The sequence below is a fragment of the Coregonus lavaretus genome (genome assembly GCF_964263955.1).
Source record: "Coregonus lavaretus genome assembly, chromosome: 1".
Lineage (NCBI taxonomy): Eukaryota > Metazoa > Chordata > Actinopteri > Salmoniformes > Salmonidae > Coregonus > Coregonus lavaretus.
The window spans coordinates 31,131,352-31,419,709 of record NC_139988.1 but is presented as its reverse complement, the minus strand read 5'-3'; the positions used below and the strand labels follow the sequence as shown (position 1 = coordinate 31,419,709).

Genomic DNA, 288,358 nt, shown 5'->3' with positions numbered 1-288,358 from the left:
TCATTTTGATGACTCACATGACAAGGTCCTGCTTCAGCTGGTGAGTTTCAACTATTTTGGAATCTTTGTGATTGCCTCATCCATTCAATGCAGTGGATGTGATAGGAAGGTTGTTCATGAAATATTGGTACATAGACCTATTGGAATAGGGAAATCATTCAATGATTTTGATGGTGAAATGTTTTCTATTTACTCATCAAATTAAAAAGTTAGTTTTTTACGTTCGAAAATGGTTTACCAAACGCCACTGTTTGGTGCAGGAATGGGAAACAATTAGGCTTCTTGATTTTCCTTTATGAGAATGTAGGGATGGAAAAGTATTGAATGATGACAATTCAATATTTTCCTGTAATTCTTGTAATGTTTATTACTCATTAATCTACTTTAATCTCACTCTATTTTATTGAGGATTTTTTGTATTAGAGTATGGATGAATAACAATGCATTTTGGCAGTATTCAATCATACTTTTAACATAATTACCGTAGGTCTTTATTTTAGGTATTTTGGGTATAACCTACCCAAGAAATTCACATTAACACCATGGTTATTGACCAGCAGGCCAGGGTTTTATTCATTTGGGAGACAAGGATTTAGATGAATTATATGGTTTAGCACCATGTTATTATATGTTTTAGTACTGCGTTATTTAAGATAGATAATGACGCTTTAGTACCATATTATTAAATGCTATTAAAGATAACCTAATGAGAGATGTTAAGTGAGGGAGCTGTGGAATTCCTGCCCTTGCTGAAGGACACTTAATTCCCAGAGTTAATAAGCTGTCTCCTCTTCCAGGTCAGTGAATAATTTCCTGATGACTGGACCTAAGGTAAGCCAACATTCTTTTGATCTTCTGGCCAGATCCCTTTTTCCCTATCCTCCTTCCCTCCCAAAAAAGAGAGCAAAAACCACCCCTGTGAGGATCTCTTACAAAACCTCAGTCTGAAGACATTATTGAAGTATGTTACTCTCTTTCTCCCTCTATTTTTCTATCTATAGATAGCATCTCCTCTTCTCCACAATGAGAGTTTATGGTTCCATATACATATACATTTTCATCATTTATTTGTTGTAACAACAGCAAGAGTATAACTAAGCAGTGTTATGCTGGCCTTTTGGGTTCACTCCATATACGTATCTTAATGCACTTGACCCTATTGAGGCTAAGAAGCTTTGAATGTCCATGGGTTGAGATAGTATAGGCGGAGAGTTATTGGGTTCAGTGTGTATAGAGGCAGTGGCAGGAGAGGACCTGGACAGGGTTGGGGTCAATTTCATTTCTTTTTCAGTCAATTCAGGAAGTTAACTGAAATTCCAATTCCAATTTTACCCATGAGAGGCAATGGAGGCAGTAGAGGCACAAGAGGTTCCAGGATTGAGTGTGTATCGCACAGGAGGCTGCTGGTGAAGGGATGAGAGCTCATAATAATGGCTGGAATGGCGTGACTGGAATGGTATACCGTTCCATTCATTTTGTTCCAGCCATTACTATGAGCCCTCCTCCCCAATTAAGGTGCCACCAGCCACCTGTGGTATAGAGACAATGGAGGTAGTAGAGGTCCCTCGGTTGATAGAGCTAGACTAGAGGCAGGAAAGGCAGTAAAGATCACGCTGTGTTGAGTGGGAATAAACTAGAGGCAGTAGAGGCAGGAAAGGCAGTGCTGGCATGTGCTGTGCTGTGGTGGGTGGTCATCATTAGCCCACCAGACCCCAGTGAGAAGCAGAGAGGTGGTGGCTCAGTCTCTCAACAGGCCACTTGAGACATATCATTCACACAGTCTCAACAAGGACTAGAGAGCCGGGCGAACAAGCCAAGTGGACATGGTGAACTTGTAAAGAATAGGGCTTGGGATTCTAAACTCACTCAGGGGTTGTGAATCATGTTCAAAAAGTTGAATTAATATTGTATTAAGACTTTTTCCCTGGTCCATTTCTGTTGCTAACCGAAGCTAATGTCTATTAGTATTGTTGCAACAAAAAATCCATTAATACACTAGGAATTTTGGGGTTATGGAACTAAATGTCCCTAGAATTTGTTGCTTTTCATGATTGATCCCATTCAGTTTTTAGTGTATTGTACCATTACATATGACATGATGATATACTCCTCTGTGTTCCTCCAGGCTTACCTGATTTACTCCAGCAGCGTAGCGGCCGGGGCGCAGAGCGGCATCGAGGAGTGCAAGTACCAGTTTGCCTGGGACCGATGGAATTGCCCTGAGAGAGCCCTGCAACTGTCTACACACAGAAGCCTCCGCAGCGGTAAGAGCCAATGATCCAGGCTCCATTGGAATTCTGAATTCCATTTTGGAATTCCAATTAGAAAATTTGGAGAATTTGGGAATTCTAATTCAGAATTTGGGAATTTCTGTTGTGCTGCCCAAATTACACCCTATATTGCTGCCTAAATGACAATATTCTCCATATAGTGCACTACTTTTGGCCAGAGCTAAATATGATACCTAATTCTCCATATAGTGTACTATTGTTGACCAGACCAAATGTAGGGCACTATATGGTCAAATGTAGTGCACTATATGCTGTCTAGGGCATCATTTGATCTGCCCTTTAATAACAGACCGGCTTTAAGTCACAGATAGGCCCATCCAGATCAAGGAGGAAGGACTCTTTCTAGAAAGTGAGATGGTGTTTGTTTGTTTGTTTAGTCAGGAGATTCATCAGTCAAAAGGATCGTTACAGCAACCCCACGGCCGCCACGGTTCCCTCACCCAAAACAACAGCAACCCCACGGTCACACTGGCCAAAACAAACACTACTAATCCAATTCACAACATCCTACTGAGCCTCCCATCGACGGGACCCTGTTCAGGGGCCTTGTGAAAACATGGCACCCCAATGGCAATTAGAGGCAATGTGTTAATTACCAGGAGAGATAGGAGATAAAGGATACTGTGGAGTGAGAGGCGTTGAAATAGAAACCCCACTCTAAAGAAAGGGTTAGGGTCACAGGCTAGAGGAGAGGAATGACGTATTCAGAAGAAGGCATTCCTGAGAACAGAAGGCATTCCTGAGTGCATTTTAAAATGTCTCTCTCACACACAGCGAACAGAGAGACAGCGGTTGTCCTTGCCATCAGTTCAGTAATCATTGCTACTATAATATAATAATATATCATATATTTTTTCCACAGCGAACAGGGAGACAGCATTTGTCCATGCCATCAGTTCAGCAGGAGTCATGTACACTCTGACGAGGAACTGCAGTCTGGGGGACTTTGACAACTGCGGCTGTGATGACACCAGGAATGGACAACGGGGTAAGAGAAGATAAATAAATCCACACACAGATCATTACAAGACACGCATAGATGAAACAGCTGATGCACATACTGTGTTGTAGTCATGTGATGTGATTCGGTTGTAGGCAAAACAACATTTTAAGTATTTTTCAAGTACCTTAGAAATAATTCCCTTCCACGTTTTTCCGTCACAAATGGTGAGCCACCCTCTCATACAGGCAAACTCCTGCTTGTGACCCCAGGGGGTGCTGGCTGTGGGGGAGGGGGGGGTGGGGGGGGGCTGCAGTGAACTGATGATTGTGGTTGTGTTTACAGGGGGTACAGGCTGGCAGTGGGGGGGCTGCAGTGACAACGTGGGGTTCGGTGAGGCCATCTCCAAGCAGTTTGTTGATGCGCTGGAGACGGGTCAGGACGCTCGGGCCGCCATGAACCTCCACAACAACGAGGCTGGACGCAAGGTACAGTATTTACTTTACTTTGTACTTTTACTCTTACCATTATTTACTATATCATCTATGTTCCCTGACTGGGACACATACAGTAAGGCATCCATAAAAACAGTACCCATAAGTCCCCTAAAACATTTGTGAATAAGGACACACAAGGAAATACTGTACTCCTCAGCTTTCCAGCTTGATAGCTGCTGTGTGGCAACCATTCGGGTGCAAATCGGCAGGCGAGTGCTAGGCAACACATTGGTGCTGCAAGGGGTGAGCTATCCCTCAGCACCATACAATTGAAAAAACTTAGATGATATAGTGAAATATTATCATAATTCCAGATAGATATAGAGCTTGGTTTTCGGGGTGTTCTGAACTCCAGATCATGTTGAGATTAAATCAGTGAGATTGCCATAGGGGGGAGCTCTTGTAGTTCAAGCTGGAGGGCCAGATGGCCTGTTTGATATTTGCGTTTCCCACTCGGCCCCCCAACCGACCGACTGCTCAATGTAAAGTACCTTTTGAATCATGTTTTTATTTCTCAACCCTCCCAGTGAGAATTACAGCTTACAGCAAGCGTACCACCCAAGCGTCCCCTTTCACGTCCCCATAAGTGAGGTGCCACTCGTCCTGCAATAACCACAGTGTGTTCGCTGTACCAGAAGGGCCTATTTACCAGTTACTGAATGTCCTTTATTATGACAAGACTTGAGTTGCAAGATCTCAGGATCACTGGTGCTACTTCTTAATTAGAGTATCCCATGGTTCCACACACTGCAGACGGGGGCCAGTATTATGCCTGCCTGCTCTCTTTAAATACGTTTTTAGTTTTATTCTTGCAATAAGCATCCAACATTTATTCTGTTGGTCTTTGTGTGGCCCCTGAGGAGCCATAGTCAGGGACCACAGGCGAGAGAATGGAGTGGTCTTTGTTTACCCCGCCTAGGAGCCCTCCTGTTGGGCCCTCGCTGCCCCTCCGAACCCCATGGCACCTGGAGCATCATTGTAACAAAAAAAATACCAGAGAAAAAAAGAAAAACTCACCCCTTTTTAATTTTGCCACTCAATAGACTCCCCATAGACTCTTCATTGGTTCTTCTCATGGCAGAAAACATGTTGACAATGGCCTTGCTAAATAAATACTCCTCTCACTCCAGGAGGGACACAGTCAGTGTCTCGATGTGAAACTTTGATTTGGCCCTCACCTCGCGAGAAAGCGCTTCCCCTCCCCATAAAGAAACGTTCCTTTTCAACCGACATCTGTTGACATATGTGTCAGGGTGAAGTCAGGAAATATTGAGGGGGACCACAAAAGCTGACAAAAACTTGAGCATGAACCTTGAACCTATCCTTTCTCCCCTCAGTGAATTCATCCTCTTTTTGTCAAGTGGGAAGGCTTGAGCGTACAATGGGTTAATTTGACAACACATCAATCAAGAGCCAATGGTCTTCACATTACACAACTGATTCTTTTAAACAAAACCATGCTCAGCCACACACACATACACAACTGATTTCCTGAGACCAAATCAATGAACTTCTCATCTGCATGTTGCTGCTTTAAAGCGCAACTGAAGGCAATAAACAACTTCTCTGATAGAAAACTATATTAGTCAGAAGCAAAGTTTTGTAAGTGAGTTCGTCATGATTTACTTGAGGGTTGGGTTTTGATTTCACAATGCTTACTTGCCCACTAACAAGGGATACACAGCTACAGTGATTGTGCTCTGTCCAATCCTACCGCAGAACACAGAGACAGTGAGACAGACATGCCTATCAGCGCAGTGGATCTGACTTTGTTCACGTAAGACAACAGGTCGCACATTTTTTTAACTTGAGAAATATAGCACCAAATACCTTAGCTAGATGTACAATTTTGCGAGTTATCTTAGATTCATTCTGACTATTTTGAGAAAGTAATACTGGCTTTTGTTCCTATGGTGTCTCATGGGCGACAAACCCATCAGTAACTGGCACATCGAACCACACCCCCAAGACTGAAATATTGTTTCTTACAGTAATGAGCAACAGAGAAACATGCTGAATCAGTGCGTTCAGTTGCGCTTTAAAAATAACTCTCCTTAATGATGTATTTTTCTACACTCCTGTTTCAGCTGGTATTTGCCTGGTGCTTACATAATAATTATATGGCATCAATAGGTTATTTCTGGAGTTTACAGAGTATTTACTTTATGCAATGTTCAGGTTATTATAATTACAATTTTCCAGGTGAATCAGACTGTAGAATAAAGCTTAACCAAAGTCTCCCTCCCTCCACTCCTCCCCTCTCCTCTCCCTCCCAGGCAGTGAAAGGAACCATGCAGAAGACTTGTAAGTGCCATGGCGTCTCTGGGTCCTGTACCACACAGACCTGCTGGTTACAGCTACCAGAGTTCCGGGAGGTGGGAAACTACTTGAAGGAGAAGTACCACCGAGCCCTGAAGGTATATATTGTTTATTGTTTATATTAAACAATATTGTTTATAGGCACTTTAAAGGCACTTCACATAAAGTTTATTCATTTATTCATTCAAGGTGGACCTGCTCCGGGGAGCCGGGAACAGTGCAGCCAGTCGAGGGGCCATCGCAGAGACTTTCAGCTCCTTCTCTCGTAAAGAACTGGTCCACCTAGAGGACTCCCCAGATTACTGCTTGGAGAACCGTACCCTGGGTCTGCCCGGCACGGAGGGCAGAGAATGCCTGAAGAAGGGCAAGAACCTAAACAAGTGGGAGAAGCGGAGCTGCAAGAGGCTGTGTGGGGAGTGCGGTTTAGCCGTGGAGGAGAGGAAGGCGGAGTTGGTGTCGAGTTGCAATTGTAAGTTCCACTGGTGCTGTGCAGTGAAGTGCGAGCAGTGCCGCAAGACGGTGACCAAGTACTTCTGTGTGAAGAAGGGAGGGCAGAGGGGGAAGAACGAGAGCGCTGGGAGCCGTAAGAAGAACCTGAGGCTGAGGAAGAAGCACTGAGCTGCATCCATCTTCCTCACCATCATCATCACTGCCACACGCCGTGTCTTCTCACAAGCTGATTTTCACAGACCTTCTGTGTGTCCCGAAACTGCCCCTCTCAAACGTTTCTACAACAAGCTTTCTGCTTGTATTCTAAAGACTTAATTGGAAAATAATTTATTGAATAAGTCCAGTATTGTTGTTATCCCAATCAAATGTTTAATAGTGGGGGAGAAAATGTGTGTACAAAAAACATGTTGATAAACTACATGATAGAGAAAGAAGAGAGGGAAACTATTAGTTGTTTAGAACTGATGGTATAAAGGGTATACATATATTTAAAAGTATTTTTTAAAAACTTTTTCCCCCAATTATATATATTATTATAAGTCATTGGGCATTTAAAGCATGTTACATACGGCTGCACTCAATAATCTCCTTCATACCTGATATCTTGAACAACTCTTCCTTAATGGTCAGTCAACACTAAACCTCAACAACATCTTATTTATTGTCATAAGTACCACCAATGAGCTACGCCATTTCTGATTGGTCAGTTTATCAAACATTCCTTCCTGTCTTGATGACCAAGCTCTCTCTACCCGTGACAGTGCCTGAGATCGAAGCATCCCAGTAGTTTGTTCAAGCATGTATCACAACAGATATTCAGATTTATAGGTTTGAAAAACAAGAAGGGACTTCGGGGTGCATTCCTCTCGTCCACTCCCCTGCCTTCCCCTGCCCCGCCCAGCCTTGCCCTGAGGATGTATTTAATTGTAAATAAAATGAAGCACTTTGTTCGGTATATTGTTTATTTATTGCACAGGTTTTCCCCTAGTTTTTGCTTTATTCATAGTTGCTTTCATGGTTGTTGTTATTTTCTATAAAACATTTGTAATTAAAGAAATATAATCTACAACTCCCCTATTATATGAATTTATTGAGCATGCCAATCACCGTTTCACATTTCACATCCATTCATTTCAGAAGTGTTGAATTAATTTCAGAAGTGTTGAAATCAAATGCATGATTCTTTCCTATATTCCCGCCGTGTGACATATAAATCACACATTTTCAGCAGTGGTACAACACAACCTGAGGCTCTTTGTATTGTTCACTTGGGGATCCGATAACCCTCAGGCCAAAGTAACAACAAGAGAATACTTTTCATTATACTCTTCCTTCCTTCACGCCTTTCTCCATTTCGCCTTGACAAATACCTCCCCTTTCTTTCTGCCGCTCGTCCGTCTAATCCTCAAAGAGCCTCTCCTAACGCCCTGGAACTCAGAACTTTCTTTACAGTTTAATACTAGTTTAATTAACTTTGTCCAGACAGAGTGCATGGTGGGGGGGAAACACGAAGAAGCAAAACAAGTCGCCCTTAAAAATCTTTAAAAATCAACCACCCCGCCTCTAATTTTGTATGCTAATCTCCTTTTTCACGCTGCCCCTCCTTAGCAGTGAGTGGTGAGTTGGGACAAAAACTGTTGGGAAAACTTGGTGGTGTTGCCTTCCTTCGCCGGGGGCTCGCCAGTGGCTTCCTGCTGGCTGTTTCATTCCTGGGCCCCCTCGGCCTCCTCGGCTCACCTATTTGGATCCTTTCTCTTCTCTAGGGCCTTCCTTTGCTCGATTTAACAATGAGCGTCGAGCTAATCAGCCCTCTCGGAAATGCGCCACTGCCGAGCCGCTTAATCCCCTCTCCTCCTCCACCGACTCAATGGACCTCCGCCTTCAAAAGGGCTTTGGGAAAAGGCTTTGCACGGATTCACACTGTTCCCTCAATACAAGTTAGTTCAAGTATTGTACCCACAACAAGTGGGTATGATAAACAAATGCTTGCCAGGGTGGATACCCACCCACCACCCCACCTGTGGTAGCCTAAAGAGGGTGCCAGGGCCGGGTGCAGACTGTAGCGCATGGCAGGCTGACCCAGGGGCCTCCAGGGGCCCGACGGGGCCCTCCAGATGAGATGGGACCTGAAAGAGGAGATTAAAAGCCCCTATTGAGAGTAGGGGCAGTTTATTTCTGTACCCTAGTCTTTCTACCCCCCCCCCCCCCCCCCCACCCCTGTGGGAGGAATGAAAACCCCACACAGCAGCTGACCCAACCGAACACGTTTAGCAGTTAACACCCCAACCGTCAGACACACCTGTGACACCATCTACACCACAGGAGTCAAACTCATTCCATGGAGGGCCGAATGTCTGTGGGTTTTCACTCCTCCCTTGTACTTGATTGATCAATTAAGGTCACTGATTAGTTAGGAACTCACCTCATGTGGTTGTCAAGGTCTTAATTGGACACAAATTGAAAGTAAATTGAAAAAACTGCAGACACTCGGCCCTCCATGGAATGAGTTTGACACCCTTGATCTACACCGTTCAGTCAGAAGCGATTGCGCTCGGGGGGATGAGATGAAAGAGGAGTGATTTAAAACAGTGGACTAATCCTGTTCTTCAAACAGGCCGGATCTGTTCGAAGATAATTCCATGCTTGATAAATCTGAACCTGGGGAGCCTTTCGTTTAGATCCTCTTGGTCTTCAGGTTCACACACACACACACAGACACACACACACACACACACGTACACACACACACACACACACACACACACACACACACACACACACACACACACATGACTCTGGTGTACTTCTGGACTAGGACCACCTCAGAGACGTAAAGCCTAAAGCTGTACAGTAGCACTACACTGGCTGACCCTCTCAACCTTGCCTCACACTGTACCTAATCATGTGCAGTGTTTGAACATGAGTCTGCTTCTATGGATGTCTATGGAAGAAATACTGTTCATACAGTATGAAGAAATGAAGGAACTATACGTGAAGTAATACAGTATACATGGAAATGCTTGGGGAAACGTTCTAGTGTGTGGTTAACTTAAGTTGGGATATCATACGGCCAAGCTCGCTCTCTCTCTCTCTCACACGCACGCACGCACACACACACACACACACACACACACACACACACACAGATACACACACAGACACACGCACTCACTCACACACTCACTCACTCACACACACACACACAGACACACACAGCTATGTCTTACTATACTTGTGAGGACCTTTTGGGGACCAACAATTGATTCCCATCCAAAAACTCGAACCCTAACCCTTCTGGTACTCACAAGTATAGTAAAATGTGTACACATACACACACACATACCAACATCTATGTTTCAAATGCCTCCTGTAGCTCAGCTGGTAGAGCATGGCGCTTGCAAATCCAGGGTTGTGTGTTCGTTTCCCACGGGGGGCCATTATGGAAAATGTATGCACTCAATAACTGTAAGTCGCTCTGGATAAGAGCGTCTGCTAAATGACAAAAAAAATAATATAAATATATAAAAATGCAGAACGCAGCGTGAAACACTGTTCACACACACAACAGACTCCGGAGAGTGACGCGACCTCCTCTCCATCCAAGGGGTCAGGGGTTGGGGTTGGGGGAGGGGGGGGCTGGTCCTGCCAGGTCCAGTTTGCTCTGGGCTATGAGTCCGAGGTGGCGGAGAGGTAGAGGTGACACTGCCAAGGAAGAGGGAGAGATTAAAGATCCACTCTCTCTCACTGCCCGGAGGGTCAATATATTCTGTAGTTCTGGTGCCACTGGAAGTGGAGGGACACTGGCAGTGCCAGATAGAGAGCAGAGCCAGAGATGTCATGGGATCGGCAAACTGTCTTCCATGATTGTCTCAAATATAGCATTTTTAATTAGGATTCATTCTAAAATGTATCTGTCTTGGAACTTCTGCTGGAAATCTGCAAAAATTCTACAGTTTTGATTACTAAAACTATACCTCAAAAGATGAGTTAACAATCATTCAGTTTTACACAAAACAATCCTTTAAAATCGATCTGTAATCTCTTACAGCCGTTGTATCAGTCTCAATCGGACAAAGAATAACAGACAGACAACAGGACAAGAATTACTCTAATTCGCTCAAGTGATGATACAAGGCATGGAAAATAGGAAAATTACATTTAATGCCTCCTGGAATCCCTAACTAATAGGATTGTAGGCTTAGTGGATCTGGACACACAACACCTAGAGGGGCCAGGGTCACTATGGATGTGTGTGTGAGAGAGAGAGAGCAAAGCCAAACAGAGGAGAAGAAAGGCCAGAAGACATGAGAGAGACCATCGAGGGATTCCATGAGAAGAATGGTTTAATAACTATTATTGCTACTAAATCAACTAATTTGCCCATCATTTATCTACTGTCTGTCGGGCCGGGGAGTAGAGCTGAGCAGAGTGGTGTGGTGTGGGGTATCAGCAGGATAGAGATGTGAGCCCCTGTCTTAGCACAGCAGGGTGGCCAGTCAATCCCTTTACTGTGGAGATCTGTGGGGAGAATAGGAAGAGAAGAGGCATCAGAGGGATCAGCTCAGCTCCCTGCTCGGAGCAGGAAACATTGAGCATGTGGGTCCCGCAACATCGCGGGAACCCTGCCTAACACCTCCGGAGAGGTATGGCGGACGTCCAGAGTGCTGCAGGGAATTCCTCACCCAGTGTTCCCTGGTATTCAGCCTACAACCTTCCTCCTTCCCGACGGAGCAGGGCCAGGTGGCCTACATCATCACTCTGTTGACGGGTCGGGCCCTTTCCTGGGCTACCGTGGAGTGGGAGAGCCAAACTCCGGCGTGTTCCGACTCACCGGGAGCTACGCAAGGTGTTCGACACCTCTCGGGTGGTGTCGGGGCACGAGGCCGGAAGGCGGCTCACGGCCTGTCGGCAGGGTGACCGTTCGGTGGCGGACTACTCAGTGGAGTTCCGGACACGGGCTCGAGAGGCAGGATGGGAGGAGGCCACCCTGGTCGTCCTTTACGAGGGGATGAAGGATGAACTCTCCTTCAGGGAACTGCCTGAGCGACTGGACGGCCTCGTCAAACTCTTGGTTTGGGTATACAATCATCGTTGTGAGAGGGCGCATGAGAGAGGGATGAAGCAAGGCGCGCCTATCAACCCGGAGGCTTTCCGCTGATTCAGGGAAGAGACGCCTCAGGAGGAGGCTATGGAGCTGGGAGCGGAGCACTTGTCCAGGATGGAGAGGCAGAGGCGTCTGCGCCAGGGACGTTGCCTGTACTGCGGCCAGGCAGGTCACCACTGCGACTCATGCCCGGAGAAGACTGGAAACGGGAGGGCTCGCTAGTATCGGGAGGGGTGCTAGCGAGCCAGAACCGAAACCCAAACTCCAGAGACTCCCAGACTTTTCTCGCCGTTATGGTTCAGTGCGTCTGGCGCATGCACTGGTGGATTTTGGTGCCATGGGAAACCTGATGGATGCAGGGCTGGCCCAAGGGTGGAGCGTTCCGTTACTCTCCCTCTCCGAGCTGGTTCCGGTCATGGGCCTGGATGGCCGGCCGTTGGGGTCGGGCTTCATCACCCGGCGCACTGTCCCCGTGCGTGTCCGAGTGGCGGGGGGGGCTATGGGAGGATATCCAGTTTTTCATTGTGGACTCTCCGGAGTGTCCCCTCGTCCTCGGGCACCCCTGGCTGGTTGCCCACAAACCCCGGATAGACTGGTCCACGGTGCGACTCATCCTGGAGGGAGGCTCCGCCTCGTCCTGTTCCGGTCTCCACCGACCACTCATCAGCCCAAACCACCGTCCCAGACCACCTACCAGTCCTCACCTCTTCCCCAGGTCCCGCCTACTGCCCTAGGGGCAGTTGCAACCAGGAGGACGGCTGCTACAGACTCCGTCACCGGCCCAGACCTGGCAGGCGTTCCCCGGGAGTATTGGGAACTGGGGGAGGTGTTTAGTAAGAGGCATGCCAAGGGCCTACCTCCTCACAGGCCTTACGACTGCGCTATCGATCTCCTGCTGGGCGCCATGCCCACACGAGGGCGATTGTTTTCCTTGTCCCGGCCGGAGGGAGTATATCGACGAGGCACTCGTCGAGGGTCACATCTGTCCCTCTACCTCACCCGCGGTAGGGGGACGAGTAGAAGAAGGCTTTTAACACACCCTGTGGGCATTACGAGTACCAAGTCATGCCGTTTGGTCTAGCCAATGCGCCTGCGGTGTTTCAGGCGTTGGTCAATGACGTGCTCCGTGACCACCTCGACTACAGCGTCTTCCTGTATTTGGATGATTTTCGAAGGACATGAGTGAACACCAGCAGTACATTCGGCAGGTCCTCCAACACCTTCTCTGTCACCAGCTCTACGTCAAGGCGGAGAATTGTGTGTTCCACACAGAGACAGTCTCCTTCCTGGGGTTCATCGTCACCCAGGGGGACCTACGGATGGACCCAGCCAAGGTCAACGCGGTACTGGATTGGCCCCAGTCCTCATCCCTCAAGCAACTACAACGGTTTTGAGGGTTCGCAAATTTTTATAGGCGATTTATTATCAATTTTAGCTCCCTAGCTGCTCCCCTGACAGCCCTAACCCAGACGAGCGTACGCTCCTTCGCCTGGACCCCGGAAGCGGGGAACGCATTTGATGCGCCTAAGCAACGCTTTACATCGGCCTGGTCCTCGGGCATCCTGATCCGTCCCTGCTGTTCATTGTGGAGGTGGATGCTTCAGACGTTGCGATGGGAGCAATCCTGTCTCAGCGGTTCCTCACGGACGGTAAGACTCACCCCTGCGCGTTTTTCTCCCGTCAGTTGTCCCCGGCGAAGCGGAATGACGACGTGGGGAACCGTGAGCTGCTAGCGGTCAAGCTCGTCCTGGGGGAGTGGAGTCATTGGCTAGAGGGGGCTGCCCATCCATTCGTCGTATGGACTAACCACAAGAACTTAGCCTACATTCAGGGGGCCAAGAGGCTCAACTCGCGCCAGGTGGGCGTTGTTCTTCACCAGGTTCCAGTTCACCATCTCATACCGTACTGGTGGAGAGGGATGACCACATTGTCCCCAATGCCCTGATTGCTGCCCCAGTTTTGTGGGGAATTGATAGGCTGGTCAGAGCAGCGCTACGGTAGGAGCCCGATCCGGGCGGAGGTCCATCTGGGAGGATGTACGTACCCAAGGCTGCGCGCTCACGACTGCTTCAGTGGGCGCACGCGTCTGACCTCACCAGCCATCCAGGGGGCGCCAGGACATTGGAGTTCCTGCATAGGAGGTTCTGGTGGCCATCTGCTGAGGGGGATACGTGCGCCTTTGTGGCTGCTTGCTTGCCCAGTGTGCGTGCGCACAAAGAGCTCACGTCAGCCCGCGGCAGGGCTACTCCGACCCCTGCCTATCCCCAAGCGCCCCTGGTCCCACATCTCGCTGGATTTAATTTCCGCCCTACCCCCCTCTGATGGATACACAGTCATCCTGGTCGCTGTGGACCGGTTCTCAAAGGCTGCCCACTTCATTCCCCTTACCAAACTCCCGTCGTTCCGGGAGAGGGCTAAGTTGGTGGTGCAGCACATTTTCCGGGTCCACGGCCTTCCCCAAGATGTGGTGTCGGACCGGGGCCCTCAGTTCGCCTCCAGGTTCTGGAAGGCGTTCGCCACCTGCCTCGGCGCCTCCGTCAGCTTGTCTTCCGGCTTCCATCCCCAGTCCCGGGCAGACGGAGCGCGTCAACCAGGATCTGGAGAGGGTGCTGAGGTGCTACGCCTCCAGCAACCCAGCTACGTGGAGTCAGGGACTGGCATGGGCGGAGTACGCCCACAACACCCTTCTCTGCTCGTCCACCGGCCTGTCCCCCTTCCAGTGCCAATACGGGTACCAACCCCCCCTATTCCCGGTCTTTATCCCGGGAAAGAGGGTGTGACTCTCTACGCGAGCTCTTCCCTTCCGCGTGATGTCCAGGAAGCTGTCCTCCCCTGCTCATCGGGCCATTCAGAGTGGTCCGGCGAGCCAACCCAGTGGCCTACCGCCTGCAGCTTCCCCCCACCATGCGGGTGCATCCCACATTCCATGTGTCCCTCCTCAAGCCCGTCGCCACCTGTCCCCTGGCTCCCCCTCCTGGTCCTGTTCCCCCGCTGCGCCTCGTCGGAGGGCAGCCTGCTTTTACTGTGGACCGGATCCTGGACTGCCGGCAGGTGGAGAGGGGTCTCCAATTTCTGGTGGACTGGGACGGTTATGGGCCGGAGGAGCGGTCCTGGGTGTCATCCTCCGACAACCTTAGGCACCTCCTCACTCACAGTCGGGACTAATCATCATCCTATTGGTGTCACCTGTGTCTATCGGTTCACCTGTGTATTTATGCCCTCACTTCCCTGTGTTCCCTTGCTCAGTTTCCTCTGCTAGTTTCTCTATGTCCAGCAGTACTAGTCAGTGTCTGATCGGAGCTCTATGTACAGGTACTTGAAAAGTGTTCTCCCTGTTTCGTTATTTGTTTCAGTCTTAGGTAGTATTTCGTATTTTGGCTGTCAGCTGGTTTTTGGAGACTTATTTGCGCCGCCTTTCTTTTATCGTGATAAGTCCGTTTTTTTTTTATTTTGGCTTTGGGACCACCAGTAAAGATTCTTGTTTCCCCATCTCTGCCTACTGCCTACTGTATATCCTGCACCGCACCTGGGTCACACCTCACCCCAACCCTTACAGGAACACACCAGGAGGCCGTCATCAGTCCTGGGGGTTGAATGATGCTGATAGACAGACAATGAAGGAGAGGAGAAGGAGAGGAGAGGAGAGGAGAGGAGAGGAGAGGAGAGGAGAGGAGAGGAGAGGAGAGGAGAGGAGAGGAGAGGAGAGGAGAGGAGATTATATAACCGCAAGTTTTACAGTATTAAATATAAAATGTTATTTATGGCAAAATAATGATTAAACTCTCCAATTCCTAACTATAACAGAGTGGGCCTTTAAAGTGGTTGGTGCAAAAGGTACAGAAACTGGCTAAAGTTACACAGACAACGTAAAGAAACGTAGCCTTGATCAGCTGGTCAGACAACTGCACAAAGTCAATGGTGTGCAAAATAAGCAGAATGCTATCTTTAAAGTGTGAGTTTACCCAGGGGTCAATGAAGTAAAGGGGTACTGTAACCAATGTTTAAATATTGACAGAGCATTTCAAAAGTATTTGTCTACCCCTTTTGCCTAACACACACATGCGGGTCAAGCGTGCACGTGCACGCACACATGCACAGACAGACGCACACCGACACACACACATACACACACAGACGACACACAGGTTTGGGTACTAATATATTACATGTAACAAGGATTACGTAATAAAATTACAAAAATGAAGTAGGCCTAACTGTAATCAGCCAAGATTACTATTGAAAAATGTCTAATCAGATTAAAATTACATTCCTACAGTTGCATTCAACATCTGATTACATATTGGATTACTTAATCTTATATCAAGATGTGTGCTACAAGTGTTTGCCTTAAACACACTGAAATAGCATATTTTTTTACTTGAGCCACACAGCTTGGAAGTCATGTTTCAGTGGGAATTCTGTTAGAATCTTTTTGTAATCTACTGCCAAATATGCTCTCCTTGTTTGCTTTCCACAGAAACTTTTACTGAGACCTGAATCATCCCACATTTAATTTCAAATAATCCAATGGATTATGTTATTTATAACTTTTATTGTACTGTAATCTGTCATCAGTAACTGATTACATTTTTCAAGTAATCCATCCAACCTTGCACACACACATACACATACACAGAGAGATGGGCAAAGATACATAATTTATTTTATTTCTACATAATTTAATCTCTCATCTTCTATGGGTGTCTCTCATTTCAAGATTTCAAGTGAATGTAATTCACAATTTTTTGTGTCAACTGTGACTATCTGTCCTGAGCAATATATAGATATACACTGCTCAAAAAAATAAAGGGAACACTTAAACAACACAATGTAACTCCAAGTCAATCACACTTCTGTGAAATCAAACTGTCCACTTAGGAAGCAACACTGATTAACAATAAATTTCACATGCTGTTGTGCAAATGGAATAGACAACAGGTGGAAATTATAGGCAATTAGCAAGACACCCCCAATAAAGAAGTGGTTCTGCAGGTGGTGACCACAGACCACTTCTCAGTTCCTATGCTTCCTGGCTGATGTTTTGGTCACTTTTGAATGCTGCCGGTGCTTTCACTCTAGTGGTAGCATGAGACGGAGTCTACAACCCACACAAGTGGCTCAGGTAGTGCAGCTCATTCAGGATGGCACATCAAAGCGAGCTGTGGTGAGAAGGTTTGCTGTGTCTGTCAGCATAGTGTCCAGAGCATGGAGGCGCTACCAGGAGACAGGCCAGTACATCAGGAGACGTGGAGGAGGCCGTAGGAGGGCAACAACCCAGCAGCAGGACCGCTACCTCCGCCTTTGTGCAAGGAGGAGCAGGAGGAGCACTGCCAGAGCCCTGCAAAATGACCTCCAGCAGGCCACAAATGTGCATGTGTCTGCTCAAACGGTCAGAAACAGACTCCATGAGGGTGGTATGAGGGCCCGACATCCACAGGTGGGGGTTGTGCTTACAGCCCAACACCGTGCAGGACGTTTGGCATTTGCCAGAGAACACCAAGATTGGCAAATTCGCCACTGGCGCCCTGTGCTCTTCACAGATGAAAGCAGGTTCACACTGAGCACATGTGACAGACGTGACAGAGTCTGGAGACGCTGTGGAGAACGTTCTGCTGCCTGCAACATCCTCCAGCATGACCGGTTTGGCGGTGGGTCAGTCATGGTGTGGGGTGGCATTTCTTTGGGGGGCCGCACAGCCCTCCATGTGCTCGCCAGAGGTAGCCTGACTGCCATTAGGTACCGAGATGAGATCCTCAGACCCCTTGTGAGACCATATGCTGGTGCGGTTGGCCCTGGGTTCCTCCTAATGCAAGACAATGCTAGACCTCATGTGGCTGGAGTGTGTCAGCAGTTCCTGCAAGAGGAAGGCATTGATGCTATGGACTGGCCCGCCCGTTCCCCAGACCTGAATCCAATTGAGCACATCTGGGACATCATGTCTCGCTCCATCCACCAACGCCACGTTGCACCACAGACTGTCCAGGAGTTGGCGGATGCTTTAGTCCAGGTCTGGGAGGAGATCCCTCAGGAGACCATCCGCCACCTCATCAGGAGCATGCCCAGGCGTTGTAGGGAGGTCATACAGGCACGTGGAGGCCACACACACTACTGAGCCTCATTTTGACTTGTTTTAAGGACATTACATCAAAGTTAGATCAGCCTGTAGTGTGGTTTTCCACTTTAATTTTGAGGGTGACTCCAAATCCAGACATCCATGGGTTGATACATTTGATTTCCATTGATAATTTTTGTGTGATTTTGTTGTCAGCACATTCAACTATGTAAAGAAAAAAGTATTTAATAAGATTATTTCATTCATTCAGATCTAGGATGTGTTGTTTAAGTGTTCCCTTTATTTTTTTGAGCAGTGTATGTATTCTGAGTTTTCATTCTAATCAAATAGTACTCTGACGCCATCTGATGGATGTGTGCAAAGTTGCTCAATAGCAGTTTGTCATTCAGTACACTAGATGTCACTGTCCTCACATTCCGGATACTACACCTAGCTTGGTATTTCCCTTGCGAATATATTTCGTCGTTTGGTTTTATGCCTGTCGACATTCAGCGTCACGGCAGCAACACTAGCTGTATCCTATCGACATTAAGACTTCCGGTTTTTGGAATTGTTTCAAAATAAAAGTTCCTTGTAAACCACTGTGTTTATACGAAATCCAATATTTTTTTGCAGCTTTGCATAGTGAATAATGTTAAAATTATGTAAAACAAAAAATATGTATAACTACATGGGGAAAATCTAAACTTAAGAGAATTACTACTTTATATAAGATACATAATATTATAAGGTGGAGCACATTGAGAAATGGTTGGAGCTAAAGTAAATAAATGTCAAGATCATAATAATAGCCTACTGGTAAATGTTTTTATTTTGATTGTATCATTCTTCTTTATTTACTGGTACTATTATTAAAGGATGACATTTTGAAATGCAATGTTTAAGGGAAGTCTTACTGTATTTTTGTTGTATTGCACAAAATTGCACAGTACAGGAAAAACGATTGATTGTGTGTCCATTAAACCAGGATCCAGTCTACTCATTAGAGTCCCTAAAATACAAATAAGTTAAATAAGTTCGAACAAAAAGCTAGGTCATAGGAAGTGTTGCAGGACTTTTACTGTGGTCAAACAGCTTAAAATGGGGTGCCTGGACACTATATGGTACAAATATGGCACTGTACAAGAAAAACAAGTATTTGTGCAGATGTAAAAGTGGGGTGTGGAGTACTCAGTAGGGTCTGTAGAATCTATATATGGTGTCATTTCATTGGACTCTGAATAATACGGAGTGTTGCTGGACTTTTACTGTGGTCAAACAGCCTATAATGGGGTGCCTGGACACTATATGGTACACATATAGAACTGTACAGGAAAGACGATCAATCGTGTGTCCATAAAACCAGGGTCCAGTCTACTCACTAGGCCTTAGAATACAAAACAGGTGAGTTTGAACAAAAAGCTAAGTCATAGGAAGCTTTATGTTGACATTTGAACAATGAGACACATATCAGCACTGTGGATAGCTACCCTTTTAGAATGTTATGTTGTCACTGTCAGCCTAGCTCCAAATATGTGGCAAATATGTGGCCCAAAAGCATATTAATGTGATTTCATATTTTTGTCATTGTAAGACCACACACTGGTAAAGAGAAAATGTTACTACCTGTCTCAAATAAACTGGGGTGGAAAATACTCAGCTGAGGTTCCACTAACCCCAATATGTTTCGTTTTTCAGGGGGGCTGTGTCAAACAGCCTGCTGGTTATTACTCTGTATTTCTTGTAATGCCTACATTTAATTCCGCATGTTATATTGTGGTCCTCTGTAGCTCAAATGGTAGAGCATGGTGCTTGTAACGCTAGGGTAGTGGGTTTGAACCCCGGGACCACCCATACGTAAAAATGTATGCACACATGACTGTAAGTTGCTTTGGATAAAAGCGTCTGCTAAATGGCATATTATTATATTAATTCCAATAAATTAATTGGATGCTTTTGTGTGGAATATCAGTTGGAAAAACAAAACAAGTTAACACTTTTTTGTTGTTGTTGCTTACCCTAGTGTGAAATAAAACTCCATTCCATACATTACTTTCATGCACTTTTGCCTTGTGCAAATGGAGGTGCCAAATACCAATTATTAGCAGGTGATTAGTTAAGAAGCCAACTGCTTTAAAGACAAAACAATGATGGACTGTTATTCCTGTATGACTGTGACACATTTATACATTCTATTGCTGGTGACAAGAAGGTGAAATTAAACAAAATGGTACAAATAGAGAATGTAAATCAGGCTCAGGTTCAAAACCTATTGTACACACTTTTGAGGATAAAGAACCTGCTTCTGATTTTCATCCTGATGCAGCCAAGAGTTTGTATAAGGAACTGTCAGTTGTGCAGCTCAATCAAATCTCAGACACCAAAGATATTGGGAATGAATACTACCACTGAGACAGAAAGTTGTGGTAGAAGTTTATCAGTTGAGGAAATCGTAAGCTATATGACAACTGACTCCGATGACTCAGATGAGCAGCATGTAACTGGAGAGGTTGATGTCAAAATAAGCGAGGAAATGGGTTTTGTCAGATGAGGTACATTTTGGAGGGTTCAGGCATACCACTCCAAATAATGGTGTGTTTCCATTGACTCGTGATTAATGGGAGAAGGTCAATTTTGAGAGAAGTGGTAGGTATTTCAATAAGCTCTCATGGGTAGGCCTATTTGCAGGAAAGATGAAAGAGTCCAATCCTTACTGTGTAGTACATTTTCTAAATCATCAATTTTCAGCCGCTCAGAAAAGGATATAAATAAAAACATTTATTAAAATAAATGGATACTGTGGCCATCGTTCATGCGAGCTAAAATGAGTTATTGTTCTGGACACTGCAAATGCACTAGATTTCCAGGTCTCATATATCATACATTCAGATGAAGACGGTATAAAGACCATTTTGAGCTCCAGAGAGGGAGCAACTTACATTGTCATAACATAATACAGCCCCTTATAAGGTGGACAGGGAATTAATAGCCAATGTCGACCTCCGATGTTTGGCAGCTCAGAACATAAGTGACATTTGAGTAGATACATCAGTGTTGAGAAACATAAAATCTGAACAACGCACAAAGAATCGTACAATGTAAAAACAAATGTATTGAGTGAATAAAGCTGCATACAAACATATTCTCTTTCTTGCTTTCTTGAGTAAGGCAGCTCCAAAATGCAGGCGTTTCAGCCTAGCTCAGTGCATTCTGTGGTGGAGGGGCAGCCAGCGGAAAATACAGAGCGTAGGTGTTGGTAATCTTCTTTAGTTGCGCCATGATTGGCTCAGTGTTCTGTCACTCATGGGGACACTACGTCACCGTAGAATCTACAGGGAGAGCTAGGCAGTTCAAGCACCCTTGGGTGCTGCCATAGATTTACATTAGAAGTGCCCATCCAAGAAGGCTCAAGGTCATTGGCCACAGATAAAATGACGTCAAATCATGTTATATCTACCATAGCTTTGATAGGACTGATCATGTCAACATCATACTTTCAAAATCTTAGCTAGCAAGCTAGACAAACAGAAATCTCAGACGTCAGTGAGTTCAAGACAACTGGGAACTCTGAAAAAAACTAGCTTAGAGTGGGAAAAAACGTTTTGAACGGTCATCCAACTCGGAATTCGAAGTTGGGAACTCAGGCCTCTTTCTAGAGCTCTGACCTGAATTTTTTTATTTTTTTATTTATTTATTTCACCTTTATTTAACCAGGTAAACCAGTTGAGAACAAGTTCTCATTTACAACTGCGACCTGGCCAAGATAAAGCAAAGCAGTGCGATAAAAACCACAACACAGAGTTACATATGGGGTAAAACAAAACAAAGTCAAAAATACAACAGAAATAAATATATATACAGTGTGTGCAAATGTAGCAAGTTATGGAGGTAAGGCAATAAATAGGCTATAGTGCAAAATAATTACAATTAGTATTAACACTGGAATGATAGATGTGCAAGAGATGATGTGCAAATAGAGATACTGGGGTACAAATGAGCAAAATAAATAACAATATAGGGATGAGGTAGTTGGGCGGGCTAATTTCAGATGGGCTGTGTACAGGTGCAGTGATCGGTAAGGTGCTCTGACAACTGATGCTTAAAGTTAGTGAGGGAGATAAGTGTCTCCAGCTTCAGAGATTTTTGCAATTTGTTCCAGTCATTGGCAGCAGAGAACTGGAAGGAATGGCGACCAAAGGAGGTGTTGGCTTTGGGGATGACCAGTGAGATATACCTGCTGGAGCGCATACTACGGGTGGGTGTTGCTATGGTGACCAATGAGCTAAGATAAGGCGGGGATTTGCCTAGCAGTGATTTATAGATGGCCTGGAGCCAGTGGGTTTGGCGACGAATATGTAGTGAGGACCAGCCAACAAGAGCGTACAGGTCACAGTGGTGGGTAGTATATGGGGCTTTGGAGACAAAACGGATGGCACTGTGATAGACTACATCCAATTTGCTGAGTAGAGTGTTGGAGGCTATTTTGTAAATGACATCGCCGAAGTCAAGGATCGGTAGGATAGTCAGTTTTACGAGGGCATGTTTGGCAGCATGAGTGAAGGAGGCTTTGTTGCGAAATAGGAAACCGATTCTAGATTTAACTTTGGATTGGAGATTCTTAATATGAGTCTGGAAGGAGAGTTTACAGTCTAACCAGACACCTAGATATTTGTAGTTGTCCACATACTCTAGGTCAGACCCGTCGAGAGTAGTGATTCTAGTCGGGTGGGCGGGTGCAAGCAGCGTTCGGTTGAAGAGCATGCATTTAGTTTTACTAGTGTTTAAGAGCAGTTGGAGGCTACTGAAGGAGTGTTGTATGGCATTGAAGCTCGTTTGGAGGTTTGTTAACACAGTGTCCAATGAAGGGCCAGATGTATACAAAATGGTGTCGTCTGCGTAGAGGTGGATCTGAGAGTCACCAGCAGCAAGAGCGACGTCATTGATATACACAGAGAAAAGAGTCGGCCCAAGAATTGAACCCTGTGGCACCCCCATAGAGACTGCCATAGGTCCAGACAACAGGCCCTCCGATTTGACACATTGAACTCTATCTGAGAAGTAGTTGGTGAACCAGGCGAGGCAGTCATTTGAGAAACTAAGGCTATTTAGTCTGCCAATAAGAATGCGGTGGTTGACAGAGTCGAAAGCCTTGGCCAGGTCAATGAAAACGGCTGCACAGTACTGTCTATTATCGATCGCGGTTATAATATCATTTAGGACCTTGAGCGTGGCTGAAGTGCACCCATGACCAGCTCGGAAACCGGATTGCATAGCTGAGAAGGTACGGTGGGATTCGAAATGGTCGGTGATCTGTTTGTTAACTTGGCTTTCAAAAACTTTTGAAAGGCAGGGCAGGATGGATATGGGTCTGTAACAGTTTGGATCTAGAGTGTCACCCCCTTTGAAGAGGGGGATGACCGCGGCAGCTTTCCAATCTCTGGGGATCTCAGACGTTACGAAAGAGAGGTTGAACAGGCTAGTAATAGGGGTTGCGACAATTTCGGCGGCTAGTTTTAGAAAGAAAGGGTCCAGATTGTCTAGCCCAGATGATTTGTAGGGGTCCAGATTTTGCAGCTCTTTCAGAACATCAGCTGTCTGGATTTGTGTGAAGGAGAAGCGGGGGGGGCATGGGCAAGTTGCAGCGGAGGGTGCAGAGCTGGTGGCCGGGGTAGTGGTAGCCAGGTGGAAAGCATGGCCAGCCATAGCAAAATGCTTGTTGAAATTCTCGATTATTGTAGATTTATCTGTGGTGATAGTGTTTCCTAGCCTCAGTGCAGTGGGCAGCTGGGAGGAAGTGCTCTTATTTTCCATGGACTTTACAGTGTTGCAAAACTTTTTGGAGTTAGTGCTACAGGATGCAAATTTCTGTTTGAAAAAGTTAGCCTTTGCTTTCCTAACTGCTTGTGTATATTGGTTCCTAACTTCCCTGAAAAGTTGCATATCGCGGGGGCTATTTGATGCTAATGCAGTACGCCACAGGATGTTTTTGTGCTGGTCAAGGGCAGTCAAGTCTGAGGAGAACCAGGGGCTATATCTGTTCTTAGTTCTGTATTTTTTTTGAATGGGGCATGTTTATTTAAGATTGAGAGGAAATTACTTTTAAAGAACAACCAGGCATCCTCTACTGACGGAATGAGATCTATATCCATCCAGGATACCTGAAGATCACTGACGTAATAATTCTACCTTGTTTTTTTCCGAGTTCCCAGTTGTCTTGAAAGCACCATAAATCCAGAGAATGCCAGACTTTGATGACAATGTTTGATGACAAAATTTGCCCACAAATGTGCCACTTTCCTGTTCAAGTGAGCACAGCATAACAACGGTGAGTCCAAAAATGTTTTGTTTGCTGCTGCATAAAGGATGTAATATGCCAGGGAAATATGTATACTGTAGCTAAGAAAGTAATACTAAGTGTATGTTGTGTAGTAAGCTGTTAGTATCCCATGTGCCTCACCCTAATAATTTGGTCCCTTTCCCCCTCAGAACTTAGCCTACTGTTCTGACTTGGTGGTGCACATGTAGCCTATAGCCTGTTTTAGAGAAATGTCATCATCAAATATTTTAAGAGCTTTCATTGTCTGCTTATATTCCCCCTTTATTTATCCTATGGTTCTGACTTGGTTTACAGGGAGAATACTGTAGGAACGGCCAATGTTCTGAATTCTGTCGCTGTACATTTCAAGTGCTGAACAAATAGTTATATTGACTACGTCCATCTTAGCTCGTTCAGTAATAGGCCATGTAATTCCAGTTGATATTGCGAGGGTTGTTTTGTTTGCGCAATGCGCTGTGCGTCAGTATATTGTATATAAAAGTGGATCCTCAAGATTGTATTTTCCTTCCTTTTTAGACCACATAGGGATAATAAAATACTTCAAATGGTAGGCTAACTGAGTCTCTCTCTCTCTCTCTCTCTCTCTCTCTCTCTCTCTCTCTCTCTCTCTCTCTCTCTCTCTCTCTCTCTCTCTCTCTCTCTCTCTCTCTCTCTTTCTCTGTGGTGACTTAAGGAAGAGTAATGTTAAGGCCTCAACATCTTGCTGAATTCATCTGAACTAACATCTATCTGAATTTCTGTCAGTGTCCATTTTGAAAGTGCTGAACGAATAGGCCTACCTCGTCGCAGCTCGTTTGCTTGCACTTGCTTATACTTAGAGCTAAGTGTTAATGATATAAGAATTGTCATTATGAATTTAATGAACATAAATGTAAGGTATGGTTCAAAACTCTAAACTCCTTTTGGCGTTTGTTATTATTGAAGGAGAATGCGGTTCTTATCGACTTACACAAATCCACAAGGAGTCAGCAGTAACCACATCTGTTTAAGCAAGTCATCAATATCAGCTATGGTTTTTAAAAAGGCAGTAAATGAGGCTGAATTAACTGTTTCGCTGCCAGACAAGGCTCCACTGATAGCCAGGTGTAGTGGTGGTAAGGATTCACTCCATGGTGCTGAAAGGAAAGGGGGGAGTTTTGGGGGGAGTTTGCCCCACCAAGATTTACATGCTAAAATCGCATTTGATCATGAATAAATACAGGCTATTGACACTTTTCTACTATTACGTGGGGGACTTTTATTTTGAAATTTCCGAAATTCCGTAACCCGGAAGTACTTTTTTAGTGTTGCTGATGATACGCTGATTTGATGAAGCTTGTAGTTTGCATTTCTTGCATCGGAAACGAAACAGACTATTTCTGCATGGCAATGTTGTGAGTAAACACGTAGTATACTGCATAGTTCCCAAAGAAGAGGTTTCCATATCTAGAGTCAAGAGAACATATTTTGACAGCGGGCGAGGGGCAATCTGGGTTCGGTACACGGGCATGGCAGCGGCAACTGTCGAGAATGATCCGACGGCGAGCGAAGGCGGTGCTGCAGCATTCTCCGAGGTCCACAACCCTATCTGGAGCGAATCTCAACTTCGAAAGTATCCTTTCCAGACTAGACCGATACCCAGACTCTCTCACACGGATCCTAGAGCGGAGATGCTGATAAACAACGAGGTAAAGTGAGAAGTCATGACAATTCATATGCACTGTCAGGTTCCTGTTCGAGTCTGACAGTGAACGTTAGCTAATAGCTAACCTAGCTAGCTATTTGGCTAAGCTAACCAGCTGATCAGTGAGACAAAACAGTTAACGTTAGCTAGTCAAATACTCAACAAGTCGTTTATCTTGCATACCCCTCCAACTTGTATCCTGTATGTTGTGGTAAGGTACCCAATGTCCTCCCAACTGAATCAGCTGGGCAAGCTAGCCCAGCTAACCAGCTAGCTAAGAATATTGTAGTGATCTTCGCTATATGAGCCATGTTACAATTCCCACCAAGTGGGTTAACCCTATTGGCACAATGTGTCTGCCTTCTACTAACCCAGGTTTGTGCTGCATGGATTAAATCTCATGCAAGAGAGACCCACCTGGTCTAGGTAATAGTGGACAAGTCCAGTGTTCTTCAAACCTGGCCCTGGGGTCCTACACAGGGTGTTCAATGTGCAGTTCCTGTTCCAATTTATTAAGGCAGGGCTTGATGGTCAGTTGATTAGGTGAAACATGTGTTTTTGATGCTGAACTGGAACACAAGCTTGGCTGTAGGCTACACCCTGTGGGTCCCCAGAACCAAGACCAGAGAACACTGGACTTGACATGGAAGTCTGCATAGGAATGGCACTCAGAAGTGCAGATAATCAGTTTGGTGGTAATATTTGGCCTACCATAGGCTAGCTTATTTTCATAGGTAGCATATGAAGCAGACTTTTTCTCCTGTCCTATACAGCTTTTCAACCAGGTAATCTGGACTATTATCCGTTCAATAATAAAACAGATCATGCCTCCACCTGAATGCGTCTCACCAAAAGTCAGTCTGCATTTCCTAGAGCTGATATGTCGTGGGTTCCCATGAAATTATATTGGCTAGTTGATTTATAACTTGGCCTACATTACAGAGAGATGCAACAGTTACACCCTGGGCAATTCCACGGGCCCATATGCATTGGGTGCATTATCCATTAGGGCGTCCACCCATGGTGATCAGAATGACAGAAATCACATTAAGATTATGGTAATGCTCTTAACAGAACATGCAACGCAACATACACTGCTCAAAAAAATAAAGGGAACACTAAAATAACACATCCTAGATCTGAATGAATGAAATAATCTTATTAAACACTTTTTTCTTTACATAGTTGAATGTGCAAAATCACACAAAAATTATCAATGAAAATCAAATTTATCAACCCATGGAGGTCTGGATTTGGAGTCACCCTCAAAATTAAAGTGGAAAACCACACTACAGGCTGATTCAACTTTGATGTAATGTCCTTAAAACAAGTCAAAATTAGGCTCAGTAGTGTGTGTGGCCTCCACGTGCCTGTATGACCTCCCTACAACGCCTGGGCATGCTCCTGATGAGGTGGCGGATGGTCTCCTGAGGGATCTCCTCCCAGACCTGGACTAAAGCATCCGCCAACTCCTGGACAGTCTGTGGTGCAACGTGGCATTGGTGGATGGAGCGAGACATGATGTCCCAGATGTGCTCAATTGGATTCAGGTCTGGGGAACGGGCGGGCCAGTCCATAGCATCAATGCCTTCCTCTTGCAGGAACTGCTGACACACTCCAGCCACATGAGGTCTAGCATTGTCTTGCATTAGGAGGAACCCAGGGCCAACCGCACCAGCATATGGTCTCACAAGGGGTCTGAGGATCTCATCTCGGTACCTAATGGCAGTCAGGCTACCTCTGGCGAGAACATGGAGGGCTGTGCGGCCCCCCAAAGAAATGCCACCCCACACCATGACTGATCCACCGCCAAACCGGTCATGCTGGAGGATGTTGCAGGCAGCAGAACATTCTCCACGGCGTCTCCAGACTCTGTCACGTCTGTCACGTGCTCAGTGTGAACCTGCTTTCATCTGTGAAGAGCACAGGGCGCCAGTGGAATTTGCCAATCTTGGTGTTCTCTGGCAAATGCCAAACGTCCTGCACGGTGTTGGGCTGTAAGCACAACCCCCACCTGTGGACGTCGGGCCCTCATACCACCCTCATGGAGTCTGTTTCTGACCGTTTGAGCAGACACATGCACATTTGTGGCCTGCTGGAGGTCATTTTGCAGGGCTCTGGCAGTGCTCCTCCTGCTCCTCCTTGCACAAAGGCGGAGGTAGCAGTCCTGCTGCTGGGTTGTTGCCCTCCTACGGCCTCCTCCACGTCTCCTGATGTACTGGCCTGTCTCCTGGTAGCGCATCCATGCTCTGGACACTACGCTGACAGACACAGCAAACCTTCTCGCCACAGCTCGCATTGATGTGCCATCCTGGATGAGCTGCACTACCTGAGCCACTTGTGTGGTGGGTTGTAGACTCCGTCTCATGCTACCACTAGAGTGAAAGCACCGCCAGCATTCAAAAGTGACCAAAACATCAGCCAGGAAGCATAGGAACTGAGAAGTGGTCTGTGGTCACCACCTGCAAAACCAGTCCTTTATTGGGGGTGTCTTGCTAATTGCCTATAATTTCCACCTGTTGTCTATTCCATTTGCACAACAGCATGTGAAATGTATTGTCAATCAGTGTTGCTTCCTAAGTGGACAGTTTGATTTCACAGAAGTGTGATTGACTTGGAGTTACATTGTGTTGTTTAAGTGTTCCCTTTATTTTTTTGAGCAGTGTATAATGAAGCAGCCAATAAAATGTCATTTTCAAACATTTGGAAAAATGCAATTTGCGGGAAAATACCATTCTAAACAGCACACCTGATAGCGGTTCCATATGTGACAGAGATGATAATCTGTTTAAAACTCAGAAAGAGGGGGAATCTAAAGATGCAACAACCGGATGCGTTGCTAATATGACTAGGATTGTTCCTTTGGCTTCTGGACAATGAAATAAAGTTTATAAAGAAACCAAAATAATAGGAGAGAAATGGCATAGCAGGAAAGAAATAGGGATGGGATTGGAAATACATTTGCCAAAATTATATAATTACTCCTGCTATACAGAAGTAAATAAAATCATTCAAAATACTTTGCCAGAAAGCATCACAGCCACAGAGGAATTGAGAATCTTTAGCTTCTTTTTTTTATTTTTATGTGGATCGGACGACGACACGCATATGTAATGGAGAATTAAAGATGTAATTCTCACAAAAAAACAAGATTTCACACAAAAAATCCAACAGTACCTCTGGCTGCCACTAGTCAACTACAAATGTCCTCTGTTTCATCAACATTTTTGAAGTCATTCCATCAAAAGGATTTTGAGGTAAGTTGATCAAATTTTTTGTCATTTAGAAAAAGTTGTAGATTTTTTTTTTTTTAAATATACATTTAGGGAAGCCTTAATATAAATCATCCACTTGTTTAGAGAGACATTTTTAGTTTTTTAATAAAGTAGTAATATGTTAGTATATTGGTGGCAAAATGCCCCCCCTCCAATGTGGCTGCCCCCGGGGGAATCTCACCCCTTTATAGTTGATCATTTATTTCTAGCTGTAATGTAGGAACTGGCTAGCCCAGTTAGCTAACTAGCAACCTCACTAGCAGAAAGTCTGAGGAGAAATAAATCCTAGCCAGCTAGTTGGCATAAGCTAATGTCTGCTAGCATAGCTAGCTAATCCTCAGTTAGCAGGGTTAGGACTAGGGTTAGGGGTCAGTTAGAATAGGGGCCAGGGTTAGGATCAGAATAGGGGTTGGGGTCAGAATGGGGGTCAGGGTTAGGTTAGGGTCAGAATAGGAGATAGGTTTAGATTAGGGGTCAGTTCTCCACCATTCCTACTTCTCATTTTTTTATTTTCAGAAAAGAGTTTACAAGAAAATATCTGATCACGGTGGCTATGGTCAAGAGGCGCTTCGTTGTGCCCTGAATGCTATTGAAAATGGGCAGGGCATTAAGGCAGCTGCCCGTGCTTTTAATGTGCTACCCAAAACCCTGAGGTGACACCGAGACAAGCAGGTAAAAACCCCAGGATACAGGAGGCGAGGCCTAGGAAAAGAAAGGCTGAGTCGGCTACAGTCCTGACAGCCTCACCCCAAAAGAGGTTCTTGGAAGACCAGGCAAAAAAACCAAGAGAGAAGGAAGAAAGCAAATGGAGAAAGAAATCTGTGACACTGAAGAAAGCTGTGGTGCCACTGAAAAAGGTTGTTCCAGGTTCCAAAACCACCACAAACACCCTAAAAGGGGATACAGAATGCTTGTTCTGTAACAAGCTCTTCTCTGTTACCGGTGGGGGGAGGGGGACTGGATACTGTGCGAGCAGTGTCAGAGGAGGCCCACGAGCTATGCTCAAATTTAATTGGGGTGGGATTAATTTGCAACCTCTGTGTCAATTTAAAAAACCTGGGAGAATGCCATTGTGTTTAAGTTATTGTTATGAAATGGAAACGTTGTTTGCAGAGTTCACAACCTGCTACACTTGTGAGAAACAAGTTTGGGTTTATTTCATAACCATCATTTACGAGATTTGTACATTTTTTAATTGTCTTTTGTTTGGAGTGCTCCATGTGAGCAATGAGCATATCTGGTTTCTCTGTGTTGATAATATTGAGGGAGCGTCCACGCATAAAGTGGCCTGCTGCGTGGAAATGGAGGAAAGTGTTTCTTTTATTTTTTTACATCCATTGTGAATTATAATATATTAAAACTATAGTCCCTTACAGTAAGCAATTAGAAAAATATTTCCAACAATCTCCTGCTCGATAATCACCAATCCTCGGTGTGAAAGAGCAATGGAAATTATAGGCTATGAGTTCCATGTGTTCATTTCTTTAGCTGCCAATGGATCACAGTGTATCAATGTGTCCATATGGCAAAGGCTGGTGATCTCGCATTAGTTTACTTGGAACTTTTCGATTTTTAGCATTTTAATTCAGATTTGTATGTATAACCACGTGACAATGATTTTAAGAAACAAAAACGTTATTAATGAAATGAAACTGTTCCAGTTGAGAAATAAAAATAGTAGCTCTTTTTAATCGTGCACCAAAACAGTTTTTAACACGCGAATGCGTTGATAATTGTTGTGCAATGAATGGGCTTATAAAAACACATGTTTTACTCCACCAGCAACCAGCTGAGAAGCTGCAGGAGAAATCCAGCTCAAAATAGGCTTTGTATGCTGTGAGCGTGTGATAGTTGTGCTGGATAAATAAGACAGGCCTACATGATGACTAATGAAAATACACACAGGCCAATTTTATTCCACTAAATTATGCAAATGAACCTATAGACCGATAAGCATGACGGTCAAATTTATTTCCATCAATGAATAAAAAGCATTGTTTTGCAATGGGATTTTCATTCTCGCCGGTCATTTTGGCTGGCAACTGTTTTATTTGTTGGCTTTTCATAATTTTTTGGGGCCGACAATTGCCGGCTAACGGAAACCCTTGATATGAATATCATTCTCTTCATGGTAATGTATCCTAAATAGGTACACAAAGGAAAATATATACAATATCCTCCTTTGCATATTTGGCTATTATTCTACACACTGGCTATTATTTTAATGAGCTCCGCTGCCAAACAAGATCAAATTTGGTTGGTCCGGACCAAATCTGAACCAATCATAGACCTCTGTTTCACAAGTTTGGACATCAAAGTACAGCACAGTAGAACTCCGTAGAGTGCAGGAAGTACAGTAGAGGACAGTACTGAGATTTATTCCTGATTATTATTTGACCATGCTTGTCACTTATGAACATTTTTGAACATCTTGGCATGGTTCTGTTATAATCTCCACCCGGCACAGCCAGAAGAGGACTGGCCACCCCTCATAGCCTGGTTCCTCTCTAGGTTTCTTCCTAGGTTTTGCCTTTCTAGGGAGTTTTTCCTAGCCACCGTGCTTCTACACCTGCATTACTAGCTGTTTGGGGTTTTAGGCTGGGTTTCTGTACAGCACTTCGAGATATTAGCTGATGTAAGAAGGGCTATATAAAATAAAATTGATTGATTGATTGATTGAGTACAGCACAGAACAATAGAGGAGAGTACAGTAGAGTTCAGTGCAGTCAAGTAGAGTTTAGTTCAGTACATTATAGTGTACTCAACTTGTGTGCTCTACTGCAGGGCTTGACATGAACTTTTCTTCGGACAAGTAGGACAGATTTTTGACTTGTCCGAAAGAGGTGAAAGAACATTTGAATCCGGAGGACACTGATGCAATTCTGATCGGAGTAGCCTAATTGTTTGATATTGTGATTTTTTTTGGAGTGTTTTACTTTTACTTAAATCTCTAATCTGCTTGTCCGACAAAAAAATAAATAATAATTGCCCCGGGCAGGCGGACAAGCGTTAATGTCGATCCCTGAACTGTGTACTGTACTGAACTCTACTCCACTCTATTCTACTGTGAAGCACTGCCACAACACGTAATATTTTACCACAAACACTGCAGCAGAAGCAAACTCCTTCCTCTGCTACTTTTTCCTCCACGTGATAAGTCGAGTTTCCCCGAGAAGCTGTGAAGGCAGCTGTAGCCTATTGCATGATTGTGTTTGTCAGTTAATCAAAAATGTGAAACAATGTTGTGTATGTTAACTATTGCCTGATAATGTTTGAGTCTGTTATTAAATGTGTATACTGCTTTTCAGTAAATCATGTATGGCTACAAATTGTGTATATACATTTCTTCATATGGTTATATATTTTCGTTTTTTAAGGATTGTATTTTCGTTTTTATGTAGTTTGCACTGTCCATTAACACCAACCATTCACTGAAAAACCTTTCTTTATCAACAAAAAAGCTTAGCAAAATACAAAAAATTATGGGGCAAAAATAAGTAGGCCTAAAATATTTATTTAAAATAACCCAAAATAAAATAATAAAAAATGAGAGTAGGCTACATGACAATGCAGCGCCATAAAAACAAAATGAAGTTCAGAATGTGCTTAATGTTCTTGTCTCATACGGATTTTGGAGTCATTGAAAGGGTTGAAACTTTTCGATAATGTGTCATGAAGAAGTGTCCAAGTAGGCTAGGTGCTAATTTTTCTCAGATTTACGCCAATTTATGCTTGATCTGAAAATTTGGTCGGAAGCGCCGTATGGATAGTGTGACGCAATTGCGGAGCCTCCGGAGGCATGCAGAGGTCAAATTGAGCTCCATACCGCATCTCTGTGTGCCTCTCAAATGTTGTAACAATGCGGAGGGCTCCATATAGCTCCGCATTGACATGATTGGTTGACGGTAGGTGAGTCCTGTACAAACACAAACTCACTACCTTGACAACTTCCTTCACAACAGCTCTGCTCTGCGTAGCGCAAGAAGTATGAATGCCCAGACTTCTGCAGAGGCCGTATCACTGTAAATGCTGCACGGCCAATGCTGAAGTCGGATTGAACATGCAGCGCCTTTTAAGACTCCAGCTGTTCAGTCGTGGTGTACTCCTGAACCAGTGACTTCAGATCCTTCTGTTGCTTGCGGTAGCGGGGTCTTTGCCATGCCGGAGAAACGCCAGCAAGTTGCTACTCCATTCTCATTTTACTTCTTTGCTGCTGTCATTGCAATGCCTTGATGAACTTCCAAATGGTGGGGTGGGTAGCGCCAAGATTGGCAAAACATTTTCCATGCCAGCCCTCCACTCCGTTGTTGGTTTTCGCCAAGTCTTGCAGGACAGCATTGTAGCTGTTCCATAATTCTGAAAATAAAAAAGAGCGAGAAGCAGATTAGCAACCATGTTATTGGCCTTGGGCATGCTATCGTCAATAATACAAATAATAAAGCCATTATTATGTTAAACAAGACATATGGGAAACATTCGCTTTCTTCCAATGCGTCCGACCTTCTCCCCAACCCATGTTGCCTGAAAGTATGTCAGGAGCTCCTCCAGTTGATGTTCCGGGCGCTGAAAGAACAGCGTATCCAGCATAATTTGAAGATAACCCCGTCAACCTCGGCATTCGAAAGCATCATATTCGGTGCACTTCCAGAAGGACTTATTTGCGGTTTGTCGCTCCCGTCTGTAGGTGTAGCCTTCATGCCCCTGGTTATGAAACTCTGGTGACGTCCCGGTTGCTTGTTCTGACCTCTAAAAATAATAAAAGCTGAGGGTAGCAGTGCAAGGTCTTTTTAAGCAGAATATTTGGATTATTAGCATATGAACGACTTGCAATTCGATTGCTGGACTATTGAAGCCATCCATCCAACCCATTTATTTAGATCTGGCAGTTCAAAGAGGACAGTTTCAAAGGTAATGGATTGGACATAGTTATTGTTCATTAGCAGCGTACATTTGCATTCATTCAGTTAAATCTCTTGAAATAGCCTATACTGTTTTTGTGCACTGTTTAGCCTACTGTACTGTTTGTCTGCCTGTCTTGGTGAGAATCTTAAGTTAATAAAATACTAAAATAGTCTCCTTCAGTTTATGTGCACATAGCAGGGATGGGAAACTACAGTGCTCAGGGGCCGGAGTGGTGTCAAACTTTCCCCCCATCCCTAATCAACACAGCTGATGAAACTAATTGCGTTCTAAACTGAAGATCATGATTAGTTGATTATTGGTGTCAGATGTGTTAGCTTGGGCTGGGGCAAAAGTCAGGCCCCAGAGGACTGGAGTTGGCCATCCGTGGCCTATAGAGTCAACTCAATATGGTAATCTGTTCTTTTGAAATGGCGTCCATTTTCGGTATCATATTGAGACTAAATGAAAGGACATACGCCAAATGGAATTGGTGATGTTTTCCTATATTAAATGGGCTTATTAGGCTGTTTAAAATGTAGGGGGAAAGGCAGACATTTTATATAAACATGGATTTCTGTGGCTTGAATTTCATAATCATTTTCGTTTTCAGACTGTTTTCCTTTGGTAGGCCTACCCATGTGTCTCACCTCACTCTGAAAGCCTGATCACTGATGTCAGTATCAAAGCTGATAATTGTGACTTGATTAAATTGGAATGATGTGAATAATGATAATGATGATGGTGAGAGCCCAGTAAAGCCTAACCCTTTAATCATAGGCTATTGTTACTTTGTGTCTCTAAAATCTCAATGTTTCAATTTCTATAGTCATGTGACAGGTTTTTTAAAATTGAAATATCCAAATGTCGGCCTTTTACCAGATAATTATTTGGCATGGAATGTTCTATTTTCATAACTGATCAGAATTCGGTATGCTATAGCCTATAGATAATATTCTGCCCATATGAACACATTTATTTTAGGCCATATAAAGAACAGTTATGCATGATTTAATGAAAAGCAGCAAACAGACACATTGTTTCACATTCTTTAATAAAATACTCATAAACAGAAACAGTTAATAGGCTATATAGCTGGCTTCACAGTTTCCCCACAAGATAGCCCCGCCTACAAGGAAACTCGACATATCTCGACGATGTTGAGTGCATGAGGAGGTCTGTGCGCTGTGTAGTACCTTCCACAAAAAAGTTTTGCTCTACAAAAACACATGTAAGCGTTCTACTGTACAGTACTGTACTGAACTATACTTTTTTTTACTGTACTGTACACTACTGTGCTCTGCTGTACTGTACTATACTATACTGTGCTTTCCAAACATAGACATCTATGTTTCACAAGTTCATCAAAGTACATCACAGAGTACGGCACAGCACAGAACAGTAGAGTTCAGTACAGTATATTATAGTGTACTGAACTCTAGTGTGCACTACTGTGTACTGTACTGAACTCTACTCTATGCTACTCTACAGTACATCACTGTACTGAACTATACTCTCCTTTCTTTACTGTACTGTACTGAACTATACTCTACTTTTCTTTACTGTGCTTTACTATACTTTTCTTTACTGTAATATACTGTACTGAACTATACACTACTGAACCATACTCTATTTTTATTTTCTTTACTGTGCTGTACACTACTGAACCATACTCTATTTTTATTTTCTTTACTGTGCTGTACTCTACTGAACCATACTCTATTTTTATTTTCTTTACTGTGCTGTACTGTACTGAACTATACTCCTACTTTTCTTTACTGTAATGTACTGTACTGAACTATACTCCTACTTTTCTTTACTGTAATGTACTGTACTGAACTATACTCTACTTTTCTTTACTGTGCTGTACTCCACTGTAAGGTACTGTACTGTCCAAACCTGTGAAACATAGGCGTCTATGATTGGTTCAGATTTGGTTAGTTCCAGACCAACTACATAAGTGTTGATATTAGTTGGCAAGGGTCTTTACTTCAACATGGTTGTGTTTTGATGTATTTCTGATACCTTCTAAGACTTTTTCTGGTAGATCTGTTCTAATTTTTTACTCTTTTTTTTTTACCACTCCAGATACAAACGAACAACAACATACTTGGCCTTAAATTATAGCAATTTGTTTTTCTCGGTCGCTCATGCTATTTAAATAATAAATCATTAATTTTTCAATTGTGTTAATGATGGTTGATTGATTGATTTCCATGTTTTTAGTATATGTTTTTTTCAAGATGAGTGAGAAGAGAATCTTCCAGCTCATTGGTTATCTCACTACACTACCATATGCCATGTCTTGAAATATGCAGACAAACGGATTAAAAGTAAGTTTACATTGTAATACTTCTGACAGCCAACTTTCTAGCTCCGCACACAACTTCCGGACATTATAGCATTCCCAGAAAGCATGGATTATGGAGTCATTATTAGTTTTACACTTAAGACATTACTTTGCCGTTGTGCTGTAGAATTTGTTAATTTTGTCTCTTGTATAATTAATTATATATATTAGTTTATACTGGATGAGGCGTACATTTACGTTAACTGTGATTTTGTTAGTTATGCTCCAACTGGTAGATGTTTTCTAAGACCACCTTTTCTAAGATCCCCTTTTGACAAGAAATCAAAGCCTTTGCTTGTTCTTAATTTCCAGGATGGAAAATGGTTGAAAAATGTAGACTCTTGGCTTACATTTGACACCCAATTTGACATGCTCCTATGAACTTCACATGTTGGTGCTCATGGGTCCTTTTACATGGAAATGACCCTCTGTTATAACACTGGAATGCACGTACCATTATAGTAAATCAGTATAGCAGGTGTGGTACTATGGATGCATATGGGACATCTTGGCTATTACTGTGTAACTTTGTAACTGTTCACATAACAGTGGACTGTAGTGAGCATCAGTTATGTCCCATATGCAGGGCTAGGTGCACAACAGTATTGTGCATGGGACATCTAGGCCTAACTGTGTTGTGTACTGTGAGATCCATCTGCAAAGTACATTTTTCTGTATGCAAATCACTTTTTATTCCTTGGTCTTTATTCAGCTATTTTGATTAGAATCATGCTGTCATGAGCAGTGTGAGGCCAGTTGCCTGTGTGATCCAAATATAGCTTTTTGAGAGGAAAGTAGGAAAGTACGAAAAGGATGGTGGTCCAACTTACGACCTGTGGTGAACTCCCAGTGAAGGTGGAGGGGTTGAGTCTTGACCAGAAACAGAGCAATGATGGCTAGGAGGTGAATTAGTTGTTTTGGTTTGGGTCTGACAGCTTGTAAGGCACAATGTCCAAACTTAAAACGCCTTGATGTCATGTCACAACCATATTGAAAAAACCGACTGTGTTCCGCAGCTGTAGGATTCAGATTAAGGCTACCGCAACAGCACCGAATTGAGTAGACCAACAATTTGCAGTTTAAATGAAATGATGGTAATATAGCGTCTGTTGCACAGACGTTAAGTCAAATAACATAGTCTGTTGAAATGGAACTTCAGTATCCTCCTATTCATAATGAATGAATTCAGTGTATCTTGCCTCTTGCTTCCGCCCTGCTTGCGGTCTTACTGTATGGGCTGCGCTAGTGAAAGTGACATTTCATAAAGCATACAGCGCAGCGGCAGAGCGCGCTTGTTCGCTCCCGGTCGGTTCTACGACAGCCTATGTTCCTACAGTCACAGCCTATGTTCCTACAGTCACATAGTGTTTGCCACTTGTGTCCAATGGGACCATCAATCACGCTGCCTGCCAACGAACCACAATGTTGTTGATACACATGGTTATACAGGCGCTTCCTATTTGTCAGAAACAGGTGTGCCTTTCTTTGCTACATGCATAAGGATCAAATTTGTATAACATATTAATACTAATAGCTTGTATATATTGAGGAATTCCCCATGCATTTCACTTTGGTCTGAATATAGCCTAACTATCAAATAGGAAAACTGATTAGATATATAATGATATTTAATGCATAGACAGTGCTTTCGGAAAGTATTCAGACCCCTTCACCTTTTCCACATTTTGTTAAGTTACAGCCTTATTCTAAAATGGATTAAATAAAAATGTTTCCTCATCAATCTACACACAATACTCCATAATGACAAAGCAAAGACAGGGTTTTAGAAATTTTTGCAAATGTATAAAAAAAAAGAAAGAAAAAAGAAATACCTTATTTAAATAAGTATTCAGACCCTTTGCTATGAGACTCGAAATTGAGCTCAGGTGCATCCTGTTTCCATTAATCATCCTTGAGATGTTTCTACAACTTGATTGGAGTCCACCTGTGGTAAATTCAATTGATTGGACATGATTTGGAAAGGCACACACCTGTCTATATAAGGTCCCACAGTTGACAGTGCATGTCAGAGCAAAAACTAAGCCATGAGGTCGAAGGAATTGTCCGTAGAGCTCCGAGACAGGATTGTGTCAAGGCACAGATCTGGGGAAGGGTACCAAAATGTTTCTGCAGCATTGAAGGTCCCCAAGAACACAGTGGCCTCCATCATTCTTAAATGGAAGAAGTTTGGAACCACCAAGACTCTTCCTAGAGCTGAGCATCTGGGGAGAAGGGCCTTGGTCAGGGAGGTGATCAAGAACCCGATGGCCACTCTGACAGAGCTCCAGATTTCCTCTGTGGAGATGGGAGAACCTTCCAGAAGGACAAACATCTCTGCAGCACTCCACCAATCAGGCCTTTATGGTAGAGTGGCCAGACGGAAGCCACTCCTCAGTAAAAGGCACATGAAATCCCACTTGGAGTTTGCCAAAAGGCACCTAAAGGACTCTCAGACCATGATAAATGTTTTTATCTGGTCTGATGAAACCAAGATTGAACTCTTTGGTCTGAATGCCAAGCGTCACGTCTGGAGGAAACCAGGCACCACTCATCACCTGGCAATACCATTCATCCCTACGGTGAAGCATGGTGGTGGCAGCAGCATGCTGTGGGGATGTTTTCAGCTGCAGGGACTGGGAGACTAGTCAGCATCGAGGGAAAGATGAACGGAGCAAAGTACAGAGAGATTCTTGATGAAAACCTGCTCCACAGCGCTCAGAACCTCAAACTAGGGCGAAGGTTCACCTTCCAACAGGACAACGACCCTAAGCACACAGCCAAGACAATGCAGGAGTGGCTTCAAGACAAGTCTCTGAATGTTCTTGAGTGGCCCAGCCAGAGCCTGGACTTAAACCCGATCGAACATCTCTGGAGAAACCTGAAAATAGCTGTGCAGGAACACTCCCCATCCAACCTGAAAGAGCTTGAGAGGATCTGCAGAGAAGAATGGGAGAAACTCCCCAAATAAAGGTGTGCCAAGCTTGTAGTGTCATACCCAAGAAGACTCGAGACTGTAATCGCTGCCAAAGGTGCTTCAACAAAGTACTGAGTAAAGGGTCTGAATACTTACAGTACCAGTCAAAGGTTTGGACATACCTACTCATTCAAGGGTTTTTCTTTATTTTTTACTATTTTCTACATTGTAGAATAATGGTGAAGACATCAAAACTATGAAATAACACATGGAATCGTGTAGTAACCAGAAAAGTGTTAAACAAATCAAAATATATTTTAGATTCTTTAAAGTAGCCATCCTTTGCCTTGATGACAGCTTTGCACACTCTTGGCATTCTCTCAACCAGCTTCACCTGGAATGCTTTTCCAACAGTCTTGAAGGAGTTCCCACATATGCTGAGCACTTGTTGGCTGCCTTTTGAATAACATTTTTGCTTGCTTCAGTCCTAGATTATAAGGAATGAGAAGATCAGAGTACATGCAGTCTTTGCGTGTATGCTGTTTTCGTTAATGTGATGAAAAGCTTAATTCCATCCATTTCTGTTATTCAAGTCTTATCTAACATATCCTACTTTTTTTGTTTCCAGGAACCAGTGGTTTTAACAGACACCAATCTAGTGTATCCGGCTCTCAAGTGGGACATCCCGTACCTGCAGGACAACATTGGGAGCGGGGACTTCTCTGTGTACATCGCGGAAAACCACAAATTCCTCTACTATGATGAGAAGAAAATGGCCAACTTTGAGAACTTTACACCCAAGTCTCGACGGATAGACATGAAATTCTCTGATTTTGTGGAGAAAATGCATAAAACACAGGAAGAGGGAGGAGATGTGAGGTAATGTGTTTGTCTAAATGGGTATATGAAACCATATTTTAAGGGAGGATGATCTGCTGTTTGATCTGCTGTCTTGCTGCATTTGAGCTAGGTCCTTAGGGACAGTTGATTAGAAAGATTAGACATTTTCTCAATGCTGAATAAAAAATTATTAAATGCTATCCAGTCTAGGTGTTTACATTGCAGGTGTGCTGGCAAGTGCTCAGCAGTGGAAAGTAAGGTGTTGAGTGAGTTCAATTAAATCTAATGCAGGAACTGAAATACATCGCTGTGGAGAATGACTTAGCGTTTACGCCGGCACCTTGGGAACACTTTGTACCACTCTCACCTGACTGAGTTACTTGGCCTGGGACACATGCACGCACTCATCACTCACTGCACTGAGCCCTCTTCCTTAGAACTAATGCTTGCTGCTTGTGTCCACGTACTGTAGGTTTATTCAGTCAAATTAAGTTTTCTGTCAAGTTTCTACTGTTGTGGTGGTTTTGTGCAAAGATTCCTTGCAACATTTGTTGCATGGCAATACTGTTTTCTGATTCTGATTCAAATCCTTCTTTGTGGTTTGGAAAGGAATGCTTTCTCCTGAGCCGAGTGGAACATTTATATTGGCAAGACAAGCTTTCATTTCCTGACGCACATAAACAAGTACACTTGACTCCTGATAAGTGGAAGTGCTTTGCAGTTCAACTGTCCCTATTCTATTACATTCTGCTTAATTGCTCTGGATATCTGTGTGCACCAATGGGTTTACAGCAGCACATATATTTTTATTTTTTAAATTGTTTCAACAATTTTCCATCCTTAAATTAGGAATAAGCAAAGGCTTTGATTTCTGGTCCAACGGATGGAAAAGGGGTCTTAGGAAACGTCCACCAGAAAGTCTTAAAGGTATTAGAAATACATAAAAACACAATATTGTTGAAGTGGAGACACTTGCCTACTAATATCAACATCTATATTTCATTTTGCTAAAATGATTTGCCTTCTGTAAGTTTAAGAAATATTGCCTAGTGTCTAGTCATTCTCTTACAAAAAAAACACATCTTTAAGATATTTTCTAATTTCTCTCCATCATGAGGGAGGATAATGAAAGTTCACAGAAGTAACAAGTAAAGGTAGACCTACCAATTAGTTAGTGTTTTTACTGATAACAATTTTGTTTATGATTTATTAAGTGATTCAAACTTGTCATTCTGTCACAATCTGTAACTGAATGACTGCAATTTAATTGGCTAAAATGGGAAATGATAGTCACAAACCACAGTTGGGTCGCCTGCTACTGTCCTCCCTTCCACTTGTATGCTGTTACAGTGCCTGCAGAAAGTATTCACACCCCTTGATTCAATTGAGATTGTGTCACTGGACTACACGCACAAGCTCATAATGTCAAAGTGGAATTATTATTATTATTATTAATATTATTATTTTTTGTTGTTGAAAGTAGTCCTTGTGCATAGTTGTATGTTTTGTTTAACTTTGCAATCAGGGTCGTTCCGCCTCAAAAAGCACAAGAAAGAGGATTTCAACACCCACTATCTCAGATTGTTCTGAAATCGTTTCTGTAGTTTAGCATTCCTGAAACATTATTATAATTTGATCTTTGAGAAATTAAGCTAATTGATTGCACCCGAATTGGCTATTTTCATTTATAGGATTCAATAAATATAGTACCCCACATCCAATTTGGACCAAACTTCTTCTTACCAATGAGTAAGACATGAGGAATATCCAAAAAAATTCAAAAGCCACCCACGGACCCCGCATACCCCATGCCAGTCCCACCCCAACAACCAGTAGACAGTATCAGTTCTCTATGTTTGACAAGTAATATGAAGCTGTGGCTTGGAGTATTGCGTCTCCATACTATGTAATGTATTCCCTGTGAATCTGGTGATGTTTCTTTTCCCCCTGTTCAGAGAAATTAGTCGCTTTCATTATTTACCATAAAGTAGTGTGAAAGTACCAAGTTTTGACATTTACATTTTACATTTTACATTTACATTTGACCACTAGATGCCTTTGTTTCTGCTTTACCGCCACACTCATTTATCAATTTAGCTGGTCTCTTGTATTTATTAAATACACTATACAGTGAGGGGGAAAAAGTATTTGATCCCCTGCTGATTTTGTACGTTTGCCCACTGACAAAGAAATGATCAGTCTATAATTTTAATGGTAGGTTTATTTGAACAGTGAGAGACAGAATAACAACAACAAAATCCAGAAATATGCATGTCAAAAATGTTATAAATTGATTAGCATTTTAATGAGGGAAATATGTATTTGACCCCCTCTCAATCAGAAAGATTTCTGGCTCCCAGGTGTCTTTTATACAGGTAACGAGCTGAGATTAGGAGCACACTCTTAAAGGGAGTGCTCCTAATTTCAGTTTGTTACCTGTATAAAAGACACCTGTCCACAGAAGCAATCAATCAATCAGATTCCAAACTCTCCACCATGGCCAAGACCAAAGAGCTCTCCAAGGTTGTCAGGAACAAGATTGTAGACCTACACAAGGCTGGAATGGGCTACAAGACCATTGCCAAGCAGCTTGGTGAGAAGGTGACAACAGTTGGTGCGATTATTCACAAATGGAAGAAACACAAAAGAACTGTCAATCTCCCTTGGCCTGGGGCTCCATGCAAGATCTCACCTCGTGGAGTTGCAATGATCATGAGAACGGTGAGGAATCAGCCCAGAACTACACGGTAGGATCTTGTCAATGATCTCAAGGCAGCTGGGACCATAGTCACCAAGAAAACAATTGCTAACACAGTACGCCGTGAAGAACTGAAATCCTGCAGCGCCCGCAAGGTCCCCCTGCTCAAGAAAGCACATATACATGCCCGTCTGAAGTTTGCCAATGAACATCTGAATGATTCAGAGGAGAACTGGGTGAAAGTGTTGTGGTCAGATGAGACCAAAATCGAGCTCTTTGGCATCAACTCAACTCGCAGTGTTTGGAGGAGGAGGAATGCTGCCTATGACCCCAAGAACACCATCCCCACCGTCAAACATGGAGGTGGAAACATTATGCTTTGGGGGTGTTTTTCTGCTAAGGGGACAGGACAACTTCACCGCATCAAAGGGACGATGGACGGGGTCATGTACCGTCAAATCTTGGGTGAGAACCTCCTTCCCTCAGCCAGGGCATTGAAAATGGGTCGTGGATGGGTATTCCAGCATGACAACAACCCAAAACACACGGCCAAGGCAACAAAGGAATGGCTCAAGAAGAAGCACATTAAGGTCCTGGAGTGGCCTAGCCAGTCTCCAGGCCTTAATCCCATAGAAAATCTATGGAGGGAGCTGAAGGTTTGAGTTGCCAAACGTCAGCCTCGAAACCTTAATGACTTGGAGAAGATCTGCAAAGAGGAGTGGGACAAAATCCCTCCTGAGATGTGTGCAAACCTGGTGGCCAACTACAAATAACGTCTGACCTCTGTGATTGCCAACAAGGGTTTTGCCACCAAGTACTAAGTCATGTTTTGCAGAGGGGTCAAATACTTATTTCCCTCATTAAAAGGCAAATCAATTTATAACATTTTTGACATGCGTTTTTCTGGATTTTGTTGTTGTTATTCTGTCTCTCACTGTTCAAATAAACCTACCATTAAAATTATAGACTGATCATTTCTTTGTCAGTAGGCAAACATACAAAATCAGCAGGGGATCAAATACTTTTTTTCCCTCACTGTATATACAAAAGTATGTGGACACCCCTTCAAATCTGTGGATTCGGCTATTTCAGCCACCGCCGTTGCTGACGGGTGTATAAAATCGAGCACACAGCCATGCAATCTCCATAGACAAACATTGGCAGTAGAATGGCCTTACTGAAGAGCTCAGTGACTTTCAACGTGGCCCCGTCATTGAATGCCACCTTTCCAACAAGTCAGTTCGTCAAATTTATTCCGTTCTAGAGCTGCCCTGGTTAACTGTAAGTGCTGTTATTGTGAAGTGGAAACGTCTAGGAGCAAAAACGTCTCAGCCGCGACGTGATAGGCCACACAAGCTCACAGAATGGGACCCCCGAGTGCTGAAGCTCGTAGCGCGTAAAAATCATCTGTCCTCAGTTGCAACACCATCTACCGAGTTCCAATCTGCCTCTGAAAGCAATGTCAGCAGAATAACTGTTCGTCAGGAGCTTCTTGAAATGGGTTTCCATGGCCAAGCAGCCGCACGCAAGCCTAAGATCACCATGCGCAATGCCAAGCGTCGGCTGCAGTGGTGTAAAGCTCGCCGCTATTGGACTCTGGAGCAGTGGAAACGCGTTCTCTGGAGTGATGAATCACGCTTCACCATCTGGCAGTCCAATGGATGAATCTGGGTTTGGCCGATGCCAGGAGAACTCTACCTGCCCCAATGCATAGTGCCAACTGTAAAGTTTGGTGGAGGAGGAATAATGGTCTGGGGCTGTTGTTCATGGTTCGGGTCGAAATAAAGCGATTTAGTGCTTTTGGAGGTTGGTTCGATTATAAAAAAAAAGAAAAATGTTTTCGATATTTTTTTGGGACATTAATAGCATTATGTGGGTTCAATGCTGTAACAACACAGTATAAAGCAATTAATAAAAAGTCCCATGATGGTAATGACTGCTTATTACTGCTTATCACTTATTATCCATAATTTGGTCACATTACTTTGCTTTAATAAAATATTTCAGTTGTTGTGTATATTACATTTGTTTTATTTGATGACTTATTTCATTCCAAGTCATCATCTCATCTCTATAGAGCTTCTGCCTATGCTGCCTGACAAAATCACTGTTTTAGTAGTTCAAAGTAAATAAAGCATTATTTTATGACTGCTGAACACCAACTATCAATCACTTAGATCATGTATTTTCAGGTGGTGAATACCTCACGAAGCAAATGCTTTCTATCCCTCTCGATCGCGCATTCTGTATTCTCTGTCTCTGTGTCTGCTCCACACAGACTGGACAAGTAGACGGGCGCACAATAGATTATGGTCATTGTAGTTCATTACCACATTTCCTACACTAAACTATGTAGAATATTGGCCTGTTGGAATCTACAACTCCCTACTACATCTCAGCGTTTGGGCTTGATCTGATTTATCTCTAGATAAACTGTGCCTCAAGCGCACAGAAAAACCCCCAGAATGAAATGGAATTCAAATAATTGAACCGACGTCGGTCAATTAGTTGTTTTAAAAACCGAAAAATAACAGAAATGTCAGTTAGTCGCTCGGCACTACTACAGAAAAACAATCTGATATCAATGGTTTTTGTATGGCATACATTTTTAAGGTGAATAATCTCAGCATCATTCTGTTACCATGGAATTGCCCCACTACAGTTCCAACCCTTTTGCATTAATCAGTAGACTCTACAGTTACAGCATTACCCCTACTTTGGACTGCATGAAGGACAGTCTTATCAGTCTTATCCTGTCTTTGTGTCTCTATCCACATTCTGCTCCACAACTAGCTCCAGGGGCACAGCACTGCAGCTCTCTCTCTGGCTGTGCTCCTTCGAAAATATGTGCAAAGCAGAAGATGTGTCCCATGTAGCTCAGTTGGTAGAGCATGGCGCTTGCAATGCCAGGGTTGTGGGTTCGATTCCCACGGGGACCAGTATGAAAATGTATGCACTCACTGTCTGCTAAATGACTAAAATGTGAAAATGTAAGATCCATTTCCGTCACCACAGATGGACTTATTCTATTGTGTTCTATTCATCCTCCCAGGGTGTACCTGCAGCAGACCCTGAACGACACCGTTGGCAGGAAGATTGTGGTGGACTTCCTGGGTTTCAACTGGAACTGGATCAACAAGCAGCAGAGCAAGAGGAACTGGGGCCAGCTCACCTCCAACCTGCTGCTCATAGGCATGGAGGGTAAGGAAGGGACGCAGGTTGACGTTTATTGGGATAAATCTTGCCCTGGAGGCAGAGCTGAGTGATTTCCGCTAAATGGGCCAGCCACAAAGTCAAAATTGACTATAGCGTAAAGAAATCATGAAAACTAAAATGAGCTTTTTCGTCTTCATTTAAGGTTAGGGTTGGTTATAAGGTTAACATTGTGGTTAGGGTTATGTTTCAAATCAGATTTTATAACTTTGTGGCTGTGCCAGCTAGTGACCGCCCTGTAGAGCTGCCTCCAGTACATGAGTCATCCCAATAAATGCCAACCTGTGGAAGGGACTGAGGAAGGGCTTCTAGGGTACGGGACTAAGGGGGTTTTAGGGACCCTAGTTGGCTGCGGCCTATAGATATAAGAGGTAGCTGGATCACCAAGCAGCAGAGTAAGAGGAACTGGGGCCACCTCACCTCCAGCCTACTGCTCATAGGCATGGAGGGTAAGAGATCTATAGCAGGGATATAGCAATGCATACAGGCATTGCGGGTAACAACCTATACGTAAAGAGGGTGAGGGACTAAGGGGTTTATAGGAATGGAGGGTAAGGAAGGGACCCTGGGGCTTCTAGGCATGGGGACCATGCCCACAAAAAGCCCATTCCCCCTCAGGAGACTGAAAAGACTTGGCATGGGTCCTCAGATCCTCAAAGAGTTCTACAGCTGCACCATCGAGAGCATCCTGACTGGTTGCATCACCGCCTGGTATGGCAACTGCTCGGCCTCCGACCGCAAGGCACTACAGAGGGTAGTGCGTACGGCCCAGTACATCACTGGGGCCAAGCTTCCTGCCATCCAGGACCTCTATACCAGGCGGTGTCAGAGGAAGGCCCTATAAATTATCAAAGACTCCAGCCACCCTAGTCATAGACTGTTCTCTCTGCTACCGCACGGTAAGCGGTACCGGAGCGCCAAGTCTAGGTCCAAAAGGCTTCTTAACAGCTTCGTCCCCCAAGCCATAAGACTCCTGAACAGCTAATCATGGCTACCCGGACTATTTACATTGCCCCCACCCCAACCCCCTCTTTTACGCTGCTGCTACTCTGTTTATTATTTATGCATAGTCACTTTAACTCTACCCACATGTACATATTACCTCAATTACCTCGACTAACTGGTGCCCCCGCACATTGACTCTGTACCGGTACCCCCTGTATATAACTTCCTTACTGTTATTTTATTTTACTGCTGCTCTTTAATGATTTGCTTTTTTAAATTTTTTAATTAAAAACTGCATTGTTGGTTAAGGGCTTGTAAGTAAGCATTTCACTGTAATGTCTACACATGTTGTATTTGGCGCATGTGGCAAATAAAATTTGATTTGGTTAGCAGGTGATTTCCCTAGTCATGTCAGACAAGGAATTTATATACAGTATATCTACCATGTGGGTGCCACATATTGCTGATGGAAAGAGTGAACTACTGTCTCAATATGCAGTAAAAGGCCTTGTGGAAAGGACATTGTGAAAGAAATCCACTCACCTTAAATTAGCTTAAGAGCGTTGCACTTCCATAGACGGACAGGTAATCTGGTGATCTGCTCAATGTTTGTAGGCAATGTGACGCCAGCCCATTACGACGAGCAGCAGAACTTCTTTGCACAAATTAAAGGTTACAAAAGGTGTATCCTGTTCCCTCCGGACCAGTTTGAGTGTCTCTACCCCTTCCCTGTTCACCACCCCTGTGACAGACAGAGCCAGGTAACCCCTACTTTTTAATTAAATGTATATGACAATTTAAAAACACAATCAACCTCACATGTGGACACAATGCATTAAAAAAATTATCATTATCGATGATATCACAAAAAAGTAGAGAACTTATTTCCTTTGTGGTCCCAATTGAAACCTGTAAGGCGGTTTGTGGAATATGTCAAACACAACACTGTGGTTTTTTTTGTTATATGCGTGGATTTTCTGTTTCTCAACTGTTTCTGTTTGTTTTTTATTAATCCTACTAAGAGCAAGTTTGCTTTTGCCATTTGTAGGTTGACTTTGAGAACCCTGACTATGAGAGGTTTCCCAACTTCAAGAATGTAGTGGGCTATGAGACTGTGGTGGGCCCCGGAGATGTTCTTTTCATCCCCATGTACTGGTAAGAGCTGTTTAAAACCCCCTAGAGTCGATGTCCGCGCCCCCCACGGAAATCTAATTGGCATAATAAAAAATTCCCCATCAAAATCCATCTGTTTGAGCTAGAGATGTTTTTTTGCATGGGCTGCGTCTCAATCCACTGCATCCGCCAATGTCGGCCTTCCGCATCTGCGGTGGAAGGTGGCCGAGCAACAGCTGTGTTTGTCAGACCAAGAGACATCCTGAAAATCAGTCTTCTCACGAAAACGTCATTAGCGTCCAAATGGTTTGGCCTAAAAACTAATATTACCGCTCTATGGAAAGATGACTTTCATGAACCCGATGGTGTTTTGCTCTATGACCCCCACAAGAATCACAGAACTCATCTGAAGTTGGTACCGCCAATCTGCCAACTTCTGTCTGTAGCTTCCGAACTGTTTGGGCTACACACTAATGTGACCCCTCTATGGACGCCCACAAGCCTCACAAGACTCTTCTGAAGGTAGCCCGGTACCAGTAAAAAAGTTATGGAAGTATACAAAACATTAAGGACACCTGCTCTTTCCATTACATAGACTGACCAGGTGAATCCAGGTGAAAGCTATGATCCCCTTATTGATGTCACTTTTTAAATCCACTTCAGTCAGTGTAGATGAAGGGGAGTAGACAGGTTAAAGAAGGATTTTTAAGCCTTGAGACAATTGAGACATGGATTGTGTATGTGTGCCATTCAGAGGGTGAATGGGCAAGACAAAATATTTTAAGTGCCTTTGAACGGGTTATAGTAGTAGGTGCCAGGTGCATCGGTTTGTCAAGAACTGCAATGCTGCTGGATTTTTCATGCTCAACAGTTTCCCGTGTGTATCAAGATTGTTCCACAACCTACAGGACATCCATCCAACTTGACACAATTTTGGGAAGCATTAGAGTCAACATGGGCCAGCATCCCTGTGGAACGCTTTAGCACCATTCCCTGACGAATTGTTCTGAGGGCAAAAGGGGTGGGTGCAACTAGGGCTGTGGCGGTCACGGAATTTCGTCAGCCGGTGATTATCAAGCAAATAGTGCCCATGGCCATTGTGCCCTTCTCCCTGAGTGCTGTGCGCTCCATCACGTGATCGGGTCTTTCTCACAGGCTACAAGTCAAGACAGACACATCGGGGACGCAACTGTGCGCATCCTTATCCAGTTCCGAGGTGCATATTGAAGATATTGGAAGAACTGTCCACATTTACTTTTAGTCAGCCAACAAGATGAGTAGGCCTAACAACCAGCAAAAGCAATAGCCTATGTCAATCTACTATCCCCCATAGTACAAAGGTCGACCTATTCTATTCTCTGCGAGAAATAAATATTCCAAACATAGTCTGGGCCTGTTGTGGGATGCGATAGATCCCAAATTAATACAACCACTAGCATCAAAAAAACTTTTTTACGCAATGTGGCTGATGCAACAGATCAGAACGTTTAGCTTAAAATGTTGATAAACTATTAGGCTATTTCTTCACATTATAAGCGCAGCAATGCGCACATGGTAGTAGGCTATAAGCGCAACTGTTCCATTAGCGGAAAACACCATTATCAAAAGTGACTGCAAATGCAATTATGCATGTAATGCTTTTATTATAAAGGTGCATTTTTATGGTGAAAATTATGTTCCCCAAACTTGAAACACGCGCTGCTTATGTATGCCAGTTAGGCTCTACACCCCTTGTAAAGCGGATTAATGTGCTTAATTTTAAGAAGTTTGGCACTTTAGTTGTGATACAAACCTTATTAAAACATATTGGCCTATGAGGTGTGCGACTATGATTCGAAAAAGTCGCAAAAAAAGGGCATTGTTTCTTATGCTGGGCATCATTCACAAGTGATAATACCCTGCTCAAAAAAATAAAGGGAACACTAAAATAACACATCCTAGATCTGAATGAATGAAATAATCTTATTAAATACTTTTTTTCTTTACATAGTTGAATGTGCTGACAACAAAATCACACAAAAATTATCAATGGAAATCAAATGTATCAACCCATGGAGGTCTGGATTTGGAGTAACCCTCAAAATTTAAGTGGAAAACCACACTACAGGCTGATCCAACTTTGATGTAATGTCCTTAAAACAAGTCAAAATGAGGCTCAGTAGTGTGTGTGGCCTCCACGTGCCTGTATAACCTCCCTACAACGCCTGGGCATGCTCCTGATGAGGTGGCGGATGTTCTCCTGAGGGATCTCCTCCCAGACCTGGACTAAAGCATCCGCCGACTCCTGGACAGTCTGTGGTGCAACGTGGCATTGGTGGATGGAGCGAGACATGATGTCCCAGATGTGGGGCCAGTATAAAAAAAAAAAAATGTAATCACTAACTGTAAGTTGCTCTGGATAAGAGCGTCTGCTAAATGACTGTAAATGTAAATGTAAATGTAATGTGCTCAATTGGATTCAGGTCTGGGGAACGGGCGGGCCAGTCCATAGCATCAATGCCTTCCTCTTGCAGGAACTGCTGACACACTCCAGCCACATGAGGTCTAGCATTGTCTTGCATTAGGAGGAACCCAGGGCCAACCGCACCAGCATATGGTCTCACAAGGGGTCTGAGGATCTCATCTCGGTACCTAATGGCAGTCAGGCTACCTCTGGCGAGCACATGGAGGGCTGTGCGGCCCCCCAAAGAAATGCCACCCCACACCATGACTGACCCACCGCCAAACCGGTCATGCTGGAGGATGTTGCAGGCAGCAGAACGTTCTCCACGGCGTCTCCAGACTCTGTCACGTCTGTCACGTGCTCAGTGTGAACCTGCTTTCATCTGTGAAGAGCACAGGGCGCCAGTGGCAAATTTGCCAATCTTGGTGTTCTCTGGCAAATGCCAAACGTCCTGCACGGTGTTGGGCTATAAGCACAACCCCCACCTGTGGACGTCGGGCCCTCATACCACCCTCATGGAGTCTGTTTCTGACCGTTTGAGCAGACACGTGCACATTTGTGGCCTGCTGGAGGTCATTTTGCAGGGCTCTGGCAGTGCTCCTCCTGCTCCTCCTTGCACAAAGGCGGAGGTAGCAGTCCTGCTGCTGGGTTGTTGCCCTCCTACGGCCTCCTCCACGTCTCCTGATGTACTGGCCTGTCTCCTGGTAGCGCCTCCATGCTCTGGACACTACGCTGACAGACACAGCAAACCTTCTTGCCACAGCTCGCATTGGTGTGCCATCCTGGATGAGCTGCACTACCTGAGCCACTTGTGTGGTGGGTTGTAGACTCCGTCTCATGCTACCACTAGAGTGAAAGCACCGCCAGCATTCAAAAGTGACCAAAACATCAGCCAGGAAGCATAGGAACTGAGAAGTGGTCTGTGGTCACCACCTGCAAAACCAGTCTTTTATTGGGGGTGTCTTGCTAATTGCCTATAATTTCCACCTGTTGTCTATTCCATTTGCACAACAGCATGTGAAATTTATTGTCAATCAGTGTTGCTTCCTAAGTGGACAGTTTGATTTCACAGAAGTGTGATTGACTTGGAGTTACATTGTGTTGTTTAAGTGTTCCCTTTATTTTTTTGAGCAGTGTATATAATTCACAAGTGATAGGCTAATATTGTTACCCATCAGACTATTCTTGACTTAAACTTAAATAATATATGTGTGAAATTTGTTTTGATTTAGAATGGACCATTATCATGCACCTGTATCGAAACAGGGGTAGCGGAGAAAATACATATCTATGCACTTAAATAGCGAATGGAGGATGCTTTTCCCGTGGTTATTTTTTTTGTGTCAGCCAGGTAGGCTATACTCCTGTTGTAAATATAAGCAATGTGCTTAATATTAGGAATGTTGAGAAATAAATATAGTAGGCCTAGCCTATAGAAAGCTGATCATCCTCTTTTCAGTGGAGGCCATCACTCTGTTTTCTCGCACAATTGCATAGCCTATTGAAATGTTGCGCAACATGTGCTCATGGGCTCTCATGAAGTGTGTGATTTTAGATTTTTAAATACATTTGCATTGATGTCAGCATGATTAGAGGGACAATAGAGTGCTGAGTACCAGGCAGTTAGCATGTTTGGTAGGCTACTAATGACCATCAGCAGCATCAGAGCTTGGAGAAGGTAGTTTTAGTTCCCCCATAAATGTATTAAATATGATTTAAAAAACTGAACAAAAAACATTGCTGATCTTTCTTATCTTTCAAATATAGGACAGGCACTTTAAAACAAACGTCCTTTTAATGTATTTTTTGACTATGTTTTTCCATGTATGAATATGTTATTCAATGTGTTTCTATGGGCTAGTAGCCGTTTTGGCAAATTCAATGTTTCATCAAATAATTGTTTTATATTTATTTTGATACCTGAAGGGGTCCTAAAATTCTAAATCAAATAGCTAAATGATCCTTGGTATGACCATCTTAAAACAATTCCATATGTTAGCCTAGTAGAACCCCCCCCCCCCCATCTCACAATGTGAGGGTATGTACAGTGTGTCTGTAACTAAGCCATGTATTAGTAAGAGTTGTTCTGTAGCGTGTCTGATGCTGTTTTCTCACTAAGAATGCTGTCGTTGAAATACCAATACTGTGGCATTGTGGAACCAGACTTGTTAGTTTGACCTGTTGGTGACATTGTAAATGATCTGCTAATCCTGCTCTGTTTTCGTTTCATGGCTGATTCAGGTGGCACCACATTGAGTCCCTGCTGAGTGGTGGAGTGACCATCACTCTCAACTTCTGGTACAAGGTACACTACATGACCAAAAGTATGTGGACACCTCCTCGCCGAACATCTCATTCCAAAATCATGGGCATTAATATGGAGTTGGTCCCCCCTTTGCTGCTATAACAGCCTCCACTCTTCTGGGAAGGCTTTCCACTAAATGTTGAAACATTGCTGCGGGGACTTGCTTCCATTCAGCCACAATTAGGCCTGGCTCGCAGTCGGCGTTCCAATTAATCCCAAAGGTGTTCGATGGGGTTGAGGTCAGGGCTCTGTGCAGGCCAGACAAGTTCTTACATACAGATCTCGACAAACCATTTCTGTATGGACCTCGCTTTGTGCACAGGGGCATTGTCATGCTGAAACAGGAAAGGGCCATCCCCAAACTGTTGCCACAAAGTTGGAAGCACAGAATCGTCTAGAATGTCATTGTATGCTGTAGCGTTAAGATTTCCATTCACTGGAACTAAGGGGCTAAGACCGAATCATGAAAAACAGCCCCATACCATTATTACTCCTCCACCAAACTTGACAGTTGGCACTATGCATTGGGGCAGGTAGCGTTCTCCTGGCATCCGCCAAACCCAGATTAGTCCGTTGGACTGCCAAATGATGAAGCGTGATTTATCACTCCAGAGAACGCGTTTCCACTGCTCCAGAGTCCAATGGTGGAAAGCTTTACACCACTCCAGCCGATGCTTGGCATTGCACATGGTGATCTTAGGCTTGTGTGCGGCTGCTTGGCCATGGAAACCCCATTTCATGAAGCTCCCGACGAACAGTTATTGTGCTGATGTTGCTTCCAGAGGCAGTTTGGAACTTGTGGTAGAAATGTTTAACTCAAAAATGTCTCTCAAAAAACCGGGCCTTGTGAATTCAGAATATACTTTATTAAAGCGTAACAAAGCCGAGCTGGTCCATGGAACAACTGCTTGCCCTGACCCGGAGCTCTCCTTTTATACAGACACAAATGCATAGTCATGCTTGTACAACCTACACAGTTACTCCATTATATGTACATGATTAACATCCTTCGGTGTCACATGTTGTTTACTCACGAGGGCTACGTGCGCTTCTCTAAATGGGGCCTCTGTCACTTATCTCATTATATTGGTGGCGTGACTCAAAAAAGTATATACATACGTACGTTAAAGAACAATCACACTCTGTATTGACTATATTCACTATCCAGGCATGCATCTGGAGTACAAAGTATCAATCATGTTCATTCTGTTTTACCCTTATCATTTCATAACACATTATAAAACATATCAATTAATACTTAAACATGGTTTACACATGTCATGTCCATAACATACATTTAAGCCTTTCCCAACAGCCATCCTCCAAGGACCCTGAGCCACTATGGTTTTTCCTTGTGACTATGTGCATGTGGCTATGTGTGTCAGGTCATAAGCACAAACAAGTGATAACACTAGTTCCATTGTTACTCCAATCTCCACACAGCCACAACGAGAAGTTTTATCTCCGTCACATGTCATTGACATACCCAGACCAGCTGCGGGGAGTTAGAGGGAACCATTCTTTATCAGAAGCACAGCATTTGCACTAAAGAAATGTCTCTGCTCTGTTTTAACCCTTTAATTGGTTCTTATCCATAAACATTTAAGGCATATAGGCGTTTCATTCTACAACATATGTACTAGAAAATCATTCATAAACTTGGTAGTGAGTGTTGCAACTGAGGACAGACGATGTTTACGCGCTTCAGCACTCGGCAGTCCCATTCTGTGAGCTTGTGTGGCCTATCACTTCCCGGCTGAGCCGTTTTTGATCCTAGACGTTTCCACTTCACAATAACAGCACTTACAGTTGACCGGGGCAGCTCTAGCAGGGCAGACATTTGATGAACTGACTTGTTGGAAAGGTGGTATCCTATGACGGTGCTACGTTGAAAGTCACTGAGCTCTTCAGTAAGGCCATTCTACTGCCAATGTTTGTCTATGGAGATTGCATGGCGGTGCACCTGTCAGCAACGGGTGTGGCTGTCCACATACTTTTGTATATATAGTGTATGTACTCATTGAAATATGTCACCATGTCTCGTATCACTGACAGTATCACCTTTGCTACATTCATGTCAACTAATGTTGTAGCGCCCTGAAGAAGGCAGCATTAGAGTCAAAATATTGGTGAAATTAGTAACTTTTCATTGAAGGATATATTTCTCACTCAGCAGGATGTGCTGTCTTCACTAGTAATTTTAAATAAACTTGGATCACCATGATACATCCTTACTCATAGAAATAGAATTTGAGCACATGTTATATCTCTGTCCTTACTATATGATCTGTCATTCCCCCAGGGTGCGCCAACGCCCAAGAGGATAGAAAACCCATTGAGCGCCCATCAGAAGGTGGCCATCATGAGAAACATAGAGAAGATGCTGGGGGAGGCACTGGGAGACCCACACGAGGTACTGGAACTGGACAGACAGGTGGAATATTATGATAGTATTTATGGAAGATCTAGCCTGGTATCTGTATGTGCTGCTTAAGCCAACACCTCTGACTATTGTTGTAATATCTGGCATGACAGCCATAGCTAGAAGTGGTGGCTAAACCTATGCACAAACATATCTGGACCAGGCTACCGAAGATCCCATCGACACAATGATTCCCGAACTAGAACATGACTACATCAGAGTCATTCTGAGTCACACCATTTCTAGAACATCAAATGAGATTTCACAGCTCTGAGGTCCCAATGAGATTCCATTGAGATAAAGATTCTCGCTGGTTCCAGAACTAGAACATGACATCAAATGAATGACATTCCATCTGGCTGCTCTGTATTTAGTTGGTCCTGTAGGAATAGTGCAGAAAGCATGCCATGCCTGGAATCCTTGCGGCTCCAGAACGCTGACCCTGACAGCAACTCAATTACTGGGAATATTTATGGTCTACCTGATTCGGCACAGAGTGAATGGAGGAAGGGGGGGATGTGGTACAGGACAAACACAGGAGGACAGGACACTCAATGAAACAACGCTATAGCTACAGTATGTTACCTAATAGTAGGCCCTTATATGTTTCCAACAACTGCCTTTGTTTTAATGCAACTATGTTTTAATGCGTCTATGTGTTTTCTGTTCTGTAGGTTGGTCCTTTACTGAATATGATGATCCAGGGCCGATATGACCAGGGATTCAGCTAGAGGTACTGCCTCAGAACTGTTGCCAAACTGCTGCTTGTGTGTGTGCGTGCGTGTGCGTTCAGTACACACGCCTGATTGTGTGTATGTAGGCGAGGATGTGTGTGCAGACACGTGTGTGCGCATTTGGACTGTCAAGCTAGCAATGCATGGCAACACTGGGTCACCTTGAGAGACTTGGCCAATCAGCCACTTTGGCTCTGCTTTGATTGTCTGGGAACCATAGTCATCGCAACTTCAGCCACCAGTGGGAAGATAATAGTGGACAGACAGACCAGTCATGGACACCCACATGCAGTATACTGTCAGAGAGTGATACTCAGTTGATGAACTGTGTAAACTACACAATGTAGTGTTGTGGTATTTGTGTGGGAGTCGAGCGATAGGCAGCCGCTGTAGAAAAAAACCCTCAAGGTGAAAGTTGCCCCTAATTAACCACTGAAGCAGGGTAAGATATTATACATTTTATTATCGCACCCAATAGGATTTGGGTTGGGATAATCTGATCCTAGATCTGTAGTTGGGGGCAATTTCTACCTTGAGCACTTGAACCACTAATTAGTGTGTGTTGGGCGATTTGTTACATTTGAGTCATAACCAACCAGAAACTCCCATCTTCTATTCAACCCTGCCCCCTGCCATTACAGTTTGTAACCATAGCAACACAAATGTAGCTTGATTATTAAATAAAAATAACCTCAGATATAATATACACTCACGGACAGTTTATTAGGTACACCCATCTAGTACCGGGTCAGACCCCCTTTGCTTCCAGAACAATCTGAATTATTTGGGGCATTCTACAAGGTGTCGGAAACGTTCCACAGGGATGTTGGTCCATGCTGACGAACTTCTAAATGAATTTGCTGCACATGCACCCTGAAAGGGATGACAGTCATATTTGTGTTATTCTGTTGATTTAATCGTTGACTGTCAGTCAGTAAGCTGATTTTGTCTGTATGGTATTATGGTTTTTGGTAGCTATCAGCAAAAACTAATTGTAGAGTGTTTTAAAAACTAACACAGAAGGAGTGCTTGATTGTGGGATTGCCTGCACTTGATTTATTTTATTGAAATGATTGCATTTTTGTACATTCAGGCATAACTGATTTTCTGTCTTTTTTTCTTTTCTTTTTTTTTTTTACAATATATGTTACATTTAAGACACGATTGAGGATGGGCTAAAAAGTATTTTAACTTATTTCAATTGCAACTGAAAAGTAAAATAAGAATATAACAAACGTGTGTGCATGCAACCATACTCAGTATGTGACAGTATAGTTGAATGATGGTTGTTATTGTGCCATTGTCAAGTGTTTCTAGTGAACACTTCACTTCAACAGGTGCAGTTTAGAGCACAGGACTGATTTTAAAGAACATATTGCATGCATCCCAAATCACACCCTTTTCCCTGTGGGTCATGGTCAAAATAAGTGCACTTTAAAGGGAATAGTGTGCCATTTGGGACTTAGTCCTAGTGCTGTGTGTCAAACCAAGTGTGTCCTTCAGGGTTGGGGCTATTTCCATTTCAAATCTGTCAATTCAGGAAGTAAACTATTCTAATTCCAATTTTCATAAATATTTGTCTATGAGGAAAATGTAGAGTTGGAATTTGAACCATGGTGTCATAGAACCATTAAGGTGGTTTCAAGTTAATGGGAGTAAATAAGACTGGCAATCAAAAGACTGGCAATTAACATAAACACCTTTAGCATCTCCAGGCCTCTCCTTTGGCACATCTACATTTAAAAAAGTATAATAAATCATTTTAATATACACAATATAGCCATTGTTTATTTTAGTCAGGTCTAAAGAAACATTATGGTATGAAGAAAATGTTTTTCCGAAGAACAGAATATGAGTTGGCCTAATGTATGTGATCTGGCTATGCGCCATGCCATAGGCTGTAGGATTGTTCATTTAGCAGACAAAATATGCTTATAAGTGCCGTGCCATTTTATAGTAAGAAGAATATAATTGATCTTAGCTGAATAAAATAGAAAGGATATATTTCTGATTTCGGAGCGAATGCGCATAGCTATGTTCAGCGTAAAAGGGATCATTTGAAACAGCTCCTACAGTTGAAGTTGGAAGTTTACATACACCTTAGCCAAATACATTTAAACTCAGTTTTTCACAATTCCTGACATTTAATCCTAGAAAAACTTCCCTGTCTTAGGTCAGTTAGGATCAACACTTTATTTTAAGAATGTGAAATGTCAGAATAATAGTAGAGAGAATGATTTATATCAGCTTTTATTTCTTTCATCACATTCCCAGTGGGTCAGAAGTTTACATACACTCAATTAGTATTTGGTAGCATTGCCTTTAAATTGTTTAACTTGGGTCAAACGTTTCGGGTAGCCTTCCACAAGCTTTCCACAATAAGTTGGGTGAATTTTGGCCCATTCCTCCTGACAGAGCTGGTGTAACTGAGTCAGGTTTGTAGGCCTCCTTGCTCGCACACTCGTTTTTAGTTCTGTCCACACATTTTCTATAGGATTGATGTCAGGGCTTTGTGATGGCCACTCCAATACCTTGACTTTGTTGTCCTGAAGCCATTTTGCCACAACTTTGGAAGTATGCTTGGGGTCATTGTCCATTTGGAAGACCCATTTGCGACCAAGCTTTAACTTCCTGACTGATGTCTTGAGATGTTGCTTCAATATATCCACATAATTTTCCTTCCTCATGATGCCATCTATTTTGTGAAGTGCACCAGTCTCTTCTGCAGCAAAGCACCCCCACAGCATGATGCTGCCACCCCTGTGCTTCATGGTTGGGATGGTGTTATTCAGTTTGCTAGCACCCCGTTTTTCCTCCAAACATAACGATGGTCATTATGGCCAAACAGTTCTATTTTTGTTTCATCAGACCAGAGGGCATTTCTCCAAAAAGTATGATCTTTGTCCCCATGTGCAGCTGCAAACCGTAGTCTGGCTTTTTTATGGCGGTTTTGGAGCAGTGGCTTCTTCCTTGCTGAGCGGCCTTTCAGGTTATGTCGATATAGGACTTGTTTTACTGTGAATATAGATACTTTTGTACCTTTCCTCCAACATCTTCACAAGGTCCTTTGCTGTTGTTCTGGGATTGATTTGCACTTTTCGCACCAAAGTACATTCATCTGTAGGAGACAGAACACATCTCCTTCCTGAGCGGTATGACGGCTGCGTGGTCCCATGGTGTTTATACTTGCGTACTATTGTTTGTACAGATGAACGTGGTACCTTCAGGCATTTGGAAATTGCTCCCAAGGATGAACCAGACTTGTGGAGGTCTACAATTTTTTTCTGAGGTCTTGGCTGATTTCTTTTGTTTTTCCCATGATGTCAAGCAAAGAGGCACTGAGTTTGAAGGTAGGCCTTGAAATACACAGGTACACCTCCAATTGACTCAAATGATGTCAGTTAGCCTATCAGAAGCTTCTAAAGCCATGACATCATTTTCTGGAATTTTCCAAGCTGTTTAAAGGCACAGTCAACTTAGTGTATGTAAACTTCTGACCCACTGGAATTGTGATACAGTGAATTGTAAGTGAAATAATCTGTCTGTAAACAATTGTTGGAAAAATTATTTCTGTCATGCACAAAGTAGATGTCCTAACTGACTTACCAAAACTATAGTTTGTTAACAAGAAATGTGTGGAGTGGTTGAAAAACGAGTTTTAATGATTCCAACCTAAGTGTATTTAAACTTCCGACTTCAACTGTATATGCTAGATTTAGAGTTATTTGGTAACTTTAGTTGTGAATGATACAAATCTTAGTATGTCTTACAAATCAAAACATATATGGACTGCATGATGCTACTAGAGGCTATTGATGATTTGAGAAAGTCGCAAAAAAAGCTTGCACTCTGTTCCTTGCCTCAGGCTGCACAGCTGTTCTCTCATCAAGTGATCATATTTTCACCCATCAGATTATTCTCAATTTAATCTAGTTTTTACTAATATGTTAAATTAGTTTCTATTTAGAATGGCCCATTATCAAATGGGCAGGGGGAAAAAAAGACATGTCATCTGTATGTACTCGAATAGCGGATGGAGGCCGCGCGCGTTCTCGCCTGACCGTTTTTCAATGATGCCTGGAAGGCTACTTCGGTTTTATAGTGGAGCTGTGCTTAATGTAGCAGCTGAGAAATAAATATAGGAACACTTATTTCACGCCATGCATCAATCGCTGTTTGGGGAGAATTCTCTTGCTGCGCGACAGGTGATATTCTGCCCAAACTCTTTATGCCATGGGCTCGCCAACCCAGTTCCTGCAGCTACCCAGTGCTTAATTTTGGAAACCTAGTGTAATCTGTTCGGGAACATCGATAGTAACATGTTTTCGCAACTAAACATATTTAACTAAACTGTTGACAGCCCCTCTGCACGCTCTAGAAAGGAATAAAGGAGAGAGTTGAGGAGATGGAAATGCATTGTGGTGAGATATTCTGTATAGCTAAAGGTAATGTGCCTCCCAATTAATTATGAAAATACAGTGAGGGAAAAAAGTATTTGATCCCCTGCTGATTTTGTACGTTTGCCCACTGAAAAAGAAATTATCAGTCTATAATTTTAATGGTAGGTTTATTTGAACAGTGAGAGACAGAATAACAACAAAGAAATCCAGAAAAACGCATGTCAAAAATGTTATAAATTGATTTGCATTTTAATGAGGGAAATAAGTATTTGACCCCCTCTCAATCAGAAAGATTTCTGGCTCCCAGGTGTCTTTTATACAGGTAACAAACTGAGATTAGGAGCACACTCTTAAAGGGAGTGCTCCTAATCTCAGTTTGTTACCTGTATAAAAGACACCTGTCCACAGAAGCAATCAATCAATCAGATTCCACATTTTTATTCAGGGGGGTTTTCGGGCTTGGGCTCATAAGCCTATGCGTATGCATAAGCTCTAATATGCATATGGATGTTTTGAATTAATAATCAACATAGAAAGCGCTGTCCATTTCGTTGTTAGGCTTTGAAACAACATCCACAGCGATCATGTTTTACGCTGTTTCAACCTGCTGTTGAACTTCTTTCTTCAAATTGATCATCACAGTGAGGTCAGTTTTAAAAGCAGGATACTGTTTCGATAACTGTTTGATGTGATTTTCGATTGCATTTGCTAGAGTGGTTCGAGGGACAATCGAGCCCTGAGTACCAGGTAATTAGGATCTGATGGTCATTAGCAAGTTGAGTACTACCAAAGCATGTCCAGAGTACATAAGAGGAGATTAACGTGACTCAACGGTTACGTGGAATGTTACTGCGGTCATGAATCCTGGTGTGGCGGTAATACGTCACTGCAACAGCCCTATATTATGGAGGCCCTTCTGTGACATTGGTAATGTGATGATTTTAAGCTGCATCATATTACTTTGTTATTAACAGTAATATACTAATAGCCTGGTTAAACCAGACTGACTATGGCGAACGCAGCATTCAGTCTGATTTAACTAGGCTAATATACTACTGCTGCATGTTAAAATCCTACACCTTCAGTGACTGACTACAAATGTTCTAGGGGCGTTTCTGTGTTCTAGCCATGTGTATTAAAAGTATTGTTATCTCCCCAACAGTCCATATTGTACTTCTCTGGCAATCTAAAAACAAATATGGAATGCATCAAGCAGAACATTCATATCTTTTTGTTTATATTTAGGCTAATATACTAAGAATGTTCATGTCAAGGGAGTGTATGCTTGATTGTTTATAGTATCAATTTTGTTCATGAAAAATACTAGTTCAATAAAATGGACTAAGTTATTTTACAGTTAAGTCTGAGAGGTTAAATTGCTCTCTGTGTGTATTTGTTTCTCCTATATGTACTTTGTGTGCCTAGCTCAGTTATGGCATGGCTCAAGAAAGGATCTTTTATTTTTTGTCATTTCTTTAAAAAATAAATTACTAAACATCGTTTTCTGGGTTCCTGCACTTGTATGATTTGAGTTTGTCTGCTGTATTGTGTACTGATTTCTTAATGACTGCTTAACGAGGAGTTCTATTGTTGTCCAAGTAGCTTTGAATTTTTTTTCAAATTTATTGATCAAGCCGTTGTATCAGTCATCACAGCGGTTTGGTGTCAAATTCATGTCTTTCATTGCAGAGATTCATATTGAGGAAATGGACCAAAGGATACAGCTAAAGCACTGGGAAAATGTTATATAGTAATACAATAGTAATATCACAGTATTGTAAACCAGCAGTAATGTAAAGTAGTGAAAGGATGAACAAAACACAGGCTTTAATGTAGAGATTAGGTTTGAGGGATGACAGGTGAAATCGACTCTGTCTGATGATTATTTGAGTCTGACTATTTCCTTCAATCACTTCAAACTTGGTTGATGTCTTCTGTATCCATAGGAAAGCACAATATCACCATCTGCTGGTCTGTATCTGGCCTACAGTCAGTGTGTTTGTCTTTTTATGTCAGACTGGATTCGAACCTGGGTCTTTGCGTGCCACAAGACTGTGTTAGGCATTAGCTTGGGGAACTAATGCAAGTCTTCAATAAATTCACATGTTGATAATGTGCCATTTCCAGCTCCAGGTAGATTAAGATTAGGTTTTTTGGATTGTGGACTGCTCCAAGTCACATCAGATACCCAGGAGTTGCACGGCTCCAATTCCACATCTGCCCTGTCAGCCCAGCTTGTAAATCCTTAATTAGACTGCCTGAAGGGAGATAAAGACATAAACATATTACAAGTATACAGTACACATACAAATACTCTCCGTTCGAAAATAGAGAATATAAGAGATTACTATTCACACTTCAGTGGGGTTCTCAGATGCCAAATTGAATGTTTCCATCCCCCGAATTCCTACGATAGCGAGGTTGTTTAACTATAAGTAAGGCTTAAAGGAGGTAGGCTTGGATTTGGTTGTCCAGGAACTCCAGAGAGGGTTAGACATGGATATCCTATAATTCACTATTAATTATAGCTAGGATCTCTATGATGTTAGAGTTATCATAATACCTTGTGTGTGTAGTAGAACAGGTGCAGAGGAGAACCACTAACGTCACTCTCTGGTCTCGCTCAGATGAAGACAGCACGCTGCCCTCTCGTCCTTGCTGTGCACCACCTCAGAGCAGGCGTGAGCCCCGATCCATACCGCCCGGCTCCGGCCTGTCAGTCGTTTCAGCTCGCTCGCCAAAGATATTCCTTTCCTCCGATCCTCGCGAACTGGTCTGACACAGTCCTCACGCTGAGCTGTCTGAGGTAATTAAATCCATCAGTTATGGCTAGTTACTCCAGAGAAATAACCCCAATATCGGTCATTACAAAATAGTGGGATTTGTTAGATTGAGACATTTGCAAAATGTTATTTTGGTTGGGCTGGTCTTGCCATTGTAAACACAGCAAACATTTTTACCGAAACATATTTACAGTTACTGACAAAATCAATAGATGTGGCCCATGCAGGAAATCTAATAACACCTGAAGTATCACACACACACACACACACACACACAATCACTTATATCCTCATCATATACAGTGGGGGAAAAAAGTATTTAGTCAGCCACCAATTGTGCAAGTTCTCCCACTTAAAAAGACGAGAGAGGCCTGTAATTTTCATCATAGGTACACATCAACTATGACAGACAAATTGAGGGGAAAAAATCCAGAAAATCACATTGTAGGATTTTTAATGAATTTATTTGCAAATTATGGTGGAAAATAAGTATTTGGTCACCTACAAACAAGCAAGAGTTCTGGCTCTCACAGACCTGTAACTTCTTCTTTAAGAGGCTCCTCTGTCCTCCACTCGTTACCTGTATTAATGGCACCTGTTGGAACTTGTTATCAGTATAAAAGACACCTGTCCACAACCTCAAACAGTCACACTCCAAACTCCACTATGGCCAAGACCAAAGAACTGTCAAAGGACACCAGAAACAAAATTGTAGACCTGCACCAGGCTGGGAAGACTGAATCTGCAATAGGTAAGCAGCTTGGTTTGAAGAAAACAACTGTGGGAGCAATTATTAGGAAATGGAAGACATACAAGACCACTGATAATCTCCCTCGATCTGGGGCTCCACGCAAGATCTCACCCCGTGGGGTCAAAATGATCACAAGAACGGTGAGCAAAAATCCCAGAACCACACGGGGGGACCTAGTGAGTGACCTGCAGAGAGCTGGGACCAAAGTAACAAAGCTTACCATCAGTAACACACTACGCCGCCAGGGACTCAAATCCTGCAGTGCCAGACGTGTCCCCCTGCTTAAGCCAGTACATGTCCAGGCCCGTCTGAAGTTTGCTAGAGTGCATTTGGATGATCCAGAAGAGGATTGGGAGAATGTCATATGGTCAGATGAAACCAAAATATAACTTTTTGGTAAAAACTCAACTCGTCGTGTTTGGAGGACAAAGAATGCTGAGTTGCATCCAAAGAACACCATACCTACTGTGAAGCATGGGGGTGGAAACATCATGCTTTGGGGCTGTTTTTCTGTAAAGGGACCAGGACGACTAATCTGTGTAAAGGAAAGAATGAATGGGGCCATGTATCGTGAGATTTTGAGTGAAAACCTCCTTTCATCAGCAAGGGCATTGAAGATTAAACGTGGCTGGGTCTTTCAGCATGACAATGATCCCAAACACACCGCCAGGGCAACGAAGGAGTGGCTTCGTAAGAAGCATTTCAAGGTCCTGGAGTGGCCTAGCCAGTCTCCAGATCTCAACCCCATAGAAAATCTTTGGAGGGAGTTGAAAGTCCGTGTTTCCCAGCGACAGCCCCAAAACATCACTGCTCTAGAAGAGATCTGCATGGAAGAATGGGCCAAAATACCAGCAACAGTGTGTGAAAACCTTGTGAAGACTTACAGAAAACGTTTGACCTGTGTCATTGCCAACAAAGGGTATATAACAAAGTATTGAGAAACTTTTGTTATTGACCAAATACTTATTTTCCACCATAATTTGCAAATAAATTCATAAAAAATCCTACAATGTGATTTTCTGGATTTTTTTTCTCATTTTGTCTGTCATAGTTGACGTGTACCTATGATGAAAATTACAGGCCTCTCTCATCTTTTTAAGTGGGAGAACTTGCACAATTGGTGGCTGACTAAATACTTTTTTTCCCCACTGTATCCTCACCTCCTTTCCCTGAGCCTGCTCCCTGAGTCTGAGAATGAACTTCCCCTGACCCCTCCACCTCCCCTGGGCCTGGAATATACACTCCTGGTCCAGGAGTGTCCTCTGGGTGGGTTTGGCAGGGAGCCTGCGCCCCAGGGGTTCCTTGACCACCTCCTCTATCAGAATGTAGTCGCTGACGTTGCCCGCTGACAGCAGGAGGCTGGACTGTCTGGCTTTCCTCAGTGTCTGCAAGTGAAATGGACATCGGGTACACAGTTAAAGGCATGATCTGTAATTTCAACAGCCTGCCCCTGCAACTTTGTTAAGCTAAGGGATGGGGTTAGGGAAATGTAACCACTCCCAAATTCATAGACTGAGCTTCATAGACTGATGCAAGGACTGACAGTCCACTTGATTCTATAATCACACTGAATATCTAAACCATATCAAGAGCGTGCCTGACTCCCATACCTGTTGGATGAGGTCATTGGCTGTGATGTGTCTGGGAGCTCTGAGGGTCATCTGTGATTGGTCAGGAGACACTCCATGTACTTCCACCAGGAATGAATCATCCTCCAGTCCACAGCTTACCTCCATCTTCTCTATAACTGTCTTCCCTTCGTTCACAGGCTAAAACAAAGGTGAAGAGTAAACTTATGGTTAAAGGTAGTGTTTTTTACAGACATCAGTAACAGTATAACTCATAACGGCAAAGAATGGCATAATTGGTGAATTCCACACAGACATTGAAAGGAACAGGGTCAGCTGCAGTTCAATGCCCCCAGAGCAGTTTTGGGGGTTGAACAGGTTGAGTAGATAAAATACAAAAATTCCCAATATTATTAGAATTCCAGACTCTGAAGCAACAAAATGGGAAAACGAGAACGGAACAGGGATTTTGAGTAGGTAAGAATACAACCAGACCTTTTCTCTCGTTTTGAGGCACACTCTGCCCAGGTAGCCTTCGTCAGGGTTCCAGCTCTGAATGACCCTGAGTATCTCCTCCTCAGGCCTGATGGTCCTCTGTAGGAGAGGCTTTCGAGCATCCCCCCTCTCACCCCTAGTCTCCCCCCTCTCCCGGGGCAATGCCACCCTCTCTTCCATCAGGAAGCAAGAAGAGAGGGAGAACCGAGTGGAGGAGGAGAGGGATGGATGGATCTAGGTGGGAGAGAGATAAAGCATTATATTGTTACAGTTGCACTGCTGAAATGAATCTCCAAGATCCAGATCATCTGTACCCCTCCCCCCCTCAAAAATGCATTCCCATAAGAGTTTCAGATAAAATGGAGTTTCCCAAATGTGTAGAATGTGGAGGTTCAGTAGGTACAGTATGTGGTGAAGTGGGAAGATGCAATGCTCACTCACATTGTGTAGGAGCTGTCTGGCAGTGGTCCTCTCACTCACACCCACCACTATGAAAGGCTCAGGCCCAGGGACTCCGTGTACGGTGACCCTGTACTGCACAGCAGCCCTACGCTCCTCTGTACTGAAGAGCTGGGACACACACACACACACACACACACAGCATGGGTTTAGGGGTACTGCAGGGCTGAATCAAAATCCTGCAGACTGACCGAGTTGCTGTCCAGGACAGTAGTAGGAGAGAACCTGCACTACACATTCACTTACTAGACACACTCCCTACACACTATATACTGTACACTACACACTATACACTCACCCGTGATGCAGGCTGTGAACCTGCTGCTCCACTGTCTTCAGTTCTACGGCTGTAGATGAACAGACTAGAGACTGGCAGGGCATCGTTGTGCTGATTCCTCAGCTGCACATGTCTGTATCCTGCCACACACGGTTTTGAAATAATTGCCACTGTTAGTACTGGGAATATAATGCTCTTATTTGACATCATTACTGGCTTTCTTCTATTTGTTTTTAGAACCCTGCTCTCTCTTTTAAAATGAACTTAATATGGGAATAGAATTTCTACAGTTCTGTTTGAATTCAATTAGCTAATCAAATTTTAACAGTTATCTTTATCTTCGTTTTTTTCTGTAAAGTATAGGAATGATTTCAACACAGACCGTTTTATTGGACAGCGGGAAAAATATGTAAAGAATCCGTTAGCTGAGCCAAACTGCCAATCATTGGCCTGATGTGACAGAGAGATTTAATGTCTGGTCTCAGAGTAGTGTGGGAACCAACGTGACAGGACTGGAGTACCAAATGTTCCTCAATGCGAAAGCACAACAGTCTCCAAGTGTGTGTGTCAAATGCTTTTTGTGCATCTCTCAAGAATGAATGAAGCAAGCCGATGATTCACAATGAAACTTTTATTTACAAATAGCCTGATTTAACAAAAAAGTTGGCATCAAAATGAGAAAATAACAAAAAAAGAAGGGTCTTTATTAAAAACACAATTAGACGCTGTGTCAAGAACATTTAGGCCACAATTTGGTAATGAGGTGTCGCAAGGTGTCGATGAACTCCCAGATCGTGAGTTGTCTGGTCTTCTCAAAAAAGAACCCAAGTGACCGATACCAGGCCTTCACTACGCTGTTGGTCTTCCAGATGTCTTGTAGGACAGCATCGTAGTAGTTCCACATTTCTAAAATAAAAATATATCAACATGTTAGAAATGTAATTATTTGCCCCATTGTCATCAATGCTATGGCCTAATAATTAATAAAAAAAACAAAATAAAAATAAACCATAATCGTAGCCTAATAGGCCTAAGCTACTGTTTTTAACGGCATACCCATGTTATACTCCGGTGCTTTGTCTCCAGTGCCAATCCATGTCTTCTCAAAGTTCTCCAGGAAGATGGACAGCTCCGGGTCCTGAAAGAATGCAGTTTCCTTCATTTCCTTGAAACACTTCACCACGTCAGCCGGTGGGACAAATGCGGGCGTGTACAGCATCTGGACGTGATGGGTCGCAGGCTCTTCAGCATGAGTATATGTGTTGCAACAAGATGTTTGCTAAAAAATATAAACATAATATTAGATGGCATGTTCACCTCAAGGTGTTTTTCCCTATTTTGTAAATGGACACTTTATTAGACTAAAGTAATAATTGAAATTTAGTTCTAGTTTTATTTCATGTGTAGGCCTATGGCAGCTAAAATCTGAATATAGACCTACAACAATAAAACATTTAAATCAATAAACTGAAAACAGGCCAACAATATAATAAAAAATAAAAAAACATTTATAATTAGGCTAAATCAATTATATTGTTGGTACATACCTCAGACTTATCTGTCATAACAATATAGGCTGCTGCATAAACCATTGACTCCATCCCGCGGGTGGGGTGCATCTTTCTGTGCATCCTGTAAATGGTGTTTACCTGCTGGCACAAAGATGGAATCTTCTTGAATGATCCATCTGCAAACAAATGCTTGCATGCCCGCAGGAATTCTAAGTGGGGTTTCATGGTGAAGATCCCAAATCTGTCCTGGTCCACTGTCGTGCTGGAGGAAATGGTGTTCACGGCCTTATTCACGCGTGGTGCTATGGTAGATCTCAGGTATTATTGGCCAGGTTGGAGAGGATTGCAGGTAGGTCGAAATCGGAGACGGTTGCGGGTTCAGACGCTGTCGGGTCTCCCCATCTGTGACCCCCGCCTCAGGGATGACAGGGTCGGGGAGAGTTGCAGGTTCAGCCACGTCTTTACCTGCTGCCGTACCATGGCTCTCAGGGATGGTTTCAGCCACGTCTTTACCTGCTGCCGTACCATGGCTCTCAGGGATGGTTTCAGCCACGTCTTTACCTGCTGCCGTACCATGGCTCTCAGGGATGGTTTCAGCCACGTCTTTACCTGCTGCCGTACCATGGCTCTCAGGGATGGTTTCAGCCAAGTCTTTACCTGCTGCCGTACCATGGCTCTCAGGGATGGTTTCAGCAACGTCTTTACCTGCTGCCGTACCATGGCTCTCAGGGATGGTTTCAGCCACGTCTTTACCTGCTGCCGTACCATGGCTCTCCGGGATGGTTTCAGCCACGTCTTTACCTGCTGCCGTACCATAGATCTCAGGGATGGTTTCAGCCACGTCTTTACCTGCTGCCGTACCATGGCTCTCAGGGATGGTTTCAGCAACGTCTTTACCTGCTGCCGTACCATGGCTCTCAGGGATGGTTTCAGCCACGTCTTTACCTGCTGCCGTACCATGGCTCTCCGGGATGGTTTCAGCCACGTCTTTACCTGCTGCCGTACCATGGCTCTCAGGGATGGTTTCAGCCACGTCTTTACCTGCTGCCGTACCATGGCTCTCAGGGATGGTTTCAGCCACGTCTTTACCTGCTGCCGTACCATGGCTCTCAGGGATGGTTTCAGCCACGTCTTTACCTGCTGCCGTACCATGGCTCTCAGGGATGGTTTCAGCCACGTCTTTACCTGCTGCCGTACCATGGCTCTCAGGGATGGTTTCAGCCACGTCTTTACCTGCTGCCGTACCATGGCTCTCAGGGATGGTTTCAGCCAAGTCTTTACCTGCTGCCGTACCATGGCTCTCAGGGATGGTTTCAGCCGATACCGGCGGCGTCCTCTTCTTCTTTTGCAGGTGCTTCTGTAGGCCTACACACTTTTTTACGTTGTGTACAGGTTTGTTTCTGACAGTCTCTGACAACCGATGACTCCAAAACGCAGTGTGCTTTCCTCGGTCTCCAGATTCCTCTTCTTCAGGTTATTCAACTCCCATTTACTCTCTGTGTTCAACACCTGTTGACCTGTCACCGTTCCATCCGGGTCGTGGTTGTGTTCTCCTGACACGTTGGATATATTGGTCCCCCAGTCAGTGAGGACCATGCGACCTCGGCACTTGTGAGAATCATATTTAATGCACATGCAGTATGAATTGTTTTTTGCAGGCTTTTGTTCCATTTTGTAGATGTAGCTATTATGTTAGATCCTGCTTCCCGGCATTGAAAGGGTCAGTGCTTCAAGTGACTTGAAATTGAAAGCTCTTCTCGTTTTGGGTGCCTGATTTTCTTTTTTTTCCTATCGATTGGTTGAATGACAGTTGAGTTAAGTAGTAGTAGCTTGTTCTTGGTAGGATAGCTTTTGAGGAAAGGTGTGGCCTATTTATTTTTAAAAAATGAAAATGTTTTTATATATTTTTAACCAACTAGGCTATTTGCAAGTCTATTGCAAAATGTATTGTTGGAATATCAAGGTCCCTCTAAAACTATGTGTTGATAGCTCTGACAGTTTTTGCAGTTCCTGTGTCCTTGCACAAACATAAAGGATCATTTCAATCAGAATAGTTTGTGCATGAATTAGGCTCATTATAGCAGCATATAGGCCGACATTTGCATTCAACAGTAAGGCCATAAGCCTCCCCCCAGTGAACTTACCATAAATTTAATTAATTAACGGGCACGTGACGACAAATAGGTCCGGCTCATTTACATGCATCACACCTAATTGTTTGCATGTGCGTGGCCATTCAGTTGGGATGTGCCCATTCAGTTTGAATTGGGTGCTTATTCAGAAGCACTTGAGAAGTGTTAATGTTTGGAAAGAATGTACACCTATAGCCATAACCACAGCAGTTAGACCTACAGGTGTTAATGTTTGGAATGTCTGGAGTCCTTTTAATCATGATTGCATTGTTTTCAACACTAATGTGGTAATGAGTCTTTTTTCATCTGAAATGACTGTAGCTGTACCAGGCTTGGGTCTTCTAGTCTTTTAACAAAAACACAATCTTTGTGTATGTGTGCCTGTGCTTAAAATGAGAATAGTCCATGGAAGATAAGTCAGAGATGAAATTCTGCAGCATGTGTGTGTCTCTGTGTGTTTTTTCAGAGTGTGCGCATGCACATGTCTGTGTGTTTGCCTACTGTACCTGTCCTGAATGCTCTGAGTGGTATGATCCTATGAGCGGTGGTCTGGGAGCTGTTGTGTTCCACCACAGTAAAGCGTAGGAAGGCCAGGTCAGCCATGAGTAGGGGGAAGTGGAAGCTCTGGTTCCATATGGGGTTCAGGGGGTTACGGTGGATGGGTTTGGTGCGGAAGTGGCACCCGTCTGCCTGCATGCCCATGATGTCTACCTCGATGTAAGGACTGCCTGCTGTGGTCCCTGGGCATACATTCTGACCAGAGATGATCTGGAAGAAATGGAAAGAGATAGAGAGAAGGAGGGAGGGAGGGAGGGAGAGAGAAAAGAGAGACAGAGACCGAGAGAAAGACGTCAATAAAAAAAACTTTACATTAGATGAACTGACCAAAAAAGGAAACCAGTTGACACTGCTGCTTTTGCGGATCACTAGCTACTTGTTGTATACTACTGTTATTATGTGATTGTACACTGAGTGGACAAAACATTATGAACACCTGCTCTTTTCTTGACATGGACTAGGTGAAAGCTATGATCCCTTATTGAAGTCACCTGTTAAATCCACTTCAATCCGTTTAGATGAAGGGGAGGAGATAGGTTAAAGAAGGATTTTTAAGCCTTGAGACAATTGAGACATGGATTGTGTATGTGTGCCATTCAGAGAGTGAATGGGCAAAATAAAAGATTTACAGTGCATTCGGAAAGTATTCAGACCCCTTGACTTTTTCCATATTTTCTTACGTTACAGCCTTATTCTAAAATGGATGAAATAGTTTTTTCCCCCCTCATCAATCTACACACAATACCCCATAATGACAAGCAAAAACAGGTTTTTAGAAATATTTGCAATTGTATAAAAAAATAAAAATTGAAATATTACATTTACATAAGTATTCAGACCCTTTACTCAGTACTTTGTTGAAGCACCTTTGGCAGCGATTTCAGCCTTGAGTCTTCTTGGGTATGACGCTACAAGCTTGGCACACCTGTCTTTGGGGAGTTTCTCCCATTCTTCTCTGCAGATCTGCTATTTTCTGGTCTCTCCAGAGATGTTCGATCGGGTGGCTGGGCCACTCAAGGACATTCAGAGATTTGTCCTGAAGCCACTCCTGCGTTGTCTTGCCTGTGTGCTTAGGGAGCAGGTTTTCATCAAGGATCATAATCTCATAGCAAAGGGTCTGAATACTTATGTAAATAAGGTATCTGTTTTTTATCTTTAATACATTTGCAAAAATTTCTAAAAACCTGTTTTCGCTTTGTCATTATGGGGTATTGTATGTAGATTGATGAGGAAAATGTTTTCTTTAATCCATTTTAGAATAAGGCTGTAACGTAACAAAATGTGGAAAAAGTCAAGGGGTCTGAATACTTTCCGAATGCACTGTAAATTGTAAATGCCTTTGAACAGGGTATGGTAGTAGGTGCCAGGCACAGCGGTTTGAGTGTGTCAAGAACTGCAACACTGCTGGGTTTTTCACACTCAACAGTTTCCCATGTGTATTAAAAATGGTCCACCACCCAAAGGACATCCAGCCAACTTGACACAACTGTGGGAAGTAGTGGAGTCAACATGGGCCAGCATCCCTGTGGAACGCTTTCGACACCTTGTAGAGTCCACGTCCCGACAAATTGAGCCGTTTCTGAGGGCAAAAGGGGGTGCAACTCAATATTAGGAAGGTGTTTCAAATTTTTTGTACACTCACTGTATGTATATATATATATATATATATATATATATATATACACAGTTGAAGTCGGAAGTTTACATACACCTTAGCCAAATATATTTAAACTCAGTTTTTCACAATTCCTGACATTTAATCCTAGTAAGAATTCCCAGTCTTAGGTCAGTTAGGATCACCACTTTATTTTAAGAATGTGAAATGTCAGAATAATAGTAGAGAGAATGATTTATTTCAGCTTTATTTATTTCATCACATTCCCAGTGGGTCAGAAGTTTACATACACTCAATTAGTATATGGTAGCATTGCCTTTAAATTGTTTAACTTGGGTCAAACGTTTCAGGTAGCCTTCCACAAGCTTCCCACAATAAGTTGGGTGAATTTTGGCCCATTCCTCCTGACAGAGCTGGTGTAACTGAGTTAGGTTTGTAGGCCTCCTTGCTCGCACACGCTTTTCAGTTCTGCCCACAAATTTTCTATTGGATTGAGGTCAGGGCTTTGTGATGGCCACTCCAATACCTTGACTTTGTTGTCCTTAAGCCATTTTGCCACAACTTTGGAAGTATGCTTGGGGTCATTGTCCATTTGGAAGACCCATTTGCGATCAAGCTTTAACTTCCTGACTGATGTCTTGAGATGTTGCTTCAATATATCCACATCATTTTCCTTCCTCATGATGCCATCTATTTTGTGAAGTGCACCAGACCCTCCTGCAGCAAAGCACCCCCACAGCATGATGCTGCCACCCCTGTGCTTCACGGTTGGGATGGTGTTCTCCGGCTTGCAAGCCTTCCCCTTTTTCCATCAAACATAACAATGGTCATTATGGCCAAACAGTTCTATTTTTGTTTCATCAGACCAGTAGACATTTCTCCAAAAAGTACAATCTCTCCAAAAAGTACAATATAGATACTTTTGTACCTGTTTCCTCCTGTCACGAACGTTGACTGATGACTCGTGGAACCAAGGCGCAGCGTGATAAGCGTACATTTTATTTAGTACACAACACACGAACAAAACAACAAAACGAACGATACGTGAAGTCCTGAGGTTACAACAACACAAACCTTTACGGAACAAGATCCCACAAACTAACTGGTGCCAACAGGCTGCCTAAGTATGGTCCCCAATCAGAAACAACGAGCTACAGCTGCCTCTGGTTGGGAACCACCCTGGCCAACATAGATCTAAATGATCTAGAACAAAAAACATAGAAAACTAAACATAGAAAAATCCACACCCTGGCTCAACATTTAAGAGTCCCCAGAGCCAGGGCGTGACACCTCCAGCATCTTCACAAGGTCCTTTGCTGTTGTTCTGGGATTGATTTGCACTTTTCGCATCAAAGTACGTTCATCTCTAAGAGACAGACCGCGTCTCCTTCCTGAGCGGTATGATGGCTGCGTGGTCCCATGGTGTTTATATTTGCGTACTATTGTTGTTTGTACAGATGAATGTGGTACCTTCAGGTATTTGGAAATTGCTCCCAAGGATGAACCAGACTTGTGAAGATCTACAAAAAAAATTCTGAGGTCTTGGCTGATTTCTTTTGATTTTCCCATGATGTCAAGCAGAGGCACTGAGTTTGAAGGTAGGCCTTGAAATACATCCACAGGTACACATCCAATTGAATCAAATTATGTCAATTAGCCTGTCAGAAGCTTCTAAAGCCATGACATCATTTTCTGGAATTTTCCAAGCTGTTTAAAGGCACAGTCAACTTAGTGTATGTAAACTTCTGACCCACTAGAATTGTGATACAGTGAATTATAAGTGAAATAATCTGTCTGTAAACAATTGTTGGAAAAATTATTTGTCATGCACAAAGTAGATGTCCAAACCGACTTGCCAAAACTATAGTTTGTTAACAATACATTTGTGGAGTGGTTGAAAAACAAGTTTTAATGACTCTAACCTAAGTGTATGTAAACTTCCGACTTCAACTGTGTATATATATATATATACACATCCAATCCATTACTATTTCTGCTATGTACTCACAGTGAGAGAGAACAGGGCGGGGCTCATGCCTTCTGGGTCTCTGTCCAGGGGGCAGAAGTGTCTGTAGAGTGGGCAGCTGGGGTCCCACAGGACAGGGGGCTTCAGTAGGAACCCACAACCCCCGTTAGGCTCAAACATGGCCGCGTTCAGCTGCAGGGGCAGGTCTGTCAGAGAGGGAGGGAGAGAAAGAGAGAGAAATATGGTCACTTTCAGAGATTCAAAAAAATATGTTTGTGCTCCAACAACTAGAATTTCAGACAGACAATGTCATTTTCATGTTGTTGACTTGTGCTCCATTCAATTGACTTCCCTGATTCAACTTCTGAAATATTGAATTCGCCGAACCCCTTGTCCCTTCGTACTTTCGACTGAATGCAGACAGCGCCAACTCATTCTCCCAATAGGCCAAACATGGGTTGCTTGAATGAAGCTAGCCAAATGAATTTCCCACTTTTGGCATAATAAAGCAAACTTGACTTAGTTGACGACTCCTAGCATCTAGCTCACCATCGGTCTGGTAGTTGAGAGCGACCAGCTGTATTCCATGCAGCCAGAAGAGTAAGGGACTGGGGTTTGTGGAGTCGATACGTGTGGCTGCCGGGTAGGTCCGCAGGAGCTGGGCGCTGGTGTGTTGGATCAGCTTCTGGGAGTAGCGGCGACACAGGCGCTTGGCAGCGTTCTCATTGACTGAGGAGACGTGATAGCATTTTGGGGTGCGGATAAGTGAGCTGAGGGAGGCATTACAGGTGTAAGGAGGGGAGCTGGGTGATTCTTCCCAGTTGGGACGAGGGCCCTCCGATGCTGCTCCTTCAGATTTAGGGGAAAGGGTTATGAGAGACGTGTGTTAGAGGTATGTGTTTATGTGTGTGTGTGTGTGTGTGTGTGTGTGTGTGTGTGTTTAACTATTCTTGTGGGGACCAGAAGTCCCTACAAGAATAGTAAACAAACAAAAATGTTGACCAACTGGGGACATTTTGTTAATCCCCACAAGGTCAAATGCTATTTCTAGGGGGTTTAGGGTTAAGGTTAGAATTAGTGTTAGGGTTAGAATTATGTTAAGGGTTAGGAGTTAGGGTTAGGAGCTAGGGTTAGGTTTAGGGTTAGAGTTAAGGTTAGGTTTTTGGGTTAAGGTTAGGGTTAGGGTAAGGGTAAGGGTAAGAGTACGGGTTAGGTTTAGGGTTAGGGAAAATAGGATTTTGAGTTAGAACTCTGTGAGTATTGGGCCCACTCTGGGTCACAGATAGACAGTCATGGGGCAGAGAAGAGTAGCCTACCTCGCCCTGGGGTGCGCATCATTGTCGATGAGTCCACTGGAAAACCTTTCCCTGGGGGATTCCCAAAAATGGACCTCCTGCCCTTTCCTCTAGAAGAAAGAACTTCCTTTCTCTCTTTTCTCTCCCTGGGAGTCTCAGATGGAGTAGGGGTGGATAGACCTGGGACACACACACACAAAAGTCATCCAAATGTGAAAATAGTGAATACAAGTGAGACAAATGCTTCAGAGATATTATATTGGCCTATACCTACAACTATATCGAAAGACTGGAAAACGAAGCTATTTATAAGGAATTGTATAGTTTGTTTACAGAAGAGGATGTAATGTAAGGAACTACCTGGGAATTTGACAGCTTGGCAGTAGATCACCAGATCCGATAGCTCCTGGGCTATCTGGCGTCCTTCCTTCTTGCTTCGAGGCAGCTTGAATTCCTCCTCCAGCTCCTTGCCAAATACCTGTGTGTGTGTGTGTGTGTGTGTGTGTGTGTGTGTTTGTGTGTGTGTGTTTGTGTGTGTGTGTAAAAAAATACAAAAGAGACAAAACTCTTTCAGACAAATACCAGCAATATCCATACATGTTGAATATTTATTTTAAAATGTTTAACCCCATGTCTCATGCTGTGATTAATCAAACATTACAGGACAAACTGGTTAATTAGCTTTTTTATTACTACGTTTACTGGATCCCACCACTGCCACCAAATGGATATGGAGGACAAACTCACCTTTCCTTTATTGTGAGTAGCACTCTCGCATTTCTTCATCTTCTTGGGGACTTCGTCACAGTGTTCATTCTGTAACTTCTCCCCTGACGAAGACTTTCCCTCCGGTCTATCCTCCAGGATATTATCTGTATCAACGTAGACATTCCCAGCCAAATACATCATTATTGCAGTCTAAACAAAAACACACACTCATTCAGTATAATCTAATTTGATGTTTTCAGTGACAAATAACTATAACATTCAAACATTTGGCCAAAAAACGATTGGCTTTCAAGCAATCTCGTTGTTTTTGACCCACTTGGTAATCAAATTGAGTATCAGTGTATACTCATTTAGTAGAAAATAAGCTTTTGAATATCACAACCCCCTTGTGCAATGGACACAGTCACACAGCCAGTGTACTAGAGCACTGCACAAACAGAGCACAGATCTATTCAGCAACAGGACAACAAGCATGCTGTGGGTTTAGAAAATCTTAAGTGATTCATTTGAATACTTGTATTACCTTCTGGGATATAAGAAGCAGGAGATAAAGTCAGGACGTCAGCTACAGAGGAAGAGTGAGTAGGGGGTCAGAGGATGAGTAGAAGAATTGGGATGATCAACAGTATTGCTGTTTGAGGGTATTATGAGAGTGTTACGACGAAATGGCTTGACTATAAACTGGCATTCACTGGGATGGTATTGGTGGTGTGATCATACCATCAGATAGTGATTCGTACTCATAGTCGTATTCATCCTCATACTCTTCTTCCTCTTCTTCCTCATTGTTGATGGTTGGGAAGGGAGGAGGCATCACACTACTGGCCTGAGCATGCATCTGGGCCAACTGGTGAGCCTGTATCAGGAAGAGTTATTTAGGACAATCTTAGTTCATTCTAATTACGTATCAGTGTACCATCAATTTAGGTACATACAGTATAGCACATTACAGTGCATTTGGAAAGTATTCAGACCTCTTGATTTTTTTACGTTACAGCCTTATTCTTAAATTCTATATATGTTTTTTTTCCCATCATCAATCTACACACGATACCCCATAATAACAAAGCAAAAACTGGTTTTTAGGAAATGTATAGAAAATAAAAATCTGAAATATCCTGACCTTTGTCAGCGATTACAGCCTCGAGTCTTCTTGGGTATGACGCTACAAGCTTGGCACACCTGTATTTGGGGAGTTTCTCCCATTCCTCTCTGCAGATCCTCTCAAGCTCTGTCAGGTTGGATGGGGAGCGTTGCTGCACAGATATTTTCAGGTCTCTCCAGATATGTTCGATCAGGTTCAAGTCAAGGACATTCAGAGACTTGTCCCGAAGCCACTCCTGCGTTGTCTTGGCTGTGTGCTTAGGGTCGTTGTTATGTTGGAAGGTGAACCTTCGCCCCAATTTGAGGTCCTGAGCGCTCTGGAGCAGGCTTTCGTCAAGGATCTCTCGGTATTTGCTCCGTTCATCTTTGCCTCGATCCTGACTAGTCTCCCAGTCCCTACCGCTGAAAAACATTCCCACACCATGACGTGACACTTGGCATTCAGGCCAAAGAGTTCAATCTTGGTTTCATCAGACCAGGGAATCTTGTTTCTCATGGTCTGAGAGTCTTTAGATGCCTTTTGGCAAACTCCAACCGGGCTGTCATGTGCCTTTTTACTGAGGAGTGGCTTCCGTCTGGCCACTCTACCATAAAGGCCTGATTGGTGGAGTGCTGCAGAGATGGTTGTCCTTCTGGAAGGTTCTCCCATCTCCACAGAGGAACTCTAGAACTCTGTCCGAGTGACCATCAGGTTCTTGGTCACCTCCCTAACTAAGGCCCTTCTCCCCCGATTGCTCAGTTTGGCCGGGCGGCCAGCCCTAGGAAGAGTCTTGGTGGTTCCAAACTTCTTCCATTTAAGAATGATGGCGGCCATTGTGTTTTTGGAGACCTTCGATGCTGAATAAATTTTTTGGTACCCTTCCCCAGAGCTGTGCCTCAACACAATCCTGTCTCTGAGCTCTACGGACAATTAATTTGACCTCATGGCTTGGTTTTTGCTCTGACATGCATTGTCAACTGTGAGACCTTATATTGACAGGTGTGTACCTTTACAAATCATGTCCAATCAATTGAATTTACCACAGGTGGACTTTACCACAGGTGGACAGAAACATCTCAAGGATGATCAATGGAAACAGGATTCACCTGAGCTCAATTTCGAGTCTCAAAGCAAAGGGTCTGAATACTTATGTAAATAAGGTATTTAAGTTATTTATTTGTAATACATTTGCACAAATGTATAAAAACCTGTTATCGCTTTGTCATTATGGGGTATTGTGTGTAGATTGCTGAGGAAAATAAAATATTTAATCCATTTAAGAATAAGGCTGTAATGTAACAAAATGTGGAAAAAGTCAAGGGGTCTGAATACTTTCCGAAGATAAAGGACTGGATCAATAACTGTTAAGAAAACATTTGGTTAGTGAGTTCATTGTCAGTGTCCTTGCTTTCTGTTTGAGGATGTCCACCGGCGTCTGGTGAGCTTTCAGCTTCTTGTTCTTGAGGAGGATTTTCCCCCTCAGTTGCCATGGTGACGGCAACAGCGGGTCATCTGAGAAATCACTCTCGAACAGGAACTTTGTCACCAGCTTATCCCCAAACACAGTCTGTTGAAGGACAACACACAAACACACCATCAGAGTTCTAATGTGTTTTTCTAAGGGAAGACAGATCAATTATGATTGACTTATTAAAGGCAATGTATATGTTCCGGTTCACTAACTCTATGCCTAACCTTACCCTAACCTCACCCCCTCTAACCCTAACCTTAATTTGTTTGATCTGCCGGCTGAATATATACTTTCTTGAGTAAAGCACCAACAAGCATGTAAGAGCCCATTTCACATCTCAACATTTCAACAATGAACTGGACAGAATAGTAAGTAAGCCTACTCACCTTGAAGATGTTGGCCATCTTGCGTTGCTGCGGCAGGGAGCAGTGATTCTCTATGGACAGCATCACAGGCAGGTCAGAGGTCACGAAGGCAGATCGGTTCACTGCTTCCACCACATCCTGCAGGAATGGGAGGAGGAATTGGATTACATGTGTGGCAGGTAGCCTAGCGGTTAGAGAGACGAGCCAGCAACTGGATGGTTGCCAGTTTGAATCCCGGTTCTGACAGGAAAAATCTGGCGGGAAGTGAGCTGACAACCGAAGGGTTGCCGGTATCAAATCCTAGATGCTGTTGTGCCCTTGAGCAAGGCACTTAACCCCCCACAACAACGGTGCCCAGTGTGGCACCCTGCACCTCTCCAAAACTGGTCTATGTACACTACCAGTCAAAAGTTTCTTTATTTTTACTATTTTCTACATTGTAGAATAATAGTGAAGACATCAAAACTATGAAATAACACATATGGAATCATTTAGTAACCAAATAAGTGTTAAACAAATCAAAATATATTATATATTTGAGATTCTTCAAATAGCCACCCTTTGCCTTGATGACAGCTTTGCACACTCTTGGCAACCCAACCCAACTGAACTCAACCCAGATCAACTCAACTCAATTTACCCAACCCAACCCAGCCCAATTCAACTCAGCTCAATTCCACTCAACTCAACACACCTTGAAGGGTATGCGGGTGGTGAGTGTGTGTCCATGATAGATGATTGGCATGCCATCGTCTCCATCCCAACAGTCCAGTTCAACACTCCTGCATCCCTGCAGGAGCACCTGAGACAACAAGAAACCAAACAAACAATAATGTAGTGACCTTAGCACCATCCCTAGAGACCTCTATGGCTTGGCTCAAGAAGGTTTGGATCTCTTGATGTAATTGGTGTTGTACTGACAGACACAAGGACTCAGGTTCAAGTCCTGGTAGTGCTTCCCCCCAGATTCGCTACAATAAAGGCTTTTCACTGACAGTGTATCAGCACAACAGCTGTATTGCTGTACACTCAATTGGTTTGAGTAAATAATATTACATGGAATATGATCCCCATCATGGTAATACCAGTGTTCTGATTCTCACCTGGCTGTACAGCTCCACAGATGACTCTCCCTTGAGTTGGTGGGAGGTCAGGTAGGTGTTGTGTGATGTAGCGATGTAGTAGTAAGACAGAGGGTACTGGAGCTCTAACACATTCAGCTGAGACTCCTCCAGTTTGGAAGCAGAGTTGTCCTTGTCCATCAGATACCTTATAGCAGGGTAAAGCAAACCTAGGTCATTTCTGAATTGAGGTCCTTTTTGGCGAAGTTGGTAAGAGCATGGTGCTAGTAACGTCAGGGTCATGGGTTCAATTCCCGCAGGGATCACAAACGCTTACTAAAAATACTGACCGTGCAAATCCCTCAAAAGACATCCAGCCAATCTGACGCAAACTGGCAGACGGTTCAAATTTCTGGAATACACAACACATGTCTCTTACACTAATTCAGTGGAAGATTGTCTGACAAAGCACAAAGTAGAAAGTAAACACACACACACACAAACACACACACACACACACACACACACACACACACACAGACACTAACAATGACAGACAGACACAGACACACACACCTGGATGATTCTTAGGACTTCATCATGCGAGTGGTTCTCTCCCTGACAGTTGACCAGGAAGTCATTGAGGTGCATGATGGTCATGCCCAGAGCTCCCAGCGAGACACTCTCCACGCCAGTACTGTTGGTCACAATGCTGGCTGCAGCTATGGCATCTGAAATATGCTTCTGATTGTCTGACATGTGTCGCTTGATCCGGATGGAAAGGCCAAGGTCTAGGCTGTTACGTGTCAGAAGGTCTAGTATGGGGGAAAATACAAATAAAGATTTATAAACTTCACTTCACAAAACAAGTATGAGTTGCTGAGTTTATGTTAGGGCACTTAAGGGCTTTTCACACTGCACATTTTCTGAGCTTCCTGTAAGTTTGTAGTTTGAAGACTGTTATTTCTAGCCTGATTCCAGATCTGTTTGTGCTTTTCTCACCAACGCCAGTGGACCGTACCAAGCCAAGCATTGCTATACAACACATACAGATCTGGGACCAGGCTACATTACTCCTATAGAATCTAAATGGAATTGACCCCAAATTGGCAGGTAACTCACCCAGGTCTGGCTGCAGTTCTGTGACTGTGTCGTCGATGCTGAGGTGAGTGTAGAGAGGAGCAGGCTCAGAGGCAGAGTGACCACAGGGCACAGCATGGGCATCAAACACATCCTTCAGGTCCTTACGACTCCGGATACTACACACCAACATGGGAACAAAATATTTAGGCCCCAATTCACTCAATTGTAGATCAATCAATTGTAGTCATCTTTCTAGGTCATGCTAGTGTGCAAATCAAACACACTACTGCAAGCCCTATCTGGAAATCCACAATCTGCCATTGATTAAATACTGGCTACATTTTACACTGGGAAATACACTGGGAAAATCTTAAGGAATGTACCTTCAACAACAGTTAATCTATTACACAACATACAGCATAGATAGATACATGTGGAGTTAGAGCAGATTACCTGAAGGACTTAAAGAGTTCAATAAACTCAGTAAAACTCATGGTGTCATCTGATACCATGAGGTTCTGGAAGCTCTTTGATTGGCTCTTACCGCGGCTAGGTAGTGTCTGATTGGGCCTATTACTGAAGCGAGAAGCCAATAAAAATACACATTAAAAGATATGTGTACTGAATTCCAGCACAAACATCATCACACACAAATGAATGAAACATGAAGTATATACACACACACACACACACACACACACACTGAAGAATATACCATGCTTTGTAGCATCTTACCCCGGTTGAGCCTTCTGATTGGAGGCTGAGGATGAGATGGAGGAGGAAGATGTGCTAATGACCATGGATCTACTGCTGGAGGGGGAGAGAGGCCCAGGGAAACCATAGGAGCTGTTGTCATCTTGGTCTTGGTCCATGTTGTCTGTTGGGTCCGGTGCACTCCGCACTAAGATATCCCAACCACTCTTCACCTTCTGTGACACCATCTCATCATCTGTGGCATCCCCACTGTCCCCCTGTCACCACGTGCACACACACACACACGCCCAATTTAGTTATTTTATTGAAACTGACTCGACATGCTCTTCCAACCCAGCGCCAGGAATTTGTGCAGGAGTTGAATAAATCTCTACTGCAAATATGTTTCCTCACCCTAGTCACAGCCTTCTTTTTCTTTTTATTGGAGTTACCAGTCTTCTGATTGGAGGTCACAGTGAGATGGCTGTTCTTTTGAGCGCCAGACTTCTCCATGCTACCAGCACCCACACTCCATCTCCTGCCTCCAAACAGCTCGATGGCCTGGGCTAGTGTCGGACCCTCATACCTGCCATCCTCCTGGAAGACAGAGGAACAGTGTTGAAGTGCTCGAGTCCAGGACTCAGACTCACTCAAGTCATGATTTTCATGACTGGTGACACCATTCAGACTCTACCTGTAGTGACTCGGACTCGGACTGGAACACTATGGACTTGGGACTTGACTCTGACCCGAGGTTTAGTAACTTGACTCCTTCACTACATCACAGTCCCTCACCTGATAGAGGTTGATGTACTTCCTCCGGAGCCACTGCAGCCTTTGGTCAGGGAACCTCCTCATCCTCCTGTGAGCAGCTAACAGGGCCTGCAGCCCAGCATACACCATCCTAGCTGTGTTTCTTGGTGCCACAAAGTGTAATAACCTGTTGTCTGTCGTATGGAGTCCATAGAGCAGAGTCACCCCACACTCCTCCAGGCTCAGCCCACATGAGAGCTTGTTCTGCAGGCATACCGCCTGAATGTCAGCCCCTGGATGGCCCATGAAGACAGCTTTAGCCACGGAGAGATCCAGGAATCCATCCGCCAGGCCTTTCAGTATGGACTGCCCACAGTACTGAGGCCTGCAGTGGGGGAGGGTCTGACCACCAGCCCCTGACCCGGTGGGGCTCCGAAGCTTGGAGCAGTCAGAGCCAGGGCTAGAACCAGGGAGGCCCCCACCGCCACTGTGGAGCTTGGCCCAGGTGAGGACACAATTGTCAGGTTGGAGTCTGAGCAGGCAGCGGGCGGTGAGGTGGGAGTCCTGGTCGTAGTGGATCACGGTAGCGCCCTGCTGGAGGAAGTGGTGAACGTGGGGGTGGAGGGAAAGGATGTACCAGGGGATGAGCTCCGTACCGTGGGCAAAGGCCTTCTGAGTCCTCTCACCAGTACCCTGGAGGTCTGGGTCTTTGCCCTGTGATAGGTCAGATGGGTCACCCACGGAGTCGGAGAGATCGCCCACGGTGAACCTGACCAATTGCAGAGAAGAGGGTTTTCAGGAGAGGAAAATTACCCCATAAAACTTTAAAATGAATGCAGATTATATACAATGAGACACCAACACAAATATTTCTAAAGATGCAAAACACAAAACAAATTATAATTTATTGACAATTATATTTAACACAATTAAATATTGAAATGGAGAGCCAACTTCACCTAGCTTGTATCAGATAGCAGATCAAGATATCGTATGGTGTTGTGGTACCAGTGTTTCCAGATTTTATTGACACAATCAAAGCCAAAATCCTGCACAAGCCACTAAAAAGTAGCTTAAAGTTAGGTGCATCCATTGTGAACACTTACTGGTTGCGGAAGCCGTCCATTAAGGAATTTTTACGTGAACCAGGGATGCTCCCGTCACCAGCCCCTCCAGACTCCTCCCCATCCTCAGACTCCATACTGCGGTTGCAGCTACGGATGGTCTGTAGGATGTTATTGACGGTTGCTTCCTTCTCTGGTTGGTTGAGCCCATCTGGCCCCGCCCGTTGCAGGAAGTTGTCCTGTCCATTGTAGTCAGAGAGAAACTATGGAAAGAAGACTTGGTGGTGTTTAAGATGGGAACAGATACTAAAGTATATTTATGATGAGTCGGGTTGTGTGGAGATTCACTTTTGGCCTGAAGGGATGGACTTTGATAAGAAAAAGGTATAATGCACTTTATATTTGGACAGAACTCACTAAGGATTTAAATGGTCCACACACACGCAAACAGTTGTGAAGAAGGCGTGACAGCGCCTCTTCCCCCTCAGGAGGTTGAAAAGATTTGGCATGGGCCCTCAAATCCTCAGAAAGTTCTACAGCTGCACCATCAAGAGTATCTTGACTGGCTGCATCACTGCTTGGTATGGAAACTGCACAGCCCTTGATTACATGGCGCTACAGAGGGTGGTGTGGACAGCTTTATAGCTTACTTTCAATTTCTCATGTGTTTTTGTTCTACATTACTTTATATTATAGTATATGTTTGTACTGTCTTGCTAACTCCTTTGGCCATTGTCACACCCCCCAAACAGATCTGGGACCAGGCAAAACATTTATAATTCCTCACCTCCACAGAGTCCTGTGAGCTGAGGCGTGGTCTGAGGCTGATCAGGCTAGCTGCTCCATCCAGGGCCTCCCCTAGCTCTCTCAGAAAGACCCCACAGAAGGGCACTACCCTGCAGCCCGGGATGTGGAGGGCACGTGAGACCACCTTCCTGTACTCTGCAGACGTCTCGTGGTGCGCCATGGCATCCTTCAGGGCACGCATGGTCTCGATGTTTGACTGGTCCATGAACTGCCACATCTTAAGCACCTTGCGAGACCTGAAGGGTAGGATGGGGAGATGCTGAGTGTGAATAGGGAGATGCTGAGTGTTCCCTTGAATAATTGGTTCTATCCTTGCTTCTACCTGAGTCCAGCCAGGAACTCCATGACGGTGTTATAGTTTCCCATGTTCCAACAGCACCTGGCCACATGGACCAGACATGAGAACACCTCTCTCTTCTCCTCCATAGAACCGGCCGTCATAATCATCCACGTCACCCAGGAACTCACCTGGAAAATACAGTAACTGTAAGTGTTACTAACTGGGTGCGAATCCTGGGTTACCTTTGTGTAACAGGACTGAGTTAGCCTATTGAGCTAAAGGCATTAGCTCTGGAAGCCAACACAAGTCTTCAGGGGCCTCATTTAAAACCGTTGCATAAATTTCACACTCAATTTCTGTATGCGCCATTTATGAAACGTCTGTGCACACACTGTACATACATAAGCCTACTTCAATGTAAAATATCAGCTGTTAATTTCAACTGTATACCAGTATTATAAACAGCGCTGCCTATGATATTGCAAAACTTGAAATACATATAGCCTATCTATTTACTAGGCTACTAGGTCCAAGTATCGTTGATCATTGTCACGGATGGGGCTATTGCAGCAGACGACCACACCAGGTTCCACTCCTATCAGCTAAAAACAAGAAGAAGCAGCTCCAGTGGGCACGCGATCATCAACACTGGACAATTAAGGAGTGGAAAAACATTGACTGGTCCGACAAAATCCCGGTTCCTGTTGCATGATGCTGATGGCAGGGTCAGGATTTGACGTAAGCAGCATGAGTCCATGGACCCATCCTGCCTGGTGTCAACGGTACAGGCTGGTGGTGGTGGTGTACCGCCATCCAATCTGCAGAAACTGCATTATGCCATCGCGTCAGCATGGACCAACATCCCTGTGGAACATTTCCGACTTGTGGAATCCATGCTCACAAGAATTCAGGCTGTTCTGGAGGCAAAGTGTGTTCTGCAATGATTATGAAAATAAAATAAGTAGGAAAAAGATTCCTATGTCTAATTATTTTAGATTCTAAAAATAAAACACATTGATTTTCGCTCTTCTCACTAATGGTTGCATTCTTGTTAATATGTTTTCCTGTTTTTCGTTTTTTATGAATAAGCTTTTCATCATATCCATATCATGCACATAATACTTACTCACCAGCTTGCAATACAATATTTCAACCACTAGCAGATGTGCGTAAGCATGGTCTAAAGTTTGCGGGGATGTGAGCACATTTTCACTTCAAGTAAAATTTGTACAAATGCCAACTTTTGCGTGAAAACTGGCGCATTCAAATTTTTGGGGAAATGTTGTACGTATGCACGGTTTATAAATGAGGCCCCTGGTCTCAAGCACAGTTACTCTAGAGGTGGACCAACAATGCCCCATGTTGAGACACATAGCAGCTTAGTTCCCAGCTAGCACATTTGGTTCCCTGGAATTTGTTGGAATGTACGTTTTTGGTTTCCCATTGGTTCTGGGAATGAAGACATAAGTTTCCTGAAACGTTCTTAGAATGGAAGTGAACATTTTGCCTGTTCTGGGAATGTACATTTGTAGGTTGAAGGGAGGTTCTGAGAACATTTTACTATGGTTCCCTGAAAGTCTTCCTGGGAGGTTTTATTAACATTCTGAGAACGGTTTATGATAGGTTTTTTGACGGTAATTAAATAATGTTCTGAGAACATGTTTCAATAAGACTTTTAATAACACTACTAGCTTAGTTTGGGTTAACTGTTTTGAACTCCAAGCACAGATAGGACACATGGAAATTCATTTGCTTAGGCATGAATCATGCAAAGATATTTCTTTTTTATTGTGGCATGGCATCAGTGAGATTCGAATGTATGATCTTCTGTTCTCTATCCATGGAATTAGTCCACTGCGCAACCAGGATGGCGCTAGCATGTTTTTTAAAACTCATACAAAGCTGTCCATTTTAGTCTATTCAAACAGACCCGATTTCAATGGAAACAAGCACTCATTAAGATCAGGTGTGGCAAATTAGTGGGCGCGGCCAACACACCTGAACACACATAGTAAGATAGAGGATAGAGAGAACGGAATGTATATGTTTCTAAATAATATTCTTAGAAAGTTCTTTGAACATTACTAATGTTTTCTTGTGGTTTTTATGGATAGTTTTCTTAATGTTCTGAGAACATGACGTTAAATAGATACATGAGGAAACCTGCAGAAAATGTTATGCTGAAGTACTGAAATTCCCACAGAAGAATGTTGTTTCTTAATGTTCTCAGAACAATTTGAGCACATTACTTTAAATAGAACCATGAGGAAACGTGGAGGAAACGTTATGCTGAAGTACTGAAATTCCCACCTAAGAAACATATGGTTCTCAGAATGTTATATGCTAGCTGGGTATCCTGCGCCATTCCCAGAAGCTGTGTAAAGGTTTCATGCTAAATAACCATAGGACAACCAATCTCACCAAACGTTAAGTCGCGTTAAGGCCGCGTTAAGATATTGACTCAGAGGCAGACCAAGCCCTGCTCAGGTAATACCTCCCATCCTTTCTAAGCGTTATCGTCGTATTGTTGTCTATACTGCCATTTGTAATCTTGCACCAATTCGTTTGAACTCCACTCGTAGATCTGCTACTGTTAGCTCAAAAGAGAAGCCCACTATGGTCTGTTCACCCAGTACTTTTAGTTCAAATGTGAATTCCATAAACTTGAATACCCCCTTGGTTTTCAAATCACATAGAGGGTTGGGCTGTTGCACGCTAGTATACAAAGCCTAGTTTGTTGTCTTCTTTTATTAAATCAGAAGTTATTATCCTGGGTGACCTAAATTATGATTGGGAAATGCAGGCTTCAGACAATCTAAAATATATGTGTAATGATCTAAACCTAACCCAGCTGGTGACCTACACGGCCCAACCATAAAGATCCTTGAAAGTCAACTCTGATTGATCTTATTTTAACGAATACACCAGAGAAATATGTTTCTACTGGTGTCTTCACCCAAGACATTAGTGACCATTGCCCAGTTGTTAGAAAAAATGTAAGTATTGTGTCATCACAAAGACAAATTTGAAAAACTTCAGTGAACAGGCTTTTTTACATTATCTTTATTTTAATGACATTGATTGTATTTCAGCTATCCCTGAATCTGATTTAGCTTTGAGACTTTTTGCAGATGTTTTCAATACTATTGTGGATAATCATACTCCCTTCAAAAAATGAAGGGTTAAAGGTAGATCGATTGCCTGGTTCACTCTGGAATTATCAGAAGTCATTCAAAAAATAGATGATGCTTGGGTCAAGGCCAGGAACACAGTCTTAGGCATGGACTGCCAAGCTTTTAAGCAACTGAGGAATCATTGTGTAAGACAAATCAGAAAGGCTAAATCTGATTATTATGTAACCGCTCTTTCGGATTGTAATGAGAACCTGGCAAAATTCTAGAAAACTGTCAAATCCCTGAAGGGTTCTATTTCCTCCTCTCTGTTACAACAAATTCATTCAGACACTGGCCTCATTATGAGAAAAAATGCCATTATTGATGCATTTAATCACCATTTTCTTTTGGCGGGCTATCTCCTTGAAAGAACTTCTAAGCCTATTCACAATGATAATGGGCTGGACTGGAATGCTGATAGGGGAAACTTGCTGAATGATCAGAGAAATGATAATCAAAGCTTTTCTTTTAGGTTATTTACAGAAAAAGAAATCCTGGATGCTTTGCTAGCAATAGACAACAAGAAATCCACAGGGGCCGACCAATTGGATCCTGGTCTGCTTAAGTGTGCAGCGCCCATCATTGTTGGCTCAATAACCCACATTTTTTATTTATCGTTGCTATCAGGAAATATTCCAAAAGCATGGAAATCAGCTCTTGTGCTGCCACTCCATAAGGGCGGGGATAGTAGTGATCTTGATAAATATCACACCATTTCAAGGCTTCCTTGTCTAGCCAAGATTCTTGAATCCTTGGTAAATGTACAACTTTGCTCTTTTTTTTCTTCTGAGAAATGTATTTTGAATGTAAACCAATCAACGTTTAGGCCTGGGTATAGCACTATTACAGCAACCACTTTAGTTGTTAATGATCTTGTCAATGCTTTAAACACTAAAATGAAATGTGCTGCTTTGTTTGTGGACCTGTCAAAAGCTTTTGATACTGTTGATCATGCTATTTTATTGAATATGTTGTCCTCGATAGGCCTGAGCTCTGACGCCTGTTCATGGTTTCATTATGATCTCAGGCCATCGTGATTGATGGGGTTAAGTCTGAATTTCTTGAAGTACCACAGGGGTCGTACCACAGGGTCGATTTTGGGACCTGTTCTCTTCACTACTTATATCAAATCCATTGGTCAATCTGTAAAAAAATTGTAAACTCCATCTATATACGGATGATACAATTATGTATATTATTGCCCCGACTGTTGATCAAAACTACAGTCAGATTTTATAGCTATGCAGGAATCCCTTGGTGATTTAAAACTTGTGCTTAATAAAGGCAAAACTAAATACATTTAGTTTTTGCACTCTCGTAAGAATGTTTCAGATGAACTACAGTGGGGGAAAAAAGTATTTAGTCAGCCACCAATTGTGCAAGTTCTCCCACTTAAAAAGATGAGAGAGGCCTGTAATTTTCATCATAGGTACACATCAACTATGACAGACAAATTGACATTTTTTTTCTCCAGAAAATCACATTGTAGGATTTTTTATGAATTTATTTGCAAATTATGGTGGAAAATAAATATTTGGTCACCTACAAACAAGCAAGATTTCTGGCTCTCACAGACCTGTAACTTCTTCTTTAAGAGGCTCCTCTGTCCTCCACTCGTTACCTGTATTAACGGCACCTGTTTGAACTTGTTATCAGTATAAAAGACACCTGTCCACAACCTCAAACAGTCACACTCCAAACTCCACTATGGCCAAGACCAAAGAGCTGTCAAAGGACACCAGAAACAAAATTGTAGACCTGCACCAGGCTGGGAAGACTGAATCTGCAATAGGTAAGCAGCTTGGTTTGAAGAAATCAACTGTGGGAGCAATTATTAGGAAATGGAAGACATACAAGACCACTGATAATCTCCCTCGATCTGGGGCTCCACGCAAGATCTCACCCCGTGGGGTCAAAATGATCACAAGAACGGTGAGCAAAAATCCCAGAACCACACGGGGGGACCTAGTGAATGACCTGCAGAGAGCTGGGACCAAAGTAACAAAGCCTACCATCAGTAACACACTACGCCGCTAGGGACTCAAATCCTGCAGTGCCAGACGTGTCCCCCTGCTTAAGCTAGTACATGTCCAGGCCCGTCTGAAGTTTGCTGGAGTGCATTTGGATGATCCAGAAGAGGATTGGGAGAATGTCATATGGTCAGATGAAACCAAAATATAACTTTTTGGTAAAAACTCAACTCGTCGTGTTTGGAGGACAAAGAATGCTGAGTTGCATCTAAAGAACACCATACCTACTGTGAAGCATGGGGGTGGAAACATCATGCTTTGGGGCTGTTTTTCTGCAAAGGGACCAGGACGACTGATCCGTGTAAAGGAAAGAATGAATGGGGCCATGTATCGTGAGATTTTGAGTGAAAACCTCCTTCCATCAGCAAGGGCATTGAAGATGAAACGTGGCTGGGTTTTTCAGCATGACAATGATCCCAAACACACCGCCCGGGCAACGAAGGAGTGGCTTCGTAAGAAGCATTTCAAGGTCCTGGAGTGGCCTAGCCAGTCTCCAGATCTCAACCCCATAGAAAATCTTTGGAGGGAGTTGAAAGTCCGTGTTGCCCAGCGACAGCCCCAAAACATCACTGCTCTAGAGGAGATCTACATGGAGGAATGGGCCAAAATACCAGCAACAGTGTGTGAAAACCTTGTGAAGCCTTTTTTCTTTTTTTTTTTTTCATAATTTTTTTTTCTTGTTATTTTTTATATTTTTATTCTTTGGGAATGGATCAGCTTAATATTGCAGATAGATTGTATCTTCTATCAATGTAATTGTCTGCATCACTTCCAATCCCCCATGTTTTTTTCTATTTTTTACATATATACTCCCCTATATTACTTTTCAACCCCACCATCCTTTCCCTACTTGGAGTAAATTAGTGAACAACAATGCCCACTAATTTGGAACCTTGTGAAGACTTACAGAAAACGTTTGACCTGTGTCATTGCCAACAAAGGGTATATAACAAAGTATTGAGAAACTTTTCTTATTGACCAAATACTTATTTTCCACCATAATTTGCAAATAAATTCATTAAAAATCCTACAATGTGATTTTCTGGATTATTTTTTCTCATTTTGTCTGTCATAGTTGACGTTTATCTATGATGAAAATTACAGGCCTCTCTTAAGTGGGAGAACTTGCACAATTGGTGGCTGACTAAATACTTTTTTCCCCACTGTACATGTTCACTCATTAGATGGTTCTCCAATCAAATGTGTTCCCACATATAAATACTGTACTTAGGCATTTGGATTGATATGGATTTGACATTTAAAAAACATATAGATGAGCTGGTTAAGAAGCTAAGATTGAAAGTTGGCTTTTTCTGAGTTGCCTAACCCGTTCACAGGATTGGTGAACTCTTGAGGTTCCTAGGGTCTCCACCGAGCTAGGTACATCTGATTTAAGTTTTAATGCACCGTTTTGCTGGATTATGTCTCTCTCACCTCATTGAATCTTGTGACCAGGTCCTCTACAGCATTGTGGGGCCGTCTGCAGCCAGCCATAAGATGGGGTTGTACAGGTTGGTGTGTCTGCCCCTGGGGATGTGGCTGATCAGGGCCCCCCAGGTCGAGGGTGAGGAAACAGAGGTAGTCCAGGGGTAAGATCCGGCTGTAGAGATGCAGCTCCTGCTCCATGAGGACGTAGGCCATCTCCTCCGGGAAACTGACCAGGGGACGGAGGTCAGACAGCTCCTTGTTGACCTCCGTCAGCGGAGCTGCCGGCACCACGCTGGACCCCGCCATCGGGGAGTGCAGCTGGCGCTCTGAGGGGGAGGGAGGAAATAGGGAATAAGGAGAGGGAGGGAGAAGGGAGAAGGGTGAAGGAGGAAGGATGAGGGAGGGGAGGGTGAGTCAAGAGGGAGTTAAGACGGGAGGAAAATACTGTAGATTGTTTCTGAATTCCAACTTGTCCCCTAGCCCCTACTCATAGACACTTCATGTAGAACTGGATGGATCAGATAAGTTTAAGCAAAATGGTTATAGTTCTATCCTACTCTCTGATAAGACAGGTAGTATTTTAACCACATTTGATTAATATACATTTCATATGATTTATTATGTAAGCTGAGTTGATTCAATACGTAATCAACTTGAATTTCATAAGATTCATATTGGTTTTTGGGACCTTTCAGGACAGCCCAGCCCAAGGGACTTGTGGTGATACAGGGAGGAGAGTCGTTGTCTCCCCTGTTACCGATGGACAGAACCACTTCCAGGAGGGTTCCTGAAATGTAGGCAGAAACGTCAGTCCTCTGTAGGGTTGCTCGGTAGCTAGACACCCCTCCCCCTCCCGGCCATGGCAATGTGGCCCTCCTACGACACAGATCCCTCCTCTCGGCAGACGTTAGCAGCTTCCTGGAAGACAGGAGTAGCTCTCCTGATCTGGCCACCCTTACTTCAGCACTCAGAGCATGGCATGCCTGCGAAGACAGAGGAAGATACAGAGTCGTGTTCAGTAAGGCAAAATGTTTTGCTACGGAAAACAATTATCTTTGTTCTCATTGGACAAGTTCAGGTAGTAGTCCCTAAATGTTAAAACCTTTTCTCCCTACTGAACACAATCCAGGCATGTCATCACCTAATCACACCCATAAAAGGCATACAGTAGCCTTTCTCATAAAAGGTGCTATTATAACACTGTGTGTGTGTGCCTATTCCCCCTCAGGAGACTGAAAAGATTTGGAAGGGGTCCTCAGATCCTCAAACAGTTCTACAGCTGCACCATAAAGAGCATCCTGACTGGTTGCATCACCGCCTGGTTTGGCAACTGTTCGGCATCCGACCACAAGGCACTACAGAAGGTAGTGCGTACGGCCCAGCCAGTACATCACTGGGACAGAGTTTCCTGCCATCCAGGACCTCTATACCAGGCGGTGTCAGAGGAAGGCCCTAAAAATTGTTAAAGACGCCAGCCACCCTAGTCATAGACTGTTCTCTCTGCTACTGTACTGCAAACGGGACCGGAGTGCCAAGTCTAGGTCCAAAAGGCTCCTTAACAGCTTCTACCCCAAAACCATAAAACTGCTGAACAGTTAATAAAATGGCTACCCGGACTATTTGAATTGACCCCCCCTTTTTACACTGCTGCTACTCTATGCATAGTCACTTTACCCCTACCTACATGTACATACAGTGGCTTGCGAAATTATTCACCCCCCTTGGCATTTTTCCTATTTTGTTGCCTTACAACCTGAAATTAAAATGGATTTTTGGTGGGTTTGCATCATTTGATTTACACACATGCCTACCACTTTGAAGATGCAAAATATTTTTTATTGTGAAACAAACAAGAAATAAGACAAAAAAAAAACGAAAACTTGAACGTGCATAGATGGTGGAAAAAGTACCCAATTCTCATACTTCAGTAAAAGTAAAGATACCTTAATAGAAAATGACTTAAGTAAATGTGAAAGTCACCCAGTAAAATACTATTTGAGTAAAAGTCTAAAAGTATTTGTTTAAAAATATACTTAAGTATCAAAAGTAAAAGTAAAAGTATGAATAATTTCTAATTCCTTACATTAAGCAAACCAGACGGCACAATTTGTATATGTATTATTTATTTACGGATAGCCAGGGGCACACACCAGAGATGTTCTCTTGATAAGTGTGTGAATTGGACCATTTTCCTGTCCTGCTAATCATTAAAAATGTAATGAGTATTAAGTACATTATTTATTTTGGAATGTAGTGAAGTAAAAGTTGTCAAAAATATAAATAGTAAAGTAAAGTACAGATTAAGTAGTACTTTAAAGTATTTTTACTTAAGTACTTTACACCACTGGCTGTAGGTAAACCCTCTGCTCCTCTAAAAAATTGTGAATGAAGTCATCTTTATGCGACATCTTTTTGAGTGCGAACCCATCACAACTTTTTGCTTATCTAAACCCTCTGAACCTGGGAATTTGGTTTTTTGATGTTCTTTCTTGTTTGATAAGGATCTGAACTTTGGGATCTTTGAGATGTTCTGTCTGTAAACCACCACCACCCCTCCCCATGACTTCTACCCCCTGTGGCTGTTAGCCAGTATGGGGAAAGATGAGAGGAAGGTCAGGAGTTAGGATTGGTGCCCAGGAAAGTAACACCCATGGAAGGCCCCCACCACCACAGCCCCTCCCCAACTGTGTCTGTTATCCAGTATTGGGAGAGAGAGAGGAGAAAGGGAGCAACCCCCTACCACCACCATCACCACCCCTCCTCAGGACCACTAGCCCCCACCCTCCACCAACCCTCCGTAGGACCACCCCCCTGCCCAGGACATACAGCCCGCACCTCACCACCACCCCTCCCCAGCCCCTTTTGGCTGTTAGTCAGTATGGGGAGAGAGGAGAGAGAGAGGAGACAGGGGTGCGGATCCAGCTGGCAGAGCCTAACAGACATTGTGCTTTAGCTAAACCAAATATTTACTCCCTGGAGTCGAATATTCAGAAATTATATTCACATCATCCTCACAGCACTTTATCCTCCTTCGGTTCCTTTAAAGGGTATGGAACTCATAGTCATAAATTATATTATTCTCTTCAACACATGAATGAACACACTAATGAACAGACGCATGCATGCACCAGACACACACACACGCGTTTGTTCATTCTTCAGATGACGCAGATGCTAAGCTACAGGACTGTTTTGCTAGCACAGACTGGAACATGTTCCGGGATTCTTCAGATAGCATTGAGGAGTACACCACATCAGTTACTGGCTTCATCAATAAGTGCATCGATGATGTTGTCCCCACAGTGACCGTACGTACATACCCCAACCAGAAGCCATGGATTACAGGAAACATCCGCACTGAGCTAAAGGGTAGAGCTGCCGCTTTCAAGGAGCGGGACTCTAACCCGGACGCTTATAAGAAATCCCGCTATGCCCTCCGATGAACCATCAAACAGGCAAAGAGTCAATACAGGACTAAGATTGAATCGTACTACACTGGCTCTGATGCTCGTCGGATGTGGTAGGGCTTGAAAACTATTACAGACTACAAAGGGAAGCACAGCCGCGAGCTGCCCAGTGACACAAGACTTCCAGACGAGCTAAACCACTTCTATGCTCGCTTCGAGGCAAGCAACACTGAAGTATGCATGAGAGCACCAGCTGTTCCGGATGACTATGTGATCACGCTCTTCATAGCCGATGTGAGTAAGACTTTTAAGCAGGTCAACATTCACAAGGCCGCAGGGCCAGACGGATTACCAGGACGTGTACTCCGAGCATGTGCTGACCAACTGGCAAGTGTCTTCACTGACATTTTCAACATGTCCCTGACTGAGTCTGTAATACCAACTTGTTTCAAGCAGACCACCATAGTCCCCGTGCCCAAGGACTCTAAGATAACCTGCCTAAATGACTACCGACCCGTAGCACTGATGTCTGTAGCCATGAAGTGCTTTGAAAGGCTGGTCATGGCTCACATCAACAGCATTATCCCAGAAACCCTAGACCCACTCCAATTTGCATACCACCCCAACAGATCCACAGATGATGCAATCTCTATTGCACTCCACACTGCCCTTTCCCACCTGGACAAGAGGAACACCTACGTGAGAATGCTATTCATTGACTACAGCTCAGCATTCAACACCATAGTGCCCTCAAAGCTCATCACTAAGCTAAGGATCCTGAGACTAAACACCTCCCTCTGCAACTGGATCCTGGACTTCCTGACGGGCCACCCCCAGGTGGTAAGGGTAGGTAACAACACATCTGCCACACTGATCCTCAACACGGGGGCCCCTCAGGGGTGCGTGCTCAGTCCCCTCCTGTACTCCCTGTTCACCCATGATTGCATGGCCAGGCACGAATCCAACACCATCATTAAGTTTGCCGACGTCACAACAGTGGTAGGCCTGATCACCGACAACGATGAGACAGCCTATAGGGAGGAGGTCAGAGACCTGGCCGTGTGGTGCCAGGATAACAACCTCTCCCTCAACGTGACCAAGACAAAGGAGATGATTGTGGACTACAGGAAAAAAAAGAGGACTGAGCACGCCCCCATTCTCATCGACGGGGCTGTAGTGGAACAGGTTGAGAGCTTCAAGTTCCTTGGTGTCCACATCACCAACGAACTATCATGGTCCAAACACACCAAGACAGTCGTGAAGAGGGCACGACAAAGCCTATTCCCCCTCAGGAGACTGAAAAGATTTGGCATGGGTCCTCAGATCCTCAAAAAATTATACAGCTGCACCATCGAGAGCATCCTGACTGGTTGCATCACCACCTGGTATGGCAACTGCTTGGCCTCCGACCGCAAGGCACTACAGAGGGTAGTGCATACGGCCCAGTACATCACTGGGGCCAAGCTTCCTGCCATCCAGGACCTCTATACCAGGCGGTGTCAGAGGAAGGCCCTCAAAATTGTCAAAGACTCCAGCCACCCTAGTCATAGACTGTTCTCTCTGCTACCGCACGGCAAGCGGTACCGGAGTGCCAAGTCTAGGTCCAAAAGACTTCTCAACAGCTTCTACCCCCAAGCCATAAGACTCCTGAACAGCTAATCATGGCTACCCAGACTATTTGCACTGCCCCCCCCCCCACCCCATCCTTTTACGCTGTTGCTACTCTGTTAATTATTTATGCATAGTCACTTTAACTCTACCCACATGTACATATTACTTCAACTACCTCAACTAGCCGGTGCCCCCGCACATTGACTCTGCACCGGTACCCCCCTGTATATATAGCCTCCCTACTGTTATTTTATTTTACTTCTGCTCTTTTTTTCTCAACACTTTTTTTGTTGTTGTTTTTTAAAACTTTTTTGTTAAAAATAAATGCACTGTTGGTTAAGGGCTGTAAGTAAGCATTTCACTGTAATGTCTGCACCTGTTGTATTCGGCGCATGTGGCCAATACAATTTGATTTGATTTGATTTGATTCTTCCATACTCCATACTTCTATACCTATGTGCAGATATCATACACAGCAGGGTGTCTTCTTGCTTACAGACATAAAACAAATATGTGCCCTCCCTTGAGACATGGCTACATTGGTAAGAGTCAATAGCATCAGTCTTGACAGATTTGAACTGTGTTGTTGTTGATTTCTGTAACCCGGAGGTTGCCCCAGCCAATTATGTATGATGACAGTGTTTCCCCTAGGATTCTTTTCAGCAGTGGTGGCAAGGGTGGGGTGCATTACTACTAGCATTAGCGCAATTACATGCTAGCTGTTCCCATAGACTTCCAGTCTTTGCGCAAACGACTATTCATTTAGTCAATATAATAATATATATATTTAAAAAATTGCATCATATTTTATGCAGCGTTGGCAACAATTTAGCAGCGGTGAGCAATGAATATAGGGGAAACACTGTATGATGATGTCCTATTTCCAGTCTACCTTTGACACAGTTAGCACATTTTTGCTAGCCTCGTCCCAGACTCCCAGTTCTGTCTGCGCTGTCTTGCCAGTGACCAACGACCATAGGAGTTGGCAAGACAGCACAAACAGATTTGAGACCAGGCTGTGCATCATTTAGTTTAGCCTACCGACTGTATCATCTGAATGCTCAAGTGACTTACTCTTTCCTCCAGCACTCTCTATGGCATGCATCTCAGGTCTGGAGAGCGTCAGTACTGACTAAATATTTTGTTTTCCAGGACGTGTACATCCCCTTGCCTGGACTGGCCTGGCCCGGCCTCCATCCTTATCAAGGATCAATCAGCCATGTTTAGACAGTCTGATACCTGCACAGCTCCACCGGCTCCACAGCCACATGCTTCATCAAACTCTGGGTCATGTGCATTAGGCACCAAACGGAAGAAAACTGACAAAAACAGGGAGGGACTATACCTGAGGGGTATACTACAAAGTGGGTTCAAAAACTTAGCCAGCTAATTTGCCTAAATATTCTGAAATAACCTTTTATTTTTTAGAAAGATAAGCTTGAAATGGCCATGGTCTAATAGACTCGACAACCGAAATAACATATCTAAGTTTAGCTTTGAACCAGAAAATCAATTGTTATTTCTGGTTGTTTATCAGCCCCCAATAAGAACAGCTTATTTTTGTTTTCCGTATTTTAAAAAATCAAAACGTTTTGCCCTAATGAATATGACCCAGCATGCGCTGGGCTGGATCAGAGGCCTCCACAGACGTTGGGAGAATGGCCATCAATGGACCTCATTTGTCAAATGGTTGTATGGTAAAATCTGGTCATTCTCACTCAAAGCTCAGGATTTTGGTCGATTTGAACATGATCATAGGGTGCATCTCAATTGTCTATAGTCAATCAATCAATCAAATGTATTTATAAAGCCCTTTTTACATCAGCAGATGTCACGAAGTGCTATGCAGAAACCCAGCCTAAAACCCCAAACAGCAAGCAATGCAGATGTAGATGCACGGTGGCTAGGAAAAACTCCCTAGAAAGGCAGGAACCTAGGTAGAAACCTAGAGAGGAACCAGGCTCTGAGGGGTGGCCAGTCCTCTTCTGGCTGTGCCAGGTGGCGATTACAAGAGTACATGGCCATTTAAGGCCAGATTGTTCTTCAAGATGTTCAAATGTTCATAGATGACCAGCAGGGTCAAATAATAATCACAGTGGTTGTAGAGGGTGCAACAGGTCAGTACCTCAGGAGTAAATGTCAGTTGGCTTTTCATAGCCGAGCATTCAGAGGACGAGACAGCAGGTGTGGTAGAGAGAGAGAGAAAGTCGAAAACAGCAGGTCCTGGACAAGGTAGCACGTCTGGTGAACAGGTCAGGGTTCCCTAGCCGCAGGAAGGCTTCCTCTCCTCATCCACTCTCCCTTCATTATGTGCTGATCATGGGGAAGGTGAGAGCGATATGGTAGAAGAAGCCTTAGTATTTGCATATACCAGTGCAGTTCTTTCATATCAGAGCAGGTGAAGGTAGGAGATGAGGAGAGAAAGCCTTGGTTATTGAGCTGCACACACAGTGTTGTTATATGTGGTTTTGTAAATTTGTAAAGTTTCAATATTTAAAAAAAGAAGGTGAGTTGTAGTCCTACTTTCCATTCAGCTTGTTGCTAGTACTTGTACAATGATTTCTAGGCCTAAACCAATAAAAAAAACATTCTCTCTCAAATAGTAATAACTGTTTATTACCATCTGTCTTTAAATTACTGATAAACTCTACGAACCCTTTAGAAATGTTACATTCATTTTAAGTGTTACTCAAATACCTTTCATATATTAAATTTAAACTCATGTAGTCAGTTTATACATTTATATCTGTTTAAATTAAACAGAACACATACTGTATGTTTAGTCTAGTGGGATGAGAGAGAACACCCTACTACATTTTATAAATTGTGCAAGGTTGCTGCAGAAGTTGGCCATGGACCGGACACTTACTCCATAGGAATACAATCTATACATTGGCTAGAAATTAGGATTGAAGTAACTATTCTGCCATATTACACCAAACCAGGGGTACACATCCCTCTGCAATAGAATCTTGTTAAGGTTTTTGGTATCTTCGAGGCTGGCGTGAGGAAAACTCTCAAAAGAGTGAATACTCACAAAGCCGCCGGCCCCGATGACATCCCTGGCCGTGTCCTCAGGGTGTGTGCTGACCAGCTGGCGGGCGTCTTTTCGGACAACTTCAACCTGTCCCAGGCTGTAGTCCCCTCCTGCTTCAAGGAGACCACCATCGTCCCCGTGCCCAAGAAAACCAAGATGATATGCCCAAATGACTATCGCCCTGTCGCACTCACCCCGGTCATCATGAAGTGCTTCAAGAGGCTGGTCATGGCCCACATCAAGGCCAGCATGCCAGGCACACTGGACCCACTCCAATTTGCCTACCACTCCATAGAAGATGCCATTTCCTTCATTATTCACACAGCCGTAACGCATCTGGACAAGAGGAACACCTATGTGAGAATGCTGTTCATTGAATACAGTTAAGCATTCAACACTATTGTTCCCTCCAACCTCGACAACAAGTTCAGAGCCCTGGGTCTGGACACCACTCTATGCAACTGGATCCTGTACTTCCTGACAGGCAGACCACAGGCTGTCAGGACTAGCAACAACACCTCCTCCACACTGACTCTTAACACAGGGGGCCCCCAGGGGTGTCCCTCAGCTGAGTGGCATTGCGCGACGCTAACTCCTTCATCAAGTTTGCTGACGACACCACGGTTGTAGGCCTGATAAGAAAACAATGATGAGTCAGCCTATAGGGAGGAGGTATGTGAACTGGCATTGTGGTGCCAAGACAACAACCTCTCCCTCAACGTCAGCTGTTCACTCCCTTGCCGTTGGGCAGACGGTATCGGAGCATTTGGTCTGATACCAACAGGCTCAGAGACAGTTTCTATCTACAAGCAATCAGACTGCTGAACACTTGAACTGGACCGACCACCTGCATTGACTCTCTGCACCTTAGCACACATGCACTAACTCACGCACTCATCCACACAGATATATACTCATCAACACACTCATCCACACATATACACACACACACCCCACACACACACACCCCTTCCCCATAACATATATAAATATTGGACTATAAATTGTGTCTTTCTGTATAATACTCATGCTAAAATGTTTATTATATTCTACTGAGCCATTTACTTTACGTTCGTATTCTTATCTTTTATTATTTCTTATTGTTGCATTGTCGAGAAGAAATCTGCAAGTAAGCATTTCGTTGGACAGTGTATACCATGTGTATCCTGTACATACAACTAAAAAAACGTGAAACTTCAGCCATCCATAGAGCCTTCAATAGACTATAATACTGCAGCTCTTGTAACAAGGATGCATGTACTGTATGTTTTCTAATGAAACCACCTGAAATGATAGTTGACAAGAACATGTATGGAACCCTTGCAACACTGTCATGACCAACTGTAATAAGCAACGCTATGCCTATGTCTGGTAGGGTTTTACAAAACAGTTGATCAGTATCAAGGTTCTCGGATTACACTCCAGCCGTCTGAAGACCGACAAATAGGACCCACATTTACCATCAGAAAGACAATCAAACTCTAATTCGAGCGATCCCCACTGATATGGATAGCAAAGATGATAGTATGCATGGTTTGGTAGAAATGTTACTAAAGTACTAGTGCTACTGCTTTCTTTGAATAAACCATCTGAAAAAATGAGAAAATATATTCTGACTTACATTAGAAGATCATGCCTAATGTGATACAGCCTCCAAAATTGGTGAAAGTCAGTAAATCCGCAATAGTCATGTCATGTCCGTATGTTCCAGTTTGTAGTGGGAGAGGAAGAGAGGAGAGATATCTGTTTGAGACAGAAGAGAGAGAGCATGTCTGAAACGAGAGAGAGAGAGAGAGAGAGAGAGAGAGAGAGAGAGAGAGAGAGAGAGAGAGAGAGAGAGAGAGAGAGAGAGAGAGAGAGAGAGAGAGAGAGAGAGAGAGAGAGAGAGAGAGAGAGAGAGAGAGAGAGAGAGAGAGAGAGAGAGAGAGAGAGAGAGAGAGAGAGAGAAAGAGTGACAAAAAGAGAGAAGTAGAGTGAGAGAGAGCTAGAGCAAGTGAAGGAGAGAAAGCAGCCATCGCCCTGTGGGATTTGGAGAGTGTTTTGGGACAGCTCCCCTTATATGGTTAGGGAGACTGGGCATTAGTAAGAGGAGGTATTAGGAAAATAACATTACATTTATATGTAAAACACACATCACTGTCTCTCATCTCCTACTGTAAACCACTACAGTGACTGCATACCCAGTATTAGCCACTGTGATGTAATTCACCAATGACTCTACTGTGGGCTCATTCAATAGCTCTCTCTCTCTCTCTCTCATTAGGGTGATGGAAAATGGAAAGTGTTGCAGATAGATAGAAATATGAAACATAGACTAATTACAGTTCTCAGTTCTGTATTAAAAACAGCCAGGTCTTTTCAATACAATGTTGTTGTGTCAGCTTCCTGCTTCTCCTGTTTGTCTCCTGGCCTCTAGAGGTCAGCTGTGTTCCCCTCTGCCTTTGTTCTTCCTCATGTGTCCTCATTAGTTTGATCCAGGTCACCTGTGCCTTGTTTTCCCTTTAGTATTTTAGCTGTGTGTTTTCCCCTTGTTTCTCACTTGGTTATTGCGTCCTGACTATGTGTCTCCTGCTTTGTCCCACCGTGTCAGTCCTAGTAAGTTGTTCGAAGTTATCTTTAGTTTGTTTTTCTCCCCTCGTGGAGTTGTTTTGTTTTGCCTCCTGTTTTGGAACATTAAATCTACTTGCCTGGAGTATTGCCTTGGGTGTTTCATTTGGGTCCTACAACATCTCCTCTGTGGCTAAGGGGTAGTACCCCCAGCTCTACACATCTGAGACCGGAGTTCTAGCCCGGCTTGTGACAGAATAACCAAGTCAATCATGGACCCAGAAACACTCAGTTCCCAGGACCTGTTGGCGGTGATCACTCGACATGAGGCTTCTTTCCAGCGCCATGAAGCCGTTCTCAGCCGACAAGAGGAGCTGATGGCTAGTCATTCTCAACTCTTGGCCGAAATGATGAGTGCCCTTCGCCAGCTCTTTGAACGCCTCCCTGGTCCTCTCCCTTCCCCCAGGTCACCCCCCAGTGACGACAGGCCTTCTCGGTTGGCGGAGCCCCGACTACCACCTCCCAAGCCCTTTTCTGGGGATCCTAGCTCTTGCCAGGGTTTCCTCACCCAATGCTCCCTCACCTTCGAGCTCCAACCCTCAAGTTTTCCCACAGACCGTTCCAAGATTGCCTACATCATTACCCTTCTTTCAGAAAAGGCGCTCGCCTGGGCTTCTGCGGTGTGGCAGTCCCAGGAGGCCTGTTGTGACTCCCACGCTGCCTTTGTAGAAGAGTTCAAGCGGGTGTTCGATCATCCTGTCAGTGGGCGGGAGGCTTCCAAGCGCCTACTGTCTCTCCGTCAGGGCCCCCGAAGCACGGCAGATTTTGCCATTGATTTCCGGACCATAGCAGCAAGGAGCGGATGGAATGATGAAGCGCTGAGGGTCTGCTTTCAGGGAGGGTTATCTGAGCCCCTTCAAGATGAGTTAGCCACCCGAGAACCAGCTGGAGATCTCGAGTCCCTCATAGCCTTGGCCATCCGCCTGGACAATCGTCTAAGAGAGCGGAGAACGGCTCGCCGTCAGGTGTCTCAGTCCCAAGTTCCTCTGAGCAGCTCTGTTTCTCCTGTTTGGACTCCGTCATTCAGAGCTGCCCCGGCTCCTGAACTGCCCCAGGATTCCCCGGAGAGCATGCAGTTAGGCCGTTCCAGGCTTTCTCCCAACGAAAGGGAACGTCGCATGAGGGAGCGTCGGTGCCTCTACTGCGGGGTTGCCGGCCATTTCCGCTCCACTTGCCCCGAGCTCTCGGGAAACGCCTGTCCCCGCCCAGCTACAGGAGGGTTGTGATGGGGAAAATTAGAGCTCCTCCTACTAACGCGGTCCTAGCTATTCCAGCCACTCTGTCCTGGGAGGGCCACCAGCATCGGGTCCAGGCTATGATCGATTCCGGTGCCGCAGGTGATTTTATGGATGTAACCTTGGCTAAGGAACTTAAGATCCCTACCCAACTACTTCCTCAACCCCAGGCAGTTACAGCCTTAGATGGCAGACCTCTGGAACCAGGAAAGGTTACTGAGGCGACTCAGTCCCTGCGACTTACCATCTCTCAACACCAGCAGGAGGAGACCTTCTATCTCATTGACTCTCCCGAGTATCCTATTATCCTGGGTCACCCTTGGCTATGCAGACATAATCCCCAGATCGACTGGCCTACTGGCACCATTCTAAGCTGGGGTCCCACTTGCCAACTCACCTGCATGCTTCAGAGTCCCTCAGCCCCTAGTACCCAGTTTCAAGAGTCTGTTGACGTCTCCCGAGTCCCCAGTGTTTACCATCGGTTCAAGGCAGTGTTCAGCAAGGCCCGGGCTACTGCCTTACCGCCTCATCGCACGTATGACTGTGCCATTGATCTACTCCCTGGGTGCTGCCCTCCTAGAGGTCGGATCTTTTCCTTGTCCTCCCCCGAGCACGCAGCTATGGACACCTACATTAAGGAGTCCTTGGCAGCCGGCCTCATCTATGCCTCTACTTCCCCGGCTGGGGCGGGCTTCTTTTTTGTTGAAAAGAAAGACGGGGGTCTTAGGCCTTGTATTGATTACCGGGGACTCAACAAGATCACGGTTCGGAATCGATACCCCCTTCCTCTCATGGCCACTGCTTTTGAGCTGCTTCAAGGGGCTTCCATTTTTACTAAGCTGGATCTCCGCAATGCTTACCATCTCGTGCGGATCCGGCCAGGAGACGAATGGAAGACGGCGTTCAACACGCCCACGGGGCACTATGAATATCGGGTGATGCCGTTCGGGCTCACCAATGCCCCCGCAGTATTCCAAGCCCTGATTAATGATGTTCTCCGGGATATGCTTAATCTGTTCGTCTTCGTGTACCTGGACGATATCCTCATCTTCTCGAGGTCACTGAAGGAGCATGAGGGGCATGTTAGCCGGGTTCTCCAGAGGCTCCTTGACAATCACCTCTACGTTAAGCCTGAGAAGTGTGAATTTCATGTTTCTCAGACTCAGTTTCTCGGGTTTATTGTCACTCCCGGGCACCTAGAGATGGATCCCAAGAAGGTCAAGGCGGTCCACGATTGGCCCACACCTGCCACGGTCAAGGAGGTTCAACGGTTCATTGGCTTTTCTAACTTCTATCGGAAGTTCATCAAGAATTTCAGCTCGGTGGTAGCCCCCTTGACGACGCTTACCAAGGGAGGAGGGACCAAGATTCACTGGGGTCCGGAAGCAGCAGGGGCCTTCGAGGATCTCAAGCGCCGCTTCACTTCTGCTCCGATTCTGGTGACCCCTGACCCAGAAAGACCTTTCGTGGTGGAGGTGGACGCCTCAGAAGTGGGGGTAGGAGCCGTCCTGTCACAGAGGGGTGCGGATGGGAGATTACACCCTTGTGCCTTCATGTCTCGCCGCCTGTCTGAGGCCGAGCGCAACTACCACGTGGGGGATCTAGAGTTGCTTGCGGTAAAACTGGCCTTGGAGGAGTGGCGCCATTGGCTTGAGGGGGCTCAGCACCCTTTCCAGGTTCTCACAGACCACAAGAACCTGGAATATCTCCAACAGGCTAAGCGGATGAACCCTCGGCAAGCACGATGGTCTCTTTTCTTTAATCGATTCCAGTTCCTCCTGACTTACCGACCTGGCACCAAGAACGTCAAGCCGGATGCTCTGTCTCGAGTCTATTCTCCCGAGGTACAAGAGAAGCCCTTGGCATCGATTATTCCGAGGTCTAGGATCGTCGCACCTCTTCAGTGGGAACTAGAAAGAGGGGTACGAGAAGCTCTTGTCCAGGAGCCCGATCCAGGCGGTGGTCCTGCCGGTCGCCTGTACGTTCCTCTCTCTGTTCGGGCCCGCGTCTTGCAGTGGGGTCATGAGTCGCCCTTGACATGCCATCCAGGCAGTGCTCGCACACTGGAGTTCCTCCGACGGCGGTTTTGGTGGCCGTCCATCAAGAAGGACGTGCAGGTCTATGTTGAGGCCTGCCCTGTGTGCAACCAGGGAAAGTCGACACGCCAGCGACCCCAAGGACTGCTCCATCCCTTACCTGTTCCTCGAAGGCCATGGTCACACCTTTCTTTGGACTTTGTTACGGGACTTCCTCTATCCCAGGGCAACACCGTCATCCTAGTGGTGGTAGACCGGTTCTCTAAGGCTGCCCGGTTTATTCCCCTGCCCAAGCTGCCCTCGGCTAAGGAGACTGCTGAGCTCCTCATGAACCATGTCTTCCGGATATTTGGTATTCCCCTGGACGTGGTCTCTGACCGAGGTCCCCAATTCTCGTCCCGGTTTTGGGGGGCCTTCTGCAGGCTTGTTGGGGCCACAGCCAGCCTATCGTCGGGGTTCCATCCAGAGTCTAATGGCCAAACGGAACGGATTAATCAGGATCTGGAGACCACCCTGCGGTGTATGGCGGCCAGTAATCCCACGTCTTGGGCCACCTATATCATTTGGGCTGAATATGCCCACAACACCCTCCAGTCCTCAGCCACCGGATTGTCCCCATTCGAATGCCAGTTCGGTTACAACCCTCCATTATTTCCAGAGGAGGAGGCGCAGGTTGGTGTTCCCTCGGCCCAGCGCTTTGTCCAACGCTGTAGGCGGACCTGGAAGAAGGCCAGGCGTGCCCTCCTTCGGACCTCCCAGAGATACCAAAGTCAGGCTAATCGCCACCGCCGGACGGCCCCTAGTTTCCGAGCTGGTCAGAGAGTTTGGTTGGCCACTAAGAACCTGCCCCTCCGGGTCGAATCCAAGAAGCTTTCCCAGAGATACATCGGCCCTTTCCGCATTGCTAGAAAGGTTAACCCTGTGTCTTATCGTTTGGTTCTCCCTCGCTCCCTTCGTATTAACCCCACTTTCCATGTTTCACTTATTAAACCTGTCTTGTCTTCTCCCTTTTCCCCCCCACGCAGACCCCCGCCACCTCCCAGGATTATTGACGGCCAGCCAGCCTACACAGTCCGCCGGATACTGGACTCCCGGAGGGTCCAGAACTCTCTGCAGTATCTGGTGGACTGGGAGGGCTACGGGCCAGAGGAGCGCTCCTGGGTTCCAGCCAGGGACATCCTGGATCCAGGGTTGGTCCGAGATTTTCGCACCCTGAGGCCAGGGTGTTCTGGAAGGAACGTCAGGAGTCGTTCCTAGAGGAGGGGGTCCTGTCAGCTTCCTGCTTCTCCTGTTTGTCTCCTGGCCTCTAGAGGTCAGCTGTGTTCCCCTCTGCCTTTGTTCTTCCTCATGTGTCCTCATTAGTTTGATCCAGGTCACCTGTGCCTTGTTTTCCCTTTAGTATTTTAGCTGTGTGTTTTCCCCTTGTTTCTCACTTGGTTATTGCGTCCTGACTATGTGTCTCCTGCTTTGTCCCACCGTGTCAGTCCTAGTAAGTTGTTCGAAGTTATCTTTAGTTTGTTTTTCTCCCCTCGTGGAGTTGTTTTGTTTTGCCTCCTGTTTTGGAACATTAAATCTACTTGCCTGGAGTATTGCCTTGGGTGTTTCATTTGGGTCCTACAACATCTCCTCTGTGGCTAAGGGGTAGTACCCCCAGCTCTACACATCTGAGACCGGAGTTCTAGCCCGGCTTGTGACATGTTGTTTTTTTTACCTGCAATGGTCTGATGTCAGGAGTTGATACGAGATGCCTTGGGCTTCAACTAAAATATACAGGGAGAAAATGGTCACAGCTCATCAGCCCTGGGCAGAAAATAGTTGTATTGTTTTGTTTATTTGAAAATACCAACTTTTCAAATACTCAAGGTAGTCGAATATAATTTATATAGAGTTTAAACTAAAAGGCAACTATTTTCTTTGATATTCAAATACAGGTCTCAGAAAATGTTGAATACCTCTCAGAAAACCGAATAATATTTGAAGGTATTTGAGAGCGTGATTACATAGTCATCCGGAACAGCTGATGCTCTCATGCATGTTTCAGTGTTGCTTGCCTCGAAGCAAGCATAGAAGTGATTTAGCTCGTCTGGTAGGCTTGTGTCACTGGGCAGCTCGCGGCTGTGCTTCTTTTTGTAGTCTGTAATAGTTTTCAAGCCCTGCCACATAGACAAAGGGATTGAAGTTGTTTTTGCTAAGCATCCAACTTACTGTTTACAACATTTGCAAATGGCTTTGAATTACTCTGCAGTGTTTTCAGGTATCATAAAATTAATTGCAGCTTTCAACCTTTTCAGTTGCATGTTGAAAGAGTCACACAGTAGTTGAGCTTCACAACTTATTTATACTTATCTGTACAAAATATCATTGGTTAATTGGTTTGACTTTAAAATGTAAACCTGGGGCAATGGACATTCAAAAGTAGTTACTTCCTGAGATCTGTATTCAAATATATTTGTTTAAGTAGTTGCTTTCTCAGATCTGTATTCAAAAGTTATTATCATCTCTAAAGTAAGTGTCACACCCTGGCTCTGGGACTCATTATGTTGAGCCAGGGTGTGTTCATTCTATGTTTTCTGTTTCTATGTTGGGTGTTCTAGGTTGTTTATTTCTATGTTTGACTGAGTGACTCCCAATCAGAGGCAACGAGTGTCAGCTGTGTGCTGGTTGTCTCTGATTGGGAGCCATATTTAACTGTCTGTGTTTCACTTTGTGGTTGTGGGTTTTTGTTCCGTGTTCGGTCATTGTCACTGAGGACTTCACGAGTCGTTTATTGTTTTGTTATTTCGTGTGTATGCTTTAATTAAATAAAGCAAGTATGTTCGCAACTAACGCTGCGCTTTGGTCCACTCCTTCATACGACGTTCGTGACAGTAAGTATTTGTTCCCCAGAAAAAAATGCTACTTTCCACAAAGCACAGTTAAAACCAGGGGCGCAACTTTCACTGGGGGACATGTTTAAGTAGTTGCTTTCTCAGGTCTGTATTCAAAGAGTTATTATCACCTCCAAAGTAAGTATTTGTTCCCCAGAAAAAAATGCTACTTTCCACAAAGCATAGTTAAAACCAGGGGCGCAACTTTCACTGGGGGACATGAAACTGTATTTTTGTCCCCCCCAGTTTTATTTACATTTTAGTCATTTAGTAAGACGCTCTTATCCAGATCGACTTACAGTTATTGAGTGCATACATTTTCTTTTCATACTGGCCCCCCATGGGAAACGAACCCACAACCCTGGCGTTGCAAGCGCCATGCTCTACCAACTGAGCTACACGGGATTACATTTGATCATTAGAATGTGATACAAAACGAGGCAACGGTGTGCTTTAGAACCATGCGAACACCTCCAAGAGGTCGGGTAGGCTGTTTGGAGTGTTTATCCTACAGGATAAAACATTTTTATGTCCCCCCCACTTCTAAAACCAAAGTTGCGACCCTGGTTACAACTATAGTTATCCCAGGTCTGCAGCTCATAGACATATGCCTACATCTTTCATATCATATTGTAAATACATTTGATCCCAATGTATTTCAAAACCAAGACAGCAATGTTTTTTTTTCTACGAAAGGCTGCAGTTTGGGTGATGAGTGAAAATCTCTTTACTATATAAACAAAGCCTTATGTTAACGCATTGGTTGGCAGTTAGTGCACTCAAGACACACATAGGACATGCACACACACACACGCACGCACGTACGCATGCACACAAAGTTACCAATCACAATTGTTTATTCAATTGCCTAGCTGTTATTTTCAATGGCAATGTTTTCTTTCACAGAATTTTCCCTAATAATTCCCTGAATTGTCCTTAACCCTGACCCACAGTTAAAAGTTTTATGTAACAAGTGTTGTGTTTTCTATGAGTTCAGCCAACCCTAAAATTACCTATTTTAACCTTGATCACTTGCTTACTGACACAGATTCTGGCATTATTTTCTACAGAAACGACTTAACAAGGATCTTAAAGTCTTATTTTCTGCTGAGACCATGGTGGTTTAGTACAAATCAGTGGAAGCTGGTGGGAGGAGCTATAGGAGGGCAGGCTCATTATAATGGCTGGAATGGAATTAATGGAACCGTATAAAACACATCAAACATATGGAAACCACATGTTTGACTCCGTTCCATTTATTCCATTCCAGCCATTATAATGAGCCCGTCCTCCTATAGCTCCTCCTACCAGCCTCCTCCGGTACAAATACCTATTGTATAAAAATAGTTGGAGTTAATTCAATTTCCATGGCTGCCAGTTAAATCTCTACCCACATGTACATGTACATATTACCTCAACTACCTCAACTACCTGGTTCCCCCACACATTGACTCTGCACCGGTACTCCCTTGTATATAGCCTCCCTACTGTTATTATATTTTACTTCTGCTCTTTTTTTCTCAACACTTTTTTGTTGTTGTTGTTTTATTGTACTTTTTTATTAAAATAAATGCATTTTTGGTTAAGGGCTGTAAGTAAGCATTTCATGGTAATGTCTACACCTGTTGTATTCGGCGCATGTAGCAAATACAATTTGATTTGATTTAAATCAGCCATATAATTTATTTTCAAAGGAGTGCAATTAATTTACCAGAATTAGATTGAAACGTTATTGCCCAAATTCAACTAATAAAGTATTGATTGCAGACTATTATTTATTGATAAGTTGAATCAGTTGTGTTATTGCTTTGACTGGAGCAAACAGCAGTGTTTTCCAGATAAGATTGGACACTTCTCTGTTCCAAGGGTTCGAGTGAGCATACCAATATGTATCTTACCACTAGGTGGCAGTATAATCCCCTGTATTGTTACCTGCAGGGTAGAGTCTATTGCCGCTGCAGAATTAGTACTGAATGAGGTCTGCAGATTGTTTATATCTCAGATTGCCACTTTAAAGCACCATAACCCATCTGAGTTTATGCCACTCCTCATCACCCTCTTTATGAATGTACTCATAAACTATTTATTGTGTTATATTAACTTTACATACATACACAATTATTGAGGATAAAAACAAAATATTTCCATTATGGTTCTGGAAAAATAAATGTATTCGAAATCAATACAGACATCACCATCACCAGTTCTCTCTAATCATCCTAATCTCAGCGGTTCTTCTTTCCATACAGGCTATGAATGCTTTGACCTGCTCTGGGTCTACCAGCCAAACCATTAACACAGTATGGACCAATAAGTAGGCTAAGTATGTAGGTTATTCCTTTCATTTCCCCTGAAGCTTGTTGTTTTTGACTCGGCAGCACCTTAAAAACAAACTCTGGAGGGTGTGTGCTTTGTTTTCCATTGACTTTATTTGTTTCTCATGGTTGAGACTGTAACCATCTGCCAAGTGATTGTGATGTAATGGTGTAGCCTAACTTTTCCATTGGGTGTGTACCCACTGGAGCAGAGCAGCAATCCCAGACCCTCTTGCTGCATCTCAAATGACACCCTATTCCCTATATAGTGCACTACTTTTGACCATAAAGCTTTGTTGAAAAGTAATGCACTATATGGAATGAGGTGCTTTTGAGACGCACCCTCTATAATACAGGCCTCTAGTGTTCTACTTAACTTAACCACCCCTCCCCTCTGCTCTCCTACCCAGCTGCCCCAACCCCCATTTCCCCTGCAGCTCTGTGAGTTTTGGCTCACACTGCTCTCTGTATGTAGTAACTATTACATACTGTAGCAGGGGTTTTCACAGTCCAGTGTAGTCTAGGGCTTTTCCAAATTAGATTTTAAACTAAAAGTGACACCGTTTTGCTCAATGGAACCATGAATGCTGTGTGTTTGTTCTTACCTCAAAAAATATGTCTTTTTTTCCAAGGAGAGGTTTACACGCTTGCAGATGTAGACTCTGAGAGGTTGAACTGTGTCCACTGTATCCACTCAAGCGACTGTATTTACTAGGCCCAAAGAAATGGTCCCTTCTGCAGACAGCGTCCCACACCTCCTCATTGATCCTCCACGAGGGTAATGTCCTGATGATAGCCCTAGTTCCTGTACACACAGACTTCTTCACCCTCTGGTTATCCCTCAAGAACCTACGGACCAGGACCGTCGAACGCTCCCGCTTATTATATACAAAGTCATCCTCAGTCTCGCAGTCAAATCCTAACCCATTGTCTGAGGCCATCTTTAAAGACGTGGGGCTTTTAGGAGGGCTGGTGGGAAGGAGCGCCATTGTAGAGCACCTTTGCGTTTTGGCTTTGCCCCCTGGGATGATGTGCCCATCTCTGAGTCCGTGGGCACAGCTGGTGTCGGCGACTGTTGATGATGTCATCTCCTCTACGAGACAGAAGGCGAAGCTGCCCGTAGTGACTCTTATGGGGGAAGATGGGACTGAGGATGCTGAGCCTGACACTTTGGCTCTTACAGCATCCTTTACTCTATTATCACTTAAGGAGGTACCAGAGTAGAGCAAGCCCTGAAACCAGTTCTTGCCCCCACCTGGTAGTGTCCTTGCATTACACAGAGGAGACAACTCCTGCGACTCCAACTCCATGACACTCCTGCGTACATCTGTACCATGATGTACTACAGTACCCACAATGCTCTGTGTAACATATCCTGTTTTATCCGCTGTGTACGTCTGAGGTGAGATCCCTGCTCTCTGGACTGGCGTGTTACTGTCAGGATCACTGCAGACTACTGTGATCGGTTTGCTTTGGCTGCAGCACAGTCCACAAGGCACAAGGCCCTTCCTGCGGCTTACGCCATAGCAGCAGCCTGAAGGTTTACTGGCAGGCCGCACAGTCACACACTCTCTCTGCCTCGATCCAGCATCCAGAGACTCCACTGCACGGCAGCCATTGCTGGAGTGTTTATCCGGTGGTGATGGCGGTGGCGGTGCATCTGTGTCACCAGAGTGTAATTTAACTTGAACTCTCTGCTGGTCCCTATGTGGGTTCCTGGGCCTCACAGTCCCATGATCTATCTTCTCGGCACGCGTCTCAGTCCCGTCTGTGTTGCTGGTAGAGAATTCCTCCAACATCATGCCGGCCCGCCTGCCTTTCTGTGTCTTCCTCCTTGTCGGTTTTCAGAGACGTCAGAGCGAGAGGTGGGTGCAGGTGGTCCACAACAGCTGTGAACACCAGCAGAATAGAAGTATTTTGTCAACGCTGCATGTTGTCCAGGAAATGCATCCCTCTGTGCACACTTAGAGATTGACTTTGCTGCTGTGCCAGCCAGGTAGACACATCCCTCGTCAATCTGCAGGGGACAGCAGCAGAACCCAAGTTAGCTGAAAAATAGAACACACAAAAACAGTTTAGTGCTGAAGACCATCCCAAGCCAACAAATTAGATTGTGTCCTAATGATATCTATTGCACTCGGAATACAAAAAAAAATCACAACAAGATAATTACAGTATTATTAGCTGTAGTGAGAGGGTTGAAGTTGCAGTGCCAAGTTGTCACTGGATACAATGCACCATGACCTGTGAAAGGGAAGTGACTATGATGTGATGATTGAAGGCAGATGAACCATACAATCAGTCTTCCCCTCAGTTTCCCTGCTTATGGCCAAACACTTTTCCTGCCTATGGCCAAACAATGTGAGAAAACATTAAGACCGGATTATGAGGTAACTGTAACAGAGCTCTGTCCAGTGACCTACATGCATTAAAGCTCCTAAAGTGGTGAATGAAAAATAGTTAAGAAAGTATTGTACCCCATTCTCTTCTGCTACAGTATAACAATGTAAAACCCTGCATTATCAATGGTCTACTCGCCGACATATCACATGAAAACCTTATTAGAATAATCGAAAGTCACAAGACTGAAACTTCTCAACCTTTTCAGCCTGTGGTCTTGTTGAACGGTTAGGTTTTCCTTACCTTTGTGGGAAAGGTTGGCGTTTCTCTCTCCAGATTCAGTTCCAGCGGACCAGATGTGTCCCAGTTCCCTCTCTATCCACAGTAGGCTATAAGAAAATAGGGGGATTGGGAGGAGAGGAAAAGAGTGATGAGGGAGAGAGGAAAAGAGAGGGATCTGGGAAGAGGGGGAAAGGGGGGAGCCACAGAAACAGGGATCTCACCGGGCAGGGCTCCTTTTACAGAACTTGGCAGGACAACAAGCTGAAGCTTTTTTCAGTTTTTCCCCTTTTTTACTCACAGCTCACTGGATTATTTTGCAATCACACTGGACAGGACCTAATACTAATACCTTCACAGCTTTTAAAGTGGCAGTCACTTAAATAGCCTTGCTTTTATACTCCTATTTATTCAATCTGAAATTTGTACCATCACCATCACGTCAATATGAGTTTACAATCAATCATATGAGTTGCCCATTCAGAAATTAAACAAATAGATGTTTCCATTTTTTATGTCACGTGCACAAGTACAGTGAAATGTCTGTCTTGCTAGCTCCAACAGTAATCAATAAAGCATTAAACAGTAGAACAAAACCATACAATAAATAATAATAAGAAAAATACGAGAAAGTAAGACGCTACAGTGGGGAGAACAAGTATTTGATACACTGCCGATTTTGCAGGTTTTCCTACTTACAAAGCATGTAGAGGTCTGTAATTAGGTACACTTCAACTGTGAGAGACGGAATCTAAAACAAAAATCCAGAAAATCACATTGTATGATTTTTAAGTAATTAATTTGCATTTTATTGCATGACATAAGTATTTGATCACCTACCAACCAGTAAGAATTCCGGCTCTCACAGACCTGTTAGTTTTTCTTTAAGAAGCCCTCCTGTTCTCCACTCATTACCTGTATTAACTGCACCTCTTTGAACTCGTTACCTGTATAAAAGACACCTGTCCACACACTCAATCAAACAGACTCCAACCTCTCCACAATGGCCAAGACCAGAGAGCTGTGTAAGGACATCAGGGATAAAATTGTAGACCTGCACAAGGCTGGGATGGGCTACAGGACAATAGGCAAGCAGCTTGGTGAGAAGGCAAAAACTGTTGGCGCAATTATTAGAAAATGGAAGAAGTTCAAGATGACGGTCAATCACCCTCGGTCTGGGGCTCCATGCAAGATCTCACCTCGTGGGGCATCAATGATCATGAGGAAGGTGAGGGATCAGCCCAGAACTACACGGCAGGACTTGGTCAATGACCTGAAGAGAGCTGGGACCACAGTCTCAAAGAAAACCATTAGTAACACATTACGCCGTCATGGATTAAAATCCTGCAGCGCACGCAAGGTCCCCCTGCTCAAGCCAGCGCATGTCCAGGCCCATCTGAAGTTTGCCAATGACCATCTGGATGATCCAGAGGAGGAATGGGAGAACGTCATGTGGTCTGATGAGACAAAAATATAGCTTTTTGGTCTAAACTCCACACGCCATGTTTGGAGGAAGAAGAAGGATGAGTACAACCCCAAGAACACCATCCCAACCGTGAAGCATGGAGGTGGAAACATCATTCTTTGGGGATGCTTTTCTGCAAAGGGGACAGGACGACTGCACTGTATTGAGGGGAGGATGGATGGGGCCATGTATCGCGAGATCTTGGCCAACAACCTCCTTCCCTCAGTAAGAGCATTGAAGATGGGTCGTGGCTGGGTCTTCCAGCATGACAACGACCCGAAACACACAACCAGGGCAACTAAGGAGTGGCTCCGTAAGAAGCATCTCAAGGTCCTGGAGTGGCCTAGCCAGTCTCCAGACCTGAACCCAATAGAAAATCTTTGGAGGGAGCTGAAAGTCTGTATTGCCCAGCGACTGCCCCGAAACCTGAAGGATCTGGAGAAGGTCTGTATGGAGGAGTGGGCCAAAATCCCTGCTGCAGTGTGTGCAAACCTGGTCAAGACCTACAGGAAACGTATGATCTCTGTAATTGCAATCTCTGTACCAAATATTAAGTTCTGCTTTTCTGATGTATCAAATACTTATGTCATGCAATAAAATGCAGTTGAAGTGTACCTATGATAAAAATTACAGACTACATGCTTTGTAAGTAGGAAAACCTGCAAAATCGGCAGTGTATCAAATACTTGTTCTCCTCACTGTATATAAAGAGTCAGTTCCATATTTACAATGTGCAGGGATACTGGTGTGATGGAGGTAGATTTGTATAGGGGTAAGGTGACTAGGCATCAGGATATATGATAAACATACTAGCAGCAGCGTAAATTATGATTGTTTGTGAGTGTGTGTGCATGTGTGCGTGTGTGTGTAGAGTCAGTATAAATGTGTGTGCATGTTATGTGTGTGTTGGAGTGTTCTTATCTGCTTATGCATTCTCATTTTGATGCCAAACCCACCACTGGTGTGTGTGTCTTCTAACAAATGTAAACACCTGGAGTTTGCTAAACGGCATTGGAACTTGGATTGGAACCCGATGAAAAATGACATGTAAATCGAGCTCTTTGGTCACGCACACCAGTGGTGTGTTTGGTGTCGAAATGAAAATGCATGAGCAGAAAAGAACCCCATAACTACTGTAAAATATGGTGGTGGATCTTTGATGTTATGGCGCTATTTTGCTTCCACTGGTCCTGGAGCTCTTGTTAAGATCAACAGCATCATTAACTTTACCCAGTGCCATGATATTTTAGTCAAAAACCTGGTTGCTTCTGCCAGGAGGCTAAAACTTGGCCGCAAATAGATCTTTAAAACACATCAAAATCCACAAAGAAATGGTTAATTGGCCACAAGATCAACATTTTACAATGGCCATCTCAGTCTCCGGACTTGAAACCTGTCACGAATACCGCCGAGGCTGCTCCTCCTCCTTGTTCGGCCAGGCTTCGGCGTTCGTCGTCCCCGGAGTACTAGCTGCCACCGTTTGATGTTTTCGATGTTTGTTTTGTCATGTCTAGTTTAGTGCACCTGTTTCGTATTCTGTCATGATTATGTCACCTATAAGTTTCCCTGTGTTATGTTTTGTAGTTGTGTGTTATTGTCCGCCTGTCGTTTGTTTCGAGGTTCGGTACTTTTGTTTGTGAGTGTTTTACGCATTTCGCGTATTAGTTCGCCTCCGGTGTTTTCGAGGCCTTTTATTTTTGTATTTGTTCAAGTATTCTCAGTAAAGTCGTTTTGACTTATCCTCTGTGTCCTGCGCCTGACTTCGCCACCGCATCCACATCAGTACCGTGACAAAACCCATTGAAATCCTGTGGTTTGAATTGAAGAGGGAAGTCCATAAGCACAGTCGAAAGATATCAAGGATCTACAAGAATTCTGTAAGGAGGAATGGTCTAATATCCATCCCAATGTGTTCTCAAACTCAAATCTCTTTCTCTGAGCAATGTTATTAGTATAAAATAAATATAATCTCCCAATTTTTTTGCCTACAATACAGCTCGGTATTTTCATTATTTATTTTATACAGTCATTTTTGCCCATCATTTCAGACCCCACTGTAGTTATCACATATCTGGCATAAAAACTGTAGCTAAGATTTCAGCCGCTTTTTAAAGCCATTAAATAAAAGTACCTACACTATATATACAAAAGTATGTGGACACCACTTCAAATTAGTGTATTATGCTATTTCAGCTACACCCGTTGCTGACAGGTGTATAAAATCGAGCACACAGCCATGTAATCTCCATAGACAAACATTGGCAGTAGAATGGCTTTACTGAAGAGCTCAGTGACATTCAACGTGCCACCGTCATAGGATACCACCTTTCCAACAAGTCAGTTCGTAAAATTTCTGCCCTGCTAGAGCTGCCCCGGTCAACTGTGCTTTTATTGTGAAGTGGAAACAACTAGGAGCAACAACGGCTCAGCCACAAAGTGGAAGGCCACACAATCTCACAGAACGGGACCACCGAGTGCTGAAGCGAGTCAGTCCTCGGTTGCAACACTCACTACCGAGTTCCAAACTGCCTCTGGAAGCAATGTCAGCACAATAACTGTTTGTCGGGGGCTTCATGAAATGGGTTTCCATGGCCGAGCAGCCGCACACAAGCCTAAGATCACCATGCACAATGCCAAGCGTCGGCTGGAGTGGTGTAAAGCTCGAAGCCATTGGACTCTGGAGCAGTGGAAACGCCATCTGGCAGTCCGACTGACAAATCTGGATTTGGCGGATGCCAGGAGAACGCTACCTGCCCCAATGCATAGTGCCAACTGTAAATGGTCTGGGGCTGTTTTTCATGGTTCGGGCTAGGCCCCTTAGTTCCAGTGAAGGGAAATCTTAACGCTACAGCATACAATTACATTCTAGACGATTCTGTGCTTCCAACTTTGTGGCAACAGTTTGGGGAAGGCCCTTTCCTGTTTCAGCATGACAATGCCCCCGTGCACAAAGCGAGGTCCATACAGAAATGGTTTGTCGAGATAAGTGTGGAAGAACTTGACTGGCCTGCACAGAGACCTGACCTCAACCCCATCATGAATTGGGATGAACTGGAACGCCGACTGCGAGCCAGGCCTAATCGCCCAACATCAGTGCCTGACCAATGCTCTTGTGGCTGAATGGAAGCAAGTCCCTGCAGCAATGTTCCAACATCTAGTGGAAAGCCTTCCCAGAAGAGTGGAGGCTGTTATAGCAGCAAAGGGGGGACCAACTCCATATTAATGTTTTGGAATGAGATGTTCGACGAGCAGGTGTCCACATACTTTTGGTCATGTAGTGTACTTAGTTTTGAAGCACGTGACTTATCTCTGTATGAAATTCATTGGTATAAATGTCTTATCAAACCAAAAAAAGCATGAAACCAGAGAGGTTTGAAACCTTTTCCGTCACTTTGATGAAACAACTGGATTACTGTTTTCTTGCAGCAAACTCTGTATAATGGCGTCTCCAGCTGGAATAGAATAGTCATTACATGTCAAATGGTAGATTCCTCCTGCTTACTGTAGAATTCGCAGAAGAAGGAAATGTCTTGATGTTCTATGGACCTTCAGTTATCCGATAGAGAATTTTTAGCTGCAGGCAGGGGGAGGCCGCGAGGAGGCTGTGAGGAAAGTAGGGAGTGCAATGACGTGAGGGCGATGACACGAGGGCGTTATAATGTTGCTAAGTACCGACCTTCGTCTCCTGAGTATAGATCTTCATCCCCTGAGTACAAACCAAGTGGACTTATTTTTAGATCTACTTGCTCTCTTGTGAACCTTGAGGATCTCGAAGTTGAGTCGGTTGGCAGTAGTGATTGCTCTGAAGTTGAGCCTGACCAGGATGAAGTACCTGTGGCGATAGCTGTGGCAGAGACTTCCATGCTTTGCCCTGATGAGCAAACCAGAGACGATTTTGGAGTGGTATGAGTGAGATATTTGCAAAAAGTGGAAGAAGAAACTTGGAAATGTTACATCTGTCAAAGTCTAAACATTTACATTTACATTTACGTCATTTAGCAGACGCTCTTATCCAGAGCGACTTACAAATAGGTGCATTCACCTTATAGCCAGTAGTACAACCACTTTACAATGTTTATTATTTTTTATTTTTTTATTTTTTTTTAGGGGGGGGGGGGGGGTTGGGATAAGGGGGTGTAGAAGGATTACTTTATCCTATCCCAGGTATTCCTTAAAGAGGTGGGGTTTCAAATGTCTCCGGAAGGTGGTGAGTGACTCCGCTGTCCTGGCGTCGTGAGGGAGCTTGTTCCACCATTGGGGTGCCAGAGCAGCGAACAGTTTTGACTGGGCTGAGCGGGAACTATGCTTCCGCAGAGGAAGGGGAGCCAGCAGGCCAGAGGTGGATGAACGCAATGCCCTCGTTTGGGTGTAGGGACTGATCAGAGCCTGAAGGTACGGAGGTGCCGTTCCCCTCACAGCTCCATAGGCAAGCACCATGGTCTTGTAACAGATGCGAGCTTCAACTGGAAGCCAGTGGAATTGTGCTGAAGAAGTGGAATTGTGCAGATTTTTTTCTGCATCCTCTGCCCAGAGGCAGCGGTTGCTCCGTCACACGTTTCGGGGCTCAACATGCGTCGTGCTTTACGCTCCACTCAAATGAATGATCAGTGTAGAGGTGGATAACATGATAAATAATATTCCTGGTGTTTGTGATGCCCGCCGTTTGGTGAGACGCAGACCCAGTGGAAATGGTGAGATGGAGGATACCCTGTTTATCTTGTTGAGCTTTGATATGGAGTTTTTACCTGATAAGGTCAGGCTAGGGTACAGTATATTAGCTATTCGGTGAGGGAGTTTGTTCTGAACTCGCCACAGTGCTTTAGGTGCCAAGGATTCGGACATGTGGCAGCAGTATGTAGAAGGGAGATCCCACGATGTGGAAAGTGTGCAGGAGAGCCTAGTCAGAGGGAGTGTGAAGTTGGGTTTGAGAAAGCACTGTGTGTAAACTGTGGGGGCACCCATGCAGCTGGGTATCCAAAGTGTCCTATACGAGAGAGACAAGTTGAGATTGCCAGAGTTCGAGTGGGGAAGAAGGTTTCATATGCTGAAGCAGTAAGGAGAGTAGAGGATAGCCCAAGGGTGAGGGATTCGACTGGGAGCCCCGCAGTGAGTAGGCCTGAAGAGAGAGATCCAGAGAGGGTGTTTTAGTAAGGTTGGATTCTTGCGTTTATAACCGTGGTGATCAACTGCACTGATGGAATGGAAATATATTTGCAGAGAAATATTTGGGTGTGAGAGATTTTAGTGCAGATCTACAGGGAGTTTTGAGAGAAGGGGTTGCATCCTCCCAGGCCGACAGCCTGGTGTAGGATTGTTTAGGGCCAAAGTAGTGGGATGGGGTGATGTTTTTTGTGGGGTATAGTATATAGGTGCAGGGTTAAATGATTGTGAAATAAAAACTTTGCCCATTCCCCCTTTTTCTGTGACCAAAATGTGCAATCTGCACTCCGACCTGCGAAAGGCAGCAATACGCAACACAGTGTCTAGTATGCCGGAGATTCACACAAAGAAGAAGCAGAAGAAGAAGAAGAAGGAGAAAATAAATGTATTGATGGGTACAGGGCGAGGGATCCTGAGAGGATCCCTGTGAGGAGGCCGAGGCCAATAGAGAGGGATAGGAATAACAAGTGCTTCTGTAAGGTTGGTTTCTTATCGTTCATAGCCATGGTTATCAACTGTACTGCAGAAATGGAACATGTGTCACAGAAAATAGAGGTTGTGGTGACAGCTGCAGAGAAGTACTTGGGTGTATGAGATTTTACTTTAGAAGAGTTACAAGGTGTGTTGAACAATAGTGTCCCGTCCTCCCAGGATGTCTGCCTGGTGTAGGATCAGATAGGCCAAGTAGCGGAATAGTGTATGTAGGGTTAGTTGGTAGGGCAATTTTCTTCCCTTTTCCCCATCCTTTTCCCTTCCCTTTTTGTGTCACAAAGTGAATTCACACTCCAGGCTGCTGAGGGTAGGACGGCACATAATAATGGCTGGAAAGGAGCGAATAGAATGGCATCAAAAACATGGAACCCATGTTTAGCCTCCTGAGTGGCGCAGTGGTCTAAGGCACTGCATTGCAGCGCTAGCTGTGCCACTAGAGATCCTGGTCCGAATCCAGGCTCTGTCGTAGCTGGCCGCGACCGGGAGACCCATGGGGCGGCGCACAATTGGCCCAGCGTTGTCCAGGGGAAGGAATGGCCAGCAGGGATGTAGCTCAGTTGGTAGAGCATGGCGTTTGCAACGCCAGGGTTGTGGGTTCGATTCCCACGGGGGGTCAGTATGAAAAATAAAAAAACAATGTATGCACTCACTGTAAGTTGCTCTGGATAAGAGTGTCTGCTAAATGACTGAAAATGTAGTAGTGGTGTATTTGATACCATTCCACAAACCTGTCCTCCCCAATTAAGGTGCCACCAACCTCCTGTGGCGGAAACCCAGGGCTAGATAAAATAAATAGCTAAATTAATAAGGAAGCCGTTCTACATCCCGAGGGGTTTTTGCTGATTGTATGGAGATTGTGACAGCGTCCTTTGAGAAGGTAAGAACAAGATGTATGTCAGGAGAAGTGCAGTATTATCATATGGAGACGTATACTTGGAACACGGAGGAGGAATGGAGGGAAAAAGAGAGGCAGAGGAGGTCTAAGCGAGAGAGGGAGGAAGAGGGTGAGCTTGAGTCTGTAAAAAATTGTGGAAAAAAGGGAGATGGTTTGTTAAAGAAGAATGGTAGAAAGTGTAAGCAGAGTGAGCTGAAGACAGGAAGAGAAATGGAAGTGAATGAGGGCTTAGTATTGGAGGTGGGAGGTGTGGTGAAGGTCTCAGAGCCCGAGGCTTGCACCGAGGGTCAGGATAAAGATGAGTCTTTGACAGTAGGAGTGAAGTTTTGGGAAAAAGTGGACCCTTGCCTTTTGGCTAATCCATTTGTGGTTTCAGGGTGGGTGAAAACAGAGTTGGGTGCTGTGGAATCGGTGAGGGTAACCAGAAGTGGTCTTGTGAAAGTTGTTTGTGTTTCTGCTGGTCAGAGGGATCAGGTGCTCCGTGTTAAATGAATGGGGGCAAGAGATGTGAATAGTTTTTTCTCTCAAGAAAAGGGCGCCATTGAAAAGAGTGATTACTGGGGTAGCGGTAAATGTGAAAGTTGACCAACTGAAGGGGAAGATTCCCGGTGTTTGTGATGCTTGTTGTTTGGTGCGACGTAGACAGGGTGGCGTGAGTGGTGAAACAAAAGTCGTTGTTTTGAGTTTAGATGTTGAGTCTTTGCCCGACAAAGTGATGTTAGGATATATAAGTTATCCTGTACGAGCTTTTGTGCCGAATACATTACGTTGTTACAGGTGTCAAGCTTATGGGCATGTGGCAGCAGTGTGTAGGAGGAAGGTTCCTAGGTGTGAGAAGTGTGCAGAAGGGCATGAGACAAAGGAATGTGTAGCATTGGGGAAAGTAGTGATATGTGTTAATTGTAGGGGTGCCCATGGGGCTGGGGATCAGAAATGTCCGCTGCGAGAGGCAGGTTGAGATTTCCAGGGTTATAGTAGTGCAGAAGTGGTCATATGCTGAGGCAGTGAAGAAAGTGGAGGAAGATGGGTAAAGGGGGAGGGATCCTGAGAGGAGTGGTGTGAGTAGTATATCTGTACCAGTACAGAGGGATAGGCCAACAAGTGATATATGTTTCAGTAAGATTGGATTTTTAGCATTTATAGCAATGGTTATCAGCTGTACTGCAGGGATGGAACGTAAGTCGCAGAAAATGAAAATGTATGCACTCATTAACTGTAAGTCGCTCTGGATAAGAGCGTCTGCTAAATGACTAAAATGTAAAATGTAAATGTAAAATTGAGGTTGTGGTGGCAGCTGCAGAGAGGTATTTGGGTGTGTGAGACTCTACGTCAGAATAGTTACAGGGTTTGTTAAGTGGTGGTATTTTGTATTATTTTTTTATTTTTTTTATTTCGTGTGAGCGTAGTGTTAGATGGTAGGGTATTTGTTCATTTATTTTTTCAAGCAAAGTACAAGGTAATTATACTCCAGTCTAGTAGGTGGCGGTAATGCAACATTTATTGGATGCCACTTGAGTGTGACCGAACTCACACTCCAGTACAGTAGGTGGCGATCCGCCGATACACATTTAAAGAAGAAGAAGAAGATGTCTTTGAGACTGACTCGGGGTCACGTTTTCAAGAGTTAGCTAGCTACATGAAGACAACTTCAATATTGCTGGATTTGGACAACAATTTCTCGTAACTAACAGGTAATCCAAATGAAATGGAGCGAGGACCAATTTTCCAGCCAATTCATGCAAAACGCGTTTGTAACGTTAGCTAGTGTAGTAGCTAACGTTAGTTGGTTAGCTAGTAGCTAGCTAGCTACCGAATAGCTAGTAGTAGCAGAGATTTAAACCAGAAATACTTTAATTTGTTAAACTATTTCTGTTTAAACTATGTGCTAGTAACAGTGGCAAGTACTAACATGTATCCATCCCCACTTTGATAAACATAGGTATTTAACGTTACATACTTTTATAGTTTCAATTATTTAATAGGCCTACATTGTTTTTTTTCTCATGTTATATGTCTTCCCTGATGATTTGGATTAGTCTGAAAATATAATATATATATTTTTTTATTTAACCTTTATTTAACTAGGCAAGTAATTTAAGAACAAATTATTATTTACAATGACGGCCTACCAAAAGGCAAAAAGCCTCCTGCGGGGACGGGGGCTGGGATTAAAAATATAGGACAAAATACACATCACGACAAGAGAGACAACACTACATAAAGAGAGACCTAAGACAACAACATAGCATGGCAACAACACATGACAACATAGCATGGCAGCAACACCACATGACAACAACATGGTAGCAACACAACATGGTAGCAGCACAAAACATGGTACAAACATTATCGGGCACAGACAACAGCACAAAGGGCAAGAAGGTAGAGACAACAATGCATCAAGCAGACACAACTGTCAGTGTCCATGATTGAGTCTTTGAATGAAGAGATGGAGATAACTGTCCAGTTTGAATAGACAACATGTCCATGAAATGTGGTGTTATCCAGAATTTTTGTTCATGCGCCGTTTGAGGGACAACTTCTGTGCATGCGCATCTAACGTTAGATGAAGTGTCTTTTGACATTTTAAATTTCTATTTGTAATCTAGCTAGCTAGCTACATTCCAGGGTATTTGAAGGAAGCCGAAATGCCATGAATATACCCATATCTCTCAATAGTAATGTTATAGTAAGTTCTCCAGGAGGGATTTTTTTTCTTCAATGCAATGATGAAATGACCACCATTGTTATGTTTTGCCACTGTAACACCAAAGATTGTGTATTATATTGAAAAAATAGTCGATTGGACAATGGAATTGGCAGAAGATGCATGTTTACGCTGCACTGCACTGGGGTGCGAACACAATTATGGTTACATTAAGACGGGTGGAGCCGGCGCGAGATATGGGTCGGAAAATGGTACCTCAATGCAGGGATGGGATATGCCACTCGAACTACTCCAAAATGTACCTTTATCCACACTGCTCCATTGAAGATTAAAGTACTGCTACTTTTTCCGGAGAACTGACCTTTTCGTCCTCATACTAGGTAGCAGTAGGCCCACAGCCATTCTGAAATGGCAGGTTCAGCCAATCAGCTCCTTTGTTGTTCAACGCGATGTGCCATTCCATAATGGCTACTGCTAGGGCAGTTTTCTGGGAAAACTAGCAGTATTTCAATCTTCTCAATGAAGCAATTTGGATAAAGGTAAAATTGAGTACAGTGGCATTTCCCATCCCTGCATTGAGGTACGTCTTCCGACCCATATCTCACACCACCTCCATGGTGTCTTAATGTAACAATGATTGCGTTCTGACCCCAGTGCAGGTCAGTGTAAACAAGCATAACGGTAGGGTCGGTGTCTTCTGGCAAACAATGGAAATAAAGGTCTTCAAATATGGCAGGCAGGCGGAAGGAGGCGAGATCAGGTGGGACCATTCTAACCATTGAGAGGGCAGATACGTGTGAACAACAGGCCATAAAGATAGATAGAGGACTCATCTTTGTACCTGTACCATTATAGCGTCCGTGACAGCATGGGCAGCGCCATTGAGGCTATCTCCATTTTAAAGTAGTACATTTTATTCTTCATTGGCTGATTGCTGCCAACGCATAGGAGTTCCCACCTGTTGACTACTTTAAAATGGTGGAAGCCCTCAATGTCCATTTTAAAGTCCGCTATAAAGTCGTTAAAAAAAAAAAGTTGCAGAAATGCCACGTGCGTCCACTTATATCAGTGCATTCGTAACTACCTAACCATTACCAAACTTATAAATTAGATCAAATAAGCCTCACGCAGCACATTAGCAACTACATTTTTTGTTGACCCTATTTGACACTCATTGATCTCCAAACAAAACAAAAACTCACTTTGTGGGCTTATTTTTTGTGGAAAGATTTTTGGCGGAGTAAAACCTCTCGCTTTGCCTCTTCCTCTCTGATAACACCAATGTTCCTCTCCTGTTAGATGGAGCCAATACACTAACGGGTTTTCTCTTTCTATCATGTAACCTATAAATCCAGGACTTGCTGAGAAGAACACACATCCTTCACCATGTTCCTCACCATGGCCCTGCTGAGGAAAGGCATCTCTGGCAAGCAGTGGATCGGGAAGTACCGCCGGCCGCGTGCCATCACCTGGCAGATGAAACGCAACATGCTGGTGCACCTGGAGCGCGAGGCGGAGAACGAGTACTGGATCTCCCGACCGTACATGACCACAGAGCAGGAGAGAGGACACGCCGCCGAGCGCAGAGCACAGAACTGGCTCAAAATTAAGGAGACCAAGTTTCAAACGTTTCCAGAACATAAGTATATTGCAGATCATCTAAGTCACCTCAACACGACCAAGACATGGTCAAGTTAATGAGGAGGAAGTATTGACTTTGTGTAGGGGGATGGAGAGGGGGCATGCATGTTTACTGCCATTTGACTCCTGTGTGTCTTAATGTATGTAATGTATATGAACTATGGAGTGTTGGAAATTATATCATAAAGCAAGCTCTTATTTGAAAACGACCAGTTCTTTGCTTTATAATACATGTCAAATGGTCTTGTGCATATAATATATAATATAATATAATATGCCATTTAGCAGACGCTTTTATCCAAAGCGACTTACAGTCATGCGTGCATACATTTTTTTTTGTGTATGGGTGGTCCCGGGGATCGAACCCACTACCTTGGCGTTACAAGCGCCGTGCTCTACCAGCTGAGCTACAGAGGACCATAGTCTCATAGTGAGTCTCATAGTCTCAAACCCCGCTGGGACCACCAGATGTTTCACAATTTTGTTGTAGGCCTGAACTTAGTGTAAAGGAGGTCATGTTGCTTGCTTAGCGAGTACCATGGACCTCTGCATCTCAAACACACATGTCCGCCTTCCTGAAGTGTCAACGCGAGTCGTGCCACCGCAAAGCTATACCGTATATCTCCGGCAGATGGCGCTAGAAGTTTGAAGTTTTGGGGTACCACCAGTCAGGCGCGCTCAAGCAAGCGCGGAGAATTCCCAGATGCGCGTCGCGACGAGCTGTAAACGCTTTATTCGACTTCGCACACGCTTGCTCAACAGGGGGTGCGCAGCCAGCGACTGCGAAAAGTCTTTGTAGCAGTAGCAGCTAGATGAACCCTTTACCTAAAGCTCACTCACTCAGTACAGATAAAAGGGACCATGAAGACAGCCGTCTGGAGTTATCCTTTTGCGGACAGTATCCAGCCCCACCGACCGCTCTCACACACGGACGACTGAATGACGAGGAAGGATGGCCGGAGGAAGGAGAGGACTTGTAGCCCCTCAAAACACTTTTTTAGAAAATATTGTCAGACGATCTAACGGTAAGGATCTTGCACACGTGAGATGCGCTATGCCTATGATAATTCTCTTGAGGATGGAGTAGCCAAAAAAAAAAAAAAACATGTTAGGGTGTTAAATCATCGATGAATCTTACCCTCTTTGGCATGTAAAAACGCATAAGAATGGCGAGGGTCGAGGAAACTGCGAGATCTTTCTCCGTTAACATCGTCGTGACTTCAGAATAATCATAAAACAATTTCCATCTCCTTCGAATCATTTGTGGTCAATTTTCAAACGTAAATGTTTAGTAAAAGTTTGTATGGTAGTCTGAACTTATTAATGGAATGAAATGGATAGGCTTCAACTAGGTTATTTGTCTGGCACATTTCTCTTGTTTACAGTCAGGCTTGGGCACATCCTATTCACAGAAAGTCGCATCCTATTTTATCTCGTGCACATGGAATCAGCTGTGACACACAATTTGGGAAATTATGCAGTTTAAAAATAGCCAAGGCTGTTTCTCGCTAGTCGGCCTATAATGAAGTAAAGAGAAAATAACTTGAATACATTTTATTTCATATACTTCATAAAATTAGAATTGCACTTTAAAGTTGTTTGGCCTGTCGGTTCATTGTGATTTAGCAAAGTTACAGAAAACTACTTTTAGTTCAAAAGCTCAAAGAACGTGTATAACTCTGTCCTCGTGAAATAGTATCCAAAAATCACTCAAATAAAACATAACAGTTTGCATGAAAGAAGTTTGTCACTGTCACTTTAACCATTTTTCTTTTTAACTTTTCAGTATGGACATTATCACATAGACAGACAGGTATAAACCCAACCCATGTATTGGAGTGCTGCTCATGTTTTTCCCCTAATCTCATGCTCTATTAACTCTGTACTATGTTTGTTGTTCTGTACCAATTTATGTTAATTTACAAAGCAAATTAATTCAAGTCTATGACATAGGCTTAACATCCTGGCCTGTTGGATGGATACCTATACTTTCCCCCCCACCTGTTCTCTTTTTATTTAACATCAACTTCTATTAATTTGGGGTCACAAACACTACCCAGCTAAAGTTTCGAAAAACGTTCTGTGTTAGCTGGGTAGTAACTGTTTGTTACTGGTAATTCAATTCCTAGGACGCTTGTTCTTTGTTGGGGCATAGATAACTGATGCTTAGCTACCCATCAGTGATGGCATCCTACTGTTGTTTTAAAAGCCATTGTAAAATAACAAATGTTGGCATGGAACGTTCTACTTCATAGTACTGTGGTTGTGTTTGTGTCAGTAATGTTACTGTTTGTCTTCATTTAGCTTGGTGAAGTTTGTAGTTTGGTAGGATAGTGTGTGTAGTTTGTGTGTTTTTTATTGTTGGGTAGCACATGTAGTTTGTGTTTTGTTCCCATTCCATGTTGATGATGAGTGACATTTTGACACCACAGATGGAAAATACTTTATTATTTAGTAAGCTACTGCTGCTGTACCAAGCACGTCTTTCATAATGCCAGGTTGATTTTATGTACTGGCAGATTCAATCATGCTTTTTTTCTAACAACAATGTGAACAACATATTGTGTGTGCAATAGTGGGAGGAACCAATTTATTTAAAAAACAATCTATATTCTCTGTGTGAGAGAGAGACAGTCAGTCCCCTAATCTCATAGCCGACAGGCCAGAAGCCTCCAGAGAGTTAGAGACAAGGAGACAGAACTGAAGCATGTAGCGTGTCTTTTAAATCTTTTATGGTATGAAATATTTATGGTATGAAATGTTTGTCAGTGTAGCTCTTGAGGCTCCACATACACAGCTACAGTATTCTTATCCTATTCCCACTTTCCCTGGATTCTAAGGCATTGTGTGTGTTTGTGTGTGAGAAAGAGAGAGAGAGAATGTGTGTGTGTGTGTGTGTGTGTGAGAAAGAGCGAGAGAATGTGTGTGCGTGTTCACGCGCCTGTGTGTGGTGTGTGTGTTGCTTCAGAGGATTGGAGTGAAGCTAAGAGTTTCCCTTTGAACATGCAGAATAACAGAGATCATTGGCAGTGTAGTGAGGCGGCAGGTAGCCTAGCGGTTAAGAGCATTGAGCCTGTAACTGAAAGGTCGCTGGTTCGATACCCCGAGCCGACTAGGTGAAAAATCTGTCTGTGCCCATGAGCAAGGTACTTAACCCTAATTGCTCCTGTAAGTCGCTTTGGATAAGAGCATCTGCTAAATGACCTAAAATGTAAAATGCAGTGTATTCATAGTTATTACGCCCAACTCATATAGAGACAGGGATGGAACTACTGTGGTGTGAATGTATAGCTCCGACTTTGATGTTTTTCTTTCTTTGTGTGCTGAAGTCAGCAAAAGGTTAAATCAGGATTTTGTCCCTAAGATCTGGGAGTTTTCTATAATCCTTTGTCATAAATATCCTTAGAATTGCCACTGTATCTTCTCTCCCATAAACAATTGGTGGAACACAGCAATTAAACCACATGTCTGTGGAGTGTAGCTATTCCTGTGCATTTAAGTTGACTCATGAATCTATGGTTGAACCTTTAGGTGCAGTCTTTCCTCGCTCTGTAGCTGTCTGAGTAGCTTCTATGTCAATAATTTGTGAACGGATCAAAAGCCAATTTGATCCTCATCACATTGAGTCATGTATTGTTGTCTTTTTAGAGCTTGCTTTTTCTCCCTTCCCATAAGCAATAATTCATACAAATGTGATATTATACATGTGCTATGTAGCTGCATTGAAACACTATCGTCAGTATAGCAGCGTACTGTAGTAAGCTTCAGTGAGTCTGTGGCTGGGACAGACCAATGTTTCTATGCCGTTCTGTATATGAACGAATAGTTGTAGTCCTATATCTGAAGGGGTATTACATTACATAAGAGAAAGAAACAACAAACTATGATATTTTATAATCACCTGGTAGTATTTGTTAACCTTTAATGTCTATCATTTAGGTTCTCACAGAGGGTTAATGTAATGTTCTCTGTGAGAAATCATCAATTGTACCAGGAACACGTGGAGTGAGATTTTGACAGTGCTAAAAATGGTATCACTTTAAATACGCAGCATGATATTTCAAACCAAATCTACACTGTTTGATTTAAACCCTGCGTGGATTATCTCTACTTTCCCATAGGTACAATGAGTGGTTTTGAAATAAATGCTATTGTCGCCGGTGTTGGGAGTGACATCTCTTTTAACACAAGCTTCACATTTTTGTGCTGTCAAAATAAAGCCCTAGGTGTCATGCAGTGCTTACGTAGGCATTATGTCAGGCTTACGTAGGCATTATGACAGTCTTATGTATACCCCTTCAAGCCTAACTGACACTAACCCTCCCCACATGCAGTGCTTACTTACTCAGCATTAATGGTAAGGATGGTCTGAGACTGAGTACAGTACCCGTATGTGAAGGATCATTCTGCTACTCTGTTTTTACACTGTACTGTAGTGGCTTCCATCGTGCGATATGACTGTACTGTCGCCTGTCGATGTCGACCCTGGGTTGGTGTCAACACCATTTCACTTCAGTTTTTTATTAGTTATTTAATTCATGTATTTTGATTTTTTTTCCAAGTCTATTTGAATTTCAATTCAGTTCCTAATCATGACTGTACTGAAATGCAATTTATCCCAATCCTGCTCCTCTCTTCTCCCCATCCTGCGTAATGTGTTGTAGATAACTGTGACTAATCACCAACGGGTGAGCCTTACCTCCTTCTCTGTTCCCCCTCATCTTTGACAGATACTAATTTTGTCCTTGGGAATGCTCAGATCGTGGACTGGCCCATCGTCTACAGCAACGATGGCTTCTGCAAGCTGTCGGGGTACCACAGGGCGGAAGTCATGCAGAAGAGCAGCACATGCAGGTACAGTACACTGCCTTTCATCTGTTTTTGTAGATATCTAATTTATTGAACAGCAACAATGAACACTGAGGTATTGTGGTTCTTGTTCTTGGTCTTCTTCTTCAGCTCATTTTACTCCCATAGTTCCTAATTTACATAATATTTTCAGATACTGTAGATTCAATCACCAGATTCCTTTTTTTCAGCCCACCAGCATTATAAAATGATGCAAAGATCCCTGGAATAAAAATTACATTGAAAAGGAAAATAGAGGAAAACAAGAGAATCACCTTTCCCTGCCAAACCAAAGCCCATACTTTACAGCTAATTCCACTGTGTTTATCCCAGCCAGCAAACGAGAAGAAATAAACCCCTATTAAGAATAAAATAGACTGAAATCACTCTTCAGACTCTCCCAAAGTGACTTAGTTCCATTTCATCGAGCTCTGCGTGCTCCAAACAAAGCTGGATTAGTTGTTGTTGTGTGAAAAAGCATGGGTGTTTTAAAGCTCTTTTTACACATTTGATCATCGCTGGGAGGTAGCTATTGTTTTCCTTTCCACATTTAAGGTACCATGCTCCCTTCTTTAAGTTCAAACTAAAGTTCTGAGAACATTAAGCACATCTTGCATACAAAAACAACTTGCCACCAATACCCTTTTCACACTACTGAGCCAAGCCGAACCAAACCAAGGTGTACTGGGCTGGCCTGGTTATGCATCCACCATAGTTGCTGGAACTGTGTTGGAAAGGACAACGTGAAAAGAAATCATCTGAGTCAGCACAGTGTGGTTTGAGGTCGGCCCTATAGTGTGAATCAGACACAACAATTCCGGAACCTTAAGGTAACCACTTTTTGTTTGAAGCCAACAGTCTTAGGGAGATTTTTATTTATTTTTATTTAACCAGGTAAGCCAGTTGAGAACAAGTTCTCATTTACAACTGCGACCTGGCCAAGATAAAGCAATGCAGTGCGGAAAAAACAACAACAACACAGAGTTACATATGGAATAAACAAAACGTATAGTCAATAACACAATAGAAAATCTATATACAGTGTGTGCAAATGTAGTAAGTTATGGAGGTAAGGCAATAAATAGGCCATAGTGCAAAATAATTACAATTATAATTTAGTATTAACACTGGAGTGATAGATGTGCAGAAGATTATGTGCAAATAGAGATACTGGGGTGCAAATTAGCAAAATAAATAACAATGTAAATAACAATATGGGGATGAGGTAGTTGGGTGGGCTAATTACAGATGGGCTGTGTACAGGTGCAGTGATCGGTAAGCTGCTCTGACAACTGATGCTTAAAGATAGTGAGGGAGATAAGTGTCTCCAGCTTCAGAGATTTTTGCAGTTCGTTCCAGTCATTTGCGACCAAAGGAGGTGTTGGCTTTGGGGATGACCAGTGAGATATACCTGCTGGAACGCATACTACGGGTGGGTGTTGCTATGGTGACCAATGAGCTAAGATAAGGCGGGGATTTGCCTAGAAGGGATTTATAGATGACCTGGAGCCAGTGGGTTTGGCGACGAATATGTAGTGAGGGCCAGCCAATGAGAGCGTACAGGACACAATGGTGGGTAGTATATGGGGCTTTGGTGACAAAACGGATGGCACTGTGATAGACTACATCCAATTTGTGTTGGAAGCTATTTTGTAAATGACATCGCCGAAGTCAAGGATCGGTAGGATAGTCAGTTTTACGAGGGCATGTTTAGCAGCATGAGTGAAGGAGGCTTTGTTGCGAAATAGGAAGCCGATTCTAGATTTAACTTTGGATTGGAGATGCTTAATGTGAGTCTGGAAGGAGAGTTTACAGTCTAACCAGACACCTAGGTAGTTGTCCACATATTCTAAGTCAGAGCCGCAGAGAGTAGTGATTCTAGTCGGGCAGGCGGGTGCAAGCAGTGTTCGATTGAAGAGCATGCATTTAGTTTTACTAGCGTTTAAGAGCAGTTGGAGGCCACGGAAGGAGTGTTGTATGGCATTGAAGCTCGTTTGGAGGTTTGTTAACACAGTGTCCAATGAATGGCCAGATGTATACAAAATGGTGTCGTCTGCATAGAGGTGATTCTGAGAGTCACCAGCAGCAAGAGCGACATCATTGATATGCACAGAGAATAGAGTTGGCCCGAGAATTGAACCCTGTGGCACCCCCATAGAGACTGCCAGAGGTCCAGACAACAGGCCCTCCGATTTGACACATTGAACTCTATCTGAGAAGTAGTTGGTGAACCAGGCGAGGCAGTCATTTGAGAAACCAAGGCTATTTAGTCTGCCAATAAGAATGCGGTGATTGACAGAGAAATTGACAAAAGCCTTGGCCAGGTCAATGAAGATGGCTGCACAGTACTGTCTTTTATCGATCGCGGTTATTATATCGTTTAGGACCTTGAGCGTGGCTGAGGTACACCCATGACCAGCTCGGAAACCAGATTGCATAGCAGAGAAGGTACGGTGGGATTCTAAATGGTCGGTGATCTGTTTGTTAACTTGGCTTTCAAATACTTTCGAAAGGCAGGGCAGGATGGATATAGGTCTGTAACAGTTTGGATCTAGAGTGTCACCCCCTTTGAAGAGGGGGATGACCGTGGCAGCTTTCCAATCTCTGGGGATCTCAGACGATACGAAAGAGAGGTTGAACAGGCTGGTGATAGGGGTTGCGACAATTTTGGCGGCTAATTTTAGAAAGAAAGGGTCCAGATTGTCTAGCCCAGCTGATTTGTAGGGGTCCAGATTTTGCAGCTCTTTCAGAACATCAGCTATCTGAATTTGGGTGAAGGAGAAGCGGGGGGGGGGGGGCAGGGTAGGGGTAGCCAGGTGGAAAGCATGGCCAGCCGTAGCAAAATGCTTGTTGAAATTTTTGATTATCGTAGATTTATCTGTAGTGACAGTGTTTCCTAGCCTCAGTGCAGTGGGCAGCTGGGAGGAGGTGCTCTTATTCTCCATGGACTTCACAGTGTCCCAAAACGTTTTGGAGTTAGTGCTACAGGATGCAAATTTCTGTTTGAAAAAGCTAGCCTTTGCTTTCCTAACTGATTGTGTATATTGGTTCCTGACTTCCCTGAAAAGTTGCATATCGCGGGGGCTGTTCGATGCTAATGCCGTACGCCACAGGATGTTTTTGTGCTGGTCAAGGGCAGTCAAGTCTGGGGTGAACCAGGGGCTAGTTCTGAATTTTTTCAATGGGTCATGCTTATTTAAGATGGAGAGGAAAGCACTTTTAAAGAACAACCAGGCATCCTCTACTGACGGAATGAGGTCAATATCCATCCAGGATACCCGGGCCAGGTCAATTAGAAAGGCCTGCTCGCTGAAATGCTTTAGGGAGTGTTTGACATTGATGAGGGGTGGTCGTTTGACCGTGGACCCATTACGGACGCAGGCAATGAGGCAGTGATTGTTGAGATCCTGGTTGACGACAGCGGGGGTGTATTTAGAGGGTAAATTAGTCAGGATGATATCTGAGGGTGCCCATGTTAACAGATTTAGGGTTGTACTTGGTAGGTTCCTTGATAATTTGTGTGAGATTGAGGGCATCTAGTTTAGATTGTAAGACGGCCGGGGTGTTAAGCATATCCCAGTTTAGGTCACCAAGCAATACGAACTCTGAGGATAGATGGGGGGCAATCAATTCACATATGGTGTTCAGGGCACAGCTGGGGGCTGAGGGGGGTCTGTAACAAGCAGCAACAGTGAGAGACTTATTTCTGGAAAGGTGGATTTTTAGAAGTAGAAGCTCAAACTGTTTGGGCACAGACCTGGATAGTATGATAGAGCTCTGCAGGCTATCTCTACAGTAGATTGCAACTCTCCCCCCCTTTGGCAGTTCTATCTAGACGGAAAATGTTGTAGTTGGGAATGGACCTTTCTGAATCTTTGGTGGCCTTCCTAAGCCAGGATTCAGACACTGCTAGAACATCAGGGTTGGCTGAGTGTGCTAACGCAGTGAATAACTCAAATTTAGGGAGGAGGCTTCTGATGTTAACATGCAAGAAACCAAGGCTTTTGCGATTACAGAAGTCAACAAATGATAGCGCCTGGGGAGCAGGAGTGATAGTGGGGGCTACAGTGCCTGGGTTAACCTCTACATCACCAGAGGAACAGAGGAGGAGTAGAATAAGGATACGGCTAAAGGCTTTAAGAACTGGTCTTCTAGTGTGTTGGGTACAGAGAAAAAAAGGGGCCGATTTCCAGGCGTTGTAGAATAGATTCAGGGCATTATGTACAGACAAGGATATGGAAGGATATGACTACAGTGGAGGTAAACCTAAGCGTTAGGTAAAGATGAAAGAGAGAGCATCACTGGAGGCACCGATTGAGCCGGTCTCCGCGTTTGTGGGGGGTGGGACAAAGGATCTATCTGAGACAGGTTGAGCAGGACTGGGGGCTCTACATTGAAAATGTACAGTTAGAACTAACTGAAACAGCAATAGGCAAGGCATATTGACATGGGAGATAGGCATAAAGCAGTCACAGGTGTTATTCGAGAGAGCTAAGACAACAGCTGATAATGGCAACGAAAGTTTGAGCTGAGGCTAAACAGATCAACAGGATGGGGTACCGTATAAAGGAACAGTCCAGCAGGCATCAGCTGTGTAGCTGAGTGATCATAAGGTCCAGTGAACAGCAATAAGTAAGTCCGGGAGCAGTTCAGTGGCTGCTACGTTACAAGCGAGCTGGAGGCACGGCTGTTGATTGCGTGTGCTAGCGGGCCGGGGCTAGCAGATGGATCTTCATGGTCGTCGCAACGGGAAGCCTGTTGAAACCACATCAGACAATTACGTCGGCAGACCAGTCGTGATGGATCGGCGGGGCTCCGTGTCAACACTAGGAGGTCCCGTCCGGTTGACAGAGAGGTAGATAGCCGGGAGACGGGCCTGGCTCGAGGCTAGCTCAAGGCTAACTGGGGTTAGCTTCTGGACAGTGGTGATTAGTGGTGATTAGCCAACAACGACAATAGCCATTCGGTTGCAGCTAGCTAGTTGCGATGATCCGGTGTTAAGGTCCAGTGATTCAGTGATTCCGGCAGACAATCCGATATGCTCTGGCTCGATAGCCCGATGTGCAGACTGTGCAGACTGGCCGATAATTGTTCAGGCTAGAGCTGGCTGGTAGGTAGTGCAGGCCACGGCCACGGACAATGGTGAAGACCACTAACGGTGGCTAATAGCAAGTAGCTAGTTAGCTGGCTAGTTTCAGCCTGAGGTTCTGGATAAAAATGTATGAAGAAATAATAGAATCCTTTCCACATTGGTTGAGATGTCGCATCCTTGCAGCTATTGTCCAATAAGAAATGCTTTTGTTCATTCTCTTTTGAAAAATGTTTTGCTACAGTGTGCGCTAATGAAGACAACCCAGTCTATAAGGCGCATGGTGTGTCGACATGTTCATGTCAGGAGTGATGTCAGATGAAGCCAACAGTCTTTGGGAGCCGTCGCGCCTTGATCCTTGCGAGCAGCCCCCAAAATACAGTCTCATTAGAATTACCCTGTTGTTCAAAGCTAACACAATTTTTTAGATGCACTGGAACAGACTGTACCTCAGGATGGCTGCAATCAGTGGTGTGAGACCAGAGTGTGTTAAACCAGAGAGTGTGTGCGTGCTGGTGCATGTTAACTGTACCTTGAAGATGGATATTTTGAGTATCAGATAATTAAAATGGATCGGTGTGCCAACAAAGGCCCTTAGATCATTGTTTCTCAACCTGGACCACTGGCCATTAAACATGATCAATCCAACCAATTAACTAATCATCAAGCCCTTAACTGCATCTCAGTGCTAGAGGCGTCACTACAGACCCTGGTTCGATTCCAGGCTGTATCACAATCCGGCCGTGATTGGGAGTCCCAGAGGGCGGCGCACAATTAGCCCAGCGTCGGCCGGGTTTGGCTGGGGTAGGCCGTCATTGTAAATCAGAATTTGTTCTTTTACATTTACATTTAAGTCATTTAGCAGATGCTCTTATCCAGAGCGACTTACAGTTTAGTCACATTATTATTATTATATATTTTTTTTTTTCATACCCCCTGTGGGATACGAACCCACAACCCTGGCGTTGCAAACGCCATGCTCTATCAACTGAGCTACATCCCTGCCGGCCATTCCCTCCCCTACCCTGGACGACGCTGGGCCAATTGCGCGCCGCCCCATGGGTCTCCCGGTCGCGGCCGGCTACGACAGAGCCTGGATTCGACCACTGCGCCACTCGGGAGTTCTTAACTGACTAAATTAAATAAAGGGTTAAATAAAAATAAATAAAATAAAAACTAGTTGAGATGTGCTAGTGGTGGAACAGATCTAATACAGATGTGATAATTTAATTTGACTCTACATTCTATGGCAGCAGCAGGGGGCGAGAGAAATAGACAGAGAGAGTAGTAGACAGAGAAAGTTAAGAGTTAGAAGGACAGAAAAACGTAGAAAATGAGAGAGACATACAGTTGAAGTCGGATGTTTACATACACTTAGTAGGTTGGAGTCATTAAAACTCATTTTTCAACCACTCCACAAATTTCTTGTTAACAAACTATAGTTTTTGCAAGTCGGTTAGGACATCTACTTTGTGCATGACACAAGTAATTATTTCACTTATAATTCACTGTATCACAATTCCAGTGGGTCAGAAGTTTACATACACTAAGTTGACTGTGCCTTTAAACAGCTGGAAAAATTCCAGAAAATGATGTCATGGCTTTAGAAGCTTCTGATAGGCTAATTGACATCATTTGAGTCAATTGGAGGTGTACCTGTGGATGTATTTCAAGGCCTACCTTCAAATGCAATGCCTCTTTGCTTGACATCATGGGAAAATCAAAAGAAATCAGCCAAGACCTCAGAAAGAAATATTGTAGACCTCCACAAGTCTGGTTCATCCTTCGGAGCAATTTCCAAATGCCTGAAGGTACTACGTTCATCTGTACAAACAATAGTACCCAAGTATAAACACCATGGGACCACGCAGCTGTCATACCGCTCAGGAAGGAGATGCGTTCTGTCTCCTAGAGATGAACGTACTTTGGTGCGAAAAGTGCAAATCAATCCAAGAACAACAGCAAAGGACCTTGTGAAGATGCTGGAGGAAACAGGTACAAAAGTATCTATATCCACAGTAAAATGAGTCCTATATCGACATAACCTGAAAGGCCGCTCAGCAAGGAAGAAGCCACTGCTCCAAAACCAGACAATGATCCCAAGCATACTTCCAAAGTTGTGGCAAAATGGCTTAAGTACAACAAAGTCAAGGTATTGGAGTGGCCATCACAAAGCCCTGACCTCAATCCTGTAGAAAATGTGTGGGCAGAACTGAAAAGCGTGTGCGAGCAAGGAGGCCTACAAACCTCACTCAGTTACACCAGCTCTGTCAGGAGGAATGGGCCAAAATTCACCCAGTTTATTGAGGGAAGCTTGTAGAAGGCTACCCAAAACGTTTGACCCAAGTTAAACAATTTAAAGGCAATGCTACCAAATACTAATTGAGTGTATGTAAACTTCTGACCCACTGGGAATGTGATGAAATAAATAAAAGCTTGAATAAATCATTCTCTCTACTATTATTCTGACATTTCACATTCTTAAAATAAAGTGGTGAACCTAACTGACCTAAGACAGGGAATTTTTATTAGGATTAAGTGTCAGGAATTGTGAAAAACTGAGTTTAAATGTATTTGGCTAAGGTGTATGTAAACTTCCGACTTCAACTGTAAGTGAAACAGACAGAGAAGATTTCAGATAACTACATTGTTTGTGCAATCATAAGAAACATTGATAAACACTTCACACACAATAAGGCATTTCAAGAGACTACATTTACACAGCCTAATTTTACTACATTGCTGCACTCTAACATGTCTATGCTCTTGTTTTTGAATGCTACTGGGTGTCATTAAAAATGAACACTGTTGTTTTGCATTTGTGTTTCTAGCTTCATGTACGGGGAGCTCACAGACAAGGATACTAGCGAGAAAGTACGGCTAACGTTTGAAAACTACGAGATGAACTCGTTTGAAATACTAATGTATAAAAAAAACAGTAAGTACCAAGTGAATATGAAAAACAGCCTCTTATCATGCTAATGTATTCTGCCATTTCTTATGAATATGTACAATGATGTTCCAACGTCGACTGGAACAGTACTAACCCTGTAGATCATGGGCCGCATCCATAAAGCGTCTCATAGTAGGAGTGCTGATCTAGGATCAGTTTTGCCTTGTAGATCATAATGAATCAGTGGAGACCTGATCCTGGATCAGCACTCCTACTCTGACATGCTTTATGAATACAGGCCCAGTTATAACTTCCTGTCCCGCCAGCAGGGAGCTGGGTCTTTGAGCCCAGTTATAACCATGTGCTTTTTTCACAAATAAGTTTCTGTTGATGGCTGTATTCCCCATTCCCCCGATTGTATCAAAGACTATTATAGATAAAGCTATAATAATGTATGTTCTCTCATCTCAGGAACGCCGGTATGGTTCTTTGTGAAGATAGCCCCTATACGAAACGAACAGGAAAAAGTGGTGCTGTTTCTGTGCACCTTCAGTGACATCACAGCCTTTAAACAACCAATAGAAGATGAAACTTCGAAAGGTGAGTGACAGAGTTTGTAAGTGGCAACAAAGGATGTGGTCCCATTTACTTGAATAGTCCCCTACAGATGTGCAAGTCATAAAAAGCTTTTTGACTACGTTTTACAATAAAGTATTATAATAACGTTATATGTTACGTCTAAAGCCCTCATCAGGGTACTGCTTTTAATCAAAACACATTGTTTTTATGAATAATAACACTCTGGTTAATTCATAAATTCAATATTGGTCTTCCTTTGCAAAGCTATTAGTACATTCTCATTATTTTCACACAGACTACTAACCCCAAAACCCTTTTCTTGCCTCGTGCTCTCAGGTTGGGGGAAGTTTGCCCGGCTAACTCGTGCTCTGACCAGCAGTAGAGGGGTGTTACAGCAGCTACAGCCTACTGTACACAAGGGAGAGAACGTTCACAAGCACTCCCGCCTAGCTGAGGTACGCTAATATTTATGTCTATTGTACGTGTTTATAACTACACTGATAAAGCTAGGTATTTTGTGTGTGTGTGTGTGTGTGTGTGTGTGTGTGTGTGTGTGTGTGTGTGTGTGTGTGTGTGTGTGTGTGTGTGTGTGTGTGCATGCGCCATTCCATTTGGTTATGGTGGAGGCATGTGCCCCTGTGCTGTGAATCCATTTGTCTCTGTCCTTTTTTGTGATTATAGAGATGCACTGAAATGATAACACACACACACACCCATGTACACACACACAGATGTACACACACACACCATATATGGATGTAACAATATCTATGCAACCTTTAAAGGTAGACTCAGCGATATAACATAGATGCAGAAAGTAAACATCATAGTGGGTCAATTTCCGCAACAACTAAGAGCGTTGAAGCACGAGGCTCAACTTCTCCTCTGTTTTGGGCCCCTGGCTACCACACTGTAACAGCATGAAGTGAACCTGTGCACAGGCGCAGATACTGTGTGTGACTGTGTGAGAGCAAAGTCTTGCATCATCGTTGATCTCAATATCTGCAGTGCTGCTTGTGGCAACGTCATTTCGCTGAGTGTACCTTTAGGTGAACTGTAACCTCTTGGTTTACACCAAACCCTTTTATTCCATCAAACTCATCAAAGATATACAATCTGCAGGTCCTCCAGCTGGGCTCAGACATCCTCCCCCAGTACAAGCAGGAGACGCCCAAGACGCCGCCCCACATCATCCTCCACTACTGTGCCTTCAAGACCACCTGGGACTGGGTCATCCTCATCCTCACCTTCTACACGGCCATCATGGTTCCTTACAATGTCTCCTTCAAGGTCTGAACCATAGAATTACATATACTTTATCCCTTACCAAGATGGCTGCCATTATCAGCATATTCTATCTAGAGCTATGCAGGTGTGACATCAATCACTCTAATTTGTATTCTATATCTCGGTCCCACTTTAAACAAAGTACAACTTGTAAAGGCTTTATATAACATACAGTACCAGTCAAAAGTTTGGACACACCTACTCATTCCAGGGTTTTTCTTTATTTCTACTATTTTCTACATTGTAGAATGATAGTTAAGACATCAAAACTATGACATAACACATATGGAATCATGTAGTAACCAAAAAAGTGTTAAACAAATCAAAATAGCCACCCTTTGCCTTGATGACAGCTTTGCACACTCTTGGCATTCTCTCAACCAGCTTCATGAGGTAGTCACCTGGAATGCATTTCAATTAACAGGTGTGCTTTGTTAAAAGTTAATTTGTGGAATTTCTTTCCTTCTTAATGCGTTTGAGCCAATCAGTTGTGTTGTGACAAGGTAGGGTTGGTATACAGAAGATAACTCTATTTGGTAAATGTCCAAGTCCATCTTATGGCAAGAACAGCTCAAATAAGCAAATAGACAAGTTTCTTCAAGTGCAGTCGCAAAAACCATCAAGTGCTATGATGAAACTGTCTCTCATGAGGACCGCCACAGGAAAGGAAGACCCAGAGTTACCTCTGCTGCAGAGTATAAGTTCATTAGATTTACCAGCCTCAGAAATCAGTAACTGCACCTCAGATTGCAGCCCAAATAAATACTTCACAGAGTTCAAGTAACAGACACATCTCAACATCAACTGTTCAGAGGAGACTGTGTGACTCAGGCCTTCATGGTCGAATTGCTGCAAAGAAACCACTACTAAAGGACACCAATAATAAGAAGAGACTTGCTTGGGCCAAGAAACACGAGCAATGGACATTAGACCGGTGGAAATCTGTCCTTTGGTCTGATGAGTCCAAATAGGAGATGTTTGGTTCCAACCGCCGTGTCTTTGTGAGACGCAGAGTAGGTGAACGGATGATCTCCGCATGTGTGGTTGCCACCGTGAAGCATGGAGGAGGAGGTGTGATGGTGTGGGGGTGCTTTGCTGGTGACACTGTCTGTGATTTATTTAGAATTCAAGGCACACTTAACCAGCATGGCTACCACAGCATTCTGCGGCGATACACCATCTCATCTGGTTTGCGCTTAGTGGGACTATCATTTGTTTTTCAACAGGACAATGACCCAAAACACACCTCCAGGCTGTGTAAGGGCTATTTGACCAAGAAGGAGAGTGATGGAGTGCTGCATCAGATGACCTGGCCTCCACAATCACCCTACCTCAACCCAATTCAGATGGTTTGGGATGAGTTGGACCGCAGAGTGAAGGAAAAACAGCCAACAAGTGCTCAGCATATGTGGGAACTCCTTCAAGACTGTTGGAAAAGCATTCCAGGTGAAGCTGGTTGAGAGAATGCCAAGAGTGTGCAAAGCTGTCATCAAGGCAAAGGGTGGCTACTTTGAAGAATCTGAAATCTAAAATATATTTAGATTTGTTTAACAATTGTTTGGTTACTGCATGATTCCATATGTGTTATTTCATAGTTTTGATATCTTCACTATTATTCTACAATGTAGAAAATAGTAAAAATAAAGAAAAACCCTTGAATGAATAGGTGTCCAAACTTTTGACTGGTACTGTACATAAATGCTTCACAAATCATCTATAAGCGTATGTCATGACTCATTCTCTATAAATAGTGTATAAACATACAAAGTGTGTTATTTCACAATTCACTCTACAGTGGGAATGGTTATGTCACCCTTTATACAACATTTTTCAAGTATGACATACGCTTATAGATGATTTGTGAAGCATTTATGTAGTGATTATGAAGCCTTTATGTATGCTTTATAAAGCCTTTATAAGTTGTACTTTGTTTAAAGTGGGACCTATCTCAATGGTCTAACAAAGACTATATAATCTACTATAATAAAGATCCTCTCCTGTCCTCAAGGATATATCAAAAATGTAGGCTAATAATCTTGGGGATGTAATATAGATTCTCTACTCTAAAGCAAATTGCCATTTGGGAATAACACAGATTCTCTACTATACTGCTCTATTAAGATTCTCTCCTCTACTATAACAAAGAGTATCTACTCTACTACTGTACAATCACAAAGATTCTCCCATCTCTTCCTCCAGACCAAGCAGAACAATGTGACGTGGCTGGTGGTGGACAGCATCGTAGATGTAATCTTCCTGGTGGACATCGTGCTCAACTTCCACACTACCTTTGTGGGCCCGGCCGGAGAGGTCATCTCCGACCCCAAGCTCATCAGGATGAACTACCTGAAGACATGGTTCGTCATCGACCTGCTCTCCTGCCTGCCTTACGACGTCATCAACGCCTTCGAGAATGTGGACGAGGTCAGTACTGTGTGTGTGTGTATGTATGTGGTGGGTGTTCGTCATCAACCTGCTCTCCTGCCTGGCCTACAACCTCTTTAGCGCCTTTCGAGAATGTGGACGAGGTCAATCGGGTCTGACAATATTTTGGTAATTTAGCTTTTACAGCTTTAATAGTGGTGTTGCCACTGCCAGCCCCATGCTCTAACCCACAACCCTGGTGTTGCCACTGCTAGGCCCATGCTCTAACCCACAACCCTGGTGTTGCCACTGCTAGGCCCATGCTCTAACCCACAACCCTGGTGTTGCCACTGCCAGCCCCATGCTCTAACCCACAACCCTGGTGTTGCCACTGCCAGCCCCATGCTCTAACCCACAACCCTGGTGTTGCCACTGCCAGCCCCATGCTCTAACCCACAACCCTGGTGTTGCCACTGCCAGCCCCATGCTCTAACCCACAACCCTGGTGTTGCCACTGCTAGGCCCATGCTCTAACCCACAACCCTGGTGTTGCCACTGCCAGCCCCATGCTCTAACCCACAACCCTGGTGTTGCCACTGCCAGCCCCATGCTCTAACCCACAACCCTGGTGTTGCCACTGCCAGCCCCATGCTCTAACCCACAACCCTGGTGTTGCCACTGCTAGGCCCATGTTCTACATTAGTAGTCTCTAGTAGTCTAAACCCAGTGAGCTATATTGATTCGCTGCCATTGAAATATTGAAGTGTCAGAGCTTTTCCTTTCCTGTCTGACTATATAATTTATGTTTGGCTAATGACAGCAGCTAATGTCCTAATCCTAATGTCCTTACCCACCCTCCAGAAACCCCAAACACAGCCTTTTCTCAGTCTCTTCCAGAGAACCAATGAGCTCAGCCTTATATTAGCTTATATTACTGGATGTCAGGCTGTGTGTGTGTGTGTGTGTGTGTGTGTGTGTGTGTGTTTGTACGAGTTCAGCCTGTTAACCAGCGTATGTTACTGGACATCAGGCTCCATTTGAAGGTCCACAAACCTGGCAGCGTTTATTTGTCTTATGGCAGCCTTATAGAGTTATTATGGCGGTCGGTTGTTTTTGATTTGTGACTCCGTCTTCAGTGTGTGTGGCTGTGTTTTCACACAGTAACTAAAGGCCTCTCTGGGTTTTGCGGTTCTCTGAGTGCCTCTTCTCCACGTTTACGACCAGAAGCTGCTCACCAAGAGATAGTAAGGGAATTCAAGGAAAAGGAAGATTCTCTTTGAACAGAAAGAAAATATCCTTCAAAGAGCAGCATATTAGCGCCGTCCCTCCTACCTTCCACACACATTCATTCAATTATGGAATTAAACCCGTTTATCCATGAGTGTTAAAGCGTTGAGGCTCGGGCACATATTACTGTATGACTCAGACTGCTGCAGCAATAGGAAATGTAGTATTGCTGTCATTTTCAATATGTGAAGTGCCTTGCTTACTCAAAGGGGTCAGTCTCCTTACCAGAGAATTCAGCAGTGTGTCAGTAGTCACACAACCCCATGGTGATGAGGTATATATACACTACATGACCAAAAGTATGTGGACACTTGCTCGTCCATCTAATTACAACCCCCCCCCCCCCCTTTGCTGCTATAACAGCCTCCACTGTTCTGGGAAGGCTTTCCACTAGATGTGGGAACACTGCTGCAGGGACTTGCTTCCATTCAGCCACAAGAGCATTAGTCAGGTCGGGCACTGATGTTGGCCGATTAGGCCTGGCTCGTAGTCGGCGTTCCAATTCATCCCAAAGGGGTTTGATGGGGTTGAGGTCAGGTCTCTGTGCAGGCCAGTCAAGTTCTTCCACACCGATCTCGACAAACCCATTTCTGTATGGACCTCGCTTTGTGCACTGGGGCATTGCCATTCTGAAACAGGAAAGGGCCTTCCCCAAACTGTTGCTACAAAGTTGGAAGCACAGAATCGTCCAGAATGTCATTGTATGCTGTAGTATTAAGATTTCCCTTCACTGGAACTAAGGGGCCTAGCCCGAACCATGAAAAACAGCCCCAGACCATTATTCCACCTCCACCAAAATGTACAGTTGGCACTACGCAATGGGGCAGGTAGTGTTCTCCTGGCATCCGCCAAATCCAGATTTGTCCGTTGGACTACCAGATGGTGAAGCATGATTCATCACTCCAGAGAACGCGTTTCCACTGCTCCAGAGTCCAATGGTGGCGAGCTTTACACCACTCCAGCCGACGCTTGGCATTACGCATGGTGAGCTTAGGCTTGTGTGCGGCTGCTAGGCCTTGGAAACCCATTTCATGAAGCTCCCGATGTACAGTTATTGTGCTGACATTGCTTTCAGAGGCAGTTTGGAACGCGGTAGTGAATGTTGCAACCGAGGACAGACAATTTCTACACGCTACGCGCTTCAGCACTCGGCGGTCCCGTTCTGTGAGCTTGTGTGGCTTACCACTTCGCGTCTGAGCCGTTGTTGCTCCTAGACGTTTCCACTTCAAAATAACAGCACTTACAGCTGACCGGGGCAGCTCTAGCAGGACAGACATTTGACAAACTGACTTGTTGGAAAGGTGGCATCCTATGACGGTGCCACTTTGAAAGTCACTGAGCTCTTCAGTAAGGCCATTCTACTGCCAATGTTTGTCTATGGAGATTGCATGGCTGTGTGCTCGATTGTATACACCTGTCAGCAACGGCAGTGGCTGAAAGAGCCGAATCCACTAATTTGAAGGGGTGACCACATACTTTTGTATGTATAGTGTAGATTTGGAAAGACCTGTTTCAGATCTGTAAGTCTCAGGTAAACATGTCTCAGAGGCACAGATAAACAGAGTTAGATTCCATTTCAATTCAGTCAATTCATGAAGTAAACTGAAATTGCTTTTCAATGAGGAAAATGTGAATTGGACTTTCATCAAATGAGCAGTGACGAAAAATCTGTTTAACCAAAACAAAATTCCTCATTAGTCGTCAAATCCCACACAGTCTGTTGACAGACGCTACGATACCAGTTATGTTGCGTGCATAACCTGGCTGCCTGCAGACGTTAACTTTCTATAGCTTTCAATGCCATCTCTTCTCCATGGCTCTGTCTGTGGCCTTTGAAGAAAGTATTGGATTTGAGTTTCCAGACTTTCTGTTGAATGTGTTTTGATCTGGCTGCCTGCAGAGAGAGACCTTCACACAGCTCTCTCTGGGTGCTCAAGTGTGGTGTGGGTACCCTCACTGTCTTTCACCCAGCGCTCTCTCTCTCTCTGTCAGTCTGTCACTCTCTTCTCCTTTGAAGTGAGCTGGCTGACTTTCATTTTTCTCTTCAGGGGAAGTGTTAGAGAACAGTGGGGGTAATTAGTCCTATTGCCCCCGACAGAACCTCCAGTGCTACCTTGTGAAGAAGATCTCTGTCACGACTTCTGCCGTATTTTACCTCCTGCGCCTGACTCCTTCTTTCACACCTCGTCACAATCTCATTAAATGGAGCTGGGAGAAAATAGTTTGCTTGCCTCAATCCAGACTGAATCACGTGTTTCATTAGTGGAGTGAAACAGAGCTTAATTCAGTCTGGATTTGCAGGCTAGGAGTCTGCAATCCAATGCTAGTCCACTAGAAGAGACAGTCAGTCAGTCACTGCTTCTAATGCTTTAATGTGTTTTACATGTGAAGGCTACCCCTAGCAGTCAGTACAGCATATGGTTTGGAGACCGACGTCTCACTGAAGTGCGGTGAAATGCATTGCTAGTTTCTTAACGGGCAAGGCGAAAGCAGGAGACTAAACAAAACAAAAAATTATCTTTCTCCTTTCTCTTTTTCTCCCCTTTCTATAGTTTTTCTCTCTTCTAAAAATAGCTTTTGTCTGGCTGGTTTGACATCTGCTGTAATTATGTATCAGGGGATTCAGGATTTCTTCTGTCATGATGTAACTGAGCTCTCTGGTGGAGGGGATAGATGCCAGCCGTGCATCTGCAGCCATAGAACTAGAATTAGCGTATCCTTCAAAGTATAGCTGTAGTGTTAGCAGTGCAGCTAGCCAGGCGTGCAGAGACAGTACTGGATTAAATGCGCTTCAGTGTAGTGGTTAGCATTAGCAGTACAGCTGTCCAGGTGTGCAGGTACAGGACTGGATTAAATGAGAAATTAGATCTCAGTGTAACCTTAGCATTAGCAGCACAGCTAGCCAGGCATTACCAGACTGGCTCAATGAGCTCTCAGTGTAATAATAATAATATGCCATTTAGCAGACGCTTTTATCCAAAGCGACTTACAGTCATGCGTGCATACATTTTTTTGTGTATGGGTGGTCCCGGGGATCGAACCCACTACCTTGGCGTTACAAGCTCCGTGCTCTACCAGCTGAGCTACAGAGGACCACATTAGCCAGTGAAACCATAAGCGTTAGCCAGGAAGAAGATGTATGGCCGTTGGCTAACCAATGGCTAACCAATGTGTGATTGTCTGTTTGGCTATGAAGATGAATATGTACATAGGCCTACACATAAACAAAGACTAAATCTCAGATGTGTGTGTGTGTTGTCTAATCTTACATAGTTGGTCAAATGGAGCACCCACCGAACAGGAAGTTGTACCCTCACCCCAAAGTAATTTAAGATGCTATAGATCGCTCTATAATCAATACACTCCCTTTATCTTACCCGAAATAAAGCCAAATAGGCACCTCTGAAGTTTCTCACAGAGAATCAATCAATCCCACAGCCAATTATGGTTAAAACAGTGCCATGTCTCTCTAATGGATAGTAACATCGAATGAAACGCATCACACTTTGAAATCTGTTAAATATTCTTATTCTGAGATGCTTAGTGAATACGTCCGTAAAGGATTTGGATATGTGAAAGCACTTAAAGGCTGTTTAAGCACCATTTTATTTGGTGAATTATAACGTTTAGTGCGTCTCTGGGTCACTCTACCATGGAGGGGTCAACGGTCATTAAACAGATTTAGAGATGGATAACGTTACAATTCAAGGCCTAATGATTACTCAGGTCACCTTCATTATGGGCGGCAGGTAGCTTAGTGGGTAAGAGCGTTGTGCCAGTAACCGAAAGGTCGCTGGTTCTAATCCCCGAGCCGACTATGTGAAAAATCTGTCGATGTGCCCTTAAGCAAGGCACTTAACCCTAATTGCTCCTGTAAGTCGCTCTGGATAAGAGCGTCTGCTAAATGACTAAAATGTAAAATGTAAAATGTAATTATTAGCATGCACTGAACAATGTGCACACCCTTCACACGCACATGCATGCTATAGGCCCTATAGGCCTAAGCGTGTTGCTGCTGTTAGCTGTCATTTAGGCAAACCAAACTCAAGCCAGTTCTATGTGTGTGTGCGTGCCAGTGTGTGCGTGCCTGTGTGCGGGTGCGTGCCTGTGTGCATGCCTACATCTGTGAAAAATGCTGTGTTAGCGTTTAGTGTCCTGATGTGTCGCTCAAAAGCATCCGTTTAGTGAGTTGTTAGTTGATGAAGGCCGTGGCTGTGTCAGTGGTCTAAAGTGCTGCAGTGGTGCTTAACAAGCTGATCCTAACAGGGCTGATCCTAAGAAGGCTGTGAGCGGCACCAAGTCTGTATCTGCAGGTACTTTGTCAGCCTCTAGTCTTTCAGCTTCTCAGCACGTGGTTAATGCTGACAGCTGACAGACACCAGGACATTTTCTGTTAGCCTGACCAGGTTCTGTCCAGCCAGCTACTATGGACAGGGAAAACAACATATTCATTTCTTTATGACTGGGAATTAATGTGGCCTCACGTCATTTATTTGAAGTTGATCATCAAGCCATGTTTGTACTTTTGGTTGAACGATTTGTGAAGAATCTTTATAGGCTTGATAAAAGATTTGTGAAGTTTTCATTAAGCCGTAGGAGTTATTATAACATTATGAAGTCCTCTGCATTATACCTGGAGGCGATAAGTAAGTTATGTTTCCTCTAAAGTGGGGACAGCTTATTCTACTTGTAGTTATCCTGATATGCGTTCAGTAATGTAAATAGTAGCGAACGTTCACTAACACATTTAATTTGTTTTGTGTTAGCCGCGAACATTCGCTAACGCTAGCTAACAGTCTGAGGTAGTGTGCGATGAATGGAAGTGTCTGTTTCGGGTCTAAACTGTCAGTACAAATAATAAAGTGGCCATGTAGGCTTTTTATTACATGTAGTAGGAATAGCTACGTTTTTTTTCAGTTTGCAGCTAAAAAGCCACAGTAATCCTTACAAAAAGGAGATAAGTATTTGCAGCTTCACTGTAACATTTTGGAATGTTCATTCAAATCTTTCAACTGAAATTGTTACTAAGCAACATGTTTGCCGCAAACAATGGTCTAACTGATACAGTAATCCAGTGTGGCCCACATGTACTGTATCTGCAATGCTCTGAACATTCCACCATGCTTAATAAACCCCAGTATTAATAAAAAAGTGAGAGATTTGGTTTGGTGTCACTTAACTGTTGTCTTTTTTTTTTTTATCACATTATCCTTTTTACATGAATATGATTGACCTATTAATTTGTACATGTTTAAAGTCATCTTGGTTTTATTTTTATCATCTTCTTATGTCTTCTTTTCTTCTGTTTGATCATGCTCACTTCTTTCTTTATTTTCTTCCTCATCCCCCTGTTTTGTTCTGTTTGCATGGTCCCTCCTCCTCCTCTGCCTGTGTTTGTTTGTGGAACGTGAAGAACTGGAACCGTCGAGCTGTCACTCAAGTAGGCCTTTCATTATCAAGCCCACTTTGATTGAGTTGGTTTGGGTTCAAATATGATTATAATGATATGATAAAAAATAAAAAACATTTGCAATTGATAAACACAGACACACAGTCTACAGTCAGTATGTGCTTTATCATGCAGGATAAGTTCACACTTAAGCACACACACACACACTTCACGCAAATGTACTCTGTTCATGATTCAGATAGAAATCACGTGTTACATCATATTTTATTGTGTTGAGTATATGATTCCAAATGAACAGTCTTTCTTTCCTTCTGATTTACCCCTGAAACCTGGCAATGGTGTTTTGATTGAATTAATGCACAAAGACCCTAGCTAGTTGTCTTACAGTAAATTAATGGAAGGCCCGTGTGAGGTTATATCGACTGGAAGCAAGGCTATGGCTTGTTTCACAGCTGCTTGAGTACACCCTAATTTTATAGTCATAACATCAAATTAATATTATTAACGTCTAGGAAAGACTTCTTGATGCCAGCACACACATTCAGTATCCAAGGACTCCCTGGGAAACGGTGGCAAATGTTACTGAGTGGACTATCCTGGTTAAAAGAAAAGAAAATGCGTACAGACACATACATTTTGTCAACATGCAGAGACATATTGTTAAAGTCTCACGAGAATGCAGTTCTGTTAATCCTAGTGTTTGTTTATACCTTAAGCTACAGGTCCACCCTTCCGTTACCATAGAACTAAAACATTATTTCAACCTCTGCCTGCTCTCTCTCTCTCTCTCTCTCTCTCTCTCTCTCTCTCTCTCTCTCTCTCTCTCTCTCACACACACTCACTCACTCACTCACTCAATCACTCACTCAGGGGATCAGCAGTCTGTTCAGTTCTTTGAAGGTTGTCCGGCTGCTGCGTTTGGGCAGGGTAGCCCGTAAACTGGACCACTACATTGAGTATGGAGCTGCCGTCCTCGTCCTGTTGGTGTGTGTCTTCGGCCTGGCTGCCCACTGGCTGGCCTGCATCTGGTACTGTTCTGTTAAGACTGATTTACTGTATGTTAAAGGTAGAATCAGTGAAATGACGTTGCCACGAGCAGTACCACAGATATTGCGATAGCACAGCTCTCACACAGTCACACAAAGTATCTGCTCATGTGCAGGGGTTCGCTTCACGCTGTTACAACGTGGTAGGTACGGGACCAAAATAGTGGAGAAGTTTAGCCTTGCGCTTCAACACACTTAGTTGTTGTGGAAATTGACTAACTATGCTGTTTACTTTGTGCATCTACGTCATATCGCTGAGTCTACCTTGAATGTGTTATAACAGTACTTCCCAACCCTCTTATCCGGGACCACCAGATGTTTCACATATTTGTTGTAGCCCTAAACTGGCACACCTGATTTAACTAGTCAAGGGCTTGACGATTAGACAACAAAGATGTGAACCATCTGCTGGACCCCGAGGAGAGGGTTGTTATAGGAGTTAATAATGTGATATAAAGTCATTATGTAGGTAACATACATATAAACTGTTATCATATTATTAATATAAACTATCACAGCGGCCAAAACAATCTGGCTACTGTATTTGTTAATTGCATATTCCTTTAGTGTTTCTCAATCCGTTCCACTCTGATCCCCAACCGTGGCATGCTTTTGTTCTACTACACCTGATTTAATTAATCAAGAAGATTAGTTGTGGATTAGTTTACAAGTTGCTAGTGCTAGTAGGGAATTAGAACAAAAATGCAAAGTGAAATGACTGGGGAGTCTCTGAGTAACGGATTGAGAAACACTGCCTTTAAAAACCATCATGCTCTGTAGTGTTGACAGTGTCATGCTCTGTAGTGTTGACAGTGTCATGCTCTGTAGTGTTGACAGTGTCATGAAGGAGAAGTATGTTTCTGTTTCTCACCCGCATTGTCATGCACTGCTTTGTAACTTAACCGAAGTGAACAAACCTCTAACCTGTGTCGTAGAGGTAACCCTAACGCTATCCCTTCCCTTACCCCTAAACCTTAACATGGCTCTTTCTCGTCTCAACCTAACAGGTACAGCAGCTACCTGGTTTTTGTTCTTGTCTAACTGGGCTTTAACAATAAAGGATGCAATTTTGAAGCAAACCTTCATTGTGCAATCAAGAGTTGCTGAATATCTTTATAATCTTGACTGACTATTACAGGTACAGCATCGGTGACTATGAGGTGATAGACGAGGAGACAGGCATCCTGCGGACAGACAGCTGGCTGTACATGCTGGGGGAGACAGTGGGCTCGCCATACCGCTTCAACGCCAGCGGCACAGGGAAGTGGGAGGGCGGCCCCAACAAAGACTCGGTCTACATCACATCTCTATACTTCACCATGACCTCTCTGACCAGTATAGGATTTGGAAACATCGCCCCCACGACTGATGGAGAGAAGATCTTCGCTGTCGCCATGATGATGATCGGATGTAAGTATATGGGACTCCATGTTTTTTTGTCATGATCTGAGGTAGTGTTTCCCAATCCTCTCCTGGAGTACCCCCAGCCAGTCCACATTTGATGTATTCCAGAACTAGCACAGTTGATTTAGCTATTGAGGGGTTTGATGGTTAGGTGACCATTTAAATCAGCTGTGCTAGTTCTGGAATACGTTGAATTGCATTGTTGGTTAAGGGCTTGTAAGTAAGCATTTCACGGTAAGGTCTACACCTGTTCTATTCTTCGCATGTGACAAATAAAATTTGATTTGATAAAATAAGTAGACTGGCTGTGGGTACTCGAGGAGAGGTTTAATAAACACTGATTTAAAGGTTAAGAGTGCCCTCTGTGGATCTATTGGCATTTTCCCCATTTGGTAGCATTATAAATGAATGAATGAATTAATGTGCCCCTCTCATGTCTCATGATGGAATGTTGTTGTTAGAATTGAATGAATTGGTTCTAGATAAGTGAAACGCTGGAGTAGCACTGCTTTGGTAATATGTGTTGGATGGTGCAAGATATTCTCATTCTCACCCCATCACACAGGGCTCCAATGAACCTTAAGGGCTCTGCTACGAATTGATTAGACCAACCCATCAGCTCGTAGTCCCTTAAACTGTCTGCATCAATGGCCCTGCAGTCTATCTAGACAGTGAACAGGGAGCACATCAAACACTCTACTGTCCACAAAACCATGCTCTGACACGTTTTCACATCATTATATTAACATCACAAAGGCATGAGCATTGAAGAGTTTCATTCCAAAGTGCTATATATCAATTTTCAGACATTTTGGTAAATTATTTTCCTTTTTTTAAATCTTTTTTTTTTACAACTTTTGAAAGAGATTGGTGTGTTTTTTCACCATCTAATCATGGCATGGTCTTGTTGAACGATAGACATGTATTTGTTTGAAATCTATCACTTGATGGTTTCATTTCAGAGAGACAAATAATCATGTTTTGTTGCAAAACGCTATGTATCTGCCTCACTCTCAGAGAATTAAGTAGTACTATAGGTTTTACACAGTGAAATGTGACAAATAACTACATTTTTAATAAAGAACTGTACAAATGATACTTTTGTGACATCAATAGTTAATATGACAAGCAATACAGTAATATGAAATCTGTATGTAAAATATTTACATTTGACATTTTAGTCATTTAGCAGATGCTCTTATTCAGAGTGACTTACAGTTAGGTAATTCATCTTAAGATAGCTAGGTGAGAAAACAACATATCACATTCAAATATACAGGATAAAAACATTCCATTCCAGCTAAACAATGGATATAGCATTTTGCAACAAAACGCATTTTAATATCTATGAATAAAAAATCTGAGTATAGTAATATTTTTCACAAACATGAAGGTACCCTTTTCCCAAACATTTCGGATGAAAAAATGTGAAAAATTGGTGGATATAGCGTTTTGGAACGAAACTCTTCAATTTGTATGGAGCAAATAATGTGTGTGTGCCACTCACGAGCTGTTTGAAAGGTTAATTCAGGGTTGTCTGTCTCTTTCATCTGTCTCTTCCTTACAGTATCTCTCAATCTCTTCAACAAAATGGCTGTTGTTACTGCAACTCACATAATCATTAATATCATATCTGTCAATGTGGTTATGGCAAAATGTAGGGAATGATCGTCACCCATCCATCCTTTTTATTCCATCCATTCATTTAATTTCATCCATCCTATTCAAGTAAGGCTACATCTAAAGACAGCCGGAGACTGACACACGCAGACAGAAGCATGCAATATAGAGCAGACAAGTTATTTTTTACCATATGGCTCATTGGCTCTCAGTTGTGTGGTAGTAGCAGCAGCAGGAGAACCTGGGGCAATATACTAGGCAGTCAGTGGTGGTTGGTGCTGTTCAAGATTAGGGAGGACAAATGTTTTTTATGAGCATGGCCTTATTTCTATTACAGCATACTGGATGACTGTCATTCATATTCCATTCACCAAGATCAATGTAACATCGATAGGTGTAGGCTACTACATGATACTCAAATTTGCCCTGTACCCATCATGAGGTTGCTACAACCTAGCCTACAAATGAAAGTTTATAATGTAGGTGCACAGGTCGAGAAACAAATTGGAGTAATCAAGGTGACAGACAGTGACACATTCAATACCGCTGTCACGCTCGTCGGGAACAGAGGAGGACCAAGGCTCAGCGTGGAATGCGAACATTTTATTATTATGAAGTATCACACGAACCAAACAACAAAACGAAAACGTGACGTCCCTGGTTACATACACAAACCAACACGGAACAAGAAACCACCCCAAATGAATGCCTAACAGTTACTTAAGTATGGCTCCCAATCAGAGACAACGAGCTACAGCCATCTCTGATTGGGAGCCATCCTGGCCAACATAGAAATACAACAACTAGAACAAACACAAATGAAAACTCACACCCTGGCTCAACATACTAGAGTCCCCAGAGCCAGGGCGTGACAGTACCCCTCCCTAAAGGCGCGGACTCCGACCGCGCCAACCAAATACCACAGGGGAGGGACCGGGTGGGCACTCCGGCTCCGGGCCTGATCCCCGCTCCCTCTCCAACCCCCCAAAGTATCCCTGGTCCGGTCTGGCCCCGCTGGCCGGAGCTGGACTGCACACTGGTGGAGCGGATTGCTCTAGCTCCGGCGTGAAGCATCTGACCGGTGCCGGACCAGGCACCGGTGGAACAGGCACGGGACGTGCCGGACTGACGACGCACACCACTGGCTTGGTGTGGGGAACAGGCACGGACCGTGCCGGGCTGACGACGCACACCACTGGCTTGGTGTGGGGAGCAGGAGCGGGCCGGACCGGGCTGGCGATGCGCACCATTGGCTTGGTGCGGGGAGCAGGAACGGGCCGGACCGGGCTGGCAACGCGCACCATTGGCTTGGTGCGGGGAGCAGGAACAGGACGGGCCGGGCTGGCGACGCACACCATTGACCTGGTGCGGGGAGCAGGAACAGGACGGGCCGGGCTGGCGATGCGCACCATTGGCTTGGTGCGGGGAGCAGGAACGGGCCGGACCGGGCTGGCAACGCGCACCATTGGCTTGGTGCGGGGAGCAGGAACAGGACGGGCCGGGCTGGCGACGCGCACCATTGGCCTGGTGCGGGGAGCAGGAACAGGACGGGCCGGGCTGGCGACGCGCACCATTGGCTTGGTGCAGGGTGCAGGAGCAGGCCGGGCCGGGCTGGCGACGCGCACCATTGGCCTGGTGCGGGGAGCAGGAACAGGCCGGACCGTACTGGGGACACACACCACTGGCCCTACGCAGGGATCTGGAATGGGCCGGACCGGACTGGTAACACACCCCAGTACCTCTCGCCGTGCCTCTACACCTTCCATCCCCTCTTCGACCAGTAGCCCCCGTAACCTGGCGGCCTCCTCTGCCAACCCGCTGGGCCGCTCTGTCGCGGTCTCCTGCTGGCCCGTCGTCCACGGCGTTAGCCCCCCCCTAAAAAATGTCTGGGCGTCTCTCCTACCCGTGGACCAGGTCTCCATGTCCCTCGCCAGACTTTCGCCCTTCTGCTTCCAAGTCCGGCCCTTCTCTTCCTCACCCGGCTTGACCCAGTCGAGGAGGCGAAGGAGATCTGCTAGAGATCTCCCTGGCGATGGCTCCTGGACACGCTGCTTGGTCCAGTCTTGGTGGTTTCTTCTGTCACGCTCGTCGGGAACAGAGGAGGACCAAGGCTCAGCGTGGAATGCGAACATTTTATTATTATGAAGTATCACACGAACCAAACAACAAAACGAAAACGTGACGTCCCTGGTTACATACACAAACCAACACGGAACAAGAAACTACCCCAAATGAATGCCTAACAGTTACTTAAGTATGGCTCCCAATCAGAGACAACGAGCTACAGCCATCTCTGATTGGGAGCCACCCTGGCCAACATAGAAATACAACAACTAGAACAAACACAAATGAAAACTCACACCCTGGCTCAACATACTAGAGTCCCCAGAGCCAGGGCGTGACAACCGCCTTGCACACACTTGCCTGCATCTAGCTGATCTGAGGTGTAATCATTAGTCCAAACATTTGCAAAATGTTTTGTTTTGAAACAAAACATGAGTTTCTATTGGACAAATTCAGGTAGGTCCCTCCCCGTTTTGTTCAGTTTGCTTCCATTTAAGAAATGTTTTGCAACAGAATTGGCGGAATGAATACACCTCTAATTACCCGAACACACAGTTCACTTTCATAGCAGTCACAAACAGCATCATCACTTTGTTAGTTGTATAAATCTCCTTCACGCATCTACGCGCTCTCCTCTCACCGTTTCTCTTCACTTGTGGACTTCAGTGCACAACACAACAGCTGTATGTGAACAGGTGCAAAAATCTCTCCAAGCCAAACCTTCATATCATAACCATTAACCGCTACACAGCATACATCATTGACACCATATTAACGGTATAGTCAACAAACTAGAACTAGTTAGTAAACCCACAATCCAATCCATGTGTACAGTCACACAGTACAGTGTACAGCAAGCAGTTTAGCAGTTACACCAGTGGGCCCCGGTGGCAATAGATTAATAAAACCGAAAGCTTGACTTGGAACAGTTGTAGTGTTGGATAGCCTTAGCCAGTTAGCTAACATAAATAGCATTCCTCTCTGTTTTAGTCAGGTTGTTGAATAGGCTAAATTAGCTGCATTAGCTAAGTGAAAGATAAACTAAGAAAAAAAAAACAATGAAATATAGCTATCTCTCTCGCTCTGCTGCTTCTCCTTAATTTTTTTAATTAATTTGTTAAAAACTGTTCAACTATTGTCTTTATTTTTTTAGTCAACTACTCACCAGACTTTATTTTGTAATTTTTTAAAAACCTTTATTTAACTAGGCAAGTCAGTTAAGAACAAATTCTTATTTACAATGACGGACGACCCTGGGCCAATTGTGCGCCGCCCTATGGGACTCCCAATCACGGCCGGTTGTGATACAGCCTGGAATCGAACCAGGGGGTCTGTAGTGACGCCTCAAGCACTGAGATGCAGTGCCTTAGACCACTGTGCCACTCGGTAGCCCACTGCACTGCAATGCTAGCTAGCTGTAGCTTATGCCTACAGTACTAGATTCATTCTCTGATCCTTTGATTGTATGGACAAGACTTTAGTTCATACTGCAAGGATATGAACTAACATAGGTTGGAGGACATCCTCCGGAAGTTTGGCATAATTACTGTGTGAGTCTATGGAAGGGGGTGGGAACCATGAGCCTCCTAGGTGTTGTATTGAAGTCAATGTACCCAGAGGAGGATGGAAAATAGCTGTCCTCCGGCTACACCATGGTGGTACCCTAGAGGGTGCTGTTGAGGCTACTGTAGGCCTTCATTTAAAAACAGTGTGTTTTAATCAGTTATCTGGTGATATATTTAGTATAGTTTTATCACTGTATGCATTGCAGGATCAATTGAACAGAGCACTCCCCTACAATCCCCCTGCAATCACTCACTGTCTCAGCTGCTCTCAGACCCTGGTCAGACCATATTCCCTACCTAGTACTTTTGACCAGAGTGCACTACATAGGGAACAGGGTGCCATTTGGGATGTGGATCCTGTTTCACTCATTACTTTACAGCACCTACAGAACAGTGGGTTCAGGTGCACTTGCTGCACCTCAACATCCGTTTCCATGGTGAAAGACAGAGAGATACTTCTGTCAAAGTTACTCGATGCCAGTGAGAGGTACAACGGTTGTACACTTTAAATTATTCATACACACTCCAAGAGTTAGGGTTTGTGTATTGCAGGGGTACACAAACATTTATTTGCGTAATAATAAATCCCCACCTCGCAACACATGACCCCAAACTGTTCACACCCCTCTTGTTGCCGGAGAGAAAATTTTGCTTTTTTCAAACGAATGTCCTGCAATTCTACACATTTTGCCATGTCTTATGTGTGTTCATATGATACCAGGAGTCGAGGCCCCTGTGCATGTAATCTGGCCATGATAACTACAAGATTTACACAAATATAATTATATTTGTGTAAGTCATACTGTAGGTTTTGATCTGAATCGAAAGAAGCTGAGAAAAGCAACAGAAGATGCAAGTGGAATGACTACTGTATGATTCCATCCAGTTTAAACCGTGACTGACTATTCCATTATTCTCTATAAAAATGGCCGCCCCAGCACAATTCTATTTTTACCATCTGCGGTGGATTGGTGTTGGCAGCTGCCGAAGATCACATCGTTGACAAGAGGATTATATAGCTGTCTTGTCACTATGGCAACGGTTGGCCTGGGACCTTTTGGGGTTTCTGACAACTGTCTGTAAACTGTCTTCAAAGGAAGACAGCTGTTGGCGGATTCCATTTAAATCACTGTCACCGATAGAGCTGTGGTGCTACACCAAGATCTGATGGAGAGGTGGAGAGATTTGGGTGAAAGAGGGATATTAGGTTTTAACATATACACTGAGTGCCTTGCAAAAGTATTCATCCCCCTTGGCATTTTTCCTATTTTGTTGCCTTCCAACCTGGAATTAAAATAGATTTTTTGGGGGGTTTGTATCATTTGATTTACACAACATGCCTACCACTTTGAAGATGCAAAATATTTTTTATTGTGAAACAAACAAGAAATAAGACAAAAGAGCATAACTATTCACCCCCCCCCCCCCCCCAAAGTCAATACTTTGTAGAGCCACCTTTTGCAGCAATTACAGCTGCAAGTCTCTTGGGGTATGTCTCTATAAGCTTGGCACATCTAGCCACTGGGAGTTTTGCCCATTCTTCAAGGCAAAACTGCTCCAGCTCCTTCAAGTTGGATGGGTTCCGCTGGTGTACAGCAATCTTTAACTCATACCACAGATTCTCAATTGGATTGAGGTCTGGGCTTTGACTAGGCCATTCCAAGACATTTAAATGTTTCCCCTTAAACCACTCAAGTGTTTCTTTAGGAGTATGCTTATGGTCATTGTCCTGCTGGAAGGTGAACCTCCGTCCCAGTCTCAAAACTCTGGAAGACTGAAACAGGTTTCCCTCAAGAATTTCCCTGTTTTTAGCGTCATCCATCATTCCTTCAATTCTGACCAGTTTCCCAGTCCCTACCGATGAAACATCCCCACAGCATGATGCTCTGCCACCACCATGCTTCACTATGGGGATGGTGTTCTCGGGGTGATGAGAGGTGTTGGGTTTGCGCCATACACAGCGTTTTCCTTGATGGCCAAAAAGCTCAATTTTTGTCTCATCTGACCAGAGTACCAGGGTGAATACTGTCGCAAGCCACTGTACCCCCCCCCCCCCCCCCCACACACACACACCTGGTCAGTCTATGTCATGGAAAGAGCAGGTGTTCATAATGTTTTGTACGCTCAGTGTATACTGTACCTCAGAATATTAGGACTATAGGATGCCTAGGAAAAGGATGTGTGGTAACTCTTTACTCTAGGTGTCCTGTCTTTGTTATAATGTGTTATGTAGCTGTTATAAAGGCTTTATAAATGCATTCATAAGGACACCTACAGTAAAGTGTTACCGGATGTTTAATGCATAGTACAGGTACAGTAGATTCTGTAGGCTATGTTTAATGTATACCGTATGCTGAATGTAAAAATGTTTGTGGCTTGTTGCAATTTCTGAGTATGAACATTTGCATAATTGTCTCATCATAGGAAATATTGATTTGCTGATGCATACATATCCCCAGATGGACAATGACGTAGCTGTTGACGAGCCAACAGCATTGCATTGACGACACACACACACACACACACATACTTATCCAGCAGTACTAATTAGTTTCTCACTGCCAAGTAACAGACACAGAGAGCAGAGCAGGTCTCTCTCCACTGCCTTCCTTTGATCCCATGCCATACAAGCTCCAGGTGTTACCTTCCATCCAATCCAAGGTCCAGTTGTTAACTTCCATCTAGTCCAAGCTCCAGGTGTTACCTTCCATCCAATCCAAGGTCCAGTTGTTACCTTCCATCTAGTCCAAGCTCCACGTGTTACCTTCCATCCAGTCCAAGGTCCAGTTGTTACCTTCCAACAAGTCCAAGCTCCAGGTGTTTCCTTCTATCTAGTCCAAGCTCCAGGTGTTACCTTCCAAGCACCCCTAGTAACATGGCTTACTCTCTGTATTTACATTTTTCATTTAGCAGACACTTATCCAGAGCGACTTAAGCAGGCTTTATGATTATGAAACTGAATGTGGATATTTACTGGATATTGTAGAGGCTAACCCAGTGGGGTTGATATTGATATTTGAATTGTTAAGTACGTTTTTAATATATATTTTAGTGACCATGCAGAAAAACATGTCTTTATCTGATTGTAATCTGTGTTTCTGACAACAACCACAATATTACATTTTTCAGGGGCCTCTGTCGTCATAAAAAGTTGTGTGAGAGAGACCGGGAGAGAGAGATACTGAGAGGGAGGGAGAGAATGCATACAGTAGAGAGATTTCATAAGAAGGAGCCTCACTAACTTCTCTGTTCACTGAGAAGTTAGTGAGAGAGAGAGCTCTAGTCTACAGTAGAGAGGATAGAGAGAGAGCTCTAGTCTACAGTAGAGAGGATAGAGAGAGAGCTCTAGTCTACAGTAGAGAGGATAGAGAGAGCTCTAGTCTACAGTAGAGAGGATAGAGAGAGAGCTCTAGTCTACAGTAGAGAGGCGTACTGGAGTCAGATGGACCTTTGTAGTATCTGAACTTCATCTTCAAACGCAGCAGTGACAACGTGATATAATATTCTGTCACATATGCACATTGCAGAAAGCACACAGCATGCAGGAAAAATGTAACCTTTATTTATGCATAGAAGTCCCATTGATCCCTGCTTCAAATCCTCTGGCAGAATACTGTTTTGTAGCAAACAGACAGACAGAAAGGATTTTGCATGTTGCTGTAGGGCTCTTTCGTTAAGAACGGCTCAAAACTTAGTTTTGTATGACAATACGGGATATCGCACCAATATGAGACAATTACGTATTTTCGTAATTAATGGTAGGGCACCATTTTACAATAACAGTTTTGTTTTGGAAAGCTACATTGGGTAAGACTATCAAATCAATCAATCAAATTTTATCTGTCACACGCTCCGTAAACAACAGGTGTAGACATTTACATTTTAGTCAGTTAGCAGACGCTCTTATCCAGAGCGACTTACGGTTAGTGCATTCATCTTAAGATAGCTAAGTGGGACAACCACATATCACAGTCATAGTAAGTACATTTTTCATCAATAAAGTAGCTATCAGCAAAGTCAGAGGTAGAGTCGGGGTGAGTAGGGGGTCGAGGGTGGGAGGGTGCTGTGAGATTATTTAAGATACTCTTTGAAGAGGTAGGGTTTCAGATGTTTTTGGAAGATGGACATGACTCTGCTGTCCTAGCTGCTGGGGAAAGCTTGCTCCACCATTGGGGTGCAAGGACAGAGAAGAGCTTTGACTGGGATGAACGGGAGCTGCCTTCCCGTAGGGGTGGGAGGGCCAAGAGACCAGAGGTGGCAGAACGGAGTGCTCAGGTTGGGATGTAGGGTTTGAGCATAGCCTGAAGATAGGGAGGGGCAGCTCTTGCTGCTCTGTAGGCAAGTACCATGGTCTTTTAGTGGATGCAAGCTTTGACTGGGAGCCAGTGGAGTGTGCGGAGGAGCGGGGTGACATTGGATAACTTGGGAAGGTTGAACAACAGGCGGGCTACAGATTTCTGGATAAGTTGTAGGGGTTTGATGGCACAAGCGGGGAGCCCAGCCGACAGCGAGTTGCAGTAGTCCAGATGGGAGATGGTAAGTGCCTGGATCAGGACCTGTGCCGCTTCCTGTGTACGGATCTTGTAGAGCATGAACCTACAGGAGCAAGTCACTGCTTTTATGTTTGCAGAGAACGACATGGTGTAGTCCAGGGTCATGCCAAGGTTCTTTGCAATCTGGGAGGGGGACACTGTGGAGTTGTCAAGCGTGATGGAGAGGTCTTGAAGCGGGCAGGTCTTCCTCGGGAGGAAGAGTAGCTCTGTCTTGTCGAGGTTGAGCTTGAGGTAGTGGGCCGACATCCAAGCTGAGATATCTGCCAGACGCGCAGAGATGCGTGTCGCCACCTGGGTGTCAGAAGGGGGGAAGGATAAAAGTAGTTGAGTGTCATCCGCATAGCAATGACAGGAGAGACCATGTGAGGATATGACCGAGCCGTGTGACTTCGTGTATAGAGAGAAGAGGAGAGGGCCTAGAACTGAGCAATGGGGGACACCAGTCGTGAGAGGACTTGGTGCAGACACATCACCTGGTAGGAGCGGCCTGCCAGGTAGGATAAAGTCCAAGAGTGTGCAGAGCTTGAGATGCCCAGCCCTGAGAGGGTGGAGAGGTGGATCTGATGGTTCATGTTGTCGAAGGCAGCGGATAGATCTAGGAGGATGAGAACAGAGGATAGAGATTTAGCGGCTTAGGCTAACAGTGAAATGCTTGTTTACGGGCCCTTACCAACAATGCAGAGAAAAAAATTGAAAAATCAAAAAATAATATTAGGAATAAATACACATTGAGTAACGATAACTTGGCTTTATACATGGGGTACCAGTACCGAGTCGATGTGTAGGGGTAGGAGGTAATTGAGGTAGATACAGTGCATTCGTAAATTATTCAGACCCCTTGACTTTTTCCACATTTTGTTACGTTACAGCCTTATTCTAAAATTGATTACATTGTTATTTCCCTCAGCAATCTACACACAATACCCCATAATGACAAAGCAAAAACAGGTTTTTAGACATTTTTGCAAATGTATTAAAAAAAAAAAAGAAATATCAAATTTACATAAGTATTCAGACTCTTTACTCAGTACTTTGTTGAAGCACCTTAGGCAGCGATTACAGCCTTGAGTCTTCTTGGCTATGACGCTACAAGCTTGGCACACCTGTATTTGGGGAGTTTCTCACATTCTTCTCTGCAGATCCTCTCAAGCTCTGTCAGGTTGGATGGGGAGCGTCGCTGCACAACTATTTTCAGGTCTCTCCAGAGATGTTCGATCGGGTTCAAGTCCGGGCTCTGGCTGGGCCACTCAAGGACATTCAGAGACTTGGCTGTGTGCTTAGGGTCATTGTCCTGTTGGAAGCTGAACCTTCACCCCAATCTGAGGTCCTGAGCACTCTGAAGCAGGTTTTCATCGAGGATCTCGCGGTACTTTGCTCCGTTCATCTTTCCCTCAATCCTGACCAGGAAGAGTCTTGGTCGTTCCAAACTTCTTCCATTTAAGAATGATGGAGGCCACTGTGTTCTTGGGGACATTCAATGCTGCAGAAATGTGTTGCTACCTTTCCCCAGATCTGTGACTTGACACAATCCTGTCTCAGAGCTCTACGGACAATTCCTTCGACCTCATGGCTTGGTTTTTGCTCTGACATGCACTGTCAACTGTGGGACCTTACAGTGTACAGCAATCTTTAAGTCATATCACAGATTCTCAATTGGATTGAGGTCTGGGCTTTGACTAGGCCATTCCAAGACATTTAAATGTTTCAAATAAAATAAAATTTGATTGGCCACATGCACCGAATACAACAGGTGTAGACATTACAGTGAAATGGTTACTTACAGCCCTTAACCAACAAAAAAGAGCAGAAGTAAAATAAAACAACTTTAGGGAGGCTATATATACAGGGGGGTACCGGTGCAGAGTCAATGTGTGGTGCACCGGCTAGTTGAGGTAGGTGAGGTAATATGTACATGTGGGTAGAGTTAAAGTGACTATGCATAAATAATTAACAGAGTAGCAGCAGCGTAAAAAGATGGGGTGGGGGTGGGGGGGAAGTGCAAATAGTCGGGGTAGCCATGATTAGCTGTTCAGGAGTCTTATGGCTTGGGGGTAGAAGCTGTTGAGAAGTATTTTGGACCTAGACTTGGCACTCCGGTACCGCTTGCCGTGCGGTAGCAGAGAGAACAGTCTATGACTAGGGTGGCTGGAGTCTTTGACATTTTTGAGGGCCTTCCTCTGACACTGCCTGGTATAGAGGTCCTAGATGGCAGGAAGCTTGGCCCCAGTGATGTACTGGGCCGTACGCACTACCCTCTGTAGTGCCTTGCGGTCGGAGGCCGAGCAGTTGCCATACCAGGTGGTGATGCAACCTCCTCCCTAGAGAGCTTTGTATGCGTCTCTGTGTGTGGAGTAAAGGTGGTCTAGAGTTTTTTTCCCTCTGGTTGCACATTTAACATGCTGGTAGAAATTAGGTAGAACTGATTTAAGTTTCCCTGCATTAAAGTCCCCGGCCACTAGGAGCGCTGCCTCTGGATGAGCGTTTTCCTGTTCACTTATGGCCTTATACAGCTCATTCAGTGCAATCTTAATGCCAGCATTGGTTTGCGGTGGTAAATAGACAGCTATGAAAAATATAGATGAAAACTCTCTTGGTAAATAGTGTGGTCTACAGCTTATCATGAGATACTCTACCTCAGGCGTGCAAAACCTTGAGACTTCCTTAGTATTTGATTTTGTGCACCAGCTGTTGTTTACAAATATACACAGACCGCCACCCCTTGTCTTAGCGGAGTCAGCCGTTCTATCCTGCCGATGTAGCGTATAGCCTGCTAGCTGTATGTTGTCCATGTTGTCGTTCAGCCACGACTCGGTGAAACATAATATATTACAGTTTTTAATGTCCCGTTGGTAGGATAACCGTAATCTTAGGTCATCTAATTTATTCTCAAATGATTGAACATTGGCTAATAGGATTGATGGAAGAGGCAGTTTACTCGCTCACCGTCGTATCCTTACAAGGCACCCCGACCTACGTCCACGATATCTCTGTCTCTTTCTCATGCGAATGACAGGGATTTGGGCCTTGTCGGGTGTCTGTAGGATATCCTTCGCGTCCGACTTGTTGAAGAAAAAATCTTCGTCCAATACGAGGTGAGTAATCGCTGTCCTGATATCCAGAAGCTCTTTTTGGTTATAAGAGACGATGGCAGAAACGTTATGTACAGAATAAATTACAAATGCCGCGGAAAAACACACATAATAGTACAATTGGTTAGAGGGCTGTAAAACGGCAGCCATCTTCTCTGGCACCATTCTAGTTACGAGTGTTGCTTTAGCGGTATGCTTAGGGTCATTGTCCTGCTGGAAGGTGAACCTCCGTCTCAGTCTGAAATCTCTGGAAGACTGAAACAGGTTTCCCTCAAGAATTTCCCTGTATTTAGCGGCATCCATCATTCCTTCAATTCTGACCAGTTTCCCAGTCCCTGCCGATGAAACATCCCCACAGCATGATGCTGCCACCACCATGCTTCACTGTGGGGATAATGTTCTCGGGGTGATGAGAGGTGTTGGGTTTGCGCCAGACATAGCGTTTTCCTTGATGGCCAAAAAGCTCAATTTTAGTCTCATCTGACCAGAGTACCTTCTTCCATATGTTTGGGGACTCTCCCACATGCCTTTTGGCAAACACCAAACATGTTTGCTTATTTTTTTCTTTAAGCAATGACTTTTTTCTGGCCACTCTTCCGTAAATCCCAACTCTGTGGAGTGTACGGCTTAAAGTGTTCCTATGGACAGATAGTCCAACCTCCGCTGTGGAGCTTTGCAGCTCCTTCAGGGTTATCTTTGGTCTCTTTGTTGCCTCTCTGGTTAATGCCCTCCTTGCCTGGTCCGTGAGTTTTGGTGGGCGGCCCTCTCTTAATGGTGCTCCGTGGGATGTTCAAAGTTTCTGATATTTTTTTATAACCCAACCCTGATCTGTATTTTTCCACAACTTTGTCCCTGACCTGTTTGGAGAGCTCCTTGGTCTTCATGGTGCCGCTTGCTTGGTGGTGCCCGTTGCTTAGTGGTGTTGCAGACTCTGGGGCCTTTCAGAACAGGTGTATATATACTGATATCATGTGACACTTAGATTGCACACAGGTTATTTAACTAATTATGTGACTTTTGAAGGTAATTGGTTGCCCAGATCTTATTTAGGGGCTTCATATCAAAGGGGGTGAATACATATGCACGCACTACTTTTCCGTTATTTATTTTTTATAATTTTTTGAAACAAGTAATTTTTTTCATTTCACTTCACCAATTTTGACTATTTTGTGTATGTCCATTACAAATAAAAATCCATTTAAATTACAGGTTGTAATGCAACAAAATAGGAAAAACGCCAAGGGGGATGAAAACTTTTGCAAGGCACTGTATATAGACAGGTGTGTGCCTTTCCAAATCATGTCCAATCAATTGAATTTACCACAGGTTGACTCCAATTAAGTTGTTGAAACATCTCAAGGATGGTCAATGGAAACAGGATGCACTTGAGCTGAATTTTGAATCTCATAGCAAAGGGTCTGAATACTTATGTAAAAAGGTATTTCTGGTTTTTATTTTTAATACATTTGCAAATAATTCTAAAAACCTGTTTTCACTTTGTCGTTATGGGTTGTAGTGATGAGGGAAATAAAGTATGTAATCAATTTTAGAATAAAGCTGTAACGTAACAAAATGTGGAAAAAGGGAAGGGGTCTGAATACTTTCCGAAGGCACTGTATGTACAGTGGGGGAAAAAAGTATTTAGTCAGCCACCAATTGTGCAAGTTCTCCCACTTAAAAAGATGAGAGAGGCCTGTAATTTTCATCATAGGTACACGTCAACTATGACAGACAAAATGAGAAAAAAAAATCCAGAAAATCACATTGTAGGATTTTTAAGGAATTTATTTGCAAATGATGGTGGAAAATAAGTATTTGGTCAATAACAAAAGTTTCTCAATACTTTGTTATATACCCTTTGTTGGTAATGACACAGGTCAAACGTTTTCTGTAAGTCTTCACAAGGTTTTCACACACTGTTGCTGGTATTTTGGCCCATTCCTCCATGCAGATCTCCTCTAGAGCAGTGATGTTTTGGGGCTGTCGCTGGGCAACACGGACTTTCAACTCCCTCCAAAGATTTTTAATGGGGTTGAGATCTGGAGACTGGCTAGGCCACTCTAGGACCTTGAAATGCTTCTTACGAAGCCACTCCTTCGTTGCCCGGGCGGTGTGTTTGGGATCATTGTCATGCTGAAAGACCCAGCCACGTTTCATCTTCAATGCCCTTGCTGATGGAAGGAGGTTTACACTCCAAATCTCACGATACATGGCCCCATTCATTCTTTCCTTTACACGGATCAGTCGTCCTGGTCCCTTTGCAGAAAAACAGCCCCAAAGCATGATGTTTCCACCCCCATGCTTCACAGTAGGTATGGTGTTCTTTGGATGCAACTCAGCATTCTTTGTCCTCCAAACATGACGAGTTTAGTTTTTACCAAAAAGTTCTATTTTGGTTTCATCTGACCATATGACATTCTCCCAATCGTCATCTGGATCATCCAAATGCACTCTAGCAAACTTCAGACGGGCCTGGACATGTACTGGCTTAAGCAGGGGGACACGTCTGGCACTGCAGGATTTGAGTCCCTGGCGGCGTAGTGTGTTACTGATGGTAGGCTTTGTTACTTTGGTCCCAGCTCTCTGCAGGTCATTCACTAGGTCCCCCTGTGTGGTTCTGGGATTTTTGCTCACCGTTCTTGTGATCATTTTGACCCCACGGGGTGAGATCTTGCGTGGAGCCCCAGATCGAGGGAGATTATCAGTGGTCTTGTATGTCTTCCATTTCCTAATAATTGCTCCCACAGTTGATTTCTTCAAACCAAGCTGCTTACCTATTGCAGATTCAGTCTTCCCAGCCTGGTGCAGGTCTACAATTTTGTTTCTGGTGTCCTTTGACAGCTCTTTGGTCTTGGCCATAGTGGAGTTTGGAGTGTGACTGTTTGAGGTTGTGGACAGGTGACTTTTATACTGATAACAAGTTCAAACAGGTGCCATTAATACAGGTAACGAGTGGAGGACAGAGGAGCCTCTTAAAGAAGAAGTTACAAGTCTGTAAGAGCCAGAAATCTTGCTTGTTTGTAGGTGACCAAATACTTATTTTCCACCATAATTTGCAAATAAATTCATTAAAAATCCTACAATGTGATTTTCTGGATTTTTTCTCTCTCAATTTGTCTGTCATAGTTGACGTGTACCTATGTTGAAAATTACAGGCCTCTCTCATCTTTTTAAGTGGGAGAACTTGCACAATTGGTGACTGACTAAATACTTTTTTCCCCCACTGTACATATACAGCTGAAGTCGGAAGTTTACATACACTTACGTTGGAGTCATTAAAACTTGTTTTTCAACCACTCCACAAATTTCTTGTTAACAAACTATAGTTTTGGCAAGTCGGTTAGGACATCTACTTTGTGCATGACACAAGTAATTTTTCCAACAATTGTTTACAGACAGATTATTTAACTTATAATTCATTTTATCACAATTCCAGTGGGTCAGAAGTTTACATACATTAAGTTGACTGTGCCTTTAAACAGCTTCCAGAATATGATGTCATGGCTTTAGAAGCTTCTGATAGGCTAATTGACATCATTTGAGTCAATTGGAGGTGTACCTGTGGATGTATTTCAAGGCCTACCTTCAAACTCAGTTTCTCTTTGCTTGATATCAAGGGTAAATCAAAAGAAATCAGACAAAAAAAAAGTCATCCTTGGAAGCAATTTCCAAACGCCTGAAGGTACCACGTTCATCTGTACAAACAATAGTACGCAAGTATAAACACCATGGGAGAACGCAGCTGTCATACCGCTCAGGAAGGAGACGCATTCTGTCTCCTAGAGATTAACGTACTTTGGTACGAAAAGTGCAAATAAATCACAGAACAACAGCAAAGGACCTTGTGAAGATGCTGAAGGAAACAGGTACAAAAGTTTTTATATCCACAGTAAAACGAGTCCTATATCGACATAACCTGAAAGGCCGCTCAGCAAGGAAGAATCCACTGCTCCAAAACCGCCATAAAAAAGCCAGACTACGGTTTGCAACTGCACATGGGGACAAAGATCACACTTTTTGGAGAAATGTCCTCTGGTCTGATGAAACAAAAATAGAACTGTTTGGCCATAATGACCATCGTTATGTTTGGAGGAAAAAGGGGGTCGCTTGCAGGCCGAAGAACACCATCCCAACCGTGAAGCACAGAGGTGGCAGCATCATGCTGTGGGGGTGCTTTGCTGCAGGAGGGACTGGTGCACTTCACAAAATAGATGGCATCATGAGGAAGGAAAATTATGTGGATATATTGAAGCAACATCTCAAGACATCATTCAGGAAGTTAAAGCTTGGTCGCAAATGGGTCTTCCAAATGGACAATGACCCCACGCATACTTCCAAAGTTGTGGCAAAATGGCTTAAGGACAACAAAGTCAAGGTATTGGAGTGGCCATCACAAAGCCCTGACCTCAATCCTATAGAAAATGTGTGGGCAGAACTGAAAAAGCGTGTGCGAGCAAGGAGGCCTACAAACCTGACTCAGTTACACCAGCTCTGTCAGGAGGAATGGGCCAAAATTCACCCAACTTATTGTGGGAAGCTTGTGGAAGGCTACCCGAAATGTTTGACCCAAGTTAAACAATTTAAAGGCAATGCTACCAAATACTAATTGAGTGTATGTAAACTTCTGACCCACTGGGAATGTGATGAAAGAAATAAAAGCTGAAATAAATCATTCTCTCTACTATTATTCTGACATTTCACATTCTTAAAATAAAGTGGTGATCCTAACTGACCTAAGACAGGGAATTTTTTACTAGGATTAAATGTCAGGAATTGTGAAAAACGGAGTTTAAATGTATTTGGCAAAGGTGGATGTAAACTTCCGACTTCAACTGTAGGTAGAGGTAAAGTGACTAGACAACAGGATAGATGATAAACAGTAGCAGCAGCATATGTGATGAGTCAAGAGTTAAGGTGCTGACAGACAGTGCACAGTAGATGGGTTGGCCCATTCATTTTCAACGAAGCCTAGGTGGGGGCCAAAATTCTATCCAGGCTGAGTGGTCGCCGGTGCACGTGCCCATGGAAGCCGTTCATCCGAGATGGAGAAAATAGGATTTTGCTCTATTTTTAAAGTTGTTGGCATTGTTTTCCAATCACAGTATAAAACGTAGCCTGCGTTGTGATACGTCAGCAAATATGTCCAACAGCAGGACCAGCTAACTTGCCCACTCTAGCTAGCTAGCTGGCTAACACTATCAGTTTACAGAGTCATGTTTAACAATAAAAATCAAAAAAATGTAATCCATGTTTTTATTAATAATTTCTGTTGCATATAAATACGTTTTTATGCATGCTTGTGGTGTTAAAGCAATTCTTTTTTCGCACATCAATAACATTTGTTTATTTCGTTGCTATGGTCACCGGCGGCTGTCGCCCTCGCGTGTGTGTGAAGCCGCTTTGAAAATAGGGACAAGTGGTGTACTTGGCGATATTCCGCTGTCTGTCTGAAAAGCGCTTTTTTGCAAAAAGGGTCAATGCGGATAATCCGGGTAACTATTTAGCAGTCTTATGGTTTTGGGGTAGAAGCTGTTCAGGGTCCGGTTGGTTCCAGACTTGGTGGATCGGTACTGTTTGCTGTGCGGTAGCAGAGAGAACAATATATGACTTTGGTTGCCGGAGTCTTTGACCATTTGTAGGGCCTTCCTCTGACACCACCTGGTATAAAGGTCCTGGATGACAGTGAACTTGGCCCCAGTGATGTACTGGGCCGTACACACTACCCTCCGTAGCGTCTTGCAGTTGCCAAGCAGTTGTCATACCAAGCGGTGATGCAGCCAGTCAAGATGCTCTCAATGGTGCAGCTGTATAACCTTTTGAGGATCTGAGGGCCCATGCCAAATCTTTTCAGCCTCCTGAGGGGGAAGTGGCGTTGTCGTGCCTTCACGACTGTGTTGATGTGTGTGGACCATATTAATTCCTTAGTGATGTGGACAGCCAGGAACTTGAGGAACTCCGTTCCACTGCAGCCCCGTCGATGTGGATGGCATCAATTCATGTTAGAGTACATTCCCAGGTTTTTTGTCTCTTCTGTGGATGGTAGCTGTTCTCTCTCTAAGTCATACATCTCCTATTAACTGAGGTATTATGACACCAAAGACAAAATGCACAAAGTAAAAACATTTACTTGGATCTACTTCAATTCTGGACACAGTTCCACGTAATGGAAACAGATTATTGTTTTAGATTACCTTCTTAAATCGCTGGTGCTACCCAAACTATAGAATTGAGAAATAAATGGTCAAAAACGTGTCTTATTCAATTATTCATACCTCTGTCCCAAATTTCCCACTGTCTCTCTTACAGCCTGTTTGAGTTCAGTGTGTACTGGCAGCTATCTATTGTTCCACAGGAATCTTATCTCTAACCCAAACAACCGAAGACTTAAACACGAAAGCAGTGGACCAGGCCTTGAAGAGTGAGCAGCCTCTAATTTAATATCAGTCCCAATGGCGCCGGAAGCTTATAATAAATCCTGCTATGTCCTCCGACGAACCATCAAACAGGCAAAGCGTCAATACAGGACTGAGATCGAATCGTACTACACCGGCTCCGATGCTCGTCGGATGTGGCAGGTCTTGCAAACTATTACAGACTACAAAGGGAAGCACAGCCGCGAGCTTCCCAGTGACATGAGCCTACCAGACGAGCTAAATTACTTCTATGCTCGCTTCGAGGCAAGTAACACTGAAACATGCATGAGAGCATCAGCTGTTCCGGACGACTGTGTGATCACGCTCTCCGTAGCCGATGTGAGTAAGACCTTTAAACAGGTCAACATTCACAAGGCCGTAGGGCCAAACAGATTACCAGGACGTGTACTCCGAGCATGTGCTGACCAACTGACAAGTGTCTTCACTGACATTTTCAACCTCTCCCTGTCTGAGTCTATAATACCAACATGTTTCAAGCAGACCACCATAGTCCCTGTGCCCAAGAACACTAAGGTAACCTGCCTAAATGACTACCGACCCGTAGTACTCACGTCTGTATCCATGAAGTGCTTTGAAAGGCTGGTCATGGCTCACATCAACACCATTATCCCAGAAAACCTAGACCCACTCCAATTTGCATACCGCCCCAACAGGTCCACGGATGATGCAATCTCTATTGCGCTCCACACTGCCCTTTCACACCAGGACAAAAGGAACACCTATGTGAGAATGCTATTCATTGACTACAGCTCAGCGTTCAACACCATTGTGCCCTCAAAGCTCATCACTAAGCTAAGGACCCTGGGACTAAACACCTCCCTCTGCAACTGGATCCTGGACTTCCTAACGGGCCGCCCCCACGTGGTCCTCTGTAGCTCAGCTGGTAGAGCACGGCGCTTGTAACGCCAAGGTAGTGGGTTCGATCCCCGGGACCACCCATACACAACAAAAAAAAAATGTATGCACGCATGACTGTAAGTCGCTTTGGATAAAAGCGTCTGCTAAATGGCATATTATTAGATAACAATGCATCCGCCACGCTGATCCTCAACACGGGGGCCAGTCCCCTCCTGTACTCCCTGTTCACTCATGGCTAGGCACGACTCCAACACCATCATTAAGTTTGCCGATGACACAACAGTGGTAGGCCTGATCACCGACAAAGACGAGACAGCCTAGAGGGAGGAGATCAGAGACCTGGCCGTGTGATGCCAGGACAACAACATTTTTACATTTGAGTCATTTAGCAGACGCTCTTATCCAGAGCGACTTACAGTTAGTGAGTGCATACATTTCATACAACCTCTCCCTCAATGTGATCAAGACAAATGAGATGATTGTGGACTACAGGAAAAAGAAGAGGACCGAGCACGCCCCCATTCTCATCGACGGGGCTGTAGTGGAGCAGGTTGAGAGCTTCAAGTTCCTTGGTGTCCACATCACCAACAAACTAACATGGTCTAAACACACAAAGACAGTCGTGAAGAGGGCATGAAAAATCCTATACCTCCTAAGGAGACTCAAAAGATTTGGCATGGGTCCTCAGATCCTCAAAAGGTTCTTCAGCTGCACCATTGAGAGCATCCTGACTGGTTGCATCACTGCCTGGTATGGCAACTGCTCGGCCTCTGACCGCAAGGCACTACAGAGGGTAGTGCGTATGGCCCAGTACATAACTGGGGCCAAGCTTCCTGCCATCCAGGACCTATATACCAGGCAGTGTCAGAGGAAAGCCCTCAAAATTGTCAGACTCCAGCCACCCTAGTCATAGACATGGCAAGCGGTATCGGAGCACCAAGTCTAGGTCCAAGAGGCTTCTAAACAGCTACTACCCCCAAGCCATAAGATTCCTGAACATCTAATCAAATGGCTACCCAGACTATTTTTTTGTGTGATTTTGTTTTGGTATTCTTTCATAAAACTGCATTGTTGGTTAAGGGCTTGTAAGTAAGTATTTCACTGTAAGGTCTACACCTGTTGTATTCAGCGCATGTGACAAATAAAATGTGATTTGATTTGAATGCTCAATCCCTCTGTCTTCCTTCTTCAAATTACTAAGATATTGCATTATTGGAGTGCTATCTGAAAGCCAATTACCATTAACTTTGTTACTTTCACTAGTCTCCATATCAGTTTCCTTCAACTAGGACTCCCTTCTTCACAATAGGAAGACCTTCTCAAACTACTACTACTAATACACACGGATCACTCTCAAACAACGTTCTGCTTTTCCCCCTATTGCAAGTTTTAAAACAAAACAAACATGATAGCTTTCTCCATATTGGAAGGCATTGTTTTCATTTTAGTCTACCCTGACAATGTTACTCTATATATTTATTTCAAATTTGCTTCCACTTATTAAATGTCTATTATTTTAAGATTAACATGTAATGCTTTGGAGGGATCAATATGTATTCACTGGGCTGGCACTGTCTATCAGTCCCCTGTAGATGGCATGGTGCTCCGTCCATAATAAGTCTCTACCTAGCAAGTTAAACGGGTGAGTAGGTGAATACAGAAAATAGTTAGTTCTATTTAACAGGGTATGGGGTTTATTTCGAAATGTATTACCAGGGTGGAGGAAATCTCATAAGCATTTATACTTTTATTGGTTAGGGGTAAGTCAAGTCCCGTACAACCTTAGCTTTCTCAAATAATCCATAAAGGGACCACTCTGACATTCCTCAGAATACTTTTTACACCACTGTACAAGTTGTATATTATTATTATTTTTTCTATTGTTACTTCACCAGATCTCTAGTAACCCATTATACAAATATTATGTTACTTTATCTCTAGTAACCCATTATACACTTGTGTTACGTCACAAATTCCCCCTCTAAGGCCTGCATCGCAGTGCTAGCTGTGCCACTAGAGATCCTGGTTCGAGTCCAGGCTCTGTCGCAGCCGGGAGACCCATGGGACGGCGCACAATTGGCCCAGCGTCGTCCAGGTTAGGGGAAGGGTTTGGCCGGCAGGGATGTTCTTGTGGCGGGCTGGGCGCAATGGACGCTGACACGGTCGCTAGGTGTACAGTGTTTCCTTTGGTGCGGCTGGCTTCCGGGTTAAGCGGGCATTGGGTCAAGAAGCAGTGCGGCTTGGCTGGGTTGTGTTTCGGAGGACGCACGGCTCTCGAACTTCGCCTCTCCCGATTCCATACGGGAGTTGCAGCGATGGGACAAGACTGTAACTACCAATTGGATACCATGAAATTGGGGAGAAAAAAGGGGTAAAAAAAAAAAGATTTCCTCCTCAATATCAATGTTCTATTCATACAGGGGTTTGAATATTCACTCTTGTGTTCTATTTAACAGCATATTCGGGAATAGTAGTTTCTCCTTTCATATCTCCACATACATAATAAAATTATGCCATCAAACTCCACTGATGAGTCATGTTATCCTCATGTAATCTAAAGTCATGTTACCCTCAGAGACCCTCATTACTAATCGAGACATGTTACGTATGAGATTTCTGAGACATGTTATCCTCTACCTGTAGATCCAATGGCGGTGGTGGACAGAACCCTAGATAACGTTACAGATCGAAAAACACAGCTCACACAGTACTGGTTGGGCCATTCATTCACCTCTTTCACACGTGAGCTAGTCCCCTGACAGCTCTCGTTCACTCAGTAATTTATAGCTACATTTCTTATTATCCCATTTTCAATCAGCTTATTATCCCTATTTCAATTTTGTTATCCAAATTTCAATCAGTTTAATATCCACATTTCAATCCAAATTTCAATCAATTTATTACCCACATTTCAATCAGCTTAATATGTCATATCTCACAATCACACAACACTTAGTACTATTCCCAAACACACTCGGTAACCTCCCTTATTACCCCATGTGCATCTTCAACTATGCTCTTGTCGTTACTTGCTATGCACCATATTGTACATATTTAATAACACCACGTATTCAAAAACACCTCGTGTTATTTGTAGTGGCTGCATACCACATAGATATTTCTTATAAATGCCTACAGACAGCTGTCAACGGGGCTTTCCATGGTACCGTTACGCCCTTGCTGTCACGGTTTCGGCCGAGGCTGCTCCTCCTCCTTGTTCGGGCAGGCTTCGGCGGTCGTCGTCTCCGGAGTACTAGCTGCCACCGTTCTTTGTTTTCGATGTTTGTTTGGTTTGGTCTGTTTGGTACACCTGTTCATGTTTAGTGTTGATTATGTGTCCTATAAGTTCTCGTTGTTTCTGTCATGTGTTGTGTGTAATTGTTTCGCCGGTCAGCAGGAGCTGTGATTTAATTCTCTCCGTTTGTTTATTGAGAGTGTCCGCACTTGTGTGCGCATTAGTTTGTACTTTGTGGTTTACGCAGTGTGCGTAATTTTTACTTGCCTCCGGCTCGTTTGTAGCCGTTTGTTTTTCGTGTCTTTACTAAATACTTTTTTGACGAAGCCTCTGTGTCCGGCGCTTGATTCCCACACCACATCCACGCTCGAACTGACACTTGCTCTAGTCTAGTGAATAGCCTTCTCTCTATAAGACTATGGGTATCTTTTTATGCGTTACTCGCCTTAATTGAATAAAATAAAATAAAAATGTATACAGATTAGTTTAATTTGACTTACTGAAATCAGTTGCCGTCCCTCAATTGTTTGCGGATGATGTGTCTCCTCCTGGGCAGCTCACAGTAAGGGTCTGGTCTGGGCGGGTCTCGTCGTCTTTTGGTCAGATGGGAATTTCCCTAACGCTTCATAAAATGCGGCACCGGTTTTCCACGCTGACCCCCACTGGAAAGCTCCGCAGGCAGAATCAATCATCCCTTTCGTGACGCCAAATTGTCGTGGAAATTCTTACACAAGGACACTCAAAGTCAATCTTAAATTAATAATTGTTTGTTATCAGTGCGCTGGAGAAGTTCCAACAAACTTGATGCACCATAGTGAATGTCTGTCAGGAGCTCTAACGGGGCAGTCCCATTTAGTTCCCTTATATACTGGTTACAGACACGTTACATAGGCATAGTTCATAGGGTTGGATCCGGCATGTGTCTGGCACCGTCTCCTATCTTAACTTAAAGAACATATTCTGGGCATTCTGCCAGATAGTCTAAAGGAGGAGGTCATGACGGCCCCCCTCATATCTTTACCAGGTACAGGCAGGAACCAAGGATTGTTTATGACACCAAAGCCAAGATGCAGAAAGTAAAATTTCCATCACAGCGTTGTGCCACTAACCAAAAGGTCACTAGTTCGAATCCCAGAGCTGACATGGTGAAAAATCTGTCGATGTGCCCTTGAGCAAGGCACTTAACCCTAATTGCTCCAGGGTCGCCGTTGATAATGGCTGACCTTGGCCGTGACCCCACTCTGCGAGGGTGTCTCAAAAAACAAATTTCCAATTCACACATGCGTATAATACACACTTGTACATGTATGAAATAGGACAAATATAAGCGCCCAACAAATTAATATTGTTATTATGATACTGTGCGCAGGAAATAACAGTATACTTTGTATGGCTAGGCTGCTTTGAGAAATGGCTTCTATTGTAGTGGTGACAGGTCCTTACTCATGAGCTACTGCTCCCTCCCGCCCCCTTTCCCAGTGAAGAGGTGTTGATGTCGGTCTACCCCCATTGAGAGAGAGAGGGGCAATTAAATGTTTTTTTGTCATACCTGAGGTATACCACAGCTGTCAGGCAATCAGCATTCAGGGCTCGAACCACCCAGTTTATAATAACTTTTCTTCTAAAATAAAACCATACCTCCTCGGATTTCTTTTAGCAAAAATAAGCATGAAATTCAAATAGCTTTTTACACAGAAAACTGAACAAACCCTCCCTCCATTTCCCCATTGGAGTAGAACTAATTGGTAAGGCATATGGCTATTGTTATTTTGCAGAGAGCAGGGATTGGTTCTAAAGAATAGAAAGTTTGTATGTGTGCACGTGTGAGAGAAAGAGCGCGAGCTGACCTTTTCTAACCTTTTTTACTTTAGTTTATTTATTAAATATTTTCTTAAAACGGCACAGTTGGTTAAGGGCTTGTAAGTAAGCATTTCACGGTAAGGTCTACACCTGTTGTATTCGGCGCATGTGACAAATAGAATTTGGCCTCCCGAGTGGCGCAGTGGTCTAAGGCCACTGTGATATATAGCCAATATACCACGGCTAAGGGCTGTATCCAGGGACTCCGCATTGCGTCGTACATAAGAACAGCCCTTAGCCGTGGTATATTGGCCATATACCACACCTCCTCGGGCCTTATTGCTTTAATATACATCATTAAGCGAAAGGATCATATTGTGTTTCTAATGCAATGATGGCAATTTGCAGTGTCATATATATACAGTAGATCAGTGTTCAGATAGAAACACAGTGCATTCGAGCGTATCTGCCAGGAGATTAGTGATGTCTGCTGTCATGGATCATAGTGACAACAATACTTTATCACTACGCTCTGTAATGACTGATGCTATTACACACACTACACACACTTGGCAGATAGGAAAAATCTATACAAACCGGTGTGGCTGCACTCTGAAGTGGGGAGAGAAATTACATTTAAACTTTGTTAACTGCTATCACCTGCTGCAATGATGTGAAATTCCATTTCAGCATGGAACTCATTGAGGCAATCATTTTTTTGTATCAGATGCAGTTAGGGGACTGTTGTACTTTGTCAAATACTGTTGGCATTGCAGAATATTATAGGTGGTGTCTGATTTGGAAAATAGTAGCATCAAGTTATCATCTTCCAGAAAAATATGTGTGTAACCGGTATGTATTGCACTGAAACAATATGAAGAACTCCAGAGATTACTGTACTGGTAAGTGCTCCATAGATCAAAATAAGGAAATTATTTTACAATAAGCTATTATTTTGGTTCAAATGTTATTTCTGTAATCATGACATTCATTTACATCTTATGGCAGGCAGCCTTACTCAATGAGACGCCCTTCACGCTTTAATTTGAATAAACGGGTTTGGATTTCTTTGAGCAAAAATAAGCATGAAATTCAAATAGCTTTTTTACACCAAAAAAATGGCCAAACCCTCCATTTCCCCATTGGAGTAGAACTAATTGGTAAGGCATACGGCTATTGTTATTTTGCAGAGAGCAGGGATTGGTTCTAAAGGATAGAAAGTGTGCACGTGTGAGAGAAAGCGCAAGAGCTGACCTTTTCAATCAGATGCAGTTCTATCAACATAAGCAGTCTTGTTAAACCTTGTTACACTTCACATAGTCTCTCCATTGACAGCCCACAGAATGGCTTCTCTCCTAACCTTATAAAGCTGCACAATAGCCTGTCGAAAATGTAAGCTCTGCATTATCAATCTGTAGAGCTCAACAGATTTATAATGCAGAGATTAATTTTTTGACAGGCTATTGTGCAGCTTTACCGTAGGAGTTGGCTATACAGCACAAACAGATCTGGGACCAGGCTACTACTCTGCTGAGACTCAGAACGAAGAATGCGGATTGCTTCCCACTCCAGGGCTGTGTCCCAAATGGCACCCTATTCCCTATATAGTACACTACTTTTGACCAGGGCCCATAGGGCTATGGTAAAAAGTAGTGCACTATGTAGGGAATAGGGTGCCTCGACTAACCTATAACCCCCCACATTGACTCAGTACCAGTACCCCCTGTATATAGCCTCATTATTGTTATTTTGTTGTGTTACTTTATTTTATTTTTTTACTTTAGTTGATTTAGTAAATATTTTCTATTTTCTTAAAACTGCATTGTTGGTTAAGGGCTTTTAAGTAAGCATTTCACGGTACACCTGTTGTATTCAGAGCATGTGACAAATAAAATTAGAAGGGAACTAACAGTAAATTGGCAGTTGAATATGTGTTGTTATTAGGCCTACTGACTATCAATACTGATAGTGGCTAATATTTATATGATAGAAATAGGAAACAGAGAAAGTCAGGGTAGCCTATAATTAAGACATTTCAGAGCGCCCATCCCTGCAAGTTAAAAGGCCATTTCATCAACTTTACTGCTTTAGTTTGCTGCCATGTGACTGGTTTCACATTTGTCTCCAGCGATTATAAGGTAAAATAAAATATAAATAAACAAGTGTCATTTATATTTACAATTCCCTGATCCAAACGGATTACTCATTTACCTAGCTCTTATCAATAGCTCTTATCAAGTTATAAATTACAGTGCATGGAGAATGGTGTTATTTCTATTGAAAATAAACACAGTAGATGCTTTTTCCACATGGAACCGGTAAGTTCGCTAGACCTTAATCAGGGTTTCCTCACGCGTAGGTGGTGGAATTATGGTCAGAATACGGTGTATCTGTAGACACACCTCCGCCACAGCTTCATTTATTCCATCTCCACCCCAAACAAATAGCAGGTGAATAGCATGCTATTCTCATGCTTAAATTCAAGGTCAGAATACGTGTAGAGAGAATAGTGCATAAAATGGGAACTATATCAGCCCTATTTCCTCTTTCCTCTAAACACGCGCACACGCAAGCACACGCACACTCGTGCAATCACGCATGTGTGCACACGCACACACACACACAACCCGAGAGGCTGTCTTTTTCGCTGTCTGTCGCACATACACAGTTCCTCACAAACGGCTTGTCACTTTGGTTCTTGAATCTTCTTTTCTATGGTTGTCCTCAAAGATTAAGGAGACCTCTTTCTGAACCTTAGTGGATATTTGATGCATTGTTATTGTTGTATTAGAAATAGGAGAAGATTTTAGCGATCAACAAGCTTTGATGACTTGACTTACTGTATGTACAGTATTTCAGGTACTTCCATTATGTAGAGTTACACATTTCAACACATTGATGTTGTAATACTGGATCAATTCCTGAAGTCTCCCATCTGTTAACTTGTGTCCTTAAATGCAAATTATCCTTCTCTGTGAAGCTAACTTTCTCGGATTCTTCCATAGCCGCAGGAAGTTGTTTGGGGGTGGGGGTTGCTGTAAAAATGTTTGCTTTATTTTTCACGGGCTGCTATAGCACCCTCAGCAGCCCTACTTCCTGTGGCTATGGACTCTTCTCTAAATGTTCTAAACATCCGCCCTTCCTTGTCTTTCCTTGTCTTGTCTTTATTTTTCCAGCCCTGCTTTACGCCACCATCTTCGGTAACGTCACCACCATCTTCCAGCAGATGTACGCCAACACCAACCGCTACCATGAGATGCTGAACAGCGTCCGTGACTTCCTCAAGCTCTACCAGGTGCCCAAGGGGCTGAGCGAGAGGGTCATGGATTACATCGCCTCCACCTGGTCCATGTCCCGGGGCATAGATACTGAAAAGGTATCTCAAACTGTAAGCCAGACATTCATTACCTTGACATTCATTACCCCCTCCCCCCCCCTGTGTTGGTTGGTTTTCCTGCATGGTAGCTTCCGCAGCTAGCTGGCCCCTTTGTATTGTGGTTGTGGTGGTGATTGTGACTCTGTGTTTTGTTGTGCTGGACCAGTCCACTTGGGGTGGGGTGTAGGGGAGGGGATGGTGTTGAGTTAATGGATAATGCTCTGTAATACTGCTATATTAACAGATTATCATAATTAGTCATGACAGCTGGTGTTAGTTTATGACAACTGACTTTACCATGTTTTGACACAAACTTTGTCTGATTAGAAAACTGCTTCAGCTAATTAATGGTGCAATATGAGATAATCAGATTAGATCATTTGATGTGACATGGTTTGAAACCAATTTTAAGCATAGCCTACAGAAAAAAACAGTGACAAAATGAAATGTAAGAAATGTGTCCAATAAGTAAAGCATTTAGTAAATCCGTACTGTATTTACTAAATGCTTTACTTATTGGACACATTTCTTACAGTTGGCCTTTTGGGGCTGCCTCAACACTGATAGCTGGGGTGAGTAGGTGTAGTTTGGTACCGATTTTGGCCCATTCCAATGCTGTATGCTTTGGGATTGCCTCAGTGTCAGCAGAAAGCAACACTATGTAAGCTTCCAGGCACATTTCTCCCACAGAGCAGAGAGAATTGATGAGGGAAGGAGGGTAAAATCCTTTAAGGATTCTCTGCTATCGCACACTGACTCACCTCAGCCTCTCAGGAGTTTAACTGTGGCTGTTGCTGTGACAACAACAGCATCCCAGCCAGGCCTGTAGAGAGGAGGCTGGTTTGATTGGCAGTTTTTGGGGATTCTTTGTATGATCTGCTCACATACTCAACTAACCGTAACCAATACCACTAACCTTAAGACACAGTTGGGGTTACTCTATTCACTTATAATTCCTGTTTATTTAAGACCGAAAAAGCTGATTTACAGAACAGGATTAAAACATTGATTTACTGTTGTATTTTCTAAGTGCTCCTCTAACTTGTACTTTTACCCAATGAGCACCATAACTGTATGATGATGATGATGATGATGGTGGTATTTATGTTGTTGATGTTGTTATTATTATAAAGATGAACAATCTTGATGATGATGATGATGGTGGTATTTATGTTGTTGATGTTGTTATTATTATAAAGATTAACAATCTGTTTTTGGTTGGTTGCCATGATGCGACACCCTTAGAATATTTCAAGATAAAGATGGAAGGAAAAGTCACAAGAGAGAAGAGGATTTTAAAGTAACGTACCAAAATGCTATCATGGCTTCCAGTCAGAAACTTCTGGTTCACCAAAGGCAATGAGTGTGGAAGGTGACACAATTTGGCTATTTAACTCAACCCTCTTGTTCTCTCTCTCTCTCTCTCTCTCTCTTTCCTCTCTCCTTCTCCTCTTCCCCTCCCAGGTATTGCAGATATGCCCTAAGGACATGAGGGCAGATATCTGCGTCCACCTGAACAGGAAAGTCTTCAAAGAACACCCTGCGTTCAGGTTGGCCAGTGACGGCTGCCTGCGTGCCCTGGCCATGGAGTTCCAGACTATCCACTGTGCCCCTGGTGACCTCATCTACCATGCCGGAGAGAGCGTGGACAGCCTCTGTTTCGTGGTGTCAGGATCCCTGGAGGTCATCCAAGACGACGAGGTGGTGGCCATCTTAGGTGAGTACTTGTTCATTGTACAGTATGATGAAGTAGGCTTACATGGTAGCCATTTTGGTTGAGTTGGCTGTCAATTGTACAGTATGTGGTGGTGGCCATTTTGGGCGAGTTGCTGTTGAGCCGGTGCACATTGGTCCCGTGGTGGTCATTTTTGCTTGGATTTCACTGTGGTGGATTTCTCTAGTTGGCTTTAGCTCAAGACAGGACTGCTCGCTATTAAAATGTGAATATCTTTTTTATGTGGTTATTTGATAACTCGCTTGCAAATCTTTTGACAAGTGAATGAAAACCTCTACTCAAATTGTAAGCATGGGAAAAAGTGATATATTGAGCAGAAATAGCCTCAATATTAGTTCTGAGAGACTAATCAGTGCCTCCATTGACACCACCCCTCCCATCTCAAAGCAAATAGGTCAATGTAGATTAGAAAATTGCTAACTTGGCGATAATAAAACACTGGACTTACCTACCAAAATGTTTGTATTTGACATTACTGTAACGTTGATTTGAGCCAAGTGGAAAATGGAGCCCCAGGACTTTTCTCATCAGAGATAAGGTCTTGACGGGAGGTCACTATGGGACAGAGACTAGGGATTCCTCTGAGAATATCATCAGTGTGTACATATCTACCTCAATTACCACGTAACCCTGCACATCGACTCGGTACTGGTACCCCGTGTATATAGCCAAGTTATCGTTCCTCATTGTGTATTTGTTCCTTATTTTTCTATTATTTCTCTTTTTTTTTCTCTGCATTGTTAGGAAGGGCCCGTAAGTAAGCATGTCACTGTTAGTCTACACCTGTTGTTTACGAAGCATGTGACAAATAACATTTGATTTGATTTGATCCCAACAACAGTCCCTGTTGAGACATTAACAAGGTGTTAATGTGGGATTGGAGGGTGAAGGCTACAAAGCTAAATGTTGAGTGTCTGTAGATCACGCCTTGTTACTGTATATCTGAGTAATGCATTCTTTGTCCTTTCTCGCATCATGGTTTTGGTTGGTCTCCACGGTGTGTGTGTGTATCTGTGTGTTGGTGTGTATGCAGACTGTTGTAGAGTGCATTCGGAAAGTATTCAGACCCCTTAACTTTTTCCACATTTTGTCCTTGAGATGTTTCTACAACTTGATTGGAGTCCACCTGTGGTAAATTCAATTGATTGGACATTATTTGGAAAGGCACACACCTGTCTATATAAGGTCCCACGGTTGACAGTGCATGTCAGAGCAAAAAGCAAACCATGAGGTCGAAGGAATTGTCTGTAGACCTCCGAGACAGGATTGTGTCTAGTCACAGATCTGTGGAAGGGTACCAAAACATTTCTGCAGCATTGAAGGTCCCCAAGAACACAGTGGCCTCCATCATTCTTAAATGGAAGAAGTTTAGAACCACCAAGACTCTTCCTAGAGCTGGCCGCCCAGCCAAACTGAGCAATCGAGGGAGAAGGGCCTTGGTCAGGGAGGTGAACAAGAACCCGATGGTCACTCTGACAGAGCTCCAGTTCCTCTGTGGAGATGGAAGAATCTTCCAGAAGGACAACCATCTCTGCAGCACTCCACCAATCAGACCTTTATGGTAGAGTGGCCAGACGGAAACCACTCTTCAGTAAAATGCACATAATAGCCCACTTGGAGTTTGCCAAAAGGCACCTACAGACTCTCAGACCATGAGAAACAAGGTTCTCTGGTTTGATGAAACCAAGATTGAACTCTTTGGCCTGAATGCCAAGCATCACGTCTGGAGGAAACCTGGCACCATCCCTACGGTGAAGCATGGTGGTGGCAGCATCATGCTGTGGGGATGTTTTTCAGCGGCAGGGACTGAGAGACTAGTCAGGGTCGAGGGAAAGATGAACGGAGCAAAGTACAGAGAGATCCTTGATGAAAACCTGCTCCAGAGCGCTCAGGACCTCAGACTGTTGCAAAGGTTCACCTTCCAACAGGACAACAACCCTAAGCACACAGCCAAGACAACGCAGGAGTGGCTTCAGGACAAGTCTTTGAATGTCCTTGAGTGGCCCAGCCAGAGACCGGACTTGAACCCGATCTAACATCTCTGGAGAGACCTGAAAATAGCTGTGCAGTGACGCTCCCCATCCAACCTGACAGAGCATGAGAGGATCTGCAGAGAAGAATGGGAGAAACTCCCCAAATACAGGTGTGCCAAGCTTGTAGCATCATAACCAAGAAGACTCTAGGCTGTAATCGCTGCCAAAGGTGCTTCAACAAAGTACTGAGTAAAGAGTCTGAATACTTATGTAAATTTGATATTTCTGTTTTTTTAAATGTCTAAAAACCAGTTTTTGCTTTGTCATTATGGGGTATTATGTGTAGATTAATGGGGTGGAAAAAACAATGTAATCAATTTTAGAATAAGGCTGTAACGTAACAAAATGTGGAAAAAGTTAAGTGGTCTGAATACTTTCCGAATGCACTGTATGTATCCAACCCTGTTTACATGACCACGAAATATCAGAGAATGATTCATTCAAATCGTTACTGCTACATTGCTACATATACAAACATTGACGGTGCTAGGCAAACAGCAAACATTGCTGGGAAAACATACACACAACATAAAAAAGTGAACAGTAAAAATGCAACACATCAAAACATCAATACACACAAGATGGATGGTCTTCCCTGGGCCTGCTGGGTAAAATAGCTGTGGTTGTGTTCTCTCGCGTTGCTGACCTGCAATTGGTGGGTTGGCTCATTGGGAGGCTTGATATAATAATATACACACTGTAACATAAATGTGTTGTTATACTTGTCCTTGTAACATGTTATGTTGTTATACTTGTCCTTGTCCTGGCTAGTTCATGGCAATGGAACCCTGGGTGATGAACTAGCTACCGCTGTAAATCACATTCTCACTAATCTAATGGTAGCTGCTATAGCCTACAGTATCATTGCTGCACCTGCACCGTGATCGTTCTACTAGAATTAACTCTGTTTACCTCTTTATCTCTCTTGGTTTGTCAGAAACTGTAGGACATTACATCTTTTGTTTCTAAGATTCAACCAAATCTAAAGAACAGCATGCTAACTGTAGCTGTTTTGCTGTGCCTGTTTTGCCTCTCTGTCACTGCCTTGGTTTGTTTCAGGCTGTAAGACATGAAAGCCTTGTTTTTTTTATTCAATCCAATCTGATTATGCTGACAAACTCATCAAAACTATCCGTTGTATCACAACCGATGTGTCAAATGTGTTGTACATTAGTTGTACAACTTGAGTGTGAATTAGGCCATTGTTTAGTTCATTTACATTGTTAGGACTGACTACCGCCAACCCAGAAACTACCACTATAAGTAAGTTAGTAAACAGCCTTGCATGAGCCTTGGCTCATAGGAGCTAGAGCCTATCTCCTGTTTCTGTAGCGTGAAGCAGCTTGATGTACAAGTACACCCCCTGGACAGGATGCTAGTGTATCCCAGGGCCTTACCCCCAATATACAGTGGGGGAAAAAAGTATTTAGTCAGCCACCAATTGTGCAAGTTATCCCACTTAAAAAGATGAGAGAGGCCTGTAATTTTCATCATAGGTACACGTCAACTATGACAGACAAAATGAGGGAAAAAAATCCAGAAAATCACATTGTAGGATTTTTAATGAATTTATTTGCAAGTTATGGTGGAAAATAAGTATTTGGTCAATAACAAAAGTTTCTCAATACTTTGTTATATACCCTTTGTTGGCAATGACACAGGTCAAACGTTTTCTGTAAGTCTTCACAAGGTTTTCACACACTGTTGCTGGTATTTTGGCCCATTCCTCCATGCAGATCTCCTCTAGAGCAGTGATGTTTTGGGGCTGTCGCTGGGCAACACGGACTTTCAACTCCCTCCAAAGATTTTCTATGGGGTTGAGATCTGGAGACTGGCTAGGCCACTCCAGGACCTTGAAATGCTTCTTGCGAAGCCACTCCTTCGTTGCCCGGGCGGTGTGTTTGGGATCATTGTCATGCTGAAAGACCCAGCCACGTTTCATCTTCAATGCCCTTGCTGATGGAAGGAGGTTTTCACTCAAAATCACACGATACATGGCCCCATTCATTCTTTCCTTTACACGGATCAGTCGTCCTGGTCCCTTTGCAGAAAAACAGCCCCAAAGCATGATGTTTCCACCCCCATGCTTCACAGTAGGTATGGTGTTCTTTGGATGCAACTCAGCATTCTTTGTCCTCCAAACACGACAAGTTCTATTTTGGTTTCATCTGACCATATGACATATGACATTCTCCCAATCCTCTTCTGGATCATCCAAATGCACTCTAGTAAACTTCAGACGGGCCTGGACATGTATTGGCTTAAGCAGGGGGACACGTCTGGCACTGCAGGATTTGTGTCCCTGGCGGCGTAGTGTGTTACTGATGGTAGGCTTTGTTACTTTGGTCCCAGCTCTCTGCAGGTCATTCACTAGGTCCCCCCGTGTGGTTCTGGGATTTTTGCTCACCGTTCTTGTGATCATTTTGACCCCACGGGGTGAGATTTTGCGTGGAGCCCCAGATCGAGGGAGATTATCAGTGGTCTTGTATGTCTTCCATTTCCTAATAATTGCTCCCACAGTTGATTTCTTCAAACCAAGCTGCTTACCTATTGCAGATTCAGTCTTCCCAGCCTGGTGCAGGTCTACAATTTTGTTTCTGGTGTCCTTTGACAGCTCTTTGGTCTTGGCCATAGTGGAGTTTGGAGTGTGACTGTTTGAGGTTGTGGACAGGTGTCTTTTATACTGATAACAAGTTCAAACAGGTGCCATTAATACAGGTAACGAGTGGAGGACAGAGGAGCCTCTTAAAGAAGAAGTTACAGGTCTGTGAGAGCCAGAAATCTTGCTTGTTTGTAGGTGACCAAATACTTATTTTCCACCATAATTTGCAAATAAATTCATAAAAAATCCTACAATGTGATTTTCTCAATGTTTTTTCCTCAATTTGTCTGTCATAGTTGACGTGTACCTATGATGAAAATTACAGGCCTCTCTCATCTTTTTAAGTGGGAGAACTTGCACAATTGGTGGCTGACTAAATACTTTTTTTCCCCACTGTATATCCTTATGCTGAGTGCCAAGCAGAGATGCACCGGGTCCCTTTTTTACTGTCTTTGGTATGACTCGGCCGAGGATCAAACTCCCAACCTTCCAATCTCGGGGAATGAAAACGTGGGCCTACACCCACCCACTTACGCGCTGTAATTCAATGTTGGCTGTGTATTTGATGGATGTTGGCAGCATTTCAACAACGTACCGTAATGCTGAGGCAGATGTCAGTTTCCATTAGGAAGAGACTGATATAAACAGCTCGCTTTTCTGGATGTAAACACGGTGTGTGGGTGTGCGTGCCTGAATGCATGTGTGTAAGTGTGTGTTTGTGTTAGATTAAAGGTAGACTCAGCTAAATTACTTTGCTACGAGCAGCACCGCAGATGAGCGAGATGCAAGACTTCGCTCTCACATGGTCACCACAGTATCTGCAAATGTGCACGGGTTTGCTTTACGCTGTAAGTGCGTGGTAGGTACGGGACCAAAACAGCAGAGAAGTTTAGCTTCGCACTTCAGCGCTCTTAGTTGTTGCGGAAATTAACCCACTATGCTGTTCACTTTGTGCATCTACGTCATATAGCTGAGCCTACCTTTAAACATCTAAAGGAGTAGATAAACTGAAATATAGCAGGTTGGTATTCTGTGTTACGCTGTGGTGTACTGTATTGTACTGTTCTATGTTGTGCTGCACTGTATTGTACTGTTCTATGTTGTGCTGTACTGTATTGTACTGTTCTATGTTGTGCTGCACTGTATTGTACTGTTCTATGTTGTGCTGTACTGTATTGTACTGTTCTATGTTGTGCTGTACTGTATTGTACTGTTCTATGTTGTGCTGTACTGTATTGTACTGTTCTATGTTGTGCTGTACTGTATTGTACTGTTCTATGTTGTGCTGTACTGTATTGTACTGTTCTATGTTGTGCTGTACTATATTGTACTGTTCTATGTTGTGCTGTACTGTATTGTACTGTTCTATGTTGTGCTGCACTGGATTGTACTGTTCTATGTTGTGCTGCACTGGATTGTACTGTTCTATGTTGTGCTGTACTGTATTGTACTGTTCTATGTTGTGCTGCACTGGATTGTACTGTTCTATGTTGTGCTGTACTGGATTGTACTGTTCTATACTGTGCTGTACTGTGTTATGTTGTTTGGTTCTGTGCGACATTGTTACTTTGTGCTGTGCGGAGTGCCAGTCAGAGCTTCTCTGGAGAGAGGGGTAGCAAGCTACAAATGACTTCCTTGAGCTAAATTCGGTGTCTTTCTATGAAAGTAAATTAACTTCTTTGGGATTTCTTTGCAGTATGGTCATTAGCAAATTGACTGATGGGAGAGACTTCCTGTTTATGATGTTCGAAATGTTTGGATCCTTTATTTTTGTAATTTTTTTATTGGTGGATTCAAATAAAGTATTTAAAATGTGTGTGTGTGTGGGTTGGTTCTTCTATCCTTGTGCGGACCTAAAATACCCAAAAGTCTGCACAAGAATAGTAAAACAAGGAACATTCTTCCTCGTGGGGACATTTCCCACGTCCCAATGAGGACGAAGGCTATTTTAAGCTTAGGGGTTAGGTTTAGGGTTACAATTAGGGTTAGGGTAAGGGGTTAGTGGTTAGGAGTTAGGTTAGGGTTATGGTAAGGGTTAGGTTTAGGGGTTAGGGAAAATAGGATTTTGAATGGAAATTAATTTTAGGTCCCCACAAGGATAGAAGAACAAAACGTGTGTGTGCGCGTGCGTGCCAGACCTGGGATCAAATACGAGTCCCCGTGTAGCTCAGTTGGTAGAGCATGGCGCTTGCAACGCCAGGGTTGTGGGTTCGTTTACCACGGGGGGCCAGTATGAAAAATGTATGCACTCACTAACTGTAAGTCGCTCTGGATAAGAGCATCTGCTAAATGACTAAAATGTATTTGAGTATTTGTTATTTAAATCTTTTTTCTTTGTATTTGAGTCTTTTCAAATACACAGCCCAAAACAAGTACTTTTATTTGAGTATTTAGTTTATTTGTAAAACCCAAATAGTTGACCAAATTGTATTTGAAAGTATTTTCGAATACTTGGGTTAAATCCATGGGAGTGTATTTGAGTCAGTTTATTTAAATACTTTCCAAGTGCATTTCCAAATACATTCCAATATTCAACTACTTGTTTTTTCAAATAAAGGTTATCTGAATACTTGTTAAAAAATGTATTGAAAAGTAATTGAAATACCTGAAATAGTATTTGAACCCAGGTCTGGTGTTTGCGTGTGCATGTGCACGTGCATTTGTAAATTAATGCATGTCTTGTGCATTTGCATGACATCTTGTGAGTTCCAAGTAGGAAAACATCATTAGGTAATATAACAAAGGTTATCTTTTGCAGTGACAGCAACAAATATTGTCCCATTCACTCTCGATCATTCAACAAAGATAGTAAAATTAATATTGAAGTTAATTTCAATTATTGTCAGTACATGGACAGCTGTACACTTAGGTATTATGTCGTGAAATTATGTCTGCGCTTTTTTATATGCTCATCCATTTAAGTTCAATTTCATAGAATCACAAATAGGATCCTTTCAGAAACCAGACGCAGTGATCAGAACAAATGTACATAGTGTCTGTATCAGTGGTGTCACGCCCTGGCTCTGGGACTCTTATGTTGAGCCAGGGTGTGTTGTTTCTTTGTGTTTTGTGTGCTAGGGTGATATTCTAGTGCTTGTGTTTCTATGTTGGCCGGGGTGGTTCTCAATCAGAGGCAACGTGAATCAGCTGTTGCTTGTTGTCTCTGATTGGGAACCATACTTAGGCAGCCGTTTGGGCATTGTCATGTGTGGGATCTTGTTCCGTATGGTTTGTGTTGTAACCAAGGACTTCACGTTTCGTATCGTTTGTTGTTTTGTTCGTGTGGTGACTCAAATAAATAAGTATGTTTACATTCCACGCTGCGCATTGGTCCTCTCTTCCCGACGATCGTGACAGAAGATCCCACCATAACTGGACCAAGCATCGTGTCCAGGAGCCAACGCCAGAGGTGACTCTGAAGGATATCAACCTCGACTGGGTCAAGCCGCGGGAGGAGGAGAGAGGCTGGACTTTGGAGCAGTGGAGCAAGAGTCTGGCGAGAGCCATGGAGGCCTGGCCCACGGGGAGGAGAGACGCCCAGAAATTTTTTAGGGGGGGGCTCACGCCGTGGACGACGGGGCAGCAGGAGGCCGCCAGGTTACGGGAGTCACTGGTCACCAGGGGGAAGGAGGATGTAGAGGCACGGCGAGATGTACTGGGGTGTGTTGCCAGTCCGGTCCGGCCCGTTCCTGATCCCCGCGTAGGGCCAGTGGTGTGTGTCCCCAGTACGGTCCGGCTTGTTCCTGTCCCTCGCACCAAGCCTGTGGTGCGCGTCGCCAGCCCGGTCCGGCCTGTTCCTGCCCCTCGCACCAAACCAGTGGTGCGCTTCGTCAGCCCGGTTCGGCCCGTCCCTGCTCCCCGCACCAAGCCAATGGTGCGCGTCGTCAGCCCGGTCCGGCCTGTTCCTGCTCCCCGCACTAAGCCAGTGGTGCGCTTCGTCAGCCCGGTTCGGCCCGTCCCTGCTCCCCGCACCAAGCCAATGGTGCGCGTCGTCAGCCCGGTCCGGCCTGTTCCTGCTCCCCGCACCAAACCAGTGGTGCGCTTCGTCAGCCCGGTTCGGCCCGTCCCTGCTCCCCGCACCAAGCCAATGGTGCGCGTCGTCAGCCCGGTCCGGCCCGTCCCTGCTCTCCGCACCAAGCCTGTGGTGCGCGTCGTCAGTCCGGCACAGCCCGTGCCCGTTCCACCGGTGCCTGGTCCGGCACCGGTCAGCTGCTCCACTCCGGAGCTAGAGCAATCCGCTCCACCAGTGTTCAGTCCAGCTCCGGCCAGCAGGGCCAGACCGGACCAGGGGCGCTTTGGGGGGTTAGAGAGGGAGTGGGGGTCATTCCCGGAGCCGGAACCGCCTCCGAGGAGGAATGCCCACCCGGCCCTCCCCTGTTCGGTTTATGTTTGGCGCGGTCGCAGTCCGCTCCTTTGGGGGGGGCGGGTACTGTCACGCCCTGGCTCTGGGACTCTGTTATGTTGAGCCAGGGTGTGTTGTTTCTTTGTGTTTTGTGTGCTAGGGTGATATTCTAGTGCTTGTGTGTCTATGTTGGCCGGGGTGGTTCTCAATCAGAGGCAACGTGAATCAGCTGTTGCTTGTTGTCTCTGATTGGGAACCATACTTAGGCAGCCGTTTGGGCATTGTCATGTGTGGGATCTTGTTCCGTATGGTTTGTGTTGTAACCAAGGACTTCACGTTTCGTATCGTTTGTTGTTTTGTTCGTGTGGTGACTCAAATAAATAAGTATGTTCACATTCCACGCTGCGCATTGGTCCTCTCTTCCCGACGATCGTGACAAGTGGCGGTCGGTGCCGTTTAAGATGAGGGAGGACGAATAAAAAAAAAATACTGAACAAAAAATATAAACGCAACATCTGAAGTGTTGGTCCCATGTTTCATGAGCTGAAATAAAATATCCCAGAAACTTTTGTGCACAAATTTGTTTTCATCCCTTTTAGTGAGCATTTCTCCTTTGCAAAGATAATCCATCCACCTGACAGGTGTGGCATATCAAGAAGCTGATTAAACAGCATGATCATTACACAGGTGCACCTTGTGCTGGGTACAATAAAAGCCCACTCTAAAATGTGCAGTTTTGTCACAACACAATGCCACAGATGTCTCAAGTTTTGAGGGAGCGTGCAATTGGCATGCTGACTGCAGGAGTGTCCACCAATTGAATGTTCATTTCTCTATCATAAGCTGCCTCCAACAACGTTTTTGAGAATTTGGCAGTACGCCCAACCGGCCTCACAACCGCAGACCATGTGTAACCACACCAGCCCAGGACCTCCACATCCAGCTTCTTCACCTGCGGGATCGTCTGAGACCAGCCACCTAGACAGCTGATGAAACTGAGGAGTAATTCTGTCTGTAATAAAGCCCTTTTGTGGGTAAAAACTCATTCAGATTAGCTGGGCCTGGCTCCCCAGTGGGTGGGCCTATGCCCTCCCAGGCCCACCCATGGCTGCGCCCCTGCCCAGTCATGTGAAATCCATAGATTAGGGACTAATTAATTTTTTTCAATTGACTGATTTCCTTAAAATCGTTGAAATTGTTGCATGTTGCATTTATATTTTTGTTCAGTATATAAGCATGGCCTTATTTTTACTACAGCATATTGGATGACTGTCATTCATATTCCATTCACCCAGTTTAACATTGATAGGTTTAGGCTACTACATGATACTCAAATTTTCCCTATACCCATCATGAGGTTGCTACAACCTAGCCTATGAATTCAATGTAGGTGCACACAGGTCGAGAGAAAGATTTGAGGTGACAGACAGTGACACATGGACAGACAGTGAGACATTCAATACTGTGCCACTAGAGATCCTGGCTCTGTCGCAGCCGTCCGCGACCGGGAGACCCATGGGGCGACGCACAATTGGCCCAGTGTCATCCAGGGTAGGGGAGGGCTTGGCCGGCAGGGATGTTCTTGTCCCATCGCGCACTGGCGGGCCGGGTGCAGTGCACACTGACTCGGTCGCCAGGTGTACGGTGTTTCCTCCGACACATTGGTGCACCTGGCTTCTGGGTTAAGCGGGCACTGTGTCAAGAAGCGGCTCGGTTGGGTTGTGTTTCGGAGGACGCACGACTCTCGACCTTCGCCTCTCCCGTGTCCGTACGGGAGTTGCAGCGATGGGACAAGACTGTAACTACCAATTGGATACCATGAAATTGGGGAGAAAAAACATGATTAGTTAAATAAAGTCCACCTGTGTGCAATCGAAGTGTCACATGATCTCAGTATATATACACCTGTTCTGAAAGGCCCCACCACTAAGGAAGGGGCACCACCAAGCAAGCGGCACCATGAAGACCAAGGAGCTCTCCAAACAGGTCAGGGACAAAGTTGTGAAGAAGTACAGATCAGGGTTGGGTTATAAAAAAATATCAGAAACTTTGAAAATCCCACAGAGCACCATTAAATCCATGATAAAAAAATTGAAAGAATATGGCACCACAACAAACCTGCTAAGAGAGGGCCGCCCACCAAAACTCACAGACCAGGCAAGCATTAATCAGAGAGGCAACAAAGAGACCAAAGATAACCCTGAAGGAGCTGCAAAGCTCCACAGCGGAGGTTGGACTATCTGTCCATAGGAACACTTTAAGCCGTACACTCCACAGAGCCTGGCTTTACAGAAGAGTGGCCAGAAAAAAGCCATTGCTTAAAGAAAAAAATAAGCAAACACGTTTGGTGTTCGCCAAAAGGAATGTGAGAGACTTCCCAAACATATGGAAGAAGGTACTCTGGTCAGATGACTAAAATTTAGCTTTTTGGCCATCAAGGAAAACGCTATGTCTGGCGCAAACCCAACACCTCTCATCAACCCGAGAACACCATTCCCACAGTGAAGCATGGTGGTGGCAGCATCATGCTGTGGGGATGTTTTTCATCGGCAGGGACTGGGAAACTGGTCAGAATTGAAGGAATGATGGATGGTGCTAAATACAGGGAAATTCTTGAGGGAAACCTGTTTCAGTCTTCCAGAGATTTGAGACTGTGACGGAGGTTCACCTTCCAGCAGGACAATGACCCTAAGCATACTACTAAAGCAACACTCGAGTGGTTTAAGGGGAAATATGTAAATGTCTTGGAATGGCCTAGTCCAGGGTTCTTCAATTCCGGTCCTGTAGGGCCGAAACACTTCTGTTTTGTATTTCTACCTGGTAGTTAATTGCACTCACCTGGTGTCCCAGGTCTGAATTAGCCCCTGATTAGAAGGAGAGGATGAAAAACAGAGGTGTTTCGGCCCTCCAGGACCGGAATTGAAGAACCCTGGCCTAGTCAAAGCCCAGACCTCAATACAATTGAGAATCTTTAGTATGACTTAAAGATTGCTGTACACAAGCAGAACCCATCCAACTTGAAGGAGCTGGAGCAGTTTTGCCTTGAAGAATGGGCAAAAATCCCAGTGGTATGCATGTTGTGTAAATGAAATGATACAAACCCCCCAAAAATACATTTTAATTCCAGGTTGTAAGGCAACAAAATAGGAAAAATGCCAAGGGGGGTGAATACTTTCGCAAGCCACTGCACGTCCAGGGCGTAGTCATTAGTCCAACAGTTGCAAACTAGAGTTTCTATTGGACAAATTCAGGGGTGTTTTCCCCGTCTCATTCCATTTGCTTCTGTTTAAGAAATGTTTTTCTACAGAATTGGCGGAATGAATACACTCCTGATATTATGATCACACACAAACTGTTCACTTTCATAGCCACATACAGTGGGGAAAAAAAGTATTTAGTCAGCCACCAATTGTGCAAGTTCTCCCACTTAAAAAGTTGAGAGAGGCCTGTAATTTTCATCATAGGTACACGTCAACTATGACAGACAAAATGAGAAGAAAAAAAATCCAGAAAATCACATTGTAGGATTTTTAATGAATTTATTTGCAAATTATGGTGGAAAATAAGTATTTGGTCAATAACAAAAGTTTCTCAATACTTTGTTATATACCCTTTGTTGGCAATGACACAGGTCAAACGTTTTCTGTAAGTCTTCACAAGGTTTTCACACACTGTTGCTGGTATTTTGGCCCATTCCTCCATGCAGATCTCCTCTAGAGCAGTGATGTTTTGGGGCTGTCGCTGGGCAACACAGACTTTCAACTCCCTCCAAAGATTTTCTATGGGGTTGAGATCTGGAGACTGGCTAGGCCACTCCAAGACCTTGAAATGCTTCTTACGAAGCCACTCCTTCGTTGCCCGGGCGGTGTGTTTGGGATCATTGTCATGCTGAAAGACCCAGCCACGTTTCATCTTCAATGCCCTTGCTGATGGAAGGAGGTTTTCACTCAAAATCTCACGATACATGGCCCCATTCATTCTTTCCTTTACACAGATCAGTCGTCCTGGTCCCTTTGCAGAAAAACAGCCCCAAAGCATGATGTTTCCACCCCCATGCTTCACAGTAGGTATGGTGTTCTTTGGATGCAACTCAGCATTCTTTGTCCTCCAAACACGACGAGTTGAGTTTTTACCAAAAAGTTATATTTTGGTTTCATCTGACCATATGACATTCTCCCAATCCTCTTCTGGATCATCCAAATGAACTCTAGCAAACTTCAGACGGGCCTGGACATGTACTGGCTTAAGAAGGGGGACACGTCTTGCACTGCAGGATTTGAGTCCCTGGCGGCGTAGTGTGTTACTGATGGTAGGCTTTGTTACTTTGGTCCCAGCTCTCTGCAGGTCATTCACTAGGTCCCCCCGTGTGGTTCTGGGATTTTTGCTCACAGTTCTTGTGATCATTTTGACCCCACGGGGTGAGATCTTGCGTGGAGCCCCAGATCGAGGGAGATTATCAGTGGTCTTGTATGTCTTCCATTTCCTAATAATTGCTCCCACAGTTGATTTCTTCAAACCAAGCTGCTTACCTATTGCAGATTCAGTCTTCCCAGCCTGGTGCAGGTCTACAATTTTGTTTCTGGTGTCCTTTGACATCTCTTTGGTCTTGGCCATAGTGGAGTTTAGAGTGTGACTGTTTAAGGTTGCGGACAGGTGTCTTTTATACTGATAACAAGTTCAAACAGGTGCCATTAATACAGGTAATGAGTGGAGGACAGAGGAGCCTCTTAAAGAAGATGTTACAGGTCTGTGAGAGCCAGAAATCTTGCTTGTTTGTAGGTGACCAAATACTTATTTTCCACCATAATTTGCAAATAAATTCATAAAAAATCGTACAATGTGATTTTCTGGATTTTTTTTCTCAATTTGTCTGTCATAATTGACGTGTACCTATCATGAAAATTACAGGCCTCTCTCATCTTTTTAAGTGGGAGAACTTGCACAATTGGTGGCTGACTAAATACTTTTTCCCCCCACTGTAGTTGACGTGTACCTATGATGAAAATTACAGGCCTCTCTCATCTTTTTAAGTGGGAGAACTTGCACAATTGGTGGCTGACTAAATACTTTTTTTCCCCACTGTACAAACAGCTTGTTGTATTCCTTCTCATGCCTACGCGCTCTCCTCCTCTCACCTTTTTCCTTCGCTTGTGGACTTCAATGCACAACACATCAGCTGTCTGTGACCAGGCGAAAAAACCTTTCCAAGCCAAACCTTCATATCATAACTGCAGCTAGCTCACCATATTAGCTAGAGTAACGTCATAGTCAATATTGCTAGCTAATAGAACTAAACCTGCTACAATCTTGCAGTACGGTGTAGTAAGCAGTTTAGCAGTTACACCGGCGGGCCCTGGTGGCAATAAATTAGTAAAACTAAAAGCTTACCTTGACTTGGAAGAGTTCCAGTGTTGGATAGTCATAGCCAGCTAGCTAACATAGAATCCCTCTGTTTGAGATGGGTGTTTGTGTAAGCTTAGATAGCTAGCTAAGTGAAAGTGAAAAATAGTGACGAAATATAGCTCTCTCTCTTGCTCCTCCTTCATTTTTGAATAAATTCATTTGTTGAAAACTGTGAAACTATTGTCTTTCTCTTTGAGTCAACTACTCACCACATTTTATGCACTGCCGTGCTATCTAGCTATAGCTTATTCTTTCAGTACTAGATTAATTATTTGATCATTTGATTGGGTGGACAACATGTCAGTTATTGCTGCAAAAGCTCTGATAGGTTGGCGGATGTCATCCGGAAGTTGTCATAATTACTATGTAAGTCTATGGAAGGGGGTGAGAACCATCAGCCTCCTAGGTTTTGTATTGAAGTCAATGTACCCAGAGGAGGACGGAAGCTAGCTGTCCTCCGGCTACACCATGTAGACCATTGCAAAACAGTGTGTTTTAATCATTTATTTGGTGACATGTGAACATATTTTGTATAGTTCTATCTAAAAAGGATAACTTTTTAAATGTTTCACTATTTTTATGAACTTCACTGAGGATGGTCCTCCCCTTCCTCCTCTGAGGAGCCTCCACTGGTCTATGTATGCTTTGTCATTGTTCATTCACTCTCATCAACAAGTTTTGTGTTTTGGCCAGGAAGGTTATTGGGTTCAAACAGGCTTTTGTTGGTGTGATTGACAGGTCTGAACCAGGGTTTCCTGTGTGCCATGATACTTTGTTATTCTGCTGAGTCAAAGTCTAGGCATTAGCTTAGGGCGCAAACGCAAGTCTTCACATCTCAGGCAAAGTCACACTGGGATAAACTAATCATTGTTAGGTTTCAGTTTTAAAGAGGGCATCTTAGCTGCTTTTTCTCTCTCTTTCTGCAGGTAAACTATTTCAGAAATCTTTAAATGATCTTTAAAATAATCATTCAGAAGTAAATCTCAGATGGAAAATCTGTTAGATCTAAGAAGTAATATCTTAATCGGTGCTCTCTCTCTCTCTTTGCAGGTAAGGGGGACGTGTTTGGGGATGTGTTCTGGAAGGAGGTGACCCTGACCCAGGCTTGTGCCAATGTGCGGGCCCTGACCTACTGTGATCTCCATGTCATCAAACGGGACGCCCTGCAGAAGGTTCTGGAGTTCTACACGGCCTTCTCTAACCACTTCTCACGGAACCTGCTGCTCACTTACAACCTGCGGAAGAGGGTCAGTGTAACTTATTGGAGCACCCACTTTTCTTCTAACCTCGTAGAACCAGCCTGATCGCTGTGTTCACCAGTCTGTTTCATCTAAGTGATAAGGCTGGTTCACAAGACCACTCTTCTTCCTCCCTCCCTACCTATCAAACTATTTTTATTTTCTCATTTCTGTTCTTGTTCTTTTATCTTCCTTGTCTCCTCTGCCTGTCTTTCATGTCTCAATCTTTCTCTTACTCTCTTATCCCTTTTTTTCTGTTCTCCCTTCTCATCTTAGGCCAGGATTTAATCAGATCAGTGCGTTGTTACCATCATCGGTGTTACTAATTCTTCTGGTGGCACAATGTTATCATAATGGTAAAAATAATTTAAAATCATGAAACTGCCATATTGGTTGATTTAGAATGGAATGACGTACCCAAATACATTTAAATAAAAACATATTTTAGAAATGTTCGTTTTTTCCAAAATGCTATGACCAAATGCCACCGCAATTCAAAAATGACCCAGCTACAACCAAACATGTAGCATGTTTAATTTCATGAAGGATAAGTTTGTAAGCTACAATCACAATGCAAACACGTAATACTGAATTGCCTGTACATATAACGTATAATACATGCAGTATAATGTACTGAAATAACAGGATAAGGGATTTATTTTATAAAGGCTTTGAGTGAGTCAATGTAAACGTACCCATAGGGAAGGCTGTACACAGACTATCAAGTATTAATAACAATAGTTATGATAAATTTAAGCAATAATACAGGAGAGGCCATGTGATTACATTTTTATCATGGCTGTGACGTGGTCATAGCCACGAGGTGAAGCCAAGTGGCGTAGACCACCACAGCCATAATACAAATGTCATAACACATGGACTCGAGTGTATTATTGCTTTTATACAATGGGTTACCAGCATTAAAAAGCACGATTCTTTCCCAAACCATTATTGTTTTTACAAAACGTGATGCTACATTCGGTAACTCTGGTTGTCAAATGCAATTTTAGGCGTTCTTTGGTCGTTAGTTCTATTCATATTGACTGTCATGTAAAGCAAAACTACCCAAGCGCTGGTTGATAGTTCCAGAACTTTGCAAGTTTCTATGGAGAAAATGGTAGCTATGGAGGCTCTTCCACCCTTGCTAGCGAACCAACTACACAGCTAACACAATCACTTCAGACTGAAGTGCTGGAAAGACAGCAAACTAGCTGCATTTCGTTTCGTTTAACCTGTTTTTCTATTGACATTTCTTTGTATATATCCATAAAAATTATGCTGATTCATGATTTCAGCTGGCTGAGAAAAGCTGCCTGTCTTCTCGCCCCGACTCCCGACACGTTCATTGCTATGGGACGCATGAAGATCGAATTTCAATATTGCAACAATGTTGCAAATGTCGGAGATAATGTCTACATGCTTTTTACAGTGGAGATCAAGTTTATAAATTGAATGGCTGGGCAGTGGATCTGTAAAAGCAGTATTAGTAGTGTGTTGCTAGGTAACGATGTAAACAATGGCACTTTTTATGAATGTACTGGCCATGTGTATGTTGTCTAGTATATCATGGGCAGGATATGCTCTAACAATGGGAATTCCAAACCATTGTATAAATAGCGATTTTCCCAAATGCTCAAAGCCCTTAACATTGTGTATTATCTACTACCACACCACATCAGTTGGGTCAACAACACATACATCAGCTGGCCAGCACTGCACTATCAGTGTAAATCAATGCTGAGATGACTGTGTGTGTGTGTAACAAGCCTTGATTCTGCAGTAAATGACCCCAACTTGTGAGTCAATACAGATAAGAGAACTGTACACAGACCAGGGGATGATACAGCTATCTACTGTGCATGTGGGACCATTCGTCATCTCCGAGGGCTAGGAGATAATTCATCTGTTCTCACGCTCCATAACTATAACTCTCTGTAATATAACATGGAACCAGAGAAGACACCCATGGGGGCTCTATGATCCATGTGACATGGCCCCCTGAGAATTCCCACCAAAATGAATGTGTCAAAAGTCATGCCGTTAAAGGTCAATTAGGTCCCTAGAGTGGCAATGTAATAGGGATTGGTATTGACTTGACAAGGTCCATGATGTTATCTGACATATCTCACCATCGTCCGTCTCTAGTTTGATTGAGACATGATGATCGGTACCATGTCTTTTAAAGATACAATGCTGCCGTTTTTTTTATCTCAATATCAAATATTTTCTGGGTAACATTTAAGTACCTTACTGTGATTGTTTTCAATTAAAATTGTCAAAAATAAAAATAAAATACTTCTATAACAAAAATAACTAAATTTTGCTAGGACTGTCTGGGAGTGGTCTGAGTGGGGAGGGGAAAACTAGCTGTTATTGGCAGAGAGGTTTGGAACTCTTTCTTATTGATTTCACCAGGCAGGCCAAAACTCCATCTCACTAAAACAGGCAGAAATTTCAGGCGGCCTTTTCAAACAGCTCTTACGCTAAAAGGGCATTGTCATCATTTTCACAATTTCAGTGTTATTCCAACCTCATATTGTGGAAATATGTATAAAATACAGGAAAATCACATTTTGACTGCACTAGGCCTTTAAGGGTAGGTTTACATGCCTTTAAGGAGTGTGTGTGTGTGTGCGCACGCATGCACGCCACCAAGCGCGATAGGAAAGAGTGAGTGGTTACAGACCAATGTAGCAGAGGTTAGAAAAGGTTACTTGGCATGCTTCACCTGGTTCTCTCTCAGGAGCCAATCAGGGAGCAGATTGAGTGGAATGTCCTGTTGATTGGACACGTCATGCACCACTGACTGTGATGCATGCCCCATCCAGCGCCAGGTGAGCTAAATCGAGTGCTTCCTTTGACTTTGAACATACCTACTTACAAACACCAGTACCCAATGTAAATTCCTAAACACCACTTAGGGCTGGATTCAATCTGTATCGCAGAAGTATAAATACAGCAAAAACAACACAACACAAAAGATAATTATTGTAAAATACATTGTGTCCGTAAAATGTACAGTGAGGGAAAAAAGTATTTGATCCCCTGCTGATTTTGTACGTTTGCCCACTGAAAAAGAAATGATCAGTCTATAATTTTAATGGTAGGTTTATTTGAACAGTGAGAGACAGAATAACAACAATAAAATCCAGAAAAACGCATGTCAAAAATGTTATAAATTGATTTGCATTTTAATGAGGGAAATAAGTATTTGACCCCCTCTCAATCAGAAAGATTTCTGGCTCCCAGGTGTCTTTTATACAGGTAACGAGCTGAGATTAGGAGCACACTCTTAAAGGGAGTGCTCCTAATCTCAGTTTGTTACCTGTATAAAAGACACCTGTCCACAGAAGCAATCAATCAATCAGATTCCAAACTCTACACCATGGCCAAGACCAAAGAGCTCTCCAAGGATGTCAGGGACAAGATTGTAGACCTACACAAGGCTGGAATGGGCTACAAGACCATCGCCAAGCAGCTTGGTGAGAAGGTGACAACAGTTGGTGCAATTATTCGCAAGTGGAAGAAACACAAAAGAACTGTCAATCTCCCTCTGCCTGGGGCTCCATGCAAGATCTCACCTCGTGGAGTTGCAATGATCATGATAACGGTGAGGAATCAGCCCAGAACTACACAGGAGGATCTTGTCAATGATCTCAAGGCAGCTGGGACAATAGTCACCAAGAAAACAATTGGTAACACACTACGCCGTGAAGGACTGAAATCCTGCAGCGCCCGCAAGGTCCCCCTGCTCAAGAAAGCACATATAGTGGGGAGAACAAGTATTTGATACACTGCCAATTTTGCAGGTTTTCCTACTTACAAAGCATGTAGAGGTCTGTAATTTTTATCATAGTTACACTTCAACTGTGAGAGACGGAATCTAAAACAAAAATCCAGAAAATCACATTGTATGATTTTTAAGTAATTAATTTGCATTTTATTGCATGACAAAAGTATTTGATCACCTACCAACCAGTAAGAATTCCGGCTCTCACAGACCTGTTAGTTTTTCTTTAAGAAGCCCTCCTGTTCTCCACTCATTACCTGTATTAACTGCACCTGTTTGAACTCGTTACCTGTATAAAAGACATCTGTCCACACACTCAATCAAACAGACTCCAACCTCTCCACAATGGCCAAGACTAGAGAGCTGTGTAAGGACATCAGGGATAAAATTGTAGACCTGCACAAGGCTGGGATGGGCTACAGGACAATAGGCAAGCAGCTTGGTGAGAAGGCAACAACTGTTGGCGCAATTATTAGAAAATGGAAAAAGTTCAAGATGAAGGTCAATCACCCTCGGTCTGGGGCTCCATGCAAGATCTCACCTCGTGGGGCATCAATGATCATGAGGAAGGTGAGGGATCAGCCCAGAACTACACGGCAGGACCTGGTCAATGACCTGAAGAGAGCTGGGACCACAGTCTCAAAGAAAACCATTAGTAACACACTACGCCGTCATGGATAAAAATTCTGCAGCGCACGCAATGTCCCCCTGCTCAAGCCAGCGCATGTCCAGGCCCGTCTGAAGTTTGCCAATGACCATCTGGGTGATCCAGAGGAGGAATGGGAGAAGGTCATGTGGTCTGATGAGACAAAAATAGAGCTTTATGGTCTAAACTCCACTCGCCGTGTTTGGAGGAAGAAGAAGGATGAGTACAACCCCAAGAACACCATCCCAACCGTGAAGCATGGAGGTGGAAACATCATTCTTTGGGGATGCTTTTCTGCAAAGGGGACAGGACAACTGCACCGTATTGAGGGGAGGATGGATGGGGCCATGTATCGCGAGATCTTGGCCAACAGCCTCCTTCCCTCAGTAAGAGCATTGAAGATGGGTCGTGGCTGGGTCTTCCAGCATGACAACGACCCGAAACACACAGCCAGAGCAACTAAGGAGTGGCTCCGTAAGAAGCATCTCAAGGTCCTGGAGTGGCCTAGCCAGTCTCCAGACCTGAACCCAATAGAAAATCTTTGGAGGGAGCTGAAAGTCTGTATTGCCCAGCGACAGCCCCGAAACCTGAAGGATCTGGAGAAGGTCTGTATGGAGGAGTGGGCCAAAATCCCTGCTGCAGTGTGTGCAAACCTGGTCAAGACCTACAGGAAACGTATGATCTCTGTAATTGCAAACAAAGGTTTCTGTACCAAATATTAAGTTCTGCTTTTCTGATGTATCAAATACTTATGTCATGCAATAAAATGCAAATTAATTACTTAAAAATCATACAATGTGATTTTCTGGATTTTTGTTTTAGATTCCGTCTCTCACAGTTGAAGTGTACCTATGATAAAAATTACAGACCTCTACATGCTTTGTAAGTAGGAAAACCTGCAAAATCGGCAGTGTATCAAATACTTGTTCTCCCCACTGTATACATGCCCGTCTGAAGTTTGCCAATGAACATCTGAATGATTCAGAGGAGAACTGGGTGAAAGTGTTGTGGTCAGGTGAGACCAAAATCGAGGTCTTTGGCATCAACTCAACTCGCCATGTTTGGAGGAGGAGGAATGCTGCCTATGACCCCAAGAACACCATCCCAACTGTCAAAGATGGAGGTGGAAACATTATGCTTTGGGGGTGTTTTTCTGCTAAGGGGACAGGATAACTTCACTGCTTCAAAGGGACGATGGACGGGGCCATGTACCGTCAAATCTTGGGTGAGAACCTCCTTCCCTCAGCCAGGGCATTGAAAATGGGTCGTGGATGGGTATTCCAGCATGACAATGACCCAAAACACACGGCCAAGGCAACAAAGGAGTGGCTCAAGAAGAAGCACATTAAGGTCCTGGAGTGGCCTAGCCAGTCTCCAGACCTTAATCCCATAGAAAATCTGTGGAGGGAGCTGAAGGTTCGATTTGCCAAACGTCAGCCTCAAAACCTTAATGAGTTAAAGAAGATCTGCAAAGAGGAGTGAAACAAAATCCCTCCTGAGATGTGTGCAAACCTGTTGGCCAACTACAAGAAACGTCTGACCTCTGTGATTGCCAACAAGGGTTTTGCCACCAAGTACTAAGTGATGTTTTGCAGAGGGGTCAAATACCTATTTCCCTCATTAAAATGCAAATCAATTTATACAATTTTTGATATTGTTTTTCTGGATTTTGTGGTTGTTATTCTGTCTCTCACTGTTCAAATAAACCTACCATTAAAATTATAGACTGATCATTTCTTTGTCAGTGGGCAAACGTACAAAATCAGCAGGGGATCAAATACCTTTTTCCCTCACTGTATATAGTATGTATAAGCTGGATGTAGAAGCCTAAGTGTTGTTGTCCATTAGTTTACTCCAATTAGAGGTGGGGTGTTAGGGTTAGGGGAAAATAATGAAGGAAAACATATTTAAAAAAAAAAAAATATATATATATATATATATATATATATATATATATACTGCCGGTCAAAGGTTTTAGAATACCTACTCTTTCAAGGGTTTTTCTTTATTTTTACTATTTTCTACTCGTAGAATAATAGTGAAGACATCAAAACTATGAAATAACACATATGGAATCATGTAGTAACCAAAAAAGTGTTAAACAAATCAAAATATATGTTATATTTGAGATTCTTCAAATAGCCACCCTTTGCCTTGACGACAGCTTTGCACACTCTTGGCATTCTCTCAACCAGCTTCACCTGTAATGCTTTTCCAGCAGTCTTGAAGGAGTATAATATAATTTGTTTTTCAACAGGACAATGACCCAACACATCTCCAGGCTGTGTAAGGGCTATTTGAGCCCTTCATGGCTGCTTTTCCTTCAACTTGGTTGAGGTCGGGGGATTGTGGAGGCCAGGTCATTTGATGCAGCACTCCTTCACTCTCCTTCTTGGTCAAATAGCCCTTACACAGCCTGGAGATGTGTTGGGTCATTTTCCTGTTGAAAAACAAATTATATTCCCACTAAGCCCAAACCAGATGAGATGGCGTATCGCTGCAGAATGCTGTGGTAGCCATGCTGGTTAAGTATGCCTTGAATTCTAAATAAATCACAAACAGTGTCACCAGCAAAGCACCCCCACGCCATAACACCTCCTCCTCCATGTTTACGGTGGGAAATACACATGCGGAGATCATCCGTTCACCCACACCGCGTCTCACAAAGACACGGCAGTTGGAACCAAAAATCTCCAATTTGGACTCCAGACCAAAGGACACATTTCCACCGGTCTAATGTCCATTGCTTGTGTTTCTTGGCCCAAGCAAGTCTCTTCTTCTTATTGGTGTCCTTTAGTAGTGGTTTCTTTGCAGCAATTCGACCATGAAGGCCTGATTCACACAGTCTCCTCTGAACAGTTGATGTTGAGATGTCTGTTACTTGAACTCTGTGAAGCATTTATTTTGGCTGCAATTTCTGAGGCTGGTAACTTTAATGAACGTATCCTCTGCAGCAGAGGTACCTCTGGGTCTTCCATTCCTGTGGCGGTCCTCATGAGAGCCAGTTTCATCATAGCGCTTGATGGTTTTTGCGACTGCACTTGAAGAAACTTTCAAAGTTCTTGAGATTTTCCGTAATGACTGACCTTCATGTTTGAAAGTAATGATGGACTGTCGTTTCTCTTTGCTTATTTGAGCTGTTTTTGCCATAATATGGTCTTGGTCTTTTACAAAATAGGGCTGTCTTCTGTATACCTTGTCACAATATTTACATTTTACATTTTAGTCATTTAGCAGACGCTCTTATCCAGAGTGATTTACAGGAGCAATTAGGGTTAAGTGCCTTGCTCAAGGGCACATCGACAGATTTTTCACCTAGTCAGCTCGGGGATTAGAACCATCGACCTTTCGGTTACTGGCACAACGCTCTTAACCACTAAGCTACCTGCCGCAACTGATAGGCTCAAACGCATTAAGAAGGAAAGAAATTCCACAAATTAACTTTTAAGAAGGCATACCTGTTAATTGAAATGCTTTCCAGGTGACTACCTCATGAAGCTGGTTGAGAGAATGCCAAGAGTGTGTAAAGCTGTCATCAAGGTAAAGGGTGGCTATTTGAAGAATCTCAAATATAAAATATATTTTGATTTGTTTAATACTTTTTTGGTTACTACATGATTCCATATGTGTTATTTCATAGTTTTGATGTCTTCACTATTATTCTACAATGTAGAAAATAGTAAAAAATAAAGAAAAACCCTTGAATGAGTAGGTGTTCTAAAATCTTTGACCGGTAGTGTATATTTACAAAACAATTTATGGGGGATTGGAAATGATGCAGCCAATTACATTGATGGAAGCTACATTCTATCTGCAATATTAAAGCTGATCTACATGTGACCACTTTACGCTATAGAAGCCTATTGTGACGTTAATAACAACGTATTGGCCGCTGAGATGCCAAACACCATTGGGGAAAGTGGTGCATGGGCCATGTTTGTTTCGAGATTAGCTGAGATTGTAAAACTTAAGGTTTCTAGAGCTTGCCTCATCTGCTTTGGTAAAATCCAATGCTTTGATGTCCATGGAATGTTTTGGTTCCAGAACATATTAGTTTACCTGAGGCTTCCTCCACACATCTAGCGCTTAGTGTAGCACTCTGTGTGCCTCCCAAATGGCAGCCTATTCCCTATAAAGTCCACTACTTTTGACCATAGTCATATGGGCTCTGGTCAAAAGAAGTACACTATATAGGGCATAGGGTGCCATTTGGGACGCAACCCTAGTGCTTAGCGTAGCACTTGCTAAGGGAAGCAACAGGGTACTTACCTCTGCTTACTGAGGTAATTATTATGGTACAGTATATAGTGCTCCCACTCCAGTTTAGGTGTGTGTGTGTGTGTGTGTGTGGAAATGTTCAACAATACTTGTGGGGACTTCTGGTCCCCACAAGTATAGTTAAACACATCCACACACACACATACACACACATATACACAATAGTAAAATAACAAACATTTGACCAACTGGGGACAGATGTTATTTCTAGAGGGTTTGGGTTAAGGTTAGAATTAGTGTTAGGTTTAGGGTTAGGAGATAGGGTTAGTTTTAGGGTTAGGAGCTAGGGTTAGCTTTAGGGTTAAGGTTAGGTTTTCGGGTTAAGGTTAGGGGTTAGAGAAAATAAGATTTTGAATGGGACTGAATTGTGTGTCCCCATAAGGTTAGTTATACAAGACTGAGTGTGTGTTGGCTTATAACAACTCTTATCCTGACAGCTAAGCTGCATGCAAATTGGCATTTCAATATATTGTTATGAGGTATAGTAGACTTTTGGGTATGTATGTGATCTGCAAATGCTTCAAAACAAAGCAGTAAACTGGATGATTTAAGCAGAGGAAATTTGCATCAGTAGGCTTAGCCTAATGTTTCAGGAATGTAACATTAAGGTAGCTAGCTTTAGTTTGGTTCCCTGGTGGTGCTCTTTGCTGCTATGCACTCAACTGAACAGCATTGGTATACATTCAAAAGCCAGTGTGCAGCCCCTACAGAAAATGGATAACATGGCCTATAAATTAATCAGATCAACAACAAAAAAAAGGAAAAGAAAGAAAGTTGTCTCCATAGAAGTAAAACAATTGTTTTGTTCTATCTATCTCTTTGGTTGTCTTTATCTCACTATATGAATAGTTTTACTGTGGGGGCTGAAGCTCAATGTTCAATTAAAATCTCCCTATTATTTTATTTATTTATTTTATTTAACCAGGTAAGACCCATTGAGGTTAAAAACCTATTTTGCTAGGGTGACCTGGCAAGAAGTCAAAACAGGGAAATAGCAGCGTGTACATAAAATATTTTTAAAAAATACAAATACACACAAAAGACAAAAGTGTCACATGTTACAGATACATTTGAAGATTAAAAACAACTGCAGCTATCAAAAACAGTGTTGTTGATCAGAGTCTTAAAAACAGGCAAGGACACTAACTCCCCTAACTTTAATATCTTTTGACGCTTGTTCCAGGATGAAGGGGCATTATGGGAAAAATATTGTTTCCCCATCTCAGTTCTAGTTTTAGGAATAGACAAGGAGAGCAGCAACTGTGAACGAAGACTGTATTGTGAGTGACTGATCTGGTCAGTAAGGAACAGAGATACCAAGGGAGTTGCCCTATCAATGCTTTATACACAAAAGTTTACCAGTACTCTAGCCTCCTGGGGTAGAGAGCGGTCCATTTCACTATGGCATACAAATCATAGTGATGGATGAGTGATCTAGCATTTGTGATGAATCTTAAAGCACCATGATACACGGTGTCCAGAGTTTTTAAGTTACTTGCTGAGCCCTGCATATAGACTATCACCATAATCCAGCACCGATTAAAAAAAAAGACCTTTCTGACTGACATTGAAAAGCAAGATTTATTATCAAATCTAAGCCAATATGACACCAATGTCGATTAAAATTTGCAAATCAACTTGGAGGTACACAGCACACTCCCCGCCTCTCATCATGAGCCGTCCGGCCATTACCGAGAACCAAATACCAGGTTTTTAACAGGGTCGTTAGCAATTGCGTTTTCAGAGTATTTTCTGCGCCCACCTAGCTCAAATTCTAGACGTTGGATTAAAACAAGCCTATATAGAGTCCATAAAGTGACCATTGGACCTCCTGAGTGGCGCAGCGGTCTAAGGCGGTTTGATCCCAGGCTGTGTCACAACCGGCTGTGACCGGGAGCCCCATGGGTAAGGGGAGGGTTTGGCCGGGGGGCTTTTCTTGGCTCATCGCGCTCTCGTGACTCCTTGTGCCGGGCCGGGCGCCTGCAAACTGACCTCGGTTGTCAGTCAAACTGTGTTTCCTCCGACACATTGGTGAGGCTGGCTTCCGGGTTAAGCGAACAGTGTGTTAAGATGCAGCGTGGCTTGGCGGGTCATGTTTCACAGGACGCATTTCTCGACCTTTGCCTCTCCCAAGCCTGTTGGGGAGTCGCAGCGATGAGACAAGATTGTAACTAGCAATTCGATTGGGGAGAAAAATGGGGTAAAATAAAAATATAAATGTGACCATTGGACTTAACAATTTTAGGATTTATTAAGTTTGTAGGTGTGACAGTTTTTATTAAATTTATAATTTATCGCTCTCACGTGCTCATTTCTATCCATTAAGAACCAACGATGTGCTACCTTTTTGTAGCATTTCTGACAATGCTTACATATTTTCATCAGAATCTCAGAGTTCTAAAACCGGACCAAATCACTTGGGGTGCGCATCAACAGCGCTAGAAGCTAGCTAACACCATTCGGATGTGAGGCAAGCTACAAGCTTATATTTAGGTATGGAAGTTTTTTCACATGGCTGAAATCATCTAAACTGTTGGCCTTGACACTTGTGTTTAATCAGAGCACAAACAATTAAGCGCAAATAAGATAGCAAACATCCTTGGCTGTTATTGCTAGTTAGCTAGCCAACTAACATTTGCCAGTAACGTTAGCTAGCTAGCTACAAGCCAACAAGGCTGTAACGTTAGCTTTATGGACAGATTGTGCACCAGCACAACTCAATATTGACAATATCTCCCACAAAGGACAGCTAGCTAGCTAGCTAAGTAAAGTTCATAGTCAACACCAAACATTGGGAAACTGCCACGCTGCTAATGTATAACACATGCAATGGGCATTGCTCAACGTTAGCTAACGTTACTCCATACATTAGTCAATCATGCTTGCTTGGCAATGTAGCTATCTAACATTCCAGCCCTTACCTTATGCATTGATTCAGTACGTTCCCTCCTCTGTCAATGCAATTTTCTTCTTGTCATTATAATCCACATTTGTGCTGACTGATTAACACAGTGTGAAGTTACTTTTCAATGTATACCTGAAAACCTGAAGTCGCCATCCAAGTAAAAAGTTGCCAGGGGGTGCGGGTGCACCCAGGTTAAACAACACCAACATCATTACTTGCTTGCGTGACCTTTGCACAGTCAAAAGACAATGCCATGCTTGCTAACTTGGTTAGCTATGTGACTGTTTTCAACACATCAACTGTTTTAGCTTATTTTATTGTACCCAGCAATAGAAATAAACGTTCAATCAGTACTGAGTGAATGAACAACAAAAACATTGTGCAACGAAAGCTTCCTGTCATCACCAGACTGTCCATTTAAATAGTCTCAAGAAAATGCATTCATGACAGGGTTCATAGTATAACGGTTACTGTCACTGCCATCGGATCTGAAGGTCCTGGGTTCACCTCTCGGGGGAGACATTTTGACCATTCTCTTTCGTGTATTGTTTTGACACTCCCCTCCCAATCCTGACACACACACACACACACACACACACACACACACACACACACACAAAGAGCATCGTCGAGTGGCAATGGATAAGGAGTGTGGTGTGTGTACTACTGCATGCTTCTTGCTTCTATGGAGGAGAGAACAGTGGAGACTGGAGAGACCAACTCTCGAGGAATATATCGTTGCCCACATCCGGCAGATGCACCCAACCCCTTCGCTACATCCCAGGGACACACTGTTTAATGGCAGGGTGGCAGATTGTGTTCCCTGAAATGCATACACCAGCTGATTGAAGGAGCGCTGGGCCCTCTCTATGCACTTGTTTATCTTCTGGTCCCACTGGAACATCCAGCTCCTCCGCTGAGCGATATCAGAGAAGACCACTATTGTCCCAGGAAACATTCGGATGACCACCTCTAAATTCTTGCATCTGATGCACCAGTGCCGTCCCCTTGATGTATCCCAAGTTGTATTCACCGAGGTGGATGACTAGGATGTCAGGGGGAGAAGTAGCACAGGCCCTCTGTTGGTGTAGAACACCAAGCAGTTTGTGCCACTAAAAGCCTTGCTCTCCGAGCCACCTAATGTGACGGTCTATAATGTCTGTAAATAGTTAATGGGTAGGCTACATGTTGATAATTTGTGTATTTTCCAGGACTTTGCTCAATTGTCTTGTTAAAAGAGATCAGTGAAATTTGTTCCAGTTTACTCCATATTGGCTTAAATAGGTTTCTGGATTTTCGCTTCCCTGTGGAAAATCAGCTGATTATATAAAATAAATACAAATAACTACATTATTTCTGTTGCCATTTGTCATTATTTAGTATTTTTACTTTACTTGTATTGCTGTGTTAGGCTGTATTAAAGTTGGCAGAGTTGATGTATTTGGTGAGTCAAAAACCCTATTGCAGCTGAAATAGGCATAGTTTGTTTAACATTAATCTTTAAGCAAAAGGGAAGCCACTTCTATCATGGAATAATCAAAAACCATAGAAATTAAAAACAAAAAACTACATTTTAAGTGAGATATAGGCATTGGTCTGAAGCCAAAAAAGAAAGGAAATTCACATGAGCAACACAATGCCTACTCCACCCATGCTCTACCAAGGTTTCCCAGCACACAGCTTTGACCTACTAAAGTAGCTATGTTGGTCTATTGTACTTTAAAAAATGTGTAGGCAGGTTGGTTAGGATTCAAACCTTCTCAAACAGCCTCATACTCTTCAGAGGGATAATGGACTTTAGAGTGTCCTGCTATTAAAATAATGTATATACTGTATACAGTAAATACAGTGCATTCGGAAAGTATTCAGACCCCTTCAATTTTTCCACATTTTGTTACGTTACAGCCTTATTCTAAAATTGATTAAATTAATTTTTTCCCTCATCAATCTACACACAAAACCCCATAATGACAAAGTGAAAAGTTTTTTAGAAATGTGTGCAAATGTATTACAAATAAAAAACAGAAATACCTTATTTACACAAGTATTTAGACCCTTTGCTATGAGGCTAGAAATTGAGCTCAGGTGCATCCTGTTTCCATTGATCATCCTTGAGATGTTTCTACAACTTGATTGGAGTCCACCTGTGGTAAATTCAATTGATTGGACATGATTTGGAAAGGAACACACCTGTCTATATAAGGTCCCACATTTGACAGTGCATGTCAGAGCAAAAAGCAAGCCATTAGGTCGAAGGAATTGTCCGTAGAGCTCCGAGACAGGATTGTGTTGAAGCACAGATCTTGGGAAGGGTACCAAAACATTTCTGCAGCATTGAAGGTCCCCAAGAACACAGTCATTCTTAAATGGAAGAAGTTTGGAAGCACCAAGACTTTTCCTAGAGCTGGCCGCCCAGCCAAACTGAGCAATCGGGGGAGAAGGGCCTTGGTCAGGGAGGTGACCAAGAACCCAATGGTCACTGATCCTGAACAAAAATCCAGAAAATCACATTGTATGATTTTTAAGTAATTAATTAGCATTTTATTGCATGACATAAGTATTTGATACATCAGAAAAGCAGAACTTAATATTTGGTACAGAAACCTTTGTTTGCAATTACAGAGATCATACGTTTCCTGTAGGTCTTGACCAGGTTTGCACACACTGCAGCAGGGATTTTGGCCCACTCCTCCATACAGACCTTCTCCAGATCCTTCAGGTTTCGGGGCTGTCGCTGGGCAATACAGACTTTCAGCTCCCTCCAAAGATTTTCTATTGGGTTCAGGTCTGGAGACTGGCTAGGCCACTCCAGGACCTTGAGATGCTTCTTACGGAGCCACTCCTTAGTTGCCCTGGCTGTGTGTTTCGGGTCGTTGTCATGCTGGAAGACCCAGCCACGACCCATCTTCAATGCTCACCTCCATGCTTCACGGTTGGGATGGTGTTCTTGGGGTTGTACTCATCCTTCTTCTTCCTCCAAACACGGCGAGTGGAGTTTAGACCAAAAAGCTATATTTTTGTCTCATCAGACCACATGACCTTCTCCCATTCCTCCTCTGGATCATCCAGATGGTCATTGGCAAACTTCAGACGGGCCTGGACATGCGCTGGTTTGAGCAGAGGGACGTTGTGTGCACTGCAGGATTTTAATCCATGACGGCGTGGTGTGTTACTAATGGTTTTCTTTGAGACTGTGGTCCCAGCTCTCTTCAGGTCATTGACCAGGTCCTGCCGTGTAGTTCTGGGCTGATCCCTCACCTTCCTCATGATCATTGATGCCCCACGAGGTGAGATCTTGCATGGAGCCCCAGACCGAGGGTGATTGACCGTCATCTTTAACTTCTTCCATTTTCTAATAATTGCACCAACAGTTGTTGCCTTCTCACCAAGCTGCTTGCCTATTGTCCTGTAGCCCATCCCAGCCTTGTGCAGGTCTACAATTGTATCCCTGATGTCCTTACACAGCTCTCTGGTCTTGGCCATTGTGAAGAGGTTGGAGTCTGTTTGATTGAATGTGTGGACAGGTGTCTTTTATACAGGTAACGAGTTCAAACAGGTGCAGTTAATACAGGTAATGAGTGGAGAACAGGAGGGCTTCTTAAAGAAAAACTAACAGGTCTGTGAGAGCCGGAATTCTTACTGGTTGGTAGGTGATCAAATACTTATGTCATGCAATAAAATGCAAATAAATTCATTAAAAATCCTACAATGTGATTTTCTGGATTTTTGTTTTAGATTCCGTCTCTCACAGTTGAAGTGTACCTATGATAAAAATTACAGACCTCTACATGCTTTGTAAGTAGGAAAACCGGCAAAATCGGCAGTGTATCAAATACTTGTTCTCCCACTTGTTCTCCCACAGTGGAGAAAAAAAGTATTTAGTCAGCCACCAATTGTGCAAGTTCTCCCACTTAAAAAGATGAGAGAGGCCTGTAATTTTCATCATAGGTACACGTCAACTATGACAGACAAAATGAGAAAAAAATTCCTGAAAATCACATTGTAGGATTTTTAATGAATTTATTTGCAAATTATGGTGGAAAATAAGTATTTGGTCACCTACAAACAAGCAAGATTTCTGGCTCTCACAGACCTGTAACAACTTCTTTAAGAGGCTCCTCTGTCCTCCACTCGTTACCTGTATTAATGGCACCTGTTTGAACTTGTTATTATATATTGTTACTATATATTTTACCTCTTGGGGATGTTATTCGAAAACATAATGTTAACTTTCACTGCTATGCGGATGACACACAGCTGTACATTTCAATGAAACATGGTGAAGCCCCAAAATTGCCCTCGCTAGAAGCCTGTGTTTCAGACATAAGGAAGTGGATGGCTGAAAACTTTCTACTTTTAAACTCGGACAAAACAGAGATGCTTGTTCTAGGTCCCAAGAAACAAAGAGATCTTCTGTTAAATCTGACAATTCATCTTGATGGTTGTAAAGTCGTCTCAAATAAAACTGTGAAGGACCTCGGCGTTACTCTTGACCCTGATCTCTCTTTTGACGAACATATCAAGACTGTTTCAAGGACAGCTTTTTTCCATCTACGTAACATTGCAAAAATCAGAAATTTTCTGTCCAAAAATGATGCAGAAAAATTAATCCATGCATTTGTTACTTCTAGGTTAGACTACTGCAATGCTCTACTTTCCGGCTACCCGGATAAAGCACTAAATAAACTTCAGTTAGTGCTAAATACGGCTGCTAGAATCCTGACTAGAACCAAGAAATTTGATCATATTACTCCAGTGCTAGCTTCCCTACACTGGCTTCCTGTTAAGGCAAGGGCTGATTTCAAGGTTTTACTGTTAACCTATAAAGCGTTACATGGGCTTGCTCCTACCTATCTTTCCGAGTTGGTCCTGCCGTACATACCAATACGTACGCTACGGTCACAAGACGCAGGCCTCCTAATTGTCCCTAGAATTTCTAAGCAAACAGCGGGAGGCAGGGCTTTCTCCTATAGATCTCCATTTTTATGGAACAGTCTGCCTACCCATGTGAGAGACGCAGACTCGGTCTCAACCTTTAAGTCTTTACTGAAGACTTATCTCTTCAGTAGGTCATATGATTGAGTGTAGTCTGGCCCAGGAGTGTGAAGGTGAACGGAAAGGCTCTGGAGCAACGAACAGCCCTTGCTGTCTCTGCCAGGCCGGTTCCCCTCTCCACTGGGGTTCTCTGCCTCTAACCCTGTTGCAGGGGCTGAGTCACTGGCTTGCTGGTGCTCTTTCATGCCGTCCCTGGGAGGGGTGCGTCACTTGAGTGGGTTGAGTTACTGACGTGATCTTCCTGTCTGGGTTGGCGCCCCCCCTTGGTTTGTGCTGTGGTGGAGACCTCTGTGGGCTATACTCGGCCTTGTCTCAGGATTGTAAGTTGGTGGTTGGGGATATCCCTCTAGTGGTGCGGGGGCTGTGCTTTGGCAGAGTGGGTGGGGTTATATCCTTCCTGTTTGGCCCTGTCCGGGGGTTTCTTCGGATGGGGCCACAGTGTCTCCGGACCGCTCCTGTCTCAGCCTCCAGTATTTATGCTGCAGTAGTTTATGTGTCGGGGGGCTGGGGTTAGTTGGTTATACCTGGAGTACTTCTCCTGTCTTATCCAGTGTCCTGTGTGAATTTAAGTATGCTCTCTCTAATTCTCTCGTTCTCTCTTTCTCTCTGAGAACCTGAGCCCTAGGACCATACGTCAGGACTACCGGGCATGATGACACCTTGCTGTCCCCAGTCCGCCTGGCCTTGCTGCTATTCCAGTTTCAACTGTTCTGCCTGCGGTTACGAAACCCCTACCTGTCCCAGACCTGCTGTTTTCAACTCTTAATGATCGGCTATGAAAAGCCAACTGAGAGACCTGAGCCCTAGGACCATACGTCGGGACTACCGGCCGTGGTGACTCCTTGCTGTCCCCAGTCCGCCTGGCCTTGCTGCTATTCCAGTTTCAACTGTTCTGCCTGCGGTTATGGAACCCCTACCTGTCCCAGACCTGCTGTTTTCAACTCTTAATGATCGGCTATGAAAAGCCAACTGAGATTTATTCCTGATTATTATTTGACCATGCTTGTCACTTATGAACATTTTTGAACATCTTGGCATGGTTCTGTTATAATCTCCACCCGGCACAGCCAGAAGAGGACTGGCCACCCCTCATAGCCTGGTTCCTCTCTAGGTTTCTTCCTAGGTTTTCGCCTTTCTAGGGAGTTTTTCCTAGCCACCGTGCTTCTACACCTGCATTACTAGCTGTTTTGGGGTTTTAGGCTGGGTTTCTGTACAGCACTTCGAGATATTAGCTGATGTAAGAAGGGCTATATAAAATAAAATTGATTGATTGATTGATTGGTTATCAGTATAAAAGACACCTGTCCACAACCTCAAACAGTCACACTCCAAACTCCACTATGGCCAAGACCAAAGAGATGTCAAAGGACACCAGAATCAAAATTGTAGACCTGCACCAGGCTGGGAAGACTGAATCTTCAATAGGTAAGCAGCTTGGTTTGAAGAAATCAACTGTGGGAGCAATTATTAGGAAATGGAAGACATACAAGACCACTGATAATCTCCCTCGATCTGGGGCTCCACGCAAGATCTCACCCCGTGGGGTCAAAATGATCACAAGAACGGTGAGCAAAAATCCCAGAACCACACGGGGGGACCTAGTGAATGACCTGCAGAGAGCTGGGACCAAAGTAACAAAGCCTACCATCAGTAACACACTACGCCGCCAGGGACTCAAATCCTGCAGTGCCAGACGTGTCCCCCTGCTTAAGCCAGTACATGTCCAGGCCCGTCTGAAGTTTGCTAGAGTGCATTTGGATGATCCAGAAGAGGATTGGGAGAATGTCATATGGTCAGATGAAACCAAAATATAACTTTTTGGTAAAAACTCAACTCGTCGTGTTTGGAGGACAAAGAATGCTGAGTTGCATCCAAAGAACACCATACCTACTGTGAAGCATGGGGGTGGAAACATCATGCTTTGGGGCTGTTTTTCTGCAAAGGGACCAGGACGACTGATCCGTGTAAAGGAAAGAATGAATGGGGCCATGTATCGTGAGATTTTGAGTGAAAACCACCTTCCATCAGCAAGGGCATTGAAGATGAAACGTGGCTGGGTCTTTCAGCATGACAATGATCCCAAACACACCGCCCGGGCAACGAAGGAGTGGCTTCGTAAGAAGCATTTCAAGGTCCTGGAGTGGCCTAGCCAGTCTCCAGATCTCAACCCCATAGAAAATCTTTGGAGGGAGTTGAAAGTCCGTGTTGCCCAGCGACAGCCCCAAAACATCACTGCTCTAGAGGAGATCTGCATGGAGGAATGGGCCAAAATACCAGCAACAGTGTGTGAAAACCTTGTGAAGACTTACAGAAAACGTTTGACCTGTGTCATTGCCAACAAATGGTATATAACAAAGTATTGAGAAACTTTTGTTATTGACCAAATACTTATTTTCCACCATAATTTGCAAATAAATTCATAAAAAATCCTACAATGTGATTTTCTGGATTTTTTTTCCTCATTTTGTCTGTCATAGTTGACGTGTACCTATGATGAAAATTACAGGCCTCTCTCTTCTTTTTAAGTGGGAGAACTTGCACAATTTGTGGCTGACTAAATACTTTTTTCCCCCACTGTATATATATATATATATATATTTTTTTTTTTTGGTAAACATTTCTAAAAAAAAACCTGTTTTTGCTTTTTCATTCTGGGGAAGAATATAAAAAAAATAAGGCTGTAATATGACAAAATGTGGAAAAAGTCTGAATACTTTCCGAATGCACTATATATATTGAGGTTGTATATATTTTTAGATATAGGCCTATTGTAAATGTGTATTATTGTAACATCATCTTCATTGAAAAAGAAAAAGAAATACAAACGTAACTTTAAACTACATATTCATTTGACAGAGGTAATGAACTCTCCATTGGAACAGCACAGCAATTGATAAAACAGGACCTTGTTTGCAAAGCAAGTGGTTCTGAGTTTAAGCCAATATTACACAGGTAAGTTAACGGTTACATAAATGAGTGACTGTGTTATGTTGGGCACCTTCTGACCAAAAAAAAGGATGTTATTATGATTTTTTTTGCAATTACATTTATTGCTCAAATCAAGTTTTAAGGAAGTATAGGCAGGCACCACATTCCTACACGACAAAACAGCTCACTCAATCAAGTCTGATGGTCTTGTAAGTATAAAGCAAAAAAAAAAAAAAAAATGCTAATATTGAACAATCTAGGTGTGCAAAGCTCTTAGAGACTTACCCAGAAAGACTTACAGTTGTAGTCACTGCCAAAGGTGATTCTAACATGTATTGTCTCAGGGGTGTGAATACTTATGTAAATTAGATATTTCTGTATTTAATTTTCAATAAATTAGCAAAAATGTCTAAAACCATGTTTTCATTGTCATTATAGAGTATTGTGTATAGATAGCTGGAAAAAATATCAATTTAATCAATTTTGAATTCAGGCTGTAATACAACCAAATGTGAAGTCAAGGGTTATGAATACTTTCTGAACGACACTGTAGCTACTGTAGTAGGTCAAAGCTGTGTGCTGGAAATCCTTGGTAGAGCATGGGTGGAGTAGGCATCGTAGTGCTCATGTGAATTTATTTTCTTTTTCGGCATCAGACCAATGCCTACTTCTCACTTAAAACATCGTTTTTTGTTTTTAATTGTACTATTGGCCCATGCTTCACACTAGAAAGTGATGGTGCATTGGATTGTGTCTGTTTGCAGTAAAAGCTCCAGTATTGATAAATTAGTGCCCTACCCTGCACTGGCAGGCTGAACTAACTTAGTCCTGGACTTGGCTTCAAACTTTCTCCTCCTCCTCCCCTCCTCATCCCTCCTCCTCTCCTCCTCACCCATCTGTCCGTTCCTGCCTCATCAGCACCAAACTCTGCTGAGTCTGATCTTTGCTGATCTTTTATTTTCTGCTCACTAAACACCCATGGAGTGACCACCTTACCATACCAAGGACTTCAACTAAGACCTGGGCTAAATACCTATATACATAACTTGGAAGTTAGAGAGGCAGAAATGGGGTAAGAGAGTGAGGAATAGGGAATAGGGATAATAGATCATGAGAGAGGAATGAAGAGAGGACTGGAGGGGGAGAGAAGAGTGGCTGTAGATGTTGACTGGGAGATCTGTAAAACAAAGTTTTTACTGTCTCCGTTGTTAAAATAGCTTTTCCTACACGGGCAGTGTAACAAGCATACAACAGCCTGTCATTTGTTGTAAGCTTATACACCTGCCATTTGTCAGCAACCATTTGTAAGAAAAACATCCTCTCATCCATATGACCCCAAGGAATTGATAGAGTGGCAGGAAAGGGGTTACGGAAGGAAAGAGGGAGCCGTAGAACATGAGAGAAGGGAAATAGGGAGGACTCGAATGGAGAGAACAGTTGTAGATGTTGACTGGGAGTTATAGTGACAGTTTCCCTCTCCTGCATATTCATAGCAAACCAAGAGGCGGGGCTGCTGTTTATTATTATTTTTCTCCAAATAAAGAAGTGGACCTTTAAAGAGTGAAAAGGGGGTATAGAGGAAGGGAGAATAGAACAGGAGAGGGGAAAAGGGGAAAACTGTAATAGAGTTGCTGTAGATGGAAGAGAAGGGGAAGGATTTGGGTTGAGAGAAGATGTTGATTCGGAGCTGTAGTGACAGTGTCCCTCTCCCCGCCATCTGCAGCAGTGTGTTTAATGGCTGGTCACCGGGCAGATTTATAGACCTTAACTAAACTGGTGATTTATTAAGACAGACCTCCTCCCTCCCAACACCAATCTCGACTAGGAGCTAGGCCTGTACAGACGTATCAGAAACATGTCTCTTTCTACCAGACCATTTCCTGTCCATTGGCGTGGCACGGACAGACAAACATTGACAGAATGATGCATGCTGGGTAATGGGAGGTAGAAGACAGAAAGTAGGTAGAGAGGATATCACACCTAAATGTAATATGTTTAATATACTCTCACTAGCCAGTTAATTAGGTATGCCATCTACTATAGTACCAGGTCGGACCCCCCTTTGCCTCCAGAACATCCTGAATTCTTCGGGGGATGGATTCTACAACTCGGAAACGTTCCACAGGGATGTTGGTCCATGCTGATGCAATGGCACCACCATCCACCCTGTAGCATTGACACCAGGTAGGATGGGTCCATGGACTCATGCTGCTTACGCCAAATCGTGACTCTGCCGTCGGCATGACACAACAGGAACTCCTCAATTGTCCAGTGTTGGTGATTGTGTGCCCACTGGAGACACTTCTTCTTAGCTGATAGGAGTGGAACCCGGTGTGGTTGTCTGCTGCAACAGCCTATCCATGACAAGGATGGACGAGTTGTGCGATCCAAGATGCCGATCTACACACCACAGTTGTACTGCACCGTTATTTACATTTACATTTTAGTCATTTAGCAGACGCTTTTATCCAGAGCCACTTACAGTAGTGAGAGCATATATTTTCATACTGGTCCCCTGTGGGAATCGAACCCACAACCTTGACGTTGCAAGCACCATACTCTACCAACTGAACCACACGGGACTGGTTGTCACCTGCCTGTTAGCTTGCACGATTCTTGCCATTCTCCTTCGACATCTCTCATCAACAAGTTGTTTTCACCCACAGGACTGCCGCTGACTGGATGTTTTTTGTCTGTCGCACCATTCTTGGGAAACCCTAGACACTGTCATGTGTGAAAAGCCCAGGAGGGCGGCCGTTTCTGTAATACTGGATCCGGCGTGCCTGGCACCGACGATCATGCCACTCTCAAAGTCGCTTAGGTCACTCGTTTTGCCCATTCTAATGTTCAATCGAACAGTAACTGGATGCCTGTCTGCCTGCTTTATATAGCAAGTCACGGCCATGTGACTCACTGTCTGTAGGAGAAATCAATTTTCATGAACGGGGTGTTGTACCTAATAATCTGGCCGGTGAGTGTATAATAATACACTATAATAATATAGTAATATATATGTATGTCCATGGGATTTCACTTTAATAGAGTAGAATTTCAGACTTTGTGAGAGTAGGAAAAATCTATGGTAATAATAATACTCATAATCTTAGATTGTTCCACTAGAATTTGGCAAGGGTCAACAAATGAATGTTTTTCCAGGGCTTTGCAATCTAATGGAAAATACCAAAACCATTGAAAGATGATAGTTGTGACAATTATAATTCCATGAGCCACACCAGTGTTTCTTATGCAACCCAGGTTTGTGGGCCGACCATGAAATCCAAGAAGGGTGATTCATTTCAATGAAAGTGGATGATGATGATGATGAATCATCTGTCATTATGTTATGTGACAGTGCATCCACAGTGTTTATGGGTGTGTGTGTGTGCATGACCTGTATGAGCGATGATGCTGATGAGCATATATTGCACGCTTAGAGTTGTCCTCTGGCATAAGGCTATTCATCACCAGCCTGTTGTGTGTTTTTGATTGGAGAGACAACCAGCAGCAGCATCCAACTCCTCATAGAGATGTATCTAATTATGATTCATAACTGTTCTTATAAGTCCAAACTAATTGGAAGATGGTAACTCCGATATGCACACACATTTCAGTGCTTGATTATATTTATTATCTCTGTGATCATTACAACCATATTACAACCTGGGCCACAAACTGATATGCCACCAATAGAGCTAATGTGATTGCTTACTCTACATGTCAGAAAGGCATGTTTGTTGTGCATAACATATTTCTATCTGAATGTTCCAAAACGTTGTGACCTGCTGAACGCGCCTCAGGTTTGCCAGTTGGGTGGGGGCTGATAAAATCAGTGAGAGAAACAAGAAAATGCATAATAGGATAACATTGACCCCCATTATATAGTCAGATGAAATCACTTGAAAATGTCAGACTATTTTAGACTACTCTTCCATTTACAGTGGGGAAAAAAAGTATTTAGTCAGCCACCAATTGTGCAAGTTCTCCCACTTAAAAAGATGAGAGAGGCCTGTAATTTTCATCATAGGTACACGTCAACTACAGTGGGGAAAAAAAGTATTTAGTCAGCCACCAATTGTGCAAGTTCTCCCACTTAAAAAGATGAGAGAGGCCTGTAATTTTCATCATAGGTACACGTCAACTACAGTGAGGGGAAAAAGTATTTAGTCAGCCACCAATTGTGCAAGTTCTCCCACTTAAAAATATGAGAGAGGCCTGTAATTTTCATGATAGGTACACGTCAACTATGACAGACAAATTGAGAAAAAAAATCCAGAAAATCACATTGTACGATTTTTTATGAATTTATTTGCAAATTATGGTGGAAAATAAGTATTTGGTCACCTACAAACAAGCAAGATTTCTGGCTCTCACAGACCTGTAACATCTTCTTTAAGAGGCTCCTCTGTCCTCCACTCATTACCTGTATTAATGGCACCTGTTTGAACTTGTTATCAGTATAAAAGACACCTGTCCGCAACCTCAAACAGTCACACTCCAAACTCCACTATGGCCAAGACCAAAGAGCTGTCAAAGGACACCAGAAACAAAATTGTAGACCTGCACCAGGCTGGGAAGACTGAATCTGCAATAGGTAAGCAGCTTGGTTTGAAGAAATCAACTGTGGGAGCAATTATTAGGAAATGGAAGACATACAAGACCACTGATAATCTCCCTCGATCTGGGGCTCCACGCAAGATCTCACCCCGTGGGGTCAAAATGATCACAAGAACTGTGAGCAAAAATCCCAGAACCACACGGGGGGACCTAGTGAATGACCTGCAGAGAGCTGGGACCAAAGTAACAAAGCCTACCATCAGTAACACACTACGCCGCCAGGGACTCAAATCCTGCAGTGCAAGACGTGTCCCCCTTCTTAAGCCAGTACATGTCCAGGCCCGTCTGAAGTTTGCATATGTGTCATTGTGTTGTGTGACAAAACTGCACATTTTAGAGTGGCCTTTTATTGTCCCCAGCACAAGGTGCACCTGTGTAATGATCATGCTGTTTAATCAGCTTCTTGATATACAGTGGGGGAAAAAAGTATTTAGTCAGCCACCAATTGTGCAAGTTCTCCCACTTAAAAAGATGAGAGAGGCCTGTAATTTTCATCATAGGTACACGTCAACTATGACAGACAAAATGAGAAATAAAAATCTAACATGTATGTTCAATCAAAGGTCTCAGTTGAAAATAGTTTTTTAGTGCAGGAATATACCTATTCTGTGTCCGGGAAACCGGCCTATAACAACAGATGCATTTAAACGTTTTCCTGCCCAATTCAATCAAAACCATTGACTAGAGATAAAGCATCATTGTGCTGTAAGAATGCAATCATGGTCTCTGCCATTATATAAAATGCTTTGAATTATATACTGAACAAAAATAAAGTAAAGTGTTGGTCCCATGTTTCATGAGCTGAAATAAAAGATCCCAGAAATGTTCCATTCGCACAAAAAGCTTATTTCTCTCAAATTTTGTGGACAAATTTGTTTACATCCCTGTTAGTGAGCGTTTCTCCTTTACCAAGATTATCCATCCATCCTGACAGGTGTGGTACAGTGGTAAAGTTCTCCCACTTAAAAAGATGAGAGAGGCCTGTAATTTTCATCATAGGTACACGTCAACTATGACAGACAAAATGAGAAGAAAAAAATCCAGAAAATCACATTTTTCATTTCATTTTCATTTTTTATGAATTTATTTGCAAATTATGGTGGAAAATAAGTATTTGGTCAATAAGAAAAGTTTCTCAATACTTTGTTATATACCCTTTGTTGGCAATGACACAGGTCAAACGTTTTTTGTAAGTCTTCACAAGGTTTTCACACACTGTTGCTGGTATTTTGGCCCATTCCTCCATGCAGATCTCCTCTAGAGCAGTGATGTTTTGGGGCTGTCGCTGGGCAACAAGGACTTTCAACTCCCTCCAAAGATTTTCTATGGGGTTGAGATCTGTAGACTGGCTAGGCCACTCCAGGACCTTGAAATGCTTCTTACGAAGCCACTCCTTCGTTGCCCGGGCGGTGTGTTTGGGATCATTGTCATGCTGAAAGACCCAGCCACGTTTCATCTTCAATGCCCTTGCTGATGGAAGGAGGTTTTCACTCAAAATCTCACGATACATGGCCCCATTCATTCTTTCCTTTACACGGATCAGTCGTCCTGGTCCCTTTGCAGAAAAACAGCCCCAAAGCATGATGTTTCCACCCCCATGCTTCACAGTAGGTATGGTGTTCTTTGGATGCAACTCAGCATTCTTTGTCCTCCAAAGACGACGAGTTGAGTTTTTACCAAAAAGTTATATTTTGGTTTCATCTGACCATATGACATTCTCCCAATCCTCTTCTGGATCATCCAAATGCACTCTAGCAAACTTCAGACGGGCCTGAACATGTACTGGCTTAAGCAGGGGGACACGTCTGGCACTGCAGGATTTGAGTCCCTGGCGGCATAGTGTGTTACTGATGGTAGGCTTTATTACTTTGGTCCCAGCTCTCTGCAGGTCATTCACTAGGTCCCCCCGTGTGGTTCTGGGATTTTTGCTCACCATTCTTGTGATCATTTTGACCCCACGGGGTGAGATCTTGCGTGGAGCCCCAGATCGAGGGAGATTTCAGTGGTCTTGTATGTCTTCCATTTCCTAATAATTGCTCCCACAGTTGATTTCTTTAAACCGAGCTGCTTACCTATTGCAGATTCAGTCTTCCCAGCCTGGTGCAGGTCTACAATTTTGTTTCTGGTGTCCTTTGACAGCTCTTTGGTCTTGGCCATAGTGGAGTTTGGAGTGTGACTGTTTGAGGTTGTGGACAGGTGTCTTTTATACTGATAACAAGTTCAAACAGGTGCCATTAATACAGGTAACGAGTGGAGGACAGAGGAGCCTCTTAAAGAAGAAGTTACAGGTCTGTGAGAGCCAGAAATCTTGCTTGTTTGTAGGTGACCAAATACTTATTTTCCACCATAATTTGCAAATAAATTCATTAAAAATCCTACAATGTGATTTTCTGGAAAGAAAATCTCAAGTTGTCTGCCATAGTTGACGTGTACCTATGATGAAAATTACAGGCCTCTCTCATCTTTTTAAGTGGGAGAACTTGCACAATTGGTGGCTGACTAAATACTTTTTTCCCCACTGTATAATGATAGAGCTAATGTTATTGATGGATTCCAAATCGCAGATCGGAAGGCTGACAAATAAAACACACTTTAACAATCAGAGAGATCATATTTTGTATTTTACATAATATTACGAAGTACATTAGTTAGTTCCGTGAGAGGATTTTGCATTTTCACATATTATAATTTAAGAGGGTTTTTGCTCATAGAGATCAACAATACATGTTTTTTATAGTGCTTTTATCAGACCTAAAGTGACATGCAAGAATGTATTTAAAGGAGAGAAAGACACAGATATTCATAAATAGAAATCTCTCTGGGATTCAGGAACTTGGAGGAGACAGTCATTTTGAACCTTCAATAGAAATATTATTTTATGCTTTTGATTAAAGAATGAAAGTCCTTTAATGTGACGAAATCCCTACTGTACATTTCAAATGTTTCTCCTCCAATACTAGAGATGGGAAACACAATCTGCACATAGAAAGAGATATGCTAGGCCTTATATTTTTCATTTAGGTTTGCTCATGCTTGAGTGAGTAGAAGATCTGTTTGTTTCAAAAACCACACAGTCATCCTGACCTGCTAAAAAATTCTACTAAGATGGAAATGTCAATAATACAAATCTATGATTTCTCAATGACATTCAAGTTGGCCAAGGAACAGGAAAGCAATCATGTTTTACAACATTCTGAGAAATGTATTGAATTCTAGAGAGCTGGGAAGGAGCTGAAGGAGGTAAACAACCAGAATGAGGAGATATGAGTTTAATAAGACAATCCAGTGTGTGTACATGTGTGTGTGAGAGAGGCTGTGGAGGAGAGCTTCAATAAAAACTTCAATGCAAGAAGTAATTACAATCAACAGCGGTGTTTGGGGAAAAGCGAAACCGAAGCAAAATGCCCAATTCTGAGGAGACCGAGGAGGAGGACAATTTGTGACCATCAATCTTGGTCCACCGTCACAGTTATAGGGAAAATGAATGAACCGATGTAATGAAAGTACATCCTTCCACGATTAGGTTGGTGGATAAAATGTATGGTTGCAATATTGTCACCTAGCTGTCTTCCCCAGGGGGAAAAACTGGTTGCAATTATGCCATTACAACCTATAAATGGGTTGCCATGATATACAACCAGATTTAAACTAATTCTGGTAACTGGTTGTAATGATGTCAATTTAAATGAAAAAGAAAGTCGCACACTCATCTCTCCTTGTTGTGGATGTCATTCAACCAGCTTTGCCCGATGGGTTCCTTTAATTTAACCCTAGTTCGGACTTATGCTCTTATGAATGGCAGATTTTTGTTCCGCTCTGCCTTGGGGGAAATCAAAGGACCACATTTTAAATTACATAGACAACATTACAGTTTAAAGACGAAGGGTTGGTGTGAAATGTCACAGCAGCAGAGCAGCTTAACCAGTAGGGAAGAGTATTAACTTCCGTGTGAGTGGATACATTAGCAATATTGGACCTGTGATTGCGTCCCAAATGGCACACTTTTCCTTATATAGTGCACTGCTTTTGACCAGGGCCCATAGAGCTATAGAGAATATGGTGCCATTTGGGACGCAGTCTGTGTAAGATACAGAGGACATTTGAGAGGATCAGTTTGAGCAAGGTGTGGCGCAGAATCACTAATCTTGATCATATAATGAGTAGTTATTTGTGATGCAACATGATTTGTAGATCAGTAAATCTGCACAGTCTAACTGCACTGTAGTCGATTGCAAAGACTCACACACTCTGCCACTGCCTTCCCCTGCCCTTGCCTGTCCATCTTCAGCCCAGCATGACACGACTCGTGCTAATGCTAGTGCTTATCCCATGCTGATCCAGGCAGGAACACTCAGCATCTTCACTTTCGCCTCAGCATCTTTGAACCGGGCTTGGAGCGCTAGCATATGGAGCGGGTAGGGTTTCTAATGAGGGGAGTGGGCATTCGGATGTCAGAGTGGATGGTATAAGGCAGGGTTCTTCAATTCCGGTCCTGGAGGGCCGAAACACCTCTGTTTTTCATCCTCTCTTTCTAATCAGGGGCTAATTCAGACCTGGGACACCAGGTGAGTGCAATTAACTACCAGGTAGAAATAAAAAACAGAAGTGTTTCGGCCCTCCAGGACCGGAATTGAAGAACCCTGGTATAAGGGATATACAGTATAAAGGGTAGGGGGTGTTAGATTGAGTTGAGAGGGGCTTAGTGGTGTATTCTGTGTGTGTGTGCGCGCTCCCACAGAGCTTCAGATGGTGTTTGTCAGGCGGTGATATGTGGGCGTGCTGGGTGGGAGGTGGTGCTGGTTGATAGGTACTGTGGTCTGGGTAGGGGGTGGTGGGTGGTAGAGGGCTACTGCGGTGTTTCACCCTGCTCTCTTTATACTGCTGTCAGCATGAATGAGAGAGAGCCAAAGGCCATGCTAGACAATAAAGCCACACAATAAACTGCACACAGGCAGAGAGAGAGAGCGCGAGAGAGAGAGTCCACTCCCTATGGCTCTGTTAGGCCTAACGAGGGAGGAGGAGAGAGAAAGAGACTCCAATGTTGGGATCAAGCTCAGCTATCACACTTGGCGACATTGTCATACAATATACTGTATGTCTCATTTGGTTTTAGTCCAACAGATTGATATGGTATAAATCTAACCTCCCAGCTAATGCAGTTTCTCTTTTGTATCTCCCTTTGCTTTGTAACAGCATTCAGGGCAAAGACAGGGAGACAGATTACTAGTGTAAAAAGCTTGAGGTAAAAAGCTTCTTCCCGAGTGGCACAGTGGTCTAAGGCACTGCATCGCAGTGCTAGCTGTGCCACTAGAGATCCTGGTTCGAATCCAGGCTCTGTCGTAGCCGGCCGCGACCGGGAGACCCATGGGGCGGCGCACAATTGGCCCAGCGTCGTCCAGGGTAGGGGAGGGAATGGCCGGCAGGGGTGTAGCTCAGTTGGTAGAGCATGGCGTTTGCAACGCCAGGGTTGTGGGTTCGATTCCCAAGGGGGGCCAGTATGAAAAAAATGATAATAATGTATGCACTCACTAACTGTAAGTCGCTCTGGATAAGAGCGTCTGCTAAATGACTAAAATGTAAATGTAGTGTCACTCATCAAAGCATATAATATGGCTAATGAGCATCTGAAGACATCATGAATACACTACAGCATCAAACTACTCTGTGGTATGTTATGGCTGAGTGGACCCATCTGTGGATGGCAAGTCTTAGAAGATGGAACACACTGTTGTCATTGCCAATGAAGTCGTGAGTTGTCCATGCCCATTAATCTATCAAAGAGAATCAAAATGATACTGCTTGCTTTGCCTTTAGGTTTCTTCTTCCACGCATTCGAATGAGTTGGGTTTGGGTGCAGTATTACTCTGAAAAGACTGTCTTTCAGTTTCAAATTGTGAAAGTAAAGTATAAATAGCAATGATAAGCTAACAGATAGGCATAAAGCATTTTTACATTACTTTGAATAAAACGTTTTGCCACATTTTATGTTACGATATACATAAACTGTACTTAAATTACCATGGTGGTTGTTTTGTCTTTACGTTTTTCAGAGATCACTGAGCAGACTGAATTTGGTCTGTGTTAGCTTGAGTGGTGTATGAGGCAGGAGAAGGTTATGTTAGCATAACGTCCCCATGAGAAAGTAAGGCTTGAGCCACAGGCGAGTTATACTGACTGAGCACACTTCTTTTCAAAAACACACAAGCACACACACTAACACAAACAGATACCCTCTCTCTTAAACACGCAAGCACACACACACTTCTGCTGCTATGGTTTTAGCACACCCTCACTTGCAGACCTGGTTCTGACAACCTCTGGGCACATAGAGGGAGGTGACGTGTGTGTGTGTTTCTGTCTCTCTGCATGTGTCTGTGTTACCCTGTCTGTGTACAGTGCAATCTAAAGATAAAAGTGAAACACTAACACCTTAATACCTCAGGCCACAATGTTTCATTGTCCACAACACTGTTGTCTTGACTCTTCTGCACACAGCAAGGCACCGGTTCCTCCCTTGAGGTTATATTAAATATTAAAGCAAACCAACAAAGCAACAACAAAGAGAGTTAGATGTAATATGTTTGCTTCCAGACTGTAATTCCAGTATTGTTGTATTTGTATCTTATTTATAAATCAGGTGTGTGTGTGTGTGTCTGTGAATGTAAATATACTTCTTTGAGTAAGAACGAGGCCTGGTCAATACTTTCCATGTACCTTGCTCTACGTTTTAGGACACCGGGGCCCAGCGGGGCACAATGTGCACAGCTAGTGGGGTCAATTAGAGCTGCCAAAGGGTGGTACACGCCGAGGCAGGTAGCGCTGATGGGAGTCAGACTGGGATATGTACAATTGCCAGGGCAAGCTTTGCTAGGCTTGTGCTGCTTTCTCGCTCCCTTAGTCGGTACACTTGATTACATCGTTTTGACCAGATGGATGAAAGTGGATGGAATTACCGGGGGGAAGGCTAGCTAGCTACTCCATGCACTGCTAACTCAAAGGAGTAGTCAGGCAAGACACAGGGTAATGATAGCTGGTAGCCAGGTATGCAGAAACAGAAAGCTTTATTTACCAGAGGAGTGGGAAATGAAGATGGTCTATATTTTCAGGATAGTGAAAGTAGTGCAAACAGGTATGCTAGCTAATTAGCTGGCTATCAGCACCTGAGTGACTATAACTAGCTAGCCAAGCGCGTGTTAATACCAAGTGCTGACTCGATGTGTGAACCAAGCAACTCGAGGTAAAAAGCTAGGTTTATCTTTTACATGGAAATGTAATGGATGGTGCTTGAAGAAACAGCACCGCATGAGTTTGCCAAGCAAAGCGAATGGGGGTTAGCCCAGAGGTTGCTCGCTAGAAACTCAACAGTTCAGTTAGCTAACTTAGAATGGTGGGGACCAACGGAGAGGTAGTGACTATGATTAGAAGTAGCTAAAGCTAGTGGAAACCTGCTCTTAGCGTGATGCTAAAGCAGTGGAGCTAGCGAGCCAACAGCACTAATTGCATGCAGGCTACAGGTACTAGCTCCACTGCTCCACTAGCTAGCTGACGACAAACAGGGCTGCTAACTGAGGTAACTTTACTCTGTAAAGTAAAGCCAAAGTTATCAGTAAATAGAAAATAAGTAACTCAACACCCCTTGGTGTAGTGGTAACCACTGAGATATAATAAGAACTAGAGACTGCCTCCAAGATGGTGACCCTTGGTTTTCAACGTAATCTACTCACGTTCACATATGCCGTTTCGTGGTTGCTGACATCTTTCTTACTGGGATTTCTCCGCCTGTGCACTAGCGTTCAGTGCGCACTGGACATAAAGCAGTACCGCGCGAACATGCTCCGGGGACTCTGTCAGAGCACCTGGACAGCTAAACAAGCCAACCGGCACTTCCCCTGTCTAGCTGGGGTCATGACCTCAGAGCATGAATATAACATTTTAATAGATTCGGCTGTGAGTGATGGAGAAAAAAAACGGCCTCGCAACTATAATTTGAATAATTAAATGGATGTGTGGTGCACAAAGGTGATGACTAAAGTGTCTTATTAGGAATTTTCTAATTTGACTTCTATGGGGCCATGATTCAGTTAAACTGCAATACCGACACAATACTGTAGGTGCAGTCTAAAGTGTTCTTCCAGACCAGAACACTGGCCTCTTGGTGGTAACCCACACCAGATGGAACAGTAAACTCAATGAGTCCAACCGTTGCGCCAACGTGATTTTAGGACTTCAACTAGTCAGTGTCAACAGTGCGGAGTTTGTGACAACAATGTGTCCTGGGATTTCCTATGATCTTCTATGTAGAAGAACCCCTTACGTTCTGATGACTCTTGTGTAGCTTGTGAGTGTCATAGAGCAAAACATGTTACACGTGCGTGTTCATGAGTGTTGGCTTTTTATAGATAGCTTTTAATAGTTTACTTTACAGACGCTTTTGTAAAAGAACCCGGCCCCAGGCCCCTTTGGGATCCTTGTCTCACAAACACAGCTCTAGCTCAGCCCCCGTTAATCACACAGACTAAATAGATTAATCCAATGGTACAACTCAGAAGTCTGTAGCTTAAACATTAATGTGGATGCTACCATGATTACGGATGATCCTGAATGAATGAGTGAGAAAGTTAGACGCACAAATATAACCCCCCCCCCCCCAAAAAAAAAATAATAATAATAATGTTAACCTCCCCTGTTATTTTAAAGGTGAGAGGTTGGCATGGGGGGGGGATATGATATTAGTGCATCTGTAACTTTCTCACTCATCATTATTCACGATTCACGATTCATTCAGGATTATCCGTAATCATGATAACATCCACATTAATGTAGAAGTGTTTAGAAACATACTCTATTCTTATTTAAAAAATGTTTTACTCCAAAATGATACAATACATTATTTACCATTCATTTTTATTGGGCACAAAATAATCTGAAACACAACCAAAACAAACAAAATGTATCCAACATATTTGTAGAGTCATAAGCTTGATGTAGTCATTGTGTGCTATGAATATGGGACCAAATACTTTTTACTACTTTAATACACATAAGTGAATTTGTTCCAATACTTTTGGTCCCCTAAAATGGGGGGACTATGTACAAAAAGTACTGTAATTTCTAAACGGTTCACTCGATATGGATGAAAATACCCTCAAATTAAAGCTGACAGTCTGCACTCATAGTCATTGTATCCTTTCAAATCCAAAGTGCTAGAGTACAGAGCCAAAACAACATCATCTGTCACTGTCCCAATACTTTTGGAGCTCACTGTATGTATACTGTATATATGCCATTTCATCTCTCTCTCTCCTTCTCTCTCTCACACACACATACACATGCACACACACTACAACAATCAGCCTGCTCCCTCTTCACTGCATCCATAGTGTTTCCCTAATACAAAGCTGTGTGTACTCTACTCTTCCCAGGCACAGTTATAACCCTCATACTTGATACTCAATACATCCGCCTGAGTGTAACCAACTTCATATGTGACTGACCGGCTCGATTCGGTCTTATGTAGCAACATTTGAAAGTGTTTTTTACATTGGATAAAAGTAGAGACTGGTATATCATACACTACAGTTGAGGAACAATGGGAAAGTAATTCTGCTTTTAAAGTTGATAAACTTGTAACCTCACTTTTGAGAAAATGGCCATTGAATGTTTTGGTACACCTAGTGGAGAGCTCTTCTTTGTCTACACCCATTCAGCATCGTTCACACCCTCTAAAGCCCCACCCATCTCTTTAAGGATTCCCATGTGAGGCCATGTACTAAACAACCAAAGATTTCAAGACTAAAGGCTGGTTTATACTACGGGTGTGTCGTTAATTTAATCTGGAGTGCCAGACTGTGCTCAGAGTGGGCTCTGGACGTTCGTAAACTCAGATTGTCCGTTAGTAAATTCAGAGTGTTTAGCTCTCGGAGCGTTCAGAGCGCACACTGGACGCTCTGACCGAGGAGTAGGGTTGATCCGAGCGTTCTGACCTAACAACAGCAGTCAAGCACCCAAGCTAGCTTGCTAGCTACTTCCAGACACAAATGAGAGAACAGCTCACTCTGACCATTTTACTTGCCCTAGCAGAGCTGGTTAGGCTGTTTATATGTTATCCAGAGCGTTCTTTTGACAACGGCCATATTCAACGTAAATTCGTTAGTTATTCTGCTCTCTGGCACACTCAGACGAGAGTGCTCTGAAATCGGAGTAGATAGCCAGAGCGAATTTACTAGCTACATCTATCAACAGTTGTTGCAGTGATATCATCAACATTCTATTGAAATGGTTACTTGCATAGTAGTGGAGTCTTTTGTTTAGACATGTGGCTAGCTAGCTAAACAATTAACCATAATCCCAACTCATAACGTTACTACCCTGCATGAATCTGCAGGTAGCTAACCAACAAGGTTCTATGTTAGCTAGCTAACATTAGGCTATAACTAGCAATGCAAATGGCTCTAAGATACAAATAATATAACTACACAGATCATACACGTAATTTTAGCTAGCGAGCCAGCCAGCTAACGTTAGCTAGCTAGCTAACAATAAACTTTAACTTGAAATGAAAACGACTATCTACAGTGAGGGAAAAAAGTATTTGATCCCCTGCTGATTTTGTACGTTTGCCCACTGACAAAGAAATTATCAGTCTATAATTTTAATGATAGGTTTATTTGAACAGTGAGAGACAGAATAACAACAAAAAAATCCAGAAAAACGCATGTCAGAAATGTTATAAATTGATAAATAAGTATTTGACCCCCTCTCAATCAGAAAGATTTCTGGCTCCCAGGTGTCTTTTATACAGGTAACAAGCTGAGATTAGAAGCACACTCTTAAAGGGAGTGCTCCTAATCTCAGTTTGTTACCTGTATAAAATACACCTGTCCACAGAAGCAATCAGTCAATCAGATTCCAAACTCTCCACCATGGCCAAGACCAAAGAGCAAGATTGTAGACCTACACAAGGCTGGAATGGGCTACAAGACCATCGCCAAGCAGCTTGGTGAGAAGGTGACAACAGTTGGTGCGATTATTCGCAAATGGAAGACACCTGTCCACAGAAGCAATCAATCAGATTCCAAACTTTCCACCATGGCCAAGACCAAAGAGCTCTCCAAGGATGTCAGGGACAAGATTGTAGACCTACACAAGGCTGGAATGGGCTACAAGACCATCGCCAAGCAGCTTGGTGAGAAGGTGACAACAGTTGGTGCGATTATTCGCAAATGGAAGAAACACAAAAGAACTGTCAATCTCCCTCGGCCTGGGGCTCCATGCAAGATCTCACCTCGTGGAGTTGCAATGATCATGAGAACGGTGAGGAATCAGCCCAGAACTACACGGGAGGATCTTGTCAATGATCTCAAGGCAGCTGGGACCATAGTCACCAAGAAAACAATTGGTAACATACTACGCCCTGAAGGACTGAAATCCTGCAGCGCCCTTTAAGAGTGTGCTCCTAATCTCAGCTCGTTACCTGTATAAAAGACACCTGGGAGCCAGAAATCTTTCTGATTGAGAGGGGGTCAAATACTTATTTCCCTCATTAAAATGCAAATCAATTTATAAACATTTTTACATGCGTTTTTCTGGATTTTTTTGTTGTTATTCTGTCTCACTGTTCAAATAAACCTACCATTAAAATTATAGACTGATCATTTCTTTGTCAGTGGGCGAACATACAAAATCATCAGGGGATCAAATACTTGTTTCCCTCACTGTAACTAAATTAGAAATGTGTAATTTCAGAAAATTGGACGCTTCTCCCTCTCTGTCACGGATGCCATGGTTGCCCTTAGTTTGAAGATGTAATCCGGAGACAGGTGTTTTATACAACAGCCTTCTGTGTGTTCTCTTTTCGACTCCGTCTGCATATTTGCAATCAAAAGCCAGAATCTTCTTCATCTCCTTAGCTATCGTACTCTAATTCCACTGATTTCAAAACTCGGTCCTCCAGAAAGTGGAGAGCAACACTTATGTAGTTCTACTATGTGATATATTTTTTTTTAAAGTGGCGTTAGAAAGGATTACCTACATTTAAAAAAAACATACTGACCAGCTCATGATATAGACAGAAACGTGCTACATGGCAGACCAATCCGAACTCATCTCTCGGCATATCCAGCCCACTCATTATCTCAGCCAATCATGGCTAGCGGGAAGGTTGCTGTCTTTTTCTGTGGCTAAACCAACTAGGCTCGTAATTTAACAATTGTATTAATATTTACAGATGGCATATCAGTTTGTTATTAAGGCACATGAAAGTTCACATGTTCCAGAAGACATTCTTGCCAAAAAACGTTAGCGTTCAAATGGCTCTCTTGTGAAGTAGTGACGCGCGACATACGCCTAGTTTCCTGAAATGAGTCATATATAGCCTCCCAGAAGAAAGGCACACGGACACCCACACTTCAGGTTGACTTGGTTTTTATCTGCAGTAAAAGATATCAAACAGTGATGACAGGCATTGACAGGGACGGTCACAGTCACACGTTCACTGCTCTCAGAATATCTCTCTCAGACTCAATGCACAAAGTGATTGTAAAGTATAAATGCATTGTGTTTAGAAAATAACAAAAATACAGTGAAGCATACCTGTAGTAAAAGATATCAAACAGTGATGACAGGCATTGACAGGATGGTCACAGCCACATGTTCACCGGTTAGGTAGGACACAAGATATCTTTTAGATAGGAGCAACAGTAATGATACATGCCCTCAATGTAAAGTGACATCAATCCATAAATACAGAGCACAAGTACAACCCTTTTTATATAAACCTTTTAAGGTTGTAAGAAAATAAACATTCACTTAATATTTAAATAAAGAAGTCTTGAATTACCAATAAACCACCTACTAGCAATAGCTAGCGTGACATTACAGTGCACTGACTGACGGTGCTATTTAGCTCGTCATTAACATGGCTAGCTAAACTAGCAAACACTTGATTAACTTGCCGAAAAAGGCTTTAAATACATTAACGGCAACATAAATATATACATAGTCACATTCGCTATTGACTTTGGGTTATATGAACCAGTTTTACAAAGACACTATTGTGTTATACAGTTTCAAACGTTTTTTATGTACAAAGGAAGGAGACACAAACCTGCTCTCAGTATATCTCTCTGACTGACGAGCAGGCAGACCAACTTTCCAAATAGGGGAGAAGCACTCAAAACCCACTAGCTGTTCTTTCAAGGAAAATAATACAAAAATGGTAAGTCTGAAGACCTCTCGTATTGTCAACCTTGCTACAATGGCAGCAAATACTTTTATGAAATCAACAACACATAATGAAAGGAAACTTTATTAATATCACACCTTTTTCTGAAGTGAATGGTTTCACCCACTACTCTGCCTTCGAACGGCACCGTTCTTTGATATCTACATTGCGCACTCAATCAACACTGAATACACCTAGCCTACTTAATACTCTGTATCACTAATATCCATGACTTAACAGGACATTTAAGAGTGTTGCTATGGTCTCTGACATGTCAGGCTCTCTAACAAGCATTTTCATGGCTTCAACGAGTCTCTTTACTGGTCTAACAACCCTTCCATACCTTGTACGTGTCACACTACCCTCCCCTAAATTATTCTTAGATCTTTTGTGAATTGACTGTAACACTGTCTTTTAGGGGAGATAGTCTGCTGCTTCGGGCCTGCTCAGTTGTGCCAACTTCACTGACCCTGGTACTATTCCGGGTGGGCGATTTGCTTGTTTGAACTTGATCACTTGGGGCAAAGTCACTGACTCTTATACTGCTCTTGGAGGGTGTTTCTATCTGATCAGCCAAGGGTTACAAGCTATCATCCTCAGAGTGGGAAGGGTCTCCTTCTGGGTCTCTGTCACTATTGCTCAGAAATTCGGAATGCTCCATGTGACCAGAGTCACTTCTTCTAGATTCCTGCTCAATTTCAGCATCTCCCATTGAATCAGTTTCTCCATTACTCTCTTGTCCTATCAATGAGGACCCGGAGGCGTCCATAGCCTCATTTAATACTTTTGGACTTTGACTGCAGAGGATCCAGACTGCAGTTCTCTGGTCATCACTGCCCCCATCCACATCCGGTAGTGGGTTTGGTCTCATACTTCTGGCATCTGCAAAACTCTCCTCTGAAAGGATGGAGGGAACGGTTGTATCCTCTTCAGCCTCTCCAATCGGAAGAAAGTTCACAGGAAGTAAGAAGTCGTGGTGTACAACCTTTCTCTTGTCTGTGGAATGGTTGACTACTCTGTAGATGTGCAGATCTGGGTTGCTCCAGCTGATGTCAGACGGTAGATTCCCACACATCTGCCAATTTCCGTTTGCCCCGTTCTTTCTTGTTGGCTAAGAGAACTTTGCCACCGACCTCCAGTGTACATCCTCTCACCTTCTTGTCATATTCGCTTGCCTGCTTCTTCTGTGCCTTTGATGTGTTCTTCTGTGCGACACCCACTGCCTCCTGAAGATCTCTTTGAAAGGAGTCTACAAATTCGCTATAACCCAAAACGGTCTCGTCTCTCAGAACACTTCCAAACATGGCATCGACCAGTAGCTGTGGGGTCCGCCCAAACATTAAGTAAAAAGGGGCAAACCCAGTTGTCTCATGTACAGTCGTGGTCAAAAGTTTTGAGAATGACACACATATTAATTTTCACGATGCCAATTTGCATATTCTCCAGAATGTTATGAAGAGTGATCAGATGAATTGCAATTAATTGCAAAGTCCCTCTTTGCCATGAAAATGAACTTAATCCCCCCAAAACATTTCCATTGCATTTCAGCCCTGCCACAAAAGGACCAGCTGACATCATGTCAGTGATTCTCTCGTTAACACAGGTGAGAGTGTTGACGAGGCCAAGGCTGGAGATCACTATTTCATGCTGATTGAGTTAGAATAACAGACTGGAAGCTTTGAAACGAGGGTGGTGCTTGAAATCACTGTTTTTCCTCTGTTAACCATGGTTACCTGCAAGGTAACACGTGCCATCATCATTGCTTTGCACAAAAGGGCTTCACAGGCAAGGAAATTGCTGCTAGTAAGATTGCACCTAAATCAACCATTAATCAGATCATCAAGAACTTCAAGGAGAGAGGTTCAATTGCTGTGAAGAAGGCTTCAGGGCGCCCAAGAAAGTCCAGCAAGTGCCAGGACTGTCTCCTAAAGTTGATTTAGCTGCGGGATCGGGGCACCACCAGTGCAGAGCTTGCTCAGGAATCGCAGCAGGCAGGTGTGAGTGCATCTGCACGCACAGTGAGGCGAAGACTTTTGGAGGATGGCCTGGTGTCAAGAAGGGCAGCAAGGAAGCCACTTCTCTCCTGGAAAAACATCAGGGACAGACTGATATTGTGCAAAAGGTGCAGGGATTGGACTGCTGAGGACTGGGGTAAAGTCATTTTCTCTGATGAATCCCCTTTCCGATTGTTTGGGGCATCCGGAAAAAAGCTTGTCCTGAGAAGACAAGGTGAGCACTACCATCAGTCCTGTGTCATACCAACAGTAAAGCATCCTGAGGCCATTAATGTGTGGGGTTGCTTCTCAGTTAAGGGAGTGGGCTCACTCACAATTTTGCCTAAGAACACAGCCATGAATAAAGAATGGTACCAACACATCCTCCAAGAGCAATTTCTCCCAACCATCCAATAACAGTTTGGTGACGAACAATGCCTTTTCCAGCATGATGGAGCACCTTGCCATAAGGCAAAAGGGATAACTAAGTGGCTCGGGGAACAAAACATCGACATTTTGGGTCCATGGCCAGGAAACTCCCCAGACCTTAATCCCATTGAGAACTTGTGGTCAATCCTCAAGAGGCGGGTGGACAAACAAAAACCCACAAATTCTGACAAGCTCCAAGCATTGATTATGCAAGAATGGGCTGCCATCAGTCAGGATGTGGCCCAGAAGTTAATTGACAGCATGCCAGGGCGGATTGCAGAGGTCTTGAAAAAGAAGGGTAAACACTGCAAATATTGACTCTTTGCATAAACTTAATGTAATTGTCAATATAAGCCTTTGACACTTATGGAATGCTTGTAATTATACTTCAGTATACCATAGTAACATCTGACAAATATATCTAAAAACACTGAAGCAGCAAACTTTGTGAAGACCAATACTTGTCATTCTCAAAACTTTTGACCACGACTGTACAGTACAGTTATATGCAAACGTGAGGGTTTGTATCATCTGAGGCCATTTCTCTTTCGTCCGTGGAGGCAAGGCTCGAATCATATTCCCCAAAGTACGATTAAATCTTTCTGTTTGCCCATTGCACAATGGGTGATACGGAGTTGTGTGAGATTTCTTCACTCCTGCCAGGTCCATTCGCTCTGATATCAGCTTGCTCTCAAAGTTGGCTCCTTGGTCACTTAGAAAGACGCAGAGGAAAACCGTAAATACAGAAAAAGTTGTTCCACAGTTTCTGGGCAACTTGTTTTGCTGTCTGATTTGTACAAGGGAAGGCGTGAGCTACTTTGGTAAAATACTCTGTTACTACTAGTATGTCAATATTCTTTCCATCCTTTCCTTCAGCTGACCAGAAATCAATATAGACCAACTCTAGTGGCGCACTTGTCTTAATCGATTCAAGAGGAGCTCTTGCCTCAAGTCTTCTTAACTTGCTCAGAACACAACGTCTACATCTCATGACAGTCTTTCACCTGTTCGTCCATACCAACCCCAAATAACCTCTGTCTGATGAGGTGTAAGGTTCTTGCTTGGCCTTGGTGTACAGCAACACATCCGCCTTCAGGGACAAAGGTACAATGAACTGATGTCACGCTCTGGTTCCGGGACGTTGTTATAGAACCAGGGTGTGTTTGTTTTGTTGGGTGTTGTGTGGGCTAGGTTGGGTATGAGGTGTGTTCGTTTTGTTGTGTGCTGTTTGGTTGGGGTGTCTAGGTGGTTGTCTTCCTTGTTTGTATTCTTGTGACTCCCAATCGGAGGTAACGAGTGACAGCTGTCAGCTCGTTATCTCTGATTGGGAGCCATATTTAAACTGTGTGGTTTCACCTTGTGTTTGTGGGTTTTTGTTTCCTTGTTCCATGTTCCGTGTTTCTGTATTGGTAACTTTTGGACTTCACGTATCGTCTTTTGTTTTGTTTTCTCGTGTTGCACTTTATTTAATAAAGTCATCATGTTCACTCGCAACGCTGCGCATTGGTCCGCTCCTTTTGACGATCGTGACAGAAAAACCCACCATAAAAGGACCAAGCAGCGTAACAAGCGGCAACAGGACCTACCTACACAGGAGTTATGGACTCCTCCTAAGGATTCATGGACATGGGAGGAGATTTTGGATGGTAAGGGTCCTTGGGCACAACCGGGAGAATATCGCCGCCCTCGTGAAGAGCTGGAGGCAGCTGCAGCCGAGAGGAGGTGGTACGAGGAGGCAGCGCGGAGTCGAGGCTGGAAGCCCGTGGGTACTACCCAAGAATTTCTTGGGGGGGGGCAAAAAGGGAGTGTGGCGAAGTCAGGTAGGAGACCTGCGCCTACTCCCTGTACTTACCGTGGAGAGCGGGAGTACGGGCAGACACCATGTTACGCAGTAGAGCGCATGGTGTCTCCTGTACGCAGGCATAGCCCGGTGCGGTACATTCCAGCTCCTCGTATTGGCCGGGCTAGATTGAGCGTTGAGCCGGATGTCATGAAGCCGGTCCCACGCAGCAGGCCACCAGTGCGTCTCCTCGGGCCAGCATACATGGCACCAGCCTTACGCATGGTTTCCCCGGTTCGCCTACATAGCCCGGTGCGGGTTATTCCTCCTTCCCGTACTGGTCGGGCGACGGGGAGCATACAACCAGGTAAGGTTGGGCAGGCTCAGTGCTCAAGGGAGCCAGTACGCCTGCACGGTCCGGTATTTCCGGCGCCACCTCCCCGCTCCAGCCCAGTACCACCAGTGCCTCCACCACGCACCAAGCCTCCTGTGTGTCCCCAGAGTCCTGTGCGTCCTGTTGTTGCTCTCCGCACTAGCCCTGAGATGCGTGTCCTCAGCCCGGTACCTCCAGTTCCGGCACCACGCATCAGGCCTACGGTGCGTCCCCAGGGCCAAGCATGCCCTGTTGCTTCTCCCCGCACTAGCCCTGAGATGCGTGTCCTCAGCCCGGTACCTCCTGTTCCGGCACCACGCACCAGGCCTACGATGCGCCTCAGACGGCCAGAGTCTGCCGTCTGCCCAACGGGGCCTGAACTGTCCGTCTGCCCAACGGCGTCTGAACTGTCCGTATGCCAAGCGCTGCATGAACTGCCCGTCTGCCCAACGCCGTCTGAACTGTCCGTTTGCCAAGCACTGCCAGAACTGCCCGTCTGCCCAACGCCGTCTGAACTGTCCGTCTGCCAAGCACTGCATGAACTGCCCGTCTGCCCAACGCCGTCTGAACTGTCCGTCTGCCAAGCACTGCCTGAACTGCCCGTCTGCCCAACGCCGTCTGAACTGTCCGTATGCCAAGCGCTGCATGAACGGCCCGTATGTACTGAGCCTGCTAAGCCGCCCGTCTGCCATGAGCCTTCAGAGCCGTCCGCCAGACCAGAGCCGCTAAAGCCTTCCGCCAGACAGGAGCCGCTAAAGCCTTCCGCCAGACAGGATCAGCCAGAGCCTTCCGCCAGACAGGATCAGCCAGAGCCTACCGCCAGACAAAATCAGCCAGAGCCTACCGCCAGACGGGATCAGCCAGAGCCTTCCGCCAGACAGGATCAGCTAAAGCCTTCCGCCAGACGGGATCAGCCAGAGCCTTCCGCCAGACAGGATCAGCCAGAGCCTTCCGCCAGACATGATCAGCCAGAGCCTCCCGCCAGACAGGATCAGCCAGAGCCTCCCGCCAGACAGGATCAGCCAGAGCCTCCCGCCAGACAGGATCAGCCAGAGCCTTCCGCCAGACGGGATCAGCCAGAGCCTTCCGCCAGACGGCATCAGCCAGAGCCTTCCGCCAGACAGGATCAGCCAGAGCCTTCCGCCAGACAGGATCAGCCAGAGCCTTCTGCCAGACAGGATCAGCCAGAGCCTTCTGCCAGACAGGATCAGCCAGAGCCTTCTGCCAGACAGGATCAGCCAGAGCCTTCCGCCAGACAGGATCAGCCAGAGCCTTCTGCCAGACAGGATCAGCCAGAGCCTTCTGCCAGACAGGAGCAGCCAGATCCGTCAGCTAGCCATGAGCAGCCAGATCCGTCAGCTAGCCATGAGCAGCCAGATCCGTCAGCCAGCCATGAGCAGCCAGATCCGTCAGCCAGCCATGAGCAGCCAGATCCGTCAGCTAGCCATGAGCAGCCAGATCCGTCAGCTAGTCATGAGCAGCCAGATCCGTCAGCCAGCCTTGAGCAGCCAGATCCGTCAGCCAGCCATGAGCAGCCAGATCCGTCAGCCAGCCATGAGCAGCCAGATCCGTCAGCCAGCCATGAGCAGCCAGATCCGTCAGCCAGCCATGAGCAGCCAGATCCGTCAGCCAGCCATGAGCAGCCAGATCCGTCAGCTAGCCATGAGCAGCCAGATCCGTCAGCCAGCCATGAGCCGTCCAGCCAGGATCCGCCAGAGCCGTCCAGCCGGGATCCAGAGCCGTCCAGCCGGGATCCGCCAGAGCCGTCCAGCCGGGATCCGCCAGAGCCGTCCAGCCGGGATCCGCCAGAGCCGTCCAGCCGGGATCCGCCAGAGCCGTCCAGCCGGGATCCGCCAGAGCCGTCCAGCCGGGATCCGCCAGAGCCGACCAGCCGGGATCCGCCAGAGCCGTCCAGCCGGGAGCCGCCAAAGCCGTCCAGCCAGTATCCGCCATTCTGTCCGGTACTGCCCCTTAGCCTGGTACTGCCCCTTAGTCCGGTACTGCCCCTTAGTCCGGTACTGCCCCGTAGTCCGGTGCTGCCCCTTAGTCCGGTGCCGCCCCTTAACCCAGTGGGGTGTAGTTGGGGGGTGGTAATGTGGAGGAGGCTAGAGAAGCGGGTGGTGACTAAGGTGGGATGGGGACCACGACCAGGGGCAGAACCGCCACCGTGGACAGACGCCCACCCAGACCCTCCCCTAGACTGTATGCTGGTGCGCCCGGGGTTCGCACCTTTAGGGGGGGGTACTGTCACGCTCTGGTTCCGGGACGTTGTTATAGAACCAGGGTGTGTTTGTTTTGTTGGGTGTTGTGTGGGCTAGGTTGGGTATGAGGTGTGTTCGTTTTGTTGTGTGCTGTTTGGTTGGGGTGTCTAGGTGGTTGTCTTCCTTGTTTGTATTCTTGTGACTCCCAATCGGAGGTAACGAGTGACAGCTGTCAGCTCGTTATCTCTGATTGGGAGCCATATTTAAACTGTGTGGTTTCACCTTGTGTTTGTGGGTTTTTGTTTCCTTGTTCCATGTTCCGTGTTTCTGTATTGGTAACTTTTGGACTTCACGTATCGTCTTTTGTTTTGTTTTCTCGTGTTGCACTTTATTTAATAAAGTCATCATGTTCACTCGCAACGCTGCGCATTGGTCCGCTCCTTTTGACGATCGTGACAACTGATATCACTTCTTTCCAGGTTTTGTCCTTTGATTTCCTGTACAGTATTCCATCCTTGTATTCCAACTTTTCCCAATGTTTCAAAAGTTTCTGCACGTCCACTGTTTCATGTTCTCTTTCACGATGTGATGGTCTCTGTTTTCTTTCCACATAATAGGTAGCACAAGCCAATGTCTCATCTGCTTGCTGCTTCTCCAATTTGTAAGTCGCTCTGGATAAGAGTGTCTGCTAAATGACAAAAATTTAAATGTAAATGTAATCTCCTAGTGAAAAAGCGGGAGCGCTGGGTAACCTCCCTGCAGCAGATGTTGGGATAGCTGCATCAAAGGGACAGTGCACATGGATATGATCCCCTGTCGGTCCAAGCTGTTGTCAAGGAGTGCCTTCACTTCATCACCAGAGACCTCAGCAGACTTTGCACCTTGATTGGACCCTGTCAAGCCACTGTCTGGCGGGGCTTAGCAACTCACAGACAGCCGGAGTGTCTCTTGTACGTTCTCTGCTGTGACGTGTTGCGTGGTACCATCCCTGACGAACGGTACACAGCTTAGTAAGTCGGCGGATATGTTCTGTGGCCCAGGTATGTATTTCAGATCAAAGTCATACGGGGCTAGCTTCTCCACCCACCTCTACTCGCAGGCATCTAGTTTAGGTTTTGTCAGTATGTGAGTGAGTGGGTTATTATCTGTTAGGACAGTAAACTGGACACCCTTTAGCCAGTGACAACATGTTTCACATACGGCCCATTTCAATGCAAAAAACTCTAGACGATTGGGCTGGATATCTTGCTTGGGATTTGTTGAGGGATTTACTAGCAAACACAATGGGTCTATTTTTACTCTCTCCCTCTGGGATCTGGCTCAGAACAGCGCCTAGGTCGTCAATTGAAGCATCAGTCGAAAGTATGAAGGGTTTACTAAAGTCTGGGTGCGCTAAAACTACAGCGTTTATTTATCACAGCTGCTTTTAAGTCATCAAAGGCAAGTTGACACTCACTCGTCCATTCTTCAGGAGTCAGCCTCCGGGACGGCCTACTCTTAAGTCTTGCCATTTGTATATTTTCATTTGGTTTTCGGTCCCGCTGTTAAACAGTACAGTGGCTTGGCGATGTTTGAAAACCCTTTGATAAAGTGGGAGTAATAGTTCAGAATTCAGAGAAATGACTGGACCCTCTTCAGTCCAGGGGTTTTCCCATCCATCTCCATGAGATCAGCATATGTCATCTCACTGATGGCCGTCACTTTTCCCTCGTCAGTCTGGATCTCTTTTTGAGATATCACATGGCCCAAGAATTTCACAGAACGCCTAAAGAAGTGGCATTCTTTGGGGCAAGCTTCAAGTTGTTGTTCGAGAGTCTACTGAAAACCAGCTCCAACCGTTCAAGTGCTTCTTTTTCACTTTTATCAAAGACTAGTAAGTCATCTAGATAGCACAAAAGGGAGAGAGAGTTCTGGTCCCCAAAGATTGACATCATCAACCCATTTCTTTCAACACATCAGCATATGTGCGTTTTGCTGTCTGTTCAGTTGTGGTTCCAATGACATTCTTTGCGACATCTTGTTAATCAGCACATTGTCCACAGCAGCTGCTGTTTAACTCCAGGTCTTCCAATGCTATACAGGGGTACACATCTGCTAGTTTTGCACTGCGCTTCAGTGTAACCGGGCGATCTTGGAGATTAACCACCTTCACAGGGATCCATTTGTCACCCCACAGCGGGCATACAGTACGACCCACTAACACACTCCTCTGTGTTGCTTGGGATGTTGTGGGCTCTACAATAACAGTACTGCCAATGGAAAAGGACCCTTTTCCTTTCAGCCTAAGTGTTCATGTTTTGGGGATAGTGTCACACACTGGTCGAGAACGACAGTGGCAACTTTTTTTTCAGGCATTTTACTTCCTTGCCAACGGTCAACATTTGCCAGTATGCTTAGAAGTGCATCTGATTCATCAGAAAGGCCATTGGCTGGTTGTGATATTGTTTTCCAATATTCCTCTGTACTTTTCAGTTGATGAAGGACATGTTTCAGTACATTTGTTCCAATGATCATGTCGTCAGTTTGCCCTGGCACAACTAAGACTGGCACCAGCAGTTCATTAATTCGATATGGCGCTCATATTCACATTTGGGATCGACCTGTTGCCCTCCACATCCAACGAGTACTACAGGAGTGGACATTTTTGAGCTTTCAGTTTTCCAAATGCCTGAAGGTACCATGTTCATCTGTACAAACAATAGTACGCAAGTATAAACACCATGGGACCACGCAGCCGTCATACCGCTCAGGAAGGAGACGCGTTCTGTCTCCTAGAGATGAACATACTTTGGTGCGAAAAGTGCAAATCAATCCCAGAACAACAGCAAAGGACCTTGTGAAGATGCTGGAGGAAACAGGTACAAAATTATCTATATCCACAGTAAAACAAGTCCTATATCGATATAAACTGAAAGGCCGCTCAGCAAGGAAGAAGCCACTGCTCCAAAACCGGCATAAAAAAGCCAGAATACGGTTTGCAACTGCACATGAGGACAAAGATCGCACTTTTTTGAGAAATGTCCTCTGGTCTGATGAAACAAAAATAGAACTGTTTGGCCATAATGACCATCGTTATGTTTGGAAGAAAAAGGGGATAGCTTGCAAGAACACCATCCCAAACGTGAAGCACGGGGGTGGCAGCATCATGCTGTGAGGGTGCTTTGCTGCAGGAGGGACTGGTGCACTTCACAAAATAGATGGCATCATGAGGAAGGAAAATTATGTGGATATATTGAAGCAACATCTCAAGACATTCAGGAAGTTAAAGCTTGGTCGCAAATGGGTCTTCCAAATGGACAATGACCCCACGCATACTTCCAAAGTTGTGGCAAAATGGCTTAAGGACAACAAAGTCAAGGTATTGGAGTGGCCATCACAAAGCCCTGACCTCAATCCTATAGAAAATGTGTGGGCAGAACTGAAAAAGCGTGTGCGAGCAAGGAGGCCTACAAACCTGACTCAGTTACACCAGCTCTGTCAGGAGGAATGGGCCAAAATTCACCCAACTTATTGTGGGAAGCTTGTGGAAGGCTACCCGAAATGTTTGACCCAAGTTAAACAATTTAAAGGCAATGCTACCAAATACTAATTGAGTGTATGTAAACTTCTGACCCACTGGGAATGTGATGAAAGAAATAAAAGCTGAAATAAATCATTCTCTCTACTATTATTCTGACATTTCACATTCTTAAAATAAAGTGGTGATCCTAACTGACTTAAAACAGGGAATTTTTACTAGGATTAAATGTCAGGAATTGTGAAAAACTGAGTTTAAATGTATTTGGTGAAGGTGTATGTAAACTTCCGACTTCAACTGTACATAGTCACATTCGCTATTGACTTTGAGTTATATGAACCAGTTTTCCAAAGACACTATTGTGTTATACAGTTTCAAACAGTTTTTATGTGCAGAGGAAGGAGACACGAACCTGCTCTCAGAATATCTCTCTCAGACTGAAGAGCAGGCAGCAGACCAACTTTCCAAATAGGGGAAAGGCACTCAAAACCCACTAGTTGTTCTTTCAAGGAAAATAATACAAAAATGGTAAGTCTGAAGACCTCTCGTATTGCCAACCTTGCGACAATGGCAGCAAATATTTGTATGAATTCGACAACACATAATGAAAGGAAACTTTATTAATATCACACCTTTTTCTGAAGTGAATGGTTTCACCCACTACTTTGCCCATGGACGACGGTGCTCTTTGATATCTACATTGCGCGCAGCACGATCGAGGTTGATGGAAACTCTACATTTTCACTTTGTCACACGTGCCGTGCAGCGTATGACAGGGGTCGGAACATTAATAGAATATCGGTCAGGGTGACTGGGCTATGGCCTAATTATAATACAGGCTAGGATTTGAGGTGGTGGGAGGACAATTTGTTTGCATCCCAAATGTCACCATATTTCCTATTTAGTGCACTAATTTGGACCATGACCCATAGGACTCTGGTCAAAAGTAGTGCACTATGTAGGGAATAGCGTGCTAAATGAGACTTAACCTTACATCACCAGTAATGTGATTACTATGTCATGAAGATTTGATTTAATTATCCTATCTGTAAATACACCAGTGGTCTTGATGAAACAGTTTCTCATCTCTCAAGAGACTATGTCACACCTCGGAACAAATACAATTAAGCCTTTACTGTGGTAATCCTATGCCGCTAGAAATGTGTTGTGCATGAATGGTTTAAATCAGGGGTGTCATACCTTGAGTAAAACATTAATATTTGTGTTTATTTATGGAGGGGGGGGGGGGGGTTCTTGACTGTGTCCAGCTCGCAAAAAATCACTGAAATGAAAACTAGACAGTCAAGGAGCATAGACAATTCCAGAAACAATGGATAGATGAAATTTTTTTGCTAATTTTGAGGGTGAGGAAGTATAAGACATTTTCAGTGCTGCCCTCTGGACCTCGAGTGAAGACCGAATGTGGCCCCCGGGCAAAATGAGTTTGATACCACTGGTTTAAATAACGTAATCTGTGGGACAACATTTTATGTATGAGGTAATTTTTCAACATAAATACACCCAAATATTTTTCTCTCAGCAAAATGTCACCCAGAATAAGCTAAAATGTCTGCTTTGTGTTTTGGTTAATGGTCTGCTAAAGAATGAATGAGTTTCAGTAGAGAAAAATTAACTGGTGCTAGAAACGAGAGGAGCCATTTATATTTAATGATTTCCTTTGAGGGACTCAGCAAAATGCATTATTTGCTGTGTTTTCCGTAAGATGGGTTTAAATTAGGGATGAGGGGGGTGTGCAGCACTGTACCTCCACTTTCATGCATTAAGCTCCATTGCTGTATGCTTACCTACTTTAGATACTTACCTGCGTGCTAGTCTTACCTGTCAGAGAGGCTCATTATCGAACAGAGCTGAATTTGGTGCAGAACGTAGTTCACTCTACACCCACATTTACATGGTTTTTCACTTACCTAGACAGACTGTTTTAAAGTGCATATTCTGGTTATTTGGTTCGTTTCAGCAACCTCTGGTTAGGTTAGACAGCCCACCCAACTCACAGCATAGCCTACATAACACAGGATTGAGTTCATGGTATCACAGTTCTGTCCTCAGGCAAGTTATCATAGAGTATGTGCAAACAAAACAAGTTTAATTTAACTAATCAAGAGTCTCTTGTCTCTCTACAGATTGTGTTCAGAAAAATCAGCGATGTGAAACGGGAGGAAGAGGAGCGCCTGAGACGAAAGAATGAGGCGCCCCTCAATCTCCCGCCGGACCACCCGGTGCGTCGGCTCTTCCAGCGGTTTCGTCAGCAGAAGGAGGCCCGTATACATCAGGAGCAGGCGGACCCAGCCGACGACATGGAGAGAGGCCAAACCGTGAATGTCGAGCCCACTCCCATTCATGAAATCCTCGCCACCACCAGCATTGTCACCGTTACCGAAAGCCCAGCCACACCCATTCCTTCGGTCTCCATATTGGCCTCCACAACCTCCAGATCGTCAGACAAAGCCAAGCTCCAGGCCCCGTCTCTCCGAGTGTTCGAGCCGGCCAAGGTCAAAGGCTGGGGACGCTTCAAGGACTCCATGGCCAAGGAGTCCAACTGGAACAAGGTATGAAACATAAAATATTTAGGCCAGGATTCACAGTTTGTCGAGAATGCGCCTCGGTTGAATCCAGCCATCTTCATTAATACAATTATGTTCTTAATTTCCAAGGTGTCCAAAGCGGAGTCCATGGAGACGCTACCCGAGCGGAGCAAGGCAGGGGCAGCCCACGAGTCCCAGACCTCGCTGAAGAAAACCGACTCGTGCGACAGCGGCATCACCAAGAGCGATCTGCGTCTAGACAACGTAGGGGACGGCTCCCGCACCACAGGCACCACGCCACAGGACCGCAGCCCTGTGGCACCCCCTGAGGTGGCCAAGCAGCACGCCTTCTACCCCATTCCAGAGCAGACTCTCCAGGCTTCTGTTCTGGAGCTCAAGCTGGAGCTCAAAGAAGACTTGAAAGCCTTGAACACCCGCATGGCCGGCCTGGAGGCCCAGCTAGCAGAGGCTCTGAAGCTCCTCAAGGTCCAAAGGAGAGCTCCCAGCTCCCCCAAGCCTCTCTTTGAGATCTCCAGACCCACCACACCAGACTCGGACAAGGAGGACATATTTTCGTAGAAGCAAAAAAGGGACGTACGTTGAGAGTGTGAAGACAGGCAACAGATTCAGAAAATCTTTATTGTCCCAATGCTGGGCAATTTGGTCACAGGGCCACAGATTCTGGGAGTTGTTGGTGTATCTCAGCTGAGGCCATTTATTGGCCCTCACCTTGCCGATGCCTGTGAAAGCAGCAGATGATGGAGCTACGATGCTGTTAATTTAAAGAGGACCTGGTGGTTTTACCCGTAGGTTATCAAACCTTGGAGTTGACCCCGTCGGTCACTTTGGAGAATCTGGGGTGTGCGCAGTGAAAGGGGTCTAGGTGCACTGCAGTGACCTTTAGACCACCATGGGTTTGGCTACCCTCTCTGTGACCCACAGACACAGGTTCACAGCTATACTCTTGTGTTCTCCTAGTCTGCTTGTGCACATCGGCTGTATATTTCGGTTGATACTTTTTTCCACCAGTCCATGGAGTTCAAGAGCAGAGCAGCAATTAATTCATTATTATTCACCATCATTATCCTTATAGATCTCCAATGAGATCACTATCTTTATCAGTGGTTCTCAGAGTACAGTATCTATAAGGGGTGAATCCATCTTTTGCTTTTCCACTATCTTTGAACCACCAGTGTACAATGCATTCTTTATGTATTCAGGATGTTATTCTATCACCGTGTAATACTTTACAAGACTTTATGTATACCTTGGTGTTGCCTTGATAAATGCAAAAGGCTATACAAGCATTCTGCACAGGTGGTACTGTATATTGAGCTTTGCACTTGCTATAAGCATTCAATATAGATCTTGCTCCTGGCATTCTATTCTATCAATGCATTCATAAATGCATTACACACAGATGGTTCACAGAACATATTACAGTAGGTATTGTTTTTACAACTTTACTACTGTACTCTGTGTCATCATTGGATCACCTTGTTGCCCAATCAGAGCTCAGGACCATTACGTTTCAACCAAGGAATCTTTTGGTCTGTGCGCAGAGAACCCTAACTGGCCGATCAAAGACCAGCATGGTCTTCTGAAAGAACTCAAACCCCCTTTTAGACTGACTGACCATAACCATATGTCTTAGCAGTTCTCTGTTCAATCTGATATCCATAGCCAAGAAACCAACAAACAACCACCTTTGTTGAATGCTTCGTCTTTATTCTTGGCCGATGGTTACAGTGCTGGGAATTACTCTTAAGGAACTGCGTCAATTGCATTAACAACGCTCCACCATGGCGACATGTTGTGTTTGCATGTGGAGGATGTTGCATTATTTAGCGGATTCTTGATTTTTTTTTGTCAAACATGGCCCTCTCCTTAGACACTGTACATGTGAAACGTATAGAAGTATTTCAACATTTACTGGGTCTTCCAAAAAAACATACTTTCAAGACACTTCACTGCAAAGCATGACTTGTTGCATGACTTGCATTGATCGACATACATTCCTGTCAGTACTGTTTGGCCTTGCAGCTTTCCGTAGGCTACTGTTTGCTCATGCTTTGAACTCCATTGCTGAATATCAAAGGCAAACAGAACTTTGAGGCCTGTGAATTAGTACATTTTTTAAATCTAATTTATATCAAGGACATGTAGATCTCCTTCTGTCCGGAACTTTCATTAATTGGAACCTAGCGGTGCCAAAGTTTTCCACCACTGTGTTGACGTCTTCAATGATGTGGGCACCTTCAATGGGTTTAATTAACATGAGAACTAAGCCTAATCTTACCCTAACAGTATCATGTTAATATTTGAAAATATTATAATCTTGATGTTAACTGCTGCCAGAGTTACTCCCGTCACTATATGGGACCAACTGGCGTTCGGGCCCTGGTCTACCACAAGACAGTGTTAGCCTGAGCTTAAGCCTAGGCATTAGTTCGGGAAGCTAACGCAAGTCTTCAGGTCTCGAGCAAGGTTACTCATCCCGTGAGTGGGGTTCACTAAACCAGCTTCATTACATATACATGTAGTTCATTATTAGTCTTAGGGGAGGTCTCCACTAATGGTTCAGTGTTTTCATTGGGCTACACAACGGCTACAATGTGAAACAAAGACAGCCGCAACACTGCACTCCGTTTTCACTTTCAATTCATGCAATTTATTAATGACAAATTGTCTTAATAAAGTATGTATTTTACGTAATAAGAGGGCAAAAAAACATAGGACTATCGCTGCAATAACAATGCATGAACTAAATCAAACCCATATCGTGATCGTGTTACATTAGGCTATTAGCCTGTGATCTTATTTCGCCGTAACAAATTATTTCAGATATATATTTTGAACAAAACCATTACGATAAAAGTATACAATGTTTACAGAACATAGGTTTTAGAAAATGTGCATCGCTAGGTGTTTATATATAGAGATTCAAGGGTCATGAATGAGTTTTTCACTTACAACGTGTGAATAAGTCTCATACAGTAGTTTTTTTTTTTGACTGTCCTATACTCCACTAAGAGCTTGCTTACATAACTAGCGTTCTGAGATCAGTTCTTGTACGCAAGCAGCAGCTCTACATGTTAGTTATTTCAAAAGTCCTGATTTTGATAATTTGTCCATGCTGGAATCTTATGGAAACTACGACTTATGAATGTTACCATGTTTATCTTTTGACCATACACAACATGGAATGTGGAGGGTCTTCACTTACAGACAATATTAGCAATAATTATGAATAGTATAATTGCGATCCTGGCTAGATATTAATTGTAGTTAACAGAAACACTTTACGTAAAGTGCTTTATGATTTGTTGTAAGCTATTTTATGCATGTATATGAAGCATTTTTTCTGAAAATAGCAGTTATGTATTTAGGATCATTATGAGATAAGACATAAGGGGATCGATCATACGCTTATTGCAAGTCTTATAATGCATTATAACAACATCATGCATTATCCGTATTGGCGTTAAATGTATCATCCACTCAAAATATTTTGGTATTTTCATTAGTCCAATGTTGTTACAGTCCCAAAATGTTTTGCATGTCACCAGTCAAGTTTTCAAGATATTGGACTTTCAAGAAGCAAAGTATAACTTGCCACATCATGCAAAACGCATCATCATGATGATGTGGCAAGTTACTTTGAGTCTTGAAAATCCTATATCTTGAAAACTTGACTGCTGACATGCAAAAGATTGAGACTGTATCAAGTGGACTAATGAAAATACCAAAATATAGTTTGAGTGGATTATTCCTTTAAATGAAGTGTTACCCTGTAAACCAGGGTGTCAAACTCATTCCATGGAGGGCCTAGTGTCCGCAGGTTGTTTTTTCCTTTCAATTAAGACCTAGACAACCAGGTGAGCGGAGTTCTTTACTAATTAGTGACCTTAATTCATCAATCAAGTACAAGGGAGGAGCGGAATCCCACAGACACTCTGCCCTCTGTGGAATGAGTTTGACGCGTGCTCTAAACAATACAGTTATTATTGTTTACTGCAGACCAGCATGACCCCTACTGATGTAAATGTGTTACTATTTCCTAGCAAGTTGAAAAGAAACATAAGCCTAGATTCAATCCGTATCGTGGAAGATCCGCGCTATAGCGTGATTGAAATTTAAAGGCAATGTTCCCACGTTCGTGGAGACAGCTTTCACAGTAAACACTGCATATGTTGGCTCAATCTGAAATTACCTTTAAATTTCAATTGCGCTATAACACAGATCTTCTATGATACAGATTGAATCCAGCCCTTAAACATACTTAAGTATACATTACTCACCAATGAAATGAGGTGACTGCATGTGTTGCTGTCATTGGTAAGCAATAATAATATTTAAAACAATAATTGTGCATTGCCGTTGATGTGTTAACAGAATGTACGAGTTCAGGTCTCTATGATATGGAGAAGTGAACAGAGAGAATAGATTGTTTATTGTTTGAACACATATAGCTTGACATACAGTATAGTATAATAATGTTTAAGGGGTCAGTGCCTGAGTAAGGGGATGTTGCATTATTAATGAGAAGAATGACACTACACTGTACTCTATGCATTACAATGCTCAAATGTTTCTAAATATTATAGCATGCTTTTGTTAAGTGATACTCTCCCAAAATGGGTACCAACAACGATGTCATTTGGTTGATGCATATTGTTAATAATGTTAATTTATTCTTCAAGATGTTTATCTGAAATCACATACGGGCTTATTCAAATGTACATGCATTTACCACACTTTTGGAAACTTGATGTACATCCTTGTGCCAGCTGAGTTGATGCATGTGTACAATATTTGATGATAAACTTTTAAAAAGTTATTTTATCTTGGCTTAGTTCACCTGTTTTTTCTCTTTTGGAAAATAATTGGTGGAACATGTACCATAGCATGAATGGATAACCCCCTATGTGTTGGTCTTTCTTGTGGTGATATCACAGAGGAGAAGGTTCATTTAGAACACCAATTGAGAGGGCCCTGATGGATAGCATCATGATTCAAGACTGGAAATCTGGGTCTCTATCTTGATTGCACACAAAGAATTTCCTCTCCTCGGCTCCTCCCCTTTATCTGCACTGATTGGAAAATACTTGACAGGTGAAAATAATATGGTGGAAGTTCTTAACCTGGTCAGTTCTTTCAGATCAGTGCGATAAAGGAGAGGAAGCTAGGAGAGAATGGACATTTTAGACAATTGAGAAAGATCCTACCAGCTATTCAGCTAGTCATTGAGTGCATCCCAAATGGCACTCTTCCCTATAGGTCACCTGGTCAAAAGTAGTATACTATATAGGGAATAGGGTGCCATTTGGGAAGCAACCCTTCCATGCATGAGCCTGGTCAGTAAAACCTAATCATGTACAAACACCTAGTTTAAATGCCCACACACCCCCGAGTCCCGTCATGCACCAAAAAACCCTTAAACCTGATTCTCTGTTGCATAGCCACAGGAAGTAGGGGTGCGATATTTTCAGCACCCCCTGAAAAATCTTTCTCACAAAAGTAGTGCACTGGGCCTTCTCTAGTCCTGTATTAGCAGACCTATATAGCCATCTGTAGCGCGGGCAAAACAAAATGTTCAGCACCCCCACCCCCATACATCTTCCCGTGGCTATGCTCTGTTGCACTCCTTAAAACATGTGAGCATGATTACTTCAGACAAGTTTAAAGAACGTGAAACTATTTTTGTGGTCAGCTCAGGGGAGCTACCTAGTGGCACTATGTCTGTACATACTACTTTAATGTCATGTGGAGGGAGAGAGAGAGAGACAATTGGTTACACTTTACTTGAAGGGTACATGCATAAGGACTTTATAACGAAAATATTTTTTGACACAGTTGACAAGCATTTAGTAAAGGTAAATGTACGGCTTATGAATGTGGTATATGGGTTATTAATGTGTTATGAAGTGCTTATGTAGTTACCCATCAAGTAAAGCGTTACTAAAAGATCAACCATTAATATAAATATATAAATGAGGACAGTAATGTGATTTATGCACGTCACAATATTCATACGTTTCATGTAATGATACTGTAAATGTAATTGCAAGCACAAATGAGAGTATTTGTAAAGATATGTAAAATACTATTTATAATAATAAATATTTTATACATAGCCGTCGGCTGTTTGATTTAGAAGTTTTTTGTTTGTTCATTTTGTTTAAATGAGACCATGGTAATTTCAAACACAATTGTGTGATGTTGAAGAAAACTATTTATTCGATAGGGAAAACATTTAAGTAGACAAAGCTCCACGTCAACAGGAGAAGCCACCATTATAACAAGGATAAGGTACAGGACAGTCTCCTATCATCATCAACAGTAGAAAAACAAACCCTTGCATACACATCATGTCACACTTATAGTACAGTGATAGCAGAGGAGGCTGGTGGGAGGAGCTATAGGAGGACAGGCTCATTGTAATGGCCGGAATGGCATAAATGGAACGGAGTAAAACATGGTTTACATATGTTTGATACCGTTCCATTTACTCCATTCCAGCCAATCATGTTAGGTAAGAGACAGCTAGCTAGATTTAACCCCTCATCTAACACCTGCATGGCCTGGCTGCCTCCTGAAAGAGCGGAATGTTTACTGAACGCTAGAGCGCCTGATTAAAACATCACATTAACATTCAATTAACACCACACTGGGCCCTCATCCCCGACAGAGATGGAGAGAGAAAAGAGAGACTCAGTCGGACACAGAGAGAAAGAGAAACAAAAACAGAGAAAAAGAGGGAGTGAGGGATCCAGTGACGGAGGAATAGACAACGGCCCATGTAGAACCGAGGTCAGTCACTGCCAACCTAAAGATTAGGGCCGGCTCACTGGGCGATGAACTGCCTCTATACAAGCACATCATTAATAAGAACAGCCTACTTGACTAACATTAACACGGGGCTCCGAAAGATGTATGGGGCACCCTTTGAAGCAACCTTTACGTGCGATGAAATTATTGCTATACTGGTAATCCGTCACTAATAGGGTTGTGTGGCGGGTTTCTTATTATAAGCTATTTAAGATTTAACGCTGCAGGTCGTATTCTCTTCTTGGCTGGATTTTTGGATTCTCGGAATGTCATAAGACCAATCTAAGGGTGTGTCTCAAATAGCTCCCTATCTAGTGCACTACATTTGACCAGAGCCCTATTGCCCCTGGTCAAAAGTAGTGCACTACATAGGGAATAGGATGCCATTTGGGACATCGTCCTAAATCCCTTTCAGAGTAGCGCTAGGCTAGTCTAATTAGTAGGGATTTCTCCCCTGACCCTACATGGTAGTTAAACTGATTAAAGAACACAGATCTGCTGATCCCTTTAGCGCTATGAGACCGATACAGGATTAGTGCAGGTAATGCTAACTAATGCTAATCTGGAAGACAGTCAAAGGAATGTACTGAGGTGCCTTCAGCCATTCCATTCCAGGAAATGTATAATGCTGATTTTGGGAAAACAGATTCAAAACCTCAGAGGTTGGATACTGCAAGCCTCACTGTCAGGTTATTAACACTGAACAGCATCCACTGTTTTTCCATATGTGTGTTTTCCTCTATGCACCCAAATATTAAGCAGCAGTTCTCATACTGTAGGTACAGGTAGCTTGACGGTCAGGGTTCTTATACTGTAGTCACTTTCTTATAGTCAAATATGTACATGGGCCAGTGGTTTCCTCAGCAGGTCTCATTGGTAGTCCCCACTGTGGGTGGGTGGTTAAGGACGGGTTGCTCTCCCCACATAGCAGAGTGCACTGTGGGGTGGTTACGGTGGGTTGTTCTCCCCACATAGCAAAGTCCATTTACATTTTAGTCATTTAGCAGACGCTCTTATCCAGAGCGACTTACAGGATCAATTAGGGTTTAAGTGCCTTGCTCAAGGGCACAGACAGATTTTTCACCTAGTCGGCTCGGGATTCGAACCAGCAACCTTTCGGTTACTGGCCTTATGCTCTTAACCGCTAGGCTACCTGAGTCCACTGTGGGGTTGTTTAAGGTGGGTTGTTCTCCCCACATAGCAGAGTCAGCACTGTGTGTTGGTGCGTTAGGGTGAGTTCTGCCTCCCTTCCTGCAGTCTCTGTGGGGTTGGTGATTTAGGGTGGGTTGTGCTCCCACTCCAGTCCGATCTGGGCAAAGCAATAGAGGAAGGCTATCATGGGTGGAGCCACTGTACACCAACCTGGAGAGAGACAGAGAGAGACATCCTTAAAGGCCAGCAACACATACACATTCACTTGTTTACAGTACACCCATCAATTCACAGTATATACATAGCCATTAAAAATGTATGTAAAATGTATATTAAAGTAACTGTCCAGTGGAAATCTCACTTTTAAAAGTTAATATTCTGCTAACTCATACCCCAAAAATGTTTTTGACTCATCCTATACTCGTATTTGTGGCCAAAGCATAAATTGGACAAAAAAACACTTCAAACTCAAACAGACCGTTTAAAAAATGCTTGCTATTTCCTCAAAGGATGATGTCATACTCGCATTAATATTTTTAATGATCGGTATTCACCCACACCATTCCAACAAAGAAAAGCTGCTTTTTAACATACTTATTTGCCATCTTTTGGAAGAAAAACTATTGTAATTAATTATAGGTCATATTTCATAGGAATCTGGAAACACTGGACAGTTACTTTAAACAGGACCTGCAGTCAAGGTTGTGTTCAGTCTGCATAAACGGAGGTTGTTTTGAAAAAGCTAAACTAATTGGACAAGTTCACAGTCAGTTCACCTCAGTTCCACACAGTTCTGAATAAAAATACCCAAAATGTCTATCCTTGCTCACAGAGACCTCCTCCTCTGGCTTGTCTCCAGCCTCTCACCTTGCTGCTCCAGCCCATACCTCCCCTCTACTCCGCCTCACCTCCTCCTCCTCCTCCTCCTCCTCCTTTTCCTTCCCCTCCCCCAGACCTGGCTCTTCTCCAGCCTCTCACCTTGGTGCTCCAGCCCAAACCTGCACCCACACCACTACAACACTAGACATCCTTCGATTCTCTCTGTCCTGATCAGACTCTCATTATCATCTCATCTCTGGCTCTGAGACAGACCAGCCAGCCACAATGGGAGCTACACTGTGTCTTAGCCAGAAGAGATCCAGCAGAGGCGAGAGAGATAGAAAGCGAGAGGTAGAGAGACGAAAAGAGTGAGAGAGACAAAGAAAGAGAGAGAGAGAGAGAGAGAGAGAGAGAGAGAGAGAGAGAGAGAGAGAGAGAGAGAGAGAGAGAGAGAGAGAGAGAGAGACAGAGAGAGAGAGAAGTGCCAGAAGAGGAGAGGAGGTAGTGGGACCTAGCAACAAACCTGAGCCAGAAGAGGTTCCGCAGAGGAGAGAGAGACACTGACTATGTGGTCAGAATGAGATGCTGAAGCAGGATGCGGCAATGGTGGGTCAGAAGAGACATTGAGCCATATACACTTCCCCTCCATATGTATTAAGACAGTGAAGCTAAAATGACTAGATACAAAATGTGCTTTCAATTCTGAACGGTAAAACAGATATGTATAAAAATACCCTCAAATAAAAGGTGACATTCTGTACTATTGCTTCATATGAAACATTCCATCTCAAATCCAAAATGCTGGAGTACAGAGCCAAATTTAACAAAATAAATATGGAGGGGAGTGTACATGAGAGCCAGAAGAGGTTCACAGACCAGCCAGCTACATAACTGAGCCAGAAAAGGAGAGGGAGAGAGAGACTGACTATGTAGTCAGAATGTGAATGAGAATAGTGTGACTTGACTCACATACAGTGGGGTCCGAAAGTATTGACACCCTTGATAAAGATGAGCAATAATGACTGTATAAAATTAATAATACAAATAGTGAGCTATATTGTATGCTCCAAAAAATTGGGAAATTATACTACTTTATACTTATACAATTGTGCAGATAAATAGATTTTATTCAACAAGTAATTTTTAAAAAATCTCAAAAAAGGTTGTGGTAAAAATATTGACACCTGTTTTCAATACAACCTTGCGAGTATAACGGCACAGAGCCTTTTTCTAAAATGTTTTATGAGTTGGAATCCTACTTGTTAAATAAAATCTCTTTCTCCGACTAATTGTATTAGTATATAATAATATAATTTCCATAGTTTTTTGCATACAATATAGCTCAGTATTTGAATTATTTATTTTATTCAGTCATTTTTGCCTATCTTTATCAAGGGTATCAATAATTTCGGACCCCACTGTATCTGGACAGAAATTATAATACAGCATATAACCTAATTACTATTTTAATTGATTCCTAACATAATAAAAACTGAATGTACAGTACAGTACTAGAGGACTGTAATGTACACATGTCCTATGCATGTTTTTGCATACAATATAGCTCAGTATCATCTATCGCCCTCCAGGTTCCCTTGGAGAGTTCATCAATGAGCTTGACGCCTTAATAAGTTCCTTTCCTGAGGATGGCTCACCCCTCACAGTTTTGGGGGATTTCAACCTCCCATGTCTACATTTAACTCATTTCTCTCTGCCTCCTTCTTTCCACTCCTCTCCTCTTTTGACCTCACCCTCTCACCGTCCCCCCCTACTCACAAGGCAGGCAATATGCTTGACCTCATCTTTACTAGATGCTGCTCTTCTACTAATCTCACTGCAACTCCCCTCCATGTCTCCGACCACTACTTTGTATCCTTTTCTCTCTCGCTCTCCTCCAACACTACTCACTCTGCCCCTACACAGATGGTAATGCGCCGCCGCAACCTTCGCTCTCTCTCTCCCACTACTCTCTCCTCTTCCATCCTATCATCTCTTCCCTCTGCTCAATCCTTCTCCCTCCAATCTCCTGATTCTGCCTCCTCAACCCTCCTCCCTTTCTGCATCCTTTGACTCTCTGTGTCCCCTATCCTCCCGGCCGGCTCGGTCCTCCCCTCCAGCTCCGTGGCTTGATGACTCATTGCGAGCTCACAGAACAGAGCTCCGGGCAGCGGAGCGGAAATGGAAGAAAATTAAACTCCCTGCCGACCTGGCATCTTTTCACTCCCTCCTCTCTACATTTTCTTCATCTGTTTCTGCTGCTAAGGCCACTTTCTACCACTCTAAATTCCAAGCATCTGCCTCTAACCCTAGGAAGCTCTTTGCCACATTCTCCTCCCTGCTGAATCCTCCCCCCCCCCCTCTCTCAGAATGACCTTCTTGATCCAAACCAGTCAGGTTTCAGGACTGGTCATTCAACTGAGACTGCTCTTCTCTGTGTCACGGAGGCTCTCCGCACTGCTAAAGCTAACTCTCTCTCCTCTGCTCTTGTCCTTCTAGACCTGTCTGCTGCCTTTGATACTGTGAACCATCAGATCCTCCTCTCCACCCTCTCCGAGCTGGGCATCTCCGGCGCGGCTCACTCCTGGATTGCGTCCTACCTGACCGGTCGCTCCTATCAAGTGGCGTGGCGAGAAACTGTCTCCGCACCACGTGCTCTCACCACTGGTGTCCCCCAGGGCTCAGTTCTAGGCCCTCTCCTATTCTCCCTATACACCAAGTCACTTGGCTCTGTCATATCCTCACATGGCCTCTCCTATCATTGCTACGCTGACGATACACAACTAATCTTCTCCTTTCCCCCTTCTGATAACCAGGTGGCGAATCGCATCTCTGCATGTCTGGCAGACATATCAGTATGGATGACGGATCACCACCTCAAGCTGAACCTTGGCAAGACGGAGCTGCTCTTCCTCCCGGGGAAGGACTGCCCGTTCCATGATCTCGCCATCACGGTTGACAACTCCGTTGTGTCCTCCTCCCAGAGTGCGAAGAGCCTTGGCGTGACCCTGGACAACACCCTGTCGTTCTCCGCTAACATCAAGGCGGTGACCCGATCCTGCAGGTTCATGCTCTACAACATTCGGAGAGTACGACCCTGCCTTACACAGGAAGCGGCACAGGTCCTAATCCAGGCACTTGTCATCTCCCGTCTGGATTACTGCAACTCGCTGTTGGCTGGGCTCCCTGCCTGTGCCATTAAACCCCTACAACTCATCCAGAATGCCGCAGCCCGTCTGGTGTTCAACCTTCCCAAGTTCTCTCACGTCACCCCGCTCCTCCGCACACTCCACTGGCTTCCAGTTGAAGCTCGCATCTGTTACAAGACCATGGTGCTTGCCTATGGAGCTGTGAGGGGATCGGCACCTCTGTACCTTCAGGCTCTGATCAGTCCCTACACCCAACCGAGGGCATTGCGTTCATCCACCTCTGGCCTGCTGGCTCCCCTTCCTCTGCGGAAGCATAGTTCCCGCTCAGCCCAGTCAAAACTGTTCGCTGCTCTGGCACCCCAATGGTGGAACAAGCTCCCTCACGACGCCAGGACAGCGGAGTCACTCACCACCTTCCGGAGACATTTGAAACCCCACCTCTTTAAGGAATACCTGGGATAGGATAAAGTAATCCTTCTACCCCCCCGCCCCTAAAAAAAAAAAAAAAAAAAAAAACATATTGTAAAGTGGTTATCCCACTGGCTATAGGGTGAATGCACCAATTTGTAAGTCGCTCTGGATAAGAGCGTCTGCTAAATGACGTAAATGTAAATGTAATGTTAGAGGATCACATTTTGTAACCCAAAATATCGGTCCATGTTAAATCTGATCCAACAGGGTTTAGAAGGCTTTAGAAGAGATCCATTGTCTTCGCAAAAAATCCAGATCAATATCACTTAGGGACAACTAGGGAGATTATGATGGGTCAATGCACCCATGTGGTTATTGAAAATCAGACAGGAAACAGCCTGTCAAGTTTGAGATCTGCTCCCCTGACAGACAGCACTGACAATTTGATACATGTACTTTCCCTAGAGAGTTCAGACCTTTACACCTTGTCTAAATGTAGCATGTAGCCGTTCGTTTAGGGATTCCATACTATGTTCTCTTTGCTTGGGGATTCAGCACTAGTATGCTCTCATCGCTTCGGGTCATGAACAAAGTTACTGCACATTAGCTAGCTATTTAGCGTAAACTTTTTATTTGACATAACATTTACATTTTAGTCATTTAGCAGACTCTCTTATCCCGAGCGACTTACAGTTAATGCATTCATCTTAAGATAGCTAGGTGGGACAACCACATACCACAGGCATAGTATGTACACTTTTCCTCAAGAAAGTAGTTATCAGCAAAGTAAGAGCTAGAAAGTGTGTGGGGGGGTCAAGAGCAAGTGTTGGTTCAGGAAAGTTGTATTACATTTTTTTTATGACAGCAATAAGCCAGTTTTCATAACCAGAAATCAGTTATTTTGATTTCCTATGACATCTGTTATGTGATGTCATGTTAATAACTAAAGCTAGTTACCACTCAGACGCTGCACTGTGCACACCTGCCTTTCTAATCGTCGCCATTTAAGGAAATTGATTGGCACATAAGACAGACAGTAGTCCAAGAAAGGCATTCACCCACCAATACAAGACTCTGTCATGCTTGTTTCTTTCGCTCTTCCAAATCGAGAGCAGCCCTATCAATGCAGCAGACCAGAGCACGGAGGGAGCAAATGTGGACAAGTGTTCAGGGGCCACAGTTTGAGTTTCACTGGTTAGAGAGATAGAGAAAGAGCAGCCCATAGGGAAAGGAGTGCTGTGCTCTGTGAATGCGTGTCAGTGAAGCAGCTTTCTCAAGCCAGCCAAATGTGGCCAGTCCATTCAGGGAGAAAACTCACATGTGCTTATTTAGTATACCAGGAGCAGCATTTTCCAGGGAAGACCATGTAGATCTGAGAGGATTAGATAGGTGGAAGCAATATAGTATGACGACCCAGACAATATAGAATTTCCACTCAATCAGAAGCCAAGATAAAGCTATTACCGTATTGCTTAGATCTATATCCAATCTTAGGTGTTGAGCTAGGGGGTTGATTTGAAATTCAGCAGGTGTGTACTCCAAGATCTAAACTCTCCTCCATGTCGGTCTTTGGAGCGGGAGAAAACTACTTGATACATAAATGAATGAGGACAGACAGTCGATCTAAATTGGAACCTTCAGTGCAAAATGTGTGTTATTTTAGCTAATGTAATATTGAGGTAAGAGGATAACATTTTTTTGTTTGCTCTCGCAGTCAGGAGGTTAGACTTTAATGAAAAAGATGGTAGCTGGAATCTCAATTTGAGACTGCTGATATGATCAATCTAAAGAAAGAAATAACACATCTAGAATTGAAGGTGTAAATCGGTTTTAGTGGCCTCTCACACCTTTGCTCTCTAGTCCAAGTGCACTACATGATAATATCCGGTGTATAGGAAACCCTGTGACAAATGTGTTATAGCCTATATCCGTTGTTCAAACGGACTGTGTATGCGCTAATACAGTGAAGGAAAAAAGTATTTGATCCCTTGCTGATTTTGTACGTTTGCCCACTGACAAAGAAATGATCAGTCTATAATTTTAATGGAAGGTTTATTTGAACAGTGAGAGACAGAATAAAAACAACAAAATCCAGAAAAACGCATGTCAAAAATGTTATAAATTGATTTGCATTTTAATGAGGGAAATAAGTATTTGACCCCCTCTCAATCAGAAAGATTTCTTGCTCCCAGGTGTCTTTTATACAGGTAACGAGCTGAGATTAGGAGCACACTCTTAAAGGGAGTGCTCCTAATCTCAGTTTGTTACCTGTATAAAAGACACCTGTTCACAGAAGCAATCAATCAATCAGATTCCAAACTCTCCACCATGGCCAAGACCAAAGAGCTCTCCAAGAATGTCAGGGACAAGACTGTAGACCTACACAAAGCTGGAATGGGCTACAAGACCATCGCCAAGCAGCTTGGTGAGAAGATGACAACAGTTGGTGCGATTATTCACAAATGGAAGAAACACAAATGAACTGTCAATTTCCCTCGGCCTGGGACTCCATGCAAGATCTCACCTCGTGGAGTTGCAATGATCCTGAGAACGGTGAGGAATCAGCCCAGAACTACACGGGAGGATCTTGTCAATGATCTCAAGGCAGCTGGGACCATAGTCACCAAGAAAACAATTGCTAACACACTACGCCGTGAAGGACTGAAATCCTGCAGCGCCCGCAAGGTCCCCCTGCTCAAGAAAGCACAAATACAGGGCCATTTGAAGTTTGCCAATGAACATCTGAATGATTCAGAGGAGAACTGGGTGAAAGTGTTGTGGTCAGATGAGACCAAAATCGAGCTCTTTGGCATCAACTCAACTCGCCGTGTTTGGAGGAGGAGGAATGCTGCCTATGACCCCAAGAACACCATCCCCACCGTCAAACATGGAGGTGGAAACATTATGCTTTGGGGGTGTTTTTCTGCTAAGGGGACAGGACAACTTCACCGTATCAAAGGGACGATGGACGGGGCCATGTACCATCAAATCTTGGGTGAGAACCTCCTTCCCTCAGCCAGGGCATTGAAAATGGGTTGTGGATGGGTATTCCAGCATGACAATGACCCAAAACACACGGCCAAGGCAACAAAGGAGTGGCTCAAGAAGAAGCACATTAAGGTCCTGGAGTGGCCTAGCCAGTCTCCAGACCTTAATCCCATAGAAAATCTGTGGAGGGAGCTAAAGGTTCGAGTTGCCAAACGTCAGCCTCGAAACCTTAATGACTTGGAGAAGATCTGAAAAGAGGAGTGGAACAAAATCCCTCCTGAAATGTGTGCAAACCTGGTGGCCAACTACAAGAAACGTCTGACCTCTGTGTTTGCCAACAAGGGTTTTGCCACCAAGTACTAAGTAATGTTTTGCAGAGGGGTCAAATACTTATTTCCCTCATTAAAATGCAAATCAATAAATAAAATGTGACATTTTTTTAGTTGTTGTTGTTATTTTGTCTCTCACTGTTCAAATAAACCTACCATTAAAATTATAGACTGATCATGTCTTTGTCAGTGGGCAAACGTACAAAATCAGCAGGGGATCAAATACTTTTTCCCTCACTGTATATCTTTCTGAAAACAGAAGACAAGGGTTACAAGTAACACTAAAAATCAAATCAAATTTTATTGGTCACACACATATTTAGCAGATGTTATTGCGGCTGTAGCGAAATGCTTGTTTTCCTAGCTCCAACAGTGCAGTAGTATCTAACAATTCACAACAATACACAAATCTAAAAGTAAAAGAAAGGAATTAAGAAATATATAAATATTAGGACGAGCAATGTCGGAATGGCAGTAGAATAGAATACAGTATATACATATGAGATGAGTAAAGCAGTATGTAAACATTATTAAAGTGACTAGTGATTCCATGTCTATGTATATAGGGCAGCAGCCTCTAAGGTGCAGGGTTGAGTAGCTGGGTCGTAGCCGGCTAGTGATGGCTATTTAACAGTCAGATGGCCTTGAGATAGAAGCTGTTTTTCAGTCTCTTGGTCCCAGCTTTGATGCACCTGTACTGACCTGACCTTCTGGATGATAGCGGGGTGAACAGGCTGTGGCATGGGTGGTTGAGGTCTTTGATTATCTTTTTGGCCTTCCTGTGACATCGGTTGCTGTAGGTGTCCTGGAGGGCAGGCAGTGTGCCCCCGGTGATGCATTGGGCAGACTGTACCACACTCTGGAGAACCCAGCAGTTGCGGGCGGTGCAGTTGCTGTACCAGGGGGTGATACAGCCCGACATGATGCTCTCAATTGTGCATCTGTAAAGGTTTCTGAGGGTCTTAGGGGCCAAGCCGAATTTCTTCAGCCTCCTGAGATTGAAGAGGCGCTGTTGCGTCGTCTTCACCACACTGTCTTTGTGGGTGGACCAATTCAGATTGTCAGTGATGTGTATGCCAAGGAACTTGAAGCGTTACACCTTCTCCACTGCGGTACCATCGATGTGGATAGGGGCGTGCTCCCTCTGCTGTTTCCTGAAGTCCACGATCAGCTCCTTCGTTTTGTTGAGGGAGAGGTTATTTTCCTGGCACCACTCCGTCAGGGCCCTCACCTCCTCCCTGTAGGCTGTCTCGTCATTGTTGGTAATCAGGCCTACTACTGATGTGTCATCTGCAAACTTCATGATTGAGTTGGAGGCGTGCGTGGCCACGCAGTCATGGGTGAACAGGGAGTACAGTAGAGGATCAGCGAAGTGGAGGTGTTGTTTCCTACATTCACCACCTGGGGGCTGCCCGTCAGGAAGTCCAGGACCCAGTTGCACAGAGCGGTGTTCAGACCCAGGGCCCCAAGCTTGCTTAATGATGAGCTTGGAGGGTACTATGGTGTTGAATGCTGAGTTATAGTCAATGAACAGCATTCTGATGTAGGTATTCCTCTTGTCCAGATGAGATAGGGCAGTGTGCAGTGCGATGGCGATTGCATCGTCTGTGGAACTATTGGGGCAGTAAGCAAATTGAAGTGGGTCTAGGGTGTCAGCTAAGGTAGAGGTGATATGATCCTTAACTAGCCTCTCAAAGCACTTCATGATGACAGAAGTGAGTGCTACGGGGCGATAGTCATTTAGTTCAGTTACCTTTGCTTTCTTTGGTACAGGAACAATGGTGGACATCTTGAAGCAAGTGGGGACAGCAGTCTGGGATTGGTGGTGATTGAATATGTCCGTAAACACTCCAACCAGCTGGTCTGCGCATGCTCTGAGGACGCGGCTAGGGATGCCGTCTGGGCCGGCAGCCTTGCGAGGGTTAACACGCTTAAATGTCTTACTTATGTCGGCCACGGAGAACATAAGGACCTTATGCCTTGTTAAGTGTGTAGAGCATGAGTGTGTTGCACACGCACGTGTGTGACAGCTGTAATACTTTCTTTGACAGAAAATAATTGTAGAGCCGTCACATTTATGTCCAAGATCCGTACAAATTCAGTCTTAAAAAAGAACTAACCTTCCCATCTTGTAACTCCCCACTTGAGTTTTGCATTGGCGCAAAAAACAATCTGCGCTTTAACCACTGAATAATCATGCAAGTAGACCTACACAAGTAGGTTACCTAGCTGTTCCACCTCTGGGCAGCCGAACGTTCTAGGCAGCCCGAGCATGTGTACAGTGGATATAAAAAGTCTACACACCCCTGTTAAAATGGCAGGTTTTTGTGATGTAAAAGAATGAGACAAAGATAAATCATGTCATAACCTTTTCCACTGTTAATGTGACCTATAATGTGAACAATTCAATTGAAAAACAAACTGAAATCTTCGAGGGGGAAAAATGAAAAATAAAATCCTTACAATAACCTGGTTGCATAAGTGTGCACACGCTCTTATAACTGGGGATGTGGCTGTGTTCAGAATTAACCAATCACATTCAAACTCATGTTAAATAGAAGTCATTACACACCTGCCATCATTTAAAGTGACTCTGATTAATCACAAATAAAGTTCAGCTGTTCTAGTAGGATTTTCCTGACATTTTCTTAGTTGCATCTCAGAGCAAAAGCCATGGTCCGCAGAGAGCTTCCAAGACATCAGAGGGATCTCATTGTTGAAAGATATCAGTCAGGAGAAGGGTACAAAATAATTTCCAAAGCATTACATATACCATGGAACACAGTGAAGACAGTCATCATCAAGTGGAGAAAATATGGCACAACAGAGACATTACCAAGAACTGGACGTCCCTCCAAAATGTATGAAAAGACGAGAAGAAAACTGGTCAGGGAGGCTTCCAAGAGGCCTACAGCAACATTAAAGGAACTGTAGGAATTTCTGGCAAGTACTGGCTGTGTGCTACATGTGACACCAATCTCCCGTATTCTTCATATGAATGGGCTATGGGGTAGGGTGGCAAGACGGAAGCCTTTTCTTACAAAGAAAAACATCCAAGCCCGGCTGAAGTTTGCAAAAGCACGTGGGAAAATGTGTTATGGTCTGATGAAACCAAGGTTGAACTTTTTGGCCATAATTCCAAAAGGTATGTTTGGCGCAAAAACAACACTGCACATCACCATACACACAGTGAAGCATGGTGGTGGCAGCATCATGCTTTGGGGCTGTTTTTCTTCAGCTGGAACCGGGGCCTTAGTCAGGGTGGAGGGAATTATGAACAGTTCCAAATACCAGGCAATTTTGGCACAAAACCTTCAGGCGTCCGTTAGAAAGCTGAAGATGAAGAGGAAGTTCACCTTTCAGCACGACAACGACCCAAAGCACACATCCAAATCCACAAAAGAATGGCTTCACCAGAAGAAGATTAACGTTTTGGAATGGCCCAGCCAGAGCCCAGACCTGAATCCAATTGAACATCTCTGGGGTGATCTGAAGAGGGCTGTGCACAGGAGATGTCCTCGCAATCTGACAGATTGAGCGCTTTTGCAAAGAAGAGTGGGCAAATATTGCCATGTCAAGATGTGCCATGCTAATAGACTCCTACCCAAAAAGACTGAGTGCTGTAATAAAATCAAAAGGTGCTTCAACAAAGTATTAGTTTAAGGGTGTGCACACTTATGCAACCAGGTTATTGTGAGTTTTCTATTTTTTATTTTTCCCCCTCAAAGATTTCAGTTTGTTTTTCAATTGAATTGTTCACATTATAGGTCACATTAACAGTGGAAAAAGTTCTGACATTATTTATCTTTGTCTCATTCTTTTACATCACGAAAAAACTGGCATTTTAACAGGGGTGTGTAGACTTTTTATATCCACTGTATTTGGACCGGTAACAGAATCTGACAATGGTCGAGTTCATTTTGCAGCGCCCGGTACGCTATTACTCCTTACATCGTTAGTCAACTACTACTTTAGACTGACTACTATTTGTGATGATAATCTTCATAGTTATGCTGCCATATCGTAGCGAGAGTTTCTGAAAAAAGAGCTAGCCAACGTTTGCAATGATGAGAAAATAATCTCCTTTTTGACTGCCTGTATGGGTCTTGCTTGTGTTTGATATGCTTGTACGAACATGTCCAGCATGTCTTTTGTGTAGGCTACAACATAACAAATTCGCACTTGAGGCACGGAATGCAAAAATTTGAACATGTCGACCATATCTTTAGCAGCTTCGTCAGGTTCCAGAAAATCTGGAATCGCAGCCACTCCGTACAACAAAATACAAGACACTTGTACAGATCAGACAGGGCTATATACTAACCCCAAGACATTACAGGACGGTGTAAACACACTTCTATAGAGCAGATGGTCCTGACAGCACTAAAAGCCTAGAGTGACTGGACATTCTTACTCAGCCTCACCACTGCTTTTAACAGCAGGCTGGGAAACTGTTTTGATCATTGCTTTAATAAGCGTTTGGGGGCGGGGGGATGGGGGGGGTTCTACTAAACTAACATATGGAATTCTTTTAAGATGGTCATACCATGGATTATTTAGCTATTTGATGTAGAATTTTAGGACCCCGGTATTTTATAAAATATTGAATTTGGCCTTTACTAATATAGCCCATAGAAACGCATTGAATAACATTAATAAATGGCAAAACAGACAGTCCAAAAATGTATCATAAGGAATAAGGTTTTGAAGTGTCTGCCCTATGTTTTTCTAACACATATTTAACCCCTTTTTGTTTGTTGGCACAAAACTACTTTAATACTTCCATTCCTTTTTCAAACCGGTACCTGGTTACCTTCAGATGAGTCCTGTGACACTTGTGTGAGAGAATACCATCGTGTTCGTGAGAGTCTCCCTTTTCCACAGTGAGGTCATATTAGTTTGTAGGCCAAACGGTTTGGACGCTACAGACAGCGCTGGCACATCGGCGTTACCGACTTCAGACGAGTCCCATGAGGCTTGTGGGGGTTGTAGAGCAAAACGGAGAACACCATCGTGTTTGTGACAGTCTCATCTTTCCATATTAGTTAGTAAACCAAACCGTTCGGACGCTACAGACGTTTTCGTGAGAAGACTGATTTTCAGGAAGGGCGACATAGGCGGATGCGGTGCAAAAAAACATATCTTTAGCTTAAACTGACGGATTTTGATGGGAAATGTTTTATTATGTTCATTAGATTGACGCACAGGTGACTTTTAAGGATTAAAGTCTGGCGGAAAAGGTTTATGCACTCTCAAGAATGTCCACATTTGGTTTCCGCAGAGACAAGAGACGAAGGATGAGGAGAGACGAGGAGTAAAACAGAAAGATACATTTTCCTCTCTTCATCACAGAAATGAAGAGAGGAAGGGTAAACAGAGATTTCAAAAGAGAGAGGGATGTGTGTTGTGTGTCTTAATTTCAGTTCATTACATCATGTGAACAGATATAGGCCTTAGCCCTGAGAGGGGGCTCACCTCCCCTGCGGTGCCCCTTAGGGTGCCGGGTGTCTTGCTGTGATACTGTAATTCCAGCCCACTGCCAGCCAAAGGGTCGGGGAGAAGATTAGAATGGGATTATGACCAAGGACAGACCCAGGATTAACATAAGGATTTAAGGCCAATTTTGGGCAGAGACACACCTCTATGTTACATTACACATCAGGTAGTATCCAAACCTATTGGTACTGGACTTGTACTCTCTGTTATAAGTTCTAGATAATGCTGTTATGTAGACAGTTTAAAAGAGTGCTTGGATGTCGTTTGTACCTATGATCGCAGCACAGCCGTGCTAAAACCACAAACAATCATGCATCCGTAATCACGACTGAAGCTGGTTTTTGCCAAAGGCTACATGAGATAACCCATTCTTCCTGTTAGAGGAGACGGCACCAGAGTAGTGTTCAATATCATTAGGGCACGTAAAAAGCTTCCAAACCTTTTGCTACAAATAATATTTCTTATTGGTCAAGTCCAGGTAGTTCCCGCTCTGTTTCATAAAACTTTCTTCCGTTTAGTGCCTAATGAACATGACCCAGAGTGGAGGGTTTGGGTGTGTGATTTGACAAAAAACACCAGTTTGATTACTGTTATTAAGGATTCAATCAGAAACCTGTAATTAGCCAACATGGCTGCCTTTGTGTGCTGATTAGCACCATAGAGGTCTGTAATAAGTACAAACGGGGAGAAAAGGCCACTCTGGGGTTGCGTCCCAAATGGCACCATATTCCCTATATAGTGCCTATGGGCTCTGGTCAAAAGTAGTGCACTATGTAGGAAATAGAGTGCCATTTATGATGCAGGCAGTGATGAGGCATGAAAATGGGCAATGTCATTACGGTATATTATTCTAGGGATTTCCGCATTGCAGCTTTCGACTGCAATAAAATGATTTAGTAGGTTAAGAATGAAGAGGTGCGGCAAGTGGAGTCGTGAGTCATTTACAGCCCAAATCAAATCAAAGTTAATTTGTCGCGTGCAAAGAATACAACAGGTGTAAACAGTGAATGCTTACTTACAAGCTCTTCCTCAACAATGCAGTGTTCAATATCAAAGGTAAGAAAATAGAAAAAACGGAATAGGATCATAAAGAGCACAGAATCAGTACTTGGTCAGATATACCCACTTCAGTCCAATTCAATTTAAGCGTGTCTACAGAGCAAAAGAAGGATTATCAAATCAATGTTGTGGCTGCCGCTGACCCTCGAAATATGAAATAGTCGGTAACACTATTTGGATAGTCCATCTGTAGATGCTCTACAAACTATCTATCTACAGACTAACTGCATGTCTGTTGACTTTCAACAAGAAAGTGTTTGTATTCTACAAGATATACAGTAAATGTACAAAATATGCTCTTTCCATGATAGACTGACCAGGTGAATCCAGGGGAAAGCTATGATCCGCTTATTGATGTCAATTGTTAAATCCACTTCAAATCAGTGTAGATGAATGGGAGGAGACAGGTTAAATAACAATTTTTTAAGCCTTGAGACAATTGAGACATGGACTGTGTAAGTGTGCCATTCAGAGGGTGAATGGGCAAGACAAAATATTTGTGCCTTTGAACGGGGTATGGTAGTAGGTGCCAGGCGCACCGGTTTGAGTGTGTCAAGAAGTGCAACGCTTCTGGGTTTTTCACGCTCAACAGTTTCCTGTGTGTATCAAGAATGGTCCACCACCCAAAGGACATCCAGCAGCAGGCCAGTGGTCGAAAAAGGGTCATTGATAAAAGAGGACAAAGGAGGCTGACTCGAATTGTGCAGAGCAACAGACGGGCTAGAGTTAGTCAACTGACAGTCCAGTACAACATTGGTGCCCAAAGACCCAAAAAATAAGGCACAACTCGCCGTACCTTGACACGAATGGGCTATGGCATCCGACGACCTTACAGAGTTCCACTTCTTTCAGCAAAAAACAAGAAACTGCGGTTGCAGTGGGCTAAGGAACAAAAACACTGGACACTGGAGAATTGGAAAAACATTGCCTGGTCTGATGAATCCTGGTTCCTGCTGTTTCACGCTGATGGGAGGACTAGGGTATGGAGAAAACCACGAGTACATGCATCCATCATGTTGCATGTCAAAATTGCAGGCTGGTAGTGGTGGTGTGATGGTGTGGGGTGTTTTCATGGCACACATTGGGCCCCTTGATAAAAGTGGAGCAACATTTGAATGCCACAGGATATCTGAACATCATTGCCAATCAGGTGCATCCCTTCAAGGCAGCAGTATATCCATCTGCGAATAGATTTTTGCCACAAGGCTAGGATTGTCCAGGAATGGTTCCACGAACATGCCAGTGAATTCAGCTTACTGCAGTGGCCTACCCAGTCAACAGATCTCAATCCAATTGAGCATCTGTGTGGGATGAAATGGAACGAGCTAGTCGGAGTAGAGATCCACTACCAGCCAACTTGACAACTGTGGGAAGCATTGGAGTCAACATGGGCCAGCATCCCTTTAGAATCCATGCACCAACGAATTGAGCCTGTTCTGAGGGTAAAAGGGGGTGCAACTCAATATTAGGAAGGTGTACCTAATGTTTTGTACACTCAGTGTATATTCTTAGAAACAGGTCTGCAACCTTTTTTTAAACCTCTCGCGACCCCAATTTGGGTCCTCACCAATAACTTGAGAATTGCTGCCTCAGACTAATGCATCATCAGCTCTTGGGTACAACACTGGTATTAAGAAGAGGCTCCCTTTTCCAGTCTATTACAGTAGCACTGACATTAACCTATGGCATGAGAATCACTGCCTCAGACTCAAATGGCACCCTATTCCCTATATAGTGCCCTGTAGGCCGGGCTCTAAATTAACATTTTTCATTGGTAGCACTGGTGCGCCCAACTAGAGAGCTGCATTCCCACAGGCATTCCGTGGGATCTGTGGGCCCGACAGAGAGCATTGCAGCGCGATCTGCATTTTTCATGCTGCGGGCAGGAGCGGGCGGGCGGGCAGTCAGACAGACAATTTTGGGATGAAAATATTTTGAACGGTTGTCTTTCTGTTTTGTAGGCTATTCGTTATCAGTTGTATTAAAAGCACCTCTGTTGCAATATTTACACACTCTAATAGCCTAATTCTTGCTGATTTACATTGTGTTGTAGTGTAGTGGAGAGGTAGGTTACTTAGTATTACAGTAATACGTGTGTGTAATGTAAGTCTCGCTTCCCCAGTTGCACTGGCAGTAACCTATTGCCATATGCCGTACAATGTTCTGCCACAGGGCTGGTGGTCCCTGGTGGTCCCCATGCAGCAGAAGGGGGATGACTGTGGGCAGGGCTGATAGCGCTGTATGTCTCTGTGATGCCTTCTATCTCACACACACATGCATCTGTGTTGATGAGGCTCCTTTGAATCTTCATATCAGACATAATGATAGGTAAGTAGGGCGGGCTACAGTACAATCCAATTTCATAGAAACCATCAGGTCTTTATCCTCCTCAACTAAAATGGTTTTGACCCTGAAACACTGAGAAGATATAGCCTGGTTAAAGCAGACTGAATGCAGCACTCCCCATCAATGCGTTCAGTCTGCTTTAACCAGGCTAGAGAGGATGGATGGATGAAAATGTCTGTCAGTGGGAGGGCAATACCCTATGATGATATCACATCACCATCAAAGCAGAAGAGAACTTAACAACATTATACTGTATCACCATCAGCAAATACCACCATGGGTACTGAATGATGTGATAGTATTACAGTAATCACATCACCATCCATACAGTAAGTACAGCCAGGGGGACTTGATGATACACAGCGCCATCAGTATCTGTAACTAAAACTAATGAGGCAATAAGATATTTCACAAAACAAGGATTGTAGTACAGTAAAGATAAACTAAGTATGTCCCAAAAGCACCCTATTTCATACATAGTGCATTATGCCATGGTCAAAAGTAGTACACTATAGAGAATAGGGTGCAATTTGGGACTCACACTAAAAAGCCATTCATTTGAGATGGGAATCTATCTGTGTGAAGTGTAGCCTCTGAATAAGCTGTACTATACAACACATCACGTTTCAGAGTTAACAAAAAAATGCTTGCGGACAAAATAATAAACAAAGCACTCAAATTAGCTCTAAAGGCCTTAAAGTGTCCCAGAGGCTGGGAGGCAGCGCAGCGTCGTCGTCGTGAGCTGTATGTTCGCTGTGGAGTTAATTATTAAACAGCACAATAAAATCTGGGAGTTTATTTAAATCTGGAACCGTAGTGAAACGGAGTGAGAGAGAGAAAAGGGAGAGTGAGAATAAGGAGTGCCGGGTGGGTTGGAAAGAGGGTTGTTCTGTCTCTTCATCACTACCAGACAAGACACTGATTGTTTCCTGTTAACCTGGCCTTCATGTCACTATTATAGACACGGTCAAGTAACTGTCACGTGGCGTCATGACAACATCCCACTTAGTCCTGTCCAGATGTCATCAAGTACCAGTGGTGTGTCCCCCCAAGGAATTATTATTATTACGTTCTTTTTTTTTTTATCAGAGCCCTAAATCTTATATTTACTAGATTTCCAATTTAGAAATGAGGTGAGGTAGTTTGGATGTTTTTGGAGAAGTGATTTATATACAGTGTCTTGCGAAAGTATTCACCCCCCTTGGCATTTTTCCTATTTTGTTGCCTTACAACCTGGAATTAAAATGGATTTTTGGGGGGTTTGTATCATTTGATTTACACAACATGCCTACCACTTTGAAGATGCAAAATATTTTTGTGTGTGAAATAAGACAAAAAAACAGAAAACTTGAGCGTGCATAACTATTTAGGGGCTTCATAGCAAAGGGGGTGAATACATATGCACGCACCACTTTTCCGTTGTTAATTTTTTTAGATGTCTTTGAAACGTTATTTTGTAAATTTCACTTCACCAATTTGGACTATTTTGTGTATGTCCATTACATGAAATCCAAATAAAAATCCATTTAAATTACAGGTTGTAATGCAACAAAATAGGAAAAACGCCAAGGGGGATGATTACTTTTGCCAGGCACTGTATGAATAATAGCTAATGTTAGGCCCTTCTGGTAGTCAGAGACACACAGCCAACAGAACTACAGTATACTGTATAAGAGAAAATGATGTGTACGGAAATGATCACCAGTGATAAAAGTTGATTTAGCAGGACTCTTTACATTCAAACGAGTGGGCTTTGAAATCAGTTGGACTAAGTTCAGATCAATACATGCTGATTTAAGACAATCAGACGAGAGAGTGAGCCAATCGAGATTCAGATCCCCAATATCACTATTTTAGAGACAGTATTGATTGCGCCCGATGTGGCGGAGGGAGGGTGATAAATACCTGCAACATACACTATATATACAAAAGTATGTGGACAACACTTCAAATTAGTGGATTCGGCTATTTCAGCCACAACCGTTGCTGACAGGTGTATAAAATCGAGCACACAGCCATGCAATCTCCATAGACAAACATTGGTAGTAGAATGGCCTTCCTGAAGAGCTCAGTGACTTTTAAGCCAAGCATGAGTTGGAGTGGTGTAAAGATTGCCGCCATTGGACTCTGGAACAGTGGAAACGCCTTCTCTGGAGTGATGAATCACGCTTCACCATCTGGCAGTAGGACGGACAAATCTGGATTTGGCAGATGCCAGGAGATTGCTACCTGCCCCAACGCATAGTGCCAACTGTAAAGTTTGGTGGAGGAGGAATAATGGTCTGGGGCTGTTTTTCATAGTTTTAGTTCCAGTAAAGGGAAATCTTAACACTACAGCATACAATGACATTCCAGACAATTCTGTGCTTCCAACTTTGTGGTAACAGTTTGGGGAAGTTCCTGTTTAAGCATGACAATGCACACAAAGCGAGGTCCATAAAGAAATGGTTTGTCGAGATCGGTGTGGAAGAACTTGACTGGCCTGCACAGAGCCCTGACCTCAACCCCATCGAACACCTTTGGGATGAATTGGAATGCCGACTGCGAGCCAGGCCTAATTGCCCTACATCAGTGCCCAACCTCACTAATGCTCATGGCTGAATGGAAAGCAAGTCCCCGCAGCAATGTTCCAACATCTAGTGGAAAGCCTTCCCAGAAGAGTGGAGGCTGTTTTAGCAGCAAAGGGGGGACCAACTCCATATTAATGCCCATGATTGTGGAATGAGATGTTCGATGAGCAGATGTACACATAATTTTGGTCATGTAGTGTAGAAATTAATATTCTGGGGAAATAACACCATTTATAACTAGTAGCTCAAATTGTTTCGGAAGCAAGACATTGAGAGATTGGGTCGCCTTAAAGTAGTTTTTCACATAAATTATTATACCTACACCCTTCTTTGGCCTATCACATCTGTAAACATTATAATCAGCAAGTGCAATGGAATTCAACAGAGCGTTTTAACCATGTTTCAGAGCACACTAAAATGTTGGGATTTGTATGTCCATCTTGGAGATAATACAGAGTTGCGGACGAGAGTCACATGATTTGGACTCGAGTCTGACTCAAGTCACAAATTTGATGACTTGAGACTGGACTTGACAGAAAATAAAATAACTTGAGACTTGACTTTGACGTGAGACTGATGACTTGAAATTACCTGGCTAGGTTTTGTAATGTTTTGACACTCACATTGTGGCACAGAGTCTACATGGATTACTCTACACACAACCAGACAATAGCCGCAGCATCGCCCTAGCAAAAAAACCTGCAACAGATTGGCTAGTGAAATGCACAATCGGCACCCTGATTGGACCAGCAAACTGTCAATAAACACAGGTTGGGTGGTGAGGTAGCCAACAGATTGCTGATTTGCTGTACAGCTATAGGATTGGGTGCAGCGCAAACGTCAAATTATAGGAAGAGAGGATTGCCATAATAAATACCTCCCAAAAAAAGATGGTGATGAAGAATATTAACTCCTTACTTTGCTCATCAGCAAATGGGGCAACAATTACTAGCATAGGCCTACTGGTATTTTGTTATGCATGCTTGAAATTGATCATTTACTTATGAAGCTTGCATTTGGAATTTGTTTAAAATGAATGATTACTGTTGCAAAGACGCACCATAGGCGTGGCTCTTCACTTGCACTCTCCAAACTCCCACCAGTGGAGTGCTTTTTTTATCTTGTTGAAATGTTTGCTCTTGCTTTCACACGTTTAAATGCATAGGCCCTATGTGGTAAATCTATATTCCATATAATACTACAATAATTGCTAGTGTTTAATCATTCCATCCCCATACCGTTTATTGCAACACAGACATTTCTGTTTCATGTTTGATAGGCCTATGATACATTTTCATTTAGCTAACCAATTCTTACCATCTGAGTGGGCGCGATGTTTATTGTGCACATTAACAAGACTCATGAGGTAGAAGTTACAGTTGAAGTCGGAAGTTTACATACACCTTAGCCAAATACATTTAAACTCAGTTTTTAACAATTCCTGACATTTAATCCTAGTAAAAATTCCCTGAGTTAGGTCAGTTAGGATCACGACTTTATTTTAAGAATGTGAAATGTCAGAATAATTGTAGAGAGAATGATTTATTTCAGCTTTTATTTCTTTAATCACATTCCCAGTGGGTCAGAAGTTTACATACACACAATTAGTATTTGGTAGCATTGCCTTTAAATTGTTTAACTTGGGTCAAACGTTTTGGGTAGCCTTCCACAAGCTTCCCACAATAAGTTGGGTGAATTTTGGCCCATTCCTCCTGACAGAGCTGGTGTAACTGAGTCAGGTTTGTAGGCCTCCTTGCTCGCACACGCTCTTTCAGTTCTGCCACACAAATGTTCTATAGGATTGAGGTCAAGGCTTTGTGATGGCCACTCCAATACCTTGACTTTGTTGTCCTTAAGCTATTTTGCCACAACTTTGGAAGTATGCTTGGGTTCATTGTCCATTTGGAAGACCCATTTGCGACCAAGCTTTAACTTCCTGACTGATGTCTTGAGATGTTGCTTCAATATATCCACATAATTTTCCTTCCTCATGATGCCATCTATTTTGTGAAGTGCACCAGTCCCTCCTGCAGCAAAGCACCCCCACGTGCTTCACGGTTGGGATGGTGTTCTTCGGCTTGCAAGCCTTCCCCTTTTTCCTCCAAACATAACGATGGTCATTATGACCAAACAGTTCTATTTTTGTTTCATCAGACCAGAGGACATTTCTCCAAAAAGTACGATCTTTGTCCCCATGTGCAGTTGCAAACCGTAGTCTGGCTTTTTTATGGCTGTTTTGGAGCAGTGGCTTTTTCCTTGCTGAGCGGCCTTTCACGTTATGTTGATATAGGACTCGTTTTACTGTGGATATAGATACTTTGGTACCGGTTTCCTCCAGCATCTTCACAAGGTCCTTTGCTGTTTGTTCACACAAAAGTAAGTTAATCTCTAGGAGACAGAACGCGTCTCCTTCCTGAGCGGTATGACGGCTGCGTGGTCCCATGATGTTTATACTTGCATACTATTGTTTGTACAGATGAACGTGGTACCTTCAGGCATTTAGAAATTGCTCCCAAGGATGAACCAGACTTGTGGAGGTCTGCAATTTTTTATCTGAGGTCTTGGCTAATTTCTTTTGGTTTTCCCATGATGTCAAGCAAAGGTAGGCCTTGAAATACATCCACAGGTACACCTCCAATTGACTCAAATTATGTCAATTAGCCTATCAGAAGCTTCTAAAGCCATAGTTTGTTAACAAGAAATTTGTGGAGTGGTTGAAAAACAAGTTTTAATGACTCCAACCTAAGTGTATGTAAACTTCCGACTTCAACTGTATGTTTATTTAATTCAATGTATGGTTTCCTTTGTTCATATTTCCAAGATGTCAGAGTTCCGTGTGTCTGTGTCCTATTTCTGTCATTCTGGTTGTGCGTAATAGGAGTGTGCGCGCCTCAGCGCCCATAGAAATAGGCTACGTGCCCTGCGCTCCACGCTTTGGAGCCAGAACGTTGAAGATACAATTATTGTTCCATGTATGCATGGTGTTGAAATATCATTAATAATCATTAAGTCTGATTAAGACGAATGTACTAATGGATGTGGAAATTGCCTTTTACATTGTAGAACCAGTTTATTTGGTTGTAATTGCCAATTGGGTAATTGTATGGTCCTGGGGGCCAAGTGCTTATATTATGTAGGCCTACCCGTTTGAGCTCCTGTTAGACAGATTATATTTAGTTTCTCAAGGGGAGGCTGTACAGTCTTGCCCTCTCTACCTGTGTCCATTCAGATAGGACAGCATAAGCCTGATACAGAGGCTATTTCTTTTGTGCTATTGCCCGTGTATATTTGTTAAATATACTTGTATATTTTGTATGATATGAGGGGGAGTAGCTCAACAGGATTTAGATGACTGATTTTAGCACCCCTAGAATTGAGAGAATTTCTAGCACACCATAAACGGAACTGAGTAGTAATAATGGGAATTATCTGAAGGGCATGGGCTGTCAGAGAGACATTGCCAGGCGGGAGGCACAGGAGAGCTGAGAAATGTCTACTCATGCATTGTGACGAATGATTACACTTCATCGGTCCAACAAGGCTCATTGGAACTGAACTTGACGTGATAGAAACTAATAATGAGAGAGAGGATGTGAGAGAGTTTAACATTATAACCTTTACCACCCCACCTTTACCACCCCCCCCCCCCCCCACCCCATTAATGCATGGCCCTTGTGTGAACAGGAAAAAACAAATTCTCACTTGTTTCACATATACAGTATTTGCCATAGGATTATGTCACTGAAGCAGAGAGAGAGAGAGCGAGAGAGAGAGGGGAAAAGGTAAAAGAGAGAAATCTAGATTGAAAAGAGCTGAGTGAAAGCGGAGGGATCAGGGGGATCAAGAGAGGGAGGTGGAGGGAAAAGGGAGGGAGGAAAGAGAGAGAGATGCCAGACTCCAGGGAGGGACCCGAGTCTTGCTTTAGGCATTAATTAATTGAGCAGAAGAAAGTGCCCTGGGGAGATTGGAAAGGGACAGGTGCTAGCACAGCCGTGCAACAGATGTCTACCTGGCTATTGCCACGCTCTCCCTGTCAAAATGTCACCAGCCAACCAGCACAGACTGCACAGCGCAGATTCCACCAGTCAACCAGCCAGCTCCCAACACTTCACCACAGACACAGTGACAATGTTGGCAACACACAACTTAATTCCAACCATTGTAACACAGTTAGTCACACATTACCATGTTACAACATCCAACAACATGCTAACCACTGCAACACATTTATAAAGGTATGTGCACTTTGTGTTAGAATGTTCAGAGCAGGAGTCTGTCTTTTTAATACCATTACCTCACTGATACAATGAAGTCAGAGTTTATTTAAAGTGCATTTAACAGTGCTAACACACCACCTTACAAAGTTAAAAAGAGGAACAAAACTATGAATGGGACAATCACTTCTTGCTCCATTGACTGTTTGAAATAATGTAATGGTGTTGTTAGATAAGTGTAATAATGTATGGTAGATACAGTGCCTTGCAAAAGTATTCATCCCCCTTGGCGTTTTTCCTATTTTGTTGCATTACAATCTGTAATTTAAATTGTTTTTTGGGGGGATTTCATGTAATGGACATACACAAAATAGTCAAAATCCCAGTGGCTAGATGTGCCAAACGTATAGAGACATAACCCAAGAGACTTGCAGCTGTAATTGCTTCAAAAGGTGGCTCTACAAAGTATTGATTTGGGGGGGGGGGGGTGAATAGTTATGCACGCTCAAGTTCTGTTTTTTTGTCTTATTTCTTGTTTGTTTCACAAGAAAAAATATTTTGCATCTTCAAAGTAGTAGCCATGTTGTGTAAATCAAATGATACAAACCCCCAAAAAATCCATTTTAATTCCAGGTTGTAAGGCAACAAAATAGGAAAAATGCCAAGGGGGTGAATACTTTCGCAAGCCACTGTAGATGAGCAAATTTAGCACCAAGGAGATTAACATACATTAGAGTACTATAAACATCACAGCTATACGAAGATATAGCACCTACTTTACGTGATAGAAAGTAGTAGGCTACAATACAGGCAGTACTTTAATAAAGTTATTGCTAATTAAATGCATTTTCAATGGGGAGTCAGTCAGCATGCACGGACGCAAATGGCCATCATATTCTAGTCTGCATAGAGAGCTTACAGTATAGAGGTGTGATCACACTTATGATGCTGGCTCTTATACTGTATCTATGCCCCCTACTGCACCCGGTAATCACATCCACTAGAAATAGAGACTAGGGCCCATATCCACAAAGCATCTCAGAGTAGGAGTGTTGATCTAGGATCAGTTTCGCCTTTTATATCATAATGAATAAGATTATATGGCCAGGTTGGGAACCGATCCTAGATCAGCACTCCTACTCTGAGACGCTTTGTGGATACGGGACCTTATTCCCTTTATAGTGCACTACTTTGACCTGGGCCTATTGAATGGTTCCTTTGCTCTGCCGGTGAGAGACTTACTGTTATTGTCTGCATGGTATAATTACTTGCTTGTGATGCACTTTGTGACACAGGGAGAGGGGAAGAGTGAGGGGAGGGAGGGAGGGATGCAGGTACAGTCCTAGGGAAGGGGCTACTGCTGGAGAATAGCATAAACTCTAATATCATGATGTGGCAAAATCCGACCCACACTACAAGGCTAGAGCCATGCATTTATGATAGTCATTGGAAGACAAACTCCAAAAAGAGGTGTGTGTGAATGGGAGAGCACAACTTTTCCGTTGAACACTATTGGGCTATCATCTCCATGTCAGCGGCTGGGCTACACTGTTTGAGAAAGGGTAGAGTTACGATGAGAAGAAGCTTGACTCCCAAGCAGTTCTACCACCTTACATCAGTTGGCAGAGAATGGATGTTATGGATGTTGTGGAATGGTGCAAGCTTGGATTGGAAAATGAAGAACATCTGAGAATATGGAGCTTCTGCCAGAAGTGAATTGGTGGTGTGTGTGGGTGTCGGGTGTGTGTTTGTGTGCTTCTGTTTGTGTCTGTGTGTGTGTGTGTGTGGTGGTAGGCCAGACCAACTGTCTCAAGTCCATCTCAAGAAGTGGAAGCAGCAGGATGGGCAACTGTCCTGCAGTACTGTATGTTGCTGCCAGACCAATGGCGTGTCCCAAATTACACCCTATTGCATATATAATGCACTACTTATGACCATAGCTCTATGGCCCCTGGTCAAAAGTAGTGCACTATAGAGGAAATAGGGTGCCATTTGGGCCACAGCCCAGAGGTGGTGGTGGTGGTAGACCATCTGGTTAGAGCACTATGTCTTCTGCAGTGTTTCCAAATGATTATTCTCTAGGTGGAGCGCAAAGCAACATCCAGGTCAATAGAAACCAACAGAAGCCAAACTATTTTAGGCAGGAGGGAACACAGCTACATGGGTCAGTGTGTTGTGTGTGTGCACGCATCTAATCGTCATTCGTTTTCATGCTTCGTTAAGGGACTGTGCCATCACATTTTCGGGGAACACGTTCAACACAGCCTTGTCAGATCTAAAACCCTCATCTTTACAGTGAGGATTTTGACATATTTGTCCTCACTGATTTGAAGGGACTGAATCAGTCAATCTACTGGGAAGTCAATCAAAAGAAAGCCAGTGGTCAAACCAGAGTACCACAGAGTGTCAGGGAAGAGGGGGATATTCTTGGGTTGATATAGTAGATAACTCACCTTGTATGAAGACCCTCTTCCACATGATCCTGCCGACATGGTTTCCCCCAAGGAAGATGAGGTTGGACAGGATGAGCATGGCTGTGGAGAAGGCTGAGATGAGAGCCAAACATCGCCTCCTCATGGCCGGGGAGATACAGCGCTCCTAGAGATAGGAGGAGTAATGCAGTCACTATCATAACAGTTACAGTCACATACAGAGGAAAGAGCAACATAACAGTTACAGTAACATACAGAGGGAGGGGCAACATAACAGTTACAGTAACATACAGAGGGAGGGGCAACATAACAGTTACAGTAACATACAGAGGGAGGGGCAACATAAATATTACAGTGGAGAAGGCCTCCGGGGAGAGACAGCACTCCTACAGAGGGAGGAGCAGCATGCTGTCACTACTAGGTATGTGACAACTGGACAATGTTTCTTAACGTTTAAACAGTGCTTTTGTTATCGGTTTTTCCGTTAACGCGATAAGAACATTTTGTAAAATTCCAAGTGAATTCACAATGCAGATGGTCTACATCACGCTTTCCTCTTTTCAGGAGAGTGGCACATGTAGCTTGTTGTTGTTTTCATCCAATTACAAGTCATCAAACCATCACTAGGCAAGTTAATAGGAGATACAGTATCTATACTAATCAATGGAAGATGGAATTAAAATGACAGAACTAAAAGTGAAATGAGAAGGACAGGCTACCACACCAATAGCCAACAGGTAGGCTGAATAGAGTTGTTGTTAACTAGCTTCTCTTGGTTTGATGCAGTCAAGAACAAGACAGGTACTATGTAATCAGATGAGATGATAAATAACTAGCAATAAGTTAGTCTACCAGCACATCTCTCCCCCTCCCTGCTCCCCTCGTCACTCACAGACGCACACTGCATGGCCCCTTCCCCACTCCTTGTTTGAGTTGCTGCGCATTACACTTCCAGTTAATAAACTAGCTAAAAAAACTAACGTTACAGCATTGTTGCGTTAAGTGTTCGTAGTTTTTTTCCCCTCTATATGATGATGATGATTGGGACCTGTTAGTGGTAGTTTTGTGATAACTGCAATGTGTTTTTTTACGATCTCAATTCACATCCCTAGTCACTACCATAACAGTTACAGAGGGAGGAGCAACAAGATGTCACTACCATAACAGTTACAGGGGGAGGAGCAACAAGATGTCACTACCATAACAGTTACAGAGGGAGGAGCAACAAGATGTCACTACCATAACAGTTACAGAGGGAGGAGCAACAAGATGCCACTACCATACCAGTTACTGAGGGAGGAGCAACAAGATGTCACTACCATACCAGTTACAGAGGGAGGAACAACATTTACATTACATTTACATTTTAGTCATTTAGCAGACGCTCTTATCCAGAGCGACTTACAGTTAGTGAATACATATATATTTTTTTTTTCATACTGGTCCCCCGTGGGAATTGAACCCACAACCCTGGCGTTGCAAACGCCATGCTCTATCAACTGAGCTACATCCCTGCCGGCCATTCCCTCCCCTACCCTGGACAACGCTAGGCCAATTGTGCGCTGCCCATGAGTCTCCCGGTCACGGCCGGCTGCGACAGAGCCTGGATTCGAACCAGGATCTCTAGTGGCACAGCTAGCACTGCGATGCAGTGCCTTAGACCACTGCGCCACTCAGGAACAACCTACTATCATACCTGAACTAGTGAGTTTAATTAAAAAGCATTAGGTCCATCTGTACGAGCCTAAAAATAAAGTCTCATTCACACATGCTGAGCAGGGGAATGGAACTGTTTACGGTTCATGACACATTTTTCAGTACTACTGTAGCCATCTGTAATAATTCCCTTCATTTCTGGTGAAGGAGGTGAGGGAGCTAAACAAATAGCTGCCTGGGGAGAGAAATAGGAACTGGGCGGAGAGGAGGGAGGGAGGTGGGGCAGTGGAAGAGGGAGAATAGGAGACTTGCGGAAATCAGCAGAAGCATCCCTACTTCCCCTCATCAATCATCCTATCACTGTCATAAAACACACAGGCAGACACACACACACACATCTAGCTGTGTTCCCTCCTGCCTAAAAGAGTTTGGCTTCTGTTGGTTTCAATTGACCTGGATGTTGCTTTGCGCTCCACCTAGAAGAGACTAATCTAGCGGAAACACTGCAGCATACTGCAGGACACACACACACAGGCAGCCTGGTCAGAAGGAGTGGGCTGGGAGGCTCGAGGGCGGAAGGAGTAGAGGGGTGTAGACTGATAAACTACGATAAACTGCAGAATGACAATCATGTGGAATGGGTGCAGTGAGAAGTGTAATAGAAAGATGTGGGTGTTGTACCCAGTTTCCCTCCTTCAGGGAACAGTACGTTATGTTCCCTTTCAGTCAGTCAACTTCGGTACAACATGCTATGGGGAAATATAATCATGCCCCAAGCCGACCCCAACGGATACTAAAAGAAAACGGCCCATGGCAGACCACCCAGACCTGACCCCGCCAGATGCAGCAGTCTGGGTATTGCGCACACGGTGCGCAGCCTAGAGACGTTCCCATGTCCCAGCAGTAAGCACACTGGGGCTACACTGGGAGCAGTGACATCCAAGCGATAAAACCTTATAAAAGTGTGTGGTGATGCCCAACTCGCCGCAGCACAAATATCTCCTATAGTCAACCCTTTAAACAACACCCAAGACACTGCCAGACCCCTGGTGGAGTGGGCGCGTACACCGCTAGGTCACCCTTGCCCCTTGCTGCTATATGCCAGGGGGAGAGTGGCCTGCCGCAGCTGGATCAGCAAAAAAAAAAAAAAAAGCTGGTCAACTAACCAGATATCCTGGGTCCGTTCAATGTATGTGCGTAAAGCTCACAATGGACACAGGACACAAGCTCTGTTGCTCTTCAGAAGCAAAAGAAAAATAACTCAAAAGGACCTGTAGGACATAGACATGATTTTCGGGGCGAAGGCCGCATTTGGACGCAATGTCACAGAGTCGCCCGGGGGAACTGAGTGCCGGATAACGCGTGAAAATCCCCAACATGTTTAGCCGAGGCCAAAGCCATGAGCAGGGAGGTTTTGTAAGACATGATCTTCAGATCCAACGACTCCAGAGGCTCAAAGGGGGCCGCACACAGTGCCTCTAAAACTAGCGCCATGTCCCATGTGGGCGCAATAGGTTTAAAGACTGGTCTGAGACAACGTACACCTTTCAGGAACTGCACAACCAGGGGGTGGGCCCCATGTTAGGCTCCGTCAATTCCCACATGACACCCTTAGATAGCCATGTACACGTTTAACGTGGAAAATGCCCGCCCCTGCTCAAAAAGCTCCTGTAGGAACATAAGGATGTCCCTCACAGTCCTTTATCCTGGCACCAGAGATCAAATGCTTGCCACATATTCACACACATACAGCGCTCTCGTGTAAGGTGCCCTTGCAGACTGAATGGTAGCAATAACATCCAGAGGTAAACCTCTAGCCATCAGATAGGCCCTCTCCGGGGCCAGGCCCATAGGAACCAAATCTCCAGCCTCGCTTGCCAAACCTGCCCATGCGCCTGAACCAAGGCTGTCTGGGCCAACAGGGAGCCACAATAATCAATAATAAGCCCTGCCGGCTCACCCTCTTCATCGTGGGCTGAATCAGAACCACTGGCGGAAACGCGTAAAGGAGGGTCCGAGGCCTCTGGTGTGACAGAGCGTCTGTTCCCAACGGGGCACTCGGGTCCCTCATCGAGAAAAATAGACGACACTACGCATTTTCTCGTGATGCGTAAAGCTCTACGTCGGCCCTGCTGAACATTTCCCATATTATGGAGACCACCCAGGGATGTAGCATCCACTCCTGAGAGAGAGTGTCTCACCTGGATAAAATATCTGCACCTTAGTTGAGGCAACCGGGGACATGCGTCGTCCAAAGCGAGAGCATGTGCGAACTGCTCCACAGCAATAGGGAGTGAGCCATGTCTGTTGATGCACTTTGTTGGTTCTGACCAGCACAAGCCGGCCCAACAAAGGCAGGGGGAAGCACCTGAGCGCCAGATACACCATTAAGAGCTCCGGGTAAATTATATGCAGTGCGCTCCGCACCAGTGTCCATACACCCCGAATCGAGGTGCCGTCGTACAGCGCACCCCACCCTCGGAGGGATGTGTCTGTCGTGATCACCTTGCGGGATACAACTCAGCCCATGGGAGTCCCCTGACAATAGCATGACAGGGACACCCGAAGCGACTGCTCAAGATGTTTCCAGGTGAGTGGCTAGCACTTAGTGCTAGAAGGGCCGCATCAACAATAGCCCCACGGGAACGACTTCCATCACAGAAGCTATCATCCCCAGTCAGCATTGGCAAAAATGCACTGTGTGACCCAGCCGAAATTTGAACCAAGACATCCTCCATGGAATCTAGCTCAAGACCCAGAAACGAAATGCGCTGAGATAGAGTCAAACAGCTATTTTTCTGCTTTCTTATGAAGCCTAGAGACTGAATACGGGACAGCAGCATGGATGTGTGTAATGTCACTTGTCCCCTGGACCAGCCAATCGGCTGTAATAGTCGGCGGCTCGTGAGCATTCTGAGCATTCCGTCCCTTTTCGGAACCAGGACATACCGGCTGTACCAGCTGTCCTGGATCTTCGACACAGGAACCATTCAGATTGCCTGCTTCTGGAGATGGAGGCGATATATTCTCACTCAAAACGGGCGCTGAGGCCTCCAGAACAGTCAACATAATGATGATGCAGAAGCGTGGGGGACACACAACAAATTGTAGCCTGTACCCTGACGGGACGCCATCTTGTGGACTGGGAGAGATTGGTTCTTCTTCCATTTCCACCACTCTTGACAACCGTGTGTCTGAACATGGAGAAGGGACACTTTTCATCGAACTCACATACGGAAGACAACACTTTTGGACACCTGTGAACACTGTGTAACTCTGGAGTTTGCCTAAAGCCTGGCCCACTCTCGGTACAAGGGCTTCGGCGATCAGTGACGAACCCCGATTGGCAGTACCACCTGGGAGTACTGTTGTCACAACAAACCTCACTCGTTTAAGGCGGTAAGATGCATTACGGTAACCAGCTGGCACCCAGCACTGGACCACACACATTAAAAATAGACCCAGGGAAAAAATTTTGTAGCTGGGATTGGAACAGACAGCTCAGAAAAACAAACCCCTTCTGTGGTAACAGACAGGGGCGATTCGTAATTGAATCGAATTCCCAGGAATAGAAAGTGGTGAGCTGGAGAAAGACAGCTAATTTCAGAGTCCATATGAACCACAGAGACGGTGTGTTGGATAATAGCATGGTCGTGTCCAACCCTGCTGGACTCCGCTACCAACCACCACATGAACACCATGGAACGCGGGGTACCAGAGGGGCATTAAACAGGGACAAGTTTCCAACACACATTGTGCTTCCGTAAGACTGTATAGCCTGCATGAAGCCCGGCCCTCTTATGGGCACAGAGGGCTCCCGCAATGTCAGACATAATACCCCATTTGCCGTAAAAGAAACGTGTGGGCACCGTCGTCACAGCAATGTTTTTGTGGAGTTGTGCAGCTGCTCAGGGGAGGAGCACGCAATCCTCACCCTCTCTATTCCCTCCAACTCCAGGAATTGAAAAAAGGAATGGGGTTGTAGGCAGGGCTAGTAAGCATCATTTACAGTTATGCATGCTAGCCGACGTTAGCCAGGAGGCTCTTTAGTCTAAGCTAGGCTAGCTAGCCTCTGACCGCAGCACGGTCCGTTTAGAATAACCAAGCGACTTAACGCTACGTACAGTATATACTAAACAAGATAGCTAGCTAGTAGTAGCTAGCTCGCCTCGGTGCGTTAGCTTACCCGGCTAGCACGCTATGCAGCGCTTGTTAGCTAGCCTGGTCTTGAAAGTGTGCGTAGGACCGGATCACCCAGGTGGGATCCAGACCCTTCTGGGAAGAGAGGCAAGCGGTGCCTAATCAAGGCAGACACAGGCGGTGGGGGGGATACCCACAGAACCTGGTCGCCCTCTCTCAGAGAAGCGTCCCGTAACTGTTGACAGAGCATAACACAGGAACCGGGAGACATTTGACTAGACCAATGACCCAAACCACCTCCGCGTCCCGCAACGCAGACTCAGCTGAGGTAAGGGCACCCGGGAGAGGAAGTCACTATCGGAAACACCAAGCCCCCTAAAGGACAGTGCCAGCCGTCCCCTAGTCTCCCACACAAACAGATTTGAGCGAGGGCAGCCTGAGCATGCACCGAGCCGAGACATACAAGACAACCAACGTGAGTATCTTTTAATTCATTGGGGCATGGTTGCAAACCCGAACCCGGCTTGTTAGCTTTCATTGTTTCGGTCACGTTAGCCATCTTACCTATTGCTATAGACAGGCCAAGCAATTAGAAGAATAACTAATGATTGATTAGGAAACTTATGACAACCACACAAACTTCAGCG

General features: G+C 43.9%; 6 protein-coding genes across 8 annotated transcripts in view; 4 read left to right on the top strand and 2 right to left on the bottom strand.

The window, feature by feature from the left end:
* The window catches only part of LOC311148479 (protein Wnt-8b), a gene marked incomplete at its 3' end in the record, with an annotated part of 6,743 nt that extends 78 nt beyond the window's left edge, over positions 1-6,665 (top strand). Inside the window, exons 1-7 of the mRNA XM_084185455.1 lie at positions 1-40; positions 798-831; positions 2,126-2,264; positions 3,154-3,279; positions 3,577-3,719; positions 6,005-6,145; positions 6,237-6,665. The exon at positions 1-40 is cut by the window's left edge and continues 78 nt beyond it. Coding sequence (XP_084041581.1) covers positions 1-40; positions 798-831; positions 2,126-2,264; positions 3,154-3,279; positions 3,577-3,719; positions 6,005-6,145; positions 6,237-6,665 — 1,052 coding nt within the window. The remainder of the gene's footprint in view (positions 41-797; positions 832-2,125; positions 2,265-3,153; positions 3,280-3,576; positions 3,720-6,004; positions 6,146-6,236) is intronic.
* Positions 6,666-25,281: 18,616 nt separating this feature from the next.
* Positions 25,282-58,443, top strand: LOC311129003 (hypoxia-inducible factor 1-alpha inhibitor). 2 transcript variants are annotated; one of them, XM_084161238.1, is made up of 8 exons: positions 25,282-25,657; positions 39,720-39,970; positions 45,682-45,830; positions 47,403-47,548; positions 47,836-47,942; positions 52,585-52,667; positions 54,951-55,061; positions 55,745-58,443. In XM_084161238.1, the coding sequence occupies exons 1-8, from the start codon at positions 25,478-25,480 to the stop codon at positions 55,783-55,785; spliced, it is 1,068 nt and encodes a 355-aa protein (XP_084017364.1). In that variant the 5' UTR covers positions 25,282-25,477; the 3' UTR covers positions 55,786-58,443. The 2 variants fall into 2 exon arrangements, with proteins under 2 accessions (XP_084017364.1, XP_084017365.1); XM_084161239.1 differs by having other exon boundaries at positions 25,307-25,657; positions 52,585-52,648.
* A 4,367-nt stretch (positions 58,444-62,810) lies between these two features.
* LOC311134784 (1-phosphatidylinositol 4,5-bisphosphate phosphodiesterase epsilon-1-like) lies at positions 62,811-112,549 on the bottom strand (the record flags this gene model as incomplete). The annotated part of the gene is made up of 31 exons (XM_084168569.1): positions 62,811-63,005; positions 64,899-65,123; positions 65,349-65,507; positions 65,802-66,035; positions 66,243-66,371; positions 66,559-66,677; positions 70,687-70,948; positions 74,362-74,525; positions 74,869-75,168; positions 75,636-75,794; positions 75,975-76,092; positions 76,362-76,486; positions 76,867-76,908; positions 77,064-77,199; positions 78,836-78,994; positions 79,285-79,401; positions 79,958-80,065; positions 80,367-80,532; positions 80,675-80,736; positions 80,901-81,139; positions 81,447-81,583; positions 81,861-81,983; positions 82,143-82,378; positions 82,515-82,697; positions 82,896-83,622; positions 83,960-84,180; positions 84,705-84,960; positions 85,047-85,192; positions 91,642-91,961; positions 92,324-92,618; positions 111,356-112,549. 31 exons carry the CDS (start codon positions 112,547-112,549, stop codon positions 62,811-62,813), a joined length of 7,056 nt encoding a protein of 2,351 aa, XP_084024695.1.
* Positions 112,550-122,983: 10,434 nt separating this feature from the next.
* LOC311104861 (large ribosomal subunit protein mL63-like) lies at positions 122,984-125,899 on the top strand. The gene is made up of 2 exons (XM_084146807.1): positions 122,984-123,072; positions 125,405-125,899. The coding sequence occupies exon 2, from the start codon at positions 125,436-125,438 to the stop codon at positions 125,745-125,747; it is 312 nt and encodes a 103-aa protein (XP_084002933.1). The 5' UTR covers positions 122,984-123,072; positions 125,405-125,435; the 3' UTR covers positions 125,748-125,899.
* Positions 125,900-126,642: 743 nt separating this feature from the next.
* Positions 126,643-248,701, top strand: LOC311145301 (voltage-gated delayed rectifier potassium channel KCNH1-like; the record flags this gene model as incomplete). Of its 2 annotated transcripts, XM_084181535.1 has the most annotated exons (15): positions 126,643-126,715; positions 130,421-130,544; positions 138,459-138,565; positions 138,992-139,120; positions 139,436-139,554; positions 140,222-140,389; positions 142,586-142,810; positions 149,451-149,477; positions 150,318-150,475; positions 151,632-151,903; positions 180,292-180,491; positions 181,956-182,208; positions 197,657-197,853; positions 247,721-248,146; positions 248,252-248,701. In XM_084181535.1, the coding sequence occupies 15 exons, from the start codon at positions 126,643-126,645 to the stop codon at positions 248,699-248,701; spliced, it is 2,928 nt and encodes a 975-aa protein (XP_084037661.1). The 2 variants fall into 2 exon arrangements, with proteins under 2 accessions (XP_084037661.1, XP_084037662.1); XM_084181536.1 differs by lacking the exon at positions 149,451-149,477.
* Positions 248,702-254,340: 5,639 nt separating this feature from the next.
* Positions 254,341-288,358, bottom strand: part of hhat (hedgehog acyltransferase) — a 96,499-nt gene continuing 62,481 nt past the window's right edge. Inside the window, exons 11-12 of the mRNA XM_084168618.1 lie at positions 281,937-282,081; positions 254,341-256,315 (exon numbers count right to left, since the gene is read on the bottom strand). Coding sequence (XP_084024744.1) covers positions 256,230-256,315; positions 281,937-282,081 — 231 coding nt within the window. The 3' untranslated portion in view covers positions 254,341-256,229. The remainder of the gene's footprint in view (positions 256,316-281,936; positions 282,082-288,358) is intronic.

What these genes read in the sequence shown, in the direction of transcription:
- LOC311129003 (XM_084161238.1), top strand. Translation starts at nt 25,478, where the DNA reads ATGGCAGCGGCAACTGTCGAGAATGATCCGACGGCGAGCGAAGGCGGT. An exon ending in GCTGCTCATAGGCATGGAGG is followed by an intron (nt 45,831 to 47,402) that starts GTAAGGAAGGGA and finishes CAATGTTTGTAG; the next exon opens with GCAATGTGACGCCAGCCCAT. An exon ending in GGTACACTACATGACCAAAA is followed by an intron (nt 52,668 to 54,950) that starts GTATGTGGACAC and finishes TCATTCCCCCAG; the next exon opens with GGTGCGCCAACGCCCAAGAG.
- LOC311104861 (XM_084146807.1), top strand. Translation starts at nt 125,436, where the DNA reads ATGTTCCTCACCATGGCCCTGCTGAGGAAAGGCATCTCTGGCAAGCAG.